General features: G+C 40.8%; 2 protein-coding genes across 6 annotated transcripts; both read right to left on the bottom strand.

Annotated features, from left to right (window-relative positions):
• Nucleotides 1-57,510: 57,510 nt before the first annotated feature.
• asmt (acetylserotonin O-methyltransferase) lies at nucleotides 57,511-133,318 on the bottom strand. The gene is made up of 8 exons (XM_039743555.1): nucleotides 133,238-133,318; nucleotides 117,909-118,083; nucleotides 113,180-113,309; nucleotides 110,102-110,170; nucleotides 96,001-96,119; nucleotides 75,744-75,884; nucleotides 72,962-73,084; nucleotides 57,511-57,997 (listed from the first exon to the last, which is right to left on the bottom strand). The coding sequence occupies exons 1-8, from the start codon at nucleotides 133,307-133,309 to the stop codon at nucleotides 57,786-57,788; spliced, it is 1,041 nt and encodes a 346-aa protein (XP_039599489.1). The 5' UTR covers nucleotides 133,310-133,318; the 3' UTR covers nucleotides 57,511-57,785.
• A 187-nt stretch (nucleotides 133,319-133,505) lies between these two features.
• On the bottom strand, nucleotides 133,506-197,416 carry akap17a (A kinase (PRKA) anchor protein 17A). 5 transcript variants are annotated; one of them, XR_005632525.1, is made up of 6 exons: nucleotides 197,238-197,416; nucleotides 177,721-178,501; nucleotides 175,557-175,705; nucleotides 167,897-168,137; nucleotides 155,916-156,795; nucleotides 133,506-133,543 (listed from the first exon to the last, which is right to left on the bottom strand). XR_005632525.1 is itself a non-coding variant. In XM_039743551.1 (6 exons), exons 3-6 carry the CDS (start codon nucleotides 178,477-178,479, stop codon nucleotides 156,001-156,003), a joined length of 1,944 nt encoding a protein of 647 aa, XP_039599485.1. In that variant the 5' UTR covers nucleotides 178,480-178,501; nucleotides 187,880-187,966; nucleotides 197,238-197,416; the 3' UTR covers nucleotides 155,738-156,000. The 5 variants fall into 5 exon arrangements, 4 of the variants coding, with proteins under 4 accessions (XP_039599485.1, XP_039599484.1, XP_039599488.1 ...); XM_039743551.1 differs by lacking the exon at nucleotides 133,506-133,543 and adding an exon at nucleotides 187,880-187,966 and having other exon boundaries at nucleotides 155,738-156,795; XM_039743550.1 differs by lacking the exon at nucleotides 133,506-133,543 and having other exon boundaries at nucleotides 155,738-156,795.
• Between the last annotated feature and the right edge of the window lie 90,439 nt (nucleotides 197,417-287,855).

Genomic DNA, 287,855 nt, shown 5'->3' with positions numbered 1-287,855 from the left:
GGGCACTGTGTGACTTTGTGAACTTGAGCTTTCGAGTTTCTCCGACACTCTATGTAACTCGATGAACTTCTTTTTGTTGTTTATGTCACTGTTTAAACCAACAAATAAGACATTTTTCCTTGCCTCCACTTGGTATTCGCTGAAATTCATTTATTTTTCCCCGTGCTTTTGCCATTGCCTTTTCACAGAACGCTGAGCTTACTGGCTATTTATATTGATTTGCATATTCAAAGAGGAGTATTTCTGGAGGAGTTGGTGTGGGACAGCAGGTGCGTGCATGTGCATTACTTTTCACACTGACCGGGATTTATGGAGTGGAACAACATGGAAGTTGGCGTTCGCACTGATTTATGGATCTGTACTTTTTTGTGCATACGCACATTTCCATTTTTGTCCTTACACCATGTTTTAGTGTGAATTCTACACACGGTGGTATGCATGAAGCCCCAGGTCCCTCTGAGCCCACCTTTTCCTGTCACCCGACTATACAAAAGCGTCATTTTCATTTGTTACCTCAGTTCTGTTTTGGACCCATGTCTGTAAAGATCACTTCATTAATTCTACCCGATTGGCAAGTATACAGGATGGCTACCCCAAACCTTTTTGTTGTGTTTCTGCTTCTTATTTTATTATATATATATATATATAATTTGTGGTCCACCAGTGGGCATACCGTTCCCTCAACCCAGGCTAAGACACAGGTTCAACACAGCACAGACGTTTATTCTTCTACGGGGAAGCATTTTTTTTTGCTCCCCGCTACACAACACAGTACAAAGCAACAATATATAAACAAATAAATACAGTCCTTTCTTCTTCTTCTTCTTTCTCTCTTTGTCTTGCTTGATTCGTCTCCTCCTCGCAAGCTTTGTCCTCCACCACCCGACTCTTGCTCTCTGACTAGTGGTGGGGCGGCTCCTTTTATAGCACACCTGGAAGTGCTCCAGGTATTTCTCTACCTTCTTCTGGCTGAACTTCCTCCAAGGACACAGCAGCAACTGCAGCACTCCCTGGTGGCACCCACGGAGCCCAACAGGACTTTTCCAAACTACAAGTCCCAACATGCCCTGCTGGGATCAGTGGTGCAGTAGCAATTTGGGGGGCTGCCCTCTAGTGTCTTGGGGGAGATAATGTTATAAGTACAGTCTCTCCCTCGTTCCTTCTACCCAGCTGGCATCCTGGCCATCCATCACAATATATACACTATATGTACAGACATACATATATATAAGTAATTGGTCTGCAAGTTGCCTTAGATCTATATGAAACTTGATATTTCCCAAGCATGTAAGTTCCAAATAGTTTCAAAAATGCACACCACAGAAAAAATGAAAAATAGAACAGCAGACAATAGTAGGGGTTAGTATGGATTACCTTGGTGAAAATTATAATTCAATGTACATACAACTTAACAGGGATACACTAAAATGTAGCTATGAGAAAGCCATGTTAAAATATGGGTTTTTGGCAGTTTTATAAAGTGCTCCACTGTATTAGCCTGGAAAATGTCTATTGATAAGTTATTCCAGATTTTAGGTGCATAACAGTAAAGGCTGCCTCACCACTTCTTTAAGTTTAGCTCTTGGAATTAGAAGCAGACACTCATCTGAAGATTTAAGGTTATGATTTGGAGTGTAAGGTGACAGGCATTCTGAAATACAGGACAGAGTAAGATTATTGAAGGCTTTGTAAACCAAAAGCAGTAGTTTAAAGTCAATTCTGAAAGGCACAGGTAACAAATGCATTGACATCAAAACTGGAGAGATGTGCTCGGATTTCTTTTTCCTTGTAAAGATTCTGGCAGCTGAATTGCAATCGATTGACGTCTTTTTTGGATAATCATGAGAGGAGTGCGTTATAGTAATCTAGCTGACTAAACAAAAAAGTGTGAAGTAATGTTTCAGCATCTTGCAAAGTTATAAGAGATCTAACTTTTTATATATTCCTTAAGTGAAAAATGCTTCCCTAGTAATCTGATTAATATGCAATTTAAAATTAAGGTCAGAGTCAATAATTATCCCAAAATTCTTTACCTCTGTCTTGACTTTCAAGCCTAATGTATCAAGTTTATTTCTCATATCCTCACTATTTCCATTTTTGTAAATAAATAATATTTCTGTTTTCTCCTTATTTAGTTTGAAAAAATTACTACTCATCCATTCAGAAACACAAGTAAGACATTGTGTCCGTGAATCAAGAGAGTCGGGGTCATCAGGCGCTATTGATAAATACAGTTGTGTGTTATCAGCATAGCTGTGGTAGCTCGAGATAATCTCACCTGATGGAAGTGTGGAGATCAAAAATAGCCTTGTGGAAAATCATATAGAATATCGCGTGTCTTTGAAGTATAATTACCACAACTAACACAGAATTTTCTACCTCTTAAGTAAGACTCAAACCAATTTAAGACACTGCCGGAGAGGCCCACCCATTGACTAAGGCCCATCCATCCATTTCCTAACCCGCTGAATCCGAATAGGGTCACGGGGGTCTGCTGGAGCCAATCCCAGCCAACACAGGGCACAAGGCAGGAACCAATCCTGGGCAGGGTGCCAACCCACCGCAGGACACACACAAACACACCCACACACCAAGCACACACTAGGGCCAATTTAGAATCGCCAATCCACCTAACATGCATGTCTTTGGATTGTGGGAGGAAACCGGAGCGCCCGGAGGAAACCCACGCAGACACGGGAGAACATGCAAACTCCACGAGGGAGGACCCGGAAGCGAACCCGGGTCTCCTAACTGCGAGGCAGCAGCGCTACCACTGCGCCTCCGTGCCGCCCACATTGACTAAGGCGATTTCTAAAAATATTGTGATCAATGGCATCAAATGTGGCACTCAGATCTAAGAGGATGAGAACAGATAAACAGCCTCTGTCTGCATTTACCCGCAAATCATTTACTACTTTAACAAGTGCAGTTTCTGTGCTGTGATTTGCTCTAAAACCCAACTGAAACTTGTCAAGAACAGAATGTTAATTCAAAAAAGATTGTTTAACTGTGTAATGACTGCTTTTTCTAGGATTTTACTTAAGAAAGGCAGGTTAGAAAGAGGTCTAAAATTGTCAAAAACAGAGAAGTCAAGGTTATATTTCTTGAGCAGAGGTTTAACAACAGCAGCCTTAAGACAGTCTGGGAAGACCCCCGCATCTAATGATGAGTTTACTATGCCAAGCACACTACCAATTAGCACAGCAAAGACTTCTTTGAAAAAAACCTGTTGGTATTGGGTCAAGGACGCAGGAGGAGGGTCTCAGTTGAGAAATTATTATACTGTATATAGATTGGGTAAATCTATCCTGGTGAAAGAAATAAATTCACTTAAATGGAATACTGGGGCGGCACGGTGGCGCAGTGGTAGCGCTGCTGCCTCGCAGTTAGGAGACCCGGGTTCGCTTCCCGGGTCCTCCCTGTGGAGTTTGCATGTTCTCCCGTGTCTGCGTGGGTTTCCTCCGGGCGCTCCGGTTTCCTCCCACAATCCAAAGACATGCATGTTAGGTGGATTGGCGATTCTAAATTGGCCCTAGTGTGTGCTTGGTGTGTGTGTGGTTTGTGTGTGTCCTGTGGTGGGTTGGCACCCTGCCCAGGATTGGTTCCTGCCTTGTGCCCTGTGTTGGCTGGGATTGGCTCCAGCAGACCCCCGTGACCCTATTTGGATTCAGCGGGTTAGACAATGGATGGATGGTTGGAATACTGAGATTTAATAGGATGAGCTTTGGGGGAATATACTATACTAATATCATTCATTTTGTGTTTAAAATATAGCAAAAGCCTCACAAGCGTCACTGCTAGTTTTTTGGAGGTATTCCATTGAGTGACCTGGATTTCGCAAAAAATCAATTTTAGAGAATAAAACTCTCGGATTACCAGCATTGTTATTTATAATTTTAGAGAAGTAGTACTGCCTCTCCAGATGGACTATATTGTTATATTCCGTTATTTTAGCCAATGGCAGTGCCTTTAAAAAAAGTCCTAATCACAAATCCAAAGAACAATCAAAATACAGAAAAAAGAGGTGAAAACAGCCAGAAATTCACAAAGTACAAGAAATTATCATAAATCTGAGAACTCACCACTCCCAAGCACATTAGAATGAACCTCAGGGAACTGTGGGATGTCCCCACCTTTATAGGGCTTAGGCCAGTCCCTTGCATTTACAGGCAGGTAGCTCCACCTCTTGGGGAACCACCCACAAAATGCAAGGAACATAACACATGCAAAAGGAATAAAGAATATCCATCCACTATATCCTAACTACAGGGTCACAGGGGTGCTGGAGCCAATCCCAGCCAACACAGGGTGCAAGGCAGGAAACAAACCCCGGGCAAGGTGCCAGGCTACCGCAGAATAAAGAATATAATAAACACAAATTTATATTAACAAAAATCAAAGACTTGGCAATGAACAAAAAAGACATTAAAAAAGAATCTGAACCCCAGCCAAGAGGAACCCTGTCTAAATTACAACAGGATGAAGGCATCTGCTAAATAAATAATATTAATAATAGAACAGACCCTTGGCTCATTAAAAGGTAGATTATGGTGTTTGGACTGGTCAGGCAGCACACTGCTCTACAGCCCCACAAAGGCTTGCTTCATTGAAATGGCTTGTGCAGTACTGCACAACATAATGCAGAAACATGGACCATGGAATATGGCCACTGCTATCAAGAGAGTCCGACATAAGCATACAGATCCCCCAGACACTGTACGTCAAGACATTGACATTTCAGACATTTGGATGATGTACTGTACAGTATATCAAATGTAAAGAGTGTAGTAGGTGTTTCTGCATTGACATTTACAAGTTCAATAAGAATGTCCTTAACATCTCACCACTCTTTGCCAATCGCCTGCGTCAATTCACGTTGTGTACTGGTGGAGGTCTGAGCACTGCGTGATGGCTCATTGCTATCGCTGTCTCTACTCCGTTGCCCCCACTCTTGTTTTTTCTCTTTTATTTCTGACTCTCACAGAGAGATCAGCAAATGGAATGCATTTGCAATTCTCTGCTTCAGTCAGTAAAACATAAAATTCATTTTCACATATTATATTCTGCCTGCCATGGTTTTTGTAAAGGAACATGAGCAAATTCACATGGTGATTAGATAAAAAAAACCTTTTGGTGCCATACATGGCTACTTTCAGGCAGTGAAGGGGAACAGCTAAAAGCAAACACACACACGTGCAGAGTTTTAAGTTGATTTCAGATTTTTTAGGGAACTTGGCATGGCACTTTGTGTTTGTGCAGCGTTTGTGTCTACGCCATTTTTAACCTTTTAACTGTTTTTGTTGGTATTTACGTTGTCATACATGCATGCATGGGAGGCAGTCTAAGGGCTTAACTGAGCATGAGCTACAAGAGTCAGGGGTTGATGAATCACACTAATGCCTTTTCGCCCTCTTTTCAGACCTCCAGAAGAGAAGGCCGAGTAAAGTTTCACCTACTTCTGGCACTAGACCACGCCCTTCTGCCGACCTTACTTCCCCCCCAAAATCCCGCCTCTTCCTGCTGAGCATGTATAAAGCCAAGACCTCCACTCATCCAAATCAGTCACGTTAAATGATTATTCATTTCTTGCTTGTCGTGGTTGTGATGGTATACGGGGTGGCCTTCCCAGAACTTCTACTTTGCTTTGTCTTTTCACAACATTCATCCAATACATTTAATGTTTTCTTTAACCCTTAAACCGTCTGAACCAGCTAGATTTGGTTCCCAGTGCAGTTTACCAGCACGCCGGAGCTGATCAGTCAGTTGAGCAGCCAGCTCATGACCACTGCCGCCCCCTGCAGCCTCACTGTCCCTGGGAATCAGCCACTGCACTAGACTTGCCTGCAAGCATCAGCATTGGGCACTGTGCAGCCACTTCAAGTGCAGTTGGCTCAGCGATTTACTGAATTTCATCAATGGCGTCAGTTGCACCTTGTAAATATAGTAATAGATTGCTGCAGTCGTTTTTTATTTATAGTTTTTACAGTTCATTGGCAGTGTGTAAAACGATCAGGGTTACAGTAATTGTGATGCTCTTTGCATGAAAAAAATATGCGTTCCATTAAAATTTCACATTTTCTTGGTGAATTGTGACGTTTCCTTAAAAAGTGCAGCTAAAAAGACGTCTGGGGGTGCATTAACCCTCCAAGTATGTGGCAGTGTAAGGGTTAATAAAGCAATCCCCTCAATGTTTGGAGATATTTATTGCAAAGTGGTGTAACAAGTACAACCTGCCACTGTGACATCACCATTGCAGTGTTTCTGTTTAGAATAAGTCAGGTTAGGAACATATACTAACCGTTTCAGTCTTGAGCCGTAAGGAGTGGCAGTGTGGCTCGTGGGCAGAGCAAGTGAGAATGATTCCCCAGCTGTCTCAAATCTCAGAGACAGAATCTTAGAATGACTAACCTCATGTAGTAAAACCTGTTCCCACTTTCATTTTACAGCTCTACGGAGTGCAGTAGGCAGCAGCAGTAAGGGGTGAGAAATGGAATCAGGGGATGGTCGAGGTAAAATAAAAGAATGAAGAGTGCAGAACATGAGACAAAAATCATAGTCTATTTAAAAATGAGAGAGAGAGAGAGAGAGAGAGAGAGCTAAAACCCACAACTTACAAGTAAACTGAGCCAAAAGTAAGTTGAAGGCAGAAAAAAAAAATGTCACCAGATTTAAAACAATTATTTAAAGAAAATAAAGCAAGGCTTTTTAGGTCATGTTCACAAACTTTAACAAACTAACAAGTGTCTGATGTTGACCTTTATACCTACGACCCTGTGATGTCATCCATTGCACACTTCCTGTTGACCCTACCTAGCAACTGCCTACCAGAAGAGACAATAAAGAACCAAAAATGATGGCTCAAAATAACAAAACTAAACTTTTTCCAGTAATTCCTGTAATTTTTAAAATAGCAAAAACTCTTGAAATCTATAAAGAAATGTAACCACTATAAACCTCCAAACTATTTCAAGTATTTTAAAGGCAGAGAAACGATTACAAAAAAAAAAAAAGCATTAAAACAAGCACCAGATTATGATAAAGTTGAAGAGCTGGGAAAGGAAGCTGCAGTTTCAAAATGGTGAGATTTGATCAAGAATTTTGATCAAGATTTCATTCCGTATTAATAAACATTTTTATACTTATATTGTTGTGTATTTTGGGATTTGGAATCGTGAGGATTCATATTCTGTCATTTACTTTACACTTAGACCTAGAATGTCAAAACAGTATACACTCATGTATAAGTCGGGTCTTGAAACCCAAAAAATCGATCATAAAATCATATCCCGACTTATACGTTCGTTTAAAAATATGACACTTAATTATTTTTTTTTACATCTTCTTGCTTCCTCCAAAATCAGTTTCTCAGACACATCGAATTTTTTTGCAGCAGCGCGGTTAGCAATTTCTTTCGCCACTTCAATGACTTTTAATTTAAAACCAGCTTCATATTTTTTCTGATTGAACGCTCCATCCTAGATAAGGGATGCTGTTATGATAAAGGTGTACAGTATGCGGGTGTGAGATACAAAAAACACAAATCAGTGCAAACATCGCTTCGGAGTAGTTTGGGTATTACCATGTGGTCACGTAGGCACAATACATAGAAATAAAGGCCGTGTGCTCCATGGTGACTCCCTCAGGTGGGCATTAGCATATCATAATCTCTTGGACCAATGGCATGAGTTTTCCGCATTCGACTTATACAACCATCATTATGAAATACCGGAAATTATACTGTAAAATCAAGCCCCGACTTATTCGCGGGAGAACTTAAATGTGGGTATATACGGTATTTAATATTATCGAACATTTTCGTATTTGTTTTATTTATATTACTGTTATGAGGTCATGTGATCTTGATCATCACACTGATAATATCACAGAAGGGACACTATAAATATACAATCACTCTATCCATTATCCCTTGGTGGACCCAAGTTTTTTGTGAACTTTATCAGTACTTAGCTACTTATTTAAAAGGCTCTGGTAGTAGGTTTCGAGTTTGTTTCTGGTTTTGACAGTTACTTTCATTTTGTTCTTTGGTGTTAGCCATTCGGTTTTTATTGTGTTTCTGGTTTTGTCCCTTCACTACTTCTTTTGACAATATCTTTCAACTCCTTGTCAGGTCAATTTGATCATAATAATTCTCAGGCACCATACAGTATGTACAGTTAGATTCCCATGCACTGCATTTACCTTTTTTAAAAAATCAAAGTTTCATCAGTAATTTTGTTATGAGCCCAAGTCAAAAGTATTCAGAAAGTATTTAGGTCCCTGTTATCGTCTAATGATGAAATAATTTAAATTAGTTTCTTCTCCATATCAAACACTCAATACTTTTTGCATATTTATTGAAATAAAAACAGAATACCACATTGACACAATCATTCAGACCCTTTGCTATGACACTTGAAATATGGCTCAGATGAAACTCATTCTACTGAACATCATTGAGATGCTTCTGCACCTTCTTTGGTGTCCACCTGTGGCCAATTCAATTGGTTGGACATGTTTAGGAAAGGTGCACGTCTGTCTGTAGAGGGTCCTACAGTTGACAATGAGTATCAAAACAATCACCAAGCCATGAGGTTGAAGACATTGCTTAGGGACAGAATTGAGTCAAGGTACTGATCTGGGGATGGCTATAAAAACTTCATAATTCTTGAATGAAATACATTTGGAACAACCACAACACTTTCTAGGGTTGGCTGCTCTGCCAAACTCAGCGATTACAGGAGAAAAGCTTTGGTAAGAGAGGTGAAAAAGAACCTGAAGGTCACTGTAGCTGAACTTAGCTGTAGCTGGGACATTTCAGTTTTTATTTTAAATACATTTGCAAACATTTCTAAAATCCCGTTTTTGCTTTGCCTTTCTGTGGCATCAAGTGTTGCTATCTTCTTAGAGCTATTGATATAATTTTTCAGATGAAATACAGTAAAGTATATATATATTACATTATACATATAAATGTTTAACTTCATTTAAACAATGTATACTGTTAATAATTAAACATGTGGACACGGTGGGCAGCGGTAGCGATGAACTTGTGCCCCGTTCAGGGATTGTCCCTGCCTCGTGCTATATGCTTGCTGGGACGGGCGCGACCCTGGATGGATGGATAGATGGATGGAATAATTAAACATACTACGAATATATTTCAATGTTCCATGATACATTTGAAGAACTGGTGTTCTTAGCTTACAGATGGCTTGGCATGTATTAAAGAGCTGATTGTGTGGCGATTGGTTACTTGGAGAAAGAAAAGGGTGGACAGGAATTGGGGGTTAGTATGTTTGAAAGAGACAGTACTGCTGCAATAAATTATTTTATCAAAGGTCGCCCATGGCGCAGCAAGCATCTTGCAGGAGGCAGGAACAATCTTGGGACGGGGCGCCAGCTCGTCGCTACCACTGCACCACTGTGTCTCAATTTTTTATACATGTTTTAAGTATCAATTATACATCTTAGTATTTAAATTATTCAGAGAGCTGTAATATCATGAATGTAATCTATTTTGTGTCTTGTCGGCATAAGAAAAAGCCTGTTTAAAAAGCATGTAGAGTACAAAGAAGAACACATAGAATATGAAGCATTTAACATGCAACTTTAGTTACAATGGGATTTGAGAAACTAGTAAATTAAGTGATTTTAAGATGATATTTTTAACGTTCGACTTTAACGACAAAATAAACTACATGATTAATGTGGAAATTTCGACCTTTTTTTCCACTGTGTCCCAGTTTTTTTTTTTCTTTTCTCTATAACATTATGACTCACCTTTTCACTGTGACTTTGATATCTGACTACTTCTTTTCATTTCGGGCACCACTCTCTGTCAATCGATCAACTTCCTTTTGCTGTTTATATCACTGCTTAAACCAACAAATAGTTCATTTTCATTGCTTCTACTTGGTACTCACTGAAATTCTTCTTTTTTCCCCATGCCTTTGCCATTGTTTTTTCACAGAATGCAAAACATAAGGGCCTTTTATATTGATTTATATATACAAAGAGGCGTAATTCTGGCAGGAGTCAGGGTTGGGGGAGCAGGTGCATGCACAAGGGTTACATTTCACACTAACTGGGATCGGAAGAATGTGGAAGTTGGCATACACACAGATTTATGCATCTGGATTTTTTTGTGCATATGCACATTTCTGTTTTTTGTCCGTGTGCCATGTTTTAGTGTGAATTCTACACACACCATTATGCATGAGGCACCTGGTACCCTACATTAAAAGCATTACTGTCTCAACCTGTGCCTATACAACCAATAGACAAAATGATCTTCCTATGTGAGCTCTTTCAGCTGACTTAAATAGCCTGAGAGAGAGTTCAGGAATTGTGAGGTCAGGGTGGCCCTGCCTCCAGTGGGTCCACCCTGAAAGAACAAAGAATATAAGCAAGCAACAGTAGACAATTATCCATCCATCCATCCATTATCCAACCCACTATTTCCTAACTACAGGTCACGGGGGTCTGCTGGATCCAATCCCAGCCAACACAGGGCACAAGGCAGGAAACAAACCCCGGGCAGAATGCCAGCCCACCGCAGCAGCAGAGAATTAACCAAGAATAAAAAAAAAAAGTATAAAAATATGAAAGCTAATAATGAAAAGCTGATTAAAACATCAATAAAATATATGGTAATACCAGGGAACAAATTATGGCTGTAACATAACACTAAAATACAATATCTCAAGGTAAAAGGGGCTCACATTTCTCAGGAATGGTAAAGCCTCCAAGTGAGGGGAACCAAAAGAGGCTGAGCAGAAGACATGCAGAATTTACACGATCAGACATATCCTGATCATCCTTGATAAGCTTAGTGGATTATAAAATGAAGATTCTCAAATATCACTTGTGAGAGGCAAGGGTGATGTCCAACATGAAGCCAGAAGACTATTCAAATAGATCACTTTCTGCTGGTGTAAAGCAGAGACATAAAAAGGGAAGTTCTAAAAGGATTTGACTTTGAGGGATAAGATCCAAGATCTACTGAATGGCCATTGAAGGAATTTCAGTTAGGTTTCTTAATAATTAATAAAGTGATGTTTTAATGGCACTAAAGTATACTAATAATAAGACATCCATGTAGTTTCCAACTTTTATGACTGTATTTTAATAACTCTAAACCTGGAGTTTTACATTGTAGCAGTTCATTAACCTGAATAGTAAAATTTACAGTATCAGTGGCACATAACTCCAGGTGATTCCTGATGTGTCTCCCCGTGTTTCAGTGGGTTTTCTTCATGTCCTCCACTTTCCAAAGATAGGCCTGTTTGTGACATTGTCCTGGTATGACCCTGTGTGGATATGTATGAATCTGTACCCTGTGACTGACTGGCATTTCAGGGATGGGTTCTCCACTGCGCTATATGGTTCTTTTCCTGATAGTTCTCTAATGAAGAAATCAGGTTTATAAAATGTCTGGTAGTTTCAAAGATGGCGGGTGATTATTTTTTGGTTTATTATATTACTAAATGAACTACGCTGATATTCTAAACTGCTCTATAAAGAGCTCTGTGACCTGTAGACGGTACTAAATGGGACATTGTAACTGATCGTCAATACGGATGATTGAGACTTCTCTAAAATAAAAAAGGGCATTCAGATTTTGTGCAGCCACATAACTCTTCTGAGATGAAAATAAAGCGACCTGACAAGAAATGATGCGTCTTCCAATGCCATCCAAAAAGTCTGACCTCGGAGTGATTTATTCATCTCTCCCTCATCCCCTAAGAAGTCATATCAGTGAAGGATATTTAAGGTTATGCCCAGGAGATGAATAAATACTTTTTTGAATGTGTCAGCCACCAGAAGGATCCAAATAAAATTTCATAAGGGTAAGATCCCACTGCCCCTCAGCTACTTTCCATCTTGTGCAATTCATTAATTCAAACAGATACATCACCGATAGTGCTGCTGTCATTATGTCGGCTGTCACAGAAGAGGCTGGGGTGTTCTATAATTGTCAGAAAAACATTTACTTAGAAGAGGCACGGCAGTATGCTGGGAAGGAAATTACATTACTTGTTGAGGTCTGTAACACCCCTGCTGAACCGCCCATCAGTACAAAAAGGACAAGTTCTCCATTAAACAAAAGTTCAGATAAAAACAATACAGACACATCAATCATGTAAGTCAATGAACTTTTAAATGTGACATTTCTAGGAGGCACATCAGAAAGAAAATGCATATTGCTTTTGTCTTTCAGTCCCCTGGATCATCACTGGAGGACATTTCCCATCTTGCTTCAGTGCAGCTGCTTCCTCTGAGTCAAAGAATTCCACCTGGGGCGAAAAAAAAAATATATATATATATATATATATATATATATATATATAAACCTTTTTTATTTTTCTCTTGATTTCTCTTTATTGTTCTCAATTTTGATGACCATGACAATCATAAAAATAGAGAATATATTGTGATGCTACTTCCCAATGTGGCAGGTGGTATTCACTGTGCGTAGAGGTGGCATAAATAAAAACAAAAACAACAACAACAACAATAATAATAATAATAATAATAATGGCAATGATGATGATAAAAACAAAATCAACTTTATAGTATTGGTTGAAAGAACAAAGAAAGTGGTTCCATCTTTAGTATCTCAAGATAATTAATATTCTGTCAAGGGCAGCCACATGGCAGGTGTGTAAATAAAGGACAAGAGATGAAATGTTGTCAAGAAAACTGAGACCAGAAGACTAAACGCATGTCTAAAATCAAATCGAGATTGATCCCGAGAAGAAAAATCTTTCATCAAATCACAAAACAACACCTTAAATCATGATTGAAGTTCACACCTAAATGTTTAAAGACAGGAAGTACATAAAAAGAAAAAAGTACATCAAGTTTCACCATTAATATCTGCCACCAGCAGGGGGTGTACTCTACCTGGAAATATGTTTGTTGGGGATTGCAGCTTTTACTTAATAAAAAGTGTGTGTGTATGTGTATATATATATATATATTGTGGCAAGCGGCTGGGGGCAGTACCCAGCCGGGACACCTGGAAGGGCCGGAAGGGGGATTAAGCCTCCTCTGGACCATGAGGGGGTGACCGCCCTGTTTGGTATGGGGATCATGGGATCAGAGCACGGAAGCTCAACCTTATAGGGGCCTGTGGTCGCTGCCTGGGGGTGCCCAAATGCCTGGAGAGCCTTGGACATCAGCACTTCGGCCACACCCGGAAGTGCTGGCGGAAGGAAAAGCAGGGACATTTGGAGTGCTTCTGGGTAAACAGGTCGGGAGGCACCTGGAGCACGTCAGAGTGAACATAAAAGGGGCCGCCACCCTCCATTCAACAGCTGGTGTTGGGTTGAAGTGGACGTAGCTTGGAGGAGAAGAGTGGAGGCAGTGAAGGAGAAGCATTGTGACAGAGGCCTGGACTAAGGGTGATTGGTGTGGGAGTACTGGGTTGTGTGCACTGTAAATAATGTACAATAGACTTGTGTGTGATATGAAACCATCGGGGTCTGCCTGTCTGTGTCCAGACTGTTCTCCTATATATATTGTGGAAAGCTCGCACCCGACACACACAAGCAGACACGTAACGTCTTAAAACACACACGTTTATTTACACTACACCAGAACACAGTGCACCAATCACCATTTACTAGTCATTTCGACTCCTTTCTTATACCGCCTCCAACTGCTCCCTGGCAAGCTCCCTCTTCTTCCTGGAATGGAGTGAGGTGGCCTCTTTTATATCTTCCCCAGATGTACTCCAGGTGCTCAGTGATGAACTTCCGGCAGCACTTCCACTACACTGGGGAAGCACTCCGAGCGTACATCATCCCTGCTCCAGCAGCACTTCCTGCTGTGGTGGAAGCGCTGCTTTCCAGGGCTCCACAAGTATCCAGGTGCCCCCCGGCAGTGACCACGGGCCCCAACCGGGTTGAGTTTCCAAGCTCTGCTCCCATGGCCCCCACACAGACCAGGGCGGCTGCCCTCTGGTCACCCGGGGAAAGTGGTGCTCCTCTCCCGGACCTTCCAGGTGTCTCAGCTGGGCAGGACCCCAACCATCTGCCACTATATATATATATGCTAGCAAAATACCCGTGCTTAGCAGCAGTGAAGTACTGCCTTAAAATTTTTATTAAGAAGAAAATGAAACCTTTTTAAACTGAGAGAAAATATACCAATAATTATTTGTTAATAATCTCTTTGTATACCACATTGGAGCACAGTGGAGCCCTCTGGTTGTAATATAACCAAGCTGTGCGCTGAGCTTACTCTTGATCATGCAACGTACAGTTGGCCATGTGAACAGTAATCTTGGTTCAAATCTCACAGCTTGGATTGCTGCTGTCATAATCGGTTTGAGTTTCATGATTTGTTTCAATTACGAAAGTATTTGTAGGACTTGTGTTGAAGAGACATTTGGCTTTTGTCAAGTGTTGTAAGTATACAACCGGTTTCAACGATAACTTCGCATCCAGCTTTTGAGAGTTTAAACATTCATAAACATCAAAGTGTCCACTACTGAAATTGTCACCTGTCAATCAAAGATGTTTAAGAGGCATTGGCGGATGTCGAAAGGTGTAAAATATTTGGCCATTTCGGTACACTTGAAAGCGACAACTGAACAATTCACCGGCAGCCATCAACTCGCATGCAGATGCATAGGTGAAGGGCTTAAACATTTCACTCTTCTAGTGCTCCTGTGTAGAATAATTATCTCCTGTACCGTCATCAGTCCACACCTTAAACCTGTCCCAGTCATTCAATACATAAGACACAATGTTCCTCCGGATATCAAGAGTGAGCCTGATATGGCCGTGCAATATGTAACAAAGAGAATGGAAAAGGCAGGTGCTATCTCCAGGCATGGAATCCACTCAGTAAGTGACAGTCCTTTGGAATGATAAAGGAAATGGGTACCTGAACAATGTAAAGTAAGTCTAAAATACCTACACAATAACTATAATCACAATAAACAAACAATAAAACAGCGGAGCAGCCGTGGATTAAATAAAAAGGCTGTAGTTATCAGCAGGGAGACGTGAATTCCGTGGCGAAGCAAGGAAGGGAATGTAGAGACTGGTGCGACGGACGGCCTTATATAGGCAGGCAGCCAGCAACGTGGGAGGCGTTGGGATGGGGGACCCAACGACGCCTCACACGGTGACCGAACTGCAGGCTATGGATGTATATATGTACGTAAGTAGGATTCAGATAGCGATGGGAACCCGTGTACCAAATGTCTTGAAGATGGGCCCATAAGTAACAAAGACTGTTGAAAACTTCAATATGGCGGCCGACAGTGCCATCATACCACTGGTATAAGTAACAAATTTCAGCCTTCTACCTACACGGGAAGTTGGAGAATTAGTGACATTGGAAACTTCAATATGACAACCGACAGTGGCATCATACCACTGAAATAAGTACGTACTTCAGTTTTGGTTAACGCAGGGAAGCCACCTACCAAATTTCATGAAGATGGGGCCATAAATAAGAAAGTTCAACATGGTGGATGTTGTTGACTGTTATGACCGTTACGCGTAGAATTTCGAAATGAAACCTGCTTAACTTTTGTAAGTAAGCTGTAAGGAATGAGCCTGCCAAATTTCAGCCTTCTACCTACATGGGAAGTTGGAGACTTAGTGACGTTGGAAAGTCCAATATGGCGGCTGACAGTGGCGTAATACCACTGAAATAAGGATGTACATCTGTTTCGGTTAGTGCAGGGAAGCCGCCTACCAAATTTCGTGAAGATGCGGCCATGAATAAGAAAGTTCAACATGGTGGACGTTGTCGACCGTTATCGACCGTTATCGACCATTATGACTGTTACGTGTAGAATTTCGAAGTGAAAGCTGCTTAACTTTTGTAAGTAAGCTGCAAGGAATAAGCCTGCCAAATTTCAGCCTTCTACCTACACGGGAAGTTGGAGAATTAGTGATGAGTCAGTGAGTGAGTCAGTCAGTCAGTGAGGGCTTTGCTTTTTATTAGTATAGATATTAGCAGATTGTTGGAATTTCAGGTTCTGCTCATGGTACATCTTGGAGCTATTAATCCTGCTGACTATGCCAGTTGTCAAATAAACAGACAAATGTTACAGAAAAGGTTTGGGGCAGCCACCCATATACTTGAAATCAGCCCGCAAAGTAGGTAATTAAATCGAATTGTTTACAGATTACTCCATAACGGAACTGACTGGATGAAACAAAATGACGGCTTTATGGTTAAGTATAGGAAGCGAGGTTAGCAGAGTTGGAACTGGAAATGGGGTTTTCGGGGCTAGGTCCAGAAGTGATGTCATCAGGGCTGGGGCTGGAAGTGACATAATTGGGCCCAGAACCAGAAGTGATATCATTGTGGCCAGGCGGAATTTCCCGTAACTGGTCTGCAGAGGAAAGAGAGAAGGGTTAGTGTACTCTGCCACCCTCTGGTCTGGTGTAGAATTTCCATCATTTGAGCTCTTTAGCTGCCTCACTTGCATCTGAATTGCAATCTGATTATTAGGTGGATACCTACCAGCTAATGTATGTGATTAGTCGGCCAGTCGTCAAACATCCACCACTTTGTCTCAGTTGCTAGAGGCAGCTTATATCTGGCAAATACAACAACAACAACAACATTTATTTATATAGCACATTTTCATACAAAAAGTAGCTGAAAGTGCTTTACATAATGAAGAATAGAAAAATAAAAGACACAGTAAGAAAAGAAAATAAGTCAACATTAATTAACATAGAATAAAAGTAAGGTCCAATGGCCAGGGTGGACAGAGAAAACAAAAAAAAACTCCAGACGGCTGGAGAAAAAAAATAAAATATGTAGGGATTCCAGACCATTGTACTGCCCAGTACCCTCTGGGCATTCTACCTAACATAAATGAAACAGTCCTCTTTGGATTTAGGGTTCTCACGGAAGGACTTGATGATGATGGTCACGTAGACTTCTGGCTTTTAATCCATCCATCATTGTAGGAGCATCATGACGCTTTGAGTCGGTGGTGGTGGCGCAGGCCACCACCACAAAGAAACCGGAAAAAGAAACAGAAAAGAGATTAGGGGTCAGTAGCGATTTTAGAGCCACCATGAATAGTTATTATGATGAATTGAACATACAGAGTATCAGGATTAAGTTAAATTAAGTTAAATTGAAGTTATAAAAAGGCCATGTTAAAGTAATGTGTTTTCAGCAGTGTTTTAAAGTGCTCTACTGTATCAGCCTGGCGAATTCCTATTGGCAGGCTATTCCAGATTTTAGGTGCATAGCAGCAGAAGGCCTCCTCACCACTTCTTTTAAGTTTTGTTCTTGGAATTCTAAGGAGACACTCATTTGATGATCTGAGGTTACGGTTTGGAATATAAGGTGTCAGACATTCTGATATATAGGATGGGGCGAGATTATTTAAGGCTTTATAAACCATAAGCAGAATTTTAAAGTCAATCCTGAATGACACAGGTAACCAGTGTAGTGACATTAAAACTGGAGAAATGTGTTCGGATTTTCTTTTCCTAGTTAGGATTCTAGCAGCTGCATTCTGCACTAGTTGCAAATGATTTATATCTTTTTTGGGTAGTCCTGAGAGGAGTGCGTTACAGTAATCTAGTCTACTGAAAACAAACGTGTGAACTAATTTCTCAGCATCTTTCAGTGATATAAGAGGTCTAACTTTTGCTGTTTCTTAAGTGAAAAAATGCTGTCCTAGTGATCTGATTAATATCCATCCATCCATCCATCCATCCATTTTCCAACCCGCTGAATCCAAACACAGAGTCACGGGGATCTGATTAATATGCGATTTAAAATTCAGATTACAGTCAACAATTACCCCTAAGCTTTTTACCTCCGTCTTGACTATTAATCCTAATGTATCCAGTTTATTTCTAATAGCCTCATTGTATCCATTATTGCCAATCACTAAGATTTCAGTTTTCTCTTTATTTAACTTGAGAAAGTTACTATTCATCCATTCTGAGATACAAGTCAGACATTGTGTTAGTGAATCAAGAGAATCGGGTCATCAGGTGCTATTGATAAGTACAGTTGTGTGTCATCAGCATAGCTGTGGTAGCTCACGTTGTGCCCTGAGATAATCTGACCTAACGGAAGCATGTAGATTGAGAAGAGCAGCGGACCCAGGATAGAGCCTTGTGGAACACCATATCGGATATCATGTGTCTTTGAGATGTAATTACCACAACTAACAAAGAATTTTCTCCCTGTCAGGTAGGATTCAAACCAATTTAAGACACTGCCAGAGAGGCCCACCCATTGACTAAGGCGATTTCTAAGAATGTTGTGATCAATGGTGTCAAATGCAGCACTCAGATCTAAGAGGATGAGAACAGATAAATGGCCTCTGTCTGCATTCACTCACAAGTCATTTACTACTTTAACGAGTGCAGTTTCTGTGCTGTGATTTGTTCTAAAACCAGACTGAAATTTATCAAGAATAGCATGTTTATTTAGGTGGTCATTTAACTGCATAATGACTGCCTTCTCCAGAACTTTACTTAAGAAAGGCAGGTTAGAGATGGGTCTAAAATTTTCAAGAGCCGAGGGTCAAGATTATGTTTCTTAAGTAGGGGTTTAACTACAGCAGTCTTAAGACAGTCTGGGAAGACCCCCGTATCTAATGACAAATTTACTATGTCCAGAACATTATCAATTAGCACGCCTGATACTTCTTTGAAAAACCTTGTTGGTATCGGGTCAAGGACGCAGGTGGAGGATTTTAATTGAGATATTATTTTTGTAAATCAGGTAAATCTATCCTAGTGAAAGAGTTTAATTTGTTTATAACAGAATGCTGGGGTTTAGGAGGATCCTTAGTGTTGGAGTGATATACTATGTTATTTCTAATATCATAAATTTTTTGATTGAAAAATACAGCAATAGCCTCACAGGTTTTACTGGGAGTACTTAGGAGGCATTCCTTTGAGTTACCTGGGTTTATTAGGCAATCAATTGTTGAAAATAAGACTCTGGGATTACTAGCATTGGTATTTATAATCTTAGAGAAATAGCAGTGCCTCTCAAGACGGACAGTGTTATTGTATTCTGTTATTTTGACTTTTAATATTTCATGGTGGATAGTTAGTTTAGTTTTCCTCCATTGACGCTCAGCTCTGCGGCATGTTCTCTTTAAATCAGACACTCTTTGGGTCTTCCATGGTATAACAATGCTAGAAGATTTTTTCACTGTCTTTTCAGGTGCAACTATGTCAACACCAGCTCTCACTTTAGTATTAAATCTTTCCACCTTACTATTTACATTATCGTCACTATTGTAGTTGGCACTATAAGCGGACTGATTGCTTAGAATAATAATACAAAGAGTACATGATATGTGCTTCACCCTAATAGGGGCTTGTCAGTTGTATACACTTTTGCATCCCCTTATGGGGATCAAACCTCAGATATCAGCGCCTGAGGTGAAGCCTCTGATGCTGCACCACGGGGGCTAGTTGCCTGTTTCGCAGGGCAAAGATCTGAGTATTACATTCTTTTGGACTTTGCAATTCACACTGTTCCACAAAAGATACTGTAGATAGATAGATAGATTCACCTCCGATTGTGAGTTTTGTGGAGGTAATCAGGGTTTTTATAGGTGTGCTATATTTTTGTGTCTGTTTTTTACCTTTTTTTTTTACATTTCCTGAGGAATATACCTTCATGAACTGTGTTTACTGAAGGAGGAAGAATATCCATTGGTTTTGGTTTTTATCACAGTTTGTTTTGGAACCAATGTAAATACCGTACAAAGTCCCTTGCCGTAGATTTGGCTTCTGGTCCATTCAATTATAACTACAGATGCCCATGTTTTAGGTCTGTGCAATGGTGCCATTGCATGGGGAATCACAATACAACAGACATAGCAAACACACCTGAGATGGCGAGAGCATATATTAAATATGCCAAGAACAAGCATTAGAAAGATAGCTCTTCAATGAACACCACAGGGCAGACTGAGAACCAATCGTAAGGAGAGAGAATTGAAAGATCTGGGAATTACTTTGGAGTGAAGCAGAAACACAAGTGAAAGATCATGCCGAGTCGAGTGCTCTTCTGTTGACCTTATGCTGCCATCAGAGCGAAGAGGACGATACACAAGTAACTATAAATATGGGCACAGGGACCTGACAGTAATGAATACGGTGAAGCTCTGACATAATTGTCTCTAATCAGTACTCTAAACATAAACACGACTGCCTCAGTACTGCACCATATTTGACAGATTGACTTTTTTTCTCTTCTGTAAAAAACACTCACTGTCCTTTTCAAGTATGAGAACAAAATAAAAGCAGCAAGACTCTGAATTAGTGAAGCGTTCACGAGCCTGGGGCAGGCCAACGGCTAATCTGTCAGCGAGTAATTGTCATGACACCCTTGAGGACTAATCTGGCTTAGTCAGACCTTTACTGTACCTTTTGAAGATCCCTTTGACTTTCTAGTGATCCTGATCAGACTAAACACTATTTGAAGACCTTTGAACAGCTTCAAAACAATATCTATAACCAAAATAAAAATGAATATTTAAGGCTCATTGACTTTATTATTGCTAAACTGTATTCAGAAGACACACACTCCCCAATCATCTGAATTTTTAGCGCGGCTGCGGTGGTGTGAAATTCTCTCATGTAAGATGACAAAAATGCTAATAAGTGGCTGAATAATTCAAAGCGCCTATTCACTGCGTCTCTCCTCGAATGGCATCTGTTGTAATGCTCTCATTTTATCCAGCTGAATGTTGTACAGCAAACCAGGAAACTGTGGCTGATTAAAGTGGCCCAGAACCAGGAAGCCGCATTTACATCATAAAGCCGGCTCTCCAGCAATGTGCAAGCTTAACCGTCGAGCTGATTCTGACTGAAATAAATAATAAAAAAAAAAAAACAAGTTTTGTTGAGGGGAGATCATTACAGCCCAGAAGGACGTGGGCGACAATGTCAATGATCTAAGAAGTACTCGGGTGGGCAATAAATAAACACATACGCCACGAATGCTGCCATTCACAGTCACATGGCACACCGGCACTCTTATTCAGTAAAAGACTTGGGTTAGAAAGGCAGTGCGCCATCTGCCAAGTTCATTTCTGACTTCCTCCACTTGATCTTCCACTTCAATAGTTTCAATAGTTCAGCTTTTGAGCTTCATTGACTTATAATGCTTGCTATATTTGGTGTATTATTTTATTTGTTATGTTATGTTCATTGAATTACTAATTATGATTACATCAGGGCACAAATGATCATTTGAGTAATATATAGTACTAAACATTTACATTTCTATTATCCATGTCTCTGAATGTGATGCAGAGCACTGTGCACAGAAGCCACCATTTTAAAATGGCATTGAGAAGAACAACCAAGCAGATGGGCCTAAAGAGGGCAAAACAAAGACAGCTTCAAATAAATTTAATGACGCAACAGCATTTCAGTTAAAGGAACTACTCCACCCATAAAGGATCTCTTTTTATATTTTACTTATCTCATTTAGTTTGTAGTGAAATAATCCTGTGACGAGTGAGTCCCTGTCTTGCACACCAAAACAGGAGGCTGAGTCTCAGTACTTAAGCGACACCAGCTTTTTCCAACTTGAAACAGGAACAGCAGGGTTACTTATTATAGGCATAGTCTGGACCAGGCCGGTGGCCAAGTTATACTGTTCCCTACATTTATCATTTCCCTTGCATCGGCCATTAGCTACAGGCACATATAGCATGATCTCGATCAGCTCGTAGTTGTTTCAACGGCGCTCTGCTGCTGCGCTGCAAACATGTGGTTGCCTTGGCAATGGAGAAGCGGTCCTCCACAGATGTGGCAGGATGTCCACATGACCATCATCATTTAATTCTTCCATGTGAATCCTGAAAACCATGAGGACTGATTGAGATCATTTATGTGAGGTAGAATGCCTAGAGGGGGCTGGGTGGTCTTGTGGCCTTGGAACCCCTGCAGATTTTTTTTTTTCTCCAGCCCTTTGGAGTTTTTCATGTGTTTTTTCTGTCCTCTCTGGCCATCGGACCTTACTTTATTCTTTGTTAATTTGTATTGCCTAATTTTATTTTTGTATTTTTTCTTTTTTCTTTCTTCATCTTGTAAAGCACTTTGAGCTACATAATTTGTATAGATAGATCGATACTTTATTAATCCCAAGGGGAAATTCACATACTCCAGCAGCAGTATACTGATAAAGAACAATATTAAATTAAAGAGCGATAAACATTCAGGTAAAAGAAGACAATAACTTTATATAATGTTAACGTTTACCCCCCGGGTGGAATTGAAGAGTCGCATAGTGGGAGGGAGGAACGATCTCCTCAGTCTGTCACTGAAGCTGCTCCTCTGTCTGGAGATGATCCTGTTCAGTGGATGCAGTGGATTTTCCATGATTGACAGGAGCCTGCTCAGTGCCCGTCGCTCTGCCACGGATATCAACCTGTCCAGCTCCGTGCCTACAATAAAGCCTGCCTTCCTCACCAGTTTGTCCAGGCGTGAGGCCGTCCCTCTTCTTTATGCTGCCTCCCCGGCACACCACCGCGTAGAAGAGGGCGCTCGCCACAACCTCCTGATAGAACATCTGCAGCATCTTATTGCAGATGTTGAAGGACGCCAGCCTTCTAAGGAAGTATAGTCGGCTCTGTCCTCTCTTGCACAGAGTATTGGCAGTCCAGTCCAATTTATCATCCAGCTGCACTCCCAGGTATTTATAGGTCTGCACTCTCTGCACACAGTCTCCTCTGATGATCACGGGCTCCATGAGGGGCCTGGTCCTCCTAAAATCCACCAGCAGCTCCTTGGTTTTACTGGTGTTCAGGTGTAAGTGGTTTGAGTTGCACCATTTAACAAAATATGAAAACTTGCCGTATAAATAAATGTTGTTGTTTTTGTTGTTGTCGTTCCACTTGGGGGGTTGAGAAACCTCACAATCCATAACCACATATTTTCATGCAGAATGGACAAAAAAAGTTTCTGACATACTACAAGCCAATGGTGACCAACTTTGTACATCTTCAAACAAGGTGAAAAAAGAAAGATAAGAAAAATCTGACGTTACTCGAGTCACATAATCCACATGTCACTTATACAGTGGTATGCATAAACATGCAAAATGCATGCTTTTTTAGTAAAACATTATAAAAGATATTCTTCCAGAATATCCAATACAAAAATCAAAAGTCCTGTCTTCAGTTCAAAAAGGGACGGTCCAGTGTCTTATTTTACTCATTCAGGATGTTCTTCTTTTTCTTGCATGTTTCCCTTGAGCCTCTCCTTCTGTAATGTAAAGCAGCCCCAACTCTGGAGTTAAATGGAAAGGGGGCCATTCTGACTGATAGGAATTGGACATGGTGCGACTCAAACCACCTACAACTGAACACCAGCAAAACCAAGGAGCTGGTGGTGGATTTAGGAGGCCCAGGCCCCTCTTGGACCTCGTGATTATTAGAGGAGACTGTGTGCAGAGGGTACAGACCTATAAATACCTGGGAGTGCAGCTGGATGATAAATTGGACTGGACTGCCAATACTGATGCTCTGTGCAAGAAAGGTCAGAGCCAACTATACTTTCTTAGCAGGCTGGTGTCCTTCAACATCTGCAATAAGATGCTGCAGATGTTCTATCAGACAGTTGTGACGAGTGTCCTCTTCTACGCGGTGGTGTGCTGGGGAAGCAGCAGAAAAAATAAGGATGTCTCATGCCTGGACAAACTGGTGAGGGAGGAAGTCTTTATTGGAGACACGGAGATGGACAGTTTGACATCTGTGGCAGAGCGACGGGTGCTGAGAATCCACTGCATCCACTGAACAGGATCATCTCCAGACAGAGGAGTAGCTTCAGCGACAGACTGCTGTCACCGTCCTGCTCCACTGACAGACTGAGGAGATCGTTCCTCCACCACACTATGCGAATCTTCAATTCCACCCGGGGGTGTAAACGTTAACATTATAAAATAATATTGTCTGTTTTACCTGCATTTTTATCACTCTTTAATTTAATATTGTTCTTTATCAGTATGCTGCTGCTGGAGTATGTGAATTTCCCCTTGGGATTAATAAAGTATCTATCTATCTATCTATCTATCTATCTATCTATCTATCTATCTATCTATCTATCTATCTATCTATCTATCTATCTATCTATCATATAGTTCCTTTCATCTATCTATCTATCTATCTATCTATCTATCTATCTATCTATCTATCTATCTATGGTGTGATAAAGTCCTAAAAATCCAACATGTAACAGTATTCCCTACTGCAGGACTGGCATGAATATTTATACTAGTGTGAAGCCAGCAACAGAAAAGGAGAGCCTCTCCTGGTGAGCGCAACGATCCCTGGACTATTCATAATGCCACCCGAGGCATGGCACAAGTCTGCTGCCCATTGACCCCAACACCTATATATCCTTATTAAACATGAAATGATACACTTGATTCAAACACAATTTGTATTGCTCTTAAAGCTTTCTCTGGACATTGGACAAATACATACAGTCTTTGGAAAAAATGTAAAACAATAAAAATGATTAGCTTTAAAACACAAACCACACAAAATTAGTATTAAAAACAATAAAAAATGTGTGCAAAAATTACCCTTAACAAGTTTCCACTTTTGGTTCTGTGTTGAACTCATTTTAAAGTCACAGTCTTGACTAATTCGATTCATAATTCTAACCACTTCACTCATGTTTCCTCTTAATCTGCTTTTGTTTAAACTGTAAAGGCTCAGCTCTTTTAGTCTTTCCTCAAAACTCATCCCCTGTAGCCCTAAAATCAACCTAGTCGCTCTTCTCTGGACCTGTTATGATGTCCTTTTTCAAAACTCGGCTTGATGTTTTCAGGATTTAAGTGGATAGGACTGGTTAGCTCTTTTTGGGATGAATAGCCTGTTCTCGTACAGATTGTTCTAATGTTTTAATGTACTGGGAATCTGAAATAAGAATGAAAAATCAGAGTGGTGTGTGTCACAGGACAGAATATTTCACTTTCAGTTAGTTTTTCCTTATTAACCATTGTCACAAAAACACGACTCAAAGTCATAGAAAGGTTTGGGGCAGCCACACATATAATTGATTTCCTGGCTGCAAAGTCGATCAAATGAATACAGAACTGTCCAAAACAGAACTGAGGGAATAGGGAAAAGGTGGAGGCTTTTAAAGGGGAAGACAAGAAGTGAGGTCAAAGGGGTCGGGTTCATGAAGGTTTTCAGCCATAGATTCGAGCAAAGTCTCATTCAATTGGTCCCGGAAATGACGTCAAGAGGGCCAGGTGGAATCTCCCATGAATGGTCTACAGGAAAGGGAGAAAAAGAGTCAATGCACTCTGCCACATCCTGGTATGACTCAGAACTGTCCTTACTCCAGCCCTTTAGCTGCCTCCCATGCGCATGTGTGTGACACCATGTTTTGGATAATGCTCATTTTGCACAAAATTAATTTACATATACAGAACCACATCCATCTGTATATCTCTCAGTGATGATTATCTCGCCACTGCAAAGTTCAAATGTGAACTGAGACATTCGAATGCAAAGATGTATTGTGTCCGAGTTATCTCAGAAGTGGCTTACAGAAAGCTTTTATTACGAGGCTGGTATGCACAGAAAATTTTCTGTACCATGTGCCAACTACAAGGAAACTCAAAAAGATTACTTTTAGAGAAAATACATTTTTATTATAAGTTTTGCTCAATCACAAAATGCATTTAACCAGTATTCTAAAAAAAATTTTATATTGAAACAAATCTAGCAGTTTTCACTGTGGCAGTCAACAAGTTTAAATGTGTATAGTAAACTCAACTTAGTTGTCATAATTAGTGATAAACGAAAGCAGACGAAATTTGTTTCGCAGAATTGTCCCAAAAATAAATGCTGTATGCAATTTTACAATTGGGAAATGTAAAACTCCTAAATTAAGTTTTTTTTTAGAGTTTTTATAGAAAGCACAACCTATTGCTGCCTGCCAAAACACTGCCATGTCTGTTCAGAATAGAATACAACAGAATATCTGTTATTGTCATTTCATTGAGAACAATACAACGAAATTTAAAGCAGCTCTCCTAGAGATGCTTTCATCACTCACACACAAATCCTCACACATACACAGATAAAAAAAACTGATTGAATTGTAAAATAATGTAAATTATTAAAGTGCATAAAATATTAAAAGTGCATATTATTTATTGCACACAGTTTCTCACATGGAAACAAGTTCAAGGCTATTAAGATGGTGAAAGTATAAGTAGGGACAATGGGATAGAGGGCCGAGAATTAAGTTCTTGGACAGCTGAGGGGTAAAAGCTTTATCCTCAATCTCATGGTATGGCACTTTAGGGCCCTGTAGCGCCCTCCAGAGGGTAGCAATGTGTAGACGAGATGGAAAGGGCGAGTAGTGTCGCTGATAATTCTGTAAGCGTTGCTGTAACACTATATTTAGGAGCATTTACAGGAATAACCATACAATTTTGTTCCTGTGGACATCAGCCCAAGTCTTCCCGGTATTTCGAGGTGTCTTTCCGACATCCTGTCTGGTGCTACCACCTGCTGCCGCTCAAGAAATTGCAACAACGTGGAGGTTGTCCTAAGACGAAGCGATGGGTGACACAAGTGTTTTCACGATCAAGGAGCGTTTGGTGGCCACTGTGTGGGTTCATGAGCGGCCTGTTACTGAGAAATCGATCAAAAATGTCATGGATGACTTTGTTGTGCGTTTTGGAAAGGCATCGCTGACAAAGAGGATGTTGTTGCAGTGGGAAAAGAAGGCTTTTGCAACGGGCAGCATCCGAGATGCGCTGCAAAGTGGATAACCATCCACAAGGCATGAAACATGTGCAGATGTGGCATAGTCTGTCCAACGATCCCCAATGAAATCCACTCGTAAATGTGCTGATGAGTTGGGAATAGTGGAATCTACAATGCGAAAACACATCAAACAGGACTTGCAAATGAAATGTTGCCGTCCATTGCACGTTAACGAGTTATCTGGTATCACTAGCCTGTTTTTGTGTTGCTCTAGCAGGCCTGTGGTGGTGAAGCATGTTAAGGTCCATGACTGTAGGCAGGTCAGGAGAGGTACGGGTGCAGCAGAGGATCTGGGCAGACACAGGGTGTTTAAGGGGAGAGTTGGAGCAGAACAGAGAGAAAAAAGAAGAACTGTGAAAGGATATGAGAGAAAAAGAAGGCAGAATTAGAGAGTTTGAGCCAGCATGAGGTGATGGGAAGCAGTTGGTCGTGGTTCTGTGACAAAAGTGAGTGATCAATGCTTCAAGGGGCGGATCATCCACTACTGAGCACTAGAAGGACTAGGGACAGAAGAGGAGTCCTCCTAGGGAAGCAGTAAGTATTAGAAGGATGTGAGGAAGATTGTCTTGCTCCTTCCGATGCAGACAGTCATGTCAAGAGCCGATGGTAGTGAAGTGGCTGTCCCTTGTTCCCTCAAGTATTGGTGACCATCTCCTTCCTCAGCCACCCTTCCAAAAGTAATGTTGCCGTTGTGATCTTCCATGGCCCCTTCTGTGCTGCTCCAATGATATTTTCAGCAGGCAGGGAAGGAAAACAAAAGCAATTAGCATTGTGCTTTTACTAGAAGCAGTGCAAATTACTTCATTTAATCTCTTCTTCTGCTTCTTTCGGCTGCTCCCATTTAATCTATACGATCAGTAATTATTTCACAGGAAGAAAACTTGAAGTAAACTTGCAGTTTATAGACAAGCCATCATCTGGAGTTTCCATCTTCTGTCTTCTTCAGCCGAGGGTCTTCCATGTGTGTTCGTGTGCTGATAGCTGTAGTTTCAAAGCTGCGCTCTGGCCAAGTGCAAGAGCAAATATGCGGGAGCCCGGGAACACAGGCATGGGGGAGTGGGTTTGTTATTGTTTATGGAGGTTTCCCTTTCATTCTAGTGTGATTAGTTTGGGTTTGGTATAAACTATATTCTACAAAGCTTGGTGGGTTGGCAGATAATCGAGAGTCAATACAGAATGATTTAGACAGCATAGAGGCTTCAGCAGATTTGTGGCAGATGAAGTTTAATGTCAGTAAATGTTAAATATTACCTGACGGAAGTGAAAATGTTAAGTCTGAATACCCAATGGGAGGTCTGAAAATCGAGAGTACACCTTATGAGAAGGGTTTAGGATTCGTAGTGGACTCTACATTATCAACTGCCAGACAGTGTTCAGAAACCATTAAGGAGGTTAACAGAATGTCAGGTTATATAGCAGCCTGATCTGTGGAGTACTAGCCACAGGAGGTTCTGCTCAAGCTTTATAACACACTGGTGAGGCCCTATCTGGGGCTTCATGTATAAACGGTGCGTACGCATACAAATGTTGTGTAAGCCTGTTTCCACGCTGACATCGCGATGTATAAAACCTAAACTTGGTGTAAAGCCATGCACATTTTCACACCAGCTAAATGCTTAGTGTACACAAGTTCTCCGCTTGGTTTTGCAAAATTGGCAGCACCCAGCGTCAAAGCAGTGCTATTGTTCAGGTGTGGTTTCCCTTTCTTTTTTAGATCCACGTCCCCTTTACCATATACACTGAAATTAACCGCATATTGTTTATTAGTTTAAAGCATCTGATTGTAATTAACCTGCAACAATATAATGGCCCAAGGAATGGCCGAACTATTCAGATAGATAGATAGATAGATAGATAGATACTTTATTAATCCCAAGGGGAAATTTACATAATCCAGCAGCAGTATACTAATACAAAGAAACAATATTAAATTAAATAGTAATAAAAAAAAAAAGAGAGCAGACAATAACTGAGTAATGTTAGCATTTACTCCCCGGGTGGAATTGAAGAGTCGCATAGTGTGGGGGAGGAACAATCTCCTCAGTCTGTCAGTGGAGCAGGACCGTGACAAAAGGCTGTCGCTGAAGCTACTCCTCTGCCTGGAGATGACACTGTTCAGTGGATGCAGTGGATTATTCATGATTGACAGGAGTTTGCTTAATGCCCGTCGCTCTGCCACAGATGTTAAACTGTCCAACTTGCCTGACTTCTTAACAAGTTTGTCCAGGCGTGAGGCGTCTTTCATCTTTATGCTGCCACCCCAGCACACCACCGCGTAGAAGAGGGCACTCGCCACAACCGTCTGGTAGAACATCTGCAGCATCTTACTGCAGATGTTGAAGGATGCCAACCTTCTCAGAAAGTATAGTCGGCTCTGACCTTTCTTACATAGAGCATCAGTATTGGCAGTCCAGTCTAATTTGTCATCCAGCTGCACTCCCAGATATTTATAGGTCTGCACCCTCTGCACACAGTCACCTCTGATGATCACAGAGTCCATGAGTGACCTGGTCCTCCTAAAATCCACCAGCAGCTCCTTGGTTTTACTGGTGTTTAGGTGTAAGTGGTTTGAGTCGCACCCTTTAACAAAGTCTTTGATTAGCTTCCTGTACTCCTGTATTCCAAATAGCATAGCTGCTTTAGCGTTGTTCCTCTCACTGCACCACTCAGAGTATTTATCCCACTTGCTTTATCTTGGTAGAGTAATATATATATTGCTCTACTTTCCCCTATTGTATTATTAATATGTAGCCTTAGAATGCCTAATCTCACAGACTTACCACTGTATATAACTTCTCCCCACCTTCCCTTCTATATCTATAACCTCAGACAATTAGATGTAGTAAAAAGACAAGCAGGAGTTAAGTTACACATAAAATAATGTATTACTGATAATATTCATAAATAATAACAAAATGCAAAGTACATTTGAATATTGGCAACCATACAACCTGATAAAATGGTGATGTGTAATTCAGGTGGCACACAGACTTGTAGTTACTTAAAATGTCTCTAGTTAAGGAATCATTGGTGCTCAGCTTTCAGCCACATGTCTGTTCAAAATGGCTGAAACTGTGCTCTTCATTGTATTGTCTTCAGATCATGGTGTGATGGTCTTCTTCAGTTGTTAGCAAGAGAAAGATACTTCTACATCATCACAGGTTAGCAAGAGAGATGCTTCTTCATCATATGTTGGTTAGAGAGAGAATGTGAGGTTAAACACATACATTTATAGATGTTCTCTCTAATTCCTAGAACCAATAGGACATCATGGTACTTAAAGGCCTCTGAGACAAGCCAATTCCAAACAGCAATATATCAGACCAATGGGTGAAATAGAACATCTTAACACCTACAACCCCCCAAGACCATATGTAAAACATCCTGGCTTTGTGTGGGGGATGGGAGAAAGACTTTAGCAGAGAAACACTCGGCAAACTGGTTTAAGACACATTCCCCCCAAATCCTGTCATAAAATTACAAAGAGACAGTCGTAAAAGGGGGAGGGAGCCAACATGAATACCTCTCACCAAAGTAACACTAAATTACATTGGTTTGCCTAAATTATAAATAAAGACATACAAAACATTTATCAAGTTATATGCAAAATCCGACATCACAACACCACTGTATCTGAGTGTGGAATCACAACTCTACAGCAGCTGATCGGAAAGAGAATTGTTGGTATACAGCATCAAACACACGCTGCCTCAGCCAAGTGCACTGTCTATTTGAACTGCTCTCATATGACAAATGCTTCAGAGCCTTTCCTGTACGGACCTCGAGGTTCAGAAACAGTTGGTAATCCCAAGAACTCTAAACGCACTCAATCAGTCCATCAAGTGCTCCTTGTAGAACTGCTTGTACTTATTTGTACAATTACCTCACTGTAAAGTGCTTATTTACATATGTTGACAATATCATTTTTAAGATGAAATGCAGCAACATATGTTTATTACATTATACAGATAAAATGTTAAGGTTATTTAAATAATCTATTTAGTTAATAATTAAATATGTGAGGACACGGTGGTGCAGCGCTAGCTAGTTCAGGGATTGTTCCTACCTCGTGCTGCATTCTTGCTGGGGCTGGAGTGACACTGGAAGGACAGATGGATAGAATAATTAAACATTGTGACAGGGGGTTGGCGTCCTTACCCAACCGGGACACCCCTGCACACTATATTCAGGGGGAGCAGCCATGGACATTGCAATACCTCTCCCTAAAAGCTAGTTGGCCACCTACCTGGGGTGGAACAGTGCCTTGGGTTCCCGCGGGGCATCCTAGGAATTGGAGTTGGGTGCAGCCCTGTTGGGTTCTGCAGGTTCTGCCTGGGGGCGCTGTATTTGGGAATCCTGAGCCCGTGTGGGCAACCAATTCATCACACCCGGAAGTGTAGCCGGAAATCAGGGATCAAGCACCTGGTGCACTTCCGGGTGAACTATAAAGGGAGCCAGCGACCACCACTCAGTGGCCAGAGTTGGGTGGGAGACGAAGCTTGGTTAGGAGTGGTGGAGAAGGAAGAGGAGATATTTGTGTTTATTGTGTGCTTGGGACTGTGTTGTGTCTGTGGGTACAGGGAAGGCGTAGCCCACAGACGAAGAAAATAAACGTTTATTCAATTTTATATGTGCCTCCTGTGCCTAATCTGTGTTGGGTCAGGTGCTATATGGCGTCTTTCTTACAACATGTACTACGAAGATATCTTAATGTTCCTTAAAAGTTTTGAAGAATTGGCATTCTAAGCTTACAGATGGCTTAACATCTATTACAGAGCCGATTGTGTAGCAATTGGTTACTTGGAGAAAGAAAAGTAAGGACAGGAATTGGAGGTTAATACGTTTGAACGAGACAGTATTGCTGCAATAAATGATTTAATTGAAGGCCGCGCAAAGCACAACAAGCATCTTGCGTGAGGCAAGAACAATCTCAGGACGGGGTGCCAGCTCATTGCTAGTACTGCGCCACCGTGTTCCCATGTTTAATAACATACTTTAACTCCTATCATCATTAAAATATCAAGTATACATCTCAGTATTTTAATTATTCAGAGAGTTGTAATATCACAAATGTAATGGATTCTGTGTCCTGTCGGAGGAAGAGAAAGCCCGTTTAAGAAGCACGTAGTGAGTCACACACATAGAGCACATAGAAGATCAAATACAAAACAAAGCATTTAATGTGCTACTTTAGTTACGATGGGATTTGAGATTAAAGTTGACATTTGGAGCTTTTTTCCCACTGTGTGCCTATTTTTTTTTTCTCTGTACCCTGTATAAGCTTTCATAAGACATCTCAGACGTTGGGCTACGACTCAACTTTTCAGGGCGACTTTGATATTTGACAACTTCTTTTTTATTTCGGGCATTGTGTGGCTTTGTGAACTTGAGCTTTCGAGTTTCTCTGACACTCTATGTCACTCGATCAACTTGCTTTGGTTGTTTATACCACTGTTTAAACCAACAAATAGTACGTTTTTCCTTGCCTTCACTTAAATTCTTCTATTTTCCCCTGTGCTTTTGCCATTTCCTTTTCACAGAACATTAAGCATAAGGGCTATTTATATTGATTTGCATATTCAAAAAAGTGTAATTCTCGGACGAGTTGGGGAGTGGCAGCATAGAAGTTGGCGAACACACAGATTAATACATCTGGATTTTTTTGTGTGTATGCACATTTCCGCTTTTGTCCTTACGCCATGTTTTAGTGTGAATTCTACACACGGCGTTATGCATGAGGCCTCATCTGGAGTACTGTGTGCAGTTTTTGTCTTCTGGCTACAAAAAGAACATTGCAGTGCTAGAAAAGGTCCAGAGAAGAGCGACTAGGCTGATTCCAGAGCTACAGGGGTTGAATTATGAGGAAAGATTAAAAGAGCTGAGCCTTTACAGTTTGAGCAAAAGAAGGTTAAGAGGAGACATGAGTGAAGTGTTTAAAACTATGAAGGTAAATAGTACAGTGGATTGACACTATAATTTTGAAAAGAATTCATCAAGATCACGGGGACACAGATGGAAAATTGTTAAGGGCAAATCTCTCAAAAACATTAGGAAGCTTTTCTTTACTTAGAGATCCACAGACATTTGGAAGGACTTTAAGGACTTTCCAAACTTGATTTGATGTTATTTTAGAAGAATTAAGGGGACAGCACTGGCGAACTTTGTTGGGCTGAATGGTCTGTTCTCTTCTGGATTGTTCTAATGTTCTAATATACTGTATATATAAGGTATTATTATAACATGTTTGTTCCTGTTAGTGTTTTGTATTTAGTGGTCCAAGTACTTTGTACAGCTTTGTCGAGCAGATCCATTTCCTCTCTTTATCATGTAAATGGTTGCTCCTTAGAGAGGATAGGCTGGCAAGGCTGAGCCTGCTGTAGTGAAGTGAGTTCAATCGATTGGAGACAGTTGTGATAGAGTGAAAGGCTGTGGGGTTCAGCAGTTGGCTATTACATCAGAGAGATAGGTACCCTTTTCAGAGGAGAGCTGCCCTTTTTCTTGCTCTTTCAGACTGTTATACTACTTGGGACTTTGTGTTGGACAGCAGGGTAATAGCCTTCTTATTTGAGGCATTTGTGATTTTTTTTTTGTGTGTGGATGTAACACTTGTGCATTTATTTGCTTTTGATTTCTTTTTTTGTCATTTATTTTCACTGTAAACCATGTTTACACCCAGAATTGTATGTTCTTTTAAAGAACTGATTATAATAAAATCTGTCTTTTTTATTCATCTGCCAACTTTTTATTGCCTTTGACTGCTACCTTCGGCCCTGGTCAGTCCCAAACTACTAGAAGGTAATCTCCAGGTGGTCTGTGACAGTTCGCTACTCGCACATTCACACCACATGCTCCACCTCGCACTGCTCATTTTGGGGTCAGAAGCAGTACTATCTTCGCTTACTTTTGCCAGTTCTGTCAACTGATCCAAGTTAGCAACCTCTTCTTAACCAGGCCAATAGCCTTTAAATAAATTAGCAAGCCTCATACCTTGCAAGGTCGTGGGGTCCAGCGGCTGTGGGACATCTGTTGGCAAAGAAAGATTTACGGATCTTGACTTTGCTGACGACGCTGTGATCTTTGTGGAGTCAATGGAGGTTCTGATCATGGTGCTTGAGAGACTGAGCGAGGAGTCTGAGTGTCTGGGCTTGTGAGTGTCCTGATAAAAACCAAAATCCAGGCCTTTAATGACCTCTTAGACACGGCCATCAGCAGTGTGTCTGTCATCAGAGAGAGTGTCAACCTTGTCAAGAGGTTTACTTACCTCAGCAGTGACATTCATGTCTCTGGTGACTCTTCTCTGAAGTCAGTAGATGGATTGGAAGGGCATGGGGGGTCATGAGGTCGCTGGAAAAGGGATGTGTGGTGCTCCTGATATCTGTCCAAAAAGATGAAGGTCCAAGTCTTTAGAGTCCTGGTGCATCCTGTCTTGCTATAGGGTTGTGAGACATGGAAGCTATCCAGTGACCTGAGATGACGGATGGACTCCTTCAGTACTTTGTCTCTTCTGAGAAACCCACTGGTTTGACTTTGTATCGAATCGGTTTTCCACAGAGTCCCGATTGAGGCACATTACCTGCATTGTGAGGGAGCGTCAGTTATGGCACTACGGTCATGTAGTGTAATCACCCGAGGTTGATTCGGCTCGCAGGATCCTCATTGTTGACGACCCGAGTGGTTGGACCAGGCCAAGGGGATGTCCACACAACACCTAGCTGAGGCAGATAAAGGGTCATTTGGGAAGGGTGGAACTGGACTGCATGTCTGCCCAGGGAAGTTGCCAACCAGGACCCTGAGCTGTTTCATCATGTGGTAGGTGTGGCAACACTCTGTACCAGTGCAGGGTCCCCAACCTGACGTGACCTGACCTTGTACATTTATATCTATGCATTCGATTATTTCTCTCTTTCTCATACACACACACACACACACACACAACTTCTCAGGATGGCTCTCTTTTGTGTCAGCATCCATCTCCTAGGTCTGCATGGCCCCATCAAAAATTTTATTCCAACAACACTACTGATTGCCATGTCAACTTACGAGAACTTCTTTCCATATAGTCTGCAATGTTGGTGACAACCACTTGAATATGGACAGAAAGGAGTTAATGCATTGCTCATTTAATCAGTAGTACACCACTTTTCACCAGTTGCTGAGGTGTGTTTCTAGGGAGCACTTGCACAATGGGCAGTTGTTCTACAATTTACTCATGCATGATGGAGATGTACAAACTTAGAAGTCCACAACAACAGAGCATGTCCTTACTCCAGCAAACACTCATAACAGAACTAATAAAAATAAAAAAAACATGAAAGTAAACTTATGACCAACTTCACCTCAACAGCATGTTCTAAAACCATGCCATGTGTGGGACCACTTTTCCATTCACCACCCTGTATGATTTTGCAGTACTCGTCTTTTGCTCATTGTCTGTAACTCCTTTATTAGGGAATTAAAACTTGAAGACATACTGTGTGCACAGTAGTGGGCTCCATGAAAACCAAACACAAATATAAAGAGTTTTAATCCACGCAGCTCTCAATTAACAATCAATTCAGCCAATATACAGACTTTCAGTAGTCACTCTTTCTCTGTCTCTTGTTTCTCGCCTTCTTTCCTCCGGTGAGCGTCACCCACTGCCTACTGGCTCTGACTCTGTTAATGCAGTGGGTTCCATTTAAATCGGAGTACTTCAGTGCCTTGTTGGAAGCCATACAGAAACCAGGAAGACCCCCTAGCTCAGCGCCCTCTGTTATCACCCAAGGACCCCTATAGGGCTGCGCTACCATACTCCAATTCCCATGCAGCCCTGCGGGCATCCAAACTGGGACGATTGGTGAAGAACAATGCCACCTGTTAATTTGGGGGATGACCTGCTCCCGGCTTCCAGTTCTCATCAGTCCACTTTTCCTTCCCACATCCCACTCAGGATGGGAATTATTAAGGTGTGCTGGCTGAATGGTGTCTGTAATCATCCCATTGCGGTTTACAGGCCGGGCAAGAAATCCTCCTCCATCCTGGCTGGGATACCCGTCTTTCCTCCTGGACACTTGCAACTGTTTTAGCTGAATTTCAAATATTTACTCATTTCTAATGACTGTTACAGTGGATTCAGAAAGTTTTCAGAGCCCCTAAATTTCCGCACACGTTTTTGTTGTAGATTTAATGTGAAATTGATCAGTTTGCCATTTCCACCCATCAATCTGCAATCAATAACCCAGAATGACAAAGTGAAAATGTGTTTTGAGAAAGGATTAGAAATTTATTAAATATCTAAAACTGAAATCGTTCATACGTATGAACAATCAGACCTTTGTTAGGCACTCCAGATTGTGGTCCGGTCCATCCTGTTTGCTTTAATTCTCCTTGAGATGGGTCTAGAACTTGATTGGAGTCCACCTGTGGCAAACTTCTAGCAGCATTATGGATTAATGGACTCCATTTCCCAGTGTACTTCCCTGATTGGATGCCTGCAATGGGCGAAGGGGCTGCCGAGGACAAGAAAGCCCGGCGGGAAGTTTAAAAGGGAGCTGGCTAAGCAGCAAAGGGCACCATTGTTTTGTGTTTGTGTTCACCTGTCTGTCTTGTCTCCAATACTAGCTGTGAAATATCGTTTCAATCCTGGAACGTCAAACCTTTAAGGAGGTGTAAACTGTCTCATACATGCCTGTGATGTGAGTAGTGTTGGATTGGTCATCTTGCTTCATTGGAGTGAGCGCTCCCAAAACAAATCTCATCACCCCTCACCACATCAGGACTACCAGTAGGACAGAAGAGACTCTATTCTGTTGGGCCCTTGAGCAAGGCCCTTAACCTGCAATTGCTCCGTCCTGCGTATGACGTTAATCTGCACTCAGTCATGCATGTAGGCCCTCCAACCTGCAGGGAAAACCTGGGGGTTGGTGGCAGAATTGGCACTCCAGCCACTGTTAAAAACCTCGCTGTGTTCCAGTGTGGTGCTGAGGTGTCACCTGCTGCACTCGGGTCCCAATCCAGGTGGTGCGGCTGTACATGCTCCCAACCTCTCCTCTCCTTACAGAAAGCTGCTCCTTGGATCGTCTTCTTTTCCTTCATACCACTTCACCCGTTACTGCCGCATTGGGACTGTGTTAAGGACTTTGTTGTGAGTGCCTATTGTTAGGTCTTTATTGTGGTGTGTTAGTATTTGCTATCGCCATAGGGGAAGAGGAGGGTTACCTGCTTATTAGTTCCTTATATTTCTTTTTCATTTAATATATTTCTAAATTATTGATTCATTTTGATTTGCAGTATTTCGTATCTCTGTGTGTGAGTGGTATGAGTCTGGCCAAGGTTGAATGCGTTCCTGGGATCCTCAACAAAAAAATTAATAAATCACCGTCCCTACAACAGTGTGAATCTTAGGGACACCAGACTGCTACAAACTGAACTGATTGGACATCACTTAGAAAGACACACACCACTGTATAGAAGGTGTTACAATTCAAACTGCATGTCAGGACCAAATCGAAGCCGTGAAGTCCCAAGAACTCACTGTAGACCTCAATGATCAAATTGTGGTCATCCATAGATTAAGAAAAGGGGATCAAATCATTTCTAAAGCTCAGAGTGTTCCTGGGAACACACTGGCCTAAAGAATTTTCAAATTGAAGAGGTTTGGAACCATCAAAACTCTTGCAAGAGTTGGCCACCCAGCCAAACTGAGTAACCCATCCAGAAGGGCCTTGGTCATGAGGTGCGCAAGAACCCAACAGTCACTCTGGCAGAGCTTCAGACGTCCTCTGATGAGATGACAGAACCTGGCAGAAGGATGACCTTCTCAGCAGCACTCCGTCAATCTGGTGTTTATGGTCATTTGTATCTGAATGGCTAGACAGAAGCCATTCTTGTGTAAAAAGCATATGACAGCCTGCTTGGACTTTGAGGTCTTGAAGAAAAAGACTCTATGGTCTGTTGAGACAGAAATTCAACTCTCGGAGTAGAACTCCAAGCACTATATCTTTTGAACACCAGGCACTGCTCATCACCTGCCTAATACCATCCCTTCGGTGAAGCATGGTGGTGATAGCGTCAAGTTTTTGGGCTGCTTCTCAGTGGCAGGGACAGGCAAACTGGTGAGAATTGAAAGAGGGATGAATGCAGCCAAATACAAAAAGGTCCTGCTCCAGAGTGCATGTTACCTCAGACTGGGGTGATGGCTCACCTTTCAGCCTGACAATGACCTGAAGCATACAGCCAAGACAATGCTGGTGTGTCTTTGGTTCAAGTCTCTCACTGCCCTTGAGTGGCACAACCAAAGCCTGGACTTAAACCTCATAAAACATCAATGGAGAGACCTGAAGTTGGCAGCTTATAGACACTTACCACCCAATCAAATGGCACTTCTGAGGACCTGCAAGGAAGAATGGCATAAACTGCCCAAATTCAGGTATCCAAAAAGACTTGAAGCTGGAATTGCTGCCAAAAAATACTGAATTAAGGATCAGAATACTTGTATTAATGAGATATTTCACTTTTTGATTTCTAATAAATTTAAAAACATTTTAACTTTGTCTTAATGCATTATCGAGTGTAGATTGATCAGCAAAAACTGAAAATGTATCCATTTACAATGAAATCTACGACATAAAGTGTGCAGAAACTGAATACTTCCTGAACCCACCGTATCATATTGTAATGTCATTGCTGTTGATTTTCTTTTCATTTTTAGCAATTCCGCCTTCTGATGCATATTTGTGCATGCGGAAACATCACCAGAGCCCTCTTTCAAGGATGCTGCATACTTGTAGTCTTGTTGATGCAAACTGACATATTTCAGAAGGCAAGTATTGACACACTGCAGTCAAACCAGCAGGCCTTGAGATGTTCTTATTTATTTAATACATCAGCGTCTTTTGACTTTTCATCGTTGCCCCAAAGACGGAGCTTTCTTCCTGGACCAGTATAATGAATATACTTATATTTCCAATGTATTTTTAAAATATACCTCAGTTCATTTCCATTTTATTGACACACCACACTACTCGGCTGTCCCTGAGCAAATCTGCCTAATCCCCAGATCAGGAAATTATAAAAAATAAAACGCCATGCTGTCCTGAAATCAATTTCGCTTCTACACAGCTCTCTAACATCAAATCTATAACAGAAATATGCGCTAAAGCTCTTCAGCAGGGAGCAGGCTGACAGTGAAGCTAACTTTCAAAGCAGTGTTAGCCGTCTTTGAAAATTGCAGATTCACTGAGAAGCACCTTTAGCAAAATCTGGCAGCTACTCAAGAAGAGAAGCCCACACAGACAGAATATTCTGCCACTTTATGTAAGATGGAACGAAGAAAACATGGAGCCATTTATGTTTACAAGCCTCCCCATTTTTGTAATTCTTTTTTCAAATTATGACTTTCTCATAAATGAAACTCTTCTATTTTATAATTGTGTTTCTAGTAGGTGCCGGAACTCAGTTGACTAGAGACAACTGGAAACAACTTAACTTGAGCGTTACCTGAAATAAGAATTAACAGTAACAATCTGTGGAAGGCTTTTTTAATGAGGATCCACAATCCTGCTTGCTGACTTTCGTTTATTAGATTGTTTGATATCTTTGGCCTCAGTTTCTGTTGTATCAGCTCCTATGATAAAGCACAAATATAATTATAATCATTCTGAAATAAAGCAGCAGCCACCTGCTGGGAGGGCCTGTGTTGCTCTCGACTAAAGAAGTTTTATCACCTAACCGGTTCATAACGGGCTGACAATGGAAAAGACGTCATTAAGGAGCAGGGCACCAGGCATGCTGGTCCAGATAAAGGATATTTATCTGTTTATTGATTAGGCTTCTCCTATCTATCTATCTATCTATCTATCTATCTATCTATCTATCTATCTATCTATCTATCTATCTATCTATCTATCTATCTATCTATCTATCTGTTATATAGCACCTTATGCTATCTATCTATCTATCTATCTATCTATCTATCTATCTATCTATCTATCTATCTATAAGTAGCTTTGCTTGCCTACCCTTCGGTTTGGTTAACCGAATATACAGTTTAAAGAAATTGTTATTTTCATTTCATTCATTTTTTATTTCTTGATATTTGCTAGTAATAAAGCTGTAGTGAATGATTCATTTCCCCCTCCCTCCCTGGTGTGCGCTATGCACCAGCCACTTCACGTCTCTGTCTCCCACATTGTGAAGAGGGGGGCTGAACGCATACTAAGGAGATGCGGTCGCTCCTCCGAAACCCCCTCTTAAATGATGATACAATGGGAAACAAGTACATTTTTTTTACCTCCTCTGTGCTCGATCAGGTGGCTTGCTGCTGCTGCTGCTTGTGCCGTGCTGCATGATCTGCATGTCAAGCTGCACATCGATCATTTAGAAGACTGTAAAGCAGCTGGCCTTTTGTCTCATTTCCTTGTCACGCAGGACATTAAAGTGTCTCAGAGGGAACATGGAGGGAACCCCTACAGTATGTCCAAGCGGTATTGCGAACACTTGGTGAGGCCGGGCTTTGGATTAATCCCAAGAAATGCTTCTTTGGGTTAAGCGAGGCCAAATATTTAGGCTACCTGGTGGGTCGGAGTACCGTAAGGCCAAAGTGCTCCAAAATTGATGCCATTTTGAAATGGCCCCATCCGCGAACCAAGCGGCAGGTCCAAGCCTTCCTCGGGTTAGCCAGGTACTACCGCCGGTTTGTACCCCGGTTCTCGGAGAGCGGGCCCTTGACTGATTTAACAAAGAAGAGGGCCCCGAACATTGTGGTATGGACTGAGAAGACAGGCGCTGCATTTGGTGACTTAAAGCAGGCCCTTACGTCCGCACCTATTTTGATGGCACCTAACTTTTCTTTGCCTTTCATCCTCCAGACGGACGCTTCGGACACAGGCCTGGGCGCCGTGCTGAGCCAAAGTGTCGATGGTGTGGAACACCCTGTCATGTTCCTGAGCCGGAAACTGTTGGACCAGGAGACCAGGTATGCAGCGGTGGAAAGGGAGGCTTTGGTGATTAAATGGCCGATTACTCAGCTTAGGTACTACCTTTTGGGTCGGGAATTCACCCTTGTCACGGACCATGCGCCTCTACAGTGGATGGCCCTGCACAAAGAGTTGAATCCGCGGGTCACCCGGTGGTTTCTTGACCTACAGCCGTACAAGTTTTCGCTCGTTCATCGCCGGGGTACTCTCCATGCCAACGCTGATGCTCTTTCTCGGGTTCTCGACCTCTCGGTTAGGGTCGCCCGACCTGACGGGTCTGGGCTAAGGAGGGGGCCTTGTCACACACGTGCGCATGGGAGGCAGCTAAAGGGCTTGAATGAGGACAGTTCTGAGACATGCCGGGAGGTGGCAGAGTGCACTGACTCTTTTTCTCACTTCCCTGTAGACCATTCCTGGGAGACTCCGCCTGGCTCTCTTGACAACACTTCCGGGACCGAACCAATGGAAACAGACCATACCAGCTCCGGCCCCCCTGATGTCACGTCCGGGCCTGATCCAATGAGCAATGAACACATGCCCGATCATTATGACCTAACTTCCTGTCTTCCCCTTTAAAAGCCTGCCCTTTTTCCCTTTTCCCTCAGTCTTGTCTTGGACTCGTTGTATGCACTTCAGTGCTATATCTCTGTGAAAAGAACAACTTTGCAGCCAGGTTTTGAGATTATACGGGTGGCTGCCCCAAACCTTTCTTTGTGACAAGGGAGTACTGAAAAGCAGATACCCAGTTGTAGCTCCACAGCTGAAAGGAGTGAAAAAGAGAAAGCTGAGACAAAAATGACTGAAATGGATGGATTGACTGAGGCCGAGTTGATGTCCTCTAGTCTGAGCACAAATCAGGCTGAAGAAGAAGGCCCAGCTAAGGCTCAGGTTACACAGCTTGTCAAAGAGACAACACCAACTGAGGTGGTTAAAATTCAGAGTTTGAATGCTGCTGCTGTCTGTGAACCGTCTAAGGCGGATGAGCAGACTGAGGCCACAGTCCACAGTCAAGCTACTTAGCCTCTTTTAAACAGCCAAGCAGTGGCTGAGAATGAAACTAACACTACTTGAGGAAGTACAGTTAGTGAAGTAAAAGCTGGAGTAGCTGAGGAAATGAATGTTGATGAAGAATGGACGACACTCCACAGAAAAAGGAAAGAAACCACAGACGGGGGAACAGGGGCCAAAAGAAGTAACCAAACCAACCTGACAGAGGGGAGTGACGTGTCTTTAAAAAATCGCTGTGACAATTAGCCCAGAGTGTGAGGAGGGTCAAGGTGGTGAGGACAGTGACTCTTGTATGTCAAGTGACAATTTAGCACTGAAAGAATCCTGAACTTTTTGTATTTTCCTAAAAGCAGAAGAAGAGTCAATGTTATAGAATATTTTCCTGACCTGGAACTTTTTTTGTTTTACCTGCCAAGTGTGTTATGCGTAATGCTGTTCCTTTGGGAATGGAAAGAAAATAATTTAATCATTTAAAGAGCATTATCCGCAGAGTTAAAGTCTCTCACCTCTAGCACATAATGGCTCCTTACCAGTTCTTCTTGTCATTACTGCTCCATTTCTCTTCTTTCGAATGCCTGGGTTCTCTGAATGTTAATGGAGACTCTTTTAAAACAAAGCCGCACTCTTTGAATATTTACAACAGAAATACTTGATATTGTTTTCCTTCAAGAAACTCATACACACCCATTGAATCAGTCAGACTGGCAGAGGGATTGGGATGGGATGTCATTTTTGAGCCAGAGCTTTAGTGCCAGCTCAGAGGTGGCAGTGCTCTTCAGTAAAGGTTGTATCCCAGAGTCCTTAACTTGTTTTGAGCTAATTAAAGGCTGTCTCATGAAGGTAGTTGTGCATTGTGATAGTCTGCCAGCAGCTCAACCCGGCCAAGACGCCCTGAGGATGGAAGGATGGGGGGGAGGCAGCTACAACACTAGATGGCAGCTCCCCTGCAGTGTAATGGTGCCCTGGATTCCCGCAGGAGATCCTGGGACTTGGAGTTTGGTTTCTCAGCCCTGTTTGGTACCATGGGTGCTGCCAGGAGGAGCTGTGAAAGGACCGGAGGAGTCATGCCTCATCCATAGCCCGGAAGGCACTCACAAGTCGCAAGGACAGAAGCTCCAAAGTACTTCCACGCTGAAGAAAAAGCCAGTTCTCCATCTGACCTAGAAGTGCTAGCAAGTCACGTGGGTGGAAGGACAGAAGCACTTCTGGGTCAAGGACTATATAAAGGACTTCTGTGTTTACCCAGCAGGTGAGCCGGAGTTGAAAGGAGTAGGACAGAGCTTGCTGGGAGGTGTGGAGGAGAGATATAATTTATAATTATTTGTGATTGGCATATCTTGCCCTGTTTATTGGTGGCTGTGGTGCTTAAAGGGCACTGATTTAAGAAGACATTAAAGAATTTCTTGGTGTTTTAACCTGTGTCCTGCATCCTCACCCGGGGTCAGTCAAGGTGTTGCAGTCTGCCATTCATTAGCAAGAACTTGTGGATGTGTGGAGGGCATTGAACCCGACAGCAAGGCAGTACGCATGGCTCAAGGTGTCCAGTGGGCTTGGCTGGACAGAATGTATACTTTACAGCACAAGCTGAACCTCATTTGGGGCTCTTGACTTTTGCCCACAGGGTTTTCAGACCATAGTTTAATTCTCAGTTTCTTTGGGACCTGAGAGTAATTTTAAATCTTTCTGGCAATTTAATACTAAACTTCTTAAAGACTCTATTTCTTCAACACTTTCGGCTCTTTTGGGACAAATGGAGGCTCAGCAAAAGTGAATTATCCTCCCTGAAACAATGGTGGGATGTCTCCAAGGTCCAAATTAAACTGTTTTGCCAGTTTTATTCTTAACATTCTTCTTTAAAGGTCACCATGGCCAAACTGGAAGCTGGTTTTGATGCCACTTTGCTTGAGTCTCTACAAGTAAAAAAGGATTATCTGAGATTCCTGCCGGATGAACAGGTGAAGGGTGCCATCATTCGGGGGAGATTCCAAAATATTTCTCAAATAGACGCTCCTACAGTTTTTCTTTTCACTGAAAAAAATATGTTCCTCAGGCAAAAATCATTCCCTGTCTGAAAAATTCTGATGGGACTGAAATAATGGAGACCGAGGAGATTCAAGAATTTGCATTAGAATTTTACAAGGACGTATTCTCTGCAGAAACAGTGGACTTGCCTTCAAACACAGAAATGTTCTTTACTGACTTACCACAGTTGACTCCATCCACCAGGGAACTACTCGATCTGCCACTATTGCTTGAGGAGCTCACAACTGACTTCAAATCAGAACAAAGCCCTTGGGATCGATGGACTGCCCGTCGAATTCTACAAGTTCTTTTGGGATATCATGGGTAAGGACTTTCTGACTCTGTTCGTGGAGAGCATTACAGATAAAGAACTTCATTTAAGTTGTCAGAGAGCTGTTTTGACTCTTTTATCAAAAAACGGGGGTCTTTGCAACATTAACAATTGGAGGCCAGTTAGTGTACTCTGCTTGGACTATAAAATCTTTTCTAAAGTGTTGGCTCTTCGCCTGAGGACTGTAATGAACCGCTCGGTGGCTTTCGATCAATCATACTGTATCCCTGAGCGATGCATTTTTGATAACATTTTCTTTGTCCAGGATTAGGTAACTGCCTCTGAGATTCTTGGGTTTAATGCAGGTCTCATTTCATTAGGTCAAGAGAAAGCCTTTAACCGTGTAGACCATCAGTATTTATTTAAAGTTCTAAAAATGTTTGAATTTGGTGAGGTTTTTCTAGGATATATTAAATTAATGTATACTAAAGTGTTTAGCATTTTAAAAACACTGCAAAGTTTTTGCTTCTTGAACACTGTTGGTTGTTTTTTGTAGATTTTTGGGTGCTGATTATGAATATCACATCAAAATGTACCCATCAGTTTTGTCATGATTTTTTCTTATATTTGTATCCAAACATTTTCGTTCTCGTAAGTGTCTGATCAACAATGGTTTGTGCAGCCTGGTTAAGTCCAGGCATGGAATCAGGCCTGTGGAAGTTGACATGCTGGGTAGGTCTGAATGAGCTTGTCGCTGTCTCAGCATGCTATAAAGGTGGCTTGCATACACCGATCCTGCTCATTTGATTAATATAGATAGTCAGTGTGTACAGGTATCTGTAGCAATATAATAGTAAGTAAGGTCGAGGCTATAGACGTTTTGGTGTTGGGCGGTATATCTCGTCAATGTTGTAAGAGCTGCGATACATTCTGCTATATCTGTGGCGAATATACACTTGCGCCTCAGAGACGTTGGATGACTGCTCTTGTGAAGGAAGATTATCATCTGTATTTCGGCTGCAAAGTCGGTGATCAAGACAGGGAATGGGCGCCTCACATTTGCTGTGCGACATGTGCTGTCAGTCTGAGAGTCGGGCTCAGAGACACTTGAAAGATGATATGGCGAGAACAGAAAGACCATGTGACAGACTGTTACTTCTGTTTGACTAATGTGTCTGGTTTCTCTGCTAAAAACAAGACGTAAAATGAATATCCTAATCTTCCTTCAGCAATAAGACCGGTGCCATATGACGACAGTCTTCCAATTCCGAAACCACCAGAGGATTGGACCTTATACGAACCAGATGAAGAAACTGCAATGCAGGGTACTGACAGTGACATTGACCTGGATTTTGAACCATGCTCATCAGGCGATCCACATCTGATAACACAGGACGAATTGAATGATTTGGTCAGAGATTTGGGCCTGTCAAAAGCAAAAGCCGAGCTGCTGGGTTCGAGACTGCAGGAATGGTGTTTGCTGTCACCAGGTATGAAAATTTCTGTTTTTTGAGGCTGACATCATGATATAACCACATTTTTGGCACAATTCGACAGTCTCTGTTTCTGTTGTGATATTGAAGAATTGTTTTCGGCCTTGGGTTGTGACCACAACCTGGAAGAGTGGCGTCTCTTCATTGATTCGTTAATGTTAAGCCTTAATGCTGTTCTGCTACACAATGGCAACGTTTATCCTTCAGTACCTGTTGGCTATGTAGCACACATGAAAGAAACGTATGAGAATACGGAACTGTTGCTGAAGCACGTCCAGTATAACAAGTATAACTGAAATATCTGTGGAGATCTTAAATTCGTTGCTCTGTTACTAGGACTGCAGCTCGGCTATACAAAGTACTGTTGGGACAGCAGTGTCAAAGAATCGCACTATTCTCGACGGAACTGGCCTTGTCCTTTCCCAAGCCTCCCAAGTTGTTTAACTTGGAACTCTACTGTAAGGTGTTTAAACATCTGGGAATTTACATTGGGTAGCCTGGAGCTACAGATGACAAGTGGGTAGGCTTAATTGATCAAATTCATGAGAGACTGAAGAAATGGAAATGGGTGGTTGCCAAAATCTCTTTATGGGGTAGAGTGCTGATTATTAATAATTAAATTTCTTCAATGCTTTGGCATAAATTTATGTGTGCAGATCCTCCACTTTGGCTATTAAAAGAAATTCAGAGGATATGTCTGGACTTTTTATGGGACAAAATTCATTGGGTTAAACGCAGTGTGGTACATCTGCCTGTAGATGAAGGTGGTCAGGGCTTAGTGAACATTCTGTGTAGCATTGAAGCTTTTAAGATGACTGATTTACAGCGTCTCTTGTACGCCCTTCAGCCTTTAATGTGGAAGAGTTTGGCTTTCACTTTTTTTCATAGGGTTGGTAATCTTAATTTTGATATGCAATTCCTTTTCATTGACATCAAGTGATTGGCTTTATCTGTGCTGCCCACTTTTTGCCTCAATATGCTATTAATTTGGCACATTAAAACAAACAGAGTGGGAGTTAATCTGATCTCAGTCTTCTGGTTACTTGAAGAACCAGTAGTATGGAATCCAATCTTGGAGTTTGACTCGGTCAGTTTAAACTCTCTGCTTATGAACAAAGGCTTTATTAAAGTTGCTGACTTTATTCATCACGTCAGTAACCAGTGGACGTCTGATGCAACTGTGGAACATGAGTTCGGGATTAGGTCTGTTTGTTTTAGGGGGTGCGAACGTTAGGGGCCACTGTTGCTCCTCCCCTTTAAACCCAACAGACATGCAGAACACAGCGTAAAAGCACCAAGAAGTTGTTTAATTCTTTTTTCTTCTTGTACAGTGCCCCTAAGCACTACTGCCACAAATAAACAGGCAAGTAATAACACAAAGCACAATATTCTTCTCTCTTTCTCTCTATTGTTTCTCCTCCACACTCCAACTCTGCCTCGCTTGCTGGGTTTACAGGACTCCTTTATATACTGTAGTTCCTGACCCGGAACAGCACTTCCGGATCAGATGGAGAATTCAAGTTTCTGAACAGCCCTGAAGTACTTTGGGGTTTACGTCCTCATGATCTACTAGTACTTCCGGGCTAGGTGAGAACTTCATCTCCCACCGCATCCCCTGGCAGCACCCACGGTACCCAGCAGGGCTGTATTGCCAAACTCCATGTCCCATAGTGCCCTGTGGGAATCTGGGGCACCGCTGCAGTCTAGTCAAGCTGCCATCTAGTGTCTTAGTGGAGGCAGTGTCCTTAAAAAGCTGCCTTCCCCCATCCTTCCATCTCAGGGGCATCCCAGCTGGGTTGAGCTGCTGGCCGTCTCTTACAGGGGTCAATTATTTGCAAATTGAAAGTCTCTTTAATGCAATTGGGTGCAGGTCCCCTGTGTGAGGATTATTTCTCTGGAGATCTAATAAAAAAGTCAGAACCTCCTGATTGTGATATTACAATTGAACCAAATGTAAAAGATTTTATCAGTCTTAAAAACTCAATTTCAAAACTTAATCACATTAATAGAATCTTGTTCCAAGATATATCAAAGAATGACATGTGTTTTAAAGTATCACATTTTATGTATTTGTAGGAGATGCCTGATACCCTCTGGAGGAACACTCTGTATCTGCATGACACGACATACATCTCCAGCATGGAGGACTTTATATAAACCTCCCAGTGAAAAAAGAGTTGGGGACCTGCAGTGGAGGATTCTACATGTAGCAGTAGCCACCAATTCATTCTTAAAAACCATTGGATCAGTATCCATTTTGTCTTCAGAAAGAAACAATTTATCACTTATTTCTTTATTGTACCACCTTAAAACCACTGTTGCATTTCCTTACTTTATTGTTTATGGAATAGGGAATTGTATTCAACAAACTCATTTATATTTTTGGAATGTCTGTATCAATTATAAGTAAAAGGAAATGTTTACTTTGCAATTTTTTGTTAGACCAAGACAAGATGGCAACTCTAAAAACAAGAAGAAATAGTGATAAAGATCTGAAAACCACTGACACTCACTTAATGTATAAGGTCCTACTTCAAAGGAGTCTGAAAATTGAATTGGCATATTTTAAACTAATTAATCGATTAGATATATTTAGAGAAATTTGGGCTGTAAATAATGTTTTATGTTCCACAGAAATTAATGTCTAGTGCTAAAGTATGAGCAGACAAACTTTGTTTTATTAATGTGGTTGAACTTTGCTTGTTAATATGAATGTAATTTTGTTCTAATTGTTAATAAAGGCCTGTTTAAAATTAGGATATTTATCTGTTTATTGATTAGGCTTCCCCTATCTATCTATCTATCTATCTATCTATCTATCTATCTATCTATCTATCTATCTATCTATCTATCTATCTATCTATCTATCTATCTATCTGTTATATAGCGCCTTATGCTATCTATCTATCTATCTATCTATCTATCTATCTATCTATCTATCTATCTATCTACAGTGCATCCAGAAAGTATTCACAGTGCATCACTTTTTCCACATTTTTTTATGTTCCAAAATGGATTTAATTCATTTTTTTTCCTCAGAATTCTACACACAACACCCATAATGACAACGTGAAAAAAGTTTACTTGAGATTTTTGCAAATTTATTAAAAATAAAAAAAATTAGAAAGCACATGTACATACTGTAAGTATTCACAGCCTTTGCCATGAAGCTCCAAATTGAGCTCCGGTGCATCCTGTTTCCCCTGATCATCCTTGAGATGTTTCTGCAGCTTAATTGGAGTCCACCTGTGGTAAACCCAGTTGATTGGACAAGATTTGGAAAGGCACACACCTGTCTATAGAAGGTCCCATAGTTGACAGTTCATGTCAGAGCACAAACCAAGCATGAAGTCAAAGGAATTGTCTGTAGACCTCTGAGACAGGATTGTCTTGAGGCACAAGTCTGGGGAAGGTTACAGAAACATTTCTGCTGCTTTGAAGGTCCCAATGAACACAGTGGCCTCCATCACCCATAAGTGGAAGAAGTTCGAAACCACCAGGACTCTTCTAGAGCTGGCCGGCCATCTAAACTGAGCAAATGAGGGAGAAGGGCCTTAGTCAGGGAGGTGACCAAGAACCCGATGGTCACTCTGTCAGAGCTCCAGAGGTCCTCTGTGGAGAGAGGAGAACCTTCCAGAAGGACAACCATCTCTGCAGCAATCCACCAATCAGGCCTGTATGGTAGAGTGGCCAGACGGAAGCCGCTCCTTAGTAAAAGGCACATGGCAGCCCGCCTGGAGTTTGCCAAAAGGGACCTGAAGGACTCTCAGACCTTGAAACAAAATTCTCTGGTCTGATGAGACAAAGATTGAATGCCAGGCGCCACATTTGGAGGAAACCAGGCACCGCTCATTACCAGGCCAATACCATCCCTACAGTGAAGCATGGTGGTGGTAGCATCATGCTGTGGGGATGTTTTTCAGCAGCAGAAACTGGGAGACTAGTCAGGATAAAGGGAAAGATGACTGCAGCAATGTACAGACATATCCTGGATCAAAACCTGCTCCAGAGCGCTCTTGACCTCAGACTGGGGCGACAGTTCATCTTTCAGCAGGACAACGACCCTAAGCACACAGCCAAAATATCAAAGGAGTGGCTTCAGGACAACTCTGTGAATGTCCTTGAGTGGCCCAGCCAGAGCCCAGACTTGAATCCGATTGAACATCTCTGGAGAGATCTTAAAATAGCTGTGTACCGATGCTTCCCATCCAACCTGATAGAGCTTGAGAGGTGCTGCAAAGAGGAATGGGCGAAACTGGCCAAGGATAAGTGTGCCAGGCTTGTGGCATCATATTCAAAAAGACTTGAGGCTGTAATTGCTGCCAAAGGTGCATCGACAAAGTATTGAGCAAAGGCTGTGAATACTTATGTACACGTGATTTCTCAGCTTTTTTATTTTTAATAAATTTGCATAAACCTCAAGTAAACTTTTTTCACATTGTTATTATGGGGTGTTTGTAGAATACTGAGGAAAAAAATGAATTTAATCCATTTTGGAATAAGGCTGCAACATAACAAAATGTGGAAAAAGTGATGCGCTGTGAATACTTTCCGGATGCACTCTATCTATCTATCTATCTATCTATCTATCTATCTATCTATCTATCTATCTATCTATCTATCTATCTATCTATCTATCTCAACACTAAACTCCTGTTTGGATTAGGTATATCCTCCCACAGTACAAAGACATGCAGGTTAGGTGCATTGGCGATTCTACATTTTTCCTAGTGTGTGCTTTGTGTGTGTGTGTGCCCTGCAGTGGGCTGGAGCCCTGCCCGGGGTTTGTTTCCTGCCTTGCACCCTGTGTTGACTGGGATTGGCTCCAGCAGACCCCCGTGACCCTGTATCTGGATTCAGCGGGTTAGAAAATGGATGGAGGGATGGATAATGGATGGATGAATACCCATAGCACACTTCCACAGGAAGTCATTAATGTTCTGTGAAGGTGACATGACTTATGTCTTGTTTTTGGTAATGGGGTATCTTGGAATTTAAAGATTGTCTCTTTCTGATTAGACAATTAATGATCTCTGTAAGCAGTAAAGCTGATAACTAAGGGTCACCAAACAGCCACCAGCCATGACCTAACTCTTGTTTGGTATGCACTAAGCAGTCTGGGATTGATTTATGACGTAACTAAGAGAAGGAGGGTAAGGCAGTTGCGATTTTCAAGCTGCTCTATGTAGAGAGTGCACTGTGTTAATTGGGTGTTCAGGACTTTAATCTCAAAGTTCTCGATCAGCGTTATTGTTAACCACGACTTCCTTTTGCTAATTTAAAATATTGTGGCTTCTTTTTCTTCCACTGTTAGAATGACATAAACAGAACAGTTTCCTTAGCCTGCTGCAACTGAGCTTTTGTCTCGTCCTTGCCTACCTGAGTAGTAACTCTGAAAATTCATCTTGTAAATTTGTTGCACTGCCGTGACTCATTCATAGCCTCTTGTTCCTTTCGTGCTCCCTGCTGATGGATGGAATAAAGCCATAAAATTGAATTTTAACAGTTGACATCCAGACATGCAGAAAGCAGAACTGCGGATCTCAAGCCAAAAAAAAAAAAGCCCTGATGATGGCTGAGCTGTAAAGAGCAAAATCCCCCATTTGGAAGAAACTGGCAAGGGACTGCCTGTCACTGCTTGTGGGTGCCCTACCAACACTCATTTGAGATGGGTACCAGAAGTGAAACATGGATGGGTAAATATATTCAATCATGTGGAGGAGCCTCTCAGCCCCAGCAGCATGGAGCAGATCCTATCCTGGTCAGAGTGGTGTGTCCACTGTCTCCTCTGGTCCTCTTGGGTTTTCTTTCTGCTTTCAAGTCACAGAGTGTGGCTGTGGCTGAGTGTCTTAGGCCTGGTGTCCGGGCCAGAGTTTCTTCCCTTCTTGCACCCTTGCAGCATGAACAGGCTGTGCAGTTTGATGTGCTGTTTGCATTTTGGGATCACAGCACCGTTATGTAGGTGAGGTTATAATGAGCAGAGCTCCTCCATCACACCTCTGCTATGCGAGATCAAAAGGAGACTCTGCCAATCAGTGGTAAAATTTAAAACTTACAAGGAAAAAGCAAGAAAATTTTATGGAATAATAAAAGATGTTACAAGGAATAAAAAGGAGAAAACTGAGTGAATGGCAATAGAAGTGGTGCAATTTAGAACTAGGCCCAAAACAATGGCTTAGTGAGTTTTACAAATTATCAAGTCAGCGTATCCTTCCTCTGATGGTAACAATTTGTCCATATTGTTCAACAATGGCTGCGAGTTTCTTTTTGGTAAAAGTCCTGTATGGTTTGGCCCAAACATAACACCACACATGTGTAGCTTAATCTGAAAAGTTAAACGTTTGAACCATCCCTCCCAGGAACATCTCTGCAGATGTCTTGAGGAGCGTTCACATGCTTATTGGAACACTAATGCTGTGTGTGGTATAGCGGGTCCGCGGCTTCCCATAAAAAGCCCAGATTTTAAATCCGTATAGCCGTGCCGTTCTCAGTGGGTGCGATTGCATGACCGCAGGGATTTAATGAGGTAGCGGGAGCAAGTTGCACCTGCACGTGTGGGTGCGGTCGTTCTTGATTGCCTCATTGCTTCCTGCGGTGTGTGATTAAGTTGCTGCGTCCACGGAGGAGAGCCCAAAGATATGTGTATATATACGGGTCGACACCAGGGGAGAGAGAGAGAGAGAGAGAAATGAAAGGATTGAGGAAAGGAGAAAGGAGGTTAAAGGACAGGAAAGAGCAGTCCTAGAAGGATGATCTGGACACCTCTAGCAGGAGACACCACGAGCTGGGGCCCCACGGAGGAGTGTTTGTTGGTGGCACTCTTGGGTCCACTGAAAGTTTGAGTGAGTGGGGTGAGCAGGGCAGGGGTCCTCCCGAGGGATCCGAGGAGAGACTACGGGTGTGCAAAGGATAAAGGAAGGAGAGCTGACCTCGACGGTCTGGCAGTGATGTTTGGAAGGAGGTTAGTTGAAGGAGCTTGTGGCTGTTGAGTCTCCGCCGGCTGAGAGAGCAATGGGTGAGCTCGGGAGAAAGAGAGATGGAGGTGGGCCAGAGAGTAAAGGGAGAGAGAGACTGCATTTTAACTTCTGCATTTTTAACCTCGTTTTAAAGGATTTATTTATTTGATGGTTTTTATCTCCACTGGACACTGGTTTTAAGGAATATTTATTGGAACTTTGGGCACTGCACATTTTTGATTTTGATGATTGTTTTAATAAAAGCACTTTTGGATATATCCCCTGGCTTCATTTGAGATTTGCCCTCATTTGTCAGCTCATCTCAGTGACATTACTGAGTGTGTTGGTTTCAAGGGCTCCCATAAGGACGTTGGAAGCGTGGAGCGAACTTGCATCGTCACACTGTGAACATTGATTTTCGTCTATTTATTTTTCTACACAGCAGCTAATGTAGTGTCTTGGGTTTTATTTCTGTAGTCGGTCATTGTCGGAGTGGAGTTTGTAAGTTCTCACTGTCATAGTGATGGTCTTCTTTTCGATTCTCTGGGTTTCTCCTCCCATCCCTAAAGATGGGCTTATTAGAGTAACTGGCAACTCTACATTGGTTGTGTGCACCCTTGTGATGGACCAAGGCTCTGGTTCCTGCCTTTCACTAACTTCTGCCAAGTGGGCTCACCTGTGGTGATGCAAGTTAGCGGTCTATGCTAGTGTGCAAGGTTTTTAAATGAAAATGTGTGTAGTCTAGCGGCCCCCAGAGTGTTTAATTGGGAAATTGGGCTAATTGTGCTTCTGTGTGAATGTGCGATTAGTTCAGCCGGTTTCCAAATTGACACTCCACAAGTCATAAATAAATCACCTGCACCCAAGGAGCACAAAGGAGCCTGAGCAGATTAGACAAGGGAGAGAGAAAAAGAAGGAGAGCAAAATAAAAATCAAATGAAGATAGAGAATTGGGGTAGAGAGCAAGATCGGTGGTGTGAGGTGGCAGGCTGGTCAGTGGCCCCGCAAGGGAGCGAGGGGAACAAATCTCCTCTAATGGCAGGCCACTGCTGCTGAGCATTTTGGAGGAGCGGGGAGCAATTGAGTGCTCCAGGGGTCCTGTTGGATCAAAGACCAGTAGCAGGACAATGGACGTCCGGATGAGGTGGCTGGGTCGACATCTGGAGGATGGATGGCATTTGCTGGCACCCCTTCCCTGCTGCGGAAACCTGATGGGTAAGCAGTGGAGGCAGGAGACTAGGGGAACAATGTAGGAGAATTGAGGGGCTGAAGTGATTTTACATCTGGGAATTTTAGTCTTGACTTTTTCAAACTTGTTTATTGGAGTCTGTTTATTTATTGATTTTTATCTCCTATGACACACTCGGCTTTATATTGAGGACTGTTCATTTATCTATTTGATGAAAGCTGCACCTGCATTATCTATTTAATTAGACATTATCAATTTGACTGAATAAAATGCATTGAGTATTTGCTCTGGTCCATCTTGAAATGTGATTATCAATGTCAAAGCTCAAGAAGAGGAAATGCCAACTGCAGGTAACCCAACAATTAAATATTGTACAACCCTGCCACCAACCTCCAATTTTTCCCTGTAAGTTGGAGGGCCTAAATGCAGGTTAACATCATACCCAGGATGGAGCACTTGCAGGTTAAGGGCCTTGCTCAAGGGCCCAATGGAGTAGAGTCACTTCTGGTGTGTACGTGATTCGAACCGGCAACCTTCTGAATGCCAGCGCAGATCCCTAGCCTCAGCGCTAACACTCACCTCTAGCTAACACCTCAGTCTGAACCTATTATATTGAAACGCCTGACAAGAAACTTGAACTTCAACATACACTGGAAAATTTACAATAGATGTGCCAATTAACTTGACAGCTTCGAGGAAGCCAAACTACACTATGTGGCCAAAAGTATGTGGAGAAATGATTGAGTTTTGGTGTTTCCTTGTTAACAGGCACATAAACTCAACCACGTAGCCATGCAATCTCCATTGGTAGAAAAATGGGTTGTACTAAACTGGTACTGTCATAGGAAGCCCCCTTTGCCAGTACATGACATTTGTGTTCTGCTAGACCTGCCCTGGTCACCTGTAAGGGATATTATGAAGAAGGAGCGTCAAGGATTAATAACAGTTCACCCATTATGTAGTTGTCCACCTAAGCTCAAAGAGTGGGGCTGCTGAGTTCTGAAGCACATGGTACGTAGAAATCTCCTATCCTTTGTTGCATTACTCACATCAGAGGTCCAAACTGCCTTTGGAAGCAACATCAGCACATGAACTGTGCACCAGAAGATCCATGAAATGGATTTTCATGGCCAAGCAGCTGTACACAAGCCTAAGATTACTATGCACAATGCCAAGAGTCGGCTGGTGTAAAGGATGCCGCCAGTCGACTGTGTTCTCTGGAGTGATGAATCATACTTCACTACCTGGCAGTCTGATGGATGAATCTGGGTTTGGAGAATGCCAGGAGACATGTTACCTTGTGGATTGCATAGTGCATACTATAAAGTATGGCAGAGAAAGAATAATGGTCTGGGCTGTTTTACAGGGTTAGGGCTCATCCCCTTGGTGCCACTGTAGGGTACAGTCAATGCTGCAGCATATAAAGACATTTTAGAGAATTATAGGCTTCCAATTTTGTGGCAACACTGTCAGGAAAGCAGTTTTTTGTTCCATCATGACTGTGCTACTGTGCTCAAAGACAGGCCCATAAAGACATGGAGGAACTCAACTAGCCTGCACAGAGCCCTGACCTCAGCCCTTTGAAACACCTTTGGGATGACTTGGAACTCCGATTGTGAGCCAGGGCTTCTCATCCAGCATTAGTGCCTGACCTTACAAATGCTCATTTGATTGATTGGGCACAAATCTTGTAGAAAGCCTTCTCAGAAAAGCGGAGGATATTGTAGTGGGGGAACTCCATATTAATGAATATGGTTTTGGAATGGATGTCCCAACAAGTTCATAAAGGTGTGATGGCCAGATGTCTAGAAACTTTTGACCATATAGTTTAATTGAAGAAAAGTCGTGTCAGTGAGTGTTACAAGCTCCACACACTGACTGGACTGGCATTTCAACACACACCTTTTCATCTGTGTGGCAGCAACATTCAAAACTGTGGCACACTTCCTCATGGTTCAATGTTCAAAATATTCATGTTTTCAAAACAAATGAGTGACAGTACAGTAACAACACAGGTTGACAGACGAGATTAGACAGGAGTCCCTGTGGACTATGATGTTTGCTGTGACATTGTGATCTGTAGCGATAGTAGGGAGCAGGTTGAGGAGACCCTGGAGAGGTGGAGATATGGTCTGGAGAGGAGAGGAATGAAGATCAGTAGGAACAAGACAGAATACATGTGTTTGAAAGAGAGGAAGGTCAGTGGAATGGTGAAGATGCAGGGAGTAGAGTTGGCGAAGGTGGATGAGTTTAAATACTTGAGATCAACAGTACAGAGTAACGGGGATTGTGGAAGAGAGGTGAAAAAGAGAGTGCAGGCAGGTGGAATGGGTGGAGATGAGTGTCAGGAGTGATTTGTGACAGACGGGTACCAGCAAGAGTGAAAGGGAAGATTACAGGATGGTAGTGAGACCAGCTACTGTATGTTATATGGGTTAGAGACGGTGGCACTGAACAGAAAGCAGGAGACAGAGCTGGAGGTGGCAGAGTTAAAGATGCTAAGATTTGCATTGGGTGTGACGAGGATGGACAGGATTAGAAATGAGGACATTAGAGGGTCAGCTCAGATTAGATGTTTGGGAGACAAAGTCAGAGAGGTGAGATTGCGTTGGTTTGGACATGTGCAGAGGAGAGATGCTGGGCATATTGGGAGAAGGATGCTAAGGATAGAGCTGCCAGGGAAGAGGAAAAGAGGAAGGCCTAAGAGGAGGTTTATGGATGTGGTGAGAGAGGACATGCAGGTGATGGGTGTAACAGAACAAGATACAGAGAATAGAAAAATATAGAAGAAGATTATCCTAACAGGAGCAGCCAAAAGAAGAAGAAGAAGACAGCAACAACACTCCTGAATACAGAAAGGAAAACATGGATGGAAAAAGCAAAAAGCAAACATCCTTCAAGAATGTAATGAGGAGCCACTGGGCAACTAGCCTCAGTTGAATGGCTGTGTCAACATAACAGCCCTGGCTACTTAGAAGCGCTTAACAGTGGGAATTTAATCTCACAGTTGGAGCCCCCGTGTCCTTATCCCAGTCATTGCAGGTTTAAAGTTGAGCCACTTAGTGCAGTCCTATGTCCAAACCTCACCATTCATCTCTCTTCAAATTGAAGCCTGAACCGTAACGCCTGACCTGTAAAATTTTTTTTCCATTAAAATGCTGGTGCTTACTATGAAAGGCACCACATAAATGAAGAATCCATTGACTCTCAGCAAATACTATAAACACTCCAGCTTGTGATTTCAGAAGCCATCCCAGGCTGTCAACCAGGAGCAAGTCATTTCTTTAAACGTTTAAGCGCCTTGTGCATGGGAAGGGTGCTATATAAATAAAATGCATTATTATTATTACTGTTATCATTAAACTTTTTAAGGCCTGAATATTTTTTCAGCAGCTGGCAGAAATGCGCAGCAGAGTAGAGCTGTCTTCACACAGGTGCCGGCCGCCGGAGCTAAAGGCAGATGTAACAAGAGAGCAAAGCAAATGTGCAAAGCAAAATACTCCATAGACAACATGTTGCATATTATTGCTGAATCGGACTCTGACTTATTGCACTCTGATTTTGATGCCAGTAATCTGGAGATCGAAAATGAAAGTGATGTACCAGCATCAGTTGATTGGACCCCAGCTGATTGTAGTGCTGAATGTGTTTGTGTGGTAGCCGGCATCTGCATGACGACACTACTATATGTTGTTATAAGTCGACGCCTGCCTTGAAAGAGTTAAGGTAGGACAACCTGCATTTCAAAGTGTTATCCATAAATGACCATGGAAATGGTATCCAAAGTGAACGATTTCATAAAGTAAACTGAGACAGACAGACTAATGGACTTGGCCCCTTTAATTATTTTATTAACTGAAAGTATTACCTCCATGTGAATGCATTGCTAAAAATCTTAGTTAATGTTAATGATATGAAGTTTCTTGAGCCTTGCTGTAATTGTCTTTTGATTTAAGAATGCCTAGGCCTGCTTTTGGCGAGTTAGAATTCTGAAATCTGACTAGTTTTTGAGAAGCATCCAATGCTGTGATATTATTGCCGAGTTATTTTACCATAAAAAGCCACAGAATACATTCACAGATGGAGTGCAAGACTAAAAGCCATTAAGTGTACAGTCACTTTCTTCCCAGTATGGCGTCGTAGAGCTTTCCCGTCCTTTGGACTTGAATGTCTTTGAATCCCGCTGCTTCCAGGAGACGCGAGTACTCAGTGGGGGATCTCTCTCTGCCCTCAGTCTGAACCAGCATATTGAGTGAATAGAGCTGAACGGTGAGAGGACCGCTCTTGTCTTCATTCAAAAGGGCTTCAATCAGCAGCACCCCGCCACCTAATTGTTGAAGGAAATAAGAGGAATGTTAGAAAAACTGCTGGCAAGTTACCTGCAATGCTCACCAATTAACTCTCTTTTCTGCAGCAGATCCTGAAGGACCCTGCATCGGCGGTGTCATTCACAACGGTAAATGTCTGCTAAAAGTGAGCTATTGTATCAGTGGCACATGATGGGCCTCTGTGACAAATTCAAGGTCATTTCGTCTGATCTGGATCACATGACTGGAGGCTCCGCTTCGGCTGTCTGCTAAAGCACATTGAAGCTTTTAGCTTCAGCTAATTAAATCTACCACACGAAACCAACGTCGGGTGGCAGTAGACATTTAACCAAAACGGTTCGAGAGCGAACATAACATTTGGTCTGCCTTTGCTCTTGTATTTGCTTCATTTTATTTTTTCATAATCAGAGAGAAAGTTGTGCAATGCCAAAGGGGCTTTTCTGTGATTGTTGACGTGTACACAGTGGTAGAGCATGTGACCGAGTGGCATTATGAGCTAACAAGACTGTCATCTTCACCAATGCTGTTGTATTTCAAGCAATTTCACCTGAAGCTCTTCTTCAGGCCCTGAAGACAACAATGAAAGCACCAGTAGAAGAAATAAAGTGTTTGATCGGCTCCCAGTGTATGTAATAAAGTGATAAAGTAATGTTATAAGCCATTAAACTGCAGCACAAAACATCCTCCTTTACAATCTGTATACTCCACCCATTAATCCAACAAAAGAAAATGTAACAAGTGAGAGAATGTCTGCATGACATAACATGGAGCTATGTTCGGCACCCCAACACCTCGTGCCGCCAAGCTATGGGAGAAAAGGGGTGCAGAGACAGCTACCAGCTACCCAGCCTGGAGGACTGGGGTGGATAACCATTTGAGATGCAGATGTTATGCAACCTGGATGAGCAGCCACTCCTTCCTTCCTCTTCTGCACCAAACATTTCTGAAGAACTCGGTGCTAAATCATACATCGATGACTTGGCATGAGGTAGAAACCCACCCTTATTTGTTAAATTTATTATTTACTAGCCATAGTACCTTACGTTGCTGGTATAAATAAATGTGGAAAAACTTTGGAAATTCAGCATGGCTAAACACAACCACCGATGAGACAAAATGATGCACTCTTAGACAAAAGCTGCAATGCAGTGAGACGATGAAACTGTAATTCAGATTAGTTAAGAAGAACACTGAACATACTTAAGGTTTGAACATACCTATGGCCTTTGACATCGTGCTTTGGCCGATAATGATGTCCTCTATCAGCTGTAGTGCACTCCTGCTGCCTGATGGGAATTGTAGTCCCTGCATGGGTGCAGGTTACTGGGCTACCACCCTCTCATTACAGTATAACCCTGATATGACATACAGCCATCTGAAGTCAGACCCACAGCAAGATACATGCAAAGTTTCATGAAAATCAGCACAGGAGTATTTGTGATTAGCAAATCAGACAACAAACAAACAAGCTTACAATTTTGTTTAAATAGTTTTCATCCCTCCGATTGCATCCTCTTTCGTTGTTTACCAATCATGAAAAGTTGGCTGAACCGATTTTCACAAAATTTTGCATGTAGGATGCCATCGGTCCATCTTAAAATTTAGGTGTGACCCGACATTTGCGCGATAGACATATGAGCGCCGACAAAATAGCGCAGATTAAAATGCGGCGTCAAAATCGCGCCGACAAAATCGCGAAAGTTTCATTAAATATGAATTACTAGTTTAAAGCATATATAATAATGTTTATTTTAGAAGTCAATATTATGAGACATGGCACTCAGATAGTCCTTAAGATCACGCCCTGCATATGTAAGAAGAATTGCAGCAAGACGTCTTGATAGTTGAGCGTATTTAGACTTGCTGGCTGCCTGACTGCTGGTAATTCCTCTTTGTATACGACACGTTATGCCAACCCTCGACTGAGTTATTTGTTTGCGGAATGCCATCAACAGTTATAACCTAGCACATAATGTGTACATAATGCGCACGTATGCGTCCCACTCTCTTGGCCTCTCTCGCGATTTTGTCGTGGCGATTTTGTCGGAGCACATTTGTCGAAAACCAGTTAGCAGGTTTGTCGGCGCTCATTTGTCCGTCGCGGTTTTGTCGGCGCTCGTATGTCCATTGCGCTTTTGTCGGTCAACCAAATTTTGCATCTATGGCATTTTAAAATTTTCATCGGAGAAGGGGGGGCTGTAATTAGGCGACCCAAATACTGTGCATTATTCCAAAATGGATGAGTTGATCTTAATCTAATTTTGCATACGAAATAAAGATGAACCACGTATGGCATTTCAAAAATTTCACTAGGAAGGGTGATTGTAATGGAAGACAAAAAAAAAATACATCATTCCAAAATATTTGCATTAAAGTTCATGAAATTTTGCTGTAACAGTACTGTTGATACCGCTGAAAATCTAGACTTTAGGGTCTTTTAAAAGTTACATTGAGAAATGGGGTTGTAATGGTGGGGGCGTAAAATCAAAACCATGTTATCACATTAAAAGGGTTCAGCCGATGGCAATGAATTCAGTCGATTGTTTAGGCTTACAGGGAATCTTCCATTTCACATCCGTGATATAATGAAAAAGGCAACAGGGGGCAGGAGGCTCTGTGGTAATGGGGGGACAACACAAACATCTCTCATCACTAAAATGGCCATGTCTATTTTCATTAACTTTTTTTTATTTCCATTGAAAAATATAGTAGGCTTCATGGAATTGTAAGAATTTCATGAGGGTGTTAGAAAGAGAGGGCCAACACCACAAAAAAAAAAAACAAGCATTACTCCAAAAGACTTGAGTGGATATTCATAAAATTTTGCAGTTAACCCAACTTAACATAGTGTTTCAAATGTTTCATCATGAATAGCAGTTCAATAGTGAGAACAAAACAAAATCTGGTAGTTTTACCAGCCTACATGCATATCAGTCATTTAGTTATTCCATAAGTCAACCAGTTTACTATCCATCCATCCATCCATCCATTATCCAACCCGCTATATCCTAACTACAGGGTCACGGGGTCTGCTGGAGCCAATCCCAGCCAACACAGGGCACAAGGCAGGAAATAAACCCCGGCAGGGTGCCAGCCCATCGCAGTCCAGTTTACTACTGAGTTATTAAACATCTATTAAAGAAAGCACAATAAACCAGAAGATACAAAGAAGTGTAATGTTTACTTGTCCAACCCAACAAGGTGTTACCACAATTATGCAGACAAATTGAGGTGATGAACAGCACAGACCGCAAAGCAGAAAGTGCCAAAACAAGAGCACCCTCATTTCCTAAACTCATTACCCATTTGTATTTACAGCCATTTAATTTTTCATATATTATTATCAGATAGGTAAAGTAAAATAAAATGTGTCACATGTGAGAGAAAAAAACGGTTGTTTCTCTAATCTAATCGAAAGGGAATTTTGGAAGAAGGAGTTGAGAGTGGCACAGCAGACTAAATCCATCCGATCCTTCCATCTTGATCTAAGAAGCTCTCAGCCAATCAGGAGAGTCAGGATTTCTCCAAGCTCTACCTTAATGTCCACCCTTCTAAACCTACTTAAGAAGCCATCAACCAACCAACACACATAACACATACCAGTGAGTTGTGCCTCACCTACCTGACAGAAGGGAGCTACGCCTGGACAAACAGCACACTCTACTGGGCGACGGAGACGTCTGATTTTTAATGTACTAGTATAATGTACCACCGATTACAGCAGCTGACTTTCAGCGCTTAATAAAAATGTCAAAAAGTAGAATTCTTTTAATGCTCCATTAACTTGACAAATTAAGCCTTGCTGAAAATCCTCAGTAGACTGCCTGATTAAAAGTTTTCAGCGTTTCTTATTCCCTTCTAACTGTTCAGACACACATCATGTCAGTTCATTTTAAAGTATTGCGCTCTGTGTGCATCAATTCACCAGATACCCTTAAGATGACTTTTTCACCAGAGAAGTGGGAAGCTTCACTTAAACGAAATAATGGACGGATTTGAATACTGTCTGCACATTATAGGAGGAAATGAGCAATTTAACCATGGAAATCACAGAAAAGAAAAAAAAAAAGATTGTTATGCCCGAGAGCGCAATGTTAAAATTTAATATCGGGCTTATTCCAACAGTCAGGCTGAGGAGAATTGGAACAATGTAACAAATCCATAAATTGAATTGAATTAAAATCAGATTATAATATTGACCTTAGAATAAAGTGAATGTTTTATATTCAGACTATCACAGAGTTTCTCTTCATTCCCAAACAGACGTACCTTCATTTTCTAAAACTCATTCCTCAATTGTATTCATCCATCCATCATCCAACCTGCTACATCCTAACTACAGGGTCACGGGGGTCTGCTGGAGCCAATCCCAGCCAGCACAGGGTGCAAGGCAGGAAACAAACCCCAGGCAGGGTGCCAGCCCACTTGTATTCAGGGCATTTTATTTTAGCATATAACATTATTACAGAGGTAAAATAAAATAAAATGTGTCACATGTGAGGGAAAAACCTGCTGCTTCTGTGGTCTGATCCAAGAGTTTTGGAAGAAGGAGTTAAGAGTGGCACAGCAGAACAATCATTCCTTTGCTTCCATCTCAATCTAAGAAACCCTCAGCCAATCGGGAGAGCCATGATGTCACCAAGCCCTACCGTAATGTCCACCCTTCCAGTCCTGAAGCTACTTAAGAAGCCAGCGACCAACCAACGCACGTCATGTGGACAAGTGAGGGAGCTAAAAACAGACATCTTTGAATATTCTGTTGCAAAACCCACAAAAACATTGTCTCTTACATTAAAACAAACCATTTCTTTATTTTTGTTTTTTAAGCCTATGATATGTGCTTATGTATTCTCACATTCAGCAAGTATATAAAAATAAAAATATAAGAGATGTCACAAAAAGTGGGACATTAAAGTTTTAAAATTGTAACAGAGAGGCTACAAAAAGGGGGCGACATGTGCTGAACAAAATCTCTACAAGACCCTCAAGCTAACATGAGAAAATAAGCTAAACTGATAGCCTTACATATGAACCCGCAAGGAATTGCTCCACTCAGCTGACTAATAGGCAAGGGAAAGAAAAGAATCCAAATAATAGTGTCTGAAAAGAACAACACGAAAGGGGGAAGAATGCTACAGCAGTCAGTAGCAAAATTAAGGGTCAAAAGCACAAAAAAGCACAAAGTATGGCTCCTTAATGGCAATTAGATGTCCTATATGTAGCCCCGATCCAAAGGGTCTTTCTGCTTTTTCTTATTAAGAACAAATAAAGTGTTTTTATAGTACTAACTGACATACTGGCCCCCTGTACGTCTGCCATTAAAGTACATGCTTTACCTGATTGGTATCCATATATAATTTAGCCAGATTATACAGACATCCAGTGTCCCCTTTCCCATGCAATACTCAGATCTTCTTCTGTTCACATGGTTGTTGTATCTTCTTCTTCTTTCAGCCGTTCCCAATAGAGGTTGCCACAGCGGATCATCTTGTTCCATATCTTTCTGTCCTCGTCATCTTGTTCTGTTACACCCATCACCTGCATGTCCTCTCTCACCACATCCATAAACCTTCTCTTAGGCCTTTCTCTTTTTCTCTTCCCTGGCAGCTTTATCCTTAGCATCCTTCTCCCAATTTAATCAGCATCTCTCCTCTGTACATGTCCAAACCAACACAATCTCACCTCTCTGACTTTGTCTCCCAACCGTCCAACTTGAGCTGACCCTCTATTGTCCTCATTTCTAATCCTGGCCATCCTCGTCACACCAAGTGCAAATCTTCAACTCTGTCTCCTGCTTTCTGGTCAGTGCCACTACCTGGTATCACTATTGTCCTGTAGACCCCCCCTTTCACTCTTGCTGATATCCGTCTGTCACAAATCACTCCTGACACTCTTCTCCACCCATTCCACTCTGCCTGCACTCTGTTTTTCACCTCTCTTCCACAATCCCCGTTACTCTGTACTGTTGATCCCAAGTATTTAAACTCATCCACTTTCGCTAACTCTACTCCCTGCATCCTCACCATTTCTCTGACCTCACTCTCTTTTACACACATGTATTCTGTCTTGTTCCTACTTCTCAACCTGCTCTCTACTCTCACCACAGATCACAATCATCAGCAAACATCATAGTCCATGGAGACTCCTCTCTAATCTTGTCTGTCAACCTGTCCATCACCATTGCAAATAAGAAAGGGTTTAGAGCCGATCCCTGATGTAATCCCACCTCCTACCGCAGACCTCACCACTCTTACACTTCCCTCGTACATATCCTGTACAACTCTTACATATTTCTCTGCCACTCCCGACTTCCTCATACCATACCAGAACTCCTCTTGAGGCATGGTTGTTGTACAGGTATATGGATAGAAAAAGATCTGCATTTAAACTTTAATTAAGTATAGTCGCTATGCATTTATAACCACCTCCGAATGTGATGGAAGTGAAACATTTGAACTATTAATCCACTTTTATGCATGTGTTATGGTCTGGTTTGCTAATTTTGTACATAAAAATTTTATTTCATATTAGTTTTTGATTTTTAGGGAGTTGTTTACTGTTTAATTTTTCTTATTTACTCTGCCATTTGGTTCGCAGTTTGTCACTTTCCTGTTGTTGTTCTTACTGTTAATGATATTACTACTATTTAGCATCACCCATTACAAATTTAGTGGTAGTTGGCTTTTTTACCAAGTCAGTCCTAGTGTTGTATTTGTATTGGCTCTTGCTTCATTTCCATTTCCAACCTTCGTGTTTGTTTTTGAACTTTGATTTTGTTTGCTTAGGGCATGGTTTAGGTTGAATAAAGATGTTTTGTAGCTGTAGAAGCCATATTGTCGGGGTCACAGCCCGTGTTTATAGGGGCGTAGTCCCCGGGGTCGTGACTCTGACTTAATCAGCAGACCACAATAAAAGGTCAGCCTTTTTCTCTGAGCTTTACCCGATCTGTGGATAAAATTCTTATTTTCATTCAGAAGTTGAGGGTCAGATGAATTCAACCCAACAAATTCTTCAGGATAATGTTCAAGCATCAGTCACAAAGTTGAAGTTACGCAGGAGTTGAATATTCCAAAAAGACGATGACCCAAAACACAGTTCGAAATCTACAAAGGCATTCATGCAGAGAGAGAAGTACAATGTTCTGGAATGGCCGTCACAGTCCCCTGACTTGAATATCATCGAAAATCTATGGGATGATTTGAAGCAGGCTGTCCATGCTTGGCAGCCATCAAATTTAACTGAACTGGATAGATTTTGTATGGAAGAATGGTCAGAAATACCTCCATCCAGAATCCAGACACTCATCAAAGGCTGCAGGAGGTGTCTAGAGGCTGTTATATTTGCAAGAGGAGGCTCAACTAAGTATTGATGTCATATCTCTGTTGGGGTGCCCAAATTTATGCACTTGTCTAATTTTGTTAATCCAATAAACTTAAATAAAACTACTGTTTCCATAAGGCATGTCATACATTAAATGGAAGTTGCTACTTTGAAAGCTCAGCCAATGATAAAGAAAAATCCAAAGATTTAAGAGGAGTTTCCAAACTTTTTCATATGACTGTATGTATATATATATATATAGTCAAGGATGCCAGGGGCAACGACCCGGCCGGGGCACCTTGAGGGAGTGGAGGAGGGTCTACGTGTGCCCTGGATCACGTGGGGGCCACCTTCCTGGTTGATTTGGGGGCCACGGGCACAGAGCTTTGAAGCTCCACCCTGTAGGTGCCCATGGTCGACGCCAGGGGGCGTTCCCGTGCCTTGGAAGCCCTGGACCTCAGCACTTCCGCCACACCAGGAAGTGCTGGGGGGAAGAAGAGCAGGGACACCCGGAGTCCTTCAGGGGATGCAGCCGGCACTTCTGCCACACAGGGGGGTGTCGGCGGGTGATTGCCAGAACCCATCTGGAGCACATCCAGGTGATAAAAAAAGGGGCCGCTTCCCTTCATTCAGGGCGAGAGTCGGGAGCGGAGTGGACTGAGCCTACTGGAGGAGGCAAGGGGGAGGCCTGAAGTGAAGGAGGTATTGTTGTGGCCAGGACTTTGGGGACTTTTGGGGGTTTTGTGGTGCACTTTTGTAAATACTATTGTAAATAAACGTGTTGTGGGTGACATGAACGTGTCCGCCTGTCTGTGTCCAGGCCAGCTTCCACTATATATATATATATATATATATATATATATATATATATCCAACCCGCTATATCCTAACCACAGGGTCACAGGGGTCTGCTGGAGCCAATCCCAGCCAACACAGGGTGCAAGGCAGGAAACAAACCCTGGACAGTGCGCCAGTCCACCACAGTATATATATATATATATATATATATACACCTGGGTAGCCCTTGCCAAAGGAAGAACCCGCCATGACACTACTTTCTCACTCCACACAGTTAGACAATGTCATCTCCTGCAGCGAGTGGTAGAACAGCGGTGGACTTCTTGGACACTAAGTCAGGATGCACGCATTTCTCTACAACTGATCGTTTGCTAAATCTAGGTCACTCAATGGAATGTCTCCATAAAATGTCCAGTGAAACTTGTGAAGCTTTTGCTATATTTTTTAAACACAAAATTAATGATATTAGAAATAATATAGTACATCCCCCAATACTGATCCTCTTAAACCCCGGTATTCCATTTTTACCAAATAAAACTCTTTCACCAGGATAGATTTTCCTGATTTATATAAAACTTACCAAACCTGCGGCGTACTATTTGCCACATATTCAGGCCGGTTTTTTAATGATTTTTAAGCACAGGGAGAAAATTAACATTTGAAAAATCGGTAATGTAATAAAGCAGCAAGAAAAGCAACATTGTAACAATGCACGGAAAGAAACCAACACACAATCGTCCGTGACTGAAAACTGGCAGACCGCCATCCCGCCCTCTCCTGCCAGACGGAGGGATGGGGGTGGATGGCGCTCAGGCGCGGAGGGTGGAACGGGAGGAGAGGAGAAGGACATCCACTCGCTCGCTCCGTCATGCTAGTCTGCTGATTTCTTGCTCAGTATGCACTGCATGCTCATGTGACCACCTCAAACTCGTCACTTGAGTCGTCGTCTTTACACAGTCCAGATGTACCTGTGACTCACGTAGACTTTTCATTGCTCTGTGCGGTTTTGGCTGCTTTTCTATATACATCCACCAAGACACCCGACCACGGTAGTAGCGAGGTGGGAGGGGGGTGTGTACAAAGGGTAGGGACGTAAGCAGTGGGAGCGTATGAGTCGCACTTAGTAGGAATTCTATGGTTTGCAGCCCGAATGGGGTTCAACGGCTTACCCACGCCTAGACACACGCTCAATCTCATGCATAATTATGTATTGAATGCTAAACACTTCTGGAAAGACACGGTTGTCTAAAAAGGGAGGGTTTGAGGATACAACAGAAAGTGAATGAAAAGATGGAACTCTGGAGAGAGCAACATATAATTGTCTTTGAGTGAAGAAGACGCATGTTTGTCGTGGATGCGAATTGCTGTATGTAGCGTGTAAAACAGTTTGCTATGGTGCACGCGGTCGTGTGTCGTAACCGAAAACTCGTTTTTTAAAGACTGCTTACTTCATTGTGTTTTAACCTCAGTTGTAAAGGATTGTTTTAAGGATCCCATGGGATACCCCTCACAAAACGTTTTACACGCTGCATGTGGCGATTCACCTCAGCGAGAAACATGCCTCTATGAAAAGTCAACGTGGCTCGGAGGTGCATGTGGCCTCTACGACAGACGAATATAAATGACGCCGTTTTTTCTGTGTCATCGCGTCCGAGTTGGTGGGCGTGGCTCTGCGAGTTGTCGTCGTATCCAATGGTCTTGGAGTTTGTGGGCGTGGCTCCTTCCTGCATGCGCCATAGGTGTCTTACTTACGGCTTAGTGAATCCAAGTTTTTTTAAAGAAGTATCCAGCGTGCTAATTAATAGTATTCTTGACATTGTAAGCACGTCATTAGATACGGGGGTCTTCCCAGACTGTCTTAAGACTGCTGTAGGTAAACCCCTGCTCAAGAAATATAATCTTGACTCCTCTGTTTTTGACAGTTTAAGACCTATTCCTAACCTGCCTTTCTTAATTAAAATCCTAGAAAGGCAGTCATTATGCAAATAAATAATCTCTTGAATAAACATGCTGCTCTTGATAAGTTTCAGTTAGGTTTTATAGCATATCACAGTACAGAAACTGCACTCGTTAAAGTAGTAAAAGACTTGCGAGTAAATGTAGACAGAAGCCGTTTATCTGTTCTCATCCTCTTAGATCTGAGTGCCGCATTTGACACAATCGATCACAATATTCTTAAAAATCACCTTAGTCAATGGGTAGGCAGTGTCTTAAATTGATCTGAGTCTTACTAGCAGACAATTCTTTGTTAGTTATGGTAATTATACTTCACCTCACCTTCACTACACCTGGTATTCTACTGTATATGGTGTTCCACAAGGCTCAATCCTAGGGCCGCTGCTCTTTTCGATCTCCATGCTTCCGTTAAATCAGATTATCTCAAGGCATAATGTGAGCTATCACAGCTATGCTAATGACACACAACTGTATTTATTTATAGCACCTGACGACCCCGACTCTCTTGATTCACTGACACAATGTCTTACTTGTGTTTCTGAATGGATGAGTAGTAATTTTCTCAAATTAAATAAGGACTCTTAGTGATTGGCAAAAATGGATATAATGAGGGTATTAGAAATAAACTAGATCCATTAGACTTAAAAGTAAAGACAGAGGTAAGTCACATATTAATCAGATTACCAAGACATAATTTTTTCATTTAAAAAATATAGAAAAAGTTAGATCCCTTGTAACTTTGCAAGATGCTGAAAAATTAGTTGATGCTTTTGTGTTTAGTAGACTAGATTACTGTAACGCACTCCTCTCAGGACGACCCAAAAAGGAAATCAATTGGTTTCAACTAGTGCAGAATGCAGCTGCTAGAATCTTGACTAGAAAAAGAAAATCTGAACACATTTCTCCAGTTTTGATGTCACTACACTGGTTACCTGTGTCATTCAGAATTGACTTTAAAATACTGCCTATGGTTTACAAAGCCTTCAATAATCTGATCCATCCTATATGTCAGAATGCCTCTCACAATATACTTCAAATTATAACCTTCGATCTTCAAATGAGTGTCTGCTTATTATTCCAAGAGCTAAACTTAAAAGTAGTGGTGAGGCGGACTTCTGCTGTTATGCGCCTAAAATCTGGAATAACTTACCGATAGAAATTCACCAGGCGAATACGATGGAACATTTTAAAAGACCTGCTAAACACACATGACTTTCATAATGTGCCACCACCACCAGATCAAAGCACTGTGCAGTCCCTACATTGATTTATTGAAGGCCAGAGGTCCACATGACCATCATCATCTAATTCTTTCATGTGAAACCTGTAAACCATGAGGACTGATTGTGATCATTTACGTTAGAATCCACAGTGGCTGGCTGGCCAGGTGGTCTCATGGCCTTGGATCTCCTGCAGATTTTGTTTTTTTTTCTTTTTCTGTCCTCCTGGCCATCAGACATTACTTTATTCTTTGTAACTTAGTATTTCCTAATCTTACTTTTATATATACTAGCCATGTGCCCAACTACGTTGCGCGTGTTAAAGTTGTCTGTGAAGGGCTCCCTGTTTAAACGCGGCTGCCAGTCGTGAACTGGGCCCTTCATCGCACAGCATTATGATTTTTTATAAGGGAAACAAAATTAAAAAAGAAAACCCTTGGACATTGATTCGATAGGAACGGCTTACTCGGAATCACTGTCTGAATCGTAATTATGTGGTGGTGTGGGAGCATTTCTGTTTCTGTCCGTTCACAGTCCATCTCGTTTTCACGACGCTGTCGTTTCCTCTCACGATGTCTTCTCAACCTTTCTCCAATCTCGCAGGTTGCTTTGTGGCAATCCAAAGAGTAAGGCAATATACACGGAGCAATGGTTATAAAAGGGGGACACATAGGTATCCAAGCTCTTTAAAGCATAAATGGGGTTCACTTCACTGACATGTAAGCAAGCCACGGTACAACTGTGAGACGCGCAGCACTCGCCGGCTACAACGTAACAATAATAATTTCCAGAACATGCTGTTACGTTGTCATTCATTTTACCCACGGTCTTTCTTTCATTCATATGTTACGTAGGCATGTACCTTTTATCTTCGGCAATCCCATTCTCTAACCAGGCCTCAGGAGCTAACCAGTGTAACACTGTCCACCACCCCTTTCATTATTCCGGCACATTGTTGACATCCGTGAATAACAACAACGTACTAAACTGGAAGGTGGTCTACACATGCGTGGAATTCGCGGACAAACAAAGATCAAGATCTAAATGAAGATCTCTTTAGTTAATTTAAAGCACAACAATTTGTTTAGTTTGAATGTCTGCGTTTTGAGCTGTGACTGGCGTACTACAGTCTTCAGTAGTACAAGCCTTCTAATTCATTCGTGGACAAACAAAGATCAAGATCCAAATGAAGATTATATATAGAGATATATTCTTTCTTCATCTTGTAAAGCACTTTGCACTAAATCATTTGAATGAAAATGTGCTATATAAATAAATGTTTTTGTTGTTATTTGATTTACCACGATGATAAGACCAAAAGCTTTTGTTAAAGTCTCGTCACTTTAAGTGACAAGTACTGTATATACTCCTAGGCGGTCCCAAGTCTAAAGTGTTAATAATTTTTCTTAGCATCTTTTTTAGCAAAAAAATAGTTAATAAAAAAAGCAATCCATTTAACTTCGAATGCACTGAACTGCATGTCACAAGCTGTAGTTTATGGCCACAGAAGTCATATGTGAAGATAAATTCATGAGCAATAATAAATGGCTCACACTTAAACACGAGACCATTAATATAAATTATGAAGACAGAAAGAATATTTCAGCTCCTACATAAGGGATTAAAAAATGAAAAATCTGAGCGCACATCAGATTAGGCTCTTTGTAGGAGTCTCTTGAGTGCCAATGTTATTTCTCATATAATATGTTTAGATTCTAACAGTCATGCCCAAATATTCTGGCTTCATTAGAACTGCCAAGAATGCACGCTCATAAAACATGACGTATTAACCGGCTAGTGGAAACAGAAAGAAATTAAATTATGAAGATACATTTCAGAAACTAGTGATCTTGAAAACTCCTAAATAAAATAGGAAATTGTGTCATTTTCTGAAAGGTTCTTCATAAGGCATGCCACATAATAACAACATCGCGGTGCACATTGTACTAATAAAAAATAGGATTTCAATCTAATACATGTATATTGATATCTTCAGAACAGTCCTTTTGGTAGTTTGATTCTAGTGCCACACTCAGAAGACAAATGTTTCAAGTTAAGGTAGACACACGTACTAGTCCGGTGCTGGAGTGTAGAGACATATTGCATGCTAATTAAGTGAGAATCACACGATAATCTACACATGAGACCAGAACGACCTTATAAACCTCTCTGACATTTCTACATCCATACTCTATAGGTGGTGCTTCAGAATGGCACTGCGGATAACACGACCCCTCACAGTGTGCAGAAAGTGAAGAGATCTGATTACTTTCTGAAACAACTATACATATTGTGAGTGCCATGCTGGATGGGCTGGCATCCCAACTGGGAAGGAAGCTGGTTCCTTGCCATGGTACAAGGTCAAAATGGAGAAAGCAATAAAGATCTGGCATCTGAACTCCTTGCCAGGAAGGGAGGCCTGTTAGAAAGTTGCCTGACACCTTTACCCAGGATGACTTACTAGATTCACATTCAGAACACGTTATTGCCAGTATTTTAACCATACAGGAATTGTTCTTGGTATTAGTGCCATGACATAAAATCCTGAGCGATATAAACACCAGACAACAACAAAAGCTAGCAATAATGATGTGTTATGATAACAACATCAAACAAAACGACAAAGCTAAAAAGATTCAACATGATGATGATGCAAAAACACAGATGTACAATGCGATCAAGCTCCCAGTGCAGTGCCAGTTTACAAGAAGTACCAGTAACCACTTCAGTGGAGAAAGGCCTACAACTGAATATGTTTGTTAAGCAGCTGAATTACTACAGAAAAGAAACTATGAAGGTGCCCGAGTCCAATAGGCAATGGAGACATACTGCCTCTGGGATGGCAAACTGATGAATAAATGGTTACCAGGTAATTATAGTCTGCAGCAATCTCTATTGTTAATCTAGATGATGAACTCATTGATTGAAGCTGACAGCCAATGATCTTCTCAGTAGATTGAATCACCTACAGTAACCTGGTCTTGATAAGACTCCTGATGATGGCTGAATAAAACTTCATTGGTCAGAACACTCTCAGTGATGTCTGACTAAAGCTTTATTATGACACACTGAGAAATGTTAAATGTCCTAGCCTGTTGTAGGCAGAGCTGTCTCTGCTGCGGTTGCCCAGAAATGGGGATGATGTTCTTGCCCAATTTCAGAGTGCTGGTAATGGTGGCCCTCATAAACTTAAACGACTCCACCATGGACATAGCCCGGCCATAGATTTCCATAGAAGGATAGGCAGGAAGAAGTCTGTGGAAATCAACTCACCAGGCATGGAGTTCTACATTATTACAAGCAGAAGATATATTTGTCATAAGTAATAAGCTCCTCAATGGACATTTTGTCAGCACATTTCACAATTTCAATGGAATTATTATGATGCATCCCCATTATTTTCCGACATTTGTTCTTTTGGAGTCTCTTTGAGTTACACCGAGATGACGACTGACACAGCGGCCTTGTGGTTTATAGTCCAGTGCCTCATACCCACTCTGCACTGCTTTCTCACACTGGTATGTTTGGTTACTCTATTCATGCCTGTGTGGGTTTCTCTCTTAAACCCTGGCAGTGCCCTTGCCCATAGCACAGTTGATTTTATATATCTTATCATTTTCCTCATTCCCAACTCTGTAACAACATACATGGTGCAGAAAAGGCATTTACCTGGTTGACATGCTTTGTTCACCTTAATGAGGAGTTCCACACATTTTTCATCAGTCCAGTCATGCAAAATACGTGCCAGAATGTAAAGGTCAGCTACTGGAAGGGGATCTCTGAAGAAGTCACCTAGGAGGAAAACAAGGAACTGTCTTGAGTTACTTCTTTGTATCGCAAAATTTTGTGAACTGTCGTGAAATTATAGTTCCAAAACACTTCCAATAATGTCCATCAATGGGGGATATCACCATTAAACCCCAGCTAGTAATAAGGGCAAGCTCTGATTTCTTTATGAAATAAAAGATTTATTCTTCACAAAATGACTTCAATCACAATGAAGTTCCATGAAGCACAGAGGCAAAATGGAATCGCCTGAAATATGAAGGCAATCAAGATGACAATGACCGGCACATTTACACCACAATTTCTGATCTGGAATATTGCCAGTTCCAGGAGACTGGGTTCAGTTCCAAGCCAGGTCACTGTCTGTGTGGAATTTATGTGTTCTTCTTGAGTCTTCATAAGATATGATTAACTGGTGACTCTGAATATATATAAATGAGAGGACGTGGTAGATGTTTGCCAACTGGCTGACCAATCACAAGCGTTACCTGGTAGATAACCACCTAAATAATCAGATTGCAATTCAGAACTAAGAATGTAATACTGTACTCCAATCTTCACCCTGCCAAATAAGTGAATCAGCTGCCATGGTGCAGGTTGTGACATCCGAGGTTTGATCCCCGTAAGGAGAAGCAAAGCTGTGTACAACTGATGAGACCCAATATGGGTCAAACACATGTCGTGTACTCTTTGTATATTGTACATATATATATATATATATACAGTGGTGTGAAAAACTATTTGCCCCCTTCCTGATTTCTTATTCTTTTGCATGTTTGTCACACAAAATGTTTCTGACAAAATGCAGTTTTTAAATGATGGTTTTTATTATTTAGGGAGAATCCAAACCTACATGGCCCTGTGTGAAAAAGTAATTGCCCCCTTGTTCAAAAATAACCTAACTGTGGTGTATCACACCTGAGTTCAATTTCCGTAGCCACCCCCAGGCCTGATTACTGCCACACCTGTTTCAATCAAGAAATCACTTAAATAGGAGCTGCCTGACACAGAGAAGTAGACCAAAAGCACCTCAAAAGCTAGACATCATGCCAAGATCCAAAGAAATTCAGGAACAAATGAGAACAGAAGTACTTGAGATCTATCAGCCTGATAAAGGTTATAAAGCCATTTCTAAAGCTTTGGGACTTCAGCGAACCACAGTGAGAGCCATTATCCACAAATGGCAAAAACATGGAACAGTGGTGAACCTTCTCAGGAGTGGCCGGCCGACCAAAATTACCCCAAGAGCGCAGAGACGACTCATCCGAGAGGTCACAAAAGACCCCAGAACAACGTCTAAAGTACTGCAGGCCTCACTTGCCTCAATTAAGGTCAGTGTTCATGACTCCACCATAAGAAAGAGACTGGGCAAAACGGCCTGCATGGCAGATTTCCAAGACGCAAACCACTGTTAAACAAAAGAACATTAGGGCTCGTCTCAATTTTGCTAAGAAACATCTCAATGATTACCAAGACTTTTGGGAAAATACCTTGTGGACTGATGAGACAAAAGTTGAACTTTTTGGAAGGCAAATGTCCCGTTACATCTGGCGTAAAAGGAACACAGCATTTCAGAAAAGAACAACATACCAACAGTAAAATATGGTGGTGGTAGTGTGATGGTCTGGGGTTGTTTTGCTGCTTCAGGACCTGGAAGGCTTGCTGTGATAGATGGAACCATGAATTCTACTGTCTACCAAAAAATCCTGAAGGAGAATGTCTGGCCATCTGTTCGTCAACTCAAGCTGAAGCGATCTTGGGTGCTGCAACAGGACAATGACCCAAAACACACCAGCAAATCCACCTCTGAATGGCTGAAGAAAAACAAAATGAAGACTTTGGAGTGGCCTAGTCAAAGTCCTGACCTGAATCCATTTGAGATGCTATGGCATGACCTTAAAAAGGCGGTTCATGCTAGAAAACCCTCAAATAAAGCTGAATTACAACAATTCTGCAAAGATGAGTGCGCTGTAAGAGACTCATTGCAAGTTATCGCAAACGCTTGATTGCAGTTATTGCTGCTAAGGGTGACCCAACCAGTTATTAGGTTCAGGGGGCAATTACTTTTTCACACAGGGCCATGTAGGTTTGGATTTTTTCTCCCTAAATAATAAAAACCATCATTTCAAAACTGCATTTTGTGTTTACTTGTGTTATATTTGACTAATGGTTAAATGTGTTTGATGATCAGAAACACTTTGTGTGACAAACATGCAAAAGAATAAGAAATCAGGAAGGGGGCAAATAGTTTTTCACACCACTGTATATATATATATATATATATATATATATATGTAACATGGCATAACCTTTTCAAAAATCCAGTTTGTGGTCATTTGAGGTTCAACAAATAACCAAAAGGTAGTCCAGCAGAAAATAAATAAAATGCATGTACAGTATGTGAGTATACTCTCAGGTTTTCTAGTCCATTAAAACATTAAGTGCCAATTCTTGTCACTTAATAAAAATGTTGCTTTGAGACGAGGTGAAATAGTGAGGGAGTTACGCTTCAGTTAACTGACACATAAAGCAGTCAATGTTGAAAGTCTCTGATGAAAGCAAAAAAAACAAAACATTTGTACCAGAAAGACATTATTATTATTTTTCTAAGAGAAGTAACTTTTCATGAAATCATTACAACATAAGGATTGTTTGTGAGATATACCTTCCTGGAATGAAATTCTGTTTTCCTCTACTGAAACGAAGTGCTTCTTTGACATTTCCACAACCCTCGGGAGATCAAAGATCGTCACCATGGCTTCTGGGTAAGTCAGCACACACTGCTTGGCTAGGGCCCCACTGCAACCTATAAGAGAGAACACAGCTGAGCTCAGAGGGACTCCTTCTAGAGAGCTGCTCCATGAAGAAGAAGGGAAGAGAATGTAAATGTCGACCAAGCATTTGAGGAAAGCTCAGTTCATAATAACACAAATGATGGTAGCAAATAAAAGTAAACAAGCATCTTCAATCACATTTGGACTTGTGTTTTCAGGTTATGTGTAAAGTGTTCATTACCGTTGTTGGGATGTCTGACTCGCTAACTTCATGAAACACCTCGGTTCCCAGTGGACAGTTCTGGCTGAAGTTCAACACACCAATTCTTCAAGGAAATTTGCTTGGAAAGTTTTACTTTTCTATTAGTATTTCAAATAGAACATGCTTTGCAATTTTTTGAAAAGCACTGGTGAATTTTCCAAGTCTTTCATCTTGTGGCTTCGATTACCGAATAATTTACTGTGTCAAATGAGAGGATATTTCAACGTGTACGTGTTCGCCTTTTACAGAGCTGCTCCTTATGGGAAAACAGATCATCCGCAGTATTGCCTATGCATGCATATGTGCCACCAAACTAATGATGCACTAAATTAAATTTGCAGCTTTGTAATAAATGTCAGTCAGGCAGTCCTTTTCTAACCTGCTTAGTCAGGGTCGCGGAGGTCTGCCAGAGCCTATCCCAATGAGCATAGGGTGCAAGGTAAGGAACAAACCCTGGACTGGATGCCAGTCCATCGTAACACAAACACGCACATGGGCCAATTTAGAATCGCCAGTCCACTTAACCAGCAAATGTGTGAAAGAAATTGGGCTTTGCGTCCAGTGAAATTTGTGCCAAAACAGAATAAAGTTTTTTACCTGCATTAATTCTACATGTGTCTGCTGGTCAGCTATGATTTAAATAAACATCTCCATTTAAATTAAAATCACTTACCAAACTATCGCGAAATAAGGCTCTGCCAGATAACGTTCTCATGAACGTAAATGAAATGCCCTCAAACACAAATGAGTTTTTGAATTGTAGACGGGTTTGCACCTTCACCAGTGCTCATTTGCAATTGAAGATGTCAAGTGTGTTGTACAGTCCAATGTTGTTGAGATATATCAAGTTATTCGAGAACATTTTTCTATTAATCTGAATACAATACGAAATTGTGAGTGTTCATTAAACCAGGAATTGGACGCAGATCACTGTAAGTGGGGGACAGCAACAAGAACAGCAGTGCCACTATGCCAAGAATATCATAATAAAATACTATTTTTAAAAAGTTTGAGAAACTTTATATCTTATCTTCACCAATTCAACAGGCGATTTGAAGGCTCAAGGCTCACCTGCCTGCTGCAATAACATTTGATCTGTGCGAAGGCTTCAGATAAGGCAAAGGCTCCCAAAAGGAAAGAAGATGTTTTAATTTTTTATTATGTCTTGTGTCGGTTGCTGCTGCAGGTGCATGTTATTGATGACGATCGCACACATTTATAATGGAGCTTCTGGGTGGATTGGGCAGCCGCCAAACCTCTCTGCTTGCCCGTGTACAGAATTCCAATTGAACAAAATGGCTCGCAGTACAGCAATGCAATGCTTTATTAAAGCTCTTGTGAAAAGCTCCTCGGTTGTTGCAGGGTAACCTGGGATCAAATTTGCTCAACTGCAAGCCTCCCGGTTTGAATTGTTGCTTTTGGCATGAAGGCTTATAAATAAGAGAAGGCCAATCAGCCCGTCCTTGTTAGCCTCAGGATGGCTTGTTTTAGACTCTCGCTGATTTCTCAAACCTGCCCTGTCCTTCCACGGAGAAGATTCCCCCGGTGTCTACTGAGCTTCTCTCTTGTTCTCAAGTGCAGCTGTTAACCTTTAAGTTAATCTCACACATGGCTGACACAGACAGCGCCAACAGTTGTTGGGAAACTGCAATTACATCCAGCTATACATTCTCCTTCTCTCAAGTGGCCAAAGAGATCAATAAAATGCAATACAAAATCTCTGCCTTCCAATTATTGATTTTGGTAGACTGTATTAATCCCAGAGGGGACATTCTCTTCTTCACATAACCCAGCTTACTTAGAGTTTTAGGGGCAGAGTGCAGGGTCAGCTATTTGAACGGCGACCCCGGAGCAAGTGCAGGTTAAGAGGCCCAACGGAGTAGCAATCCTTCTGTCACTGTCACGATTTGAACCATCAACGTTCTAGTCCTTTAGCCACACAGCCACCACTCCAGCGTGATTGTGCAAAAATGAAAAGAAGTTTAACGGCTGGAAGTATGAATCAGGTTCAAAACTTTTTCATTTGTTTTGCATTTGCCTCGATTAACTGGCAATTGTACAGGTTATATACATATGCCTGGAAAAGATTATCCTGGGAACAGCCATTGCTGCCAGGCTTTATCTTCCTAAGCACTTATTCATCCGACCTCCAGCCTTACTCACAGTTCTTTCTCAATTAAGAGCTGAGTTGTTATTTTTATATTATTATTATATGGATGCATACATCAAGAGAGCACATACTACAGTATATCAAACATAAATCAGTCACATAAGAAGATCAGAGCAGAATGTCCATGTAACAAGAATGTAAGTTTAATGTCACTGTGCTCTGTACAAAAATTATTTTATAAATCCACTCACATGTACAGGCCAGGCCAAAGTTAGTACACAGGGGCTGTCAGCATTTAGAAACTACTAGTCTAGCATTTGGAGAATGAAGGGGACAACTGTGAATATAGGCATTGTACTATTCCTGTATGTTAGAAAGGAAATTTAATCTTTTCCTTTCCTTGTTTGGAAACTAAGTAAGGGCCTACACGTGGAGAAGACAGTATATAAAGATATGGACAGCAGCCAAACACTTCGAAGCAGATGGACGGAAGATTATGTCATCTGTCCTGAAAATCCTTTCAGCGCAGCGACGAAAAATGCCAGACTGTATAGATCAAGATCCCACCTTGGTATTGTCATGTTATAGCTTCCTCCGTCTGTAATGCCACGTAAATCGTCAGTAAAGAAAGTTAAGTTATTTGCTCTTATGTGATTTTTACCACTGTATCACTATGGGAGGGATATCGCCTTTTAATGTCATATCTCTATATTTTTCGGTTACTTAAAACGCCGCAATTATAAAAGAACTTATTCCAATTAGGGAGCTATATTGCCCCTAAAGGAAACAAAAATGGCGCAGCCAGCAGGAGTGGATCTGTGACAGTCCACTTCTGATAGCCAGTCTTGATGTGGTCTGAAGGAAATCATCTGTGCCACCTTGGAAAGCTCTATGCTGGCCAGCAGCCACACCACACATGCTTCAGAAGAGGTTGTCCACCTAAAGTTAAGCACGTTTTGGCCTCCAAGTACTTGGATGAGAGACCATCTAGGAGAAGCTTGGGTTGATGCTGGGAGAAGTGCTGGTGAGACCAGTAGGGTACACCTGCTCTGTGGTCTGAATCTGGATCCCAATACCCCAGTGCAGTGACGGGGACACAGTGCTGTAAATATGGTGCTGTCCTTCAGATGAGTTGTAAAACTGAGGTCCTGACTCTCTGTGATCATAAAAGATCCCTGGGCATCCTTTGTAAAGAGTAGAGTGTATCTCGATGTCCAGGCTAAATTGTCAAACACAGCCTAGTCGCTCTGGCCCTTCAATCATCCCCTGTCTCTCACTCCCCACTTCACTACCTCATAACTAATGTGTGGTGATTGTACTGGCGTAGTAATGGCTGACGTCACATCATCCAAGTGGATGCTACACATTAGTGGTGGCTGAAGTGGCTCCCCACTCACTGAAGCTCTTTGAGTAGTGAAAAATTGCTATGTAAATGTAAAAAAAAATATTGCTATTATTATTCAGACATTTGTACACTATGTGCTTTATGGTCTGCTGTTCTTCATCGACTCACAGACTGGGGAGGGTGGCTGACCCCATTTGTGCATGGAATCTCCATATCTGCCATTGTTTGTCTGAATTCTGTTCAATAGATTAAGCCCTGTGTGGGGAGATTTCCCTTCAAGAAGAGATGAATATTCAGAAGAAACCTGATCCTATGCAGTCTCTTCTCCAGGTGTTGCTGGCTTTGTTTCTCTTTGTTCTCATATGATGGTAACCATCTTGATCCAGTTTCTAGTGAAAAAGGCATTTCCTTGGGAATTTTAGAGGTTATGGGTAGGAGGAATAGCTACATAGCTACAACGTGTGGCTGTTCTGAGGTGACAACATTGTATAACTGTAGATGGTGCTCCTATATCTATAATTTCTTCAGACATATCTTATTCTGTGCAAATTCATGGTAAAAACTGGCGATACTTTGTGGTACTACCAACTTTACAAACATGTATCCTGAGAGCGTGTCCCGTTCGAATAGAGCTTAAGAAGGGCTTTGGGGGTGTGGGGAGTCTCCATGTGACTAAGGCATGGAACTTTGGCATGGACTTTAGGCACCCGAGTATGGTAATCATGGTGTCTTTGAGGACTACTATGTGTCCACATTACTTTGTATCTAGCCATGCTGCTACACTGTATTCCTCCATTGTGCATGCGGAGGGCTGTTGTGCACAGAGTCTTGGCAGATGTTCCCATGATGACCCTGCCATGTATAAAACCTTAATTAGATTTCATACACTAGAATGAGAAAAACGGCATATGCTCAAAAAAATTGGATTTATAAAATCATACTGTATGTATGCCAGATTCCATGCCAAGTTTGTTTATAAATCTCAAATTAACTTAAAACTATGTACTTGAGTACATAATTCTAGCTACTCCTCATCACCTCCATGAAAATTAGAGGCTCACTCTCCTGGCTTATTCAAGGTAAAAAATACCACTCCGGGACACAAGGGGGCACTGCAGCTAACGGTGTCATCTCTTTTTCCATCTATAGTCAGACACAATGAATGAAGGCAAATGACTCTGTCTCTTCCAGTAGAAGGGCTATAAAACCAAGATGCTCCCAGAAGGTGGTGTCTCATTTTAGCCTTGGGAGATCTGCAGGATGGAGCTCTTGACCCAAGCCAGACTTCTCACCTGAGCTCAAATAAATGAGCTGAGAAGGCAGTGCAGCCTATGAGTTTGTATTCTGTTCCAGCGCCATTGACTTTTGAAACACTGTTCCCAGTTGGCATACCAACATTTACCCTTTAGACTGGTGTCATACATCACTTGACCACACTCTGTATGGATTACATTTATTTTCTTGGCAGGCACTTTTATCCAAAGCAACTTACAAAAAGGGTAAATATAATCGAGTAACATTAGGCTAGGGCCTGATTAAAAAAACACTTTTTGAATATTCATGACCTAATCACCATACACAGTAAATCTGACCATGTTCCCGAGAGACATCTTTACCTTCAAACTGTGGAAAAAGAACACAGAAAACAAAACTTCAGTCAATGTCAACTTAAAGTATTACTGATATTTGGTGACGTTTAAAGAGTGGACTGTTGTCTGTTGTACCCCCTGATGGATCCACTGTTACTTAAATACATCTCAAGTAAAGGGTAATGTTTTTTTCATTCTCAATTTTTAAGTGGACAGTTGATGTATATATGTTAATTAACAAATTAGGAGCTCAGTGATGCAACAGTAGTGCTGCTGTTTTGTAGTAGGGAGTCTGGAGGTCAACCCGGGGTGCTCCTTGCATTGGTTTACATGTGGGTCCAGGTGGGTTTACTCCTTTCACAGCCCAAAGACATGCAGCTTAGGTGAACTGGCGACCCTAAATGCTTGATGTACGAGGGGGTACCCAAAAATAACTGGAATCTGTACCTGCCGCGCAATCTAGACTTAGTTGCGAATTTCAAAGTTTTCTGTGGCAGTCTGCCAAGTGGCGTTGCTCTGTATTTTTTTTTTTTTAACATTTTATCGAATTTATTAAAATCAAACAACATTCCATACAAGCAAATCAAATCCCCACCCAGGAGAAAGAGAGCTAGGCCAACATAGTGAAACTTTAATAGTAGAAAAGATAAGTAATTAAATAAATAGAATAGAAAGGGGATGAGAATCCACTTCCTCAATTTAAATGCTTATTCTAAAATATTATTAATTAGATCCTGCCAGATTTTAAAAAAGTTTTGCACAGATCCGCTAAGTGAGTATTTACAGTAATTTTTTCCAATTTCACGTAGTTGCTCTGTATTGTTTGTACGCCATTCAGTGTCAGTTTTTCTAGGTGCTTATTAAATGTGTTTTGTGATTTTAGTGATCATAAAGAACAGTGAGTCTGTGTTAAATTTTGTTTTCTCTTAGGGAAAACAGCTGCTGAAACTGTAGTGATGCTTGAAACTGCTTTTATAGAGGAAGCTTTAAGTAAAACACAGGCCTACGAGTGGTTTTTTGTTTTTCAAATGAGGGAAAATGTCACTTGAAGACCAACCAAGATCTGGCTGACCTTCCACAATTAGGAATGACGAAAATCTTGAAAAAGTTCGCAATGCAATTTACGAAGATCGTCGTCGGAGTATTGAAGTGATTTGTGAATTGACTTGTGTGCCTTGGAGTTCTTGCCTTCCCTACTCGCCTGATCTTTGCTCTGTGCGACTTTTTCTTGTTCCCACATACGAAAAAAGAACTCAAAGGAAAGAGTTTTTGTGCCGTGGAGGAAGTCAAAGAAAAATCACTGCAGGCATTGGGCAACGTTCCTCTTCAGCGATTCCAAAAATGTTTCCACCAGTGGGAAAATCATTGGGACAAGAGCATGTATTCACTTGGAGAGTACTTTGAAGGAGAATAAAGTTTCAGTAAGTTCTGGTTGTTTTTGAGTACCCCCTCATATGTGTTTCTGTCTGTGTGGTTGTGTGTTCACCTAGTGATAGGCTGGAGCTCTAACCAGGAGTTATTCCTGCCTGCACCACTTGCTTGCTTAGTGTAGCCTCCAGCTGACCCCTGCCCTGGATAAGCGAGTTTAGAGGATGGATTGATCGATGAATACTTAATCTGTTTGGCCCAAAGCAGATCTCACTTACACATCACCAATCCTTAAACAGACAGAGATATCAGTCAGTAATTTCCTAGACCACTTTGTCCTGAACAGAATGTTGGAGTCTATTCCAGCTTCTGTGCAATTTCAATCACAGATTAGTTCACTGTTTCATGTTTAGAACATTAGAAAATTAGAACACTCTAGACGAGAACAGGCCATTCAGCCCAACAAAGCTCGCCAGTCCTATCCACTTATTTCTTCTGAAAAAACATCAAATCGAGTTTTGAAATTTCCTAAAGTCCTACTGCCTACCACACTACTTGGTCACTTATTCCAAGTGTCTAGTGTGTAAAGAAAAACTTGCTAATGTTTCTGTGAAATTTACTCTTAACAAGTTTCCAGCCGTGTCCCCGTGTTCTTGAAGAACTCATTTTAAAGTCACAGTCTCGATCCACTGGACTAATTCCCTTCATAATTTTAAACACTTCAATCATGTCACCTCTTAATCTTCTTTTGCTTAAACTGTAAAGGCTCAGCTCTTTTAATCTTTCCTCATAACTCATCCCCTGTACACCTGGAATCAGCCTAGTCGCTCTTCTCTGGACCTTTTCTAGGGCTGCTATGTCCTTTTTGCAGCCTGAAGACCCAAACTGCACATTATACTCCAGATGAGGCCTCACCAGTGTGTTATAGTGATATACAGTATACTTTAGCATGAGAGAGGTTATTTCAACATGAATATTTTGTCTACAGTACTTTCCTTTTTTACACACACAAAAGATGCTCTTGTCGGCAAACAGATCCTCGGTAGTCAACACGAGTGATTAATGCACATGGCCGCAGCTGTACAAACAGTGATTTGGTGATCAGAGCAAATCTAAACCACCTGTCACTTTGTGACAAAATATTTAAAAAACAAAAATGTAAAATCGGTCTCTATGATGAAGAAAATAAATAACGGAAAACGCTCCAACTTTCAAATCTATGTAAACTATGCTGCACTTGAATGTTACGCTATGCACACATTTTCTAACTTCTTAAAATAAGAAAGTGCCTGTATTGCCACAATTAGAATACACAGACAAGCAAACTTAATCTTAAACACACAACAGCTCCTCTCATTTAAATACTTTTAAGGTTATTTGTTTCCCTTTTCGTGATGATGACTGGCTTGTAAGCTGATTTAGAGTTCCTGTTGCCATCCTCTTGGAGTTTTAGGCTGAATGGAAGCCTACATTACAGGGACCATCAGAGTCCATCAGACCATTGTAGAGTTACCAGAAACCACACGATCCCTGTACCATTCCAGGTTTAGAGCGACTGGGTTTAGAAAATGGATGGATGGATGGATGGACATCAGAGTGTAATTGACGCGTTATTGAAATGTGCAATGAAATGAGATGTTCTGTTCACTTCATTGTCCTGCTGCATGGAGTCGCTAACATTTCAGTCACCATTGTCTGCATTGGCCTAATGGGTAGTCAAAACTTTCCAAAACTTTAAGCCAATTTTCACGCCAAGTTTGTGGTTTGTAAATCCCAACTTTTACATAAGAAATGGCTTATATACGTTTCTAAGCATAAGCAAGGTTTATACAGTACATGAGGCCCCCGGCCTTTAGCTTCGCAGCGATGTTTGTGAGGTGTAGCATAGTGTTCTATCAGTTGTATTTGGGTGGGCATCATAAAGGAGAAAAGCCCCATCAAGGCCTTGCTGATGATTGTGTTAGCCGGCTTATTATTAAGGTGAAAGCAGTTTGTTACGGTTTTAGAAGTGTTCGGGGTCAATTTTCGTAACATTGCCATAAATTCTGTGGGAGTTTTGTTAACAAAAGAGCTGGGTAACTGTGACCACAAGGGGGCGTCACTCAGCCCCAAACCCAAGACACATTTTTAGAAAAAAATAAAAGATATTTATTCTCACAAGACACTTTCCCACAATCCTCTCTCCAGAAATCCACCACACTTACCATACAAATTACACAATTCTTCCTTCTTGCCTACCTCCGCTGAGTGCTGCCTGCTGTCTCCCGACTCTGACTCCCTGATTTGAGGCAGTGGACTCCTTTTAAGTTGGACCTGGGACTGCTCCTGGTGTCACGCCGTATCCCTGAGGAAGCACTCCCAGACCATAGAAAAAGTAAGGTGGTCCTCACCTGACAGCGCTCTCTATCCATACCCAGGGACCCCAACAGGGCTGCACTTTTAAACTCCAGCTCCCAAGAACCTCTGCAGGTGTCCTGACTGGGTTACCCTAAGAGGACCACAGCCACCTAGTGTATGGGTGTAAACCACTGCAATCCGCCTTTCTCTGCGTCGTGTAAATGATCGTCAAGTCAGAGGCACGTAAGGTCAAAAGAGAAGCTTTTATTTTCCTCTCCAAGAAACTTTCCAAAACAAAAGGAAAAAAAAGGGACAGGGTGTCACATTAGCGGCGTATCCCCTATGCCTATTAAATAATAAATTAGATCAATTACAAATTATTAATACTAAATAAATTAAATAAAAATCAGGAAAAACTTAGGAGAACTGAAACCAAAACCTACCCCCACAGCCTTCAGCGTCCTTCTAGCGTTAGAGTCAAAAAATGTGGTGCATGCAGGTTGTGAGGTTAGGAGCAGGTGCTGATTGCCACATTGCCGTACCCACCACACGATAAACTAGCTCAGGATCCCAGATTAGGACCTGAGTGCAGCCATGCAGCGGGTGGCACCTCAGCACCTCACTAGTTCAGGTGGAGTGGAACCAGTGTGAGGTTGTTAATGGTGGCTGGAGTGCTAATTCTGTCACCAACCCCCAATTTTTCCCTGTAAGTTGGAGGGCTGATATGCAGGGCGGATGCAGATTAACGTCATACCCAAGGCAGAGCAATTGCAGGTTAAGGGCCTTGCTCAAGGGCCCAACAGAGCAGAGCCACTTTTGGCGTTTTACGTGATTCGAACTGGCAACCTTCTGATTGCCAGTGCAGATCCCTATCCTCAGAGCCACCACCCTGCCCAGGTTGTGAGGTGTGATGCTACTTAATACCCATGCTACATGACATGAGGACATGAAGTTAGGAGCACACAGTGATACAGTGCATTGCCGCACCCACCACAAACCAACTCAGGATCCAGATTAGGACCCGAATGCAGCCATGCAATGGGTGATACCTCAGCACCACACTAGTTCAGATGGAGTGGAACAAATGTGAGGTTTTTTTATGGTGGCTGGAGTGCCAATTCTACCACCAACCCCCAAGTTTTTCCCTGCAGGTTGGAGGGCCTACATGCAGGGGTGGATGCAGATTAGCGTCATACTACAACAGATTATATTGGCAGTATGCTATTAACTATTTACAGGGATCAACTAATTTTGGGGAAGTTCATAACTAAAAACAAAGTGAAATTACAAATAACATATTACGCTTTGCTACATGGGGAAATGGAACGACTCCCGATCCTCGACTTTTCTCATGCCAGCCGGGTACAAATTTATTTTCTCATCCCGCCGTCCACTTCACTTGCATTATTGCACAGGCTACCCTTCCTGGTAATGAGATGCCCTCCGATCCAGCCATGATGCCCCTTCTCCTTATAGAAACGGTGCAATTTGGGATTTTGTCACAGCATGCAAGCTAAAAGTCAGGCCTCACGTTAAAAATGAAAGTTCCTTGCTAGTCAACAAATTCTTCCTCCAATATGGCAAGGCTCAAAGGCTTTTTGGTAATATGCTGCCACCTAGTGGAAACAGCTACAAACAAAATGAAAATTGCAGTAGGAATGCAGCTAACTGGTTCAAGGGATCAGACTCTATATGGCATTTGTAAGTAGGGGAGGCATTAATAAACTGCATTTTGATAACTCTTTAATACATGTAACAGTTCCCAACTAGTCCAACAGAGTGTAGTGGGTTGGCGAAGTGGGGTTGGAGCCTGCCCTGAAAGCATCAGACACAAGGCAGGAGGTATGGCACCAGTTTGTTACAAGACACCCACTGCCCTCCTTTCAGAATCACTAATTGTGAGATCGAAATATCAGATTCCACGCTGGCACTAAAACAGGCTGGGATTTAAGCCTTGAACTGTAAAGCTGTGAGGCGGCAGTGCTAAAATGGTGTCTGGCGCGTCAGCATCGGCATAAAGCAGGGACGAACTGTAAATGGGTGGTGTTTTTTTGACAGTTGACTTGAACATAAAGGAGGCAAGCAGTAAGTCAATGACCTGAAACAATCTGCTTATACAAAGACGACCAATGGCTGAGTCACTAGAGTGAGAACAAGTCATGTAGGTGTTTTCTAATTTTATGTCTCCATCTTGTGGTTAGAAGTGGAACCTACTGCTTCCATAAGCAAAGACAGCCCTCCGTAAACTTAGCCTTTTAGGCTGCTACAATTCTTCTGTTTCTTGAGTTTCTGATCACGACTACCATTGTACCAAAAAAGGAAAGTTCCAGTTATTACAGAAAGGGCTGTCAGAATCTAAATGGATCCTCAGAGTAGTGGAGGACACTTCACAACTTGCCATTACAGATCACACTTCAACAACCACAGGCTAATGAACCTTTCAAGACATCACTTCCATGGCAACACTCTTACTTGGCCACTTCTTTTTACATGAAATCCACTAAATATAGCAGTGCCTCTTCACTCAGCAGCTCCTTTCCTGAACCTCTGATAATAATTTTAGTTTTGAGAAAAATGATTTGATGCTCTGAGATGCACTGTCCTTGTCCTGGTGGTGGGTTACCTTTTCAGAATTCAGGGCTGGCTGGAAATTTGTCATAACTCTGAACTTGTAAGCAGGTTAGGAAACGGGAGACTACCTGAAGTTATTATTAAAGAACTGGTGATGACATGAAAATCCACCACTAACTGACAATACTTGGCTCACCTGTGATGGGACTTACTACACGGCTGTGGGCTGCTCACTTCAAAATGACTGAAAATGGTGACCAAGAATGTACAGTGCATCCGGAAAGTATTCACAGCGCATCACTTTTTCCACATTTTGTTATGTTACAGCCTTATTCCAAAATGGATTAAATAAATTTTTTTCCTTAGAATTCTACGCACAACACCCCATAATGACAACGTGAAAAAAGTTTACTTGAGGTTTTTGAAAATTTATTAAAAATAAAAAAACTGAGAAAGCACATGTACATAAGTATTCACAGCCTTTGCCATGAAGCTCAAAATTGAGCTCCGGTGCATCCTGTTTCCCCTGATCATCCTGGAGATGTTTAATTGGAGTCCACCTGTGGTAAACTCAGTTGACTGGACATGATTTGGAAAGGCACACACCTTTCTATATAAGGTCCCACAGTTGATAGTTCATGTCAGAGCACAAACCAAGCATGAAGTCAAAGGAATTGTCTGTAGACCTCCAAGACAGGATTATCTCGAGGCACAAAACTGGGGAAGGTTACAGAAAAATTTCTGCTGCTTTGAAGGTCCCAATGAGCACAGTGGCCTCCATCATCCGTAAGTGGAAGAAGTTCAAAACCACCAGGACTCTTCCTAGAGCTGGCCGGCCATCTAAACTGAGCGATTGGGGGAGAAGGGCCTTAGTCAGGGAGGTGATCAAGAACCCGATGGTCACTCTGTTAGAGCTCCAGAGGTCCTCTGTGGAGAGAGGAGAACCTTCCAGAAGGACAACCATCTCTGCAGCAATCCACCAATCAGGCCTGTATGGTAGAGTGGCCAGACGGAAGACACTCCTTAGTAAAAGGCACATGGCAGCCCACCTGGAGTTTGTCAAAAGGCACCTGAAGGACTCTCAGACCATGAGAAACAAAATTCTCTGGTCTGATGAGACAAAGATTGAACTCTTTGGTGTGAATGCCAGGCGTCACGTTTGGAGGAAACCAGGCACCGCTCATCACCAGGCCAATACTATCCCTACAGTGAAGCATGGTGGTGGTAGCATCATGCTGTGGGGACGTTTTTCAATGGCAGGAACTGGGAGACTAGTCAGGATAAGGGGAAAGACGACTGCAGCAATGTACAGAGACATCCTGGATGAAAACCTGCTCCAGAGTGCTCTTGACCTTAGACTGGGGTGACGGTTCATCTTTCAGCAGGACAACGACCCTAAGCACACAGACAAGATATCAAAGGAGTGGCTTCAGGACAACTCTGTGAATGTCCTTGAGTGGCCCAGCCAGAGCCCAGACTTGAATCTGATTGAACATCTCTGGAGAGATCTTAAAATGGCTGTGCACTGACACTTCCCATCCAACATGATGGAGCTTGAGAGGTGCTGCAAAGAGCAATGGGCGAAACTGGCCAAGGATAAGTGTGCCAAGCTTGTGGCATCATATTCAAAAAGACCCGAGGCTGTAATTGCTGCCAAAGGTGCATCGACAAAGTATTGAGCAAAGGCTGTAAATACTTATGTACATTATGTACAGAATTCTGAGGAAAAAAATGAATTTAATCCATTTTGGAATAAGGCTGTAACATAACAAAATGTGGAAAAAGTGATGCGCTGTGAATACTTTCCGGATGCACTGTATAGCATTGGTGAGGACTGCATTGACATTCAAACTTGATTGCTTCATTTGTGAGTAAAAAAACTGCAAATTCGCAAGATGAAAATTAATTTCTATTCAGTTCTGGGAGTTTTATCTACTCATTCATATATATTTCCATTAGTTCTCGATGCTCACCTACAGAGTAGTCAATGGATCAGCACCTTCAGGGTGTATGTGGAGACACTTGTGAAGTCCACTCGACTACTCAACTCTGGTGTTCAATGGCGTCTGGTGATGCCACCTTTGTGGACTATCAAATCCCAGTCCGGACTCTTTTCACGTGTAGTTCCTGGCTGGTGGAATGAGCTGCCCACCTCCATTCAAAATTCTGACCTCCTCAAAGTGTTCAAGAGGTGTCTGAAGACTTCTTTTTTCATTGAATTTCTGTTGAATTGAGATTAGCTGATTTTGTCACCTAGTAATTGTAGCTACTTTGTATTTTATTCTTAGTTCTTCAGTTGTGGTGGTCAATTTGATAAGCTGTCCTGTAACTAGTGTTGGATCAGGACTAAAATTTAGACTTTGATATTGATACCAGCTTTCAAACCTCCCGAACCAAATAACGGATATCTTCAAAACCCGTCGTCTCACTCCAGCCCTCCTGGTGTGCCACACAATTGCTCTCCTCCCTGGTTGGTGTACTGCCCGATCATGCCAAACTATACATTGCTTCCCTTTTGATAGCCTTGAAGACCCTATTGCAATTTTTGGTGGTGGTGGTCCATTGTGAACTCCCGATTGCATCAAAGCAATAACAGAGGGGGTACCTGTGAGTATCCAAATATGTCAAACTTTTGAAAGTACTGATCTCGTTAGAACGTCAACTGCAATAGTGAATGTCTGGGATGGTGGATTGAGAGGAAAAGTAACGTTTACTTCTGCTACCCAAAATTCCAAAATCCTGGTGCTGTACCATGTTAAAATGTGAGTTATCCAGTAGTTTTCCAGTACAGGTATACCACGCAGCCCTACAGTAACGCTTGTCCCCAGACAGTCCACCAGACTGAAGTTCACTCAGTATTGACCTTTTTTGTAAGAGTTTGGATAAACTCAAGCATTTGTGTAAAAACATCTGTTAAGCAAATACATGTAAATGGTAGTCAAAAACAGCCTAATCTGAGACACAACTGTACTCTGAAAGGCACATCCATTTTTTATTTATCTAACTGTGCTACCCAACTCAGACTGGCTGAAATCAAAGTAATCAATGTAGACCTCATCATTAACAATTGCAGTTCACCATACAATGCATATGTCTGTCTTATATGTCATTTGGCATGGGAATTGAAGAAGTGCTGCCAATAGTTGTGATGCGCCATCTGTTGGAATCACAAATGCAATACATTTTATTACTAAAAATATTTATGATGGAGTATCTTTTGGAATGACAGAGACAAAGTGACACTTTTCAGAGCAGACAGCTTCGGTTATTACACATCTTAGCTCAAAAGATTACTTGAGCTACAGCCCACAAAAGAGAAACTTAACCCTGTGGTTCTTCTCCAGACTAGGACAGGTTAGGAGCTTTTCTAATCTTTTCAGTTCACCTCTGTTGCTTGGTTTCCAAATTGTCTGAACTGAAAGGTCACAGATTTGTGGGAGGACTTCACTGTCGCCACTGCATTTCTAACTCAAATTAATTTTCAGGCTAAGCTTTTGTTAGTAGGCTTAGGTGGCTTGTTTTCTTGGCACCTGCTCTTGTCAAAAGTCATTTGAATTTGACATATTTAGTATATCTGTGTACAATCTGATACATTTTGCAAGAATTTTTCTTTTTTGACTCAACATTATACTTTCTGCTTAAGTTGCATATCTTTTAGCCAGGATTAAAATGGCTTTTAGGACTACTGGGCAATTCTGAATATTTCTTGTGTGTGTGAGTTGTTGTTGTTGTTTTTTTTAACTTTTATTTCACTAACCTTTTGTTCTTAACTGGTGACAATAACTCAAACCCACAACCTGTTGCTTCCTTGAAAGTCACATGACTTTTCCGCCAAGTTATCCAACCTCCACTGATGATGAATCCGTTTTCCGGTGAGGACTAAATATAACTATTTTGACATCTACCTAAATGACTGAAATTAGTACATTGTACATCCCACAAGATTCAGTAAAGTAAACTTGATCGAGTTATGTTCAAAAGTGGAACTTTAACCCATCCATCCATTATTCAACTCGCCACATTCCAACCACAGGGTCACAGGAGTCCGCTGGAGCCAATCCCAGCCAACACAGGAAACAAACCCCGGCCAGGGTGCCAGCTCACCGCAGGGTGCGCACACCCTAGGGACAATTCAGAATCGCCAATGCACCTAACCTGCATGTCTTTGGACTGTTGGAGGAAACCCACGCAGACACGGGGAGAACATGCAAACTCCATGCAGGGAGGACCTGGGAAGCAAACCCGGGTCTCCTAACTGCAAGGTAGCAGCCCTACCCGCTGCGCTGCCCCAACTTTAACAATACATTGTCACGCACGCGCGAATAGGAGACCGCGGACGGACCTTAAAATGCTTCGGAAAACGTTCACTGGCAGGGAGTGGCGGGGTACTAACCTTTCTCCTTTGCTTTCTTCCAGGAAAAAACACGCTCCGCCACTATACGCTTTCCCGCAGTACGCTACTTCCGCCCTTCCTCCGCCATCTTTCCTGACGTCATCAGTCCCATCCTCCCTCACGGTTCCTTCCCAGCATTCCTCCACTTCCGGCTCCTCCCTTATAAAATGGCCGCCAACGCCTAGAATGGTGTCGCGCATATGAACCTTTTGTGTTTATATTTTGACCTGTTTTGTTTTTTGAATTGTGGATTATTCTACGTACAATATACGGGGCCGGAAACCCCAAACCTTTATGCTGTTTGCTCTTGCATCTTTTGCAACATGTAATACAAAGTAAACTAGAAAAATACCCGCGCTTCTCAGCAGAGAAGTAGTGTGTTAAAGTTATGATAAGAAAAGGAAACATTTTAAAAATAATATGATTGTCAATGTAATTATTGTAGGCTTATTTTAGTATTGAGAGTGAATTTGATGATTGTAAAGAGTTTGATTTATGATTGTAAATGTTGTTAAAGAGAAATGCACATTTTTAGGATGTAAGTCTCTCTTTGTAAACGACGCTTGCAGTTCTGCCCTCGGGCTGTAAAATGACCAAGCTATCTGTTGAGCTTACTCTTGAGCATACAACGTACAGTTGGCCATGTGAAAAGCAATCTTGGGTCAAGTCAATGGCGACCTTTTTTTAAAGTCTGGCCCTGTGACTTATTTATTGTCATAGCGAAGCAGACCCTTACTAGAAATTGGAGGCGGTTGAATTGGAATGGGAGGTCAGAGGGTATGAGAGGAATGCGAGGAATAAATACAGTCTCTCTCCCCTGAGCCAGTTTCAGTGAAGACAGTTGCCTCAATGAGGTTCTTGTGCAGAGATTTGATCTAAAGCCTGGTGCCATTACAAAGTTTTGGTGTTTGTAAGTTTCGTAGTAACATAATTGGTGCGCCTACCTTCAAAAGTAGAGTATGCAGAGGCATGACCGGAGGATTAATAGTGTGAAGAAACCCTACCGGATAATGCACCACATCACCACAGACTTATATGTTTTTGTTTCAGAAGTTAGTTGGTGAAGAAAAATGGAAAGCAGAAGTCAGCACCAGGAAGATGTATGTGAGCAAGTAAGAAAGCCCAACAATGACAACCTTGAAGCAGTGGAGTAAACGAAAAGGCAGGAGTCACCAGCAGGAAGACGTGAAGGAAGGCGAACAATAAGAGGCTTGAAGCAGTGGAGTAAAGAAGCAGGGAGCAGTGAGCACGACGAACAGTTGAGGAAAGTAAGGAAGCGAGTGAGGAGGCACATGAGCGCGGGATGTCGTTAATGTATATAGGCAGGGAGCCAACCAGAGGTAGGTGTGTGGACAGCGGCCGTGCGGAAAAAAGAATGGGGACTGGGGACAGCCCTTGTGCGTCTCTGCCGTGAAATAAATTGTCTGTTAACAGAAATAAGGAAGGAAACCGCCAAAAGGAGAGGTCAGTTCCGAACGTTTCTTGCAGCATAATGGTGAGAACCGCCAAAAAGAAGACGTTATCCTTGAAAATTCGTTACGGGGCATGGCGTGAAATGAAACATACTTAACGTTTGTAAGCACTGTGTAAAGGATGAGCATGGGAAATTTGGGCTTCCTACGTATATTGGAAGTCGCAGAAATAGTGAGGAGGGGTTTCCCCTATCTATATATACAGTTTAGCACCCGTTTTCCCCACTTGGGTGTTGTAATAAGACACAGAACATACCTAACTTTTATAAGTACACTGCAAGGAATGAGCACATGAAATTTCAGCTTCCCACGTACATGGAAAGTGGGAGAATTAGTGATGAGTCAGTGAGGGCTTTGCCTTTTATATGTATAGATAGATAGATAGATAGATAGATAGTGTGACCGCTGGCCCCGGCACAGACAGACGGACAACATATTTTTCTCCCCACACACCGTTTATTTACAATATATACAATAATCATAAAAGTCACGTGCACTCACAACCCCAGCGCCCTTGGCACTGAATCCCCCAAAGTCCAGGGCCCACAGTCACTGTGCCTTTCCTCTGGCCGCCTCCTGTCCTCTCTCCAGCTCCGTCTGCTTCCTCCCGACTTCCACCAAATGACTGGAGGGAGGCGGCCCCTTAAATAATGCCCCGGATGAGCCCCAGGTGTTTCTGGCCTCTTCTCTTTAGCCACGCCCCAGCGTGGCGGAAGTGTCGGCTGCTTTCCCGGCGGCTCTCCGGGCACCACACAAAGTCTTCCTCCCGGCACTTCCTGGTGTGGCGGAAGTGCGGCTCCCGAATAAACAGGCACTGGGCGCCGCCTGGCGGTGGCCACGGTCCCTACAGGGCTGGGCTTCCAAGCCCTGTACCCGAGGCCCCCTGTCTAACCAGGACGGACGCCCCCACTCGGTCTGGAGGAGGCACACGCCCTCCTCTGGTCCTCTAAGGCGTCCCGGCCGAGCTCCATCCCCGGCTGAGGGCCACACGGGATGAACCGGCATCGGGGCGCCGCCTGGCGGTGGTCACGGGCCCCTACAGGGTAGGGCTTCCATGCCCTCGACCCGTGGCTCCCAACAAAACCAGGACGGACACCCCCTCGCGGTCTGGAGGAGGCACAAGCCCACAATAGACCACAATAGATAGATAGATAGATAGATAGATAGATAGATAGATAGATAGATAGATAGATAGATAGATAGATAGATAGATACTTTATTAATCCCAAGGGGAAATTCAAATACTCCAGCAGCAGCATACTGATAAAAAACAATATTCAATTAAAGAGTGATAACAATGAAGGTATAACAGACAATATCTTTGTAATGCAGTTAATGTAATTTGTTAATGTAAATGTAACAACCTGCCTTTCCGTGTACAAAGCCTACTTTATGTGCATGAAAAATTCATTACCACTGTCTCTGTAGAGTAAAATCCACCGGTGTGAGTTCTCTTCAAATTAATAGGCCCATTAATGAGGACTCTAACGGAGTTGTGCCAGTAATAGGAGCACAACACAGTTTGGCTGGACTACAGCCCAGACTCATCTCACCGACTTTGGGTTTTATAAAATTTCATATACTGACACCGTGTTTACTGAGCAGCCACTTACAATAGTTGTTATTTAAAATGAGCCAGGAGAGGAGTGCATTTTAACGATTCCAGAGCTAAAAGTGTTTGCTAAGCACCAGCTTTATTCTCAAAAACCAAAAAAAACAAATCAGGAGGTCTAACTATAAGCACAGCAGGAAATGGGAATTGACAGAGGTTTACCAAAAAGCTCAGGAGTGTAACCAGAACCAAATTCTAAGACTTAGCACTAAGCACTCTATCTTTTTACAATTAAATCTGTAAGTACAGAAGCATTTCTCTGAGATTTAATGTATCCTGGATGCCATGGTCTTGGTGAGCAGCCCTGTTGGGGTGTGTGGGTTCTGTCTGGGGGGGAAGCTGTAAGAAAGGTGCACACGTGGAAGGAGGTTCAATCTGACCCGGAAGTGCTTCCAGGCTGTAATCATTTGACACCAGAAGTACTCCCAGGTGCCGGGATAAAAGGAGCCACCTGGCCTCATCCAGGTGAGCTCAGTTGCCTGGAGGAGAGACAGAGGAATTCTAGAAGTGGTAAAAGTTTGTTGAAGGAGGATCAAAATTTCTATAAGGGTTAGGATTTAATGAAATATCACGCTTATTGAAGCCTTGACAATGTGGTTGCATTTGTGTTCTGAGTTTGAGGAGCTGCAGTGCACTCTACTGTCCACACATGTTATACATTCATTGAGCAATTCATTTTTGAATTAACATGGCTATGGACTCCCATCCATAAACATAAACAGATATGACTCCAAAAGTGCTCAAATCATGTTTAGAGAGGCCTAAAATGTGCAAAGTCAAAATCTGGACGTGCCTCAATACCTTCTCTTCCTGTCCTACAGCAAAGTGGAAAACATAACAACAAATAGATCGGCACCATAAATTCAAGTCCAGAGGTTGACATGTCCACTCACTCCTATATTTTCTAAAGCATTTAATCCAAAATTAGGGGTACAGGAGGCCAGAACTTATCCCTGTAGCATTGGGTGCATACCCTGGACAGAGTGCTGGTTCATTGTAGTCGAATGAGAAGAGATGTAAAATCATTATTGCTATACAATAAATTACCACATAGAAAAGTGTAAATGTTAAAATGATAATGTTTCCTACCTCCTAAGTCACATATTTTTTCAAAATTTGAAAGATCAAAGGCTGTGACAACATCTCTCCCACATATATTCCACACAGAATTCATGAGCTGCATGAATTTAAGAACTTCCTCTTCAGACCTTAAAGACAGAGAAGTAAGAAGGTAATTTTAAAACTGATAAATGACCTTTTTAGTAGAAAACAAAACAAATATTCAGGAAGAAGAACTGGCAACACTTGCCAGAAACACAGCTCAACCACAGGGCTGTCAGTCAAGAAATTTCAAATTGAGTTTAAAGATTGTTTTCAAAGAGATGTTCTTCATCCCTGCTGGGGAGGACCTTTCACTTTATCCAACAATATGGCAGACAAATGTCCTGGTTGACTTGTCAGAGCACCGTCCAGACTGCAGCCTTGTGATCTTAAATTGCAGGCTCTTTTATTGCACTTGATGTTGCAATCCCTGACTTGGGGCATTTTATAAATTGAGTCATGCAACAAACTTCAAATCAACTGATAACCAAAAAAATGAGAGCATAATTAGATAAAGAATTAAAATTTAGGTCCTCCAACAAAAGTGGTTGTATTATTAACTTCATTCAAATTCAAATATAAAGTGTAAAAGTGGCCTGAAGACATCTTTGCAGTATGAAATTCTATTTGCTAAATATTTACTTACTTGTTTAGGTGAACAACGTTATACTAACTACACAATCTGATCTGATCTGGTCTCCTTACTAAAAACGTGGTTTAGCTGATCTGACAGTTAAGGGGGATTTATACTCTTACATCAAACCTACAGCATAGCCTGAAACGCACTTCTGCAAAAATGTGACTATGCAACTCTGTGACGATGTGGGTTCTGGCTCCACGTTCCCATGGCTGTTTGGGAACCCTTGAACCCAACACCGTCGATAATGTAACCGAGTGAGCTAGTCAGTGGAGGCAAAAGAGGAGACAGAGCAGCAAGCGGGATTGGTAACTGACTTTTGGAAGGACCCACGTACCCAAGCCGGAGGAGGACATTTTTAAGGACTGAGCTTTTTAAGGACATTCATTTATTGCTGGTTTTTATTTGTCTTTTAAAGTTCTTATTCTTTTAATGTCCTGTTTTTATGAAGGGGGCTTGGGTTGGTTTGTTTTAGTGGGATTGTTTTAGTGCTTTTATTGTTTTAGTGCAGTGTAGAGTGGCCGAGCTGTGGACCTGAGCTCCAGTTGCATTGGGTTGGCAGTGGTGTGGAGCCTTCCCATGCAACTGGAGTTTTATGGGGGGTGGAATGTGGTGTTATGGGTCCACAGCTCGTTGAGAAAAGGCCATTCATTTTAAATAATCACCGCACCCAAGGCGGCTTCGTGAGGGGGGCGTTGTTGTAGCGAGCCGCGGGACGGTCGTCGATGTGGGCGTTTCTCACCGTGTGCACAGGTGAGGAACTGCCCACATTTGTGATTGCTCCCGTGGCTAATGCTACAGCTGTGATGGCCCCTCACGGTTTTAAAAAGAAGCGCGAGTCGGTGTGGAGGGGGAAAAAAAAAAAACAATCGGAGAGAAAAAGGAAAGGAAAGAGGACGGAGGTTACCGGGAGCAGGAGAGGAAGCAGGTCGGTGAAAGAGGGAGTGCGAGCTGCGAAGAGCGAGCGGACGGGCGAGCGAATGAGCGCTCGTGGATAGCTGCGTGGAAGCTGGGTGTTAGGCCGACACCCAGGTGTTTGTGTTGATGTCGCTCCCGCTGAGCGATCAGGTAGCGGGAGTGACCAAGGGAAGGCGACTGGCCACAGAGAGGCCATGGAAAGGAAGCGGAAGTCGGGAGACTTGATGCTAGAATCCCCATCGTGGGCGACCTGGCCTTTGTGGGAAACCAAGTTCTACGGGACTGGGATGAGTGCCATACCGGAGCCAGGGATCGGGAGGTCTCCAGTCTCGTGTGGGTGTGTAGAGGAAAGCAGCTGCAGAGCGTGTCTTGCCTGTTGCGAAGCCCTAACGGGATAAGCAGGTAAGACGCATCCAGAAAAGAAGCACCAGAGTTGTTGTCGTTTTAAGACTGCTTCCTGATCATTTTAACCTCTCGTTTTAAAGGATTGTCTTTTCTTATTGTTGTTTTAATCTCCACGTTTTTTTCATTTTATGGATTTATTTATTGAAAAATTGCACTATTTATGGAACACTGTTTTTGTTGGTTTTTAATAAAAGCACTGTTGCACTTTCTACCTTCCCCTTGCTCAGTAATTTGCCTCCATTGACTAGCTCACTCGGTTACATTATCGACGGTGTTGGGTTCAAGTGCTTCCAACAGCAATGGGAGTGTGGAGCCAGAACCCACATCGTCACAAACTCATTGACACAAACCCTACTATTATGCACAGTAGGCACAGGAATTCAGATGGCGATGCAGATTACTCCATGCCTGAAATGGCCATTTTGCCAGTCCATTCACTAATAGCACCCCATCTCGCCACTGCCTCAGAATTAATGTTACTTAGCAAATAGGGATTGTGGCTTGTGACAGACGATACTGCTCATTTTCTTTACGATCTGATACTGGGTGATACTGAGGCCAGTATTGCCAATACCAATGCCAATACCAATACTGATGCAGCCAGAGTATTGTCTTGCAAGAATAGTTAATGTTCTGTAAAACCTTACAGTAGTTGTGGACATCAAAAAGTCGCACTTTAAAGACTTTGTGTTAGTAGACTATTACATATAGTGCCAAAGATAAGATGTATTTGCTTATTTATTAACAGAAATTATTAAACATGTTTAGTTCTTGCAGACACTGCTATGGGCTGGTGCCCTGCCCGGGGTTTGTTTCCTGCCTTGCGCCCTGTGTTGGCTGGGATTGGCTCCAGAAGACCGCCGTGACCCTGTAGTTAGGATATAGCGGGTTGGATAATGGATGGATGTAGTTCTTGCAGACAATCAGTGTATCACACACGTGCACAGGGGAGGCAGCTAAAGGGCTCAAATGAAGATAATTATATGCCAGACCAGGGTGCACTGATCCTTTCTCTTTTTCATCGGCAGACCAACCACGGGAAATTTCGACTGGATTCGATGACATCACTTCCGGTTCCGGGCCCAATGACATCACTTCCAGTTCCTGCCCCGAGGACGTCAATTCCGGTTCCTATCCTGATGATATCACTTCACCTGCCTGACTTTAAAGCCGCCATGTTTGCCTGTCTGTTGGGTCATTTTTAGGACTGAGATCTGTTTAGACCAGTTTAATATGAACCAAAGCTTCATCTTTGGCAGCCATACTTGAAGTATACAGGTGGCTGCCCCCAAACCCTGAATCCTTTTACACCGTGGAACAGCAACAAACATTAGCATTACATTTTTTCTTGAAAATAACATGTAAAAAGTGTTGCATTTTCTGCCTCAAAAAATGACTTCTTTAAAATTTTTTACTATAAAATGTACAAAACACTAAAAGTACGCAGTCAAAAGTGTAAAAACTATAATACATGATGCAAATACCAAGCGTCACTTTCGGATTCATCAGGCTAACTTTCGCTTCAACTTCAGTTTCAGTGGCTAAAGAGAAATTCACTGCTGATGAGAGGATTTTCAACCTCACTGCTCGTGTCAAGAGAGTGTGATACTTGGGCTGCTAAAAAACATTTTTAACGAGACGCTACTATTACTAGAAACTCCTACAGGTGAGAGGAGAAGACGTGACTATAATAACATTGTAGGATAACGCTCAGGACTACTGCTTTTAGCACAGCTTGAGTAACACTTTGGTCTAATGCTAGGGAATGGGATATAAAGATAATATACAGTCATATATACATGGACATAATATATATATATTAAGTTTGTCCATTTGTCAAGCTATAAATGCAATATAATCCTCCCTAAAAAGAGACATTGATTATTTGCTACTCAAACAATTACAACAACATACTTGTACATCGGATTACATTACTAACGTTACTGTACCTGGGTACTGCCTGCCTTTCTCGAAGGCTTCTTCAAGATTAAACTACAGCCCTTTGGCAACCGTGTCAGACATTTTAGCCTGAGTGTCAGTGCCGTCTTCAGATCATCTCTGTTGTAACTGCGTGTGTTCGGCAACATGTCTGACTTTTATGTGTTTTTACTAGGTTTGTGGTGTTGCCGCACTATCGGTACGGTCTTCTGACACCTATCACATTTTGCTTCATCATTGCTCACTCAGTGGAGTAAAATAACTCCAAACAACGCTTCGCTTTCTTTCTGCCGTTGCCTCACATACTCAGCTCCTCTGCTTTTGCTGATGGACCGCAGCCCTACCAGTGTGAATGGTGAGGGTCTGCATTTTTCTCACCAAGCTTAGGCCAAAAAGTAGCCCAAAAGTATCAAAACTAGCCCAATAAAACTTAACAAATCAAACAATATAACAGAAATATAATCAAAAGTCATCATTTTTCCATTACTGCAGTGTTTTGTATTTGAAGATCACTGCATAAATGCATTTCCTTAACTATAATATTAGTCACAGCCAGTGACACAACATGACATTAAGTGCAGCACAGCGACATGCATCAACAGTGTCAGAGCTAACACAAATGCCAGAAAATAAGAATCACGCTAAAAGAAAAGCATAAACAAATAAACGTAGTGTATGCAGAACAAACAGAAAGACATATACATGAATTGTTCATGGTGTGCAAGGTACAAGACCCCATGGATGTACAACAATGTTAGCTGTAACATTAGTAGAAAAGGATATACATTTCAGAACATTGTCAACATTGTCAGCTAGCAGAAATTTAAAGCATCAAGGTCATCACTGTTATTGTCTTCCATAGATGAAGCGTAGATGTCAGATGTGTACAGCTAACTGCAGATCAGCAACCTTGACTGAGCCGTCAACAACCGCCGACTTTGCAGGCTGACATCCAACGTCAAAAAGACTTTGAGCATTAGAATGAGGACCTGTGTTGCGATGGTGCCTTTCAGTTACACAGTGCGACTTCAAATCGCTCCGATGAGCGCCAATTTCACATCAGCAATACTTGCAGAAAGCTTTTGTGGTGTCTGCTGGAATCCTCTGGATTTTCCCACTCAGCCACTTACCCATGATGACGATATGATTAAACGAGATGCTCCGAAATTTTTATCAGTGTTTGATGTAACCAATAACTAGCGTATAATCAATCAAACATATTTTTGAAAGAATACAAGTCCGTGCATTTATTTTCACACGTCATACAATAACTGTTCGATATGATGTCATTGATGAGGTTGAAATATCACCCAAAAACTAGCCCAAAAACCGCAACCTGCCACCGTCTAAATTTTCCCGCAATGGTATTTGAAAAGAAGACCAATTTAGAGTGAAAACCGCCTAACTGGCAACAATGCTCGGCGATGATAAATGCAGAAGGAAAATCAGGTCCTGTTTTACACAATATGACACGTTTAATAACGTTATAATCATGTTCTCACCATCAAATTCTTTTTAAAAATAATTTCTAATAAACTTGCATATTACTGAAAATGTGTAATATCGATACTTTCGATACATCGATGTGAGTTTGGAGGAAAGGACATATAAGTCGGGGTCTGATTTTATGATCGATTTTTCCGGTTTCAAGACCTGACTTATATGTGAGCATATATGGTACTGCCTGCCAAGTGTGTGGATGGGTGAAAATGAAGAGTTTTGAAAACACAGGCTCTAATCACGCTTTGTAAATGGCCTCATACTTATTCTCTGATTGGTCATCCTTCACAAAAGAAAACCACATACCAACATGGATGATACAGAGCAGTTGCTTTCCATGGCACTTGTTGTGCTGCTTATTTGTATGCATCTAAATTACATTTTGTACAGTTGAATAATTTACCAGTCGACTGAGGCTCAACCAATCTTTTCAAGGAAAACACTTCCTCTTCCTGTTTCTGCTGACGTGCACTTGCCCAGTGAAGGAAAAAGGCTATGTCATGTGCATTTACAGTCGTCTTAGTGTAGATGGAGATACCTCTATAAACGATGTGAAAAGAGCGTCAGATGGTCAGAGATTGTTTTTGTCTAAAAACCCCATTTTTAAATGAAAACACATCAGTGTGGACGTGAAGAGAGCAGGTTCACAAAATACCTAAATTGATTAGTCTGATTGCTGACCTCCCAGACACTGCCTAACATGGCATGCCGGCGCCAAATGGTGTCTTACAGCTGTTCCTCCAAGGTGCCAATGGACTGCAGAGGTTATGGACTGGATTGTAATTGGCATACTTCAATTGCTTAATGACATTCTGTTAAAAACATAAAGGGGTACTGACATCGAACAGCCATTTGGGGGAGAAGCTCACCACGTGTAGGCATGCAGCTGTCAAGCTTGACATAAATGGCTGCACAATGGGATTTCCTCGCCGTATCAGACTGCCCATCATAAACAGCAGAGGTGATTAGCTAAGGTGGGATTTCTCTGGTGGTCTAATCATCATTTTGAGACTGTAGTCAGGATATGAAAAGCCTGCCTGGTTCACAAGTTTGTGTCATAAGATGAACTGCGATGACCTGCAGGTGAACTCTGGGATGTCACTCACGGTTAACTTACACAGAGCAGTGCTGTCAAAGGCAATGCTGTGAGACCCTGCTTTCTTTCAACTCTATGTTTATTGTTTACTAGCAAAATACCCGCGCTTTGCAGCGGTGAAGTACTGCATTCAAATTTTTATTAAGAAGAAAATTAAGCCTTTTTAAACTGTGGGACAATATGGCAATAATTATTTGTTAAGGATCTCTTTGTATACCATGTTGTCAGTTCGGCCCTCCGGTTGTAACATGACCAAGCTGTGCGCTGAGCTTACTCTTGAGCATGCAACGTACAGTTGGCCATGTGAACAGTAATCTTGTCTCAAATCTCACAACTTGGATTGCTGCTGTCATAATCGGTTTGAGTTTCATGGTTTGTTTCAATTACGACAGTATTTGCAGGATTTGTTGTGTTGAAGTGACATTCGGCATCTGTCAAGCGTTGTAAGCACACAACCGGTTTGATCGATAAAATCACATCCAGCTTTTGAGAGTTTAAACATTCATAAACATCAAAGTGTCCACTACTGAAATCGTCACCTGTGAATCTAAGATGTTTAAGAGGCATTGGTGGTTGTCGAAAGGTGTAAAATATTTGGCCATTTCGGTACACTTGAAAGAGACAACCAAACAATTCAGCAGCAGCCATCAACTCACATGCAGATGCATAGGTGAAGGGCTTAAGCATTTCACTCTTCTAGTGCTCCTGTGTAGTATAATTATCTCCTGTACCGTCATCAGTCCACACCTTGAACCTGTCCCAGTCATTCAATACATAAGACACAATGTTCCTCCGGATATCAAGAGTGAGCCTGATATGGCCGTGCAATATGTAACAAAGAGAATGGAAAAGGTAGGTGGTATCTCCGGGCATGGAAACCACTCGGTAAGTGACAGTTCTTTGATCGATAGAATTTCTTGAAGATGGGCCCATAAGTAACAAAGACTGTTGAAAAGTTCAATATGGCGGCCGACAGTGGCATCATACTACCGAAATAAGTACGTACATTGGTTTCAGTTAGTGGAGGGAAGCCGCCTACCAAATTTCGAGAAAATGAGGCCATAAATAAGAAAGTTCAACATGGCGGACGTTGTTGACCGTTATCGACCGTTATGACCGTTATGTGTAGAATTTCGAAATGAAACCTGCTTAACTTTTGTAAGTAAGCTGTAAGGAATGAGCCTGCCAAATTTCAGCCTTCTACCTACACGGGAACTTGGAGAATTAGTGATAAGTGAGTCAGTGAGTGAGTCAGTGAGTGAGTCAGTGAGGGCTTTGCCTTTTATTAGTATAGATTTACAGCATATACGATTTTAAATGGGAGTAAAGAGAGCTGGAGACACAACAGATAAGTACCCTTCACTAGATGAAGTGTTTTATACAGACGTTTATTATCAGAGAGTTAAGCATCGTCAGAGTAGCCAGTGATGTTTTCTTAGCTGCTAAAGTTCAGTTTTTCTACCTTTCGTGGAAAGTATTATTTAAGATTTTCTTACTTTCAAGTAAGTGTGTATTTTTATTATGACTTTACAACCAGGCTTTGCTAATTGTTACTATTTTCTGTCATTTGTTTCATTTGCTATCATTTCCATTTTAATAAATACACTTTTACTTTGAGATTTCTCTACTTTGTCTGTACATCTTGAGTGACTTAAGTAATAAAATAAATACACGGCACCTGGTGTCAAGAGACTGACACTGTCGTGATTTGGGGAGTTCCAAAAGCCATCAAATGCCTTGACTAGAAGCTCAAAGGACCAAAAAAAAAATCTTTATAAAATAAAAGGTTTATTTTAACAAAGGTTGTGTAAGCCCTCAAGCTCCAAAGAGCACAAAGAAATTGCCTGAAAGGCAAGGTAATACACACCAAACAAAGTCCCAATACAGACTCCAGAAGTGTGATCAAAAACAGAGCAGACATTCAGAAAATCAATAACCACAGTCACAAAACGAAATCCAAGCACGAAGCTGAGAAACAAAGCACAGGGTTGAAAAATCAAGAAAACACAAGCAATAGCACAAAAACTCTCCACTTTCTAGCACGTTGAGTGAACCACCAGGAACTATGGGAGGCCCTCCCTGAAACAAGATGGAGGGCTGTTCCTGGCGGTGATGGGCATGTGGCCCTGCCCCCTGTGGGATCACCCAGAAAGCATAACTAAGGCCCTTCCTCATTTTCAACATACAAACAGAAAAACGTACCTAAGAAATGAAATAAACATCAATTCGCAGGACTGAAATAAAATTAGACAAAATAGACCCAAGGCACGACTTTGAACTCCAATCAGGGGGAAAATCCTGGCTGCAACATGAGAGACACTTTCTTTGTCACAGGGTTAGCAGGCTGAGGTGGGACATTCCCAGCAGAGGAGAGCACAGCTGGAGCAATGCGTCATTGGCTGGTAAATAGCAATGCCCAAGGTGCATCGGTCGCCATGTGTCTAGGTTACTATCGGAGGCCAAGGTGTGTCAGACTTTAGTGTCTACAGAGACACCATAAATGTGTGTACTTTTACGTGTCTCGGTTACTCTTGGGGACCATGTAATATTAGGCGTTAGGTCTAAGTTAGATACTGACTCAAGGTGAGTCAGAGGTTTGAATGAAAAGGACATGGAGGTAAACTAGTCAGAAACAAGCCAAAGCCAATCCTGACAGCATCCAATCTGTTGTCACAACCAAGTCATTAAGCAAATCTCAAATACCTAAAACAGAAACTATTCTCTCTTTGCAGGAGGAAAGACTATGATCAAGAATTCAATCTGCATTCTATAAAGTGGTTATCCATCAATCTTAGATAGCGATGGGACGTCAGGGGCAACATTTTATCCTGTTGCTGCCATGACATGACAGGTATCTCACAATCTGGGGAATTTTAAGAATGATTGCTTAGGAAACACCCCATGCCTGTTCTCTAAGATTGAATTCCTTGTAATAAAACAAAGGTGGTGTCATAACATAATGGAAAATACTTACAACTTCGTCAAGTTTGCGGATGATACGAGGTGCTGGGACTGATAAGCAGGGATGATGAAACAGCAAACAGAGATGAGGTGGAATGGCTGTCTGCATGGTGTGAAGACAACAATCTATCTCTCAGTGTTGACAAGACAAAAGAGATAATTGTGAACTTCAGAAAAACACATCCTGCCCACATCCCAATCAGCATCAACGGTTCAGATGTGGAGACTGTTAGGAGTACCAAGTTCCTTGGTGTGCACATAACTGAGAAACTTACATGGACGCATAACACCTCATCACTAATCAAGAAAGCCCAGCAGAGACTACACTTCCTGAGACGGCTGAAGCGAGCAAGTCTTCCCGCTTCCATTCTCACCATGTTCTACCGAGGCACCATTGAGAGTGTTCTGACCAGCTGCATCACGGCCTGGTATGGCAACTGCAACATATCTGACCGCAAGCGCCTGCAAAGGATAGTGAAGACAGCAGAGAACATTATTGGGGTGCCTCTCCCTTCACTACAGGACACATTTTACAACCGCAGTGCCCACAAGGCCTGCAGCATTGTGCAGGACCCCTTACACCCCTCACATGGACTCTTCACACTTCTGCCATCCAAGAGAAGATACAGCAGCATCAAAGCCAGATCTGCCAGGCTGCACGGTAGTTTTAACCCACACGTTGTCAGACTCCTCAACACCATGCTGCCCACTGGGATCTTCCACACTGCCTCAACCACCTTTAAAAACCTGCTGACACAGAACTTTTATACATGCAAGCCACTTTCCTGCAAAGACTAGTTTGCATATAGAAAAAAACTGAAAATCTCATACTGACCTTTAAGTATTTTGCACACAGCACTTTGACATTCTTTGACATCCTACTGCTGTGAAACATTCTGACCTGTCATTTTTTACACATCTCTTAAACAACTATTATCATAAACTGTCATGTACTACCTCACACCATGCTGTATTGTCTATATCTATTTATTATATTCCATATCTATTGACTATATTTATGTATCTAGATTGCACAATACCATACATTGCATCAATTTTCATATTGCTTACTACACGTCAATATTGCTGCTACTTCTTGTCTTTGCACAATGCATCCCAACAAAGTTCACCAATCCTATCCACTTAACTGTTGTTCATGCGGAAGCTAGTGAGTCCCTATGTGGAGGGCTTAGGAGTGCTGGGTGAGCAGGCATCCCTCATAATCAGTGCTTACTTAACTGGATAGTGTGGAAGACGAATGTTCTCTTCGTTCCCTTGTACTAATTCATGTCTGAGAAGTAGGCTTTACAAAACCATGTAATAGAATGCTTTGTTTTAGCAAACAGAAAAATGTTTGTGCAAAGGACTCAAGGTCTAAGCATTCCACACATGAGTCTGCCTTATCACGTTTTCCCTTAGCTAACATCTGAACGCCATAACAAAAGGAGCCAAGAAATCAAGTTGCACAAGGGGCGTTGAAGGGGCTAAAGGTTTGTGTATAATAAATGTGTTGACTGTTGCATTTCATAATGATATTAAATCACGCATTCTAGGGGTATAAAACTGGACCCCACCCAACAGACGGGGTTCAGAGGAGCCCTGACACTTTCATGTATTGATTGTCTGCTTTTCTGAAACTCTTCTCACCGTGAATCTCAATAATAAATAATAAAGCTGCTTTATAACCGCACCTGCTGTCGGGTCTGAGTTTTTGTCCACAATAGGGTGTGTGTCTTTTGTGTGTGTGTGTGTGTGTGTGTGTTAAGCAGGCCAACCCATAATGAACTTGGTGAGTTCCATTAAACCCACAATAACACAAAACGATGCCCAGAAGAACTGCAGAGATTTGTAAATGAGTTCCTACTGGGACTTCACTCCACACAGAGCAGTACTGTGATGCTCTGTGAGTGGCACTGCCAGGATATTTTATTCTGTTTTCTTTCAATTCTGCATATTTTGTTTATTTTCCTGTTCATGTTATCTATAGCTCATATTATAATCTTTGGACAGAATGGCCAGACAGCGTAGAACTCAAACAGATGGAGGTAAAGGTAATTGGAGATACCACACATAAGCACCCTAGACAAGATAAAGTGGTTTACATTTACTTTTTATAAGCTGTTAGGCCGAAATGTCCATCCCCAGCGTCGTAAGCCAGTTATCTATGTATGTAATATCATGAGGTCATGAGGCCATGTTGTATAATGAACCACCCTCCTGAGGATCAAATCACAAAGACTGCTGAATCTAAAAGCCCCCCAGGAGGACTCCAACTCTGATGCTGCTGTTCCCACTGATGCAAACCATCAATTTTCATATCCTTAGGAAAAGTATTATTGAGTTTCTTTTTGACTTTGAGGAAAGGATATATTGCTATTAGAGCTTTTTTGTCCTTATTTCATTTCATTCATTTGCTATTATTCTATTTTAATAAATTCTAATTTGATTTTAAATTTCTATACTTTGTCTGCATATATTGAGTGGCTGAAGTAATAAAGGGGATACAGGGCCCCTGGTCTGAAGTGAATGCCACTTTTTTCCTGCAGCATTAGCAGGCTGAGGGGGGACGCCTCCAACAGAGGACAGCACAGTGTGAGTAACATATTGTTGGCTGGGTAGATGTAAAAAAGCGAGGACTGTCAGCCTCCATGTTTCTAGATTACTACTAGGGGTCAAGGCGTTTCAGTCTTTAACATCTCGGCTACATCTGAGGATACCACAAAAGAGTATCAACTGCCATGCGTCAAGGTTATTCTTGTGGACCAAGTTATTTTAGCTTTTAGCATTTAGGTTATACCCATAGACACTTATGTGTTACAGCATAAGAACATTAGAACAATCTAGACAAGAATAGGCCATTCAGCTCAGCAAAGCTTACCAGACCAATTCACTTAATTGTTGTTCCTGCTAAAGCTAGTGAGTTCCTGCGTGGAGTACTGAGGAGTGACAAGCTGAGCAGGCATCACTCATAATCAGCGCCTAAATGGACAGGGTGTGTGTGTATGTATGAGTGTTAAGGTTAAAAGGTAAGAGCATTCTGATCCATAACGTTCTAGATGAGTCCCACTGATCCCATGATAATGCAGGAGGTGTGCTGTTTAAGAATGGTATTGCTTGTACCTGTGAATCTAAATTTCACGGTAATCAGAGGCAATGAATCCTATCTCTCATCTTCATCAGCAAAAAGCATTCAGTAATGGATATTATGAATGGGAACCCACAACCGTGGAGTTGGCATGGTTTCCTTTGCAGATCTATCTCATTTCTTCATATATGCCAAAAACATTCAGGTTAGGTAGACTAGAGACTCTAAATTGGCCTGCTTGGAGCTAATGCAGCTGTGTGTGAGTAAGGCTGCTCTGTGATAAATTGAAATTCTATCAAGGATTAGTTCCATTAAGCATGAGAAACAGGGTGGCATCCCATCCAGGGACTGGTGACCGCTTTACACCTGATGCTATCAGGGCAGACTCCCCATAACTCTGTCTGAGAGCTGCGTGGTCCAATATATAACTTTTAAGGCCATCCATAACCTCGCACCTCCATATCTGTCTGACCTTCTACATGTTGCCATTCCATCCCGTAACCTTAGATCCTCTTCCTCCACCTGTCTGACCGTTCCTCCCGCCCCTCTAACCACCATGGGGAGCAGAGCTTTCAGCCGTTCTGCTCCCAAGCACTGGAACTCATTACCTGCGGATCTCCGAAATATCAAATCATATTCATCTTTCAAATGTAAACTTAAAACACATTTGTTTAAAATGGCTTTTTCTTCTTCCTCCTAATTATAGTGGTTTTGTTTGGTTTTCATTTTTAGATTTTCTGATGTTTTAAGTTGTTTATAATTGTGTTTTGTATTTATTTATTTATTTGTTTGTTTGTTCGGTGTCCTTGAGTTCTCTGAAAGGCGCCTTGTATAAATAAAATGTATTATTATTATTATTATTATTATTATTATTATTATTATTATTATTATATGGTTTATCCTTATATTTAAAAAGTGGAAGTCATAAATCTCCTACAGAAGTCAAAATCTCTTCTGCTGATTATATGATGATTCTGTGTGCTTTTAAAAACCTTGACCACTCGTTTCAACTTGTTGCTGTTCTCATTTTGGGTTTTCTGAAGTATTGTAATCTATTCTGTAGACATTTTTATTACTAATACTATTTTCATTTATTGAGAAAAGAACTGCATTGTTTCTGTCACCATTGTATTTTTAATGGGCACCATTACGTTGAATTGCTGTTGTTATGGGACATTATTGGTTACTATGGAGTGTATTTCTGAAAATACCATAATCAGGGCAATCTCAGAGTCCTGCCTCTTTGATTTTGTCTTCTTACTACAATTCTTTAATTTGGATTTTGGTTTAGAGTTTGGCTTTGCTTTACATTTCCTCTCCTGGTCATCCCCATTTCTCAGTAATTAATAACAGACTGCAGCACGCCACCTCTGAGAAGCCCGCACTGCTGTGTTTATTAAAAAATTGACTAGAGCTAAAGCACTTACTGTATATGCTGTGCATATCTAGAGACATTTTTAAATAAATTGCTCTAAAAGAAAGAAAGAAAGAAAGAAAGAAAGAAAGAAAGAAAGAAAGAAAGAAAGAAAGAAAGAAAGAAGAGCCATACCTGTATAAGGCTTCAAAAAGGTCCTTGGAACTAACTCCAAATGCTCTTTCATATTGATTTCTTCCTTCTCTGCAAAACAAGAAATTAAAATACTTTACAAATCTAATTATTAATATTGTCATGGATGTTCCCGACATATTTATTCCAAGACGATCAGACTACTCTATGACTGTTTACAGATTTGTTTTTGTTAAACTCCAGTAGAGGTTAGGTTGAGTGACTTGCTGACTTTACAGGTGGGACCTGAAGTGCAGCCCAACAGTTCACAGAGCAAAGACTTAACAGCAACACCAATCTGACTGTGGAGCCACTGGGCCCACCTGGAGAGAGGCACCTAACCAGCCTTAAGCAGTGGCTGTGGTAAGACTGAATGGTATTAGCTGGGAATTAGAAGTTTATAATTAAGTCCAGTGCTTGTAGGCACCAGAAAAACAATATTATGTGAAAGAATTGCATTATAGTAACAGCTTCTATTATGAGGCATGGATTTCAGGGGGTATGACACCGCTGAATGCTAGAGGTTTGAGTGTTCTCTCCATGCCTATATAGACTACTTCACTATTCAAGGTACTTCACTATTCCACTGGCACCATTATAAGCATTTATGGTGAGTTAGCTGGTGATAAGTGTGAGAAAACCTTTTAATGGACTAGAGAGAAAAGATAACAGATAGAAGGTGCAATGGAAAGAGATGTGAAAGACTCAATATAACATGCATATAAAAAGACTAGGGGGCTCTGCCCCCTGCTCACTTTGCTTGCCAACCCCCAGGTGGGCACTACATGCTAGCCACTTCGCAGGTCTGGAAGCGGATGTACAATTTTAAACAGATTGTTATTTTCATGGGAATTGTTACATATGCATAATAGAACTAACTATTTTACATTCTTCTTATTATTCTTCTTTTGGCTGCTCCCATTAGGGGTTGCCACAGAGGATCATCTTTTTCCATATCTTTCTGTCTTGCTCTATCACACCCATCACCTGAATGTCCTCTCTCACCACATCCATAAACCTCATCTTAGGCCTTCCTCTTTTCCTTTTTACACATTACAGCGCGTAATTAACCATAGTAAAAAATAGTAAAACATAATAAATTGAAAGAAAATTATGTTTGATGTTGCATTAGAGGGATTTGTTGTGTTATATGTTTTTGTTCTGTTTGGCTTTGAAATTAACACACAAATACAGTACTTTTCAAACTCACACTTTTACTGTAATCTACAGTAAAAACAATTTTTTGAATTAACTTTTCGTCAACATCGGATTGAATTTTGATTCCGTTTTTTGGACTTACATCATGACAACACAACGTCTAACTGCCCGCGAGTGAATATCGTTTCTTTCTCTTTAATAAATAAACCGACTTTTTCGGTTGTTTGTCCTTTTGATTTGTTAATTGTCATAGCAAAAGCTATTCTAATGGGAAACTCTTAATGTTTTAATACAAATGGCATATCAAGTATCTCCTTTGGTGTCTAATGTTGTCCGCGGAAGATGTACTACATTACCTTTCTTGTCGCCTGTTAAAATTTTACGTCATTGCCGTGTAACCGATTGACAATTTTCGCCTTAATTCATTTGACTTCATCATTTCTCGGTGCTAGGATTGCCCGTGTACTCATTTCTTCTGTTGATAACCCTTCGGGATGAAATTCATCAATAAGATTTCGACATAATAAGTCTTCTTTTGTTGGGAACTTAAAGTGAGGAAAACATAAAAATTTATAAGAGCTTAGAGCGCAGGAACTGTTTCTGACAAAAGCATTCAGATGAATGAGAGGTGAGTGGGCCGTGGGCGTGGTTGTAAATGGTTGACAGGAGGGCGGCACTTGACAAAATCTCTTGGCAACATCCATCCACCCATCCATTATCCAACCTGCTATATCCTAACTACAAGGTCACGGGGGTCTGCTGGTGCCAATCCCAGCCAACACAGGGTGCAAGGCAGGAAACAAACCCCAAGCAGGGCACCAGCCTACCACAAGGGCACGCACACACACACATACTAGGGGCAATTTAGAATCGGCATTGCACCTAACCTGCATGTCTTTGGACTGTGGGAGGAAACCGGAGTACCTGGAGGAAACCCACGCAGACACGGGGAGAACATGGAAACTCCACACAGGGAGGACCCGGGAAGCGAACCTGGATCTCCTAACTGTGAGGCAGCATCGCTACCCACTGCTCCACCGTGCCACCTCGTCTCAAGATTTTCTTTTATAATAGAGAGATTTATAAAAAAGTGTTACAGATAGATGGATAGATTTAATGTCTTACCATCCCTTAAATAGGCCTATTCTATCCCTGAACGCCGTATTAGCGAGTCTTCTCTTCCAAGACCCAGTCCGTACCGAGTGTGCGTCATCCCACTGGTTGTAGTGAACGTGGACAGATAGTTTTACTCACCAAGAAAGTCAAGGCTGAGAATCCATATACTTTAATATAGATTTCTGGCAAGAAGTCATACAAGTACTAGGACGTGAAAACCATTGACAACTTGAAGGTAAAAGGACGATAATTTCCTTAACCTAAAATACAATATGATAGAAGGTAAAGCAAAGACTATAGCAGCGCCAATAGCACAAAGGGAGCTAGGGACATACCAATATGTATGAATTAAATAGGGGGTTGGGGTAGGAATGTACCAAACAGTCTAATTACAATATTACCACAGGCTGCTGTAGCAGCACAGGCTCCATTAAATAAACTGGATGAATGGTTATTGTATGGATATTACAGCGATGAGCACTGCTGCCTTATAACTCCTGGCATCCAAAGTTCAAATCCCATGGCATTTCCACATTCCCATGTGTCTTTGTCAGTTTTTTTCCCACAGTTCATTTAACTGGTGTCTCTAAACTGGCCCAGTATGGGTTATCATGGGCTTGTGTGCACTATGGAGGAATGGCGTGCTTCCCAGGAGTACCTTCTGTCTCGTGGACTGTGCTAGTAATATGAATTTGTGGACCTCACAACCTTGTATTGATGTGGAGAATGAAGTAATGGATGTTTACGACATTTTTTAAATAAGGAAGTAGCCAGTTGCCAGCTGAAATGGTCATCTACTGTACTTACCGCACTGCATCTGTCAGGTAGTGCCAACACAGGTAAATTGTTTGGGAGTTGTACTGTATGGACTGGAACAGGGATTTTGGACTGGATCTGGTCAAGTATATTCGGGAAAGTTCTGCATTGTAATAAACAGCTGAAAGAATAAATAACATTCATTTATATAGCACATTTTCATACAAATGATGTAGATCAAAGTGCTTTAGATGATGAAGAAAGAGAAAAAAGACAAAAGAAATAAGAATTTAAATAAGGGAACACTAATTAACATAGAAATTACACACATAGTGCTTCACTGGGCTAACTCTGTGTCCTGTCTTTCCATTAAAAACAGATAACTAATTTCTTATCCACTTGTCCATTTGCTTAACACCACAAATACAGCACCACAGTTTCTTGTCATTCCCCCAAACTATTTCGAAACACTCTTAGCACATTTTCTTCCTGCCATTGCCCAAATACACCATTTGCCTCCAATCTTTGATATCCCAGAAAGCTCTGCAGTTGAATTCCTATAGTCAGGTACCCCTAATGTTCCATAAGACCACCCTACTCTTCCCAACCTTTCCAAACCCTCCTTTAACCAATTTGATACCTTAGTGTCCATGGATTAGTTTTTTCAAGTGTTTTCTGTAGGCAATGTGCTGCAATGACTTCTTGTCTGACCCTGCATAGGGCAATCAACCTGACAGTGCCCCAATTGCAAGAAAACATGCAGCCGATAGACATTTATTTTTGTGTCTGACATAGTCTGAGATACAAGCATCACTAATGATAAAAATAACATCCGGGATACACAGTTGTCTGCTTTTCCACAAGCTGCAGAGTCAGATACTTCTCAAGTGGCTGCCATCTCTTCATTCCCAATGAGGTGGGTCCTCCTACTGTCATGCGTATGCTGCAGACCTCCCCCTAGTGCCTGTCTGCATGAATTACAGGCAGCTCTTCTGAAATCAGACTCTTGCATTCCGTAGACAACCCTGCTCTAACCATGGCACTGCACTTCCTGCCTGACACCCTCTCACACTGCCCATAATAGCTCAGTCAATCTTTATTTGTGCAACTTCCTTTGCTCTAGAGTGTCTTACTGTCTATAGAGTTACTGATTAAAACAGCAAGCCACTGGTTAGTTAAAATACTTCTTTTGAAAAAATAGAAAATGGAAATGGATGTGAAAATGTTGATCAACTCAACATAAGAACATTCTCTGTCTTAATCTAATTTCACTCCACCTCACATTATTCCTACAGTTTTAACCAATTATTAGTATAAAGATAAGAGCCACCTGCAGGGCATGTCTCTCAAGTATTGCATGTTTCTGCCCAGGCTGCTGTTTGATTTTTTGCATGTGCATGGGGCACCTAACATATTGTACATTGTTACTCCTTAATGGTGCCACTCATTTCTACAGTGTAATGAATATTGCAATCAAACCCCAGGGTGTCAAGTCCAGGTCTTGTCTATATAACCTTTGTGACAGTGAGATCAGTCTTAATGCTGGTTGTCTATCTCTCTGTTATATAGTGCCTTTCCTAATAATATCTACCATATACTGCCTTTCCTGTCTTTATATCATATAGTTTCATATCTATCCACCTGTCCATCTTTCACTCATATTGTACCTTTCATATTTATTTACGCCTTTATATCATACAGTGTCTTTCATATCTATACAGCTATGGATTAATTGTATAGTATCTGTAATATTTATGCACCTATTTTCATAAACGGTGGTTTACAGGCTCAAATAGTGTGGTTTCTCAGTCAAAGGTTAGCACTGTCATCTGATCCTTTCTCCTTTTGTCCCTCTGTAGGTTAGCCGAAGACCGAGGCTCTCAGTGACATCACCACTGATCCACCCACTGATGACATCACCTCTTGCACCCTTTGATGATGTCAGCTCTGGTACCCAGAACCCATCTTCCTCCCACACCAGTTCCTGTTCCGGCCTCCCTGACTCCACCTCTTCCTTTATTTGACCATATTTATTGGCCAGATTCAACCTGTTAATTAGTTCTGTTGCCTGCCTATTTTTCCCAGTATACAGGGTGGCCATCCTCAAACCTTTTTTCTGTTTACTGTCTACTTTATTACATCTCTCTATTATAATAAAAAAAATCTTGGAAAGAGATGTAACTTTTTGAAGATACGCTTTGGAATGAAGTCCCGTGAGACAGAGACTTTTACCGTGAGATTCTTTCAAGTCACGCCCTATTTACAACTATTTTCAAACAAGACCACAGCCATCAGGTGCATTCTGGCACTTAACCTGGACAGACACCAATCCATTAAAGGGCTTACTTAAGAACACACTTACGAAAATCCAGTTTAGAATCACCCATTCATCTAAATATGGCAGCGAGAAATGATGAAGTCAAACAAATTAACGCAAAAAATTGTCAGTTACACGGCAAATTGATTAAATGGGTATCAATAGACTATGTTGAAGCAGTTGGTGGTGACAGTGCAGAAGATGAAAACATCAACTTACGATATCACGAAGAATATCTAAAACCATTAACACCATTTGGTCTTCTACCGGCCAAATTAATGTTGAAAGAAGATTGTATCATAATGTTATTGTGTAATTTTTGTCTGAGTAATGGGCTGTGCAATAGGACAAGATTAGTTGTATTGAAAATTGGTCGAACAATTCTAACGTAAAATTTTAACACACCACAAGAAAGGTAATGTAGTACACATTCTGCGAATAACATTAGACACAAAAGGAGTTCTTGATATGCCATTCATATTAAAACGTTTACAGTTTCCCGTGAGAATAGCTTTTGCTACGGTAATTAACAAATCACATGGACAAACATTCGAAAAAGTTGGCTTATTTATTAGAGAGAAAGAAACGATATTCACTTACGGGCAGTTATATGTTGCGTTGTCACAATGTAAATCCAAACAAAGAATCAAAATTCAATGCGATCTTGAAGAAAATTTAATTCCAAATATTGTTTTAACTGAAGTTTTAAAGTAAAAGTGAAAATAATGCATATTTAACAATTCCCATGAAAATAACAATCTGTTTAAATTGTATATCCGGTACACCAAACCCGGGGGTTGGCGAGCAAAGTGAGCAGGGGGCAGAGCCTCCTAGTTATCTATATATTAATAATATGGTGCCTTTCATGTCTTTCTATTATGCAGTGCCATTCATATCTATCTATCTCTCTATCTATCTCTCTATCTATCTATCTATCTATCTATCATACAGCAGTGCCTTTATATATATATATCTATATATTTATTTTATACTATCTTTCATATCTATTATATATTGATTTCTATTAATTTATTAAATGCTGCATTTCAAATCAGTGTATCTATCTGTTTATTTGTAGTGTCTTGTATCTCTCTTTCCATGTATTACAGTATATAGTGCCTCTCCTATCCATGTTTCTCATATATGGTGCATTTCATATCCATCTCTCTATTAGAAAGTGGCATTTTTATCTATGTGATTCACCAAGCTGTTAAAAGTTGGTAAATAAAATAATTCTGATTGATTAACTAAGTTGGCCTGGCCCCATGTGTGTGCGTGTGTGTGTGCGTGTGTGTGTGAAGTGTGCACAGCACCGTGTCCTCCACCCAGGTCCCTAGGTTCATACTGTGAGCAGTTTGCATGTTCTCTCAGTGTCAAATGTTTTTTTTGTTTTTTCGGCAGGTCCTCCAGATCTCCTCCCGCATCCCAATGACAAGTCCAGTGGGTGAGCCTAAACTGTCCCCACGTGATTGTGCAATAGTGAATGTGTCCTCTGATGGACTGGCACCCCTTCCAGTTGGCTCTGTCTTGTACCGCCATGCTCCAGAAAAGACTCATGCTATCTGTTAATACACAGGGGCAATAAACGAGATCATAAATTGAATGCATTGGTATCTGCTGGCCTTGCTATGGAATTAGCAGTTCTCAAACTCAGTCTTGCTTTCCACTTGTCTGCTGTTTTCTGTTCTCACTGACTTCTGTTTTTATCTGAACTTCTACCCTAAATAATAATTATCAAACTGTTTTTGGATGTTTCTATGGTTTGGGTTAATGTAAAAATAACTAAATTAAATTTGGTGACTATTTATTAGAATGTACCAAGCATTAACTGTATGTATGTTACATCAAGGCAGTTTTAGTGTGTTTTTTTTAACTTTTTTTTGAAGATTTTCATAATCATCCTGATTTTTATTGTGCTTTTCCAAGCGCTCGGGTCATTTAACTCCTTATTGACTAATGAGCACCTCAAGTGGGGCTGACGCTGAAGTAGTTGCAGCCTTTCAGCTTTCTGTGTTGTGTTCTGGGTGTCTACTCTGCTTGTTGTTATTGTCATTATTAGGAGACAACTAAAGGAGCAAACTACACAGAATGAAGTCAAATTAATAGGAAATCAATAAAAGAATGTTAAATATTTAATATTCCTGAATCTCTTGCTGTGCTTTTCTGAATGTGGTGTAACACAAGAGAGAAAGCAGACCAGGTGAGTGTGGGGTGGGTGTGTCGTCAGGGAAGGGTTTCTATTATAAAAATTCTGTACAATTTTGTTTTACTTGACTATTTTGGAAATATAACTTTATCACAAAAAAAGAACAGCTAATAAAATGAGATAAAATGACTCACTGATTGTGAAACTGATTGGAATAAAAAACTATGGGCATGGGGGGAGGTGAGATCCCCAGGACTGCAACTGAGAATGTCTGTGTTAGGCAATAGAAACCAAAGAAAGCACCAAACACTTCATACCTTCTCCTTCAATCATCTCCGCGTGAAGCAACTCCAGCCCTACACATGCTGCCAATAAGCGCTCCATGCCATCCACATTTGTCTTTAGGCGGTGGGCTATTTCAGCAGCTCGCATGGGTTGTTTTGACTGGGAGAGCAAATCAAAAACACCGAGTTCACAGGCTGCAAACAATGTCTGCAAACAGAAATAAAATACAACAAGTTAGAGGACATATGCATGGCCTAATATTCAGGTGTGTTCAGTGACTGACAGATATGAAAGTTGAAGTTTTTCACATTTTGTATTTACTTCAGCCAAGACTCGGTTATTACATTTTTGTTTATTAAATAGTTTTGTAATATTATAATTATATGGAGTTATAATTAACTCCATCCATCCATCCATTATCTAACCAGCTATATCCTAATGACAGGGTCAACAGGGGTCTGCTGGAGCCAATCCCAGCTAACACAGGGTGCAAGGCAGGAAACAAACCCTGGGCAGGGTGCCAGCCCACCACAGATAATTAACTCCATAAAATGTTTTTTTAAGAACACTTTGCAATGGAGTTAAAAAACAGAGTACAAATCGATTTGTGCTGGTTCAGTAGCTTTCATACACAGCAGAGTCCAATTCAAGTGACCACCAGGAGGTGCTCCAGCTCCCCAAATGCCCAACACAAAGGCTCTGGACAGAAATTTGTAATAAACAGGAGGATTTATTCATGGGAAACTCTTCCTTGTAAGATTTTCCAACCCGCCTCAAACACAGTCACAGCTTTAAACAGCACAGAGTAATACTGTAACTCTCTGTCGTTGTCCACTCTTTCCAGTCTTCCTCCAGTCCTCATGCAAGCTTTGACCTCCTCCTCCTCCTCGGGACTCTGCTTCTTGGAGTTATTGCAGGCAACTCCTTTTATGTTACACCCAGAAGCACTTCTGGTTTACCAAAGCTGTGGTTCAGAAGCACTTCCTGGTCAAGTGGAAGCCTGACAAAGAAGGGCTCACCAGTCCCCACAGCACCCCCTGGTAGCACCCACAGAACCCAAAAGGGCTGAGTTGGAGAACTCCAGTTCCCATGGCACCCTGTGGAAATCCATAGTGCCTCCACAACCCAGGGAGGCAGGGTCTTCCTGGCCGTCCCTCACAAGGGTCTATGACTAATTGTTATTTAATTTTCTTAAACATAACATTTTTCAAAGTACACCCAATAGAGTAGTACCCAATAATTATCAATTGAAAAATATCAATTAATACAAAATGACCAATACAGAACTAGCATAAACCTATGAAAGAAGAAAAGGAACCAAAATAAGTTCCTCATATAGCTATTCATTTTAGTGTGAAAGAAATTAAATAGGAACTATATTAAAGAAATAAATGTATCCTCCACTAGGACCTCTTTGAGTCAGGAACCAAGCAGGAGGAAACTTGTTCACTGCTTCAGTAATTTCTCTTCATGAAGAGGGAGCACCCTGTTACAGCAGTTTACTAAGGGAATGTTCCCTCAGTAGAGGTGTCAGCAAATGGTCACGGAATAAAGACAGAGACTCAAATTATAGACAACTGAATTTGCATAGAAGTGCAGAATTATTGCTTACTCTGATTGGTTTGCTAGCTTGCATTCACTCTGACTGGTTCATTGGCTTACACATTCAAATAAGCACAAATACCCAAATAAAAGTCCCATTTCTACTACATTCTTATCTTTCAATATCTCTTAAGTTCAATTCTTCTTCTTTCAAGGAAAACGTGACAACTGGCAAGTCTTACTGGGCACCTGACATCGGCCAGTTTCTCAAGTCACCAGCCTAGATCCCCCTGTCTCGTTACTTAACCCTTTCAGCAGTCTCTTCATGCTATTTCTAAGACAAATGCTATGTATTTCTTGCAATGTAGACTACGTACCAAACCACTTCATACACAAAAACTATGTTGCCCCTTGATGGTTACCATTAGTTAAAACACAGTAATTTGTCACAATTATTCAAATAAGTAAGAACTTGGAAAGAAACTGATTTATTGTGTAACTGGAATTTGAATGGTACACAATGAGCAAGAACATCAGGGGCTTGCCACGATTGTTTGTGTATATCATGGGGTGGCTGGCCATCAGAGATCAGGGGCTTAAGCCACTGAAGCCCCCACCTCCAGACATCACTGTTTGTTTCTAAACCCATCCTATGTTTATATCGGTTTGGTCAGCTGCACCTTTCCCATGTTATCAATTCATTCAAACACCCTTTAACTGCAGGTTGGTAACGTTGGTTCTTTACAATAGTAATTTGCAGATAGTATTCTTCAATCAATTCAATTTTACATGTGCTTTCACAATTGCTTTCCCATTCCATTTACGTCAAAAGAAATTACTTTTTTGTACTTTATTAGTTAAATTCCCTAAAGCAACAGGGGAAGGAGCTTCTGCTTCAGCTGTATGTGCGGCCGCTCTGCCCGGCGTTTGACTCACTTGCACCGGGTATCTGAGTGGCTGTAAGATGAGTGAAAGAGGAAAATATACAAAATATACAAGGTCAAGCAACTGCTCTCAAGGTAAAACTGAAACAGTAAACTCATTCCTAGTTGAACTTGTACAGAATTCTTCTCTGTTTAAAGATGAACACATTTGCAAATTCACCAGTGCATTTCAATGGGAAATTTTTAAATGAAAAAAGAAAATCTGAGATATCACAATGAAAATTGAACTGACTCAATAAATTTCTTTAACGAATAATTGTGCCACATTAGTCCACGGTGGGTGAGTTGTTTAATGTGGACAGACAGACTGATATGGGCTTTCACAATAGGTGTTTGGTACTATACAAAAGCACCTAAAAAACAAATATGGCTCCTCGTGGCCTGTGCAAGCACAGAGCCAAGACGTTCAACACACAGCAATGCAAGGTGACTAAAACAATGGGTGATAAAATATGAGCCTGCCAGATTTTTTTTTTTTGACCTCCCTGGGTGATGAGAAAAACAAGATGCACAGAGAGGTATCAGATGGATTCTCTTCATAACCTCAGAAGACCTTGACTTTGCAGATGATCTTGCCTTGCTGTCTCATACACACCAACACATTCAGGAAAAAACTGAGCTCCTGTGCCTCTTTGGAGGTCAGGTGGGACTGAGAATAAGACAAAAGAAAACTGAGATCAAGAAACTGAATGTGGAATCCCCTGTACCAATCAAAGTATATGGTGCTGACCTACCTAGGATAGAGAAGTTTAACTACCTAGGCAGTGTCATCCACCAGGATGGTGAGAAGTGTGAGGACATCAAGAGGAGACTTGGCAAAGCAAGGAATGCCTTCAGGACCATAGAAACTGTGTGGAAGTCATCCAAACTGTCAAAGCTGTGTCCTGTCTAAACAGCTGTACAGGTCAGAATGCTGACAACAAATGACCTAACCAAGCTGTCAGCGTTTCACATCATAAGCCTGAGGGAGATATTGGGTTTTTTCTGACACAGAAAGATCTCCAAACATTACCACCTCCTCCAATTTCAACAAGAGGACATGGGCACTATCATAATGAAGAGGTGCTGGAAGTGGTGATGAGGAGAGATGCCAACATCATCATTACAACTGCACTCCACTGGACACCAGAAGGATGTAGGAAACGTGGAAGACCAACGACAACCTGGCAACGATTGGTGGAGGACAAGATGCAAGTTATGAACTATACTTGGGGCATATTGGAGACAATGACCAAATACAGACAGCTGTGGATGAAGTTTGTTGCCACCCTACATGCCAGAGGGTATAAAGGGCAGTAAGTAAGTAATTAAGTGATGTCTATTTGGGTATTGTAAAGCCAACCCGGACACAGACAGGCAAGACTCAGGTTCAAAACCCAGCACACGGTTTATGTACAGAATAAAGTGCACATACCACCAGCACCAAGACACAACACAACAGTCCCATCCTTTCCACCAGTCCTTTCACCTCCACTTCTCCTCAGGCTTTATCCTCTTCCTGTCAACTCTGGCTCTTGAGTGGTGGTGACTAGCTCCCTTTATAGGGCACCCAGAAGGACTCCAGGTACCCATTGAGCTTCTTTTGGCCACGATTCTGGGTGTGGCAGAAGTGTGGCCAAATAAGGCCCTGGAATTGTCCATGCGCCCCCGGCGGTGGCCACGGGTCCCAACAGGGTCGAGCTCCCATACTCATTACCCGTGGCCCTGCTGGAAACCAAGGGGGCTGCCCTCTGTGGGCCCGGAGGAGAAACTGCCCTGAAAATACTCCCTCCCCTGGTCCTTACACACACAGGGCATCCTGGCCACCCCCCACAGTAAGTAAACTGTTGAACCAATCAGAGTATATGCAAGCAAGTGAACCAATCAGAGTAATCATTAATTCACCACTGCTATGCAAATTCAGTTCTCTATAGGAATGACTCTCTGTATCTATTATGTCACCATTTGCTGACAACCTCCCAGTGCCCAGGGTATTGTCCCTTAGCAGATTTCTTTAACAGGATGCTCGCTCTTCATGAAGAGAAATTAAAGACAAGTTTTCTCCTGCCTGATTCCTGTCTCAAAGAGGTCCTAGCTGAAGACAAGGTTTCTTTCTTTAATATTTTTCCAATTTAATTTCTTCCACATGTCATCTTGGACTCACTCAAGTCATTTCACCTATTATTGTTCACAAAGAGAAAAGATGGAAAAAATTACAACATCCCTGTAAACAGATTTACTCCCAGCAATTTACAACATTTGAGATACGCTTAGTTAAAGTTCTTTTAATTTTCCAATTTATGTACAGGCAGGTGAAATGACCTGCTTGTGGTCACACAGCATCAGTAGTAGGAACTGAACCCACAATCTCAGGGTCCGAACTCCAAACCCTTAACCACTACACCTCATTGAATTCGGGCAAATGATGGAATGATGAAAACTCTGTAGCATAAGTGAAAAGGAAGGAGATATACTGTACATATACTGTACTTGTAAAGAACATTCAACTGAAGGGAGAAATGATCTTTAAGTGTTCTATCATAAGTTTCTGTCTCTTCAATGACTGCCTGTGTGTCCCTGATTGACACGCACATCATCTGGCAGTACTCACAATGTAGACACAGATAAACAATTGATTTGAGAGTCACTTTGGATAAAAGCATCAGCTAAATATTTAGCTGACCAACACCAGCTAATGGCAACCTACTGCAGTGCATTCATATAGGAGAATTTAAATGGGACCTAGAAAGCATTTCATTTTGACACATCAACACGACATGTTTTGATTTGGTGCCCAGTGACTCACACTGACATTTAGCAGGTGATGCCCTCACAGTGTGTTCAGAATCATCACAAGAAGAACTGGCAAATTAATACAACTAGATAAAAAGGGCAAGGGCAGCCTCTGGGGCTTCTGAAATGAAACAACAGCCTGGGCACAGTGGGAGACGAAGAGTTGAAAAATGAACACAGAACAGCAGATACCATCTATCTGTCATATAGAAGCCTTAATCTTAGGATGCCCGGTACTGTCCTTCCTATCTACCCACAGTGCCTATAAAAAGTATTCACCCCCTTGGAAGTTTTCACATTTTGTTGTTATCCAACATTGAATCACAATGGATTTCATTGGACACTGATTGACATAAAAAGACTTTTTAATTACAAAGTAAAAAACAGTTCTCTGCAAAGTTCTCTACATTAATTACAAGTCTAACACATAAGATAATAAGTATTCACCCCCTATGACACTACCTAAATCATCTGTAGTGCAGCCAATTGGTTTTAAAGGTCCCGTCGTTAGTTCAATGGAGACCACCTGTCTGAGGATTCAATGGATTGCAGTATAAAAAGCCCCCAACTGAGGAAGATCCAACTTGTGGTATGTCAGTATGATGACCTAACCTGCAGAATGAAGACAAACGAACTCTCCAACCAACTCCAATAAGGGGACTGAAAAGGACAAGTCAGGTGATGGCGACCAGGAAATGCCCAGTTAAACTAATCATTAAAACATAGAAAAAAGTGTGGCACAGAAGTAAATCTGCTAGAGCAGGCCACCAATAAAAACTGAGTGATTATGCAAGAAGAAGACAAGTGAGGAGGTCACCAAGAGACCTCTCACAACTTTAAAGGTGTTACAGGTTGCTTTGTCTAAAACTGGAAAGACTGGAAAGTCTGTGCAGGCAACAACTGTCGTCAAGGTGCACATTCTCAAAAACACTCCATCCGCTCCATGAAGCATGGTGATGACAGCATCAGGCTCTGGGGATGCTCCTCTGCAGCAGGACCTGGAAGGCGTTATGAGGGTAAAATTAATGTAGCAAAATATGGGGAAATCCTAGAGTAAAACCTGATATGGTTTTCCAGAAACCTGAATTTTAAGAGATTTGTTTTCCAGGAGGATAACAACTTCAAGTGTAAAGTGAAAGCTGCACAGGAATGTCTTCAAAACAACAATGTTAATGTCTATATTGAAATCTGAGAATGTTTGACTGGAGTACAAAAAGTCTGCTCACTTACAATGTCCATGCAATATGACAGAGCCGGAAGATTTTTACAAACAAGAATGAGGAAAAATGGCAGTGTCCAAATGTGCAATGAAGATAGAAATAAGAGTGATTGATTAGTGTCAAAAAAACTGAATTAAATCCACAGTGCTTTAATGATGAGTAAAAATAACATGTAAACTTCCAAGGGGTGAAAGACTTTTTATAGGCACTCTATCTATCTATTATATAGTGCCTTTCACATCTATCTATCTATCTATCTATCTATCTATCTATCTATCTATCTATCTATCTATCTATCTATCTATCTATCTATCTATCTATCTCATTTCACATCAATCAATCAATCTATCTATCTATCTATAATATACTGCCTTATCTGTCTATCAATGTATTATATAGTGCCTTTCCTCTATCTATCTACTTACGTCTGAACTCCCGTTTTAAGACCAGGACAACAACAACAGATACGTTTATTTCTATAGCACATTTTCACACAAATAGTGTAGCTCAAAGTGCTTTATATGATGAAGAAAGAGAAAAAAAAATACTAAATAAATAAGAATTAAAATAAGGGAACAGTAATTAACATAGAATAAAAGTAAGGACTGATGGCCAGGGAGGACAAAAAAAAACAAAAAACTGCAGACGGCTGGAAAAAAAAAATCTGCAGGGGTTCCAGGCCACCAGACCACCCAGCCCCTTCTACCTAACATAAATGATCTCAATCAGTCCTCATTGTATTCAGGGTTCTCATGGAAGAACTTGATGATGACGGTCATGTGGATTCTGGCCTTTAATCCATCAATGTAGGGACTTCATGGTGCTTTGATTAGGTGGTGGTGGCGCAGATCAGATATATAATCTCATCCACACATACAGTACATGTAGCTATGCAGTTATCTGTTTATGGCACAAACTCCTAGAGTGACTGTACACCAAATCAATATGTGTTCACTGTAGCATTTTACAGTACTGATAACTGTGCCAAGATGTATTCTCATTCTCATTAAGTGAATATGTTTTGAGTTAGTCCATCCACTTGCAATCTGGCACACAGATAAAATCATGCTTAGGGATTTATAAATCCCAATTCACAAAGAAGAGTGACCATCTCTAATAGACTCCTGGAAGGCCTCACCAGTGACTTTTTGCTACCTTTCCCTTTAGAGGTATAAACAGACTGATCCTTTTTCACAAAAAGTGCCTCCTTAGGCTGCCAGGCTCTTGTGTTGGTCCTGAAATGACACCACAGGAGGGGCTGTTTAAAACACAAGTCACATTACCTACATTCAATTCACTCACGTTGATAGGAGAGAAGCAGCCCCAGTTCATAAAGGGGAGTAAGTAACTTCAATAATTTAACTCCAACCCAACAAGGGACCACGCTACGTGTCAACCAGTAAAATTTCAAATTGTTCCATCGCTCTCAGTTTTTTCAATATCCTTTGTATTCTAAAAGAGAGTTTTTTGAACCCTTGTCTGTTCAAAATGAACCTGCTGATAGTGAATATGTCCATCAGATTGTTTTTCAAGCTCTTTGTCTAATTGTCATAACTGGATTTCCATTGAATTAATCTGTCTTTCCTATGCCTCATATGTTACTGTTGCACATAAGTTTATAGATATCTCCATCCATCCATCCATTTTCCACTGCTAATTTTGGTCTGGGTTGCTCAGGAAGCAGTCTGAGAAAAGATGCCCAGTTGTCCCTTTTCCCAACCACCTCATCCAGCTCTTCCAGTAAGATACCAAGGAAATCCCAGGCCAGCCAAGAGATGTGATTTCTCCAGCATGTCCCAGGTCTGCTCCAAGGTCTCTTCCCAGTTAGACATGCCCGAGATATCTTGTCAGGGGAGGCATCTAGGAGGCATCCAAATCAGATCCTCAAACCATCTCTAGATGCAGAGGAGCAGCAGCACTACTTTGAGCGACCGAATGTTTTCACTTCTCACTCTGTCTCTAAGACTGATCCCAGACACCCTGTGAAGGAAGCTCATTTCTGCTGCTTGTATCCGCCATCTAATTTTTTCAGTCACTACCCAAAACTCGTGACCATAGGTGAAGGCAGGAACAAAGACTGAGAGGTTTGCTATTCGGTGCAGCTCTCTCTCCACCATGGGTGCTGCTCCGATTCACCTGTTGATCTTCACTCACTTGTGAACAAGACCCCAAGATACTTAAAGTCACAAAATCTCTGACCTGTTGAGGGGACTCCATCCTTTTCCGACTGAGAACTGTGACCTCAAACTTGGAGGTGCTGATCCTCATCCTGGCCACTTTATGAATAAATATCTATACATCTTGTCATGCATGCAAGTATGGGGAGTGTCTCATGGGCCATGCTGAGGGCAAACACAGGGGAAAGAATTTCCTGTTTCTGTCCAGAGTGGAGGAGAAGTCCTTTGAAGAAGAGTGATGTCACTTCAGCCTTATCACTAGCCCCACCCCTTTCTGTCCTGTGGATATATAAACCGACCCTTCACCAAAGTCTGAGTTCATTGGGGAACCAGCTTCAACCAAGAACACAGCTTCAAACTGCAGATCTTGAAACTCAGTTGTTCAGTGAACCTTTGACCTTGACAATTTCTTTTTTGGCTTTCAAACCTTGGACATTAAATGGGGTTCTCATGGACCTCAACTACTTTTTCAGTTTCTTTCTCCTTAATTCACAATCTACATAAAACTACATGTTCTTGATTGACTCACTGGCCAACTGATAAGTAATTTCCGGCTATTTGAAGACTACCCAAACAAAGACAGTCTCACTAGTGGATCGATCGCACAGCCTGAGGGCCAGAAAAATCCACCCTCACTGCAAAGTTAATTTAATTGTGAAACAAATTACTGAAACCTGTGGTAGTGCTTTGCATAAGTTGGAAATTTCCACCTTTTTTAATGTATTGGACTCTGTCAGCTTGTGTAGCAACAGTACAAAGAGTTAAGACCTAATTAGGAAGTGATAGGAAGAAATATTGAGATTTTGTGATTTCTTATTTTGATGGTTCAAATGGTTTAGTTCTTTGGGTGAAAATGTGTATATATATATATATATATATGGAAGAGAAGCTCAGGATTAACAACTACTTTATGATACGTGATTCATTTTCTCCCTTTGTGGATCTCCAACTGCTAATATATATATATATATATATATTGCCTGAACAAACTGGCCTAGAGATTTTTAAAATCAAATGAACTAGCCACTAATCATACTACTTGCCTTCATATAGGGTACACATAATTACATAACGTCACAATTTGCTTCATCCACCAATAAGGTCTGGGCTGAAGCACAGAGAAAAACCTTAGGGGAAAACCAAGGAACTCCAGAAGCCACAAGTCAGGTCATTCTCTCTACCCACAGAGTTGTCAGACGTGAAAGTGAATCCGCCATATCTTTCAAAGAGAGTAGGGTGTTTCCCGATGTCCTGGCCAAATTGCCCACCACGGCTTCAGGGCTTTGTCCATCCTTGTCCCTCATCGTTCCCTGTCTCTTATTGGCTAAATATCTCCTTCACCACTCCACTACCTAATACAGTAGGTATTGTGTCGTGAGTTTAGTAGCACAAGAATGTCTGTCGTTACATCACTGAGGTGGATGCTGCACAATGGTGGTGGTTGAAGTGCTTCCCCATTGTCTATGTATAATGCTTTGATTAGGTTAGATAAGCTCTACATAAATATAATTCACTACTATTATTAATAAAATACCAAGACTGGAGGGATGTCACCTTGTGGGAGAAATCAACATGTTACTTAAAAAAGAAAGTTATCCTCTACTAGGACATGTTTGATAAAACCTCATTGATTCAGTAATCGGGCAGGAGGAAACCTGATCATTGCATCTTTAATTATCTCTTCCGCAAATGCTTGAAGATGGAGCATTCATCACAGTAGTCTGTTGTAGAATGGTCAAAAAAATAAGGCCAGTGGTCCATTTTATGAACAACTGAGTTTGCATAACAATGCTGAATTAATGCTTACACTCTGGTTAAAGACAGGAGGTGCTTTAGCACAGAACACTCATCAGCCATATCCTTGTTCGTCAATATCTCTTGAGTTCAGCTCTTATTCTGTTATGAAAAAAGTACACGTGCTGATTAGCAAGTCTTACTAGGTGCATGAAAGAACATTACATTTGCCAGTTTCTTGAACCATCGCCCTGGAATATTCTGCTTTTTTACTTGACCATTTCAGCAGTCTCTTCATGACATTTCTAAAACAAATTCTTATATATTTCAATGCACATTATTAACCAAATTACCTAACTATTCTTACCTCCCTATTATTCTCTCACAGCCTCTGGTCACGTGTCACTGGAACACAAAAAATGAGGAATGAGACTTGAGAAACGCAATTCAGGACTTGCCACTGAGGAAGAAGAAACTCTGCTGCATCAGCTAAAGGTGGTAGTGTCACACAGAATCCCTAGCCTAGTCGCCTGGTGAGGAATGTATCTGTTTTTTCTTGTTTTAACCTGAGTAAATTATTATTTAAAAGAAGCACTTGGAGTTGTTACTTGAAAAGGGACTCATCAATTGATATTATGCTGATATCCCCAGATGAGGCCATTTTCTTTGGGTTTTTTGCACTTGTAAATTTTTAATACATTCGAACACTTGGGACAAGAAACTCATGTTTTGTCCTGGGACACCAGAGAAGAATAGGCGTGTTTTAAAAGAACTGTTTTTAATTCTAATGTTAAGAAGTATACTAAATATTTCTTCTGTATATAAAACCTTATTAAGGTGTTCAGAGTTATTAAGTTAAATTCAGGATTAAAATGTTTTTTTATTGCTGTCTGTGAACATTTTGTAACTAAGCGAATAGAAAATGCAGAATCTCAGAGGTTAAGAATCTGCACTGGCATCCGGGAGTTAGATCCTACTCTGCTGGCCACTTGAGCAAGACCCTTAACCTGCACTTGCTCCAGAGGTCACTGAACAATGGCTGACCCTGCACTCTGACCTCCAAGGCGTATGCGAAAACGAACAAATTCCTAATACAAGAAATAGTAGAAGGCCAAATAAAGAAAAAGAAGTGCAAAGTGCTACATGTGGGTAAAAGGAACGTCAATTAAAAATAAAAGATGGGAGATACTGTAACCTCTGAAAAGGATTTGGGGATTTATGTCAACAAAATACTTTCATCACCTAAGAAAAGCACAAAAGCTATACAAAAGGTAAATAAAATGTTAGAATTTATTGTTAAAACGGTTGAATACAACTCAAGGAACATGCTGTTTAGACTATGTAATGCACCAGTGAGTTGGCATCCAGAGTGCTGTGTGTAGTTCTGGTCACCAAACTACAAGAAAGACATAGTAGCACTTGAAGCTGTGCAGAGGAGAGCAACAACGGGCATCCCAGATCTGAAGGACATGTCGTAATACGAGAGACTCAGAGAATTAAACCTGTTTAGTGTTGAGCCGAGGAGACTGCACGTGGACCTAATTCAGGTCTTCACAATTCTCAAAGGCTTTAATAAAGCAGATCCAACAGAATTCTTTCAGCTTAACTGTGAATCCCATACTCAAGAATATCAGTGGAAATGAAAGGGAAGTGCATTTAGGACTGAAGCCAGGAAGAACCTCTTTATGCAAGGAATTGTGGGACTGAAACTACTGAGTCATGTAGGTGAAGCAGAAACCTTCACAACCTTTAAGAAGAAACTGAATAAGAAACGTGGGACAGCTTAGCTATGAGCTACACTAACAAGTTTGATAGAATAGGAATGGTCTCCTCTTGTTTGACAGATTTCTTATGTTCTAAGGCAAGTGGAGTCCCAGTATGTTGGCTGACCACTGATGCATCCTAAAGAGGGCTATTCCTGAGGCCAAATACAGCATGTACTGCATATAGAGCATTTAATCATGTGGCACTTCAAAAAGAATCCAAAGTCTGATTAGATATGTGAATTCAGCACAACACATATTGTAAGATTCATCTGTATTTATTCATTTGACAAAAAAAGTCACAAAATATTTTCCAGTGTTACTGCTCAAGTAACATTTCTGTGCTTCATTTTAGTGAACTTGCCTTTTTTAGATTCTCTTAATTACTTGATTTAGTCATAAACAGCTACATTCTGTTTTTTCCTATTTTTCTGCCAATTAACAGTGACATGAAAGTGACAAAGGAGCCGGTAGCTCATCATCTGACTCGGTCTCATTTATGCCTGTGTGTGTGTTCATCATGAAGTACCTGTTTAAATCACATATTTGCAAAGACATGGAAGAGAAAATGGAGAACAACGGAGACTTACTGATTTGTTCTGGGCTACAAGACTTGGAAAGGAAAAATCTACAGTCTTGAATGACCTGGCATCTCATTTATAAAATTTGACATGGATTTGAGCATGAAAGTATGGGCAAAAAATCTGCAATTTACTCTTTATAAACCTCAATCATTGTGTACATGCGCATAAGTGAGCACATCTTGAATCCTGCCCATTGCCACCCTGAAACAACCATTAATGGAGCACGCTAATCAACCTCATACATACTGTATGCAGTCATAATGGTCCAAACTTTCATTGGCTGGCAGAGCAGCCTGCCTACTTGATGCATCAATCGACAAGTCACCTGTCAATGCTCCTTTGCCTCAAAATAAATGAATAATGGGTTATCCCAAGCCACCAAACCATGATGTTTGTCGGTCTCATCTTGGCATCACAGATGACTTGTGCTTTAATAGAATGAAACAGACCACAGCTAACAAAAGCAGCTTTATTCTTGCCTGGTGCCCTTATTCAGTGCTTAATGTGGGCACTATTTGATGAATACGGGCAGTGTGTTTTAGCGTACCAGCACATATAATGCAGTAACCTGCCTGTCCAATCTAACTTCAGTATACTTCAGCACTTGAAACTCCAAGACAGACCACCCCCCAACGTCTATTGAGTACCAGCATTTCCGTGTCTCCATTTCAGGCACTGCTCTTATTGCAACATGAGTGCAGTCAATTGACCAACTTGCATTAGGAAAACTACACTGCAACAGATTGATATTTCACATTAGCACGTAACATCCACACCATACGAAAACTGAATATAGCAACAGCAACAGAAGAAACAGTGACAAGAACGATAACTTGATCCTTCATTCAGTGTGCAATCAACATCAGGCTCTGCCATTAAAGACCCAGCGAAATGAGCCTGAATGAATGCAGATGCAGTGTTTAGGATGCTTGATTGTTTTAATAAAATAATCCATTGGCCGGCTCATTTTCTGTGGGCGCGCTCGCGCAGCTGCAGGGAGTTGGTGGTGAGACTCACCTGCACGTGAAAAAGTGGTCTTTCTCAATTGCTTCATCAGCATCCTACGGTGCACGCTTGAGAAACTGCACCCACGGAGCCTAAAGAATGAGCCGGCGCAATAGAAAAGAAGATGAAACAAAACAAAACGAGACGGAGAGAAAGGCAGGAGCAGGAGTGAGCTGGTGCTTTGAGGAATGGTGCCCCTGGAAGAAGCCTGTGGCCAGCACTCTGGAGGGGCCACGGGGATCACTCCTTTTGAGCATCCAGAGAGTATGAGTGATCATTACACTAGGGAGAATCCTCTCGCCAGGTGGAGGCTGCAATTGGCAACGGTGGGAGGTTGGTGCGCTTTCACCAGGTGGAGCCCGGAAAGGCAGCGGTGGGGGCATTAGCAGAGTCCGGTGGTTCTCTGTGGAACGTCTTGGATTGGGCAGTGGGAACACGGGCCAGGATTGAAAGATGTCTGCGCCTTTTGGTGGACGTCTCTCTGTCCTGTGAGGTCCGAGTAGGATAAGCCGGAGAGGCGTCAGTTTTAAAGGGAAGCACTGGGGACTGAGAATTTTAAAGAAGACTCCGGACTGAATTTTAACCTTGTTTAAATGGATTTATTTATTTGACCCACTAACACTTCAATGTTTTTAGGGATTATTTATTAAATTTTGAGCACTGCATTTTTTGAACACTTGCTTTGTTTTGAATTCTTTTTAATAAAAGCTCTTGCACTTTTCACCATCCCCTTGCTTCATGTATGTTTTGTCCTCATCTGCCAAGCTCATCTCAGTTACGGTACTGATGGTGTCGGGTTCAAGAGGCTCCCATAAATGAAGAGAGAACATGGAACTGACCGCACCGTCAAAGCATTGTCATTGCACGCAGATGTTTGGCAGGTAGAAGGTGACAAAGGGACACAACTCAAAAGTCCTGGGGTTGAGCAGGTTTGCAGTTGTGCTCACTGCAGTGTTTCTGGGGGTTTGTTAGTGTGGTAGTGCTTTTAATGAACTTAAGATAATAATGATTTGTAACTAACTAGCGTTTAACAAGGGATTCTGTCCCCTTTTGTGAGAAATTGCAAAAAAACATTCTCAGTGTTTCTCCTGGCAAAGCTCAATACTTTTGTCACAAACTGATACAACATTAAAGATTGGAAGCACAAAGCCAAACTGTATAAAATAACTTGTAAAACGGAAAAACAAGCAATGTAACATTCCAAAAAATGAAACATACTGTATTTGATAAGGAAGTTATGCTTATGAGCACAAAGCTTATGAAATACACAGAGAATCGAATAAGGCATTGAACATCATGGACGTCTACAATTAGCTATTGCAGAGCAGGGATCAAGATTTAAGTGAAATTTTTCCACATAAATTTATTGAGCTATTATAGATAAGGAAAGAACAAAGTACAAGAATGCTAATGAAAAGATTTTAATAGTAATAATTAACATTAACAACTTAATGCAACTAAAACAGAACTTGGCACTCAAATTGAGATCTTTTATTAAATAGATTACCCAAGTAATTATAATACCAATACATTTTATTTGCAGCAGTTTTATAAAAACTTTTCTGAAATATGAAGCAAACACCAAAAGCGTATTCATCTGAGTAGCAGCCTTTTGCTTACCTTTGACACTAAGAAGCCTTCCATGTAGTCCAGAATCCTCCTTGGATATTCAGCCTCACTGGAGGAGCTCATTCCGATGTTTTCCCCAAAAGCGTGGCTCTTGATTTGAAGGCATTATACACTCAAAGTCATCACTTTCTTTGGTGACTGACCCTACCCCCACCACCCCAAAAAAAAGCCTCCATCCTTGGCATATGTTGCAGTGATGCAAAGGCAAATAAGCAGATAAGGAGATTATTGGTTTAAATTCAGAGGGAGTGGAGGGGCACTTTAACCGCATGACAGGCTGCCTGCTGGGCTTTCCAACTGGAAGAAAGAAAGAAATGATTTAGAAGAGCCAAGTCATCCCAGTGTTTGCCTTTTCAAAAAAAGTAATTAATCATAGACTGACTCTGCATCCATCCATCCATATCTTAAACCTGCTTTCTCCATTGCAGGATATGCAATATCATTACTTATACCAAGCGTTAAATGGAAACAAGGAAAAAGAAAGAAAAGAGGAAACTTAATACAGGCATCGATTTAAAAACAAAAATACTCACCGTGCTTGTGAACAACGTATTTTAATTCTGGGGTCATGAGGAGCCTTCAGAGGCTGGAACTGAGAAGAGGTGACAGATCCCTGCTGGGCACACTTACTCCCTTACCGCTGGCCACTTTAGAGCTGACCGACCATGAGACTGACATGGGCTTATCATAGGTCTAAGGGATAAATAGATAGATAGATAGATAGATAGATAGATAGATAGATAGATAGATAGATAGATAGATAGATAGATAGATAGATAGATAGATAAGGCACTATATAATAGATAGATAGATAGATAGATAGATAGATAGATAGATAGATAGATAGACAGATAGATAGATAGATAAGGCACTATATAATAGATAGATAGATAGATAGATAGATAGATAGATAGATAGATAGATAGATAGATAGATAGATAGATAGATAGATAAGGCACTATATAATAGATAGATAGATAGATAGATAAATAGATAGATAGATAGATAGATAGATAGATAGATAGATAGATAGATAGATAGATAGAGTCATATGAAAAAGTTTAGGAACCCCTCTTAATTCTTTGGATTTTTGTTTATCACTGGCTGAGCTTTCAAAGTAGTAACTTCCTTTTAAAACCTGACATGCCTTTTGGAAACAGAAGTATTTCATCAGTGACATTAAGTTTATTGGATTAACAGAAAATATGCAATATGCATCATAACAAAATTAGACAGGTGCATAAATGTTGGCACCACAACAGAGATATGACATCAATACTTAGTTGAGTCTCCTCTAGCCTTTGATGAGTGTCTGGATTCTGGATGGAGGTATTTCTGACCATTCCTCCATACAAAATATCTCCAGTTCAGTTAAATTTGATGGCTGCCGAGCATGGACAGCCTGCTTCAAATCATCCCATAGATTTTCAGAACTTTGTACTTCTCCCTCTGCATGAGTGCCTTTGTAGATTTCGAACTGTGTTTTGGGTCATTGTCTTGTTGGAATATCCAACCCTTGTGTAACTTCAACTTTGTGACTGATGCTTGAACATTATCCTGAAGAATTTGTTGATATTGGGTTGAATTCATCCGACCCTCGACTTTAACAAGGGCCTCAGTCCCTGAACTAGCCACACAGCCGCACTGCATGATGGAGCCTCCACCAAATTTGACAGTAGGTAGCAGGTGTTTTTCTTGGAATGTGGTGTTCTTCTTCCGCCATGCAAAGCGCTTTTTGTTATGACCCAATAACTCAATTTTTGTCTCATCAGTCCAAAGCACTTTGTTCCAAAATGAATCTGGCTTGTCTAAATGAGCATTTGCATACATCAAGCGACTCTGTTTGTGGCATGAGTGCAGAAAGGGCTTCTTTCTCATCACCCTGCCATACAGATGCTCTTTGTGCAAATTCCGCTGAATTGTAGAACGATGTACAGATACACCATCTGCAGCAAGATGTTCTTGCAGGTCTTTGGTTACAGACAACCCACAGATCACCTCCATTCTCACAATCCTGCTCATATGCCGCTCCTGTATTTTTGTTGGCTTGCCAGACCCCTGGGTTTAACAGCAACTGTGCCTGTGGCCTTCCATTTCCTGATTCTATTCCCTACAGTTGAAACTGACAGTTTAAGCCTCTCAGATCGCTTTTTGTAGCCTTCCCCTAAACCACGAGACTGAACAATCTTTGTTTTCAGATCTTTTGAGAGTTGCTTTGAGGATCCCATGCTGTCTGTCACTCTTCAGAGGAGAGTCAAAGGGAAGCACAACTTGCAATTGACCACCTTAAATACCTTTTCTCATGATTGGACACACCGGTCTATGAAGTTCAAGGCTCAACAAGCTAATCCAACCAATTTGGTGTTGCAGGTAATCAGTATTGAGCAGTGACATGCATTCAAATCAGCTAAATTACAAGGGAGACCCACATTTGTGCACAGCCAGTTTTTCACATTTGATTTAATTTCATACAACTAAATACTGCTTCACTAAAAATCTTTGTTCGTAAAACACCCCAGTACTCAGATGTTCCTAGCAAAATGAAAGACTGTTATCTTTTTTTGTTGAAAGTAAATTATTATGCAGGCTGAGAGGGGTTCCCAAACTTTTTCGTGTGACTGTATGTTGCGAGGGATGGCCGACAGCATTACCCTGACGGGCCACCCTCAGAATGGAAGGACCGGGATGAGAGTGTGCACAAGGCATTATCTCCCCTGGAGTTCTAGATGGCAGCCCTTGCTGGGTTGCAGCGGTGCCCCAGATTTCCACAGGGCAGCATAAGACATGGAGTTCTTCAACTCAATAGTCTTGGGTTCTGTGGGTGCCACCAGAAGGTGCTGCAGTTTTGAACTGATGGCAACTTTGTCAAAGTCAAAGATATGAAAAAACACCTGGGGTCAACAGCCACTTATGATTGTAAATTCTGTCTGCAAAAATTATATAAAGACTCAAGCTGCTCAGAAGAACTGCTGGCACAAAGACTCAAAAGGTGAGTTGGTAGGCCTCAAAATGGCTGTTTATTGAAAAGCACCTTCTTAATTTAAATGGCCCCACTACTCCCACTGTTAAGCCTTTGGAAGGTGCCCTGAGTAAGACCATAAAAAACTGACACAAACAGAATTCTGCCAAACTCGCACAGCTATTCTCTTTCTATTTTGCAAGCTAATTCTGCTACCAACTCTATGAGCTGCCATGCTGGCTGCCGTTTTCTTGTTGATTTTGCCCACAGATCTCTGTCTCAAGTCTGGTTGGTGTTCACTGTCCCAATTTGACATTCCTTCCTAACAGGTGCTCGACCCCTGCCCTTTCTGGGTTACCACTTAAAAGTCCCAGATTTTAGCCGATGATCCACAGTAACACCTTGAAGATAAAATGAAGGAATTGCTGTTGCCTGGTGGGTTGGCTGTTGAGGTGGACATCAAGAGTCCTACATAGTGAAGGAGTTAGTTTGGAGAGGTGGGGGCGATAACAACTTTGATGAAATGTTGATTACAACTGTAGAGCGGAAAGGAATACTGGAGAAGCAAAAGATATTATCATCTGCAAGAATGGCAGACAGTGCACTCTGTGGTCGAGGTCTTAGAGACTTAGAGACTGTGGATTTTAAGAAAGACGAGTTGGTTAGCCCATGGACCTCCTGACACTTGCAATGACCAGCAGTGGTCCATGGTCTACAATTTGAGGACCATTGCTTTAGTAAGATGGCACAGTGGTTAGTGCCGTTCATACTTGCAAGGACCTTGCTTGAAGTCTAGCCTGGTTAGCATCTGTTTCAAGTTTTAAAGATGGGCGAGTCTAATGGCTCAGTGTAAGTGAGTGAGCCATGCCACACAGAGTGAACTCCTCACTTTGCACACAAAGATGACAGGACAGGTTTCAACTCCTTGTGACAGACAATCTAACAGAAAAAAAGCAGATGCTGATATCAGAAAGTAGGCAAAAAAGAAGGTTCAGCCAAAGACAAATCAGTGTACCCTGATGAACCCCCTGTGACGATGTGGGTTCGGCTCCACACTCCCACTGCTGTTTGGGAGCCCTAGAACCCAACACCGTCGATAATGTCACCGAGTGAGCTAGTCAGTGAAGGCAACAACATAGCAACATAGCAAGGGGATAGTATGAAAAGGTGCATAGTGCCTTTATTAAAAAGAAACAATCAAAACAAAACAGTGTCCATAATAAATAGTGCAGTTCAAAATTCTTCAATAAATAAATAATCCATTCAAACACATGGAGGTTAAAAATAGCAAACAAAAAAAACAATCCTTTAAAAACCCGAGGTTAAAACGTTCCTTAGGCAGCAGTTTTTCAAAACAACAACAATGCCAAGCCCAGTGCCTTCTTTTAACTGGTGACTCCCCTGCTTCTCCCTGTCCAGGCTTCGCAACAGGGGAGCCACTCTCTCTGCAGCTGCCCTTCTCTCCACTATCGATCTGGAGTCGTCCTGATCCCTGGCTTCGGTTCCACTCCCTCCACACCGCAACTTGGGAATTCCTCACACGGCCAAGTCTCTCACGTGGTGGACACCACATCCCAAATCCTGACTCCCGCTGCCGTCCGCGGCCCCATGCGGAGTCACCCGTCTCCTACTTTGGTCAATCCCGCTACATGCTTGATCAGCAGGAGCGACAACAACTACTACGCCCTGGCTGCCCGGGAGCGCTCGTTCGCTCGCTCGCTCGCTCTTCGTGGCTCTCTCTCTCTCTCGCACCGACCTGCCTCCCAATAACCTCCGTCTTCTTCTCTTTTCTTTTTCTGATCTCTCCTTTCTCGTTCTTTTTCTGATCTTCCCCTACAAACCGACTCGCACTTCTTTTATAATGCGAGGGGCCATAGCAGCTGTAGCACATTAGCCATGGGAACAATCACGGATGTGGGCAGTCCCTCACCTGTGCACTAGGTGAGAAATGCCCACACCGCAGATCGCCCCGTGGCTTGCTATGGCTCAACGCTCCCTCGCTAAACCGGCGCGAGAGTGGTGATTATTTATTTAAAAACTGGCCTTTGCTAAACGAGCTGTGGACCCATGACACCACACCACCCTGCTCAAAATTTTAGACACCTCAGTTTTTCAGTATCAGCTGAAATGCAATGAATGACCTAAAATGGTGAAGATGTAAGCAGTAAACAGCCAGAAGATTCAATTTATAGTTTAGGTTAGCAGAAATTGAAAAAAGGAAATGACAGAATACGGTAATCCCTCCTCGATCACGGGGGTTGCGTTCCAGACCCCCCCGCGATAGGTGAAAATCCGCAAAGTAGAAACCATATGTTTGTATGGTTATTTTTACATATTTTAAGCCCTTAGAAACTCTCCCACACTGTTAACATTATTAGAGCCCTCTAGACATGAAATAACATCCTTTAGTCAAACGTTTAAACTGTGCTCCATTACAAGACAGAGATGACAGTTCTTTCTCACAATTAAAAGAAAGCAAACATATCTTCTCTTCAAAGGAGCGCCATTAGGAGCAAAGAATGTCAGAGAGAGCGCTCGCTAAGAAAAGCAAACAATCAAAAAATCAATACGTGCTTTTAAGTATACAGAAGCACCGCGATAAAGCGGCATTTTGTAGAGGAGCCTCCGTGTCCTCTGTGCAAACAGCCCCTCTGCTCACACCCCCTCCGTCAGGCAGAGAGAGTGAGAAAGATAGAGAGAAGCAAACAAGCACCGCGCGGTACGCACATCGTATATCATTGAGGAGTTTTAGTTAATATGTAATACATGCTCTGATTGGGTAGCTTCTAAGCCAACTGCCAATAGCGTCCCTTGTATGAAATCAACTGGGCAATCAAACTGAGGAAGCATGTAACCTAAATTAAAAGACCCATTGTCCGCAGAAATCCGCGAACCAGCGAAAAATCTGTGATATATATTTAGATGTGCTTACATTTAAAATCCGCGATAAGAGTGAAGCCGCGAAAGTCGAAGCGCGATATAGCGAGGGATTACTGTTTTATAAATGGTCCTTCTTCAGGGAACAACTAACAGATTACAATTTACAGATGTTCTGCAGCAATAAAAATAAATGAAGTCTTGCAGGTTGAAGGAAACTATTTGCACACGTGTCCCAACTTGTGTTGATTACTTCAAAACCCTCTGTGTGTCTTAAAGCAGAGTCGGAACAAACCGAGTTATTACAACCTTTGAAGAACTACTTGGACAACAATGATAATGGCAAGAAAATGGCAATTAACAAAATGACACAGGACATCATGACCCTTAGAAGTGCAGGCCTTTATTTTAGAGAAACTGTACAAAAAAAGCAAAGCATCAGTGAGTACAGTGGTGTCCTACACAATCCAAAAGTAACTGGAAACTGGAAGAAGCTGATAGTAAGAGATCTGGCAGACCCAAAGTCACAACCCATTCAGAAGATGAGTTTCTGAGGGTCCCCAGCTTGAGTGATCACAGACGCCTCGCAGCACAACGGCGCCAAGCACAGTTTAACAGGGAAGGTCGACGAAAGCAAATCTCAGTGTCTACTGTGAAGAGGAGACTTTGTGCTGCAGGTTTGACAAGGAGAGTGGCAGGAAGAAAGCCATTCCTTAGATGACAAAACAGGGCCTTGAAATACCGGCTGTGGACTACTGCAGACTGGAGAAGAGTCTTATGGAACGATGAATCAGAATTTAAAATCTTCGGTTCATCAGGGTTTTGTATGCCGTTGAGTTGGTGAAAGGATTGTGCCTCAGTGTGTGACACCAACTGCCAAACATAGAGGAGGAAGTGTGATGGTCTGGGGTTGTGTTGCTGGAGGCATAGTTGGTGACTGGCATTCTGAATTAAAAGGGTTACCACAGTTTGACTGTTACATCAGCAAAAGGCGCAGGCTAATTTGATGAATCAAAAATTTGAATACAATTTTGCACACTTATTGATTCCTTGACTAATTTTTTTTTATTAGTTATTATTTATGGTTAACCTTAATAAAGTACAGAGCAAAATTCCAAATCCACAACGTTGGAAACTCAGAACCAACACAGGTGTGTGAATCCGCATGTAGCGAGACCTGAGGCGGGTGTCCGAGCAGACATGAATCGTGACCAGTGAAACACTTGAAACCTGAAGAAGCTCAAACAACAGCTTAATTACTGCTAAAGAGGAGAGACAATTACGGGATGATATGATTCAGTAGTCCCCTTACATCTGAAAGTGCTTTTTCCAAGTAGAATTTATATTAACGAGTAGTCACAGACGCATTTCCTAAAAATTTCATTTTAAGACCTGAGTAGGTAGCACACGTCTCTTGAAATTTCATCTAGAAGTAGATAAGCACTTCACCGTGTAGATCAATGGCTGAAATTCCTCAAGCAGTTGCACAGTCACAACGCAGCCTATTTTTATAAAGGAAGCGGGTGCTCATTACTCGAAGCACTCACTCCATGTAACACACCACAATCTCTGGCCTTAACCATTAAAACCATGATAACATGGTGTGGTGGCTGACTGTTTGCAGATTAACTACTACCTCTGAGCCAAAGTGGTTCAGTCTAAAAAATAAAGAGTGGAAACTATTTTGAATATGGGCCTTGTTTGCTTTAATGATTGTTTTGCATATATTCACTTATAGTATTGTAAATGACGACAGTCACCTGCCTATTGTATTGTCGATTTAATTTTAACCCAATACATTTGTCATTATTGCCCAGTTACTCAGTTTGGTTACACTGTTAAGAGTCGTCATGGTGGTTCCAAACACACAGTTGTTGAGGGTATTGTGCACTTGAGAAGACCCAGTGCTTTATAGAACTTGTTTTATCACCTTGCCCTGATCTACGCCTCACCAGAGGGTCTCCAGAGAGTTCCTTGGATTTCAATGGCTTGGTTTTTGTCCTTATTCACTGTGTGAATCGTAACACCATTTATACACAGGGGTGTGTGCGTGCCTTTCTAAATGATGTCCAGTCAATTCAGTTTGCCACAGGTAGACTCCAGTCATGTTCGAATGGTAAATTAAAGACGACAGGATAAACCTGAGCACAGTTTGGAGAGCCACAGGAAAAGGGGTTGAATACTCACACAGTGGCATCTCGATAAATTAGATTATTATCAAAAAGTTAAATTATTTCAGTAATTCAATTCAAGCCATAATCAGCAAAATGAAAAGAAATAAATGCTTGAAATACATCACTCTGTGTGTAATGAATTCATATATTATATGAGTTTCACTTTTTAAATTGAATTACTGAAATAAATTAACTTCTCCATGATACTGTATTCTAAATTATTGAGATGCACCTATAATATATGAAGGAGAGATTTCAGTTTTTTTTTTTTATAATATATATATATATATATATATATATATATTATATATATACAGTGGTGTGAAAAACTATTTGCCCCCTTTCCTGATTTCTTATTCTTTTGCATGTTTGTCACACAAAGTGTTTCTGATCATCAAACACATTTAACCATTAGGCAAATATAACACAAGTAAACACAAAATGCAGTTTTTAAATGATGGTTTTTATTATTTAGGGAGAAATAAAAATCCAAACCTACATGGCCCTGTGTGAAAAAGTAATTGCCCCCTGAACCTAATAACTGGTTGGGCCACCCTTAGCAGCAATAACTGCAATCAAGCGTTTGCGATAACTTGCAATGAGTCTTTTACAGCTCTGGAGGAATTTTGGCCCACTCATCTTTGCAGAATTGTTGTAATTCAGCTTTATTTGAGGGTTTTCTAGCATGAACCGCCTTTTTAAGGTCATGCCATAGCATCTCAATTGGATTCAGGTCAGGACTTTGACTAGGCCACTCCAAAGTCTTCATTTTGTTTTTCTTCAGCCATTCAGAGGTGGATTTGCTGGTGTGTTTTGGGTCATTGTCCTGTTGCAGCACCCAAGATCGCTTCAGCTTGAGTTGGCGAACAGATGGCCGGACATTCTCCTTTTGGATTTTTTGGTAGACAGTAGAATTCATGGTTCCATCTATAACAGCAAGCCTTCCAGGTCCTGAAGCAGCAAAACAACCCCAGACCATCACACTACCACCACCATATTTTACTGTTGGTATGATGTTCTTTTCTGAAATGCTGTGTTCCTTTTACACCAGATGTAACGGGACATTTGCCTTCCAAAAAGTTCTACTTTTGTCTCATCAGCCCACAAGGTATTTTCCCAAATGTCTTGGCAATCATTGAGATGTTTCTTAGCAAAATTGAGACAAGCCCTAATGTTCTTTTTGCATAACAGTGGTTTGCGTCTTGGAAATCTGCCATGCAGGCCGTTTTGCCCAGTCTCTTTCTTATGGTGGAGTCGTGAACACTGACCTTAATTGAGGCAAGTGAGGCCTGCAGTTCTTTAGACGTTGTCCTGGGGTCTTTTGTGACCTCTCGGATGAGTCGTCTCTGCGCTCTTGGGGTAATTTTGGTCGGCCGGCCACTCCTGAGAAGGTTCACCACTGTTCCATGTTTTTTCCATTTGTGGATAATGGCTCTCACTGTGGTTCGCTGGAGTCCCAAAGCTTTAGAAATGGCTTTATAACCTTTACCAGACTGATAAATCTCAATTACTTCTGTTCTCATTTGTTCCTGAATTTCTTTGGATCTTGGCATGATGTCTAGCTTTTGAGGTGCTTTTGGTCTACTTCTCTGTGTCAGGCAGCTCCTATTTAAGTGATTTCTTGATTGAAACAGGTGTGGCAGTAATCAGGCCTGGGGGTGGCTACGGAAATTGAACTCAGGTGTGATACACCACAATTAGGTTATTTTTTAACAAGTGGGCAATTACTTTTTCACACAGGGCCATGTAGGTTTGGATTGTTTTTCTCCCTAAATAATAAAAACCATCATTTAAAAACTGCATTTTGTGTTTACTTGTGTTATATTTGACTAATGGTTAAATGTGTTTGATGATCTGAAACATTTTGTGTGACAAACATGCAAAAGAATATGAAATCAGGAAAGGGGGCAAATAGTTTTTCACACCACTGTATATACAGTGGAACCTCTAGATACGATGACCTCTGTATACGAGAAATTCAAGATAAAAGGAAAGCATGAGTGAAAAATTCAGATCTAAATACGAGCATCGGCTCGCATAACGAGCCACGAGCCAGGCTGTGATTATGCGTGACGCGTTTCCCAATCCACCTCGACTCAGGGATTCACCCAAGCTGACGCTGCCAGCCCGTCAGCTCACTCAGTGTTCCTTGTTCTCCTGTAGCGTGAGGATCTACGCGTTTGTGCAAAGAGTACGCAACACGTGTTTCTCGCAACTGAGGGGGCCTGTGGCAGATGTTTGCCGACTTGCCGACCAACCACAAGTGTTACCTGGTAGGTAACCACCCATACAATCAGATTGTGAGTCAGACTACGAATGCCGTGAATGTAATTACCCTGATCTACAGGCTGTCAAAAAAAAGAACCACACGCCGTGGCGCAACATAAGAGGCGAGTGTGTGTGAGTGTGTATGCCTGATGAGCTCAGAATTAGGACGAAACACGTGTCGCATACTCTTTGCATTATTTGACAGTAAAACTTTGCAACATTCTATGATCTGCTTCTCGCAACTGAAAGAGGGCACCGTGGTGGATATTTGCCGACTTGCCGACCAACCACATGCGTTACCTGGTAGGTAACCACCCATACAATCAGATCGAGACTCAGACTATGGATTGCTATGAATGTAATTACTCCGATCTCCAGGCTGTCAAATAAACGAACCACACGCCATGCTGCACCATAAATGGACTTCGTTGCTGACGTCCGATTCCCGCGAGGGGTGCAGTGGAGTGTGTGCGCCTGATGAGCCCAAATAGGGGAGAAAAACGTGTTGCGTACTCTTTGCACTATTTGTCAGTAAACTGTGTAATTCTATGATCTGCTTCTTGCAACTGACAGTATAAATATAAATAAATAAAATCCTTTTTGACTGCAGTACAGGTAGTCCCCAGGTTATGGACATCTGACCTACCACTTACGAACGAGGACGCAGCTGCGATGCATGCGCCTCAGTAACTGCCGCTCCGTCATCTTCGGCCTAGGGAAGCTGCAAGCGGTGGCTGGAGGGGGGCGATTTCGCTGCTCGCGCAATATAGTGTTCCTCGGGCGGCTCCCAACAGCAATCGGTGACCCGTGGTCCATACAGGGTGGTCCAGATCTAATTATGCAGGTCCAGATCGTCTGGATGACTTTGATTTAGGTGGGGATGATTCCAGTTCCGCACGAAGATGATTCTTCATGTCATCAGTTCGCACACTTCTCGATGGTCCAGGATTTTTCGGGTGATTTTCAATGTAATAAACTTAATAAGTTATAGCATAATGAAAATTGCATAATTAGATCTGGACCACCCTATAGTCACCGGGGCCACTGCTATCGCTCGTGTGTAGGACGATGGTTCGCTGCTCGCCCACTATGCCGCCGCAGCTACTGCTCCTGACTGGACACAGGCTGGATGGAGTGGAGGGGGGCGTTTCACTGACCACCCACCCCTCACGGCTGGTAATGCTGCAAGTGGTGACCCGGTTGTGGCTGAATGAAGGCGACTGTGGGTGAACGGGGCGGCGGGGGTAGCATTGTAGTGTGCCTCGGATGGCTGCCTGTTGAATTGGGGTTGGGCGATTCACTACGCACCTTTGGTCGCACCATGTTCGTACACATAGCAGGAAGATGTCTCTTGTCAGTATTTCAGACGCGTTGATGACGGGTGCCTTCTTGCTGTGATAGCTGTATAGTGTTGTGCAGAAGAGCTCATCTTAACCTTTTGTCTTCACCCTTTAAGAATGTCTCTGAAACACAAATCTGATGCAAGTGCTGGTGATACAGTAAAGAAGAGAAAAACCATCACCATTGAAAATAATGTACAGTAGAAATAATAAAAAGGTCAGAGAGAGGTGAAACTCCACCATTCATTGGCAGAGCACTTGGTTACAGTCAGTCAACAATAGCATTTATTAAAATAACGTACCTGTTTCGACTTACATACAAATTCAACTTAAGTACAAACCTACAGTCCCTATCTCGTAAGGAACCAGGGGACTGCCTGTATTCCTATAGCTTCTTAACCCTTTATAGGACATTAATTGAAATACTTGGAAATTCAAAATTTCAACCCTCGAGTGTTATTGAAGGTTATGTCAATAAAGTTACCATATATGGTTCCTCGCTGGTGTAGGTTAAAATTTTTTCAGAAAAGTGTACTGTATATATATACAGTGGTGTAAAAAACTATTTGCCCCCTTCCTGATTTCTTATTCTTTTGCATGTTTGTCACACAAAATGTTTCTGATCATCAAACACATTTAACCATTAGTCAAATATAACACAAGTAAACACAAAATGCAGTTTTTAAATGATGGTTTTTATTATTTTGGGAGAAAAAAAATCCAAACCTACATGGCCCTGTGTGAAAAAGTAATTGCCCCCTTGTTAAAAAATAACCTAACTGTGGTGTATCACACCTGAGTTCAATTTCCGTAGCCACCCCCAGGCCTGATTACTGCCACACCTGTTTCAATCAAGAAATCACTTAAATAGGAGCTGCCTGACACAGAGAAGTAGACCAAAAGCACCTCAAAAGCTAGACATCATGCCAAGATCCAAAGAAATTCAGGAACAAATGAGAACAGAAGTAATTGAGATCTATCAGTCTGGTAAAGGTTATAAAGCCATTTCTAAAGCTTTGGGACTCCAGCAAACCACAGTGAGAGCCATTATCCACAAATGGCAAAAACATGGAACAGTGGTGAACCTTCCCAGGAGTGGCCGGCCAACCAAAATTACCCCAAGAGCGCAGAGACGACTCATCCGAGAGGTCACAAAAGACCCCAGGACAACGTCTAAAGAACTGCAGGCCTCACTTACCTCAATTAAGGTCAGTGTTCATGACTCCACCATAAGAAAGAGACTGGGCAAAAGCGGCCTGCATGGCAGATTTCCAAGGCAAAACCACTGTTAAGCAAAAGAACATTAGGGCTCGTCTCAATTTTGCTAAGAAACATCTCAATGATTGCCAAGACTTTTGGGAAAATACCTTGTGGACTGATGAGACAAAAGTTGAACTTTTGGAAGGCAAATGTCCGTTACATCTGGCGTAAAAGGAACACAGCATTTCAGAAAAAGAACATCATACCAACAGTAAAATATGGTGGTGGTAGTGTGATGGTCTGGGGTTGTTTTGCTGCTTCAGGACCTGGAAGGCTTGCTGTGACAGATGGAACCATGAATTCTACTGTCTACCAAAAAATCCTGAAGGAGAATGTCCGGCCATCTGTTCGTCAACTCAAGCTGAAGCGATCTTGGGTGCTGCAACAGGACAATGACCCAAAACACACCAGCAAATCCACCTCTGAATGGCTGAAGAAAAACAAAATGAAGACTTTGGAGTGGCCTAGTCAAAGTCCTGACCTGAATCCAATTGAGATGCTATGGCATGACCTTAAAAGGAGGTTCATGCTAGAAAACCCTCAAATAAAGCTGAATTACAACAGTTCTGCAAAGATGAGTGGGCCAAAATTCCTCCAGAGCTGTAAAAGACTCATTGCAAGTTATCAGCAAACGCTTGATTGCAGTTATTGCTGCTAAGGGTGGCCCAACCAGTTATTAGGTTCTGGGGGCAATTACTTTTTCACACAGGGCCATGTAGGTTTGGATTTTTTCTCCTAAATAATAAAACCATCATTTAAAAACTGCATTTTGTGTTTACTTGTGTTATATTTGACTAATGGTTAAATGTGTTTGATGATCAGAAACATTTTGTGTGACAAACATGCAAAAGAATAAGAAATCAGGAAGGGGCAAATAGTTTTTCACACCACTGTGTATATATATATATATATATATATATATACATACACAGTACACAGTGGGATGCAAAAGTTTGGGCAACCTTGTTAATAGTCATTATTTTTCTGTATAAATCATTGGTTGTTACGATAAAAAATGTCAGTTAAATATATCATATAGGAGACACACACAGTGATATTTGAGAAGTGAAATGAAGTTTATTGGATTTACAGAAAGTGTGCAATAATTGTTCAAACAAAATCAGGCAGGTGCATAAATTTGGGCACCGTTGTCATTTTATTGATTCCAAAACTTTTAGAACTAATTATTGGAACTCAAATTGGCTTGGTAAGCTCAGTGACCCCTGACCTACATACACAGGTGAATCCTATAATGAGAAAGAGTATTTAAGGGGGTCAATTGTAAGTTTCCCTCCTCCTTTAATTTTCTCTGAAGAGTAGCAACATGGGGGTCACACAACAACTCTCAAATGACCTGAAGACAAAGATTGTTCACCATCATGGTTTAGGGAAGGATACAGAAAGCTGTCCCAGAGATTTAAGCTGTCTGTTTCCACAGTTAGGAACATATTGAGGAAATGGAAGACCACAGGCTCAGTTCAAGTTAAGGCTCAAGTGGCAGACCAAGAAAGATTTTGGATAGACAGAAGCGGCGAATGGTGAGAACAGTCAGAGTCAACCCACAGACCAGCACCAAAGACCTACAACATCATCTTGCAGCAGATGGAGTCACTGTGCATCGTTCAACCATTGGCACTTTACACAAGGAGATGCTGTATGCGAGAGTGATGCAGAGGAAGCACAAACAGAGCCGCTTGAGGTATGCTCAAGCACATTTGGACAAGCCAGCTTCATTTTGGAATAAGGTGCTGTGGACTGATGAAACTAAAATTGAGTTATTTGGGCATAACAAGGGCGTTATGCATGGAGGAAAAAGAACACAGCATTCCAAGAAAAACACCTGCTACCTACAGTAAAATATGGTGGTGGTTCCATCATGCTGTGGGGCTGTGTGGCCAGTGCAGGGACTGGGAATCTTGTCAAAGTTGAGGGACACATGGATTCCACTCAGTATCAGCAGATTCTGGAGACCAATGTCCAGGAATCAGTGACAAAGCTGAAGCTGCACGGGGCTGGATCTTTCAACAAGACAACGACCAAACACTGCTCAAAATCCACTAAGGCATTCATGCAGAGGAACAAGTACAACGTTCTGGAATGGCCATCTCAGTCCCCAGACCTGAATATAATTGAAAATCTGTGGTGTGAGTTAAAGAGAGCTGTCCATGCTCGGAAGCCATCAAACCTGAATGAACTAGAGATGTTTTGTAAAGAGGAATGGTCCAAAATACCTTCAACCACAATCCAGACTCTCATTGGAACCTACGGGAAGCGTTTAGAGGCTGTAATTTCTGCAAAAGCGGATCTACTAAATATTGATTTCATTTCTTTTTGTGGTGCCCAAATTTATGCACCTGCCTGATTTTGTTTGAACAATTATTGCACACTTTCTGTAAATCCAATAAACTTCATTTCACTTCTCAAATATCACTGTGTGTGTCTCCTATATGATATATTTAACTGACATTTTTATCGTAACAACCAACGATTTATACAGGAAAATAATGACTATTAACAAGGTTGCCCAAACTTTTGCATCCCACTGTATATGTATATATGTATATATATATATATATATATATATATATATATATATATATATATATTTATTCATGGTACATGATGAAGCAGTTGCCCTCAGCATTGAGGAACAGGTGAGCCTTGCAGACCACGTTTGATGTCAGGACGTTCCCCTTCCTGCTGCAGTACTTACAGGTCTGGTGGTTGGTGTAGACAGGGTCATCAAACAGGGACAGGTCAACCTGCACAAAATCATTTGGACAGTCTTAGGGATATCATCAGAGGTGCTTAGGATGCCTAGAAGGGCTGAGCTCCTCAGAGGGTGATACATGAACATCTCAACCTTGAATTTCTTTAGGGACAGGCCATCCACAGCAAGTGCCTTGTGGTCTCACCTGAAGATGATCCAGGCACTCGTGAGGCTAGCATCAATTGTATATGCAAACATCCGCATGTACCACCTCTTGGATTTCATGGGGGCATGACAGAGGTGGACAACATCTCAGTCTTGTCAATGCTCCCCATGTAGGCATTGTAACTTTTCATGAGAGCACAGCAGCTCATTTGCTCCTTCCTCTTGGCGTAACTGCAGAACCGGTAGTCTGAGGACATGGACTACATCCAGCAGAGTGATGAACTTCTCTTTCCAGAATCCCATTGCCACTGGTGACATAGTCACATGTACCATGAGGGACAGCATTCTTCTCCATCTCCTTGATGGACTTGAGCAGAGGCTTGCCTATTCTGTTGTTCCTGGCTGTCCTTGTGTACCTGCAGCTCTGGCTTGTTTTTGATGTACTGCCTCAGGTTTACAAATATCTTGCAACCATGATCTCATTCACCGACTGCTTGGGGATCTGTGGCTCCCTCATTAAGGCAGTAATCAGGAGGATGAACAATGGCCAGATCTTGAAGAAACGGTCGATGGTGCTATACAAACATGTGGCAAAACCCAATGCACTACTATCCTATGTTACAATGTTTTTTTTTTTTTTTTTTTAAACCCTAAGTATGGCTTACTAGAAACAATGGGCATATGTCTAAAAATGAACTTACCTCACGTGAGTATGATCAAATATAGCTCTCCATTATTCATGCCAAAAGTGTAATTCATTTCTCGAAATCCTACAAAAACAACACCCATCTTAACATTTAGCACAACTATTCAACCATATAATGTGCGTGTTTCATCAATTTGCCACTAGCAGTTTAAATGCTATGACCGTAGGTGTGGGAGTAGAATTGCTCTAGGCTGCTCCTGATTGGTTAGATGCCATGATGTTACTATCTGTGACAGGGCCTGGTCTTTGCTGATTGGTTGGGAGACATCCATGCGGTTCTTTGGCCTCACAGAGAGGCATGGGGATGTCATAATAGATGTCCATTAAAGTTACCAAATGTTTTGTGAGGTTTCTTTTGGGACACCCCCAAATGGGACGACATGTTCACAGTTTATTTGCTCGATAAAAAGATTAATGTTACGTTCATCCCGAAAAAACAGGTCTTAAGTATTGAAATGTTTTTAAATGACAAAAAATATCATTAGGCATAAATAAGAAAACGTCAATTTAATCACAGTAAGAAAGGTACGTCTGGTGTCCACTGCTGTACTGCTGTGGGTTTAGTATATGTACTCAACCGGTGGCAGGTTTTTAAAAATGTCACCAACGCACAATGTAGAACATCAGTGAGTGATCCACACAGTCATCATCCATTGTGTTACCATTGCCTACTACCGTACAAGGCTTAGGGACTTCCACATTTGCCCTTAAACCTATACATTGCTACATGGTGAAACAGTGCTTAGAAGTCAAGCAAGATGGCACTTTTTATTGGCTAACTAAAAAGATTATAATATGCAAGCTTTCGAGGCAACTCAGGCCCCTTCTTTAGGCAGTTTGTAAGGGGCCAGAGTTGTCATGAAAACTTGCATATCGCATAAAGGTGTCATTTTGCATGACTTCTCAATACATCCGTAATGGTGAACACCCGAGTACTGTGAACAGTACTTAGGAAATGGATGCCTTTCTTATCCTTCAACTTTGCCTTTCATTTTGCCTTTTTGAAACACAGCTTGAAACTTTCATGCATGCAACGTCACCAGGCATATTCGGTGGTACAGTGTTGTTGTATGCATCAGTTTTCCTTTCAAGTAAAATCTCAAGCAGTTCAGGTGAGGTAGAGAAACTGTCCATTGTTATACAGTCACTTTGGTCAAAGCAACAGTTCCGCCAGGGACAACACTGATGTAAAAATGCCGTATTGACTGTACTTGTCAACCCACTTGGTCCATCTACCGGTGTAAAGTACCCAGTTCCAGATGCATGTACCCAGAGCTTGCATCGTTTATAATGTAGAAATTAATAACAAATCTTGGCTGTTGATGTAACAGACTGTATCCACGGCCACCTTACCTAGTAACCCACGAGACTTTCAATACTATTGTTACGATAGGTAAATATACAGTATATACCGTCTTCATTTTACTGATGATCCGCCTGATACACATCCCACAGTTTGTACAGTATTGGTGTTGGGTGATTGGCTTCATCACAGTCATCGTTATTAAAAAAAATGCTGGTACTCCTAACTGAAATGTGTGTCAGCAACAACCAGTTTGGGGACCAATACCACCTCTGGATTGGTTTACCCTTTATACCCTGCAGTATCAGGAGAATGAAAAACACCCACCATGTCATCTGCAACTGTCAGTGACTACGACAACCAAATGACTTACTGGGAGTTTTCTTACACTGCTCGGCGGAGCTGTTCGCTTCAACAACTATTTTTCTACACCAGACTATCATCAACAAATTGTAAAGAGTCCAACAGAAATTTTTAGACTGGGGTTACGTGTCCATGAGCAATACACACGTACAGCATTGTCAGCAATAGTATAAAGCCAACGACAAACACAAATGTCACTGAAACTTGGAAGGTCTAAGAAACAGGGATTAATTTCGCTGTCCGTGTCAAAACCTGACAACCGGTTCAAACCATCATCACTATCGCTTGATTCGAGCAATGCTTCCGTTTCATTTTGTACTAAAAGCGGAGTTTTGCCATTGCATTTTTGGTTGAAGGCTCTGCTGCACTCATAAATATTACCACAGAGTTACCATAAAGTGTCAGAAGACAGAGGTATCCATGATTTTTTGTAGCATGGCTTAACACTGAAAAGTTGATCACTGCACGTCACCCCAAGTCTGACTCAGGTAGCACAGCTCCACTCAACAGCCAATTGGCAATTTCTGCAGCTGTATGTTCCAGTTCAGAGCAAATGAAACAGGTAGGTGACATCATGCTAAACAAAATACTTTTTTTTCCATTGTTGAGAATTAATTACCTAAGTAACAAATAATGCACAATTATTACAAAGTAACTAAAAAAAGATGTAGAATATTCTTACAGCAAGCAACAGGGGTTGCTTACCAATACATGTGTGTGTGGGAAATTTGCACATTACAAATTTGAATTGTCAGGAATTGCCAACCGCAATCCTAAGTTTTAAACCCTGGTGATTTACAATTTACAGTGGTGTGAAAAACTATTTGCCCCCTTCCTGATTTCTTCTTCTTTTGCATGTTTGTCACACAAAATGTTTCTGATCATCAAACACATTTAACCATTAGTCAAATATAACACAAGTAAACACAAAATGCAGTTTTTAAATGATGGTTTTATTATTTAGGAGAAAAAATCCAAACCTACATGGCCCTGTGTGAAAAAGTAATTGCCCCCTTGTTCAAAAATAACCTAACTGTGGTGTATCACACCTGAGTTCAATTTCCATAGCACCCCCAGGCCTGATTACTGCCACACCTGTTTCAATCAAGAAATCACTTAAATAGGAGCTGCCTGACACAGAGAAGTAGACCAAAAGCACCTCAAAAGCTAGACATCATGCCAAGATCCAAAGAAATTCAGGAACAAATGAGAACAGAAGTAACTGAGATCTATCAGTCTGGTAAAGGTTATAAAGCCATTTCTAAAGCTTTGGGACTCCAGCGAACCACAGTGAGAGCCATTATCCACAAATGGCAAAAACATGGAACAGTGGTGAACCTTCTCAGGAGTGGCCGGCCGACCAAAATTACCCCAAGAGAGCAGAGACGACTCATCCGAGAGGTCACAAAAGACCCCAGGACAACGTCTAAAGAACTGCAGGCCTCACTTGCTTCAATTAAGGTCAGTGTTCACGACTCCACCATAAGAAAGAGACTGGGCAAAAACGGCCTGCATGGCAGATTTCCAAGAGCAAGCCACTGTTAAGCAAAAAGAACATTAGGGCTCATCTCAATTTTGCTAAGAAACATCTCAATGATTGCCAAGACTTTTGGGAAAATACCTTGTGGACTGATGAGACAAAAGTTGAACTTTTTGGAAGGCAAATGTCCCGTTACATCTGGCGTAAAAGGAACACAGCATTTCAGAAAAAGAACATCATACCAACAGTAAAATATGGCGGTGGTAGTGTGATGGTCTGGGGTTGTTTTGCTGCTTCAGGACCTGGAAGGCTTGCTGTGACAGATGGAACCATGAATTCTACTGTCTACCAAAAAATCCTGAAGGAGAATGTCCGGCCATCTGTTCGTCAACTCAAGCTGAAGCGATCTTGGGTGCTGCAACAGGACAATGACCCAAAACACACCAGCAAATCCACCTCTGAATGGCTGAAGAAAAACAAAATGAAGACTTTGGAGTGGCCTAGTCAAAGTCCTGACCTGAATCCAATTGAGATGCTATGGCATGACCTTAAAAAGGCGGTTCATGCTAGAAAACCCTCAAATAAAGCTGAATTACAACAATTCTGCAAAGATGAGTGGGCCAAAATTCCTCCAGAGCGCTGTAAAAGACTCATTGCAAGTTATGGCAAACGCTTGATTGCAGTTATTGCTGCTAAGGGTGGCCCAACCAGTTATTAGGTTCAGGGGGCAATTACTTTTTCACACAGGCCATGTAGGTTTGGATTTTTATTTCTCCCTAAATAATAAAAACCATCATTTAAAAACTGCATTTTGTGTTTACTTGTGTTATATTTGACTAATGGTTAAATGTGTTTGATGATCAGAAACATTTTGTGTGACAAACATGCAAAAGAATAAGAAATCAGGAAGGGGGCAAATAGTTTTTCACACCACTGTAAATGCATCTACAACAGAAATGGACAAATATTCTAGAAACTAGAGCCTTAAGAACTGAAACACTATTAGGGGTAGGGAACACCTGAGGAAGACATACAGGAAAGATCAACCAAAGTAAATGAAAATTTAGCAAATATGGAAACACAACACTCTTCTTTTACATGTTTACTTACTAAAGCAAAGGGCATCAAAACCCAAATGCATGAATGAAAGTGAAGGGCAGTAATGTTATAATATAAGGTGTTATACACCATCATGAAGGACAGACAAAGAGATGGTGTGGAGTTAAATGTGAAAACTAACATTCAGTTTCTAAAAGTCAACACAGAAGAAGGGAACACGTAACATTTATTATGGGTTAAACCAGGAAAAAATAAAAGATGTAGTGATTGGAGTTTACTACAGTACACCACATTCTTATATCTTCAACAAGAGTTGAGGATTATTTAATCCAGTAAAGACACAGATTCAATGAAGAAGATGAGGTGATCAGAGGGGATTTTAATTTTCCAAACATTGATAAGGAAGAGATTGTTGGCAATACACATGAGGAAACTGAAATTTTGCCAAAAGCAACGGACTGCTTCATTACTTCAAGTCCAATGTGAAAAGGTGTCTGTCTAGATCTCATCTTTTCAAGCAATAAAGACAGAATAAAAAACAGAAGTTATTGATCCTTTAAGCAAAATGGAAAACAAAGTGGTTAGATTTGAAAACATCTTCGGAGACCCATTTATATACATAAATGTATGGAATGAACTTAATGCTTAATTTACAACCAGTTTGTCCAATTTCCACGTTATAAAAAAAATTCTGAAAAATGAACCATCTGTATATAATCTACAATTTCAAGCACCATGAATATACTTAGTAAACAAAGCGTGTTAGTAGAATAGATAAATTTATTTAATGAAAACATAACAGTGTAAAACAAGGGCTTGCAATGCATTACGCACTGATGTAACACACAATTAAATAATTATATACTCAACAGTTGGTAGATTAGGGAACCAAAACTGTATAAAGTTAGAAACATGAAGTAGAGTTTTATTAAACCTGGACAGGTTATGTTTGAATGGAAACATCTGCTGGCAAAACTGAATTTCCAGTAAGATCCCTGAGCTGCCAACTTGAGAAATTTTTAACAAAAAACAAAGTCCAGTAAAGCTTAAAATATTTAACTTAAAAGTAAAAAAAAAAAAAAAAAAAAAACAAAAAGCCTAAAATTACTGTAGTATGAAAAGGTTTGGGGTTTCACAACATGAAGTGACAAAAGTACATCTGAAGTGTTAAAGCTTTCCGTTTAGTTTAAAAAAAACACCTGGACAGGCATTAAATTAAAATCAGGCTAAACAACATAGTCTGAAGTATTCAAGTCTTTATCATATTCATACTTAATAAGCCTAGTTTATTCAAATTTAAAAGATATTCTTTTTACCTCAACATACTTCTCACCCAGCCTCTATCTTTCTTTGATTTACATTTCCTGGAATGCATAATGATGTGTAATCAGCACTGGGGGACATTATAAATAATTACTTCCAATTACTATATATATATATATATATATATATATATATACACACATACATACACTATATATATATATATATATACACATACATACATACATACATACATACACTATATATATATATATATATATATATATATATATATATATAAAATGTATCTAATTATAGATACATATATAGATATAGATATATATATTTATAGATATATAGATATATATATATAGATATATATATATATATATATATATATGTATACTGTATATATAGAGGATGTAAAACTATTTTATTGTGTGGCTCATATATATATAAAACCTTTTATATAAAAAAAAAAAAAAAAAAAACACTCAATCCAGGTTAAGGTAAAAAAAACAGTAATTTTTGAATTTTGAAAACTATGATGTATCTCAAAATGGAGAAAATATATACGAAAAAAAATTACCAAAGGACATGATGGTTTATTATTATTATTATTATTTTTTTTTTTAAAAGAAAACGTATCAAATGTTGGTAAATATCTACTTCACTTTCATGCAGTGTATAGGTGTTTGAATATAAACACCCTGCAAATGAATGACTTAATACTCACTATTACCTCCTTAAAAATGATAACCCATCCTTAAGGTGTAACATAAATTTTCTTTTAACTGTTAGCTTCATCCCACTGATTGCTGCATGATTCAATCCCAGCTTACTCCACGGCGAGAGCTAGCTCTTTCATTCCTCTGCTTTCTCCTGTCAGTCTTAGAATAACAGTGGCCATATTCTGAATTGCGACTCCGCTCTCTGCTGGAGTCTCGGCTGTGGCGGCTCCGGTCCCTCTTTCGCTCCTTTTCTTGACTAGCTGTGTCTCTTCTATCCCTATGCCGATGCCTATCAGCACTGGAATGTCGAGATCGCCACCTCCTCTCCTTACTGGCATGTCTTGGTTTGCTTCGTTCCCTACTGAAATGTTTTTGAGATTTATTCCTATGCCACTGCACATCATCATCAGAGGTAAGAGTGCGGCAACTAGTACTATGGCAAGAAGTCGACGATGACTTTGAAGTACCTGCTTTGTCCACAGATGTGGGTTTCAAGTCTTTTACAAGCTGGCCATTGAACTGGCTGGAATGTTCACCTTTGATGGCTGTCCCATTGGCCCTAGCCTCACATTGCTCATGGAAGACCACTTCATCTGGGACAGTTTGATCAGAAGAATATAATATAGTATTGACATTTAAATCAGATTTTAGCTGTCCACATGACTCATTATCCCCTTCAAAATTTGTACATAATTGCTCAGATTTCTTTTTCAAAAGGTTGCACAGTAATCGCTCTCTAAGCTCCTTTTCTCTCTTTTGAAGTTCCAGAGTCCGAGCCTTCTCTTCCTCCACACGCTGTAGTTCAGCAGCCTGTTGCTTTTGTTTTTCTTCCAACTTTAAAAGCCTTAGTTTTTCCAGTTCTTGGTGCTCTTTTTCTTGCTGCTTCAGTGTCTGTAAAATAGTTTACATTGCAAGGTAAATTCACATTTTAATTTCTAAAGACAATCCATTAATTATTAAACCTCTTCATCTTGTTCAGGGTCACATGAACTGCAGTCTCTGCTGAGAGCTTCAATCACTAGGGATATCACAATACGAGAAGGTCTGTATTTGTAGTGAAACTTCATGATACTCAATACCCATTCAATACCAAGGCAAAAATAGAAATCCCATTCATTTAATTAAATGCAAATCCATCAATTGAACAATACTGTACCTATTTCTATAATACAAAATACATTATATAAATATTAATAATAACAGCAGCTTTAGAATCGTATATCTTTAAGTAGCTATTCAATTTTCGTTTAAGTAAACTAGCACTGGCATTCAAGAAAATCAAAATACAATGCAGGACTTAAATTTAGGTTAAGAAAGTGTTGTGGTGTGAAATTTTGCATACAAGTTGATAAACATTTTGTATGTCTTTATTTGTAATTTAAGCAAAGCAATGTAATATTAGTGTCACATTAGTGAGAAGCATTTATGTGCCTCAAACCAGATTGGCAAGTGTTTCTCTGCTAAAGTCTCTCAGTCAACCCCCGCAGGAAAGCCAGAGTGCCTAACTGCCAAGCTTTACCTTAACATATGGTTTTGGCTGCAGGTGTGAAGGTGTTCTATTCTCCCACTGGTCTGAAGTATGGCTGTTTGGAACTGGCTTGTATCAGAAGCCTTTAAGTACCATGACGTCCTATTGGCTGTAGGGGTTGGACAGAGAATCTATACATTTGCTTGCTTAATCTCACTCTCTCTCTCTCTTACCAAAGGGGAATCTCACACCATGAACTGAAAAGGACAACACCATGAAGAGCACAATTCGGCAGCCATACTAAGAAAGGCATGCAGGCCCTGTTCTGAAGAAAGCTGACCACCAATGATGCCTTAACTAAAGACATTTTTAGTAACTAACAAGTCTGTGTGCTGCCTGAAACTACACATCACCATTTATCAGGTTGTATGGTTGCCAATATTCAAATGTACTTTGCATATTGTTATTATTTATGAATATTATTAATAACGCATTATCTAATTGTAATTTAACCCCTGCTTGTCTTTTACTACACCTAATTGCCTGAGGTTATAGATGTAGAATGGAAGGTGTGGAGAAGTTATATGGTACAATACCTTATAAACAGTGGTAAGTCTGGGAGATTTGAGGCATTCTGACAAAGGCTACATATTAATAACACAAAAGGGGAAAGTAGAGTAAAATATTACTCTACCATGACAAAACAGACAGACATCTAGATTTCCCTCCAGTATAATAAATATAGCTGAATTTGTTAATGCAAAGATTATTCTGGGTATTTTCGTTTAAAGTAACAATCTGTTAAAATATGGTTTGTCAAAAATCACTATTTAGCTGGCTGAAAACTTACTAATGAGTAATATTAAATAAAAAAATCAAATTAATTGAATTTTCAAATGATACAAGTGCTTGGTGCTGTAGTTTTCCAAATCTCTCCCTCCTTTTTAAACATGTGCTCCAACTTCAAGAATTCCTGTGTGAAATCAAAGGTCTCAGATTTACACCAATTCAGAACTCCCATAAAACAACCTTTGTTCTGATATTTTCTAGGGGCCTTACATGAATTAATTCTGTTACTTCTTTGGTCTGTGTACAAATCCAGAATTAAAAAATTAACTTGGCTGATGCTACCTGTATTCAATTACTCCTGAGACATTCAAATATATGGCACACATGGCCCATGCTTTTTCACTAAGTTTGTCACATGTTAGGGATTATACTCATAAACATTAGCTTGTCTTTAAGAAACAAAATGAATGGCACAAATTTAGCATTTACAGATTCCGATTGAGGCAAGAAGTATGCGGCTTTGGCAGTTCTGCTAACTGTGCACGTCTCTCTTAAACATTTCTATTAAATCAGTACATGTTGTATTAATGGCGAGATATACCTTGTGCTTCGAAGCACTGAAACATGAAATAATGCTTATTTTGGTATTAATAAATGAAGCAGATTATTTCATTGCCAGTATAGACAAGCCAAATAATTACTTGATTTAAAACTTGCTTTGATTTTTACCGGCTACATCTGCTATTTGCAGCATTACCAGTGTGTGGTTTCCTCCACGATGCACAGTCCTATATTCATGACTCTGGATGAAGGTGAGATTTCTTATGCAAGCCTGAACTGTGTACGTCGGTTACAAAATGGATAGATGCTTTTTGGACATCTGTGGACATACACACCAGCTGGAATGTGAAGCCTCCGCTCCTTAATCAAAACAGTTTATGACACTGTATTAAAAATCTCCTGTAAGAAATTTTTGCCACTACAATTAGGCGCTTACACTATACAGTCATATGAAAACGTTTGGTAACCCTTCTCAGCCTGCATAATAATTTACTCTACTTTCAACAAAAAAAAAAATAACAGTGGTATGTCTTTCATTTCCTAGGAACATCAGAGTACTGGGGTGTTTTACGAACAAAGATTTTTAGTGAAGCAGTATTTAGTTGTATGAAATTAAATCAAATGTGAAAAACTGGCCGTGCAAAAATTTGGGTCCCCTTGTAATTTAGCTGATTTGAATGCATGTCACTGCTCAATACCGATTACCTGCAACACCAAATTAGTTGGATTAGCTTGCTAAGCCTTAAACTTTATAGACAGGTGTGTCCAATCATGAGAAAAGGTATTTAAGGTTGTCACTTGCAAGTTGTGCTTCTCTTTGACTCTCCTCTGAAGAGTGACAGCATGGGATCCTCAAAGTAACTCTCAAAAGATCTGAAAACAATGATTGTTCAGTCTCATGGTTTAGGGGAAGACTACAAAAAGCTGTCTTAGAGTTTTAAACTGTCAGTTTCAACTGTAAGGAATGTAATCAGAAAAAGGAAGGCCACAGGCACAGTTGCTGTTAAACCCATCAGGTCTGGCAGGCCAAGAAAAATACAGGAGCGGCATATGCGCAGGATTGTGAGAATGGTTACAGATAACCCACAGATCACCTCCAAAGACCTGCAAGAACATCTTGCTGCAGATGGTGTATCTGTACATCATTCTACAATTCAGCATAATTTGTACAAAGAATATCTGTATGGCAGGGTGATGAGAAAGAATCCCTTTCTGTGCTCATGCCACAAACAGAGTCACTGGTTGTATGCAAATGCTCATTTAAACAAGCCAGATTCATTCTGGAACAAAGTGCTTTGGACTGATGAGACAAAAATTGAGCTATTTGGTCATAACAAAAAGCGTTTTACATGGCGAAAGAAGAACACTGCATTCCAAGAAAAACACCTGCTACCTACTGTCAAATTTGGTGGAGGTTCCATTATGCTGTGAGTCTGTGTGGCTAGTTCAGGGACTGGGGCCCTTGATAAAGTCGGGGATCGGATGAATTCAACCCAATATCAACAAATTCTTCAGGATTATGTTCAAGAATCAGTCACAAAGTTGAAGTTACGCAGGGGTTGGATATTCCAACAAGACAATGACCCGAAACACAGTTCAAAATCTACAAAGGCACTCATGCAGAGGGAGAAGTACAATGTTCTGGAATGGCCGTCACAGTCCCGTGACTTGAATATCATCGAAAATCTATGGGATGATTTGAAGCAGGCTGTCCATGCTCGGCAGCCATCCAATTTAACTGAAGTTGAGAGATTTTTTATGGAAGAATGGTCAAAAATACTTTCATCCAGAATCCAGACACTCATCAAAGGCTACAGGAGGTGTCGAGAGGCTGTTAAATGTACAATATGAGGCTCAACAAGGTATTGATTATATATCTCTGTTGGGGAGCCCAAATTTATGCATCTGTCTAATTTTGTTATGATGCATATTGCAAATTTTCTGTTAATCCAATAAACTTAATGTCACTGCTGAAATAGTTTGGAGAGAGAGAAATATAGAGTGCCCTCCACTATTATTGGCACTCCTTGTAAAATTAGTAAAAAGGGTTAGAAAAAAATATCAGTGTTTGCTGGAGAACTGTCATCCTGCACTGAAAAAATGAGAAACATCTCACTTTTAATTAAATCAATTTCATTCAAAGAAAAACAAAGCCCTCATCAAGAAATTAGTATTTTTTAAGAAAAACACATGTGCCACACTTGTTGGCACCCCTCCATTTAATACTTTGTATAACCTCCCTTTACCAATAGAACAGCATGGAGTCTTCTCTTGTAACCTTTTATAAGGTTGGAGAATACAGAGCATGGCACCTGAGGCCATTCTTCTTTACATAATCTCTCCAGATCATCCAGGGTCCTAGGCCCTCTCCTCTTCAGCTCACTTCACAGGTTTTCAACAGGGTCTAGGTCAGGGGACTAAGGTGGCCATGGCAAAACTTTGATTTTGTGGTTAGTTAACCACAGATGAGTTGGATTTGGACACGTGTTTTGGATCCTTATCCTACTGGAAGATCCAATGACGACCCAGTTTTAGTTTCCGGGTGAATGATAGTCAGGTTTTGATTTTAAATCTCCCGATCACAGAACTTCCACCATGTTTCACAGTTAGTACAAGGTTCTTTTCTTTATAGCCATTCTTCTTTTTACACCAAATTTAGCGTGTCTATTGCCAAAAAGTTCAATTTTTGTTTCATCAGACCATAGAAAACAGTTCCAGTCAAAGTTGTAGTAATGTTTTACAAACTTCAGGCACTTACGTTTGTAGATAACCGACATAAAAGGCTTACAAATAATCTGTTGGCATGAAGATGCCGGTGGTTCTGGAGACTTGATAACCCCAGGATTTTACTTTTTCTCGCAATTCCCCAACAGTGATCCTTGGAGATATTATTGCCCCTCTTATCATCCTTCTCACTGTATGTAGGGGTAAAATAAAACTTGAGTAAACTTCCAGGTAAGTCTGTCACAGTTCCAGTTGATGACCACTATTTTACTATTGCCCTGACTGTAGAAATGGCCATTTTCAGGCAAGTAGCTATTTTTTCTTTATAACCATTCCCTGAGTTATGAAGGGCAACACACTTCTTCCTAATTTGGATTGAGTGGTCTCTTCTCTTTGCCACGATGATGGTTGGCTAAGGAAATCTGATTCTGGATCTCCTCACATTTGTATCTCAGTTAATCAGGAAGTCATTGCTTTCAGTTGGATAGTTCCTATATACTCCAATCAACTTAACAATGTCCAATTTAAATGAGAAACATGCTTCAGTTACATTGTTTCATATTAATTTCCAAGGGTGCCAACAGTTGTGGCACATGTGTTTTTGTTAAAAATATTTATTTATTGATGAGGGCTTTGTTTTTCTTTGAATAATCTTGTTTGTGTTAAAAGTCAGATGTGTCTCATTTTTTCAGTGCAAGATGATGGTTCTTCAGCAAACAGTGATTTCTTTCTAATCCTTCTTACTAATTTTAAAAAGGGGTGCCATATCCCCTTGGCAAGCTAGCTGTCCAGACCAACTCTGTATACTCAACAGCTCATTACAATGCAAGAAATCATCAAGGATTTTGGAAAAATAAGAGAAAGGTCTAACCTTGAGTCATTTTGTGATGACGTGTTAATTTTGAAGTCATTTACCAAAACCTGGAAACACTCTCTTTACATCCTTCCTTGGAGGTAAAGAATTTATGGGTAACTGTTGACTGCGACCTGAATTTTAAATCGCATATTAATCAGATCACTGGACAGTATTTTTTCACTTAAGAAATACCGTAGATCCCGTTATATAAGCCGAGAATTTCATCCTAGATTTTTGGCTTGGTGTTTGGGGGTCGGTTTATACAACAAGTATCGTTTCAGATTCAAGATTTCCAGCGCAATGCCGGTTTTGCCGATGAATACGGAAGTAAATAATGATGAAACCACAGAGCCATCTTTCAGATGAAGAAGTAACTTTGCATGCCGGTACTTTAAATTAAATAAAGAATTTATTCAAAAAAGTGTTTTAGTTGTTGATTTTATTAATAAAATTTATAATAAATTATCAGGAAGTTTAAAAGAAAATTTTTTGTTTTGATTTACAACCAACATCTTGCGTTACGACCCGGATGCGGTCACGTGTATCCGCTTGCGCGATTGTAAACAAACAACCAAGAGCGTTAGTAGCGTCAGTCGGAGCCCAGATACATGTTTGTGGATGTAATTTCGGTCATTGCAGTGATTTATCTATACATATAATTCATTAAGACCATGCAAGCAAGACACATAATTGCTAAGGAAGGAAGAGAAGGTAAAGAAAGCGATCACAATCGCAACGAAGATGGACATTGTGTGGAAATATCAGAGTGCTGTTCGTGTGATCGATCTCGCTAATATGTACAGCATGTCGAAATCCACCATCTCGACAATTTTACAAAGAAAAGATTTGCATAAGGAGGCTCCTTCTAAACAATAACGACCTTACGTTTCATTCTCCTCCTCCTCCCTTCCTGCAGCCCAAAGATGTCAAATTAAATGGTAAGTACAGTACGGAATTGTTGTTTCTAGAATAGAATGCCTTTTATTGTCACTATACACATCTACAATGAGATTAAAAGCAGCTCCTTCAGTCCAGAAAAAAGTTCTGTATAGGGCTTGTATGGTTGTTTTTTTAGCCTTAGCATAACGCTGGATCTGCAGCCCTGCTTCTGCTTTCTTTCTCTCCTCCGTCTGTGTCATCTCCTAGACCCGACAACAATCCACGGAGAGCCAACTGGTCTCGCTATGTTGTGCGTGTGATGAAAAACACTCGAAACAGATGTCTGGCTCTGGACACTGATGTCTATAAGGTTCTGACGGGTGTAGCGGATGTTCGCCGAACCGATCGTGCACAAACAAGGACAAAAAAAAGTACAAAAACAACAAAAAAGTGCACTGAAAAGGAGAGCCCTGAGCCGCTGCGACCATGCGCGCCGCCATGCTCCTAACTTAATCTAGCCTACTTCTGGTAGGCTAGGCACTTTTTATAACTTTTTGGTTAGTACATTAGAAAAATTATTGGTGTTTTGGTAAATTATGCACATTATACAACCCTTTTTTATTATGAAAAGGTTAAGTAAGTGTTGCAGTGGGAGGTTCGGAACGCATTATGGGTTAGCCTTCAACAAATTAAGTTCAGTAAGTCAAGGGTCCACTGTATTGCGTATTTAAGTTAATCAAATTTATAACGAGTCTCCGGAAATCCACCTACCGATGTACCATATTTGCGTATATAGTTTCAACACAAAGGTTTCATTTTACCAAACTTCTCCACAATCATTTCCTGGTTTCCATCAAAAATGCCGGCAGTCTCAAATTCTCGCCGATCAACATTATAAATAATTAAGGAAATTTAGAAAATTTTGCTTGGAGAAGGGGGTCGGCTTAAATACCGGTCATCGGCAAATACATGTAATTTAGTAGGTAGAGAAGGGGGTCAGCTAATATTCCGGGATCTACGGTATAGCAAAAGTTAGACCTTTTATATCATTGAAAGATGTTGAGAAATTAGTTCACGCTTTTGTTTTCAGTCGACTACATTACTATAAATGCACTCCTCTCAGGAAGACCCAAAAAAACATAAATTGACTTTTTTTTTTCTCCCGCCATCTGGAGTTTCTTTTTATTTTTTGTCCTCCCTGGCCATCGGACCTTACTTTTATTCTATGTTAATTAGTGTTCTCTTATTTTAATTCTTACTTTGTCTTTTTTTCTCTTGTTCATCATGTAAAGCACTTTGAGCTACATTATTTGTATGAAAATGTGCTATATAAATAAATGTTGTTGTTCCTTTCTCTCAAATCTACCTTGCCTCCTTTCTACCAATGAACCTTTGACCAAGTCATTTCAGTGAGACCTGGTGTGGAATGGCCATTAAACCCCACTCAAGAATTATTGTAGGTGCAATCGTCATGATTATTTCAATATTTAGGAATGCCTCCCTGCAAGTCCTGGAGCTATCTTTCTAGTGCTCCTTCTGGTGTTCTAAATGCACCTGTACTCCAGAGCTCGAATTTACCATTAATGTTCCAGCACCCCTGACAGATTCCTGGCCTCCCTAATAACTTCCTAACACTCCTTGCTTCCACTTAGAAGTCTGGGGAATTCACCTGCCCAGCTGGGATTCCTCATTACATTCTTTTTACTTGTATGCCCACAGAGGGCAATTGTTTCCAGGACAATCTGTAAATACATTGGACATACTGTCTATTCCTTTTGCATTACTGCAATTGCATACATCTCCAATGATACAGCATGCATTTTACACAATTAAGTATAATAAAACTCTTCAAAAAATACACACACATAAAAATACAGGTGCAACATAGAGCAGAGCACATCCTCAGATAAGGTCAACCCTTACAGTAACAACGAACTTATACAGAGGAAGGAAAAGAAAAACAATTTGTTCATGCAATTTGTCAAGAACATACAGAGTAAAGGTTCTGCTATTTTTCGACCCATTTACAGGAATGTGTACTTGAATATCAAGATGCAATGCTTCTCCATTCTCACATATACATTATGATACAAATGGCTATTTTAGATAAAAAAAACTTTTTGCACCATTTACAGGAATGTAGAGACAATGACTTTCACTGATCCTCTCATTAAAAAGGACGTTTGTTTGTTCCAACATTGTGGTGCCTCAGATAAAATGCTACGTCTATGTTTACCTTGGGTCTCTGGGTTCAATTAGATTTTCAGTGTTAAGAAACCTGCTATTAATAAGCACTGCCATATGGAACTGAAGCATTGTGGCACACTACAAACTAGGACTGTCTCTTCTCTTCAGGTATCTTCCATCCAACTGCACATGGAGGATGAAGAGAGGTCTCAGTTGAAACTATATCTACTACTTTTTTTTTTTTAATTTTAATATTTTATACGTGTGTCACAGCCTGAATAATTTACTGTTAAGAGTAGCATTTTTACATAAGGGAAGGAAGGCAACAAAAACAGATATTAGTAAGTACTCAATATATTGTATTTTACATATACATTTTTTTTTCTCAAACATTTCCCTCACTATTTGTGTCATGACCCTAAGTAACTCAGGGTGGGGCATATTGTTGTCTCCAGAGTTATTAATTATAGTTTGGGGTCACACTTTTAACATCTCACTATTACACCACCATTACAAAATGTCCAGCACTGTTTCTCTACCTAATTTGAAGATGCACCAGTCATGTTTTTGGCAAGTAACATTCACAACCCAGGGCTGATTGGGTTTAGAGCAAATGATCATAACTAAAACAGCGGACACAAAACTAAAAACAACTGGGATGAACAAACACATTTATTCTAAACACATTTTTCCCCCCCCAATTCCAAACAATTAAATCTTGGAAATAGAGTTGAAGTTTCAAAATAGCAAGAGGAATGAAAAATAAAATAGAGTTACAGTTTAAAATGAATGAAAAATACTACAGTGAAACAGGTTGTGATGGTTAGCATGTTAGCCCTTCATTCAGGAAATCAGCAATTGATTCCTGAACATTTTCTTAAATCAAGCTCCATGGTACATTATCTTCAGAGTAATTACAATTTGGGGTTCTGTGCACCAGAAGGAAAATGTAAAGAATATCTACTAAGAACCGTTTGAAAATGAATAATAATTAAGCACAAAATGCAACAGGTTTTATAGTAATAAAGTTAGTAGATATATAATTTCTAATTACTTTCTACTTTTCCATTTTTCCATTATACCACACATGCAACGGCGAGTAACTTGTTATACAAATGTGCACTTACAACTCTTTTGGCCTCTAAATCATGTACATTTCCTTATGTAGTACTGATTTATTTTTTTTTTTTACTGAATAAAATATTAAGGAAAAAGTTGGGAGAAGCTAATGTGATGCATAGACAAACTTAAAGAGTAGAGACAACCCTAGTGAAGTGTGCCATGACACTTTATTTTAATATAACAATATTTTTTATTTGTCAAGGATAACCCCCAAATATTAAACTTAAACATAGGCGGAGAACACTGCATAGGTAATTCTGTAGCAGTGTCAACTCATGTGATGTGTTATATCTATAGAATGATAGAAGCACTGCATTTTTACATATCAATTAAGATGTATTCATTTTATCACAGATATATTATGAAGAAAAAAAAAACTGCAAAACTCACTGATTTTATCTCCACATTCAATTATTTGTTATAAGACACACATTTATAAAAGGAGAAATATGCAAACTAATAAAATATTCTGCTTAAAGATTTTGAAAACCTAACCCACATTTCAAACAAAGCCACCGGGCAGCATTTGACACTTTTAAGTCTTACCAATGTCTTTACAAGATATTTCCTTTCAGGTCTAAATTGAAAAAGGATGGCAGGTATAACCTTCACATATATTCAAAGATTTTTAATAAGATAAGATTTTTACAGGGCAAAGAGTAAAATTATTTCTTGTATAGTAAAGAATGAAAACTGAAATAAATACTCTGTGTTTAGGCTTATGTTCACTCTGAAAACGGCTATACAGACCAGATCACTCTTGTTAGAGCAGACCACAAGAATTCCTTATTTAGCCATTGACCTCAGAAGTTCTCTATATGGAAAAACTGGTTTCAAATCAATTCTAACCAAAGTCGTAACTGCACCACATTTTATCTCCCCAAAGAAGAGGTCAGTTATTTAGTAAGGACAAGGCAAGTTGCACATACTGTTCCCTACTCCTTAATAACTTTGTGTGAGCAAAAACTGGGCTTGTGTTTCCTATGGGTAATGTAATCCATGCCAACAATTTATTTGTATCAGTCCACTTAAATCATGTTATTTTTGATGCAAGCCATTTTACATCCTATGAATGTTACTACCCAACTAGAAGTTTTTGATGACTGTGAAAAACAAATTCTATTAGAAATATGACAACCTATAGCTGACTGAACTTTACTGCCATAGTACAATACTAAAAAACGCACAATGTTTCTATAACCCCCCAACCTTTATTATCCAGTAAATGAAACACATTTTGCTAGTTATTCAAGACTGCCCCACAAAGCCATATTACAGCAGAAAAAAAAAAACCTGATTAAAATAAAAAAAAAAAATTTTTACATGTCAAATGTACACTTATGCCATATCAGGTTAACATGTTAATGCAAGTTTAATTACAAATGATTGGTACTCCTTGTATTTACCTTGGCTCTGCTGAGTAATTCAGCAATAAGTCGAATAGACTCCAGATTTCTTTGAGCAAGTAAAAGTTTCCTTTCTTCAAGTGCAATTTTCTGGTGAAGTTTTTTCTGCTCCTCTGCTTGAATTTTTTTGAATTTTTTAAGACTCCTCTTCTCTTCACGTTCTTTCTGCTTTTGTTCTCTTTTCTTCAGTTTTTCCTCTCTTTTCCTCTCTTTTTCCACCTCTTCCTGCTGTTTCTGACGCCTCCAATAAGACATAAAAATGTTTATTTAAAAACAGCATAACACTAGCAGAAGATTAATGATAAAAATGTACTTTAAATATTAAAATAGGTGAAGTCAATTAGATTTACTCTACAACATGAAAATAAAATGCTTGCACTACACACTGCAAACAGGTTGTTTCCACAACAATTGAACCCAATTGAATGGAAAAGATCTTTGGCATGCTTTTATGCTAATTTAATGCTGTGTTTAAATAAAGCTAACATCAGAACATACACTACATTAAGAAAATTATACAATAGATCACAATAAATTTCAAACACATAGGCATACACTGAATTAACAATTTTGTCAACGAATCAAATAATTACTCAGTTAAGAATAGTGTCACAACTGAGAACAGATTTGGCTGATTGTATTCTGGATGACAACTCAGACAACTCTAACTCACCATTAAATTTTACATCATCATATGTGTGGCACAAACCACTGTCTTCTGAGCTTACAGTACATATGGAGGGAACCACGAACAATTAGGTTAATGAAGAGTCAACAATGAGTTACCGTAAGGCTGTTAGCAAGACAACAATTAGTGCTGGGTTATACAAGGACCAGAAATTACTAACAAAAAAGCAACAAAACTAAGAAAAAATCTCTCTATTATAAAAAAAAATCTTACAAGGAGAAGAGATGTGATATGTCCCGTGAGAAAGAGATTTAACCACACCCCGGGCCGGAAATAAAGGACAAAGAATAGATGACAAAGTAGAATTTCGTAAAGAAATTAAAAAATGTTGGCACGTTACACATGCAGAGCAGGTTAGAGACCATGAAAGTATGAAAATTCGAAAGTCTCCAAAAAAGGATAGGAAAGATCGCATTAGTGCAAACAAATGGAAATTATTACTAAGTGAAATAACGGAACAGTGAAAAGAGATTGAATATATTGTTCGGATTTAAACTTTAAATCGGAGACTTGTAGATCGTCTAATTTCTGTTGCCAGCGAGTATTAAAAGATTCCAAAAACTTTGGCGTGGTATGAAGTCCCGTGAGACAGAGACTTTTAAATTGAGATTCTTTCAAGTCACACCCTACTTACAACTATTTTCAAACCAGACCACGGTCATCCAACCTCAGTCATGTGAATGCTTTTGTCAGACACAGCTCCTGTGCTGTCAGCTCTTATAAATTTTATCAGAACAATAATTTTATACATTCTAGATAACACGTCAACGACAAAGCAAAGAAGAAAGAGCATGAACAAACACTTGAAAAAGTCTTATTTATTAGAGCGAAAGAAACGATATTCACACACAGGCAGTTTACACGTTGCATTGTCACGATGTAAGTCCATACACGGAATCAAAATTCAATGCGTTTTTGAAGAAATGTGAATTCCAAATATTGTTTTTACTAAAGTTTTAAAGTAAAAGTGAAAATAATGCATATGTAACAATTCCCATGAAAATAACAATCTGTTTAAATTGTATATCCGGTACACCAAACCCAGGGGTGGGTGAACGAAGCAAGCAGGAGCGGAGCCCCCTTGTTTAAAAAAATATTGTTTAAAAAAATATATAAGAATAAATTTAAACATAAGAATAGATTTCTTTTAATAGCTTCAGCAGATATCCACAGACGTTAGTGACAGAACCACAGAATTAACAGTATTTTATTCAAGCCCTAGATGACCAAGGTGGAGAAATTCTCCACTATAAATATATGTACAGTAGACCCCCGCAAAGTCGCGGTTCAGAGTTCGTGGCCTCAGTCATTCGCGGATTTTTCCTTAGAACCTAACTAATAATTGTTAGCGGAAACTGCAAATATCCTCCGCAATTTTTATGGCTTGTTTTGTGGTATTACTGTACTGTAGAGAGAACAGGAAGCAACTGTAGAGGAAACCACGGCTTGGGATGGTGAAAATAGCCAATAGAATTTGAAACTGCAACTCCCAGCAGCACGGTGGCACGGTGGGTAGCGCTGCTGCCTCGCAGTTAGGAGACCCGGGTTCACTTCCTGGGTCCTACCTGCGTGGAGTTTGCATGTTCTCCTTGTGTCTGCCCTTGGTTTCCTCCCACAGTCCAAAGACATGCAGGTTAAGTGCACTGGCGATTCTAAATTGTCCCTAGTGTGTGCTTGGTGTGTGTGCCCTGCGTTGGGCCGGGGTTTGTTTCCTGCCTTGTGCCCTGTGTTGGCTGGGATTGGCTCCAGAAGACCCCCGTGACCCTGTAGTTAGGATATAGCGGGTTGGATAATGGATGGATGGAACTCCCAGCAGTCCATGCACTGGCTCTGACTGGTCTTCTGCTCATGGTGCTGGGGCTGTTGAGGTCAAAGGATGTCAGCGCAACTTTTAAAAAGGGGGCCGGTGACCAAAAGCAAAAAAAGTTTTTGTAATTTGTGTTTCAAGTTCCTGTCTGTCTGCCTTCTGTTGGGTTACCTGTATTTATTCATTTTGTCCTGGATCATTTTGTACATCTGGATTGTCTGCCATCTGTCTGTGTACATGAGGACTATAAGTGCATTCACGGCCATCCCGCAAAGAAAGGAGCGCTCCTGAACCCATCCACCCGTCTTCACCATTTCAGGAACTACAAGTAGGACTATCTTTACATTCCCATTCAACGTGCGGATCTCTGGAATATCTATTTTCATCATTACATTTCATCCATTGCTGTTTTTCATTAACTTTTTCATGATTTTCTGTGTTTTTTTTGTGCTAATCGCCGTAAGGAGAACAGGGGTGGTATCGTTGTTTTCTTATTTCATTTGTTTTCATTACATTCTTTATTTGCTGTTTGATTACCGGTTTGCTTTGTTTTTGTCTTTGTGAGTGCATGCAGGTCGGGTCAAGGCTGAATGCGTCCCTGGAATCTCCACCATAAAAATAAATTCATCACCGTCTTCTTGACGGTGTGAATCTTAGTGGCAGCCCCTTGTGAGCAGGGGGTTTAACGCACCCCTAGAAGACACAGACGCTTCTCAAAAACCCCATCTTAAAAAACACTGATAGATTACCTTCACATTGCTCCCTTGTTTGCGGCTGCTCTGTCGCGTGATATGCTTCTTGCGCTATGCTTATTTAAAAGCCTGAACAGCACCTGTCCTTTCTGGCTGATTGCTTTGTTTCTCTCTCTTCCCCCACACATTCTCTGCTCCTGTTGGGGGTTGTGCTCCCCATGATGTTTGTCTATTCTTTAATCGATAACTAACTGCATACTGAGCTCCTTTTACTTCTGAAAGAGACATGTTTGTTTGAAGCGTTTGAATAAAGTTCCTGTCTCTACAATCTCCTGTGTTTCTGAGCAATTCTGTTACCCAAGCGTGACACCCAGCAGTACTGCAGCCTCACTGTCCCTGGAATTGAGCCGCTGCACTAGACCAGCCTGCAAGCATCAGCACTTACCTCTGTGTGCTTGTGCGCAGCCAGTTCAAGTGCAGTTGGCACATGTTGGCTCAGTAAATGAGTTTCATCCATTGCGTCAGTTGCACCTTGTACATACTGCTTCATGAGGTTTTTTAAATAGTTTTTACAGTTCATTAGCAGTGTGTAAAATGATCAGTGTTGCAGTAATTGTGATGCTCTTTGCATGAAAAAAATTTTTCCATTAAAATTTCAGTTTTTCTTTGTGAATTGTGACATTTACTTAAAGTGCAGCAAAAAAGTATTTGGCGTCCAGGGATGCATTAATCCCCAAGTATGGGGCAGTTTAAGGGTTAAAGCCCCAAGATGCTGTTGAAACGAGTTGCACCATCTAAGGCTTCTGGAAATGAAAACATGCTTGCATGAATTACAGTACATATAGCGGTAACATCCGAATTTTACATTGTAGCACTGCAGGAGACATAGCAGTATAGTATACAGGTTTACCTTTACATTCTTGATTTTTATGTAACGTATTAAGCTGAGTTTGAAATTAATTTAAAGTGTTGGGGGCATATTCAGGGTTTAAATTATGAAAATAGGCATTTTTTTTTTTTAACCACATACAAAATTTGCGGTTTTTCACAATTCGCAGGTGCTCTTGGAACATAACCCCCGCAAATTTTGGAGGTGTCCTATAATTTATGTGTCTATGTAGCTTGTATAAGATGGGTGAGAAAAATGCTCATGTTTTCATACAAATTAGATGTGACAAATTTTCTGATATAATAGTGGTGAATGTTGACCACTGCTGAACAGCAGTAAAAACTACTAATGCTCTTGCGAAATATGATATGAATGAGCATTAGAACAAACAGAGTGAGAAAATTCATGAGAACATGCACAGAAATTGGCCAACACTCTTCCCAAATTATTTTTATATTTTAATTTAACTTTTTGTATGGTAGGATGACTAGAAGCTCAAAGACACCTGGGTAGTAAACATGGGCCTTTCACTGTGAGGCTGCCCGAGTGTCAGGATCAGAGAAAATCCTTCATTGTTTTTAAGAAAAAAGGATACTGACGTATAAAGATCATCAGGTGTGGTGTGCAGACATTGCTAAAGGTATACTTTAATGACATCAAAAAATAAAGTACAAAAAATTCAACTAAGACTAATTTCATTTTAAGGCACAAAAACTAAACTCAAATTTCTTAAACATACACAAAGAATTCAAACAATTTCTAAAGACTGCAACTTCACCTTGAAATGTGAAACGTACCAAAAAACAGAAGTATGTAACTCTACTGAACTTAAATACTAGAGAATAATCAATAACACACTTGACATATTAGTGTAATAAATAATATTTAGCTTAAGAAAACTTAATATTAGTGCACATGCCAGCAGCTTAAACTGTGATGGGGACAGTCCATCACAGGGCTCACTCATTCTCACATTCACAGTCATGTGGCTGCAATTCAGAATCACCTATTAATATAACATTCTCATCTTTAGCTGGGGCGAGCGGATGTAAACTCCAGTACCAGCAGGAAAAACCCATAAAGACATAGGTACTCCATGCAAAATTCACAAAGATGACTGACAGTGGGAATTCAAACCCAGGAAATTGGATATGTGTGACGGCAGCGCTAGTCACAGCACAAATGCGCTCCTTTGTAAGTTACATAAAGATATTAGAATTTATAAAGCGAGTTGCATGACCAAAGGCAGATTTGAATGTTAGATATTCCTGATTTACCATTAAGAAATACTGACCAAATTGTATTTGAAACTCTGGGTCTATGAAGCTAATGTGGATAGTTTCATTATAAACGGTGTTGCAGTAGGCTACATAAAAAAACTGCATTGTGATTCTGCTACCTATAGAGCAGTTCATAAGGTATTTGGATGGTGATACAATTAGTGTGGTTCTCTGACCAAACACTGAAATGAAACAAATTATATGAGCTTTTTAGTGCAGACTTTCTGCATTAAATTAAAGTTATTAAAAATAAATAAACAGGAGAATGGTACAGAAACTGCAGCACCTCTTATGTCACTATGTGCCCTGTACATTTTCATCTCTATCCATGCATCCACATTTTGCAATCCAAAAATAATTGAACATTTGACAGCTTAGCTGCTCCTTGGTCAGGTGGACATTATTGCATCATCAATTCATACACAATTAACCTTCCAAGTGTGGTATTTTCATTGTCAATGCAGCACCAGTTTTGGGTCCATTATGATTTTACTACAGATGTGGTTTAGTAGTCTTTTTAAAAAGGACAGCAATGATCACAGGTGAAAAAGGAAGAACAAAAAGAAGCCTCTGTTGCTGGACTGAAAGAAATGCTGCGGACCCGTGTGCTTTTATATAATGGGAATCCCTTCTTAGATTAGTGGGCTGCATCAGGAGAGGGCAGAAGGAGGTTAGGAACTAATCAAGGACTTTGTTAAATGGTGCAACTCAAACCACCTACAACTGAACACCAGCGAAACCAAGGAGCTGGTGGTGGATTTTAGGATGCCCAGGCCCCTCATGGATCCTGTGATCATCAGAGGTGACTGTGTGCAAAGGGTGCACACCTATAAATACCTGGGAGTGCAGCTGGATGATAAATTGGATGGACTGCCAATACTGATGCTCTTTGTAAGAGAGGACAGAGCCGACTATACTTCCTTAGAAGACTGGCGTCCTTCAACATCTGCAATAAGATGCTGCAGATGTTCTATCAGACGGTTGTGGAGAGCGCCCTCTTCTACGTGGTGGTGTGCTGGGGAGACAGCATAAAGAAGAGGGACGCCTCATGCCTGGACAAACTGGTGAGGAGGCAGGCTCTATTGTAGACACGGAGCTGGACAGTTTGATATCCGTGGCAGAGCGACGGGCGCTGAGCAGGCTCTTGTCAATCATGGAGAATCCACTGCATCCACTGAACAGTATCCTCTCCAGACAAGAGGAGTAGCTTCAGCGAAAGACTGCTGTCACTGTCCTGCTCCACTGACAGACTAAGGAGATCATTCCTACCCCACACTATGCGACCCTTCAATTCCACCTTTTGGGGGTAAACGTTAATAATATACAAAATTATTGCCTGTCTGTTATACCTTCATTGTTATCATTCTTTAATTTAGTATTGTTTTTTACCAGTATGCTGCTGCTGGAGTGAATTTCTCCTTGGGATTAATAAAGCATCTATCGATATTGACAGATATATTTGTGCAGAGTGTCATCGAACATCTGAGAAGATTTCAGTGGGGTATACTGAAAGCCTGGGCTGTATTCTGTCAAGCAAGGACCACTAGTATATACCAAGTCAACTAAGGAAGGCCAAAGGAGGCAGATATTTCAAACTGGTGAGATCTTTACTTTACAATGAGCCTCAGATGCTATTCTGTGATTAGCTTCTATTCAATTCATCTGTTTATTTGACAGTTTCAACTCAAGTAGTCAATAACTCGCTTTCATAGTTTTTGAATGTAGGGAATGCTACTGGGACTCCTTTACACCAACAGCAATACACCTGAGTAATGCCTCACTGTGCCTTTAAACAGAAGTTTTATTTCTTTTTAGTCATTATGGCGTGTGTGTTCACAGCACAGATTGAACATGTGTACATATATATTTATTTATTTAAAAAGCTTCTGTAAAAACCCAAAAAATTTCCCTGTATTGCAAATATAGTTGTTTGATGTGTGGTATACAGTATTTAGTATAAATGTGTCCATTCTCGGTTCTTACATTTTCTTTTTGTTTGTGTCCTTCACATTGTGGTTTATTTTAGTTTTGTTAGAAAATAAACCTCTAATATTTATCATACAGTTGTCATTTTCTGATTATGTAGAAGTTCTGTAATAAACATAAAATTTCATTTGTTTATAGTTACTGTCTTCTACCTAAAATGGTGGGAAGAGTGTTGTGACAGGTAAGGGCTTAAAGCTGACTCCCCCTTTCCTTATTCTCCTTTTTTGATCAAGAGGGATTACCCTTATGCAGGCTAGACCTGGAAGTGAGAAAGTGTTATAAATTTAATTGTTCTTTCTTTAAAGGACAAACAATTACCTTTCTTCTTCCCTTGCCCGTTCCTCTTCCTCTTTCTCCCTTCTTTTCTGTTCTTCTCTCTGGCGCTCAAGTTCCTGAAGTTTTAACCTCTCAAGTTGACGCTTCTTTACTGCTATTTCACTAAGGTGCTTAGTGATGTCAAAGGTGACCTAGAACAGCACAGAACTGAATTTAACCATGCATCTCATACCAGCTGGAAACTAAAGCATCAACTTACTGACACAACATTAATCCAGCATATTATGCTTCAGTTATGGACTTCAGCAATTGAAACATGCTACTGTAGAATGCCAGAAGTGAGATGGAGGCCTTCTGACCAAGGCCACAAGAACCACAACTCTACTTATTTGTTTGCACCAAACACCCTTAACCAGAGTTTTTCATTCTACTGATGATAGCTGTCATCCGTCTCTTTAATTTGCTAGCTGCCTGCTATATTATTGCTTATTTAACTAAATACAGCAAATATATAAATATGAACTTTACAGTTGTAATATTCTATATCTATGATCCTGCAATTTGTAAAAATTGTAATTGTCTGCATCAACTCCCCAGACTTAATGTAGCTAAGATGAAAACAAGAGACAAGTTAGTGTAGACACAACTACTGCTCTGATTAATTGACTGCCAATCTAAAATGGCCAATTTTTGCTCCAAATCACTCAATCAGTAATTAGTAAATTGGCAGATCTCAAAAAACAATTCTTAGAATCAACTTTTTTAAGCTTTATGGTAATTTAGTTGTAGTACTACTTTACACTAACTGTTACAGTACTTGAGGAGGCTGCAAGAATATCCACTAAACAGAGGTTGACAACCAGACCATTGGCTTTTAAATTAAAAATAGTAGACTAATAAACTGAGAAAATGGAATTTGAGGAGTTGTTCTGCGAATGGAGGGGAAAGGCAGACGTATATGTTGTCTAGCTGAATTCGAAATGGAGGAAACTGAGAATCATCTTTCATAGAATTGAAAAAGAGAAGCTCTTTTAAAGAGGGTCTTTTGTTCCGTACGTTAATTAAAATAGACTCCCCTTGTCTGAGTTTGTGTTTGCTATAGCACATTTTTAATAAGAAAACAAATTAAAAAAATCAGATAAAACAACCATTTCACTTTTTTGCTCAGTAAGCAATACGCTTGTTAGCTTAGACAAATTTGTCCATTTAACCTCTAAACATGTAAATCAAGTTACCCTTGTCTCTTCTTGCTAATCATTCTATGAGCATTTTATTTGAATTGTGGCCTGTAATTACGATACATTTAGGAAAGACAATTATTATTTTCATCCTCCTTATGATTAACAATTCTTAATTTAAGAAGGTGTACTTTTATCATTAAAACTTTTTCCAATTTAAATTAAAGGCGATGCCTGCTTCCTATCATTAGAATTGAAAAGGATCATCTAGTGATCAGCAGAACAAACAAGACCACAGTTTTGAGTATTTTTTTTTATACATTTTTAACAACCAACGCTGTATGTTAAATGGTCTAATTAGTAATGATATAAAGATCATTAAGTACATCTGAAGTCTTTCAAGTGGGGGGTTTCAAGACACTTGCCAGAAACAGAGACTCTTACAATAACATAAAACTGACCATGACACAACATTTGATTTATACACCAACTTTAAGCATTATTATATGCAACCATGCTAGCCTGTATGGTATCTGATATTGCTGCCCAATAATTGAGTGCATATACCATTATGTTTTACTCTAAAGGACTAGGGGTTGGGTTGTTCAAACTTTAGTATGCTATTTTAAGGTGATATGTATCATTAAACTGCTTTCCTCCTATAATTACTGTTGTATGTCTCCTAGGTTATCTCCTGCGCCTGACTGGAAATTTCACCTGTCAATTTAAGTTAGCATGCCAGAGAAGAGACTAATGGTAATATAATAAATGATGGCAACAGAAAATAAGACATTATAGATGTGTGACTTTCAAATCTCATCAGAAGATGAAAGGAAATGGCCATTACCAAAATTACAACTGTGAAAAGGCCTGGTGAATTACTATCTAAAAGATAATGGCAAAAAAAAGCCTGCATGCAATAACAAAAAATGCAGACTACCACACAAAAGTGTATAGATTATACATCATTTTTTTAATCAAAGAATAGATTGAAATATTTACAGATTAAGATCCCACCTTATACTTACCTTAATGTTGCAAGCTAAGGCTTTTCCATCTTCTCCTTTAAACATTAGCTTCATTCCTCTTAGGGCATCCATTGCTTTCACAAATCCTATATACTCCTGATATTGTATATAGGCCTCAAAATTTAAGTGGCCTCCAAAGCTAAATGTATGGAAATTTTTGTCCATCATCTCTTCCCTGTATGGGTCGAGCATAGGAATATCAATATTGCGAATCTTCCCAAAAGTTTCAAATACTGTTTTAAGAATCGCCTCATGTGGCTTTTCAGAGTTGGAATCTTTTGACGCGAACCACTTACACGGTAGTCCTTCTAAATGAATAGTGTCTGGTCGCTCTCCTGGAACAGTCTCATTCATGTCTTTAGCATCTCTAAAGAACGAATCCCAGTCATGTCTGGTAGGAAAATCCATTTTATACTCTGCAGCTCTAACTTTTAAAATATCAGAGAATCCACTAAGCTTTATTGTCTTTCCATCAAGCTTTGCCAAAAAGGTTTTCACTACACTCTTATTTTCAACCTCCCCTTCAAAACGAATAAATTCCATGGTGCTTTTAGAGATGCGAAGGGTGGAGAACTGTTCTGGATGAACCATTGCTTTCAGTCTTTCCATAACTTCCCAGTTTGAAATTGATTTGCCAGGCTGCTTTAGCTGGGGGAGGGCCACACTTACTGTTAGTTTAGCAATGGGTTTCAAATAAAGGCCCTGGGAAGCACAGAGCTTCACAGCTTCAGATGTGTCGTGAACAATTGTTGTAGTCATCCTGCCAACAAAGGCCTGGGATCTGTTTGGAAAGAAATAAATAAATAAACATTTAATTTAAACAAATAATAAAAAAGAGGGATGGGTAAGCTTGCTCAGTTTTATTTAGAATTCATAAACAGGAATTTTAAGGCTAACCAGCTTCTCTTTTTTTAGTGGTGGAGGGTGCGGGATGACTTTTGTGGAATATTAAATACTTCCTTAAAGATCGGTAATAGTTGACAAAAGAGCAATGTGTTATTTCTCCAAGGATGGCAAATCAGTAATGGAATGAATGTATTAGACTGATTTAACTTTGCACTAGTGGAGCTTAGTTTTCACATTTTTAAGCCCATATGGCACTTTGGCTTTAACAACAATTTCCTCCATTATTTAGGCTACTTCTACAAACATATCTGCTTGTTGTATTCTCCTTGAATATTACAGAGGTAAAATTTAACACCACATTTTTGGGAGCCTGATAGACAATGAGGATTACTAATTTAGATCAAGCCAACGTTTCTTATGCTATAGCTTGTGATGTTGGGGATTGTCCAAGGGGAAAAAACAATGAACGTCAGTAATTCTCCAAGGGGACACTGCACCCGGACAACATTTGATGGCAGTTTCACAAGGGGAATGGATCTTCTGGATGATGCTCTGCAATGATTGTGGTTTACGAAGAAATGCAAAAAAACAAAATTGGGTCATGAGAAGAAAAAAAAAAAAATTAAGAATCACTGGTCCAAGCAAATTTAACCAGGTTTTTCTGTATAGCACAAGACCTATTTCCTCAATTGAGTGAAAGTCTTCAAACTTGAAGTTAAACCACGTGTGAGGAAATACATGTTAAAATATAATGTCTCACAATCATTCCTTTTATCTACGCCAGTTCACATTTTATACATCTATATTTTTTCCACTACTAAAAATTCTAATTAGAGATACAGAATCTGTTATTAGACTTGGTACAGTCAGAATTCAAGATGCACATATCTGTAATTAAATTATGATAAGTGAAAGCTAAGAGACTTTCCCAACGTTTGATTAGTGATAACTAATTACATTATGCCTATTTGAGATTGCCATTGCACATTATATTTAATGTGCTGAACATACAGTACATATATACAATGTAATGCTGATATCTAAAAAGCCATCTTTAATTATATTTTAAGATATCTGCAAATGTAATTATAGACAATGGAAAACTTACTCAGCTGAATTTATTAAGAAGTACATTATAAATCTGCAATTCTTATTCTGATTAGTCAACATTATATTGAAAACATAAGCCTATTTTATTCTAGACCAGAACACAATTATTAGAATTCAAAGTGAGGAATTCAGTTCTCAATGGATTGTCAAACAAGAACTTCTTAGACTCAAAGTAAAGGCATAAATATTTTAAGTGCAGGCATGCACAAAAGGAAAAAAAAAATGGTCACATTTTAATTGAACAGATGAAATCAATAACAGGTTTTATTTAAAAAAAAAAAAAAGAAAGAAAACCTGTTACACAATCCCTCCATCCATCCATCCATCCATTTTCCAACCCGCTGAATCCAAACACAGGGTCACGGGGGTCTGCTGGAGCCAATCCCAGCCAACACAGGGCACAAGGCAGGAAACCAGCCCACTGCAGGGCATGCACACACACACCAAGCACACACTAGGGCCAATTTAGAATCGCCAATCCACCTAACCGGCATGTCTTTGGACTGTGGGAGGAAACCAGAGCGCCCGGAGGAAACCCACACAGACACGGGGAGAAAATGCAAACTCCACACAGGGAGGACCCGGGAAGCGAAACCGGGTCTCCTAACTGCAAGGCAGCAGCGCTACCACTGTGCCACCGTGCCGCCCTGTTACACAACAATGCCTGTTTAAACCATCATTCAGCATCAATCCATCCATCCATTTTCCAACCCGCTGAATCCGAACACAGGGTCATGGGGGTCTGCTGGAGCCAATCCCAGCCAACACAGGGCAAAAGGCAGGAACCAATCCTGGACAGGGTGCCAACCCACCACAGGACACACACAAACACACCAAGCACACACTAGGGCCAATTTAGAATCGCCAATCCACCTAACCTGCATGTCTTTATATTGTGGGAGGAAACCGGAGCGCCCGGAGGAAACCCACGCAGACACGGGGAGAACATGCAAACTCCACACAGGGAGGACCCGGGAAGCGAAACCGGGTCTCCTAACTGCGAGGCAGCAGCACTACTACTGTGCCACCGTGCCGCCCTGTTACACAACAATGCCTGTTTAAACCATCATTCAGCATTATATTTCTAAATTGCATGCAACTTGTCATAAGGATTGAGGACTTAAGAGGGGGAAAAAATACGACCAGCAAGTTTATTTATTTATTTTAAAGACAAACCTCCTTGTTAAAATAGATGCACTGATGGAACAGTAATAGGAGAGGCTTACAAGTGACAATTAAGAAAAGAGAGAGAACCACTAGCTACAACAGAAGTACAGTAATCCCTCCTCGATCGTGGGGGTTGCGTTCCAGAACCCTCGCGATAGGTGAAAATCCGCGAAGTAGAAACTATATATTTGTATGGTTATTTTTGTATATTTTAAGCCCTTATAAACTCTCCCACACTGTTTATAAATATTCTCTGCACAGTTATACAGTAAACCCTCGTTTATCGCTGTTAATCCGTTCCAGACTCTACCGCGATAAATGAATTTCCACGAAGTAGGATTCTTTATTTATAAATCTAATATTTTTGCAGTTGGAGCATAGAAAACCTGTTTATGACCTTCTAAATACGTTTAACATTATTAGAGCCCTCTAGACATGAAATAACACCCTTTAGTCAAAAGTTTAAACTGTGCTCCATGACAAGACAGAGATGACAGTTCTCTGTCACAATTAAAAGAATGCAAACATATCTTCCTGTTCAAAGGAGTGCGTGTGTCAGGAGCAGAGAATGTCAGTGAGAGAGAGAGAGAGAGAGAGAAGCAAACAATCAAAAATCAATAGGGCTGTTGGGCTTTTAAGTATCGGCACAAAGCGGCCGCAAGAAGGGCGCAATGTGAAGGTAGTCTTTCAGCATTTTTTAGAGGAGCGTCCGTATCCTCTAGGCAAACAGCCTCTGTGTAAACAGCCCCTCTGCTCACACCCCCTCGTCAGGAGCAGAGAATGTCAGAGAGAGTGAGAGAGACAGAGAAAAGCAAACAATCAAAAATCAATATGTGCTGCTAGAGCTTTTAAGTGTGCGAAGCACCGCGCAGGAAGCATATTGTATATCATTGAGGAGTTTTATTTAATACGTAATGCATGCTCTGATTGGGAAGCTTCTCAGCCATCCGCCAATAGCGTCCCTTGTATGAAATCAACTGGGCAAACAAACTGAGGAAGCATGTACCATAAATTAAAAGACCCATTGTCCGCAGAAATCAGCGAACCAGCGAAAAATCCATGATATGTATTTAGATATGCTTACATTTAAAATCCGTGATGGAGTGAAGCCCGAAAGTCGAAGCGTGATATAGCGAGAGATTACTGTAGTCTTAAATGCAGCTGCTGAGGAGAGTATTCAGTGCCAAACACAGACGTTAAAATGGTCAGAAGCAGCACATAGCCCCTAATGTAGAGGTACAAGAAAAATCTTCAGTGTGATTTACTTGTGAAACCTATTCAACTGATTTAGCCTTCTTATGTTGAATTGTATAAAGAGCCTACGTTAACAGTGCAGCAATTTTTACAGGACTTTTGTCCAAGCATGGGCCTTCCTTTTTTAGCTCAGCAGAGTATTAATACTGCTGAGAGGAAATCCTAGAACCTTTGACTACCAGACTATTGCCAATCCGATACCCTGCATTAACATTTTAGATATGGCACAGTACATGGTATTTACTGAAGAAGTTTCATTGGGCATAATATAAAGATTCTCTATAATAGTTGGTAAAAGTGCATCATGGTACATGTAAGCCATATGTTAAGAGTATAAACAAAGTGTGGAAAAACAGCTGATAAAAGCTTTTTTCTCTCTCTTAAATTTCTTTCAATCCTTTATAACTTCATTTTTTTTTTTTTTTTTAAGGTGGGGCACCTTCAAATTTTACTTCATTACATTTACAATAGGATATACTAGGGACCTGTTGTTAAACACAGACTAGATTATTCAATACAATAATAACTGTGAAATTTACTGATCCATAGCTTTAAATTTGATCTGACCAAAACTTTGTTGTCAAGCTCAGAGATAACATGAACACATTAACAGTTATGCCACTGATAGCAGTGCCGGAATCTGGCTTCACAAAACCTTAAACAGCTTCAAATGTAGATAGATGGATTGAGAAAGGAGACTTTTAAGCAAGGTGAAGTGCCATCTGACAAAGCATCTAAAGAAAATGCAGACATTGTATGCAATATGAAAAACAGAGAACTGAGATCTTTGCATTACACACAGAAAGACACAAAATCTTGTGCACAAAATAAAATGAATTTTACAAAAACCATTCCAAATGATCTCAGATCTTACGCTAGAATATACTTTTGTAAAATACTGTGTGGTGAAATGCATCAAAAGTAACATATCAACAGAAAAATGCCCAATCTCATCCTCTCCACATTACAGTACTGTCTATAAGCACATGTGCTGTCCAAAAAGTGCACGAGTACAACCTAAGCCTGTTTGTTGTAATTAGACAACTAATCATGGAGACTGAAATACTACATTATGAACACTGTCATTTGAAATTTGCAGCAGGCCAAGACTGTTTGAAATACAAGAGTCTATAAAAGCGACAATCATAATGTTAAACAAAATGACAATAACAAGTCTTTTAACATTACATTATGCTAAATCTTTAATAAATATGTTCTTTAGAAACAGCCAGTCCAACGTGTATTTTTCTTCTTTTTATTGTCACTGGCATGGAGATGCAATCTGGGAGACAAGCAGACATTAACTGCAAACTCAAGTCCACACAATAACCTTTAATATATCCAGTTGTGGGGTTGCACTTATGTGCCTTGTATTAAACACACACCACATGGGTATGATTAATTTTGTGTAAAAAATTCATGCCAATTGTGACAAAACACACTCAATTATATTCTCTTTTGTTCCATACACAGTAAATGAAAACCGGAGGTCTGAAAGATCATAGATTTCTGGAATTAAGATATGAGAAATGTCAAACTGACCATAAAAAATTGAAAATTGTAAATAAACAAAATAAATGAATAAGGGGTGATTTTTATACTTTAGATTTTCAGCAGATAGAACGGTAACCTAACCTACTCCTGAAGACTATAAAGCTGAATTTGTCTTCTTGAATGATGGCAACTCATTCAGATGTTGAGGGGAAAAGACAACCCCATCCCACGCCATAAGATAACCACTACCAACTTACAATTGCTTATTAATGCATTCACAGAAAATGCCAGAAACCCTAAAACCATTTCTAAATACACCATTTCCACTGGCTGACTCTGACAGATCTTCCTATACTTGCACCAGTTACCAAAGCAGTAAAAGGAATGGCAAGCTGTAATATCCTCACATAATGCAATTGCTCTTATCATAAGCTTTAAATGACTTCTGGCATTTAATGTTATGTATCAAATAGCATGGAGACAAAGCAAAATCTGAGTGTTTTAATATAATGCTTCAACATTTGAAATTAGATAAATGGGTCCAATTCAAATAAAGCTTAACAGTAAACTGGCCTTTTGTGAGTTACGTGTGGCTAGGTGTTTCCCAGAAGCATTTTGTCTAATGGATTGGCACCTGGTCCAACAAGATTCCACCAAGTGCTACTGGAAAATGCTCTGACTGACCTCAACCCTGAACTGGGTAATGTAACTAGATAAATGGATGGATGGGAATAAAAATAAGCAAACAAATATTCTATTTAAATCATAGTGAGTAAACCAATATGGCTATTGCTTTATTCTAATAAACACTATTCACTGTAGCATACTTCTGCATTCTTTTTTTTATTTTAACTACCATACCTTTCCATTTTCATCATTTTGTACTGTTTTTCTGAATTCATAAAAAAGCAGTTCAGTATTATAAAAAAAAAAAAAACACTATTTTGTTTTATTTATGTGTGGCTTAAATCTGCTCCTCCGTCTGTTTATTGAGAAAAGTTGTGTGGAAATTCTAGTTTTCAGAATCTTTATAAGTCTGTGTTCTTTCATTTACTAAATCAATTCATTCTGTTAAGCAAAAAGCACAGTAATCATGGAGCACCTTGCCCCTAGAGTTCAGCTTTGCATTCTTTTTCATTGCAACATATCATATCTTTTTGCCTTTTCTGCCTTAGAAAACAGTCACTGCACGTACAGCTCAGCTACATTTTACTCTGTGGCCTACGCTACAATTTTCACACTATAACTCTATAGGCTGTTTCTATCTCTATGTCCTACCCTCTTTGACACTACTTATAACATGCAATGGCTCTTATACATAAAAAGATCTCGTGGTAACTGAGGTGTGATTTACAATGTAATTTTAGGATGCCGTGGTAACCAGAAAATCACTTCCACGTAAAGGAAAACTGAAGATGAATGATTTGGATATGCTTCATATTGACTAGCTTCATACTATCATTCACAGACAGAATCTATCATGTATTAATTGTGGAGACTCTTACAGAGGGTACTAAAAGAAAGTGACTACTGTTAATAGCAAAGACACTCTTATAAAAAACAGAAGGCAAACATATATTTTCTTCTCCTATTAAGCTGTCTAAGCTTAATTTAACTACATTTCTCAATGTATTTGTTGCTTATCTTTAAGTATATAAAATCTGCAAATACATACAGTTCTCTGGCCTTCTAAATGAAAATGACATTCACAAGCCTTGTTAATCCAGTTCAGGGTCTCGGGGAGGCATAGTCTATCCTGGCAGCACTGTTACTGCAGAATGAAAACAAAATATTCAGTAAAGATGGTGCCAGCAACAGGCAGCAAGGTACCGAGCCTTGCACTCATTGTCTTGTATGTTAGATATACAGTGTCCTTTATAATGTTTGGGACAAAAACAGGTCTTCCCTTGATTTACTCCTCTGCTTCAAACTTTAAATTATAAATCAATCAATTCAAATGTGATTATGGTGCAGATTGCAGACTTTCGTTTAAGGATATTTAAATACATTTGGTCACAGGATGTAAAAATTACAACACTTTTTATTCATTACCCCCAACCATCCATTTCAGGGCACCATGATGTTTGGGACAACAGGTGTCACAGTTGTTTGTGATTACTCAGGTGTGTGTGTTTCACTGCTTCTTTAGTGCAGGCTAACGACACCTAGGCTTGTTTCAACAAGAACACAAGAGCTGTGTCAATAAAGTACAAGAAGCCATTATGAGGCTGAAAAAAAGAAGAAAACCATTAGAGATATAGGTAAAAGTTTAGGATTATGTAAATCAACTGTCTGGAATATCTCTCTATTATAAAAAAAAAAAATCTTGCGACGAGACATGATCTTTGGAAGAGAGATCATTTGAAGAGAAACAGAGAGACACTTTCACATCCTGTGAGACGGACAAGTAACGTCATACTTACAACCTTTGGGGGCAAGTCCCATGATACACATGCGGAGCAGGTTAGAGATAATGGAAGTAGGAAAATTCGAAAGTCTCAAAAAAATGAGAGTAAAGATTGCATTAGCGCAAAAAAATTGAAAATATTACTCGGTGAAATAATGGAACAGCGAAAAGAGATCACATAGTGTTTGAGGATGTCTGGGGTACAAGAAAATGCAGATCACGTGGGACGGCAGCAGCAGCAAATCAGCAGGTGATCGAGCAAAGAGGAGGTAAAAAAAAATGTATTTATTTCACATCATATCACTGTTTATGAGAGGTTTCGGAGGAGTGGGCTGCGTCTCCTTGGGGTGCGTTCAGCCCCCCTCTTCACAACGGCGCATAGCGGTGGCAGGGGGGTAAAGGGGTTGACGAGCGAAGTGAAGAAAAAAAGAACACACTGGTGAGCTCAGTAATCACAGAGGATCTGGTACGGTATGGAAGACCTACACTGCTGATGACAGAAGAATCCTTACTATGGTAAAGAAAAAGCCCCAAATGACTCTCCAGCAGATCAGAGATAGTCTTCAGGAGGCAGAGGTGGAGGAGTCAGAGACAACTATCAGCAGAAGGCTTCATAAACAGAAATACAGAGGCCACAATGCAAGATGCAAATGACAAGTTAGCCACAAAAACAGGATGGCCAGATTACAGTTTGCGAAAAAGGACTTAAAAGAGAATTCTGGGAAAAGGTGTTATGGACAGACGAGATAAAAATTAACCTGTATCAGTGTCATGGCAAGAGCAGATGAAAAGGAACTGCCCAAGATCTAAAGCAGACCACCTCATCTTTTAAACATGGTGGCAGGTTTTTTATGGCTTGGGCATGTATGGCTGCCAAAGGTATTGGAACACTTATCTTCATTAATGATGGAACCAAAATATCATCCACCTCATCATATTTTCATTAGATATAAATCTGTAATTACAAATTATTACACAGCACTTTTGTGATATGACCTTCACAGTTGAATCTATAAAGGTTGGCTTTAAACATAACATTCAGCTAGATATAAAAATAAAGAATTGCCTTGTATGGCTGTCAGATTGAATATCACCATCTGAATGTAAATCAAATTCATTAAAAAATAAAAAATAAAAAAAAAAGACTTATTTAGAGGCAAATAGAACATTCGATTGAACCAACTTCCTTCTGATGCACAATGCACAGCTAAAACATTTTACAGATCAATCTTTGCACTTCAATTCCAAGCTCAATCTTTTTATAATTTTGAATGATTAGCTTGTTATCTTCGCTAATTCTCCCCCTATCCCACTACTCTGCACTATGACCTACAAGTGTACTCAGAATGGTTTTCAAAATGTTTCTCCAGTGCCCTAACAGTATCGTTCTGCATCTAATCCTGTTTGTATTCATTCATAAACCCGAGGTCAATAACTGTGATTTATTGCTAAGACTTTTTCATTACAACAAATGAAAAATAACTGTCATAGTTTCTATTTTCCTTTTATTACAACAGTTTAGAATCCACACTTTAATGTGCCTTGTTGGTGTCAACTAACTTGATGTGTCCTACAATTAGTCTCTAACTTTCATTATTTATTATTATTATTATATATCTTACATCATAAACACTTGTGTGTTAGAATGATTAATAATTCTAAATCAATCAATGCAAGTCTAGGTGTGGGAGTGTGCATGACTGCCTGGTGTTGAGTAGACACCCTGTTGAGGGATGATTCCTGTATTTTTCCTGATGCTGCCATGAGAGGCTCTGGTCCACTGTGTGTCCACAAAGTGGGTCAGAGAAAGTTACAACAGAAAAAAAAAGAAAATTGCATAAAAAGTTAACTTAATTCCTCTCAATCTGAGCACTGTCATACCTGAAGTCCACATGTAGGATGCACAAACCATTCCTTTAGCTGTGTGTGATATACCTTGTAAGAACAGCCTATATGCTTGTAGTAGGGCTGTGGAGGAATACAATAAAAATTTTCAATATTTCATTAGAAAATAAATAAATCTACTCTCTCTATATATAAAATCCCAAGCCTAAAAGTGCAACAATTTTGTACAACGATTTTTTGTGACTTTTTTGTCATGCTTTAAATCAGGCTTATTTCAAAACCTACATATATATGTTTGGTATCATTCTTTTCTGAATTTATCTAACTTTAATGTGATGTTAGATTTTCAGATTCTTATGTCATTTTTAAATTAAAAAAACTAAAATATCAAGAAAGTCGTGGTTTATAAGAATGTCAGTTAAAAAAAATGGAATGTTTATTTAGTATCTTATAAATACTCATCAAGCATAGTGGACCTCAGTTTAACAGGAATACTCCAATCGGTAACAGAGTAAATATTTTATTTTCATTTCATTAATTTTACTCCATTAAATACAAATTAATTTTTCCTTTTACAAATTTATAGAATTTTGTGGTTTTTGACTCCAAATAATAATTTTTACTAATATTCTGGCCGCAACTGGGGGCTGGGCACCAAAGGCACCAGGGGAGCTTGCCCCCCTAGGTGTGCTATAAATTAGCACTTATCATTAGCAAATTAGAACACTGATTTTACAATAATTAAACTTTCACACAAGCAAAATGTGATTAACAATGTTTAAATTTCAAATACTGATTAAGGTTCCAAATAAATAACTAAAAGGGGAAAGAAACATCATGTTATGCACATTATTCACCACTTGAAACCATCAGAGATACACTTTACACAGAAATGAACCAGCCAGGACACAGTAGCTACTTCTGCAGTAGTGCTAAGGTTAGCAGCAAGTCACCCAAGAAAGTTTACACATTTCCATTAAAAGAAGAAATGCAGATTCAAAAAAAAAAATCCAAACATGTATATCCATACTATGGTCAGGAATATATTTCAGTGCTCTACTGTATCAATTTCTCCAGCTATAGTCTACATATTCTGGCCTCAAACAGCCTTACATTGATTACCTGGTACTGTTAACTCCAATTTTATTGTAATGCATAAAAACCAACAGCAGACAATGGATACTTTTTCATATGTAAGCAGAAATTTTAAAAACAATAATATGAATTTGGGAAAAAAAAAAAAATTATATAACCTCAGAAGAGAGCTACAATGCACACAGCAGATATACTCGTAGCATGTGAATGGACAAGCAGCTGTCACGTAGCCTTATGACAGGAGGATAAAAATCACCCCTGTAGTACTTGTACTAGGACTCCTGGAGCTGTGATGCAGCTTAGTAAAAATATTAATAATATCAGATTATTCATTTTCAACTTTTTGCCCTGGGGGATTCCCAAAGCTACAGGTTACTAACCCAACTAACTTCAAAATCGTATTCTTTTCTTTATAGTTTGCTCCCTTAATTGTATCCAAATGCCAATGGTTAGCAATAAGCAGTGCAGACAGTCGTGAAAACAAAAATGAATGCTAAAGGGGATCAATTAATTCACTGTGATTTTTCACTTGTCTGCTAATTAAGAGACATTTCTTACAAATGAGCTGACAAATGAAATGTGGTGCTAAAGTAAAAGGCTCCTCTTTAGCATTCAGTGATGACAGCACTGGAATACAATTAAAGATGCAAATTCTACAGAAAAGGGTGAATTATAAAGGTAACAGAAACCTAAGCATTTCAAGTTTTAGTAAAAATACAAGAATTTAAGAATAAAAGAAGGGTTTTTCTCTAAAAAAAAAAAAAAATTAGGGAGTAAGAATGATCCACTGATTGTGAAATTGGTTGTGTTACACACGTGCGCATGGGAGGCAGCTAAAGGGCTTGAGTGAGGGCAATTCCGAGTCAGACCGGGATGTGACAGAGTGCACCGATTCTTTTTCTTGCTTTCCTGCAGACCACCCACGGGAGATTCCACCTGGCCCTGTTGACGTCACTTCTGGATCTGAGCCTATGAAGGATGACCTTTTCGGCTCCGGCCCCTTCGATGTCACGTCCGGGCTCGAGCCTATGGCTGAAGACCCTTATGAGCCCGACTTCATTTCCTGTCTTCCCCTTTAAAAGCCTCCACCTTTTCCTTATTCCCTCAGTTCTGTTTTGGACTCGGTTTTGTGCACATCAGTGCTGTGTAATATTTTCACGATTTTGCAGCCAGGATACCAATTATACGTGTGGCTGCCCCAAACCTTCCTAGGGCTCTGTGTGGAGTTTGACGGTTGTAATAAAAACCCACAGACACAGGGATCTCACAGGATAGAACTTAGGATCCACCGGTGTAGATAAAAAGCAAAATGCTACAGAACAACTAGCATTTACATCAAAATGTATGCAGCTTTCATCAACAGATTCAGCTACTTTCAACCAAATTCAAAATAAAAATGGAAAAAGTGAGTAAAAAGTACCAATCAATAAACTAAAAGACAAACATTAGAAATTAGAAAAGAAAAAAAAACGCAAACAGGGCTTAATAAATATAACTATTACTAACTACTATAACCCCTTGAATTGCAATTAAGTAAAACGTTCACCAATTCTTTCTTTTCTTGCAATCACATTTATTTAAAATCAAGCACACAGAAGGAACAAGGTATAAGCCAAAAAAGGCACCTAAAAAATACCAACAAAGGTGCCCTCCACCCACCAACATTACAACAACCCAATATAGTTGAGCCCAACCCAATAAAGAAAGTCATCCGAGATTTCAGATACAGAAATGCTTGGGCAATGACAGGAGAGAGATAAAACACACAGAGAAAAGGCCTTGTAGGGGGATAACTAAAGATGAGAATTAGCCACCCAACTCTCACCGCTTCTTAATGCTGGGAGGCAGACAAAACACTGTTCCGTCGCACTGAAAGATCATATTAAATTAAATTTGGGGATGGTGATAAGTCTACGAATTTCCAGCAAGAGAACACTGCAAATTTTACGTAGTGAGAACATCCTCTGCTTGACAGTAGTGAGGGCAAAGAGTAGACAGGTTTAGGAGACATATGTCTGGTAGAAGCAGCAAGAATAGAAGAGTAGAAGTGAGAAGAATACAAGACAGATTGTAAGAGACAGCAGACCAGAAAGCAAATATCAGGGAACTATATCAGAATAAATGTACCTGGGGCATTTGATGGACAGATACTGTATATAGTTGTGCTTGAAAGTTTGTGAATCCTTTAGAATTTTCTATATTTCTGCAAAAATATGACCTAAAACATCATCAGATTTTTACTCAAGTCCTAAAAGTAGATAAAGAGAAACTAGTTAAACAAATGAGACAAAAATATTATACTCTGTCGTTTATTTTTTTTAAGGAAAATGATTGAATATTACATATTTGTAAGTGGCAAAAGTTTGTGAACCTTTGCTTTCAGTATCTGGTGTGACACCCCCTTTGCAGCAATAACTGCAACTAAACATTTCCGGTAACTGTTGATCATCCCTGCACACCGGCTTGGAGGAATTTTAGCCCATTCTTCCATACAGAACAGCTTCAACTCTGGGATGTTGGTGGGTTTCCTCACATGAACTGCTCACTTCAGGTCCTTCCACAACATTTCGATTGGATTAAGGTCAGGACTTTGACTTGGCCATTCCTAAACATTAACTTTATTCTTCTTTAACCATTCTTTGATAGAACGACTTGTGTGCTTAGGGTCGTTGTCTTGCTGCATGACCCACCTTCTCTTGAGATTCAGTTCATGGACAGATGTCCTGACATTTTCCTTTAGAATTCTCTGATATAATTCAGAATTCATTGTTCCATCAATGAAAGCAAGCCGTCCTGTCCCAGATGCAGCAAAACAGGCCCAAACCATGATACTAACACCACCATGTTTCACAGATGGGATAAGGTTCTTATGCTGGAATGCAGTGTTTTCCTTTCTCCAAACATAACGCTTTTCATTTAAACCAAAAAGTTCTATTTTGGTCTCATCCGTCCACAAAACATTCTTCCTATAGCCTTCTGGTTTGTCCACGTGATCTTTAGCAAACTGCAGACGAGCAGCAATGTTTTTTTTGTAGAGCAGTGGCTTTCTCCATGCAACCCTGCCATGCACACCATTGTTGTTCAGTGTTCTCCTGATGGTGGACTTATGAACATGAACATTAGCCAATGTGAGAAAGGCCTTCAGTTGCCCAGAGGGGACTGGGCGGTCTCTTGGTCTGGAATCCCCGCAGATTTTTTTTTTTTTTTTCTCCAGCCGTCTGGAGTTTTTTTTGTTTTTTCTGTCCACCCTGGCCATCGAACCTTACTTATTCTATGTTAATTAATGTTGACTTATTTTTATTTTGTCTTCGATTTCTCTATTTTTCATTTTGTAAAGCACTTTGAGTTACATTTTTTGTATGAAAATGTGCTATATAAATAAATGTTGTTGTTGTTGTTGTTGTTGTTGTTGTTGTTAGAAGTTACCCTGGGGTCCTTTGTGACCTCGCTGACTATTACACGCCTTGATCTTTGTTGGTCGACCACTCCCGGGGAGGGTAACAATGGTCTTGAATTTCCTCCATTTGTACACAATCTGTCTGACTGTGGATTGGTGGAGTCCAAACTCTTTAGAGATGGTTTTGTAACCTTTTCCAGCCTGATGAGCATCAACAACTCTTTTCTTGAGGTCCTCAGAAATCTCCTTTGTTCGTGCCATGATACACTTCCACAAACACGTGTTGTGAAGAGCAGACTTTGATAGATCCTGTTCTTTAAATAACACAGGGTGCCCACTCACACCTGATTGGCATCCCATTGATTGAAAACACCTGACTTGAATTTCACCTTCAAACTAACTGCTAATCCTAGAGGTTCACATACTTTGCCACTCACAATTATGTAATATTCGATCATTTTCCTCAATAATAAATGACCAAGTATAATATTTGTGTCTCATTTGTTTAACTGGTTTCTCTTTATCTACTTTTAGGACTTGAGTGAAAATCTGATGATGTTTTGGTCGTATTTATGCAGAAATATAGAAAATTCTAAAGGGTTCACAAACTTTCAAGCATAACTGTAACAGTTGTGATTTGAAACCAAACCCATGAAATGTGGCTAATAACGTATAAACAATGTACATACAGTATTTAAGCCACTTAAGTTGATAGTTCAGATTTTCATAAAATGAGGAGATACTTTTGATAATAACTATCCAATAAATAAGGAGAACTGAAAGGAAAGTCACACTGCCAGTCCTAGAATATTGGCAAGTGTCCGCAATAATAAAAAGTCTTTACATTTATATAGCACTTTTCTTACTACTTAAAGTGCTTTAATAGCATCCACCTGGATGATGCGGCGGCAGCCATTTTTGCACCAGTACACTTACCACACACATGAGCTGTTAGGTGGTGAGGTGGTGAGAGAGTGTGAGCTAGCCAATTAGAGACAGGGGATGATTAAGGTGCCAGAATGACTAGTCTATGGTGGGCAATTTAGCCTGGACATCGGGATACACCCTACACTTTAGGAAGGATGTCCAGGGATCTTTAATGACCACAGAGAGTCAGGACTTTGGTTTTATGTCTCATCTGAAGCACGGCGCCATTTTTACAGCACAGTATTCCCGTCACTGCGCTGAGGCATTGGGATCCACATTCATAGTATGAGGTAAGTGTCGCCTGCTGGCTTCACCAACACCTCTGCCAGGAGCAGACCAAGCTTTACCTGGTTGGTCTCCCATCCAAGTACTGGCAGGGCCTGAACATGCCAAGCATCAGGTGCCTTACATAGAACCAAGTACACAGATGCCAGTGAAGACAGTGAGCAAAAGAAATCAGAACATTAGAATAAAGCAGGAAAAAATAAGAAGAAAATCTATTAAACCTTAACCTGCACTAAAGGTAGAAGACCATTTTATTTCGGTCATACAACATGGGTAAAATGTTCAACTGAAAACCCTTTGGCTGGTGAATTGGTCAGCAGCAAACTGTAAGAGGAAAAACAACCCTTAGTCAATAACCACTGGATCACAACAAACTGGAGAGCTCTAAAATAGTCAGCAAATCCTCAAGATATTATTCTACTAATCCATAAATATTATTCCTAGGTTAGAACAGTCAAATTAAAAAAGAAAATATTCAACTCAGGTTAATGATTCTGGGCGTACATATGTATGTGCATTTTTATACTTTATTACTATGGTAATGGTGACAGCAGAGGAGGTGTAGGATGTAGTTAGCTGAAAATAAATAAAAGCAGCTGATGTCAAGCAGACACTGTGCAGACGGACTCGATTAGTTTGTGGTACTGGGCACCAGTTGAGTGCTGCGGGCACAACCCCGCTGTCAAGGAAAAACATGCAAGATTAAAATGAATAAAGTCTTTTTTTTTTACCCATTTACAGATGCAGAGAAAACAGAATAAATGTGGCCTGTATATATGTTTATTTATTTCTTTTTTTTTACCGTATATACTCGTGGATAAGTCAGGGCTTGATTTTGCAGTATAATTTCTGGTATTTTATAATGTCGGTTGTATAAGTCAAATGCGGAAAACTCACGCTATTGGTCCAAGAGATTATGTTATGCTAACGCCTACCTGAGAGAGTAACCACGGTGCACACGGCCTTTTATTTCTATGTATTGTGCTTTCGTGACCACACAGTAATACCCAAACTATTCCGAAGCCACGTTTGCACTGTTTTGTGTTTTTTCGTATATCACATCCTCATACACCTTTATCGTAAGAGCATCCCTTATCTACGATGGAGCGTTCGATCAGAAGAAAATATAAAGCTGGTTATAAATTAAACGTCATTGAAGTAGTGAAAGAAATTGGTAACTGCGCTGCTGCAACAAACTTCAATGTGTCTGAGAAACTGATGTGTGATTGGAGGAGGTCGTATTTTTGAACAGGCACATAAGTCAGGGTCTGATTTTAAGATTGATATTTCAGCTTTCAAGACCCGACTTATACGTGAGTATATACGGTAATTGCAGGTGTTATGGAACAAGTGAGCAGTGATATAAGAGGAAGATTAACTGTGTGACACAGCGTGTTAGCTGAGGTAGCTAAATGTGCATTGCTGACGCTGACAAGGCTCTTTAAAGTGGGATTTAAAGCATTATAATAAATGGAGAAAAGGACAGTTAATCTATTTGTATTAATGACAACAAAAATCAAGGATTTCATGTTTAAGAGTTAATTAGAACAGCATCAGGTCTCTCGCAGAAAGGTACCTTAAGCGTGCCATTGGGAGCTTTTAAAATTTCTGTTCTGAGTAAACTTGTAGAACAAAAAACAGAGCAATGGGAAAGAAAAAACGGTACATTCTAAATGTTAAGATGATAAGCTAACCATTCAAAAATCACAAAAAAGCTGATCAATGCACTCTCAATCAAAAGTCTGAACACAACCAGATATTATCGTGTTTTTGACAGAAACTAATACCTTTTCTAAACAAGATACCATTAAATTGTTTTGAAAAATGGTCAATGGTACTGTTTTTAATAGCTATTAGTGATTGAAATGATTTTTAATTTATTATTCACACATGGCAGCAAAGATCCATTTTCAGTACCCATTCTGTCAGCATCCTAATGGTTAACCCTCTTTGATTATTCATAATTAGTCATGTATAAATGATAATTGGTTATTAGAGAAAATTTTGTTAATTCCTTTAACATTGCTGAAATATGTTATTATTTTCACTCGAGTGGCAAGGTACTGGCATTACTAAAGTTCAGTTCAAAAATAGACAAAACGAAACAGTTTTACTCCAGAAACATGTCAGTCTATTGTTGTTTTACTTTGTGAAGGTTATTCCACGTGAAAGGCTGCCAAGAAACTGAAGACTTCATACAAGGGCGTCTATGACTGTCTTAAGAGAAGAGGCCACACTGGATCGAAGCAGGATAGAAAACGACATGGATGGCCGAGATGCACAACTGCATAAGAGAGTAAGAACATCAGAGTGTGTAGCTCGAGAAACAAGATGCCTTACAAGAAACTCCACTGGCTTCTTCCTTAAATACAAGCTAAATACCAGAGTCATTCCAGGATGCTGACCACTGTCATTTTCTATCCAGTTTCTGTGTTCCCTTTTTTTTTTTGGTTTAGATTTGCCAGTTTCAGAGAGAGCTTTTTCTTTCAAAAACTCTGCAGCATCCTGTGTGCAAAATACCATATAGCATGTCTGGAGTAATACAATGCCAATGAGGTAAAATAAAAAATAAAAACATTGTTTTACAATAGAATGCCATCTTTACCCTACAATTAGATCTTCTCAAATAAATTCAGCTTATAATCAAACTCTCCATTCAAAACCCCCTTCAGGAACCTGGTTATAAACCTCAGCCAGCTAAATGAGACTGGTTAGCATTAAAAAAAAAAGAATCAAACTGAACCTGTAAACAACTTAAAGTTCAGAAAAAATAGAATGATACAGGAATTTTAGAACAGGACATGAAACCGCACAATATCTTACTAAAATATATAACTGCCTAATGAGAGACGTGCGGATATAAAAACCACAACCGAGCCAGCTGAATTGAAATGACATAACAATTACGTAACCTCTTAATCCAACTCAAGGTTGCAGATGGCCGAGGCCATCCCAGCAGCATTTCATGCAAGGTAGGGAACGCCTCGGATGGGGTGCCAGTCCATCACAGGGACATTCACATTCCCACCGAGAACAATTTACAATCGCTAATTACCCTAACATTGGAGGAAAATACCCAGGCTATCGAACAATCAGAAACGTATGCAAAACAAAATCACAAAGAACACTATCGCTCCAGGACTGTACATATACTTTGACTGTTAATACATGTATAACTGTGATTTCTGTCACAACAGTTAAGCTTCTGATATAATACAGTACAATTTCACTGCAGTAAACATATGCTGAATTGTAACTCTATAATAAATAACTGTAGTCTGAGGAGTCTACGGGCAAACAGAAAAATAAGAAACAAAAATTATATTCTTCCTACCTCAAAAAGAAAGATGTCAGGGGAAAAATAACTTTTACAAACGTAAATACTCCACAAAAGTATCGTTCATTTCAACTAACAAAGAGCTGTCTTAAATGACAGTAGGTTAAAATAGAACGACTACTAAACTTTGTGTGATCTCGTCAAAAGTGTCTCCATATACCATTAATGACACGAATCCTCTCACCGATCTGTCACCAAATTTAATTCTTTATTTTACATCCGCACCATTAGCAAAATTTTCTCAACACAATACCACTAAATTTTTCTACCTGAATATGACAGGGTAGATGCCAGATTTATCTCGCCCAACAATCATGGACAACTGAACATGCTTCTTACGGTCAGTTACTCACCGTACTCTCCAGGCAGAACTGTCAGGAGTATAATTCAACATCACAGTCCAACAGTCATTCTGTACTGAGCAAGGTTTCTTTTTGCTACACTATTAATCGGCATTTATCGTCCTAAACTAATTCGGTAACGTGCTATTATTCCACTTAACTGTGTCTTTGAATCAAACCGGAAAGTGCTTCCAGACAGTTTCCGCTTCCGTCTCATGAAGCAAGTACTGTACTGTGCATGCGGTGAAACCATAGAGTTCATCGAGAACTAGATAGTATATCTTTAGGCCATCTTACTCAAGTATTTAGTTTGCATGACGTTTATCACGAGTACTGTAATTTAGTGTAGGTGGGCGTGTAGATAGAGAGGCAGGGAGCATGCAGTGATATAGCGTAGACATAGCGTAGATAAGTGGGAGTAAAAGAATCGGCAACCTCAGTGACAAACACCATATATCTGGTGGTGTTTAGATAAATATATATATATATATATATATGTGTGTGTGTGTGTGTGTGTGTGTGGTGGGCTGGCACCCTTCCTGGGATTTGTTTCCAGCCTTGCGCCCTGTGTTGGCTGGAATTGGCTCCAGCAGACCCCCGTGACCCTGTAGATAGGATATATAGCGGGTTGGATAATGGATGGATATATATATATATATATATATATATATATATATATAAACTGCTCAAAAATTAAAGGAACACTTTGAAAACACGTCAGATCTCAATGGGAAAAAGAAATCCTCCTGGATATCTATACTGATATAGACTGGGTAATGTGTTAGGAACGAAAGGATGCCACATCGCTTGATGGAAATGAAAATGATCAACCTACAGAGCCCTGAATTCAAAGACGCCCAAAAATCAGAGTGAAAAATTATGTGGCAGGCTAGTCCATTTTGCCAAAATTTAATTGCAGCAACTCAAAATTGTACGCAGCACTTTGTATGGCCCCTGTGTTCTTGTATACATGCCTGACAACATCGGTGCATGCTTCTAATGAGATGACAGATGGTGTTGTGGGGGATCTCCTCCCAGATCTGGACCAGGGCATCACTGAGCTCCTGGACAGTCTGAGGTGCAACCTGGTGGCATTGGATGGAACAAAACATAATGTCCCAGAGGTGTTCTATTGGATTTAGGTCAGGAAAGTGTGGTGGCCTGTCAATGGTATCAATTCCTTCATCCTCCAGGAACTGCCTGCATACTCTCACCACATGAGGCCAGGAATTGTCGTGCACCAGGAGCCACTGTACCAGCATAGGGTCTGACAATGGGTCCAAGGATTTCATCCTGATACCTAATGGCAGCCAAGGTGCCTTTGTCAAGCCTGTAGCGGTCTGTGTGACCCTCCATGGATATGCCTCCCCAGACAATCATTAACCCACCACCAAACTGCTCATGCTGAATGATGTTACAGGCAGCATAATGTTCTCCATGGCTTCTCCAGACACTTTCACTTCTGTCACGTGCTCAGGGTGAACCTGCTCTCATCTGTAAAAAGCACAGGGCACCAGTGGTGCATCTGCCAGTTCTGGTATTCTATGGCGAATGCCAATCGAGCTGCATGCTGCTGGGCAGTGAGCTCAGGGCCCATTAGAGGACATGGGGCCCTTGGGTCACCCTCATGAAGTCTTTCTGGTTGTTTGGTCAGAGACATTCACACCAGTGGCCTGCTGGAGGTCATTTTGTAGGGCTCTGGCAGTGCTCATCCTGTTCCTCCTTGCCCAAAGGAGCAGATACTGGTCCTGCTGATGGGTTATGGACCTTCTATGGCCCTCTCCAGCTCTCCTAGAGTAACTGCTTGTCTCCTAGAATCTCCTCCATGCCCTTGAGACTGTGCAGGAGACACAGCAAACCTTCTGGCAATGACACGTATTGATGTGCCATCCTGGAGAAGTTGGACTACCTGTGCAACCTCTGTAGGGTCCAGGTATCGCCTCATGCTACCAGTAGTGACACTGACTGTAGCCAAATGTAAAACTAGTGAAGAAACAGTCAGAAAAGATGAGGAGGGAAAATGTCAGTGGCCTCCACCTGTTAAACCATTCCTGTTTTGGGGGTCATCTCATTGTTGCCCCTCTAGTGCACCTGTTGTTAATTTAATTAACACCAAAGCAGCTGAAACCGATTAACAACCCCCTCTGCTACTTAACTGACCAGATTAATATCCCATAAGTTTCATTGACTTTATGCTATACTCTGATCAAAAAGTGTTCCTTTAATTCTTTTGAGCAGTATATATATATATATATATATATATATATATATATATATATATATATATATATATATATATATATATATATATATACACACAAGGGGAAGTCAAACAAATTCCCAGAATTGTGATATAGCAGGAGATTGAGAGTTCACATTACATACACATTGCTGTTGAGGGGAGCGCAGTACGTCTATAGACCAGTGTGTATGTCTGAATTGTAACTGGTCCACAGACCAAAACCAAATCTGTTTTGTTGAAGTCCTCATCACAAGCGACAAGATGTCCAAATGCTCCTCCAGGAGAAGGCAAAGCTGTTGGCATTGATGTTCTGGCAAATCAACTGTGCTGTGTTAACATAGAGCCATGACAGCTGTCCTAGTAGTGGTGGATGGAGGCCGTGCAGGTTGGATGTTCAGGTGTCAGCATCACCCTAACGGTGATTCTGTCTTTTAAGTTTTCTAAGCCGGAGGACTAAAGCCAGTGGCACAGACCTGGTAGGAACCTGGGTGTTGATGGCTTGAAGGTTGTGGTCAGTCATGGTATGATCTCAGCAACAGGTTTTTCTCTTCCGTGAAATTGCAGCTCTCCTTTTCCAAAGTCCAGGATCACTCTGTGTCCCGCCAAGAAATTTACTCCAAGGATGCACTGGTCTTGAAGTGAAGCAAACCAGAATTCATGTTCAAACTGGAGATGCTCAATGGAGACTCACAACGGTCTTTTGCCCCACATCTGAATTTCTTCTCTTGTGACCATGTTCAGGGTGCCCATTAGAGCTTCCCAGCTTCTGGTGCTCCATGCTCTGTCCCTGGAAGCAGCACCACCCTCATCAAAGAGATAATAGAACCCACGTCTACGAGTGCTTCAAAGAAGACAGATTTGATTTTGCAGCAAAAGTGAGGGCCACTCAAAGAAACCAGGTGGCCGATGGTCAAAATGTTCTTTTGTGGAGTGTTGAGGTAATAGAGTGATGCCTCCCTCAATGCACCACCACACTGAAGTTTTCCTACTGACTGCAGATGAGGCTTGTGGCCTTCTTGCAGCATCGCCAATATCTGATTTCTGACAGGTGATGGTCTGCTTTCTCCCAGTGTGTTGTGTTTCCCTCATTCAGTGCCCAGCAGGAATGTCAAGGATTGCTAGGTGGACACAAGAGAGCTTCAAGCCTTTTAGCTTCTGCGAATGCATCACTGAGGCTCCTGGGCAGTGCCAGACAAATGTGCAGTGATATAAGAGGAAGATTAACTGTGTGACACAGCGTGTTAGCTGAGGTAGCTAAATGTGCATTGCTGACGCTGACAAGGCTCTTAAAAGTGGGATTTAAAGCATTATAATAAATGGAGAAAAGGACAGTTAATCTATTTGTATTAATGACAACAAAAATCAAGGATTTCATGTTTAAGAGTTAATTAGAACAGCATCAGGTCTCTCGCAGAAAGGTACCTTAAGCGTGGTACCCTCTACACCTAGATACACACAACAATAACAAAAAAGTAAATTTCTGACTTTGCTAATGAAAAGAGAGCCATCCCAGTGAGGCCTTATAAAGGTGTATTGCCGTAGGTATAAAAGAGCCATAGAAGCGTTTCTTGTCACACTTCTACTGAAACATTCATCCTCCTAGATCTGGACCAGGTCATCACCGAGCTCCTGGACAGTCTGAGGTGCAACTTGGCAGTGTTGGATGGACCGAAACATAATGTCCCAGCGGTGTTCTATTGGATTGAGGTCAGGCGAGTGAGCGTGGGGGCCAGTCAATGGTATCAATTCTTTCATCTTCCAGGAACTGCCTGCATACTCTCGCCACAGGAGGCCGGGCATTGTCGTGCACCAGAAGGAACCCAGGACCCCCTGCAACAGCATAGGGTCTGACGATAGGTCCAAGGATTTCATTCCGATACCTAATGGCAGTCAAGGTGCCGTTGTCTAGCCTGTAGAGGTCTGTGCGTCCCTCCATGGATATGCCTCCCCAGACCATCACTGACCCACCACCAAACCAGTCGTGCTGAGCGATGTTACAGGCAGCATAACATTCTCTATGGCTTCTCCAGACCTTTTCACATCTGTCACATGTGCTCAGGGTGAACCTGCTCTCATCTGTGAAAAGCGCAGGGCACCAGTGGTGGACCTGCCAATTCTGGTATTCTATGGAAAATGCCAATCAAGCTCTATGGTGCCAGGCAGTGAGCACAAGGCCCATTAGAGGACATTGGGCACTCATGTCACCCTCATAAATTCTGTTTTTGATTGTTTGGTCAGAGACATTCACACCAGTAGCCTACTGGAGGTCATTTTATAGGCTCTGGCAGTGCTCATCCTGTTCCTTCTTGCCCAAAGGAGCAGATTGCAGTCCTGCTGATGGGTTAAGGACCTTCTACAGCCCTGTATAGCTCTCCTAGAGTAACTGCCTGTCTCCTGGAATCTCCTCCATGCCCTTGAGACTGTGCTGGGAGACACAGCAAACCTTCTGGCAATGGCACGTATTGATGTGCCTGCCATCCTGGAGAAGTTGAATTACCTGTGCCACCATCCTCTGTAGAGTCCAGGTATCGCCTCATGCTACTAGTAATGACACTGACCGTAGCCAAATGCAAAATTTGTGAGAAAAACAATCAGAAAAGATGAGGAGTGTATATACAAGGGTAAATTAAAAAGTAAATTCATTAGGAAAATTATGTAGTAACCATAATAGACAGAAGCTGATGCAATACAACACATTTGCAATTGCTTATGGGTAGTTCAAACAGGCACAACGCACTGCTCTACCGTTAGTCTAGTTAAAGCCAAGCTAAAATGAAAATGAATGTTCCTGAAACCTGCTAAAATTCATGAAATTATGTTGGCTTTTGCAGATCAGTAAACTGTGTTAGTACCCATCTTGCACGTTATTATAGTATCCCAAGTCATCATGCACTATGACATGTGCAGATCCATAGCTGATATCCTAATGTGAAGCAATAGAGGACAGCATACTCCATCAGTCTTCTCTAATTAAAGCATTCACCGTGTCAATGTGGGCTTGTCTGCACAATGTTGACGGTGGACAAGATTGACCTTCATTGGTTACACTTGTTCTTCCTGTTGAAAACCTTTCAACTCATTCATAAACTTTTCATGTTGTTTTCAGTTCTGTATTAAGCCAACATCCTTTCAGGAATTTCAACAGGTTTCACTCCCTCTGCCCAAAGAAATTTCACTACAGCACGTTGTTCAACAATGGTGCAATTCTTCAGCAGAGTGTCCATGCTCATTTGACTCATCCCTGACTGATGTAACCTGTCCAGAACCACTGCAATATCGACAGACAGATAGATAGATAGATAGATAGATAGATAGATAGATAGATAGATAGATAGATAGATAGATAGATAGATAGTGTGGCAGACAGCTGGGGTCCATGCCTTGCCGGGAAACCCCTTCACTATATGTTCAGGGGGATCAGCCATGGACTGGGCAATACCTCCCCCTGGGCGCTAGATGGCCGTCCCCCTGGGTTGGAGCGGTGCCTCAGTTTACCTCAGGGCTACATGGGAATTGGAGTTGGGTGCAGCCCTGTTGGGTCCCGCAGGTGCTGCCAGGGGGTGCTGCAGCTGGGACTTCTGAGCCCGTATGGGTAGCGTATTCACCACACCCGGAAAGTGCAGCCGAAACTCTGCAGTCAACCACCTGGAGCACTTCTGGGTGTACTATAAAAGAGGCCAGCAGCCACCACTCAAGGGCCAGAGTCGGGAGGAGAGGATGAAGCTTGGAGGAGGATAAGTGGTGGTGCAAAAGAGGACTGTGTGTGTTGGTGTTTTTGTCTGCTTTGGGACTGTGTTGTGCCTGTGGCCATGGGGAAGACGTTCTCCACAGGTGAAGAAAAATAAAAGTTTCTTGTTTTTATATGTGTGAGTCTGTGTCGGGTCAGGCGCCTATATAGCGCCTTTTGTTTCAATAGATAGATAGATAGATAGATAGATAGATAGATAGATAGATAGATAGATAGACCTGTATTTGTCCCTAGGATGAAATTTGGCTTTATACAGATTTTAAATAAATACATAAATAGATTGATAAGTAAATATATTTATATATATACTAGGGGGCTCGCCCACTCCCCAATTAACCTAGGGGGGGCGCATTTCAAGCTTGCCACTTCACGTCTCTGCTGCTCGCGTTGTGAAGGGGGTGCTGAATGCAGGCTAAGGAGATGCGGACGAATCAGCTGCTGGCTTGCAGCTGCTGCTACCAAGCTGTGTGATCTGCATGTCACGATACGTGTCGATCATTTAAATGCCTGTACAGCAGCTGTCCTTTTGTCTCACTATCTTGTCTCGTGGGACTTTAAAGTGTCTCTGAGAAATTGTTTGTAAGCTGAGTGTGTACACCTGATGAGCCAAAAATAAGGGTGAAACACGTGTTGTGTTCTCTTTGCATTAGTTGACAGTAAACTGTGCAACATTCCATGATCTGCTTCTCACAACTAAAAGAGGGGCCCGTGGTAGATGTTTGCCAAATGGCTGACCAACCACATGCGTTACCTGGTAGGTAACCACCCATACAATCAGGTCGGGACTCGGTCTATGAATGCAATGTATATATATATATATATAGATACACACCAGAATCACATATATATATATATATATATATATATATATATATATATATATATATATATATATATATATATATATAGATAGATAGATAGATAGATAGATAGATAGATAGATACACACCAGAATCACATATATATATATATATATATATATATATATAGATAGATAGATACACACCAGAATCACAGAATGGAAGAAAATATAAAAGGAAAAAAACTTTTAACTTGACAGTCATTGTTAACAGTGAGGTATTATACAGGCATACTGCCTTTGGTATAACGAAGCCCCCATAGTATTTCTTACACACTTCTGCTGAATGATTCGTTGGCTGAAAGTCCTCAGTGTTGGTCTGTCAGAGAAAGAATGTGCAGCATTGTTTATAATGACACTCAGTTTTGTTTTAAATCTCTCCTTCACTATGACCTCCAGGGGTCCACAGTGCGTCCTGTACCTGAGCCTGCCATTGTAATTAGCTTGTAAATTCATTGGGTCTCTCTTTATGTTACCAGCCCAGTACACCACACCATAGAAAATTGCACTGGCGATCACAAAGTTATAGAAGATGTGAAAAATATTACTTCTCACACTAAGAAAAAAAACAGCCTTTTCTGTTCTTTCTTATATAGTTCCTCTGTGTCTTGAGAACAGTTCAACCTCTAATTGATGTGGACCCCCGAGAACTTATAGAAGTGAACCACCTCTAGACCCACTCCCTAAATAGTGACCAGACATAGAGGCTCATTGGTGTGGTGTAAATCAATAAGCAGTTCCTTGGCTTTGCTGATGTTAAGATGTGGACAATTCTCTTTTGCACTAAGAAGTAAACGTCTTCACCTCACTTCTGTCTTCTATCTCAGTCTCTTTATCAATACACCCCAAAAGTGCAGAATAATCTGTAAGTGACATGACCTGGAGTTATATTTATAGTCAGAGGTGTACAGAGTGAAGAGAAAAGTTGACAGGACTGTTCCTGGTGGTGCTCACATTCATATCAGAAACGCAGTCCTTGAGTCTCAAAATATGTGCTCTGCCCAACAGATAGTCCATTATCCAGAACACCATAGGCTCATCCTCCTGCATATCTCTGAGTTTGAGGGATGGCTGAATGGTACTGAATAGTACTGGAGAAATCAAGGGTAATCCTCACAGTGCTGCCAGCTTTGCCCAGGTGTGAATAAGTCTTGTGGCACAGACAGGTAATTGCATCCTCCACTCCAATCTTTGTCTAATAGCCAAACTGCTGTGGTCCAGGTGGTCTACCACAAGAGGACTCATATAGTCCAGGACCAGTCTCTCAAAAGTCTTCAAGATGTGAGACGTAAGTGCCACTGATCTGTAGTCATTAGGTGAAGAGGTGCCAGCCTTCTTTTGAACAGAAATAGTTCATGGTGTTTTCCACTGCAGTGGCACATTCTGCAGGTTTAGGGACAAACTGAGTAGGTGAGAGAAGACACCATAAAGTTAGTCAGAATAGGCCTTAAGAACTTGAGTCCCAGGATATCACAACACATTAAAGTGCTCTGATTACATTCTGAAACATGCACACACTCCATAGGAAAACTACACGATGTAGCACTTATTGGTCCGTTAAAGGCTTCTAGGACAGCAGGCGTGATGGAGTGAACCTTGGCTGACATATTCCTGACATGTCGGGCCAGTTCCCGACAAAATAGATCTTAAGTGGACATATGCAGTGTTGGCCATCTTAAAAGGGAGCTAAAATACAGTCTGTGCATCATTTTCATCAAATTTAAGCTTTAATAAGTTTGTCATGTGAATGCATAATTATAGTAACAGCTCGGTGATATGAATTATTATACACGTGAGTTGTCACTTATCTGATTTTGGCTGCATTTCCCTGCTTCATCAACGGTGTTGTCATTTCCCATTTTCTCCAAAACACGGCTTATGTATGGGTCAGAGTTGCTGTAAATGTGCACATGTCCCTTAATCAACCTTTGTTTTAGAAATCCCGACGTTTGCATGGAAAGTTGCGTATGCACATTTCAAGACTCTTTGTGTGCATATGCAAGCTTTATAAATGAGGTATTTTTGGAATTTTTACTGTGTAGGGAAAATTAAATTAAAAATATGATTAAACGGTTAAACATGAAAAATGGCAATTTGTATGAAAAAGCAGCAATTAGGAAGAACATGTGTATCAATGAAATTCTGTGATTAAGGATGTGGTTAAATTCAGTAGTCGCTCATGGAAGGAAGTCGTAATCAGGAGATGCTGATTGAAGCGTTGTGGATTAAATCAGTGTCTGTTATATTGCCAGATATACAGAGAGCTGGAAACTCCATGTACAGAGACGAGGCAAAAACATTACAGAACTGTATCGTGCATTGTAAAAGATTTCAGCAAAAAATGTCAGGCATCAATTTATGGATTTAGTCAATCTGTGTGATATTATTGTAGGTAATAGAATTTAATTGTGGTCCTTCATGACATATTGAAATACATCACTGATTTTTGAAAAAGGAACAAAGGCAAAAATTTTAAAATTGTATGTTGATGGTATAGCTCTCCAAAGACATACAGATTAGGTGCATTGGCGATCCTAAATTGTCTCTAGTGTATGCTTGGTGTGTGGGTGTGTGCCCTGTGGTGGGCTGGTACCCTGCCAAGGGTTTGTTTCTTGCCTTGCGCCCTGTGTTGGTTGGGATTGGCTTCAGCAGACCCCCGTGATCCTGTAGTTAGGATATAGCAGGTTGGATAATGGATGGATGGATGAATGCTGATGGTAAGTTAGTTCACTGTTACAAAACTTCTAAGGGAGTGAGTACTTTTTGTAGGCATTGCATGCTACCAGGCATATTAATGGGAATTGTGTCTACTGTGAGAATCTGGAAATGTTATATCACTTGTGATAGATGGCACACATGGGCAGGTGTCCACGCTGGGATAGGGCGAGGAACAATGCCCGTCCAGGAGGTCAGTGTGAGGCAAGAACAGGGGGAGACAACCTATCTGGACTACATATGTAAGAGGACACAGACATGCACAGGGCATGCTGGGACCAGTGAGCAGCCCTGTTGGGTTCCGTGGGGGCCACCAAGGACAGCTGCATTCTAATAATTCCTATATTGCGGGGCTTCTATTTAACTGAGAAGTGCTTCCAAACAGAATATACCCTAGCACCGGAAGTATTCCCGAGTCCAACATAAAGGAAGCCATAGAATTAGGTGGAAGAAGACAAAGCTTTCCTGGTGGAGTGGAAAGAAAGAAAGAAAGAAAGAAAGAAAGAAAGAAAGAAAGAAAGAAAGAAAGAAAGAAAGAAAGAAAGAAAGAATTTGGATTTCTGTTTGTGTTTATTGAAGAAGTCGTTTGTAAGGTAATTTACCAAAATAAAAATTTCTATTATATCTGTGAGGTTGTGTCTGGGATTTGGGCTGATGCAATGCCCACTACTGGGCACACACTTTAGCATGTATTGTATAAGATTTCAGAAAGAATGACAGAAATCGATATGCAAATTTAGTTAAAAAAGCCATGTTCTGTAATTACTGTGATATTATTAAAAAAGATTGTAGGTAAAAGATTTGATCGTGGTCCTTTATGATATGTTGAGATATATAATTTGTTTGGAAAAGGAATAAAAGCAAAATTTGAAAATCATATGTAAATGTAGAAAGTCATCAGCAGATGGCAGCAGTGTTTCACAAGAAGTAATAGCAGGCAGCCTGCCCAAAAAGTAAAAATTTGAGGATGAGGCCACACGTTCTATTTAAGTGTTCTTTGGCTTCCCTTTGCCTCCTCATTTGTCATTTTATGTATTTTGAAGGGTGGCATGGTGGCACAGTGGGTAGCGTTGCTGCCTCGCAGTTAGGAGACCCAGGTTTGCTTCCCGGGTCTTCCCTGTGTGGAGTTTGCATGTTCACCCTGTGTCGGCGTGTGTTTCCTCCGGGTACTCCGGTTTCCTCCCACAGTCCAAAGACATGCAGATTAGGTGCATTGGTGATCCTAGATTGTCCCTAGTGTATGCTTGGTGTGTGGGTGTGTGCCCTGTGGTGGGCTGGCACACTGCCAAGGGTTTGTTTCCTGCCTTGTGCCCTGTGTTGGCTGGGATTGGCTCCAGCAGACCTCTGTGACCCTGTAGTTAGGATATAGCGGGTTGGATAATGGATGGATGGATGTATTTTGAATTTTGTCTTATTAATAAAATTTTGTTTCTGGATTGGTTATTTTCAGGGTTGTGGTTCATTTTGTTAAATGTTTTTTGCTGTTTTTTTTTGCTAGTTTTCAGTCCATTTGATTCATTTTAAGTGAATCATTTTTTTAATTAAGTGTCTAAACATTAATTTATTGACCTTCTATCTATTTTGGATGTTTTTTCATAAAGTCTTAATCAGACTAGTAAATAAAACTAGTCAACCCGCAGCATACCATACGCCGCATAATCAGGCCGGTTTTTTAATGATTTTAAAGCACAGGGAGAAAATTAACATTTGAAAAATCGGTAATGTAATAAATCAGCAAGAAAAGCAACATTATAATAATGCACGGAACGAACCAACACAGTAAAACAGTTTGCTATGGTGCATGCGGTTGTGCGTCGTAACGGAAACCTCGGTTTTTAAAGACTGCTTACTTCATTGTGTTTTAACCTCAGTTGTAAAGGATTGTATTGAGGGTCCCATGGGATACCCCTCGCAAACCGTTTTACACGCTGCATATGGCGATTCACCTCCGCGAGAAACATGCTTCTATGAACAGTCAACGTGGCTCGGAGGTGCCAGGAGTTGGTGGGCGTGGCTCCTTCTGCGTGCACCATAGGTGTCTTACTTGTCGGCAGCTTAGTGAATCCATGCCCCTTCCGGCCTGCTTTCCATGGTTGTCTTGCCTTAGTGAATTATATATATAGATACTACAGTTTCATACTAGAACATTACAACAATCTCAACTAGAACAGGCCATTCAGCCTAACAAAGCTCACCAGTCCTACTCACTTAATTCTTCTAAAAAACATCAAGTCACATTTTGAAAGTCTTCATAATTCATCCCCTGTAATCAGCCTTGTTGCTCTTCTCTGGACCTTTTCTAGCACTTCTTTGTCCTTTTTGTAGTCTGGAGACTCAAACTGCACCCAGTACTCCAGATGAGACCTCACCAGTGTGTTATAAAGGTTGAGCAGAACCTCCTGTGACTTGTACTCCACACATCAGGGCACTATATATAACCTGACATTCTGTTAGCCTTCTTAATGGCTTCTGGAAACTGTCTGGCAGTTGATAGTGTCAAATTCACTTTGATGCCTAAATTTTCTCATAAGGCATACACTTTGATTTTCAGACCTCCCATTGTGCATGACAATTAATAAGTGTGATATTTTACTTTTACTGACATTAAACTTCATCTGCCACAAATCTTCCCAAGATTGTATGTTGTCCAAGTCCTTCTGTAATGATTCTACAAATCTGAGATTATCTGCCAATCCACCCATCTTGGTATCATCAGCAAACTTACAACAACAACAACAACATTTATTTATATAGCACATTTTCATACAAACAGTAGCTCAAAGTGCTTTACATATTAAAGAATAGAAAAATGAAAGACACAATTATAAAACAAAATAAATCAACATTAACATCGAATAAGAGTAAGGTTCAATGGCCAGGGGGGACAGAAAAAACAAAAAAAACTCCAGACGGCTGGAGAAAAAATAAAATCTTAATAATAAAATAAAACTTAACCAGCTTGTTACTTATATTCCTATTTAAATCATTTATATATATTAAAAATAACAGTGGCCCCAGCACTGACCCCTGCTGGTCACCACTCTTAACATCAGCCAGTTCTCATGAGGCTCCTCACACCATCACCCTCTACTTCTTGTCTCTAAGCCAATTCTGCACCCATCTGCACACCACACCCTGAACTCTGACTTCTTTTAATTTGATTTCCAACCTCTAAAGTGGCACCTTATCAAATGCTTTCTGAAAGTCAAGATAAATAATCTCATGAGCTCCACTCTGTTCATATCCTTTTGTTGCTTCCTCATAGAATTCCAGCACGTTGGTAAAACACAACCTCCCTCTTCTGAACCTAGATTGGGAAGGGTGTTTTGGCCTTCCCTTATTCGCTTCTCCTGTGCCCATCATTGATGCAGGATCAATTATCAAATGCCCAAATTGTAAATGAAAAGTCAAAAATCTACGTTTCTGGTGTATGTCCTTTTCCTGTCTAACTGGAAGGTTCAGAAGCATCATTGAGAATCAAGACTCTAATACCAAATGTCATGTTTCAGGCAGGGTTGCTCCTCAATGTTGTTTCTTGTCTTTTTTGTTCATTTTTGTGCTCTGTTAAAGTTAGTTTGTTTGTTACCTGTTGTGATGCTAATACCATCTGTTTAGTGGGTAGTTCCCCAGGAGATGGGACCACCTGCATATCACTACCAGGAACTGCCCTTTTGCACCATATATATAGAGGGTCATCTACAGTTGTGAATGTGCTCTGCAATGGGTGAGTTATTGTGTTTTGCTTGCATTGTGTTTTTTTTGTGAACCTGTGCTTTGATTTTGGATTCTGTATTGAGAATGTGTCTGTCTTGCCTTCTTAGGCAATTCCTTTTTGTGCTCCACGGGGCTTGTTGTTCTACGGAACTATTTTATTATGAACAAATCTTTTATTTTAATGAAGATCCTGCATTTGTACCTGTTATCTAGCCAGTGAGAGGTTAGGAGCATGCACTGATTCAGCACGTTACCTCACCCACCTCATGATGAACCACCTCAGGACCCCAAATTAGGAGACAAGTGCAGCAGGTGACACCTCAGCACCCCACTAGTTTGAATAGAATTTCAAAATGTGAGTTTTTTTTTACAGTGGCTGGAGTGCCACCGACTTGCCACCAACCCCTAAATGTTCCCTTGCAAGTTGGAGGACCTGCTTGAAAAGGCAGATGCAGGTTAACATCACACCCGGGACAAAGCAATTGAAGGTTAAGTGGTTTGAAACTACTTCATAATGACATTCTTTGGAATTTGTAGTTCACTACACAAAGCTTGGATGGAGGGGACTTCAACTCTGCCATTTAGGTTTCCTGTTTATGATGCATAAGTACATATTTAACAATATTTTAGAAAAATGTCATGTGATTTGCACATGTGGATAGCTGATATGTGGATCATGCAACTAGACCCAATTTTCCCATGGACCTGTTTCAAATTGTTTGACATCATACAACATTGGTCACTATTGGCATCTATTACATCATAAACATATTTCTCTCCTTTACACGTGAAAAAATGAGATAAAATTTTTTTCCTGCCGTCACTACAAATTAGATGGGGGTAAGTAACGATTTTAAAAGAATATCATTTTTTGGTGTAATATTCCTTTAAACTGAAGCATTCATTTAGTACATTTACATTTATGTTCATTATTTACTAGCTGTGTAAGCCCATGCTGTAAAAAGTCTGGGGACCTAGAAACTATTGTAATCATCAGAAAAAAAATTGAAATGTAAAGATGTCAGGTAATTGAAGGGAACTACTCTGGACATCTCTCCTAGGAGGATTCGTTTTGCCTACGTGCTCGCCTCGCTTGTGCATTAGCAGCTAAGCAAGTTTGTCTTCCTTTGGAGATTTCGTTTTACCGATGTGCTCGCCTCGCTTGTGTATTAGTGGCAGGAGGAAAAGTAAAAGGGATACCATTTTACCGATGAGCTGGCCTCGCTCATGTATTAGCAGCTAAGCAAGGGTCTCTTTCTTCGGAGGTTTCATTTAGCTGACATGCTGGCCTCTCTTGTGCTAAGCGAGTGTCTGTTTCCTCGGATGTGGAGCCCTTAACCCGACTCCACCTCTCATTTCTGGGCCGGACTGACAGACACACACACTTCCACGCATAGACATTTATATATAAGATTATTCAAAGCAACTTACAAAAGTGGTCAACAGAATCAAGTCTGGGGACAGTTTGGGAGGAAGTCCATCCATCCATCCATTATCCAACCCGCTATATCCTAACTACAGGGTCACGGGGGTCTGCTGGAGCCAATCCCAGCCAACACAGGGTGAAAGGCAGGAAACAAACTCTGGGCAGGGCACCATCCCACCGCAGTTGGGTGGAAGTGATGCAGGATTACAAAATTGATCACCGCAAGTGAAGAGTTCAACACAAACTATACATGAGTTACAACTCCCAACTCACAGCTACCACTTACTGTAGAAATTCATGAGTAGCTTGCTCCAAATAGCCAGGAACTACACATGAAAAGAGACTGGACTAGGATTTAATGTCATGCTAGCTGGCACTATCACCACCAGACACCATTCATCAGCAGATCTGTGTGGTCAAGAAGGAGCAGAGGACCTCTTTACATTTAATACGCTACCGTGGCTGTTTGTTTGTCTGTCCAGGATTTTAAATCACCTGTAGCTCGCAAAACGTTTCACCTATTGACCTGAAATGTGGTACACATATACTACGTGACGCCTACTATACGCTTTCAGGGTGATGATTGACCTCCAATGTTATTCCTCTTTTTATTTTTATTTTATTTTATTGCAGAATCAACTCTTGGCAGTGGCCAGCAGGACGGTTGTGCGGCGCATGCATATGGCGCCGTTCTCATCTCTCCCACCTTCGCCGTCACTACCTCTACCTCTTCATATCTTAAATCATTCTTGAGGCAGATTAAAGGCTTAAGTGCCAGCTTAAGTGAAAAATTAAGAAAAAGTACTAAGCAATTGCAACACAAACTCTGACTTAATCAGTTTTAATGCGAAAAGATGCCAATGAAAGAAGAGAAGAAGCAGCCTGCTAGAGTGGAGAGAAGAAGAGCTGCTCAGGAAGCAGCAAGTGTATCAACCTCTGTGGAAACGAATGGTAAATGTACTGAGAAAGGGGATGAAAACTAGGAATGCTCAAGTCAAGTGTATTCACATCACATTATTGTGCATTGCGCCATTAAAGATATATATACTGTAGGTGCAGATCCACTATCTACTCTATAGGCAAGCATCAAGGTTTTAACTTATTATGTGCCACTACAGGAGGCCAGTGTAGTGACCTAAAGAGAAGAGAGACATGTGCCTGCCATGGCTGGTTGAACACCAGACGTGGTGCTGCATGTTGAATCATCTGCAGAAGCTTGGTGACACATACAGGTGATCCAGCCAGCCAGCAGTAGTCCAGTTGTGACAAAAGCAGAGCTTGGACCAGGAGTGGTGCTGAATACGTTGTCAAATAGCAACAAGGATGGCTGGTCATCAATCACCACCTCAAGATTGAGCATCGATTTGGCAGATGTTAATGATAAGGAACAAAGCAGAGGAGAGATGGGGTGCTGAATAGATGAACAGCTGGGACAACAAAAAGGTCTGACCTTGTCAGGTTGAGCTGGAGATGGTGCTCCTTCATCCAGATGGCAATATAAATGATACATGCAGAGCTGGATAGTTAATGGAGGCCAGGCTGGTTAGGGGTGAGGCTATTATAGAGATGCCAGCGAAGTTCCTGGCCTGCTTGTGTGGCACCTTTTGGATGTCTCAAGCCCTCTTCTTCATGTTCCTGACTCCAAATCATGACACGCATGTTCACCACTCACAATTTATCTAAGTTGATAATGCATAGCACATGGCATCCAAGGTTTTCTTTAACCAAAAAAAAAAAAAGAGTGTGGCTATAATAGTTAGGAAAAGGCAATTTCATTACAATTAGGACATTTTACTCTAGATTTTCTACTCTAAATTTTGTCTTTTGATTCAACTGAGTTGCTGCTTTGCTGATTACCTGTTTTTGAATTTTGGCTCTGTTTTTAATTTATCTGTTTATCAAGTATCAATGAATTAACCTCTGGTCATTTTGAACACATGACAACTGGCTCCAAAAATTGGTAACTGAACAGCTGTACCTAGGTTTTGTCATGGACTCCATGTTGGTGCTCTCTGGGGGTTGAAAAAATCAATCTATCTCCTCTTTCACCCATTTGCTAACTGGCCATACAATTAAAATGTCCTGATCCAGCACAGGGCAGGAGTCATCCCTGGAATGGCACCAGTCTGTCACTGGGTGTAGGCTAACTTTCTTACTCATGCACACATTATAATTAAGAATATGTAGCCTAAAGGAGGAATTAGCCTCAGGTTAGAAGCTCAGGTAGAATAACAAATGGCCATTTGAGAGTCCTGCCATAATCAGTAGCTTACCATCTTTGTTATAGACAATCCTTGAGAAGATACACAGTAGTATGACTGGAACATGTTGTATCATTTATGTTTCACATTATAAGTTATGTAAATAACATGCATATGTAATAATGGAATAAAACTGGACATCAATAACTAATTTCCATGCTGTAAATAAAATAACATTTTAGGGCTTGGCAGCTTATTGCTTATTTGCACAGTTTTTCCCCTCCATATCTGCCAAGAAGTGTGGCCAAAGGTTGTGAAATACTTGATGTTGTTCAAAATGTTTTGGCATGGTCTTAAATTTTAAATGGGATTGTTTAAATTTTATAGCAGCTTGCTTGTAGATAGAACACAAAAATTATGCTAAGTAGAAATCATGTAGAAGGTGGTATGGTAAAATGTTGTTGGGTTCAAATCCTAGAACTGGTCACTGTCTTTTTGAACAACGCAATTTCCTCCCTGTGGATTACTTATCCAGATACTCTGGTTTGTTTTCTACATACCAACGTTGTTAAGGTTTGGTTGATTAGTGACATTAAAACTTGCCTGGTATGAGTGGGTGCCCTATAATGAACTGGCATCCATCCAAGACTGTACCCATTCATGTGGAAGTGGGCACCAGCTGTCCACTACCCTGAATTAGACAAGTAAGCTATAAAATGGACGGATGTATTTTGTAAATTATTAGGCCGACACCTTTGTCCAAGGCAACGTAAAACATTTGAGATATGATTGGTTACACTTGTTTTGTTTTTCCAATTGGTCATGTGACTTGCTCATAGTGCCTAGTGGGATTTGAAATGACAATCTCAGGGTGTAAAGTCCAGAGCCATAACGACTATGCCACACAACAGTCTTTTAACACTTCATAGTGGTAACATTTCATTATTTATCCAAGGTTGTTGCTCAAAGTGGGTAGCACGGTGGCACAGTGGTAGCGCTGCTGCTTCACGGTATGGAGACAAGAGTTCGTGTCCCATGTCCTCACCTCATGGAGTTTGCATGTTCTCCCCGTGTCTGCATGGGTTTCCTCCCACACCATACAGGATAAGTAAATTGGTGTTCTTAATTTGCCCTAGGGTGTCATTTGGGGTGTGTGTGTGTTTGCCTGCTTTGCACCTTGTGCTAGTTGGGATAGGCTCCAGCAGACCCCCACGACCCTGCTCAGCACTACATAGGTTAGAAAATGACTGATTGACTGTTGTTCAAAGTGATTTGCTCAAATATGAGTTGACAAATACCCCATGACACGCATGAACTAAGATATGGTATTAAATAGGCTTAGGCACAGTGTGACTAAATAATATGCCAAGTATGTAGAGATTGCAATAAAAAAGAAGTGCATTCTGGGATTCAAGAAGTGTCACGCCACTATGCACTTCTTGAATCCCAGATACAAAATGACAATATACAGTTATAGAGTTTTTTGATGATTTGCAGTGTTTAGTTTACGCCAAACAGGATATTTACTTTGATGGCCAAAAAAGGCTCCAGTTTTGGTCAAACTTTCAAGGGGGTCAATATTTTTCATAGGCTGTGAATAAGAGAACAGGAGCAAAAATCAAGGTTGGGATTCTAGAGGATGCCTTGTTTTATTTTGTTATTTGAAGGACAAGGAATATCCTTAATAATGTGCCGAACAAAAAGGTCTGGCGAAGCACTTGAAAGCCTTCAAAGGTTCATAGCTCCATTCTCCTTAGAGGCTGATCCACTAATTAATGCCAACTTCTGGTGATGGTTGCAATTAAACAGGACTTGGTTATGTGAGAGAAATGACCTCTTCAGTCTTCAATGCCTTCTCTTCTTTCATTCTGAAGAAACATATGGAATAAAAGTCAATACTCTTTTCCATCCCCATATTCATCCAATAAAATTTTGTAAAACAGTCTCCACACTCAGTGATGCGGGCTCTGCATTGGTCTGTCGTGGTGAAAAAGGAGCTGAGCTGTAAGGCAAAGCTCTCCATTTACCAGTCGATCTACGTTCCTACCCTCACATATGGTCATGAGCTATGGGTGGTGACCCAAAGAATGAGATCGCAAATACAAACGACTGAAATGAGTTTCCTCCCAGGGTGTCTGGGCTTTCCCTTAAAGACAGGGTGAGAAGCTCAGTCATCCAGGAGGGGCTCAGAGTAGAGCCGCCGCTCCTCCGCATCGAGAGAAGTCAGATGAGGTCGCTCGAGCATCTAAACAGGATGCCTCCTGGACGCCTCCCTGGTGAGGTGTTATGGGCATGTCCAACTGGGAGGAGGCCCCAGGGAAGACCCAGGACACGCTGGAGGGACTATGTCTCCCGGCTGGCTTGGGAACACCTTGGGATTCCCCCGGAAGAGCTAGAAGAAGTGGCCAGGGGGAGGGAAATCTCTGCTCAAGTTGCTGCCCCCACGACCCGACCTCGGATAAGCGGAAGAGGATGGATGGATGAATGGATTCTCCACACTTATGTGTTTGACAAGGCACATATGTAACATGTTACATGATGTTATGTTAATAATGATTGCTGCATAAGAAGCTCAAGCAGGGCTGTTCTACAGTATATTAACATTTATTGGACTGGACCATTTATTACCAGGACACGGCAGAATTGGTCTATGTATATATGATAAACCATGAACTCTATCAAAACTCTTCAAATCAATGGTGTTATTATCAACAGTAACTCTGTTAAAAATGTAAATAAACTGTTAGTTTATTTTGACCAGAAACAGGACTGAAAGTCTCCATTTGAATGAGAGTCCCAGAAGCACGGCACTTCATGGTGCAGGCGTAGAAGCACATGCGCCACAAATATAACGCATTTCTGTGCTCTGTCCACTCGTTTGTTACCCGCAATACATTAGGTAGTTGGTTGACTGTTTACACACAGTGGGTGGCAGAGTGTCTGTGCTGTTCTGACAGTCAGGAGAAGTCGGATACCTTGTGATGAAGAAAAGCCTTCGGGGTAGCTCCCCGCATCAATGCCAGAACCTTCAGGCTCCATCCATATCATTCAATTGATTATTACTATCTCAATCATTATCATAAAAATATTAATTTGCAACAAATCATAACACTATTTTCTACAAGATGTTTCTACCAAAAAAAAAATATGGGTATCTGCTAGATGGCAGCACCATAGTAGGTTACTGAGCCACAGCAGCAAAGATCAGCAAACTGGCTGTATCTACTGATGTACTTCTCGGTACTCAAATGTGGCACTTGGTGCCACAGCCCACCTGCCAAGTTGTTTTGCCTGCCTAAGGTAAAGTCATCCCTGATGGAGGATCGCAGGAATTATGAGAAAGAGGGGTCCTTTCATCGGATTGGTTGGTCCAGCACTGTTTCAGCCGTGGAATGGCCAAATGGGGGAGGCAGCTTGATGGATGAGGTCTCCAGGGCTCTAAACAAATCCAAATCATATTATGTGATATCATCTACTGTTAAATTCTGCTACGTACTTCTAAAATTTTTATTTGTATACTGTATTGAGGATTTGTTCTGTTCTGTGTATTGTATTGTATTGTATTGTATTGTATTGTATTGTATTGTATTGTATTGACCCCCTTCTTTTTGACACCCACTGCACGCCCAGCCTACCAGGAAAGTGATCTCTCTTTGAACTGCCTTTCCCAAGGTTTCTTCCATTTTTTTCCTATAAGGGTTTTTTTGGGAGTTTTTCCTTGTCTTCTTATAGAGTCAAGGCTGGGGGGCTGTCAAGAGGCAGGACCTGTTAAAGCCCATTGCGGCACTTCTTGTGTGATTTTGGGCTATACAAAAATAAATTGTATTGTATTGTATTGTATTGTATTGTATGAGTTTTCTCATATGTTGCATCTTGACAGGCTCAATGATATACGAGTTAACGATAACTTGCATTCAAAGTGTTAAAATAACAAAAGGAAATGATGCCTCCTTCTTATTTTTCGGAAGGTTATTTCAAAGTTTTGGAGTCAATAAAGTCAACTGAGTAGAACATCAAAGAGAATGGAAAGGTGTCAAAGCTAAATGAATGGTGGTCTTGGAATATAACACATTAAAATCCTTGGCTGTTAAGCTAGGATTAAAGACAGCGCACATACCAATGTTAGGAGAATGGTCTAAAAACTGGGTGCCTCATAAAGTGTTGGAATTGAGAGGACTACCCGGAAAGTGTCATTTGTCTTATCTTAGCTTGGCTAGGAGATTTTAGATGGATAGCCTGCTGGGAAAGGCAGTTTGATACCAAAACATGGTTTTGCATTAACTTTAAGAAAACCTGAAAGTCAAGTAGAGCAGAGAGAAATGTATTTGCATCTTGCTTGCATTACTTGTGCACTTTTTTTATTTGCACTCAGCCTGGCCTTACATCCAGTTGAGTAAAGACTTAGGGCCGGTTTATACTTCACACTCAAAATGCTTATGTGTATGCATCATGTCTGCCACATGTTCCCAGCATTCTTTTCATGATTTCTCTGAGTGTGTTGTTAGAAATTAATGTGGCGCTTGCACGAGTTGCAGTACCAGCAAAAATATGGGTGACGTGTGTGTTCAAGCTTTGGTACAACAGTGACAGTGACGTCAGCATCTTTTTTTACTATAAACATGTCATGGTAAGCCGCACGGCAGCTCCAACATGACCCATGTGCGTGCTGTGATGTTTGATGAATAGTTCAATGCGGTGAGGTAAATCATCAGACTTAAATGCTGGCAAAATGCTCTTCATCTATTTCTCACATAGGCAATACAAGTGTTGCATATTCCCCATCGTAATGACGCGATACATTTAAACATCTCACATACCATCTTCTGTGTCGCAGTTGCCATCTTTTTTTTTTTTGCACATTCACAACAGCATCAGAATGCAAAAAAGTTTTATTTTTAACATTGTTGCCCCTCAACTCAGAACACAGAAATAACAGACATTGTTTTCTCCCAGTGATGATGTATCGCACGGCCCCTGGTGGAATCCATGTACCAAGTATACACAGTACACTGCTTGCATAGCAGCAGCATCCTTGAGTGCATGCGCCACATAGCGTTAAGTATATCCTCAGCCTTAGGCTACCATACATTATGTTAAAGGATTTAGTCCCAACGCAATGCTGGAAAAATTGAAGTAACCCATTGGAGGGGATTACACTGCAGAGTGACAAAGTTTTTGATTGCTTGTTTTCACTTTCATCTCCACCTTCAGAAGATACCAGATATGATAACTACAGCTACAACAAACAAATATTTTGGGAATCAGCCTTTGTGTGCGATGGACTTGTGCCTTGCATCGGTTTTTGTTCGGTTTGGGGAACTAGTGCGCCGCCTGGTGGCCACAATAGGCGTGGTACTAAATGATAGATTAAACCTAAAATTCGAGTAGAGCAGAGAGAAATGTATTTGCACCTTGCATGCTTTACTTGAACAGACTTTTCATTTGCATTCAACCAAGCATTGTGACCAAATGTGTAAAGCCGTAGGCTGCCATACATAAAGTTAGAGAATTCATCCTCAGTGCTATCCAAAACAAGGTGAAGTCACCCATTGGACGGGATTACACTGTAGAGTAACAAAGTTTTTGTTTGCTTTTTGTTTTTATGGCACTTTCACCTCCACCTACAGAAGATGGCACATACAGTACAGGAAGATGCCTACAGCTGCAACAAACAAATATTTGGGACAGCAAAATGACACCTTTCTTTGGATAACTATAAAGATTACAATATGCAAGCTTTTGAGGCAATTTAGGCTCTTCACAAACTCCCTGAAGATGGGGCCTGAGCTGCCTCGAAAGCTTACATATTGTAATCTTTTTAGTTAGCCAAAGAAAGGTGTCATTTAGCTTGACTTCTAGTCATGTTAAAATGCTTGCCTATATATTAGTGCATAGCCAATGGGAGGTTTCATTAAAACCACCACAAGTTAAATTCTAAATGGAATATTCTAGTTATTCCTTGTCATTCTGACTAGAGACTAGTTCAGTATATGATCTGCTTTGTTGTTGGTAAGTCATGGAGGGCTAGCAGTTTCAAACCATACTGAACGTATTGAAGTTAAGCCTATGTAAGTGTGCTGTAGAAGAGTAACACAGTAAATCTCTTGAGAGTTCCATCCTCACCAAGTTGTGCTTCTTACACTTTGTGAAGAACGGCTAAGGATGCAAGAAACACAGCCTCTGATGAAGCAATTAACACTTCACAATATCTACATGGATGGATGGCTAAGGTCAGTTGCAACAGACAAACAACCCAATTGGCAAATGATCTTCAAGCCTTGTGTTTCAGAGGAGGGTTTCACCTGACCAAATGGATGAGTAACAGCAGAGCAGTCTTGTTGTCCACGCTCAAAGAAGACAGAGCTACTGCATTGAACAAAAGAACTTAGACTTAAGCCATAATTTGTTACCAATAGAGCGAGCCTGAGGTGTTCAATGGTACACACAGACTGACAGTTTCAAGTTCCAGATAAAGTTACAAGGTAGACCTTCTACAAGACATGGTATTCTGTTACTTGTCAGTTCAGTATATGAAACCCTTGGAGTTTTAATACCTGCTTATAGTTCAGTTTATGATCTGTCTTGAAGTTAGTAAGACCTGGAGGGCAAAAAGTTTCAAACCGCATTGAGCATATTGAATGTTCCATACATTTAAGACATACTGAATGTATCGAAGTAAAGCCTATGTAGGTCTGTTGTATAAAAGTAACACTACCTTTAAGTATAGAAAGTATCTGAAAATTTTACATGAAAAAGCTCAGATTGTAATGAAACACAGAAGAAAGCTTTTTCCTCTTTTTGCCTTTTATTCTGCATGTGTAATAACATTTTTCTGAATTTTTGCAATTCGTTCTTTTTAAATTTTCACTAAACCTTTTTTTAAAACAAACTTTATTGGACTGTGGAATTTCTTCTGTTATGTGTTTTAATGCAGCGACAATTAAAACTGACTTTTTTGTATAGCGCTTTTCACAATGATTCTCAGTCAAAATAAAAGTACAGATTATACTAATTACTTAATACAGAAGTGGTATGCGTAAAAGTACTGATTTGTTAAAACACACCAAGAGCAATGTAGAAATAGATTAAACATATATGGAAATGAGCATTATCTGTCCATTAGTTAATTAATGAACTATGGCCAGTTGACAAAGGTGGAGATTAAAATAAGAAAAGAGAAAGTCAAAAGTCAAAGTCACAGTTCTGGAGACCTTGGCCAACTGTCCTCCTACCCACTCTTGGGTTTTCTACAGTGGAGTCCTATGCTGGACTGTCCAGTCTAATGAGAGAATCTTTCCATCCCATGATTCCAAAGCTCCTTTATCTGAGATGACTGTTCCATTCGCAGGAAAGCAGCCTGGCAGTAGAGCAACTGGCACCAAGTGCCACATCCAGATAACAGGCCTTGTGTGTCACTAAAAGCTTAGCAAAATGGGAAATGCCCACTTTGTCCTACACAACCCTGGACTTTAATGCCGTAGAATGTCCCTGACCCTAACAGAAGTAAAGCTAAGAAACATGGAAAGGTTACACCATGCCAGCGTGACGCCAAGAGGAGAGAAGTGACTGAAGCAGATGAACCTTAGAGGAGTTTAAGCAGGCGCAGTGGGCCTATGAGGCTTTGCCTTAGATGTTGCTTTTTTATTTGGATACTTTGTGTTTCCTTTATAGTCATGCTGATTTCTGTAACCTTTAGTTAAAAAGAAAGAGTATTATTTAAACTCTTTGTCACCTCATGAAGTTACTCATCTTGCATTGCTAAGAAGCATACTTGTATATTACATGTATAAAATTAAATCAGCCGTCAAAGCCACTCAAGTCCTGTCTTGTGCTGCAAATTGTAGGTGACTAGCTTGGATAAATCTGGCAGACATCACACCCAGCACCTAATCTCTAATGGTAAAGCCCGACATTGGCGTGAGACATTAATTAATACATACCCTAAGTGCAGGCTGCATCCTGTCATTACTACACCTTGTGAAACTGTGTCATTGTGCACTCCTGGTGATGGTCTGAGCTCTGAAAGGTGCTATATGTAGAGACACTTGATATTTTCAGTAGAGAGGAGAAATTGGGAGCACGTAGAGAAGTTGTTGCTAATTTCTTTAGACATAATGAATTCTTCTCTGAACTGACATAGGTAGCATAAGCAAAGATTAGTATTCAGTCCAAGACACAGCGGCTAGCGATTCTTGTTTTAAAGACCTGTAATCTGGCATTAGAGCCCTGGCCAGGTCACTTACTGTTTGAAAACTGAGCATGTTTTTCATGTTCATGTGGCGTTTCACTTACATTTATGTGTTTTTGCTAATCTAAAGCAACTTAACAAAAGAGGTCAACATAATCTAGGAAACGTCAGTTTGGGGTACTGTATTCCTCTTTTACTGTATTCTGATTTTTCTCCCACACACTAAACCTTTTTCTAGTGTGAATTCCATAATGGGAGGACTGGCATCCCACCAGAGTTGGATGGGATTCCATAATGGAAGGATGCAGATGGACATGCATCCTGGCTGGGTTGGTTGGTGGTTCTGTTCCCGGCCAGAAGGCCATAATAGAAACACAGAAGGAGACTGCTTCCCCCTATATACGACTGGCAGCTCGCCTGGAGGCTTCCAAGTGCCCCAACAGGGCTGCCCATTAGGACTACAACTCCCAAAATGCCCTGCAGGTGTACAAATGGGAGTTCAACCACAGGGGTGCTGCCACACTGTGTATAGAGGGAATATATGGCCCCAGGAAACAGTCCAGCTCTGTCTTTCCATTACGGCATCCAGATACCAACAACCAGTCTGGTTGGGATGTGTGTCCATCCACATCCTTCCGTTATGGAATCCCATCAAGGCAAGGAATGACCTTCCATCTCCAGCTGGATGCCAGCCCCTCCATTTTGGCATTCACACTAGAAAAAGGTTTTGGGAGTGGGAGAAAAATCAGAATGCATGGGGAAAACAGAACTCCAAACTAATGTTTAACTCAGTTATATTGACCTCTTTTGTTAAGTTGATTTAGATAAGCAAATTAACATAAATGTAAATGCGAATGAAAACCCACATTAACATGAAAAAATATGCTCAATCCTCAAACAGAAAGAGAATCCACCAGGGTTCTAATGCAAGACCGTAGGTCTGTCATCCAAGATTTGTGTCCATCCACATTGTTCCATTCCAGGTATGAAATTCCCATCCTTCTCTGTCAGGATGCCATTCCCTCCATTATGGCTTTCACACTAGGCTTGCTGTCTCAGTGGCACAGTGATTAGTGGTTCTGCCTCTGCAGTTCTACGGACTAAGGCTCTGAATCCAGCTAGGCCCCTGTTTCTCTGGCCTTTGTCTTCACATGTGTATTCTCAAGGGTCAAACCAAACAAGCCTGGTGTTCTTAATGGTTGCCTCTCATTTGTCAGATGTCTCATGTTTATTGTGTTAGGCTGATATGTGACACTTAACTTTATAGTCTGGTCTGTGAGGGTGAAGCCCCATCTTCAGGGCTCGCTTCTCTCCTTGATGATACGGTTGGTGTAAGCTGTGACTCATCTGCCACATTCCAAAACAATAAATGGGTTCAAATAAGAATGAAAGGAAGAATGATTGAATAAAATCTATTCCAATTGATAATTTTTATTAGTAAGTAGTGTATATTCTGATCTTATGAGTGAATCAGCACATTGAATAACATCATTTTCATATGCAGGCCTCCCCCAGTTAATAATTATTTTACACTGTGGTGTTCTGCTGACCACCACACTAAGCGTGATTTACATCGCTATTTTATTTTCTTTAATTAAGTCTTGATTGCTATTTTGCTATAAAATATCTGGAGGTGTAGCAAGTGGGCACACACAAGAACTGCAAAAGTGCAGGATTACACTGTCAGCACTCTTTTAAAGTAGGCAATCACGATAATGACTCACAACAGATGGCCCTCACAACATTCTTTTTCTCTTTGTCTTGTTCAAGAATGAACTAAGTTGAGATTTGAATTGCCATGCAGTGCAGTTGCTAAAAATGCCAGGCAGTGTGGTGTAGTGGTGAAGGCTTTGGATGCTGGACTACAAACATTGAGGGAGTGGATTCAAATCCTACCACTGACACTGTGTGACCATGAGCAGGTCACTTCACCTGTATATGCTTCAATTGGCAAACCAAAAGAAATAGAACCAGTGGTATTCAAAGTTCCCTTAGGTAAAGGTGTCAGCATAATAATTATATGAGGTGTTTAGGAGAGGTGGCAGTGGAGTTTTTAATCAGATTGTTTAACTGAATCTTGGAAAGTGAGAGGATGCCTGAGGAGTGGAGAAGAAGTGTACTGGTGCCGATATTTAATAATAAGGGGGATGTGCAGGACTGTAGTAAACTACAGGGAGATACAATTGATGAGCCACAGCATGAAGTTTTGGGAAAGAGTAGTGGAAGCTAGGTTAAGAAGTGAGGTGATGATTAGTGAGCAACAGTATGGTTTCATGTCAAGAAAGAGCACCACAGATGCAATGTTTGCTCTGAGGATGTTGATGGAGAAGTTTAGAGAAGGCCAGAAGGAGCTGTATTGCGTCTTTGTGGACCTGGAGAAAGCATATGACAGGGTGCTTCGAGAGGAGCTTTGGTATTGTATGAGGAAGTCGGGAGTGGCAGAGAAGCATGCAAGAGTTGTACAGGATATGTACGAGGGAAGTGTGACAGTGGTGAGGTCTGTGGTAGGAGTGACAGATGCACTGAAGTTGGAGATGGTATTACATCAGGGATCGGCTCTGAGCCCTTTCTTATTTACAATGGTGATGGACAGGTTGACAGACGAGATTAGACAGGAGGCCCCTTGGACTATGATGTTTGCTGATGACATTGTGATCTGTAGCGATAATAGGGAGCAGGTTGAGGAGACCCTGGAGAGGTGGAGATATGCTCTAGAGAGGAGAGGAATGAAGGTCAGCAGGAACAAGACAGAATACATGTGTGTAAATGAGAGGGTGGTCAGGGGAATGGTGAGGATGCAAGGAGTAGAGTTGGCGAAGTTGGATGAGTTTAAATACTTGGGATCAACAGTACACAGTAATGGGGATTGTGGAAGAGAGGTGAAAAATAATAGAATGGGTGGAGAAGAGTGTCAGGAGTGATTTCTGACAGACAGATATCAGCAAGAGTGAAAGGGAAGGTCTACAGGACGGTAGTGAGACCAGCTATGTTATATGGGTTAGAGACGGTGGCACAAGAGACAGAGCCGGAGGTAGCAGAGTTAAAGATGCTAAGATTTGCATTGGGTGTGATGAGGATGGATAGGATTAGAAATGAGGACATTAGAGGGTCAGCTCAAGTTGGACGGTTGGGAGACAAAGTCAGAGAGGCAAGATTGTGTTGGTTTGGACATGTGCAGAGGAGAGATGATGGGTATATTGGGAGAAGGATGTTAAGGATAGAGCTGCTAGGGAAGAGGAAAAGAAGAAGGCCTAAGAGGAGGTTTATGGATGTGGTGAGAGAGGACATGCAGGTGATGGGTGTAACAGAGCAAGATACAAAGGACAGAAAGATATGGAACAAGATGATCTGCTGTGGTGACCCCTAACGGGCGCAGCTGAAAGAAGAAGAAGAAATACCACATACCTCAATCCAAAAACAAAAACAAAGTTGCAAATAAAGGTAAATTTGAATTATTAGTGACTCAAAATACTGGCAAAAAATGCCTATGTTTCACAAAATAATTTCTAAACCTCACAAAAAAAAATCTGAAAATACCAGCAATCATAACAGCTACCATACTGCACTTGAAATGACCTCAATAAAATACAAAAAAACAATACACACATGTAGTAGTGTATCAGTAATGAGTTGAATAGTAACACCAATGCCTTCAGTCTTTCATTGGCATAAGAAGATTCAGAAAATGAATGAATCTTGACAATTCCATACTTTGTTCATAAAGCATAAGTGAAATAACATGAAATTTGACAAACATGATGTCCCGTGAGCCCAGCAAGCCTGTTTGTTTAGCTAATAGCAAAGCTGTCCCAATGTCTCCTCCAGATTCTTCTTAAAGTATGTTAAGGTTTCTGCTTTAACTCAGTGTCTCGATAGTTTTTTTCAGATTCCCACAACTCTTTATATAAAGGAGTGCATCCTGAATTCAGTCCTAAACGCACTTTCCCTTCTGTTGTAGTCCTCGAGTACAGGATGGATTAGGTTTCCACACATTCTCCTCTGCTCAAATCTAAACAGGTTTAGTTCTCTGAGTCTGTCACAGTCGGACGTGTCCTTAAATGGTGGAATGCACTTAGTTACTCTCTTCTGCACAGGTTCAAGAATTGTACACATGCATACTAGTATATTGTACAGTTTAATCTTTTTGATCAGTCTTGTCTTTTTTAGCAGTCTTTTTTGTTTACATGTATAGTTTTGAGCATCGTTTCAGGGAGTGTACCAGAATATCATTGTGGTAGTGGACTCTACACTATCAACATCCAGACAGTATTCAGAAGCCATCAAGGCTAACAGAATGTCAGGTTATTGTTGTTGTGTGGAGTACAAGTCACAGGAGGTTCTGCTTACTGGTGAGGCCTCATCTGGAGTACTGGCCGCAGGTTTGGTCTCCAGGCTACATAAAGGACATAGCAGCGTTAGAAAAGGTCCAGCGAAGAGCGACTAGGCTGATTCCAGGACTACAGTGGATGAGTTATGAGGAAAGATTAAAAGAGCTGAGGCTTTACAGTTTAAGCAAAAGAAGATTAAGAGGAGACATGATTGGAGTGTTTAAAACTATTAAGTGATTAAGTACAGTGGATCGAGACTTGTATTTTAAAATGAGTTCATCAAGAACACAGGGACACAGTTGGAAACTTGTTAAGGGTAAATTTCACACCAACATTAGGACATTTTTTCTCTACACAGAGAACCAAAGACACTTGGAATAAGCTGCCAAGTAGTGTGGTAGACAGTAAGACTATAGGGACGTTCAAAACTCGACTTGATGTCTATTTAGAAGAATTAAGTGGATAGGACTGACGAGCTCTGTTGTCTTGAATGGTCTGTTCTTGTCTGGATTGTTCTAATGTTGAAATATATGTGTTATGCAATGACAAAGGAATCTTATCTAATTTTATAACACCCCTTAATTTATATTCAACAGTTTTTGCAAAATAATCTAATATTTTAATTGCCTTTTTAATCATTTCTGCACATTTCTCAGTTGATGAAAAGGCTGCGTCAACATAAACTCTTAAATCCTTTTCAGAGATTACTTCCTGTATAACAGTGCCTGCCATCTTGTATTTATAACTGATGCTCCTGTTCCCCATGTGTAGCACTTTGCACTTTTCTACATTAAACTGCATTTTTCAGGTGTTCACATGGATAAGAAGTGTGTCCAATTTTCTTGAATTGTTTTTTCTGCCTCCTCAGTGTCTGCCATCCCTCCAATTAGTGTGTCATCTGTGGATTTCCACTAACCAACTTGAGATCCAGTTTTGTAGGTTACCTCTGATGCCCACAGCCTCTAGTTTCAGGATTAATCTTCATTGAGACTTAGTCAAAAGCTTTGATTTACTTCTAAGTAAATTATGTCGGATGTTTTATTTTTCTTAACTATTGCTGTTGGCTGATCAAAACAAAAGTCTAAAAGCTCCATTTGGCAAGATCTTCTTCCCAGAAACCCATGCTGGCTATTATTTAGTATTTTTGAAGGAAGGACAGGACTCGAAAGAAATGTTGGAGTGCAAGCGGGACCTCCCCTTTCACTCGCAAAGTCAAATAACTGAAAACAACAGGCACTTGATACCACGACGTATTAACAAAATAATCTTTTAGCTGTTGGCTTCAAATCAATAGACTCTGGAGAGCGGTCCAGTCACAGGGCAGGAGGAGCTCTGTAATGCAGGTAACTCTTCTCTTGAATGAGACGCCATCTTTTGGAAGCACCTGACTTTTATAGCTCCTGATCCCGAAGGGGTGGGAATAATTGCTCTAAGGAGGCGTCTTCGCTGAACTCTGGGTGATAAAAGAAATAAGAGAATCAGAGATTGCACCCCCTGGTGTTCCAGGATGGTAGGGCTTGCCTGAGATAAGCCTAGAAGGTGACCCTTGGACGCACATGGGTAATGGTATATTATTTTTATGTATTGCAAGTTACTTTTTAAATTTTTTTCTTATTATAGTTTCCATAATTTTGCATTGTACAGAAGTAAGACTTACTGGTCAGTAATTACTAGGAATCCATTTTGCCTCCATTCATGAAGACTGCAACTTTCCAGTCCTCCGATTCTTCTCCTCTGTTCAAAAATGCCTCATAAGGGTTTTTAAATAATTTCATTCATTGGTTGAAATGTTAAGCATGAAAAAAAATGGTGACCCAAATTGTTTTCTGTAATTTCTTAATGGTGAAACCTGGATGAGTATGAAGAACTGTGTGACATATTAAATGATATGCCCTGTGTATACAACTATTATTGTGAGATCTTCTCTCTGTGGGTGGCTGTTACTACTATCAGGCTGCTGTATAAAGGTGGCTGTGTGCTTGTTAACCTGATAGTGTGTCCCATGGAGTAATCCAGTAAAGAATTGTGCATTTTGGATGTTGTACTATGAATCCCTCACGCGTCAGTTTGTGCAAAACATTTTCATTTTTCCTGTCACCTCACACATTCATTTCAGCACTGCAGATCTCATTTATGGTCCCGTCACTCATAATAGCCCCCATTCCTCCTCTGCCCTCCTTGTTACCAAGCATGAGTTCTGATGCCTATTTCAGACAGAATGGAATTAAAGCAGCTGGCCCACATGACGTCTGGGCTTTCAGACTAAATCACTACATTACTAACACCTGTGTTTACAGACATATTTAACAATCCTAAGCTTAGCGCATAGTTCCTGCCCATTTTGAAATATCTACAATTATCCTCATCCATAAAAACCTGACAAGTCCCTGCTGTAATGATTATAGACCGGCACAACTTCTGTGATAATTAAATCATCTGGGCGTCTGGCATTTTGAGTCTGTCACTCATTTCTCTCTTGAATTCCCTCAATTTGCTGAATGTGACAACAGCTACAGTATCATATATGGTGCATGACTCATGGCGCTTCACTACAGCTTGAAGCATTTAGAAAGACTGTGGTATCGTCGTGACAAAAGTATGGACTTTCAGCCATAGGGTTTCTTGCTCACTCCTCAACTGTGACCCACTACAGATGCGCTTGAAAGTTTGTGAACCCTTTAGAATTTTCTATATTTCTGCATAAATATGACCTAAAACATCATCAGATTTTCACTTAAGTCCTAAAAGTAGATAAATAGAAACCAGTTAAACAAATGAGACAAAAATATTATACTTGGTAATTTATTTATTGAGGAAAATGATTGAATATTACATATTTGTGAGTGGCAAAAGTATGTGAACCTTTGCTTTCAGTATCTGGTGTGACCCCCCAATAACTGCAACTAAACGTTTCTGGTAACTTTTGATCATTCCTGCACACCGGCTTGGAGGAATTTTGGCCCATTCCTCCGTACAGAACAGCTTTAACTCTGGGATGTTGGTGGGTTTCCTCACATGAACTGCTCGCTTCAGGTCCTTCCACAACATTTCGATTGGATTAAGGTCAGGACTTTGACTTGGCCATTCCAAAACATTAACTTTATTCTTCTTTAACTATTCTTTGGTAGAACGACTTGTGTGCTTAGGGTCATTGTCTTGCTGCATGACCCACCTTCTCCTGAGATTCAGTTCATGGACAGATGTCCTGACATTTTCCTTTAGAATTCTCTGATATAATTCAGAATTCATTGTTCCATCAATGAAAGCAAGTCGTCCTGTCCCAGATGCAGCAAAACAGGCCCAAACCATGATACTACCACCACCATGTTTCACAGATGGGATAAGGTTCTTATGCTGGAATGCAGTGTTTTCCTTTCTCCAACCATAACACTTTTCATTCATTTTTGGTCTCATCCATCCACAAAACATTCTTCCAATAGCCTTCTGGTTTGTCCATGTGTACTTTAGCAAACTGCAGACGAGCAGCAATGTTTTTTTTGTAGAGCAGTGGCTTTCTCCTTGCAACCCTGCCATGCACACCATTGTTGTTCAGTGTTCTCCTGATGGTGGACTCATGAACATGAACATTAGCCAAGTTACCCTGGGGTCCTTTGTGACTTTGCCGACTATTTTACGCCTTGCTCTTGGAGTGATCTTTGTTGGTCACTCCTGGGGAGGGTAACAATGGTCTTGAATTTCCTCTATTTGTACACAATCTGTCTGACTGTGAATTGGTGGAGTCCAAACTCTTTAGAGATGGTTTTGTAACCTTTTCCAGCCTGATGAGCATCAACAACTCTTTTTCTGAGGTCCTCAGAAATCTCCTTTGTTCGTGCCATGATACACTTCCACAAACGTGTGTTGTGAAGAGCAGACTTTGATAGATCCCTGTTCTTTAAATAACACAGGGTGCCCACTCACATCTGATTGGCATCCCATTGATTGGAAACACCTGACTTGAATTTCACCTTCAAACTAACTGCTAATCCTAGAGGTTCACCTACTTTTGCCACTCACAAATATGTAATATTCGATCATTTTCCTTAGTAAATAAATGACCAAGTATAATATTTGTGTCTCATTTGTTTAACTGGTTTCTCTTTATCTACTTTTAGGACTTGAGTGAAAATCTGATGATGTTTTAGGTCATATTTATACAGAAATATAAAAAATTCTAAAGGGTTCACAAACTTTCATGCACAACTGTATATAGGAAAGGCACTAAATGATAAAATAAACCTGAAAATCGAGTAGAGCAGAAAGAAATGTATTTGCATCTTGGGTGCATTACTTGAGCAGACTTCTCATTTGCATTCAACCAAGCATTGTGACCAAATGAGTAAAACCGCAGGCTACAATACATACTGTAAAGGCAAAGGATTTAGTGTCAGTGGTGCCCAAAACAAGGTGTAGTCACCAACTGTGGAGTAACAAAGTTTTTGTTTGCTTGTTTTTATGACACTTTCACTCCACCTAAACACGATAGCACATTCAGTAAGATAACTTTAGCTACAGCAAACAAATATTTTGGTACAGATAGATAGATAGATAGATAGATAGATAGATAGATAGATAGATAGATAGATAGATAGATAGATAGATAGATAGATAGATACTTTATTCATCCCAAGGGTATATTCACATACTCCAGCAGCAGCATACTGATAAAAAAACAATATTAAATTAAAGAGTGATAACAATGAAGGTATAACAGACAGACAATAATTTTGTATATTATTAACGTTTACCCCCCTGGTCAGAATTGAAGAGTCGCATAGTGTGGTGGAGTAACGATCTCCTCAGTCTGTCAGTGGAGCAGGACGGTGACAGCAGTCTGTCGCTGAAGCTGCTCCTCTGTCTGGAGATGATCCTGTTCAGTGGATGCAGTGGATTCTCCGTGACTGACAGGATCCTGCTCAGCGCCCGTCGCTCTGCCACGGATGCCAAACTGTCCAGTTCCGTGCCTACAATAGAGCCTGCCTTCCTCACCAGTTTGTCCGGGCGTGAGGCATTACTCTTCTTTAATGCTGTCTCCTCAGCACACCACCGTCTAGAAGATGGCACTCGCCACAACTGTCTGATAGAACATCTGCAGCATCTTATTGCAGATGTTGAAGGATGCCAGTCTTCTAAGGAAGTATGGTTGGTTCTGTCCTTTCTTGCACAGAGCATCAGTATTGGCAGACCAGTCCAATTTATCATCCAGCTGCACTCCCAGGTATTTATAGGTCTGTACCCTCTGCACACAGATAGATAGATAGATAGATAGATAGATAGATAGATAGATAGATAGATAGATAGATAGATAGATAGATAGATAGATAGATAGATAGATAGTGGTCTTTGGTAGCAATAAGGACATTCATCAACATTGTTCTGTTTGCAGTCAGGGCTGTTGGACAACTCGGCAGCAGTATTCAATTTTTTGTATCTTTGAGGTGTGTGCTGTATAATGACTATGGGGCATCATTCTTCTTTTTTGTCTTTGAGCTCTGGGCTAAATAATTACTGAGGGGGCATTCATTTACTTTTTGTCTTTGGGTGACAGGCTGTTGGATCACTCAGATCATCATTCTAGTTTTTATTTATGAAGTCTGGGTTGTGGGAGCACCAGAGGACATTAGATTAGTTTTTGTTTCTGTGGTTTGGGTTGTGGGACTTCTAGGAGGCATTCTATAAACGTTTTTGTCTCTCTCTCCCTCTTTTTTATATATCGAAGGCCTGCAATGCCAGTCGTTTTTGTTCCAATCCAATTTCTGAATTAGAAACTGAATCTTGCTAATAATAGATCTTATTTAATTTTATGGCTTGCTAGTGCTTTCATTCTGCTATGTCAGGTCGTTCTTATATTGTAGATTTTTTTTCCTTTCCAATGATTTCAGCCAAATGATTTGTAGCCTGAAGTGAATGTGGAATTCTCAGTCTTTCAATTTTTTCTCCTCAGTTTCCTTCCAAATATTTTATTAAACCAGATAGTTCAGTATTATAAGTTGTATTTTTTTTTCCAGTTTGTTTAATAAGAATTGTAATATTTAATGGGTGTGTTTTTATTTTATGATTATTTAGGTAAGATGTAATATTTAAATGAATAAACAGTGCAACAAAGACATTGTGCACATTTAGACAGCAAATCAGCCAAAGGTTTAGAGAAGTGAGATTCAAGCCTAGTCTTGACAAGCAGACAGTTTTAGTCTTAGATCACGAGGGGAGAGTGGTCTAATAACTCAGAGGATATCATGTAGCCAGGAGACAATAGACGGGAAGAAACTGTAGAAAGGATGAGCTGTGAATGAAGACAAGCTGCAAGGACCAGTGAGATGGGTAAAGTTTTTAGAGGACATTACGGACTAAGATTGAGACCACTTTGGAAAAGGTGGATGTTGGATCTGTTCTTCTTTTGATCCAGATAAGCAAATTAAAGAGAAAAAAAAAAGCTTCATCCTCCACTGCCTGATTGTAGCTCCTGGAATGAAGGCAGTGGGCTTCTATTATGGTTGCACCCGGGAGTGGCCTGATATCATGGTCTGGAAGCAGTTCAAGGTGAGGTGGAAGCCTGATAAAGTAGGGTTTCTCAGTCTCTGCAGCACTCCCTGGCAGCACCTACGGAACCCAACAGGGCTGCGCTGAATTCCAACTCCAGTGGAGCCCTGTGGGAATCCAAGGAACCACTGCAACCCAGGGTTGCTGCCGTCTAATGCATACTCTCTCCTTTATTGTGGTGGATGGCCAGCAGCTACTGTGAGACACTGTCTCCACCAAGAGACCAGATGGCAAGTTCCCTGCAGCACAGTGGTGTCCCGGATTCCCGCAGGGCATCATGGAATTTGTAGTTCGACATCACAGCCCTGCTGGGAACCATGGGTGACACCAGGAGATGCTACAGGAAGTTCTGGGGATTTGTATTTCCCATATAGCCCGGAAGTATTCCCAAGTCACGGGGTCGGAAGCCCCAAAGTAATTCCGGACTGGAGAAAAACCTCAAGTCCTCCATTTGACCCGGACGTGTTTTCAAGTCACGGGGAAGGAAGAACAGAAGCACTTCTGGGTCAAGGACTGTTTAAAGGACTACTGAAGACCCAGCAAGCGAGCCGGAGTTGGAAGGTAGAAGACAAAGCTTTCTGGGAGGTGTGGAGGAGAGAATTGCATTGATTTATTGTTTATTTATTGTGTTTATGGTGGTTTATATATATGTGCGTGACATGAACCCCCTCAGCCCAGACCCATCGGGCCGGGCGGACCGAACCGAGGTCGTGAACCCAGGAGAGGGCATCAGCATTGGCCTGAAGGTTACCCCGGTGATAAGTGACGATAAACTTCTACGGTTGAAGGTCCAAAAACCACCTGGTGACTCTGGGATTCGACTCCTTGTGAATCGTCATCCACTGGAGAGTGGCATGATCCATCACTAGGGTGAACTTGCGACACAACAGGTAGTACCTCATGTGAGTCACCCCCCACTTAATAGTCAAGGCTTCCCTCTCCACTGCTGCATACCTGGTCTCCCGGTCCAGCAGTTTCCGGCATAGGTAAATCACCATCAATGCTCTGGCTCAGCACGGCACCCAGACCTGTGTCCGAAGCATCGGTCTGGAGGATAAAAGGAAGAGAAAAATTGGGAGTCCTTAATATTGATGCCGTAGTCAGGGCCGTCTTAAGGTCACTGAATGCTTGTTCTGTTTCATTGTCCCGTACCACATGGAAAGGAGCCCGTTTCTTTGTTAAATTAGTCAAGGGTGCGGCTGTCTAGGAGAAGCGAGGTACAAACCGGTGGTAGTAACCCGCAAACCCCAAGAAGGCTTGCACCTGTCTTTTGGTACTCGGATTGGGCCATTTCAGGATGTCTTTGATTTTGGAGCATTGGGGTTTCACCAGTCCACCGGTCACTAGGTAGCCTAGATATTTGGCCTCCCTCAAGCCAAAGAAACATTTACACGGAATTGATACAGAGGCCTGCTTTCGCTAGCATTAGGAGGACGGCATAAACCTGCAAGATATGTTCCTCCCAGGTGCTGGAATATATGACAACGTCATTCAGGTAGGTGGCACAATAGGACTGGTGGGGCCGTAGCACTATGTCTACCAGACGTTGAAAGGTTGCTAATGTCCGCCAGGGGTGCTAAAGGCTGTTTTTTCTTTTGCGGATGCCGCTAAGGGAATTTGCTAGTACCCCTTTGTCATGTCAAGAGTAGTCAAGTAACGAGCCATACCCAGGCGCTCAGTGAGTTCATCCACTCAGGGCATAGGGTAGGCATCGAAATTGAAGACCTGATTAAGATGTCTAAAGTCATTGCAGAATCTTCAGGAGCCATCTGGCTTAGAAATGAAGACGATGGGACTGGACCAAGGACTATGACTTTCCTCGATTATGTCTATGTCCAACATCCGTTGGATTTCCAGTTCCACCTCTGCACGTTTTGCCTTCAAGAGATGATAGGGGCGTTCCCTCACCACCACCTCGGGGTCAGTTATTATGTCATGTTCAATCAGCGAGGTGCTGCCCGGTGTCTCGCTGACCACCTCTGGGACAGACAGGATCACTTGTTCCAGCTCCTGTCTTTGGTGGACTGTCAAATGGGACCCAGGGTTAAGGGCTGATTGTTCTGAGAAAAGGGAGAGGGTTGTCCCAGAGTCTGGGAAAGTCTCCAGGTCTCTCCACGGCTTTAATTAGTTCACATGGTAAACCCTCTCGCTCGGCCGACGATTTGGTTGTTTGACCAAATAGTCGACAAGCCCTTTTCACTCCTTAAACTCATAAGGGCCCTGCCAATGGGCCAGTAATTTGGAATGGGAGGTGGGCACGAGCACCATTACCCAGTCTCCGGCTGTGGAACTCTCTAAGAACTGAGTTCCAGTTATAACACTGCACCTGCGCTGCTTGAGCATGTGACATATGGTCTTTTAAGATATGTCGAATTTTATTTAGTCTATTGTGCAGTTGTGCAATATACTCCAGGGCCGTTTGAAGGAATTTGGGGGCCCCAAGCAAAATGGACATGGAGGCCCCCCGCACACACGCACGCACGCACGCAAAGGAACCACAGCTTAGCCATACAGTTTAAATTCACTCACACTTTATATAAATAAAAAAGGTTTACAGTGCAAATACTGCTGTTGCATATACTGTGCATAAATAAAAAATGTTTAGAGTGCAAATACTGCTGTTGCATATAAAGTGCATAAAATTTGAACATTTTCAACAATTGAACATTTGCAAAAAACACCACTGTACCATAAAATCAAATATACATTAAAAAAGTGCACAATAACTAAATCCAACATACTTAAAAACACACACACACATACATACTCACATTAACATTTTTCAGTTCTCTCAAACATGTGCAAATTATCTAAAACTGCTGTTTGCGAGCCTTGTTTTCTGCAAAGGCAATCACAATGTCCTCCATGTCCAAAGACTGGCGAACATCCCGCTCAATTGACATAAGTGCCAGTCCTGTGAGCCTTTCTTGGCCCACCGTGGACCTCATGTAATTTTTTATCAGCTTCAAAGCTGAAAAGCTCCTCTCACCAGAGGCCACTGACACAGGGAGAGTCAGGAGTAGACGCAAAGCGATGCTTAAATTACTGTACAAATCCAGTAGCTTCTCACTGTAAATGTAATTAAGCATGTCAAATGGGGAAGTGGCTACATGGTCTGGAAAAGTGTATAGCATGCTATGCCACTTTCATCAAAACCTATTACAAAGCTATAGCAATGTCATGTCATTTATGTATGATACATAAACATATTTCTGCTAGCCTACCTGCTGAAAAATTGCACCATTTGTACAAGACAAGTAGAGCTATTTTATGTGTGTAATTTATCACTTACCACTGTCTTGTTTTTTCTTATCCTCCTCTTCCTTTCTCTTCTTTCTTTTTTGGCTTCCTGAAGCATAATTCCGCTTCATGACTGCCGAGGAAGTTTTGTATTTTGCCGGCAGCAGAGATCGCGTGGTTAGCTGGCTGCTGTCAGCGAGGGGGGCCCCCTTGAGGGGGATCCCGATAACAGTGTCATTGCACTTTACTGCATTCACTATCAATGGGGCGCTCACACAGTTTGTCGCTGCATTTTATTCTTAACCAGTCTTTGTCTTGGGGCCCCAGGCCAGCTCGGGGCCCCAAGCAATTGCTTGGTTTGCCTGCTTTGTCGCGACGGGCCTGATATACTCTAATATATTGGTGGAGGGAAGAGCCTCCGCTTCCCACCCTTCTTTAAGAATGTTCAGAATGCCCTGGTGTTGGCAACTGTACAAAAGTTCAAATGGGGAAAACCCTGTGGAGGCTTGCAGCACCTCCTGGTAGGCAAAAAGCACAAGAGGTAAAAGCTGGTCCCAGTTCCTACCGTCCGTGATGACTACCTTGCGCAGCATCTGCTTGAGCGTCAGATTAAAGAGCTCTACCAACCCGTCGGTCTGCGGGTGATAAACAGCCATTTTTAGATGCTTTATACGGAGTAACTTGGCCACCTCTCTGAACATATACACATACATACACACTATTGCATTCCCTTACAGTGATCGGACCTCAGATGTCAGCGCCTGAAGCAAAGCCTCTGATGTTATGCCATAGCTGCTGGTTTAAATTATTTGTATTACATTCTTTTTTAAATCTGATTCCCATTCTGATTATTGGGTGGTTACCTACCAAGTAACACTTATGGTTGGTCAGCCAGTTGGCAAACATCCGCCACTGTATAGATAGACACATATCTATGAACTGCTTCTCGCAAGTGAGAGGACGTGGTGGATATTTGCCAACTGGCTGACCAACCACAAGTGTTACCTGGAAGGTAACCAGTTAAAAAACAGATTGTGATTTATATATACAATATATATTGTCCCACACATGCGCTTAGGAGACAGCCGGTAAGCCCCAAGGTGAGTGAAACATCGTGAGATAATGGGTTGATATGTGGTAACGATGCCTCTCTCTCTTTACTCCAGGCAGAAAGAAAGAAGAAAAATAAAGCAGTGTGGACGAACTCTAACAATGGCTGCCTGATGACATCACATCCGGCTCCTCCTGATGACATCACTCACCTTGCCACATCACTTCCGATCCATCCTTGATGATGTCGCTTCCGTCCCTCAGATTCAATGTCATCTCCTGCCAACCCACTTCCTGTTTCTGTTTTTGTTTGTGACTGTATAAAAATGCCATCTTACTGTACAACAACTGTCAATACGTATCGTTTTGATCACCAAAAAGCCTTTTTTGTCTTTCTTTGTCCATTGGGCATTGGGATGGTCCCCAAACCTTTGTGCTTTGTGAAGGACTCTTTTTTGTAAGAAAAATCTATCTATCTATCTATCTATCTATCTATCTATCTATCTATCTATCTATCTATCTATCTATCTATCTATCTATACTGTATATATATATATATATATATATATATATATATATATATATACTAGCAAAATACCAGCTTGCGGAGAAGTAGTGTGTTAAAGAAGCAATGAAAAGAAAAGGAAACATTTTTAAAATAACGTAACCTGATTGTCAATGTAATTGTTTTGTCACTGTTGTGAGTGATGAGTGTTGTTGTCATATATATATATATATATATATATATATATACACACACACACATAAACATATATATATATATATACATATCTATACATATACACATATATACATACATATATATCTACATATATACACACACATATATACACACATATACATACATACACACACATATATACACACAAATACATATATATATATATATACATATATACACACACACATATATAAACATATATATACATATACATACATATCTACATATATACACACACAGCTATTTCGTATCAGTGCAATACGCTGCTTGTTAAAATGGATAACTCCCGCTCTTACGTGCAATAACAAATCAAATCATTCAGTTGTCTTTGCTCATATGTCATTTTAGAGCTGGACGCCTGGCATCTTTTTTGGCCACAAGTTCGTTTCTGTTTGGTGTGAGGTTCTGTGTTGTGGAGATTCTCAGGATGGATTGCAGGTGCTCATCAGTGAGGCGACTCCTGTGTGCTGTTTTGTTAGTCTTTATCACTGAGAAGAGCTTCTCACACAGATATGTGCTACCAAACATGCACAAGGTTCGAGCCGCATGTAGACGGACTTTTTTTGTTCATCAAAGTCACCAAAGCGCCGTGCAAACTCAGTGCGCAGTGCGCTCAGTTTATCAGCAAAGTGCGATTTGGGAACACCGTAGTGACGACTTGGTTTAACATTACTTGGCAACAGGGAAAGTGGGGCAAGGTGAACTGGTGCATTTGTGTCTCCCATAAAAGCAGCTTCACTTGAAATCACTTTGTGATTGTGCACGGGTTAAACGTCCGCTGAAGTGTCAGATTCTTATTTAATTATGCTGTTTTCTGTATCTTCTGAATTGCATTCAGGTTACCCTGATGCAAGGCAGCTGAAGCGCTGCATTATGGGATCTGTAGTTTATTGTGTTACCAGCGCTTCATATACCGGGCTTTAATAACAATAATACAGTATATAAAATGATCTCGGGGCGGATATAATTACGCCGGGCGGATGTGGCCCGCGCCCTTGAGTTTGACACATATGGACTAAATAGAACTTGAAAAGATATGTTTTTCAAATGTGATCGTGCAATTCAGATAGAGTTGACGCGCACTACAGCCTGCATGCCTCAATAAGTCATCCTCCCCTCTCTCTTACTTTTTACCGTTCATCTAATGAATACACTGAGTATGGCTTTACCAAAACAATCATTGATGGCGAATAAAGTATCCATTATTCGAGTATGTAGAGCGGGATATATATATATACATATATATATATATACCCGCGTGCAGCGGAGAAGTAGTGTGTTAAAAAGGTAGAAAAGAAAAGGGAACATTTTAAAAATAACGTAACATGACTGTCAATATACAGTATTTGTTTTGTGAGTGTTACTGAGTGTTGCTGTCATCAAGGATTTGATTATCATTATTTCTTTCAATCAGGTTCGTATTTGTAGGATGTGTTGTGTTCAAGTTACATTCCGTGTTTGTCAATCGTTGTAAAGATGACAGGTTTCATTCATCGATTCGTTTCTTACTGCATCAATAAACAGCTCGTCTTCTTCTTTATCTGAGACCTGACACACTGCATGCACGGGTTTTTTACACTGTCTTCCTTTAGCGGGACATTGACTTTTTCCACGTGTGCTTTGTTTCCGCAGTAGCTGGATTTATGAATATGCTTATCAGACGCTTCATATTTTTTGCTGCCTTTTCAATTGTGTAATTCGGTTTTTGTTCAGCGCTCTTTGGAACTGTTGCTTTTTATCTGTGCACTGCGTCAGTTCACGTGAGCCGCTCGGTGTACATGCATCGAAGGTTCCCAGCTGTGCTGGTGCCATCTCGTGCTATGTCCGTGGCTGTATTTAATGTTACCTTAGTCCTGGCACTTAAAACTTTCTCTCGCAGTTTCGCTGAGTTTGTGTCAAACACCACCCTGACCATCTCATCTTCCTCTCCATAAGCACAGTCCTTCACCCGTGAATATTTACCCGTGGCAGTTTGCTATTGGATTGCCGCTGACGGACGGCCTTATATGGGCAGGCACTAAATTACAAGCGCCAGCGCAGCCTGTCTATGAACTTAATTTAAAGTGTAGGTTTACATCGTGCTTTGTTTCCGAAGTAGCAGAACTCATGAATATGGTTGTATATGTCACTCGCTCGCTTCTTATTGTTTCGCTGCCTTCTCAATTATATAATGCATGTTTTCTTCAGCGCTTTTTTGAGGTCTTCCTGGTTTTCTATGTACTGCGTGATTACGTGAGAGGCGTGATGATGTCACACGAAACTCCGCCCCACGGCGTTGAAGCTCATCTCCATTACAGTAAATGGAGAAAACTGCTTCCAGTTATGACCATTACGCGTAGAATTTCGATATAAAACCTGCCCAACTTTTGTAAGGAAGCTGTAAGGAATGAACCTGCCAAATTTCAGCCTTCCACCCACACGGGAAGTTGGAGAATTAGTGATGAGTCAGTGAGTGAGTCAGTGAGTGAGTGAGTGAGTGAGTGAGTGAGTGAGTGAGGGCTTTGCCTTTTATTAGTATAGATATATATATATATATATATATATATATATATATATATATATATATATATATATATATATATATGTATAGTGGCAGACAGTCACACAGTGGATTTGAAAAGTCTTCAGACCCCTTCACATTCTGCATACTTTATTTGATACTGTAGATACTTAATTAATCCCAATGGGACTTTCACATACTCTAGCAGCAGCATACTGATTTGTGCTGTAGATTTAATTTAAAATGAAGAAATTTGACATTTTAGCCCATCAATCTACACTCAATAACCCATAATGATAAAGTTAAAACATGTTGTCAGAAATGTTTAAAAATGTATTAAAACTCAAAACCTGAAATATCCCATTCACGTGTGTATTCAGACTCCATTCAGTTGTGGTCAGGTGCATCCTGTTTGCTTTAACTATCCATGAGACGTGTCGAGACCCTGACTGTGGTGAATTTGATTGATTGGACCTCATTTAGAAAGTCATAATCTTGCAAATGTTAAGGTCCCACAATTCACACTGCATGTCAAGACAAAAGTAGATCATGAAGTCCAAGGAATTATCTGTAGACCTCTGTAATGAAATTGTGGTGAGGCATCGATCACACATGACACTCCATGAACAATGAACAAGGAACATAGGCAAACTTAAAAAAAAAAGTAAACAATTTGCAAATATTTACACTTGCACATGAAACAGGATCCAAGTGCTGTCGGCCATCAGCATGCTGTTCTGCCATTAATTCTTTTATTACAATCCATCCACCAACAAATTTTCTAGGTCATTTTTCCTGGCCAGGACCACACTACACTAACAATTCACAAACCAGTATAGTTCTATTTATGCAACATTTCAATTTTAATGTATTCATAGCTTTGTATTTTTATACAAACAAGTGAAGTCTTTGTTTAAAACATAAAGACTGTACAGTCCACGGTTTCCATGTGGGATGACCATAAAGGCAGGCCTGGGACTGTTCCTCAGAGGACATGTTCTCTCTGATTGTTTTCAGGGACTGTTTGTTGAAGTTCTGGAATTAACCACTTGGGGGAGACCAACTAACAAAGCCTTTATTCTGCAAGAGAAGTACACAGCTACTACTTTTGTCCAAAGACAACAGACTCGAGCCGCTTATGTTAATTATTGTCACTGCATGCAGGAGCCAATCCTAACAGCACTGAGTGCAAGGCATGTCCCTGTCTTGAACAGGAAGACCACTCTCATCACTGAGTTTAAAGGAAACATTTAAAAAACGCAACAGAACTGGCTGATTGACTTACTTGCCACTTATCTTTTTTGGCCTGGTGATGAAGGCTCCTGACTTTAACTGCAAATACATCAGAGTTAGAAAGATAAATATTTTAGGTTTTTTTTGTACACGTAAATGGTCATGACTCTAGAGAGACACTACTTATCTCCTAAACATGTTTGGTTAATTCCACACCAATGACTCAATTTATATGCTTGATCAATTTCTCTTGCCAATGTCTCAGCGGTCCATTGGGGTAAATTCCAGTATGTAACTGCAGCTGGATCAAACGAAGCTGTATGAAAGGACATTTCTGATGTTTTTAATAATGTGTTACTTGTTCTTATTTTTCTAAAATGAGCAGTATGGCACTGAGATTAGAGCTGCTACCTCACAGGCCTGGGTGTAGATTCCACATCTGTGTCTTTTTCTGGGCATAATGCCAAGATGCCTAAATTGGGTTTAATAGGTGGCTGAAACTTAGTCCCATCTGAACAAGTGTGGCTGTGTGTCTAAGTGTCACAATGCTAGCGGGTTTCTTACGTGAATTGATGCTACAAGGTCGCTGACACAATATCTGTATACTTACACCGCACATGGGGGCCGTGTTTAGTTATTTCTGTGAAGAAAATACACACACTCCTTAAAATGTTTTAACATATGAAGTATATCAAGAATTGCTCTTCTTTAAAAGTACATCTACAAGGTGGTCCAGATCTAATTATACAGATCCAGATCGTCTGGATGATTTATGCGGGGACGATTCCAGTTCGGCAAAAAGACGATTATTCATGTCGTCAGTTCACAAACTTCTCGAAGGTCCGGGACTTTTTGGGTGATTTTCTATGTAATAAACTTAATAAGTTATAGGGCAATGAAAATTGCATAATTAGATCTGGACCACTCTATATAGATAAAGATAAAATAATTGAAAAAAATATATATAATACTTGACTTTGCTCTAAAGTGAACAGATATTGCAATTCCACCCACGGATAAAGTGAGCCCACCCTTGACAATGAAAGCTGTTTTTGCCTCCTCAAGCAGACATTTCCTGTTAGTGTCTATGAGTCTCTGACATCAGGTCAAGTCAGGTTAGGGAATATGCACTGGTACAGCACAGTGCCGCACCCACCACACAACAAAACAGCTTGGGATCCTGGTTGGCAACCCCCCAGGTCCACTCCCACCCTCTGGAAATGACCCTCTATCTGCTGCAGTCAGGTGTTACATGGGTGTCCTCTTGGCCTGGTCCAGCTTCTCTGGTCCTCAGCAAAAAGGAGGATCACCTTCAGGGAATTGCGCTGTGACTGACGCTCCCTCACAATGCAGGTAATGTGCCTCATTCGGGACTCCATGAGCAACACAAAGTCAAACAAGCGGTACCCAAAGATTCTGCAAAGAGACACAGTACTGAAGGAGTCCAGCCTTCATCTCAGGTGACTGGATAGCGTCCATGCCTTTTATCCTTATGGAAAAACAGGGAGCACCCAGACTCTAAAGACTTGGACCTTCATCCTTTTGCATAAATATCAGGAGCACCACAAACCCCTTTCCAGTGACCTCTCTGATATCAACTGGGAGAGAGGTGTTCCCACTCCTCCATATGGAATTTTTTCAGGAGTGTAATGTTTGATGGGTGTCTTGCATGAACTGCTCATTTCCAATCCCCCACAGCATCTTGGTGGCATTCCTAACCTCTCCTCTCTCCTCTCTCTGTTTGATGCCACACCATAATTTAATCATGGTGGACTACAGAGCATTCTTTGAACTTCATGGCTTTGGTTTTGTACTGACATACAGTGTGAATTATGGGACCTTCTATACACACCTGCAATTGCTCCATTCTGGGAATGACGTTACTCTGCATCCAGCCCTTCAAGCAGGTCCTCCAACCTGCAGGGAAAACTTGGGGGTTGGTGGCAGAGTTGGCACTCCAGCCACTGTTAAAAAATCTCACAGTGTTCAGTGTGGTGCTAAGGGGTCACCCACTGCACAGCTGTACTCAGATCTCAATCTGGGTGGTTTGCCATGTGGTGGGTGCGGCAACACGCTGTAATCAGCGCATGCTCCCAACCTCCTCCTCATCCTCCTCCTATACACAGGTGTGAGTATTTCTTAATTATGCACAATTAATTTGGACCGCCAAATGTGGACTCCAGTCAAGTTCTAGAAACATCTCAAGGCGAAATAAAGCAAACAGGATGAGACTGACCACAATATGGAGTACCACATGTCAGTTTCTAATTTTTAATAAGCTTAAAAATGTTTCTGAAAACCCATTTTCACTTCATTGTTAAGGGTTATTGAATTGAATGATCCATTTAAAAATTAAATCTAAAACATAATAAAGTGGGCAGAAAGTGAAGAATTCTAAATATTTGCTGAATCCACTGTAAGTGCCCTCTGTGTTCAAATGGGATGTCTCTCATTTGTAGACCGGCGTCTCTTAATTGTGCTTCCTCCCCACCCCTCACACACCCCCAGGTTGTGTTGCTGCCCCTCCCTATGACTGAGTCATACACCTGAAGGAGCCCCACCTTTTAAACTGGTTCGGGCTCATGACAAGATTAGGCAGGAAATGCAGTTGCTGATTATCTCTTTTTGCCCTAATGTACAAACTGTACAGTAGTCATCATACAGTATATGAACATAACAAGACAAATACAAAGGTGGCCATTCAGTCCAGCACACTTATCTGGCTACCTATAGATAAGTTGTACAAACATTTCATCCAGATATGTTTGGGTTTCAACTGCAAGATTTACAAGTTGACTCCAAACTCTCACAAATCTTTGTGTAAAGAGACTGTTTCTGTTTCTCAGTTTAAATGCCCTTTAATATCCACTAGGCACCCTGGGAATATGATTCACTCTTTATATGAAAAAATTCTGCTGGATCAGCTTCCTTGAGGCCTGGGTTAGGACCCCTCTCGGCCTACTCTGCTCCGAACTAAACAGGTTTAATTCCCTGAGCCTGTCACAGTACAACATGACCTTTAGATCCAGGATGCACTTGACTACTCTTCTCTGCATGGCTTCAAGTACTGCAGTGTCTTTTTTTGTAGTGTCGTTACCAGACCGGAACACAAAACTCTAGCGCTATCCAGAGTCTGAACATATTGTTCCTTGATTAATTGTTTTCACATTTGCTTTTGCTGCTGTATTTGCCCATTGTCTAGACAACATCTAGCAGCATCGTTTACATATGCTCTGTTAACCTGATTTTTCACAGAAATCAGATTTCGAAAATGTTATGTAATCTCTTATTCTGAATACACAGATCGGGTCATTGACCTCTGAGACACCTGGTTAACCAAAGTGGGTTTCTCCACAAATAATCAGATTATTTGGTAATGTAAACCCTTAATCGGGTTATTGGATTTTGTAATCTGTGCATGTCCGTTGCACTCTGTCAGCCTGAACTCATACTTGTTTCACATCCATTTCCAACACCAATAGGTTAGAAGCATCCACAAAATATATTTCCAGAGACAAATGTTTGGTTGATCGAATTATTCCTTCTACTTGTTGAAATAATCTGTCTCAATATTTCGGAAATCACAAAATTTGTGGCAATGATCTGATTGTACAGTGCTAAACTCAGCAACACAATCCTGAGAGCAGCAGGGTAACATGTTAAAAGTAACGTGTTATGTAGTGTGATTGCTTTTTAAAGTAACAAGTAACCTAACTCAATACTTATGTCTGTATTATAAAAGAAAATCTTGAGACGAGACTATTGCCCAAAGATTTTTTCAAGTTGGTAGAAGGGGGTCCCGCCCTCCTCTCAACCATTTCTGGTTAATGGCCCACAGCCACAGTCCTATGACCTCTCATTCATGTGAATGCTTTTGTCAGACACAGTTCCTGCACTCTCAGCTCTTAAAAATGTTCACGTTTTCCTCACTTTAAGTTCCAAATAAAAGAAGACTTATTATGTCCAAATCTTATTGAAGAATTTTATCCCGAAGACTAATCAACAGAAGAAATGAGTACACGGGCAATCCTAGCACCGAGAAATGATGAAGTCAAGCAAATTAAAGCGAAAATTGTTGATCAGTTACGCGGCAAATTGGTTAAATGTGTATCAACAGACTACGCTGAAACAGTTAGTGTTGATGGTGTGGAAGATGAAAACATCAACTTACAATATCCTATAGAATATCTACAACTGTTAACACCATCCGGTTTTCCACCAGCCGAATTACTGTTGAAAGAAGGATGTATCGTAATGTTATTGTGTAATTTATCTATGAGTAAGGGGCTATGCAATAGGACAAGAAAGGTAGTGCATATTCCGCAGATAACATTAGACACCAAAGGAGATCTTGATATGCCATTTGTATTAAAACGTTTACAGTTTCCCATTAAAATAGCTTTTACTATGACAATTAAGAAATCACCGGGACAAACATTTGAAAAGTTGGTTTATTTATTAGAGAGAAAGAAATGATATTCACTCACGGGCAGTTATACATTGCGCTGTCATGATATAAGTCCAAACATGGAATCGAAATTCAATACGATATTGAAGAAAAATTTATTCCAAATATTTTTTCAACTGGTTTTACAGTAAAGTGTAAGTTTAAAAAGTATTTGCATGTTAATTTAAAAGCCAAACAGAATGAAAATGTATAACATAACAAATACCTCTAACACAACATGAAACATAATTTTCTTTCAATTTATTACGTTTTACTATTTTTTACTGTGGTTAATTACTTGCTGTAATGTAAAATAGTTAGTTCCATTATGCATATGTAACAATTCCCATGAAAATAACAATCTGTTTAAATTGTAAATCCGCTTCCCCATACGTGAGCGGCAGAGACGCGAAGTGGCTAGCGTGTAGCCCCCACCTGGGGGTTGTTGAGCGAAGTGAGCAGGGGGCAGAGCCCCCTAGTATTACTGAAGTAAAAACACCTGCATTGCTGTTACTACAGCAGCACTGGGTGTAAGGAAATAAGCCTACAGTATGTAGCGGGTCCTTTGCAGGGCTCAATTGCACAGCGCTTTATGCATTCTGGATACCCATAAATGAAGCATCAATTTGACTAAATATATATTTAAAAAACACATGAAAATTATCAAATACGCCATGGTTATTTTCAGATTCATGGTGGCTGATGATGACGTTTAACTCTTTTTTGAGCAGATTAACAACACCCTAGCTCTTTGCCCAAAGAGAACTCCAGAAGATTACTTGCATGTGTAAATGCAAATGATTGAGAAATCAGGTTTCTGGCTTAATCAGGTTTTCCACCTTAATCTGGGTTAAGTATGAGCACATAAACGCACTGATTGTCACTTTTCCTTTTGCCTGCCATGTATCACTTTACTTTTTCCAAGTGTTCTCAAGATTCCCATTTTTAATTATTTTTTATGCCTCCTCAGTACCTGAAGTTCCTCCATTGTTGGTGATATTTTTCTCTATATCAGAATCAACATCATTACCAGTGCTGTTTCGACATTAAAGGCCAGTGGAGCACAGCCCCGCCAGACATTGCACAAAAGGAGTAATAAGCTTCCCTCTGAACTTTATCTTATTAATAAAATGTTTACAACAACAGTCTGCTTTGACCTCTTGACAATTTTCTAGAGATTGGCTTCATACCATGTTGTAAAAGCTTGCCTCCAACTAAGGGTGGACCAGTTAGCCCTGCAGTGTTCTCTGTATCCTCGGGGGTGTCTTTACTCATCCAACCCGAACTCTCCAGTGTAGGGAAGGGGCTTGAAGGTCATCCCCCTTTCAAAATGAGGCTCATCCATTGCAGTTTTGTATTTGCATGTTCACTCTTCCTATTTGAGCTTTTTTTCAGTCAAGGCCATGCAGCACACACCAGTGAAGACTTACAAAAAATTGCAGCTGGGGGAAACCGCCAGGGATATTTAACAGTCCAACTGATCAAAGATTATTGCTCTGGTATTAATTTACACTTTTGTTAACTGGCCCCATATTTCTTAGATTTTGTATTTTGATTGTAGATATCATAAGTTCTCTTTTTAATTCTTTGTTTTATGGACTTCTCTTGTTCTGTGGTTTATTTACTGGTTTGCAGATTTGGATCTTTTTTTAGTTGTTTTTTTTAAACAATCCTATAAATTTTGCCATTCTATGTTAGAATTTATATTATTTGAATGTTGTTTTGAATAATAATAATTATTATTATTATTATTATTATTATTATTATTATTATTATTATTAATAGTAGTAGTAGTAGTAGTAGTAATAGTAATAGTAATAGTAGTAGTAGTAGTAGTAGTAGTAATAGTAATAGTAGTAGTAGTAGTAGTAGTAATAGTAATAGTAATTGTAGTAATTGTAGTAGTAGTAGTAGTAGTAGTAGTAGTAGTAGTAGTAGTATTACCCAGCCAGGATGCCACTGCATTGGAAGAACTGGAGGAGAGAGTGTGCTCGGGGCATTATCTCCCCTGGATTGCTAGATGGAAGGCTACCTTGGCTTGTGGCAGCACCACAGTTTCCCACAGGGCATCATGGAAATTCGATTTCTTTGACTCAGCCCTGTTGGGTACTGTGGGTGCCGTCAGGGGTGCTCCAGGTACTGGGGAGCCCTACTTCATGGGGCTCCAGCCTTACCTGGAAGTGGTCCTGGGCCAAGCCTTCGGGAAACCAGAAGTACTTCCAGGGATAACTTAAAAGGAGCTGCTTGCCACTGCTCTAGAAGCCAGAGTCTGGAAGAAGAAGATTCCAGAGCTTTAGCCCCTGATCTCAAGTGTCCATTCCCTGATATTTTAAGATACCCCCCAACACCGCTTCCCCCACTGGTACATGATGTCTGTAGTCCATACCCTGGTCTGGTCTCTGGCTTAAGTGTGTTTTTCTTTTCGTTGTCATTTCTGATGTTTTTGAATTATTACTTTACATGGGTTTGTTATTATTTTGTAATTTGTGTATTTATTTTTGTTTTCTTTAAATATTATTTCATATTTTTGTGCTGTCCTGTATATATAACTTAGATTACTTGGTTATTGCCGTTGTGTTCTGTGGGTGGAGCTTCTTAAGACGGGTCCCTGTGATGTCACTGATGAAGGGCCGCCCTCAGCCTTTTTATTCTGGAGGAGGGCACAGGTCCAGCAGAGAGTCATTACCTGTTGTGGAGTAAGGAGCTTAATTGTGAGCCTGATTTAGATTTTCTGATTGTTTTTGCTCTGTCTTTGGATTGGTCTTATTTGATTTGGGTTGCTTATTTACACAAGCATTTTTTGATTTATTTGTGCTTTCTATTTCCCTGCCTTGTCAGTTTTTGTTCTTCCTGCTCTTTATGTAATAAATCATTGAAATTAAGGAATAGTGTTTAATTTTTTTTTTCTATAATAGTCAGAGGTTTACAGTCATCCTCTACCCTGAAGGACATTATTGTGTTTTCTGAGAATTTTGTGCTTTAAAAGTCAGCACCAAATTTTATATTTCAGCTATGGTTCCTCCCCTAGCTTGTGATGAAATTCCTTTATGTTAATCTTATTATTGTTTATTATTTGCATTATTATCTGCTTTTTATTAGTTTTGTGCACTTGTATTATTTAATTTCTCCGTATTCATGCTTGTGGCACCATGTTCCTTGTATTTTGTGGGTGGTTCCCCAAGAAGCAGCAGCGCTTGTCCATCACCATTAAGGGTCTGCTGCCAACCCTATAAAGGCTGAAGGAACACGTGGTTCCTGGCAGTACGTTGTCTATGCTGGGTGTTGGTGAGTTCTCTTTTGATTATTAATTTGCTTTTTGTTGATTTATTGGATTGTGACTCTTTTGCTCTGTTTTTTGATCTCTCTGCCTCTCTCTCCAGATTTGTAAATTTGGATTGGTTTGCCATTGGATTGCCTATTTTAAAAAGGGAACTGCTTCTGTGCATTTTGTCCTCTGCAGGGCATTTTTGTGAAATCAGTATTGTATTTTATAAAAACTTTTTTGGTTACCCTTTCTGTTCATAATGACCCTTGCTTTTGTGTTGCTTTTTGTAACAGTATTGGCTAGTTACCCATTTTGAGGGCCTGCTCTCCAGCTTCTTTGGAGGTCTCATTGTGTAATTTTTTTTTTTGGAGGAACTCCCCTGATCACGACACAGCCTGCCTATAGTGAGATCTATTTCTGAAGTGCAGACATGGTGGAGTTCTTATCTGGGTTATGATAGTCTGAGGCCTGCACCCCTTTTTCATTTTTGTGTGGCAGCACCAATAGACTCTGGTGGCAACAACAACAATATTTATTTCTATAGCACATTTTCATACAAATAATGTAGCTCAAAGTGCTTTACATGAAAAAAAAAAGACAAAGTAAGAATGAAAACACTAATTAACATAGAATAAAAGTAAGGTCCAATGGCCAGGGAGGACAGAAAAAACAAAAAAAACTCCATATGCCTGGAGAAAAAACCATGAGACCCCTCTGGGCATTCTACCTAACATAAATGATCAGTCCTCATTGTATTCAGGGTTCTCATGAATGAACCTGATGATGACGGTCATGTGGACTTCTGGCCTTTAATCCATCAATGTAGGGACATCACAGTGCTTTGATTAGGTGGTGGTGGCACAGGTCGCCACCACAGAAAACAGGAAAAAGAACAGAAGAGAAAATATAGGGGTTAGTACGGATTTTGGAGCCACCATGAATAGTAATGATAATTAATTGAATATGCAGAGCATCAGGATTAAATTAAAATGAAGTTATGAGGCCATGTTAAAGTAGTACGTTTTCAGCAGCTTTTTAAAGTGCTCCATTGTACCAACTTGGCGAATTCCTATTGGCAGGCTATTCCAGATTTTAGGTGCATAACAGCAGAAGGCCGCCTCACCGCTTCTTTTAAGTTTAGATCTTCGAATTCTAAGCAGACACTCATTTGAAGATCTAAGGTTATGAGATGCAAGTGCAGCACAGGGATGCCCCACCATCCTGGGTTTTAATATAAAAGAGAAGAGGAGGAAAAAACTAAATAACTACAAAAAAATACACAATAACTGACAAAGTAGAAGAACCTCAATGAAAAACATTTAGGGCCCATTTACACCTAAGTATTCTCCTAACCTCTAAGCAGTTTACGCTTCTAAACTGCTTGAAAAAATTGCTTGCTATTGTTTTCCATAAGTCTCTATTCACGCCTAAGTTTTTTAGCAGCAAGTGGTTCAGAGCACTCCTGCATGCAGCAGTTTTTGAGCATTTTTGGCCAAATGCTTGTTCCCCTGAACACTCATGAAATGCTGGTAAAAAGACAACAGAGCGCGTTGAAAGCATTCATACATGAAGCAAATGTCTATTCCTGCAACTATTGGACTGATTTAAGTACATAGCTTGCAATAATGTGACAAGAATTCAACAAATTTTACAGGTATTCATTTTGTTTTAATCAGATTAAAGTTTATTGTTAAGAAACAGACAGTGTGCAAGTGCAGAGCGGTATATTGGCATGTGCCCGTCCTTTTCTGGATTAATTGGTATTACTGAGTGCGTTGAACTGAATACTATTTACTGTTATAACACTGAATACTTGAAATATGGCAGTTATACTTCTGAATTGAGAAAATACATTTAGTCCTTTGTGAAGTAAATAATACCCATTTCCTTTTCCATCCTCAATCTGAGCCCCCCAGTGGCCACTGCCTCACCAGATCACACTGTTTCGGAAATTCTTTAGCAAATAACTGGTGCATTGCTATCAAACAGATGCTGTATTCATATGTTTCAGTCACCAGATTTCACACAGCCCACTCTTTTCTGCTTGGCTGTGTGACTGAGCCCTGAAAAGGATCACCCACCATGTTTGCTTCTTGTCTTACACCCAGCACTGCCGCAGTAATCACTGCCTCCAAAAGACTCTAAATTGAGGGCAGATTAAATTTACCCCTCAGCACATGCAGGATTACATGTAAATGAATACAACGTGTGTTCAGTTCCTTTGAGTTGATGTGCCCGATAACCTCTTCAGCCCTTGATGTCACTAGAGGCCCAGTTTACACACTTGCACAACTCTGCACCAGCAGCAGCAGGACGCAATTTCTTTTTTTGTGAAGAATGGCATTGTTTTCTTTTTTTCACATTCCACTACTTGCATGCTTATGTGCTAAGTGACAGACACCTGTGCGTAATCCTGGAATTTTTCAGGTTGCTGCCTGCTTCACAGAAAGTCCAGAATTGTCCTCTCAACTCCCTTTGCTGCAGAACAAAGTGAACCCAATATGTTCCCTTCCTCTCCAAGTGTTAAAAGAAGTAAAGTCACAGAAGGCATTTTGGAAACACAAAAATCACCTCGCAAAACACGACAACACCTCACAGCTTTCAAAATAAAAAATGATGTGAATCATATTTTTTCTGCAAATGGCTTCTGGAAAAATGCTTGAGGACTGCTCTAAAAGTACCTGAAAAGTGAATAACACTCAAATGAACATGAAAAACATTTTGAAAAATGGTTGCAAAAAGCTAAACAAACATTGGAAATGTACAACACTGAAGTGTGAATGGGCCCTTAATCATGAAAAGAGACTGTCGTCATTATTAATTTTTTGCTAGTTTTCATGAATCCTTTGAATACCTGATACCGGCGTTTCCCAACCTTTGGGCCCCAAGCAACCCAACCTCATCGCTTGACCATTCCGATGATCACACTTGATTCACAGCAGTAGTATCGGAGGTGAATTGCACCCCCACCCCATCCACCAGTCCAATGATCACGCTCGCAGCAGCAGTAGCAGGTAGGATCATGGCCGATACTGAACAACTTCTCCAATCCCCGCTTTAATGACTGCTCAATTCACCAAGGAGGAAAAGCATTGATGTTTGTGCATCACTCACTTAACACTCCAACACTCTGGTGATCATGTAAAACCCCATCCCGGCTCAACGATCATGTTTGATTCACCAAGTTGGACCTCCTCATTCACCCCACACAGACAATTGTACTAAGTTGACATATACACTGGTGTGTGAAAAACTGAATTATGACACCACAAAGCCTGGCAAACACTGTCTCATACCCTATTGTCCTGATGTGCCAGACTGCAATTTTTTAAACAATAGATGTTTATATTTTTAATATAGTTTGCTCAGACAAACAAGATGAACTAAACTTACAGGGGCAATTAACATCTAAGCATCTTCTCTTCCTGAATTGCACCAGTAATCTATCACTTTAAAACATCTGTTTTGACTGTATGCCTCAGGCTATGTTGATTATGTTATCACTGATCAGAAACTTTGAGCAAAGTCATCCATCAGGTGGACAACCAGCTTATCACTTGGGAAACAGAACTTTGAAAGCCAGCCAATCAGAGGTGTGTAATATCACATGTCACCAAGCCCCATGTGGAAATTTAACATAAATATGGCTTGCCCGATGGATCAAAGAAGAAACAGGCGATGACAAAAAGGACAACAGGAGAGGGCAAAGGTGACATCGGAAGAGGAGACCGAGAGACGTGTGACTATTTCATTTGAATGTCAGTGAAATCATCTTATGAATAACATCGATCACTAGACCAAAAGATGCATCTTTTCCCGACGCCATTTCATTGCTATTTAACGTCCCCCAAAACTGTGCAACGCCGATGTCATCGCTGTGATGGAATAAAAGGTTAGTGTCGTGCACTTCTGGGTCATCCAAGTTTGCGGATAAATCAAAGCTATTCTCTGCATGATTGTGGTTAGTATGTAGGTAGTTTACTCAGGTCAAGACTTCTTTGTTCTGGATTTAGACTGATTTTTTGTTAGATAGATAGATAGATAGATAGATAGATAGATAGATAGATAGATAGATAGATAGATAGATAGATAGATAGATAGATAGATAGATAGATACTTTATTAATCCCAAGGAGAAATTCACATACTCCAGCAGCAGCATACTGATAAAGAACAATATTAAATTAAAGAGTGATAAAAATGAAGGTATAACAGACAGACAATAATTGTATATAGTGTTAACATTTACCTGCCCCGGGTGGAATTGAATAGTCGCATAGTGTAGGGGAGGAACGATCTCCTCAGTCTGTCAGTGGAGCAGGACAGTGACAGCAGTGGATACAGTGGATTCTCCATGACTGACGGGAGCCTGCTCAGCGCCCATCACTCTGCCACAGATGTCAAACTGTCCATCTCCGTGCCTACAATAGAGCCTGCCTTCTTCACCAGTTTGTCCAGGCATGAGGCGTCCCTCTTCTTTATGCTGCCTCCCCAGCACGCCACCGCGTAGAAGAGGGCTCTCACCACAACCATCTGATAGAACATCTGCAGCGTCTTATTGCAGATGTTGAAGTACGCCAGCCTTCTAAGGAAGTATAGTCGACTCTGTCCTCTCTTGCACAGAGCATCGGTATTGGCAGTCCTGTCCAGTTTATCATCCAGCTGAACTCCCAGGTATTTATAGGTCTGTACCCTCTGCACACAGTCACCTCTGATGATCACGGGCTCCATGAGGGGCCTGGGCCTCCTAAAGTCCACCACCAGCTCCTTGGTCTTGCTGGTGTTTAGTTGTAGGTGGTTTGAGTCGCACCATTTAACAAAGTCCTTGATTAGGTTCTTATACTTCTCCTCCTGCCCACTCCTGATGCAGCCCACGACAGCAGTGTCATCAGCAAATGTTTGCACGTGGCAGGACTCTGAGTCGTATTTGGAAGTCTGATGTATATAGGCTGAACAGGACCGGAGAAAGTACAGTCCCTTGCGGTGCCCCTGTGTTGCTGACCACAATGTCAGACCTGCAGTTCCCGAGACGCACACACTGAGGTCTGCCTGTAAGATAGTCCACGATCCATGCCACCAGGTATGAATCCACTCCCATCTCTGTCAGCTTGTCCCTGAGGAGAAGAGGTTGGATGGTGTTGAAGGCGATAGAGAAGTACAGAAACATAATTCTTACTGCACCACTGCCTCTGTCCAAGTGGGAGAGGGATCGGTGTAGCATATAGATGATGGCATGCAAACTGCAGAGGGTTGAGGGTTTGGCGGAGTTAGTAATTTCTGTAAGAGCCAGTCTTAGAAAGTTAAAGCTTTGAGTTAGAATTTGCTTAATTTGAATAGAAAATTCATAGATAACGGTATAGCCTTTTACTCCCATAAGGTAATAAGAGATAGAAGTTTGTTGCTATAACTAAGGTACAGAGTGTTAGTTGATTCAGTTGATGTTTAGAATAGGTGGTCCCAGTGCACAGAGACTTGAAGGACCCATTTTGACATAGAAATGGGATAGGCATACAGTTTTCTGACCGTTTTGAAATGGTTCAGAAACGTTTAAAAATGGTTTAACTGAATAAGCAAACTTAAAGAAGAGAAACGAGAATTGTTTTACTTTGAATTTTTACTAAAGCTTTTAAAAATGATGATATTTTGTCTGTGGAATCATTTCGATGCGCCAGGCTTTTGCTGAATCCCATTTTGTATGTTAGAGCTGCTGAACTTTGGTAATTTTGGGAAAATGCAGCTACAATTTTTTTTTTTGTTGTTCTTTATTTTGCCTTATACAATTTCTTGTATTAGGAATTTGTTAGCTTTTGCATGCCCCTTGGGGTCAGAGCGCAGGGTCAGCCATTGTACAGCGCCTCTGGAGCAATTGCAGGTTAAGGGCCCAACAGAGTAGGATCTCTTTTGGCAGTGACGGGGATTCAAACCGGCAACCTTCTGGATACCAGCGCAGAGCCTTAGCCTCAGAGCCACCACTTCGCAGGCTTTCTATTAACAGCCTATTTTTTTTACGTATTTATCAATGTCTCTTCTCCTGGACGCTTCCATTTCTTTCCTGTTCCTAACCTCATGTTCAGCATAACAGAGATTACCTGAAGCAGTATCATTAACAGAAATAACAAAACACTTGACAACATTTGTTTCATTAAAAAGTGAATTAAGACAAAGTTCAAGTTCAGAATGAAGCCAGGGTGAAAGCATCTAATGCTGACAGGGTTAGCTCCAGCTCTCTGCCACCATGAGCTGCATTATGATTTAATTATACACCTTATCAATAAACTGCCTTGGCATAGTGTTAATTATGGAAAGGCATTATAAAGAATTTTTTTATTGTTTTCTTTTCTTTTCACAAAACTGTGGAAACATGCATGGTAGTCATTTGTAAAAGAAAGCAGACCACCACACACCGCCTATCTAACCATTGGGCACTGAGAAACATGTCAGCACTTTAAGAGCAGAGAGAGGTTAGGAGCAGGCGCTGATACAGCGTATTGCCGCACCCACCACATGACAAATCAGTTTAGGATCCCAGATTAGGACCTGAGTGTAGCCATGCGATGGGTGACACCTCAGCACCACACTAGTTCAGATGGAGTAGAACAGTGGGAGGTTTTTTATGGTGGCTGGAGTGCCAATTCAGCCAATAAGCCCCAGGTTTTTCCCTGCAGGTTGGAGGGTCTCCATGCAGGGATAGATGCAGATTAACGTCATACCCAGGACGGAGCAATTGCAGGTTAAGGGCCTTGCTCAAGGGCCCAACAGAGCAGAGACCCTTTTGGCATTTTGCGGGATTCGAACTGGCAACCTTCCAGTTGCAGATCCCTAGCCTCAGAGCCACCACTCCTCCCTAAGTGAAAATGGCCACAGAAGGGCGAGTCAGAGGGCACATAGAAATCTAAATGATTTTAAAGCAGGTATGATATGCCCATGATGTGTTTTACTCACTGAAATCAAACTGATCAATTAAATGAAAAAAAAATGACTGTGGATTTAAAGAAACGTATAAAATTCCTGTTGAATTTTTTCCGATCCCACACTGCTGGCAGCTGCTCAGATTTATTGTCACTTCTGCTCCCTAATTATTTTTGTAGTTTTGTCTACCTGCTCTAACTCCTAAAAGCTGTTGTTTTCCCTTTTTACCTGTTAATCTTCATTTTTGTAACCATTATAAACGTTTACAGAACAAACACGCACCCAATAAGTCTGTGGGAGTAGCTTTCATGTACAGTAGTTGGGCAGCTGCAGACAATTAAAACGAGTTCATTTAATGGAGGCTGAGGGGTAATGAGCAGTGCCAGGCGGCATTATTACGAGCTGCCTGGAAACCCGTGGGGTTAGGATGCTGCTGAAATGAGAATTCTGTCTCTCTGTCCCTTTTTTTTTCCTTGGAATCAGTTATTTCCTCGTTCAACATTTTTGCTTATTTGCTGCTCCTCAGAATTGTCTTTCATTTCTTTTGGGAATATTACATAAGAGTCATGTCATAGCTTGTTCTGCCTGCTTAGGATGAAACATACAGTATTTCTCACGCTATGATTAATTATTTTTATGACATTAGCTTGTATGTACTGCATCACGTGGGTGTCACGTCTCACATCCAACACTTGGGCCTGGTTGTTGTCAGTGTGGAATACACATGTTCTCTCCATGTGGTCCTGGGATTTTCTCTAACATCCTCAAAGATCTGCTTATTCATGAAATGGCAACTCTAAACTGGATTTGTGTGGGTGTGCGAGTGAGAGGACCCTGTGATATACGGTTATCTTGCATTCAGTGCTGCCAGGAGGGTCTCCAGACCCACACAACACATCCTCCCATCCATTTATTTTCCAAACCTGCATTATTTTGAGTAAGATTGTGGGGAAATTGGAGTCTAAGACAGGAACAATCCCTGGACAGCACAGGGTGAACACACACAAACACACACATCCTGAATGAGAATTCTACATTATGTAGTTTGCAAAAAGTGTTATTTGCTTTGTAAAGCAATTTGTGTTGATGCCCTCTAAAAAAGGTATTTGTGAAGGCTGGACCGATGGCAACCCAGAAATGTGTTCTCTTCCCCACTCATCTTCTCACTTTACACAAATGACTGGACCTCTTGAGATTCGTCTGTCAAACATCTTAAATTTGCAGATGACATCACACTAATAGGCCTCATTTCAAACAATGATGAGTTCATATACAGACAGGAGGTGGAAAATCTGACATTGTGGTGCAGCCATAATAATGTGGTCCTTAACATTCAAAAAACCATAAATTTCAGGAAAAAGTCACTTGCTATGAATGGCTCAGCTGTTGGGATGACAGTATCATTTACGTTTCTGGGCAAAACCTTAAGTGGGACAGTCACATCACATGTATTGTTAAGAAAGCCCATCAGAGAATGTGCTTTTTGCATCAGCTGAGGCATTTCAATCTTCCTTTAAACAATGCACAGCCATCATCGAGTGCAATCTGACCTCATTTGTAACTGTCTGGTCTGGTGCCGCCTCTGTTCAAGTTAAGGCCAACCTGCAGCGCATCATCAGAGCCTGTGATCAGATCATAGGCTGTAACTTAACCACACAATGAAGTCCTATATGAGTCCAGTGTGAGGAAAAGGGACACTAAGATCATTGCTGATCCGACTCACCCAGTGCATCACCTGGCAAACGTCTTCATGCAGTGGAAACTACAACAACATGACACCATGTCAACATGTCTGATAATCAGGTCTGACCTTCTACTCAGTAACTGTGTATATCTGCACACTATTGTAGACTGCCTGGACATTTTAATTCTAATCTCTCTTTATTTTTTGTATTGGCCTTGTATGCTACATCTTATTTGATCATTTTATAGTTTTATCTTCTTAGATTTATCTTTTGTATTCTGTGTAGTCCTTGTATGTTGCACCAATACTGCCATGACAAATTACTGTTACACATTAGTGTACCTGGCCAATAAAGTGAATTCTGATTCTGATGTGGGATGGTTGTTACGTTTCACCCTCAGTGTGCTCTACGGCTTATGCTTAACTTCATATCTTTTGTTATTTTCATTAATTTTGGTGATTTATTTCTTTTTTGTCAATAATTTTCTATTTGTTTATTATTTACCATCCCTCAATTACTCTTTGCATTTTGTGGCTGGAACTCCAAGAGGCGGGGCCATTCTGAAATCATAGCTGAAGGACCGCCCTCAGCCTTTATATACTGGGCAGGTGGGGAGTGAATCCTTCAGTGCTTCAATGAAGTTGGAAGGGTTTTACTAAGAGCGGGCACTGCCACCTTGACAAATGACTTTATTTATAAATCTGAAATGGCTGAGGGGTTTAAAGATTAATCTTTGGTTAGTGCGAGTATTGATATGGAAAGGGGAGTGCCAAAGGCATTAATAGTATGACAGACCACCTCGCCAAGAATAAAGGGATCAGTGCAGAGTGGGTATGCCCACAGTAGCTACAACATCACAGTTTGACATTGTTTTGTGTGCACTTTGTGAATGTGGTCCTCTCTACTCTATTTAATGTCTTGTCTTCTTTGTTTTATTCTAGAGCAAGGATGCTTGATGTGTGCCTCAGCTGACACATAGGCATTGTTTTTATTTTTATAACATAGCCTTCTTAAACTTACAAATATTCAACTGAGGGTCAAAAATGTCTTGAACCTGTTCCAGCAGGTAAGACCTAAAACAAACCTAATACAGGGTCATGACCATTTAGATCAAATTAAATAAAATTTTATGTTACATGCAGTGCAATATGTTTTGAAATGCTCCGATTCTGAACTCCAAGATTGTGCATTAGAAAAATATACAAAGAGTAAATATCAATACAGTATTTACAATGACTGTATTATACAGATGGAATCCCTTTGTAATGAAATTCATGAGACCATAAAAATATTCTTTAAAACGGAAATTTCATTATAACGAATATGAGAAAAATAAATATACAGTTGTGACCAGGGTCACCCGCGAATCGTCATTTCAAACAGCAGTGACACAAGGACAGCGCCGTAGCTGCTCTGCTGTGTCTGGTAAACAGTAAATCAAGAGCAAAGTACTCTGCAGGATCAGGCTTACAGTGTAATGTGCTTATTGTGCAATGTTTAAAATATTTAACACTTTGACCTGCTCTTCTTTACACTTACCTGGTCTGCCACCGAGGTGATTCCAAGTTGCTGGTGTTCTTCTAATCTGAAGATGGGAGCTAAAGTAGCATGATGGCCCAGTGTCGCGGCTCCTATCTTGTGTGGTTGAGAACTGAAGTAGCAGCTCCTGCTCTGAATGAAGTCTTGAGACTGTACCTGCGTTCTCTATACAAAGTACCTGTGTTTTCCCTGAAAACCTGGACTCCCCTTCCTCTCTGTCATGCAACTAACTCTGTAACCCAAGTTTAACAATACCTGTATAAAAAAAAACAGACCTTCTTAAATGGCAAGAAATATCTTATTTCAAAATGAGACGTTAGACGTATCTCATTTTTTTAATAGAAATACAGGTATGACTACAGATTGAACACGAAACATTAGATGTGACCTTTTTATAGAAATACACGCTTCTAATTTTTTTTTTTTAGGGTCCCAACGCCCAATCTTTATGTTTGTCTTCTATTTTTTTTTTTTTTTTGATCATTCAGAATTATTCACAGCATTGAAGGTGCAATTCTGAATGCTTTCGCCACACCATTTTTCATTTTCCAGGATTGCTAAGCTTTCTTTTAGTGTAAACTGATGACATTTCGTCTTTTTTTTTGGTTCATCGCTAAGAAAATGTAAGAGAACTGCATAATATCCGCTCATGACACAACTACCCACGTGGATGCTTGGGGAGAACCAACTCAGAATTTGGCTATGTCACGCATACACTCTTGCTGAGCCTTGCAGAGACTGCCCCAGACTGGACATTTTACAACAGACTGTCACTTTATTTTGGTCTAACAAGAAAGAGACAGCCTGTTGCAGGGTTCCTGAGACTCGGCGAAACTATACGCACCAGTAGTATTTTTGTATAAGTATTTTGGCATCGAATTATTATCTTTGGTGGCCATTTAAAAAAAAAAAAAAAACGTTTGTTATATTGAAATTTACATTTTGTTGAGATGAAATCCGCTAAACATGATGTTGCATGAACGTTTGTTCAGGCCAAAAAACAAGTAATTGTTATTCTGAAAATTTCGTTACTTTGGTATTCACTATAACCAGATTTGACCTGTATTAATACTATAAAGATACACAATAAGTAAATAACCTAATCTAAAAGAAGTAACATCAAGTAGCTCTGGACACTGTCCTCATTTAAGATGCAAATGAGTTGTGGACAGAAGCTCCTCCTCAGTCCCTCTAAACTTGTCTTCAGGCACCCATTGCTTTTACATGACCAGAGAACAAAAAAGAGGCCACTGTTGGGATGGCTGGTATCTTTGATATTTTTCTGTGCCCTGGTCCAACATTGCTTGGTGCAGATGGCCTTGAAGTTAGAAAGTGCACACCCAGTAATGTGTGACTGCACTTCTCTTTGTAGAGCCTTGTGGTTCTTCTGCATGCTGTTTCCTAACCAGGCAGTAATGTTTCATGTCGGGATACTTTGCGATGGTAGATATGTAGAAGTTCTTTAGTAAATGGGATGGCAGCCTAAAATCCTTGAGGCATCCATGAGATGGTAAAGACTTCTTCACCAAGGTGTTGGTGTGTTTGGACCAGGTCAGGTTCTTTGTGATATGAACACCAATGTATCTGAAAATGTCCATCCTCTCCGTCTTAATTCAGAGGGTGTAATAGTGTCTCTTCCATCTTCTTCTAAATGTCGTAATCAGCTCCATCGTCTTACTGACATTCAGGAGAAGATTGTTGTCCTAACACTAGTGTGGCATACTCTGTACTTTACCCAAGTAAGCCTGATCATTGTTTTTGTATATCAGGCCTATCACAGCTGTGTCATCAGCAGACTTGACAATGATTTTAGAGTTCTGCACAGCTGTGCAGTCATGTGTAGAAGGAGTACACCAGTGGACTCAGCACACAACCCTGTGGAGCCCTTGTTTTGAGAGTAAAATATGATAAGGTTTGACCACTCATTTGAACCACCTGGGGTCTGCCTGCCAGGAAGTTAAAAACCCAGCTGCACAGTGATGTGCTCAGACTCAGGTTCCTGAGCTTAATGATGAGCTTAGGGGAGTTTATTGTGTTAAATGCCAATCTATAATATATGAATAGTATCGTCATATACAGTAATTCCCTCTCTTGTTCTCTAGGTGTGCCCATACTGTATGTAGGATCAAGATGATGGCATCATCTATGAATCTACTGTAATGATATGTAAGCTGTAATGAATCAGAGAAGAGCATTTGTGATTTTTACTGGTCTCTTGGAACATGTCATTGCTGTTGTGGTTAGTGCAGAAGGTTGGTAATCATTAAGGCAGGTCGGATGTGATTGGGGACAATGGTGGACCTTTTAAAATATGTTGATATGACAGACTAGGTTAAGGAGAGATTAAATATTACCATGAACACTAGTGTAAAATAATTGTCACAGGTTTAGAAAACATGTCCTGGGATGCTGTCTGGAGTGGCTGCCTCCCTGGTGTTCACTTTTCCAATAGATCTCCTTACTTTGTGTACCGACTGTTTCCTTAATCATTAACATAACATCCTCAGACCTGCTTAATCCAGCTAACGACTGTCAGAGGCCAAAATCTCTCCCAGGAACACTGGACACAATTCAGGAACCAGACATGTAAGGGGCACCAGTCCATCACAGTAGTTTGCCCACATTTTAAACTTAAATCCTCTTTTGTCACGGGGTTTCCCATTGCACAACTAGCCCACCTCCAGTGTAACACATTGGGTTTTACATTGCAGTGAATGATTAGAAAGGCTTCTTTTCCCCTAAGACTTGTACCCAAAATAATTGTTTCATACACTTTGTCCCTTAGTAACAAGTCCTTCAATAGCATTGAATAAATTATTCTTTTATTCCCCCCTCTCAGCTGGAACTAATTGTCCTGCTGTTTCCATGGATGTTGCTTTTCGTAAGGCGCCCCAATAACTGTGTGGTTTCTGGCATGCGGCCACCAGTTTGACCCAGTATCTGATTCACTCCTAATCCAAGGGGGTCTGCAGTTTTGTCGTCACGCGTGTCACCCGCTTCATCTAGGCTATGTGGGTGATGGGTAGTCATCCGCAGCTTTTCTTTCCAGTTGTATTTTTATTTTCCTCCCAGTCTCTGTGAATTCTGACCTCCTTTTGTGCAAGCATGTCTGTCATTCACAAGGAATCGGCGAGTCACCACCACTTTCCTGCATCTGGCTTTAATAGAAAGCAGATGAAATATTTCAGCCCCGTGGAGGCAGAAACTGCTAGTGAAAATAAGTGACCGGCATCCAAAGGTTAACAATTTTACTTTATTTGAAGCAGACCCCCTCACACAAAGGGGGGAAGTGGCTAAAAAAAAATTAAGGTGGGGGAGGGTGGGGGCGTGGGAATAAATAAAAAAAGCACACAAGGCTAGAATTTCACAAGTGTGACCCCCACCACAATATGTCCCCTATATATGGTTGATACAAATGGTATATGTGTGTTCTCTATAGAGAAAAATCTAATGGGAGCAGAATCTGTTTTGTAATGCTAATAATGGTGCTGACTGACGAATCCGTTTTTCAGTTATTATGTGTACGAAGTCATATCTTGACAAAAAGACAGCCATCCCTCTGAAGGTGGTCATATTCAGGGATGCTTAAAACATGAAAATTCATTGAAAGCTCACAAGTCATAGTACTTCACCTACCATATGTGCGCATCAGAGGGTCACTCTGGGGACTCATTAGAGGTAAGCAGTACCCACCTGGTACAGGAGGGGGTGCTGTCACTAACGGGATGGTGTCTCTTTTTTTGATTCTATTGATTTTCCATCCATCTATTATCCAATCTGCTATATCCTAACTACAGGGTCATGGGGGTCTGCTGGAGACAATCCCAGCCAACACAGGTTGCAAGGCTGGAAACAAACCCCAGGCAGGGCACCAGCCCACTGCAGAGCACACACACTCACACTCCAAGCACACACTAGGGACAATTTAGAATCGCCAATGCACCTAACCTGCATGTCTTTGAACTGTGGGAGGAAACCCATGCAAACACGGGGAGAACGTGCAAACTCCACGCAGGGAGGACCCGGGAAATGAACCCTGGTGTCTTTACTGCGAGGCAGCAGCACTACCCACTGTACCCAGATGCCGTCCTTTATTGATTTTATTAAAATCAAATAACATTCCATACAAATAAGTCAGGTTTTACAAAACTAGGTTCAAATCAAATCAACCCCCACCCATGAGAAAGAGAGCTAGGCCAACAGAGTAAAACTTTAAACTAGTAAAAATAAGTAAATAGATAAATTAATTAATGAATAAAAATAGAGTAAAAAAAAATAAGTAGAGAGAATCTGCTTCCTCAATTTAAATGCTTATTCTAAAATGTTATTGATCAGATCCTGCCAGGTTTTAAAAAAGTTTTGCACAGATCCGCTAAGTGTGAATTTGATTTTTTCCATCCATCATTATCCAACTTGCTATATCCTAACTACAGGGATCTGCTGGAGCCAATCCCAGCCAACACAGGGCGCAAGGCAGGAAATAAACACCAGGCAGTGCGCCAGCCCACTGCAGGAAACACACACAAACACCAAGAACACACAAGAAACAATTTAGATTCGCCAATGTAACTAACCTGCATGTCTTTGGACTGTCAGAGGAAACCCGTGCAGACACGGAGAGAACATGCAAACTCCATGCAGGGAGTACCTGGGAAGCGAACCCGGGTCTCCTAACTGCGAGGCAGCAGCGCTACCCACTGCACCACCATGCCGCCCTTTGATTTTTTTCCAATTTCAGATAATATATAACATCAGTTACCCACTGACTTCGAATAGGTGAGTTAGGATTTGAGCAAGATAAGTCTATGTGCCAGTAGTGTAGTAAAGGCAGTTACAGTTTGCTTGTCCTTCTCCACTTTAAGACCATCTGGGAGCCCACCAAACACAGCTGTTAATGGATTAGGAGGGATTGGGACACTAAGGCTGTCTGACTGGCATTTAAAGATTTTGGTCCAGAATGATGTTAATTTGGTGCAGGCCCAAAACATGTGGCTCATTGAGGCTGGAGCTCGATTGCAGCATTTGCAGGTTGGATCTTGCCCTGGAAACATTTTGGACAATGTTAAACGAGACAGATTTGCTTGATCGACAATTTTAAGTTGAATAATTCTATGCTTTGCACATATGGAGCTCGAGTGAATTCTGTTCATTGCTGCCTTCCACTCCTTTTCTGAGATGTTGAGTGAGAGATCTTTATCCCACTGTACCGTGTCTCTTTCTATTCCCACAGCTCCTAGAAGATGCCCAATGAGGGCAACTGACTCCACCCCTTTTGGTTGGAAGAAGGTGGCATCTCATTTGCACAGGATGGTGCTTTACCCCAGACTTGTCCGCTCAAGGTAGGCACTGCAGTCAAGTGGTTTTTGTTTGCTTTTATTGCGTAACCGCATGGTGTTCCTGTTGTTGCTGGCACCATTATTAAATGGGGAGATCTGGTTGGCACCCCAACTTTTATTTTGGATCTCATGTCATACCTCTCTCAACCACAATATATATAGTGCCATTAAAAAATAGTCATCCTTTAGAGGTTTTAACATTGAATCACAGTGGATTGGCTTTTTTGGGCATTGATCAACCAATAAGACCCTTTAATGCCAAAGTGAAAGTGGTCTGTATTAATTAGAAATATACAACACATCCTGCTCAAGTCAGTATTTACAAGCTATACCTTTGTCAGCCATGACAACTGTGAGTCTGCATGCTCTGGTCTCTCTCTATCAGCCTTGCACATCTGCACATTGCCGTTTTTCCACATTCCTCATTGTCAAGCTGCTCAGGCTCTGTCAGGCAGCATAGGGGTCACATTTATCTTGTCGTTTTGAAGCCATTCCTGTGTAGCTTTAGCTTCATGCTTTGAGATGTTGTCTTGCTGGGCTTCTCCCAAGGTGCCCGTTTCTTGCAGGCTGCATCAGATTTTCCCCGTACTTTGGTTTTTTTTTCAGATTACCCCCAGAAGCCTTCAAGGGCCTGCTGCAGAGAAGCGTCACCACAGAGAAAGGTGCTGCCACCTTTATGTTTCATGGTGGAGGTGGTTTGTTTTTGTAATGTCTATTATTCAAATGTGGAGTTTGGTTTAATGACCAAAAAGCTCAATTTAGGTCTCATCAGGCCACAGAAACGCTCTTCTGACTAACCTCAGTTTCTTTCCTGCAACTTGTGGTAAACTCTTGCCAAGATGTCAGGTGATTTTTTTTTTTTTTCTTTGCCAGTCTTCTATAAAGTTGTGACTTCTGAAGCACCTGGGCACAGTTGGTGTCTACACAGTGTTGCCTGCAGGGGGCCTGCCAGCCACCGAAATCCGACACAGGCAGACACCAGGCACAAGTTCCAGCACAACAAACGTTTATTTCAATGGGAAAACACTTTTCTTTCACTCCCTTACAGCAGCACAGCGCCAATAAATTTGACACACAGCACTTTCTTTGCCTTCTCCTTTTCTTCCTTTCTTTTTCTATCTCTCTCATTAGCCTCCACTCCTCCTCCAGCAAGCTTTGTCCCCCTCCCTCCAGACTCTGTCTCTCTTTTTAAACCACTCCAGGTGACCCATTAGCATGTTCTGGTAGTACTTCCAGGTGTGGCGTACGCCCGACATATCAGGGCTCTGCGGCCTCCACAGCTCCCCCTGGCAGCACCCATGGAACCCAACAGGGCTACAGCGAGCTCCAACTCCCAGTGTGCCCTGCAGGAATCTGTGGTGCCACAGCAACCCAGGGGGGCTGCCCTCTAGTGTTAATGCCCCGAACAGGCTCTCTCTTCCGGTCCTTTCATCCAGCTGGTGTCCCAGCCAGGCAGGACCCCTGGTCATACATGATAACAGTCTCTCCAGTCTTAACTACTGTAGCTTGTAACTCCTTAAGAGTTCTCCCAGGTCTCTTGGTGGAGTCTCTTACTTGTCTTCTTCTTACATGATTGCATTATGTTTTTGTGAACAGCTTGGTTAGGGCAGATTTCCAGCTGTACTCTCTCCATTTCCATCTATTCATCCATTATCCAAACCGCTATATCTTAGCTACAGGGTCACGGGGATCTGCTGGAGCCAAGCCCAACCAACACAGGGCGCAAGGCAGGAAACAAACCCTGGGCAGGGCGCCAGTCCACCGCAGTCTCTCCATTTCTTCATGATTAATTTAACTGCATATTCAGTGACTTGGGTGTTTCCTCGTCTCCATTCCCTGACTTGTGCTTTTCACTCCCCTTTTCACTAAGTTGCTTGGAGCGTTCTTTGGTCTTCATTGTGTCAGTTAGTCCACCATGCTGACTTACCACAAGATGAGACTTCCAGATCACATGCGTGTACACTACAATGCACTGACACCCCAGACAGGTGATCTCCATTCTCTGACTTATATATAGTGGTATAGAGGTATAATAAAATATGCATCTACATTTCAAAAAAATGTTGGGGGGGGCGCGATTAAAACTGTTATGAAAACTCGGGTCACATATACTTAAAGGTTGAGAAACGCTGCGTTACTACAAGGCAGCCAACACCATCATGACACCATGGTGTCAAAATAAATGTGAAAAATGATCACATGAATGTGAAACTGCCATCAGAGATAGAATCTCTGGGTTAGAAAACCTCAGAAAGAATGTACAATAGAATATCTGTGCTGAAGGGAATTCCGGGGAAAAACAAAATAAAAATGTCAATTACAACAGGAACCTTGTGAACGTGAGGCAGCATGGTGGCGCAGTGGGTAGCTCTGCTGCCTCGCAGTTCACTTCCCGGGTCCTCCCTGCGTGGAGTTTGCATGTTCTCCCCGTGTCTGCGTGGGTTTCCTCCCACAGTCCAAAGACATGCATGTTAGGTGCATTGGCGGTTCTAAATTGTCCCTAGTGTGTGCTTGGTGTGTGTGTGTTTGTGCCCTGCAGTGGGCTGGCGCCCTGCCTTTGCCCTGTGTTGGCTGGGATTGGCTCCAGCAGACCCCCGTGACCCTGTAGTTAGGATATAGAGGGTTGGAAAATGGATGGATGGAAATTGTGAACCTACGACTGGATGGCTTGATGTGTGGATTATGAGACATGAGATATTGTCTGTGTTGTCCATTCTATCATAAACTTTGTTATATCCATTCTTCAAAAACGTTTTCTCAGCCAAACGACTTGGGGTAAGTAACATAAAAATAACATTTTGGTTTGGACTATTCCTAAGTGACTTGTCTTTCTGACCTATCAGAACACAAACACAGAGAGATAGTCGGGCATCACTACTGAAGTAGTCATGGATCCCTGAAACATTAGTTTTTGTCTAAAGTGTACTTACAGTAAATGTTGGGAATGTGAAAAACCGATCATATTAAAAAAATGCTTCTGATTTTTTTTAGATTCAGGATTTGCCTTTTGAACAAACGCACCTAGAAAATTAGTCCATTCAGGTGCATGAAACAGTACAGGCCGCCCATATACCGTATAGTACGACAATACAAGTGCAATACATGATGCTTACATAACCACATAGTATTTCGATGGATGTTTAATTCTAATTTAGAATAATTATTTATTCTAGCTTTGATGGACATTACTGAGAGGAGTAAACATGGCCCTTGAACTGAGAGGTGCTAACTTTGATACTAGCACACTTATGACTGGACCTTACAGTAGTTTGGAAAAATCAACTGAGTAGGGTCGCACAGGACTCCCTCAGTTTACTTTCTGCTGCGTTTGGTAGATATGGATTCTATTGTGGGAAAAATACAGCCAGTGATATGTTGTGTCTGCTTCACCATTCTTTGTAGTGATCTCTTTTCCTGGGATGTGGTGTTCCCCTCCCAGACTGTGATCTGCTATGTCAGTACGTTCTCAATACTGCTGTGGTAGAAGCTCACCAGTATTGGTATCTGTATACCACGCACCCTCATGCATCTGAGGAAGTCAAGGCACTTCTGTGCTTTCTACTTTTTCATATACAAAGTATAGGAAAAGTATTGTAATCATCCAAAAATTCGATTTTGAAATTTTGATGAATCTTAACATTTTAGACCTTCCCGAGTCCAAATTACTTTCTCATAGGGAAAGCATTGTAATCGTCCAAAAATTCGATTTCGAGATTTTGATGAATCTCGACGTTTTAGACCTCCCTGAGTCCGATTTACTTTCTCATAGGGAAAGTATAGTAATCATCCAAAAAAATCGATTTTGAGATTTTAATGAATTTTGACGTTCAACCATTTTTGGAATTATGTCTGTATGTCTGTCTGTCTCTGTGTGTGTGTATGTAAACACGATAACTTGAGTGCGCTTTCACTCAGGCCAACCAAATTTGGAATACAAGTATTAGGTACAAACCTAATCAACTTTTGAGCTATTTCCGTGGAAGTGGTACTTTTTTATTCATGCTTTACATTCAACTTTACTTTTAGAATAATTGTTCAATATATTATTAATTTGATTTGATTTTTTGTTGATGGTTCTTTAATGTGCATAATATAAAAATATAATAATTGTCTTGTGGTTTACTCCTCAAATATCCATCTGAGTATACGAGAAAGTCTAGGGGAGACCACTCCCGATTTTTTTCATGGCAGTGGTGGTGTTTTGTGACCAGTTTAGTTTCCCTGAGAAATTTAAAACTATTCACTCCCACCTCCGCCCCATCAATGCAGACTGGTGGGTGGTTCACATGTTTGCTTCTGTCCAGAATCATTTCTTTAGTTTTGCATATGTTCAAGGGGGCATTTTTGTTGTGACACCAGTTGGCCAGGCTGTTGATCTCCTGATGGTATGCAGTCTTGCCATTGTTTGCAAAGAAACTTATGACTGTGGCATTGTCAGCAAATTTAATTATGTGATTACAGTCAAATGCGCCCCTATATTCATAAATGAATAGTTAGTACAGCTTTAGGCTCAGATAGCAGCCTGTGGAGCTCCAGCGTTCACCTTCAGATGTTTTTTTTGCCAATCAAAACTACCTCAACTCCACCGGAGTGTCCAGTTACAGATAGAATCTCTGAGTTTTACAACCAGTTTTACAGGAATAATGGTGTTAAAAGGTGAGCTGTAGTCAGTAATTAGCATCCTAACATACATGTTTGGACAATCCAGGTGACGAAGAGCAGTGTGGGGGTCTGTGACACAGCATCATCCACAGATCTGTTTGGCTGGTAAGCAAAATGCAGAGGGGCCAGAGAGGCAGGGATAAAGCTGTTGATGTGTAACAGCACAAGCTCTTCTAAACATGTCATAGCCACTGAGATGAGGGTAACTGGGTGGTGATCATTATTGATTTTTACAAATGAATGAGTAAGGCAGTTCTAAAGAGAAACGCTGGCAGAGTGGTACATTCTACTGTCTGGATTTAAATTGCATGCTTGGCATTTGTCTGTGTAATGCCTGCGTATCCTCTCCATGTTGGTTTCTCTCCCTAGTTATTGCCACTTTCCTTCTGCATCCCAAAGACTTGTGTGTTACATTAACTGCATGCATCTAATTAACACATTGTTGGTGTGGTGTACAATCCTGGGTTAGGGTTTTCTCCGAGTGCTCTGATTCTCCGTCACGTTCTATTAGGTGAATTGGAGAGTCTAAATTAGCATTGCATGTGTTTGTGTGAGTGGGCCATGTAACAGATTGGCATCCAATCAAGAGTTGTTTCCTGCCTTGAGTCAAAGGCTGGCAGGATAGGCTACAGTTCCCTGCTGCCTGGAAAATGATTAAGCAGATCTGATAATGTAATCAATGTAATAATGCAATGTAATAATCTGCTCACTAGGCCTTCTCATTGAGTTCCATGTTCTTTTTGTCCATGCTATGGTGATGATACATAACTGTATGTATCATTTTCTCTTGTGGACCACACAGTATCAGATGGAATCTCTGCATGTCTCACTGATATTGCAACCTGGATGAAGAAACACCATCACCAGCTCAACCTGGCAAAGATGGACCTTCTTGTCATCCCATCTATGTCTATCTATTCAACAACCCACCTCTATCTATTCAACAACCCACCTCTGTTCAGCTTGGCTCACTATTGTTAACACCCGCCAAGCAGGTAAGCAACCTTGGGGTGGAGATCGGTGACCAGCTGTCCTTCAGGGACCATGTTGTCTCATGGTCTTGCAGATTCATTCTATACAATATCTATAAGATGTCACAAAGTGGACGCTTGGTGGCACTGTTGCTCACCTTTTGCCCAACAGACAGTACACAAGACACCGGATAAAATCACTAAGAAGTAATTTAATTTCTTCTACAACAGCAACAACATTTATTTATATAGCAAATTTTCATACAAACAGTAGCTCAAAGTGCTTTACATAATAAAGAATAGAAAAATAAAAGACACAATAAGAAAACAAAATAAGTCAACATTAATTAACACAGAATAGAAGCAAGGTCCAATGACCAGGGTGGACAGAAAAAAAAAAAAAAAAAATCCAGACGGCTGGAGAAAAAAATAAAATCTGTAGGGATTCCAGACCATGAGACCGCCCAGTCCCCTCTGGGCATTCTACCTAACATAAATGAAATAATCCTCTTTGGATTTAGGGTTCTCATGGAAGGACTTGATGATGATGGTCACGTAGACTTCTGCCTTTTAATCCATCCATCATTGTTGGAGCATCATGAAGCTTTGAGTAGGTGGAGGTGGCGCAGGCCACCATCACAAAGAAACCGGAAAAAGAAACAGAAGAGAGAGTAGGGGTCAGTACGGATTTTAGAGCCACCATGAGTAGTTATTATAAGGAAATTGAACATACAGAGTATCAGGATTAAGTTAAATTGAAGTTATAAAAAGGCCATGTTAAAGTAATGTGTTTTCAGCAGCGTTTTAAAGTGCTCTACAGTATTAGCCTGACAAATACCTATTGGCAGGCTATTCCAGATTTTAGGTGCATAGTAGCAGAAGGCCGCCTCACCACTTCTTTTAAGCTTTGTTCTTGGAATTCTAAGCAGACACTCATTTGAGGATCTAAGGTTACGATTTGGGATATAACGTGTCAGACATTCCGATATATAAGATGGGGCGAGATTATTTAAGGCTTTATAAACCATAAGCAGAATTTTAAAGTCAATCCTGAATGACACAGGCAACCAGTGTAGCGACATCAAAACTGGAGAAATGTGTTCAGATTTTCTTTTCCTAGTTAGGATTCTAGCAGCTGCATTCTGCACTAGTTGCAAATGATTTATGTCTTTTTTGGGTAGTCCAGAGAGGAGTGTGTTACAGTAATCTAGTCGACTGAAAACAAACGCGTGAACTAATTTCTCAGTATCTTTCAGTGATATAAGAGGTCTAACTTTTGCTATGTTTCTTAAGTGAAAAAATGCTGTCCTAGTGATCTGATTAAAATGCGATTTAAAATTCAGATTACAGTCAACAATTACCCCTAAGTTTTTTACTTCCGTCTTGACTTTTAATCCTAATGTATCTAGTTTATTTCTAATAGCCTCATTGTATCCATTATTGCCAATCACTAAGATTTCAGTTTTCTCTTTATTTAACTTGAGAAAGTTACTATTCATCCATTCTGTTGTTGTTGTTAATTTCTTCTCTTTTCTGTGTTGTGCCCCAAAGCATCACAACCACCACAATAAACAATAAACCAATAATAAATAATATAATTCTCCTCCACACCTCCCAGAAAGCTCTGTCACACTCCCACCTAACTCCAGCTTGCTTGCTGGGTTTCCCATAGTCCTTTATATAGTTCTTGACCTGGAAGTGGTTCTCCTCTTCTGTTCACATGATTTGACAACACTTCCAGGTCAGATGGAGAATTATATTTTTCTTCAGCCCGGAAGTACTTCTGTCCTTCCATCCCCATGACTTGGGAGTACTTCCGGGCTATATGGAAAGTATAAAGCCTCGTGTCTCCTGGCAGCGTCCCCTGGCGGCACCCATGGTACCCATCAGGGCTGTGATGCCAAACTACAAAGTCCATGATGCCCTGTGGGAATCCAGGGCACCGCTACATTGCAGGGAACTCGCCATCTGGTGTCTTGGGGGAGGCAGTGTCCCTGAATAGGTGCCTTCCCCCATCTTTCTTCTCTATGGGTGTCTCGGCCGGGTTGCATGGCTGGCTGTTCACCACAAAAATCAAACCACAACTTTTAGTCCAGGTTTTGGTCTTGTCACGTCAGGATTACTGCAATTCTTTGCCGGCAGGAATATAAGCGTATGTCACCAAGCCACTGCCGATGATTGCAGAGGTATGTCTGGTGTTCAATCAGCTGAGGTGGGCACATGTCAGCCCCCTCTTCAGATCACTACACTACCTCCCTATAGAGGCACATATTGAATTCAAATCTTTGATGCCTGCCTACAGAGTAGTCAACGGATCAGCACCTACTTACAGTGTACAGGGCCATTTAGGAGGTCATATGGTCATTCAACAGGTCTGCTGTCCAATGACGTCCAGTGATGCCACCTCTGTATGGTATCAAACCTTCATCCAGACTCTTTACATGTGTTGCTGCTACCCAGTGGAATGAGCTATCTGTCCCATAGAAAACCCTCTTTTTTGGTTAATCTCTTTCTAACTGATATTAGTTGTTATGTTTCTGTAATCTCAGAATTGCAACTTGCTTGTATTTATGTTCTGAGCTGTTCACTTGTGGTGATCAATTTATAATCTTGTCCTGTGTCACATGCGTGCACTTGGGGAACAACTTGCGGGCTTAGATAGATAGATAGATAGATAGATAGATAGATAGATAGATAGATAGATAGATAGATAGATAGATAGATAGATAGATAGATAGATAGATACTTTATTAATCCCAAGGGGAAATTCACATACTCCAGCAGCAGCATACTGATAAAGAACAATATTAAAGAGATATAAAAATGCAGGTATAACAGACAATAACTTTGATGACAATACTACCCTGGGATACATGAGGGCGCTAAGCAATAACTGTATCTCTTCTTTTTTTCCCTCTGCACAAGAAAAGACTGGCGTGTGTTATGGCAGAAATGAGCTGCTCAAAGAAGGCACTTGGAGACCTCAGGATGTGCAGGCAGAATGGTACTCTTTTATTACAAAAAGGTAGAGAACTATCTCAGTTCAGTGAAATGAGCCCCGAGCATTCAGTGAGCCTCAGATTTATTACAATTCTTATCACAAAATATCCCCCCTCCACATTATTTCCCATCATCTGCTTTACAGGGCGTCTCATGATAATGACCTCCCTCAGCACCTTTTCTCATAACGATCACCAGGTGTTGCAGACCTTCTCATAACAATAAGTCCTTCACTATCTGTTTTCTTATGAAAATCTTCCTGACTCAAAGGACAAATTTGCCACCTGGAGGTGAGCATCACCTAATCACTCCTCCGCAATCTGGAGCTGTTAAAGATTGAAGGTCTTTGGTTAATTAGTTCTCACCATTACTTTGGACTCAGTAGAACCCACCTGTGAAAACTGGACTGCATAATTATTAATTCAATTCATGTTTAATTGTTGCACTAGAATCCTGTAAGGCTGTGTGGTAAATAATCAAGCCTTGACACACAAAGAGGTTTGGGGCAGCCTCCCGTATACTTGAGAACTGGCTGCAAATGCGAAAAAAGGTTGAGAAAAAATGGTCTTTACAGACAAGAGTCCAAAACAGAACTGAAGAGGTTAGGAAACATGGCGGACATACAGTTAAACAGCAGGAAGTGGAAGGATCTTGGGATCTGCAACCAAAAATTAGGTCTTTTCCTGCGACTTCTTGGGGTGTGGAAATTATGTCATTAGGAAGTGACATCTTCTGGGGAGGAACCAGTATTGACGTCTTCATGGGAACTAGGCAGAATTTCCCATATTTGGTCTGCGAGGAGATAAGAGAAAGGATCAGTGCACTCTGCCACCCCCTGGTCTGACCGGGAATTACCTTCTTTCGAGCCCTTGAGCTGCTTCCCATACACACCAGTTAGGCAGCAGTGCGTGTGTAGCTTCACTGATAAGGACTAAGCTGTGGCCAGCCTTGGCATGGTGCCTCTTGGCTACTTACAAGTCATTAACACTTAATTGTTACATAGCTGAAAGCTAACTAGTTTAATACACTCTGCTGTAACTTTATTATTTTTATGATTCATAAAGAGGTATTGACATATAAACTTAAATACTCCTTTAACCTATGTGTATGTGTGCTAATGTGAAAACTTGCCTAGTGTTCCCATAATTAAAAGCCTTTGAATGCTTACAGAAACTTGTTTAATCTATTATATCAGGCAGAGGGCCCAACCATTGTGTTCCCAAATCAAAATCTATCTGCTCATTAGCTCAGCTCCTTCACAGAGCACAATGTCCTTGATCTACAGAAATTCAAAATAAAGCAAGTAAAAAGGCAAGCAGGCCGCCCTTTCTGCTAAAATCAGTTGTGGCCTTTATTAATGAACTCCTTCATGGTTGTGATAAACAAAATCCGACAGCAGACCGAAAAAGTTTTGGGGATGGCCATCCCATATACTGAAAAAACAGCAAAGCAAAGAAAACACGTTTTACAAAATGGAGTTCACGATTGAACTGACTAACAGATTGAGATGGCTCTATAAATATGGTCGGAAGGAAGAAGAGGTGGAGTCTGGACAGCTGGAACAGGAACTCGTGGCAGGAAGGGGAATTCTGGGTAGCAGAAATGATGTCATGAGGGTTGGCCGGAAGTGATGGCAGTAGTGGGTGGATCAATGGTGATGTCATTAAGAGTGAGGGCCTTCAGCTGGGCTGCAGAGGGATAAGAGGAGAGACGATCAGGTGAGAGCGCCAACCCCTGGTCTGGCTGACAAATAACACTAAACTGTTCGACATGCGCACGTGTGTGACATGGTCTAAGACTAACTGTTACAATCAATGCTTTCCTAACGTAATGCAGAGCCTCTGCTAGGGGTTGGCAACCATGACACCTGTCAGGGGCCCCGAGCAGTAGGAGGCTCTCTTGCACGATCGAGGCTAAAGCTGCAGCAAATGAAATGGAATTCCCTGCAGTGTTAAAATCAGGTTGGCAAAAGACCAAGACGTCTTATTGAGTCCAACAGATCTGACGCAGAAGCAGATGATCAGGAATCCCAAGATCCAGAAGTAAAATTCAGAAGAGGCATGTTTTACGTTATGATGGATTCCTTAATTTCAGAATTGTCCGGGCGTTTTGAAAGCCTAAACAACATATGTTGTCTTTTTTTGTCCAATTTTAAACTTTAGGAACAGGAGCACGGAGGAGATCTCAGCCTCCTGTGCAAATTTAGCTGCAAAATATTCAAAGGATCTGTCACATCATTTGAAAGATGAGGTGATTCACGTCAAGAACGTGTTTGATGCAAATGTTAAGGTCCGAAGGAGGGCACTGGTATCGTTGATATCATATCATGTGATACATTGACTAGTAATTTAAATTCAGAGTGACCAGACCCTCCACGCAACATAAGACACAAAATGCGATATGATATTATATAAATTTAATTACGGTTGCGCAAAATTTCAATGTGATTTGACGTTAAGCTTGAGTGTATCATAGGCACATCACTCGATCAGCTTGGGGAGGCAAAATTATTGCAGTATGGAGCCAGAGGGCCCTGGTGTTCAGCCATAATTGTCAGGGGCCCATGATTTTCTGCCAGTGGTGCTGCCAAATGAAAATGACATTATTACATACGTGCTGCCATCTATGACGTCACTTCCGGGTTCAAGCCATCTGTATCCACCTCTTCCTTCCTTAAATGGAAGCAGACTGGACTTATTTACCAGGCCAGTCTCATAATAGCATTAACCACCCATTTCTTTTTTGCCTTTTGTGCTATTTTTAATGTATGTGGTTTGCCTTCAGGTGTCCCAGACCCCTTATGAGTGTCTCTTTACTTTTTATTTTACACCTATAGCACTTGTTCCCAAACAGTCCCGCAAACTGATGTTTACTCGATGACGTTGACCTCTTTTGATAAAAGCGCCTGCTAAACAAGTAAATGTAAATGCCATAAAGGGGATTTCTTTCAACATCTGATAAACCTTCAGAGGTCATTCATCCTGAACAACAGAATCAGAAACAGACTTCTGAAATACAACACCACTTGCCTTCAAAGTTAAGCTAATGACAGAAGAATCCACACTGATGCCACAACGTCTGGCATCAACAATCACAACACAGTCAAAGTCGCTTAGGTCACATCTTTGGACAATCCTAATGTTTGGTCAGACAACAACTAAACCCTTGGCCACGGCTACATTTTGTAAATATTCATTGGCTGTTCAGAGGAGCTGGCTGTTTGTGTTAATGAGCAGGTTGGGAACATGCGCGGATTAAAGCATGTTGTCGCACCCACCACAAGACGAACCACCAACATTGGGACCCGAGTGCAGCCATGCAATAGGTGACACCTCAGCACCACACTGGATCGTGAAGTTATTTTTATGGTGGTTGGAGTGCCAATCCTGCATGTGGACCTAATAAGTGAGTGCATGTGTTCAAACATTTGGTATATAACACGGCTTTTCTTCTGTATTTAAACAGACATTTTCAAGCTCTCCTGTCTTATCTGAGTATCATCCCACTTCAGGATCTTATTAGTTGGCAGTGTTATGACTGAGTAGAATTTTTTATTTTATTTCATACTTAATTTTGACACAACATGATTGTGACATAATGAGTTTGGTACAATGCAGAATTTTATTCTGTTATTCATTTGATTTAAAAATAATTTGCATTATACTGGAAAGAGCACTGAGATGAAAAGACTGTGAAACACACCAAATTTGAATGAACCCCCAATAACGGGTGCATTTGTTTCATAACAAATGATTCACAGTAGTACGCCTAGCAGAATCACCCTTCGCTGTTAAATGTCCTGTAAAAATGACATTGACTTAACTAGAAAGGCTATTCCACACTCGCAGTGCTCCCAAACGTTGTCCAGTGTTGTGTGTCCTGTCCTTTGCTGTCCTCCATCGTTTTCTCTGGAAGGCTGTATTTATAACTAGCAAAATACCCGCGCTTCGCAGCGGAGAAGAAGTGTGTTAAAGAAGTTATGAAAAAGAAAAGGAAACATTTTAAAAATAACAGTCTCGTTTATACATCGTGTCTTCTCATTAAACTTGTATCTCGCAAATATCGTATTCGTCGTAGGCATGACAAACACAAGCGGCAGAGTGTCTATAAACTTAATTTAAACTTACGGTTTACACCGTGCTTTGTTTCCGCAGTAGCTGCACTTATGAATATGCTTGTATGCGTCACTTGCTTCATATTCTTTTGCTGCCTTCTTAATTGTGTAATGCGTTTTTTGTTCTTGTTCTCTACGTACTGCGTTCACAGTCAGTTCACGTGAGCCGCTCTCTTGTGTGATATTGCGATGTCCACGGCTTTATTTAATGTTAGCTAAGACCCGGCACTAAAAAGTTTCTCTCGCACTTTCGCTGAGTTTGTGCCAAACACAAGACCATCTCATCTTCGTTTGCATAAGCACAGTCCTTCACCCGCGAATATTTACCTTATATGGGCAGGCACTCAATTACATGGGAGGCCTGATGATACGGGATGCAACTCCGCCTCACACGGCGACTGAGCTGCAGGTTATGGCCGTATATATGTACATAAGTAGGTTCCAGTTATGACCGTTATGCGTAGAATTTTGAAATTAAACCTGTCTAACTTTTGTAAGTAAGCTGTAAGGAATGAGCCTGCCAAATTTCAGCCTTCCACCTACACGGGAAGTTGGACAATTAGTGATGAGTGAGTGAGTGAGTCAGTGAGGGCTTTGCCTTTTATTAGTATAGATGCTCTGGGAGTCCCACCTACCTTCTCGAGCCTTCTTGGACTTGTAAGGTGTAACGATAAACTTCCAGGGAATGTAGAGCTCAGCACACCTGTGAACATACCTGCCATTAATCATCTGTGCAGACCCCACCCATATCCAGGGTGACAATCTTGGCCACTACCTGTTGTGGTCGATGACTTTCTTTAATTTTTATAGTGTCTCCTTGTAATGTTTGGGTCACTTTATATATCATTCATGGGGTTTTAACAGCCGAGCAAAAAATTTTAATTAATTCAGCTAGCCCTCGCGGTTTGTCTGGGTCAATTTTGCAATCAATTTTTTTTTACCCACTTTTACCAGAACAATTTCTTTTAAACTTTGCATGCATGCTTATATCCAGTGACAATGCAATATTTCATCAGTTTTGACCCAAAATCTGTATGTTAATTATGTCAAATTTAAATTTCTCATTTCCTTATATTGTACTTTTAGTGATTACACGTTGTAAAAAAATATAGTCTCAACACAATGGGAAGGTTTTGGGCAGCCACCCAAATATTGTCCCTGGCTGCAAAAGGTTTCAAGAAAACAAGTTGCTGTTGTCAGGTTGAGTTCCAGGACTGAACTTATGAGGTTTTAGAAGATGTTGTTTTTATATGCCGTGAACCGGAAGTGATGTCATCTGGCCAGAACCAGAAGTGTGACATCAGTCTGGGCGCCAGAACCGGAAGTGGCATCAGTCTGGGCGCCAAAACCAGAAGTGACGTCAGTCTGGGCACCAGAAGCAGAAAGTGACATCAGAATCCGAAGTGATGCTAAATCAGGCAGGTTTTTCCGTATTTGGCCTGCAGAGATAACAGAAGTAGGTGTCACACACATGCGCATGGTAGACAGCTAAAGGGCTTGAACGAGGGCAATTCTGAATCTGACCAGGATGTGGCAGAGGGCACTGATTCTTTTTCTTGCTTCCCTGCAGACCATTCACTGGAAATTCCGCCTGGCCCTGGTGAAATCACTTCCGGGTATGAACCTATAGATGAAGACCTTTCCGGTTCCGGCCCCCTTGATATCATGTCTGGGCCCGAGCCTATGGTTGAAGACCCTTCTGATCTTGGCCCCTTTGACATCACTTCCTATCCTGACCTTCAAAAGCCTCCACCTTTCCCCTACTCTCTCAGTTCTGTTTTGGACTCTAATTTGTACACACCAGTGCTATCTTTTTTGTTTGCAATTTTGCAGCCAGGAAAATAATATACGGGCGGCTGCCCCAAACCTTGCTATGGCTCGTGATCAAGTTTGTGACAAGGTTTAGAGCACCCTGCCACTCACTGGCCTGGCGGGTAATTACCTCCACTTGGTCCACTCAGCTCGCTTCTAGTCACACGTGTGTGACAACATATATATGAGGTCTGTCCAGCAAAAGTTCAGCCAATGTTAATATAATGAGAACGGTTTGTGTGTCATCAATGTAACCTGGCAGTCAAGGAGAGTTAACTGGAATGCAATGTGAACAAGGACAACTTCACTGGACTAGTCAGCACTCCACTAGATGGCATTGTGTAAGCTTGTGTACTGTGTGGCCATCGCATTCAAAATGACTGAGCGAGTAAAGCAATGAATATCCTTCAAATTTTGCATTAAGCTTAAACATTCGTCCTTGGAAACTATTTGGATGATTCCTGATTTGGACGAAGAGGACTCGGGATGTGAATCCTGGTCACCTAACTGTGAGGCAGCAGTGCTACCACTGCACCACCCTCGTAGTTTAAACATTTTTTCTGAATTGAATGCATTTTCCTACATATCTTATGTGGTAGAAACCTATTATTTTAACATCAGAGAAACTTCTGGTGAAGTTACTTTCCTGATTACAAAATGTCTTTCATTACATAAAAAAAATCTTTATTTGCATTCTTTTTTTTTATTTTATTAATTTTATTAAAATCAATACATAGCAATCAAGTTTTTACAAAAAAAAAAAATTATGTTAAGAACAGATTGATCCCCACCCTGAGAGAGAGAGCAAGCCAAACGGTGTAAAATTTAAGGCTTGTAAAAATACCTAAATTAATAAATTCTCTGTGCTTTATAAACTTATTTTAAAATATTACTGATTAGATCATGCCATGTTTTGAAAAAAGTCTGTACGGATCCTCTAACTGAGTATTTGATTTTTTCCAATTTTAAATAATATAACACATCAGTTTCCCACTGACTTAAAAGAGGAGAGTTTGGGTTCTTCCAGTTTATCAGAATAAGTCTGCGTGCCAACAGTGTAGTGAATGCAATCACAATTTGTTTGTCTTTCTCCACTTTAAGCCCCTCTGGAAGAACCCCAAACACAGCTGTTAATGGGTTAGGAGGGATTGTGAGTCCAAGGCTGTCTGAGAGGTAATTAAAAATGTTTGTCCAGAATGATGTTAATTTGGTGCAGGACAGGAACATGTGACCTGTTGAGGCTGGGGCTTGGTTGCAACGTTCACAGGTTGGATCATGTCCTGGAAACATTTTGGAGAGTTTTAGTCGAGACAGATGTGCTCGATATATAATTTTAAGTTGTATAATTGTATGCTTTGTGCATATGGAGCTCGAGTGAATTCTCTGCATTGCTACTTTCCACTCCTTTTCTGATATATTAATTGAGAGATCTTTTTCCCAGTGTCCTCTTGGATCTTTGAAAGGAAGAGATTGTAAAATGATTTTATATATTGTAGAGATGGAGTCTAATTCCTTAAAATTGAGCAATATTTTTTCCAGCGTGGATGAGGGTGCAAGATGAGGAAAATCTGGAAGGTTCTGTTTAACAAAGTTCCTGATTTGAAGATAGTGAAAGAAATGTGTAGCTGGAATGTTAAATTTGGAATGTAATTGTTCATAGGATGCAAAGATGTTGTCTATATAAAGATCTCTAAGCAAGTTAATTCCAAATTTTTTCTAGATATTAAAAACTGCATATGTTTGTGAAGGTTGAAAGAGGTGGTTCTCTTGCAGGGGTGCCACAGATAGAAGCTTCTCCGTCTTAAAATGCTTTCTACATTGGTTCCATATTCTAAGTGAGTGGAGCACAATTGGGTTATTAGTGTATTGCAGATAACATGTGTTTATTGGAGCACAGAGCAAGGAATACAAAGAAGTACTGCAAGATTTTACTTCTATTGCGGTCCATGCCTGTGTATGTTCTTCTATTTGTGTCCAGGTTCTTATCGACTGTATATTTGCTGCCCAGTAATAAAACTGGAAGTTAGGTTCAGCCATGCCACCTTCTGCCTTTTTTTTTTTTTAACTAGAGCCCCATTTTGTGGGATTATTAACTTCACTATTTTTGCAATGCTGGGGGCTTGTCCCCGAGGTCACACTAGATTGCATCATTGCCATGATGGATTAAAGGTTGGTCTCAAGTTTTTCGAGACTTAAAAGCTTTTGGCACTTCTTCTTTCAAGTTCATTTTCTGCCAATGATTTTTCTTTGTGATTATGACAGGGACCTTCACTCATGGTCCTGGAGGTCTGCAATGGCTGTTGGTTTTTGTTCCAACCAGTTTCATAACTAGAAGAGAGTCCTTGTCGGTAATGAGCTTGGTGTTTAACTATATGGCTTGTAAGTACTTTTATTCATTTAAGACAAATTTTAATTACATTAGGATCCTCACTCAGGGTCCTGGAGGGCTGCAGTTGCTGAAGGTTTTCACTTCAACCAAATTCTTAACTAGAACCTGATCATTTACTACTGAAGCGATATGCTACTTGTTATGAGTCAGGACCCTTAGTTGCTTAGTTGCTTTATTTCAGAATGCCTCCTGGACGCCTCCCTGGAGAGTTGTTCTGGGCACGTCTAACCGGGAGGAGGCCCTGGGGAAGACCCAGGACACGCTGGAGGGACTATGTTTCCCGGCTGGCCTGGGAACGCCTGGAAGAGCTAGAAGAAGTGGCCGGGGAGAGGGAAGTCTGGGCATCTCTGCTCAAGCTGCTGCCCCCACGACCCGATCTCGGATAAGCAGAAGAGGATGGATGGATGGATAGTTGCTTATTTTAGTTTTAGCAGCTGTATTCAGGTTTTAATTGCTTCCTGTTTTCTTAACCAGCTCCTCAGCTAATTTACAGTGGTGAATGGGCATCATGAGGTACCTTTTTTAATAAAAGTATTTATTTTAGAAATAAGTTAGGGAGACAAGAGGAGGATCGTGAAGTGCCCATCTGTTCTGGTCCACAAAACATATGGATAATGTTCAGAAAAATAATTAAAATTTGTCTGAATACCACGTTTCATTATCAGCAAGGAATGTCTTCTATTTAGGAAACTGGTTGGAATGAAAACCCGCACCCACTGCAGCCTTCCAGGACCATGAGTGACTACGAGTTTTGACATGCCCTTTGACCAGGTGAAAAATTCAGTTTTGTTCCTGGTTTTGTCCGTCTTCTTTTCATTTTCATTTCCTGGTCCTTCTGTTACTCTCAGTCAGTTCAGCTTTTCTGTTGTGAAACAGTCCAAGGTTGTGGATGATTGATTATATATAAATTACTATTCTATACTTACTAGTTCAGTACAAAGTACACTCATTGGGCAAATTCTTAGAACCACAATACTAGTACAAGGAAGAGTCTTCTTTTGCTCTCCAAAGAGCCTCAGTTCTTCATGGCGTGGATTCCATTAGATATTGGAAGTATTTCTTTGAGATTCTGGTCCATGTTGACATGATTTTTCATACTACAAAAAGCCCATTCTACCACATACTAAAGGTGTTCTGTTGGATTCAGATTAGTTGCCTCATGTATAATGCCTTGCGTAGAATTCACAATAAAACATGGCATATGGACAAAATTGGAATTGTGTACACGCACAAAAAAATTCAGATGCATAAACGGTGCATAAGCAAAGTTCCATTTACTTCCCCTTTATAAATCCCAATCAATTCGAATTTTAACCCGTATGAACACACCTACAACGCCACCACAACTCATCCCAGAGTTTCACATATTTGAATTTGCAAATTAATACAAATATCCCCTCTCGTTCAGTGTTTTGTTAAAAGACAATGGTAAAAGCATGTATAAAAAAGAAGAATTTCAGAGAATGTGAAATGGTGGTCCTGTTCAGTAAAGTGGAGGCAAGGAAAAATGTACCGTTTGATGGCTTAAGCAGTGGTATAACCAACAGAAGGAAATTAATGGAGTCCACAGCATGGTTCAGAAAGTTGCATGGTGCCTGAAATAAAAAAAAAAAAAGAAGTGGCCAGATATCAAAGTCAATGTGAAAAGGCGAGTCACAGTCCACCATCTGAGTATCAACACCACTGAAGGTGCTGGAGGAATTCTGGGGGTCACACTGTTTGAGCAGAGAGCTGCTGCAGTTATTGGCGAGACACTTCAACATTAATGACACACATTTTTGCATCACATATAATTTTCACATTAATAGAGTGGAAACGTTTTCTATTTACATAAGCAAATTAATTCCCTGAAGGCACCTTTATAGTAATGGGCGTGCAGTTGATCGCTCGGATTAAATTTGGAAAACCTGATATTGCTGTGAATTACACTTTGATGTTTGCCTGTTCATCCACAGCGTAAGGAAATCTTATCTATCTCGATGACAAGCGGATAATACCATCCTATACAGCTGGCATGGCATGACTCATTGATGACTGAGAAATACCGGATCGGTCAACAAGTTCAATTTGAAAATCTCCTGTAGCTAAAAACACAAGAGTGGATAGAACTTGTAAAGAAGCAGGTTGAGCACAATTCCTCAAAGTATGCCTTTGTAAAGCCAGTGCCAGTTCAGGAGGATAGCTACTGGAAATTGAAATCGACTTAGAAGCCAGTCATCATCATGGGACAAGAAATCACTATGATCTATAAATACGCACTCTCTTCTAATGTTTACATTTGCGACGTCTTCTAACAACGCTAAAGCAGCCATGATAAATGGAATAGTTTGGCCATTCCGTGCACCATTATATTGTTACAGATTGATTGCAATCAAGTGCTTTAAATTTGTTAACGATATGCAGTTAATTTCAGTGTATTTAATAAATCCAGCATCATGGATTGCGAATATAAAAAAAGAAAGGGACACCACACAGAAACAGTAGCACTGCTTTGACGCTGGGTGCCACCCGTTTAGCAAGATGAGCAGAACCGTGCATATCGTGGTCTGAGGCTGCCGTGACAATGTGCATAGTGTTACATCAAAGTTTAGTTTTTACACATCTCGATGCTGAGCAAGGAAACGGGTGTACATAACATTTTTGTGCGTTTGCACCGTTTATACATGAGTCCCCTGCTGACTGGGAAGTTCCACTGAGGAACATTGAAGCCATTGTCATGTTCGTGAAACCATTTTGAGACGACTTTTGATTTGTGCCATGGTGCATTATCATGCTGGAAGCAGCCATTCGAAGATGGGTAAATTGTGGTCTTGAAGGGATGCACATGGTCCACAGAAACACTCAAAAAGGCAGTGGCATTTAAGCTAATTGGCATTAATGGGCCCCAAAGTGGGCCAAAAAAACATTCAACACAAAATTGCACCACCACCACCAGCCTGGACTGTTGGAATAAGGCAGGTTGGGTTCATGGGTTCATGCTGTTGGCACCAAATTCTGACCCTACGATCTATGTGCCTCAGCAAAAATCAAGATTCATCAGACCAGACTGCATTTTTCCAGTTTTGGTGAGCTTGTGCCCACTATAGCCTCAGCTTTCTGTTCTTGGCTGGTAGGAGTGGAACCTGACCTGTTCTCCTGTTTTTGTAGCCCAAGGTTCATCCATCCATCCAACCATTATCCAACCTGCTATATCCTAACTACAGGGTCACGCGGCCTGCTGGAGCCAATCCCAGCCAACACAGGGCATAAGGCAGGAAACAAACCCCGGGCAGGGCGCCAGCCCACCGCAGGGCACACACGCATACACAGAAAACACACACTAGGGACAATTTAGAATCGCCAATGCACCTAACCTGCATGTCTTTAGACTGTGGGAGGAAACCGGACCACCCGAAGGAAACCCACGCAGACACGGGGAGAACATGCAAACTCCACGCAGGAAGGACCCGGGATGTGAACCCGGGTCTCCTAACTGCGAGGCAGCAGCGTTCAATGCTTTGTAAATTCTGAGATTCGTTTCTGCTCACTTCAGTTATACGGAGTGGCTATCCAAGTTACTGCAGCCTTTCCGTCAGCTTGAACCAGTCCAGCCTTTCTCCTCTGACTTCTCACATCAACAAGGCATTTCTCTCCACAAAACTGCCACTCACTGGAAGATTTTCATTTTTTCACACCATTCTGAGTAAAGCCTTGGGACTGTTGCAGGTACAAATCCGAGTTAACGAAATACTCAAACCAGCCTGTCTGTAACCAACAATTATGCGGTGGTTGAAATCATGCACATTTTTTTCCCATTCTGCCATTTGATATTAACATTAAAGGACATCCCTGATCTGCATCTGCATGGTTTTATGCATCGCACTGCTGCCACACGATTGGCTGATTTGATAATAGCATGGATAGGCAGGTGTTCCTAATCATTTGCTCAGTGAGCGTATATCACTGGAAAATACTGAGACAATGACAGAAGCATGAGATAATGGAGGAGCCTGCATGAGGGTGGGTTAAAAAAATTCTTCACATTGTATGTAAGAGTAAAAACTGAAAGACAGCAGTACAGTAAAAAAACTGGTTACAAAGGAGTCCATTTTAAAATAATTACATAGAGTATAAAGAATGAACTGCCTGATAATGAAACCAGATAAAAACAAATTAAAAAAAGAACCGACTATAAATACTGATAACTTAAAAAAAAGGGTAAAGAGATAAAAGTGGTGTTAATACAATAAAAAAAGAGAAGATACATAGGGATGGCTGTGGGCGAGAGCCGAGTTCCTACCAATTTAGTGGCTTCCTCTTAACTTACTGAAAGGGAACCTGAGGCAAATATGTTTTTCCAGTTTTCTGTTTCCTTTAATTCAAAAACAAGAAGAAAAAGAAAAGCTCCCTGGAAGCTGCAGAAGATCTACAAGCAACACTGGGGCAGTTCACCTACCCCTGGGCCCACTGATAACTTTCATTTTAAGCTCAGTTACTTATGACATGACCCCAAATTCTGTTCATGTGCCTGCCTGTCTGCACAAGATGTTCAGACACCTGGAATGGAATGGCATCAAAAACTGGGTCTGGGCTTTTATCCACACTGGCCCACCACAATGAGCCAGACACCCACCACCCCTGCGCTCTGCCACCCTCTGTACACATGACACTCCCTATTAATCTGTATGTAGAGAAGGGCAGTTATAGTGACCAACTGTGCGGACCCTGCCCTGTCCCCGTGACCCTCTCTGATTCTCCTACAGCTGTTTTGTCCTCCTGCCTCTCATCTGCTCTGCTTCTATGCAGATGCTGTACTACACTGAACCTTGACAATAAAATTAAAGGTAACACTTTAGTGTTACTGCGGTGGGATGGCATCCTGCCCGGGATTTGTTCCTGCCATGCACCCTATGCTAGCTGGGATTGGCTCCAGTGGACCCCCATGACCCTGTGTTAGGATATAGCGGGTTGGGTAATAACTGACTGATTTTAGTGTTACTCATTTACCGTTATGTAACAAGAACTTAACAAAGGCTTCTTTGGTGTTCATGACACTTGCAAAGCTTCAGTAAAGTGGCTATTCATCTCTGTGCAGTGTGGCAGTTGATATGCTGGTAAAATTACTTCGGAATATGAAGGATTCACCCATCTTATATCGAAGTATGCAATTTCAAGAGACGTACAGTATGTCTCACTTAAGCCAACTCTAAGGGTGTACTCACGCTGGCAATTCATTCCGTGTCTGAGCACGTTTGTCCTCACCTCACAAAGTCTAGTTGGTTAGACTAGCGTGATCTCCCCATGCCGGCCCAACTGTACTCCACTTGGAAGAGGTTGTCCCGAACACGGTTCAGTAGCATTTTAGAACAGTGTGATCGCTAAACGTAACCAAGCATGGAAAACAGACATGACGTCATTGATGCCACAAGTCAGATAGCTCAATTCTCATTTCATTCAATAACTTTCGAGTTAAAAGCAGGTTTTTCTTCTCACCTTACACATGAACGTGAATTGTTGTTGATATGAAAAGCAGCAAATTCCTCTCTTAACTTAATTTGTCACCGTAAGAATCTTCTCGGATGTGCAGCTGCACGATTAACACCAAAATGCTGCGCTGCACACTCAATAACTCTGTAAACAAACAACCACAAAATAAGTAAAATCGTAAGCTGTCACTCCGTGTTTGGATCTTGTTTTGGTTTTACACAAAGTCACACGGTCATGACGAAAGCGCGTCAGGCCCAGAAAGTTAAGCGCAGTGTGAGTGTAGGCCAGCGGGGGAGTGGGGAGAGCGGGC

Source organism: Polypterus senegalus, chromosome 2 (genome assembly GCF_016835505.1).
Source record: "Polypterus senegalus isolate Bchr_013 chromosome 2, ASM1683550v1, whole genome shotgun sequence".
Taxonomy (NCBI): domain Eukaryota; kingdom Metazoa; phylum Chordata; class Cladistia; order Polypteriformes; family Polypteridae; genus Polypterus; species Polypterus senegalus.
The sequence above is the reverse complement of the archived record's forward strand: the minus strand, read 5'-3'. Positions and strand labels throughout refer to the sequence as shown.

Coding starts and splice junctions, on each gene's coding strand:
- asmt (XM_039743555.1), bottom strand. CDS start 133,309: ATGAGCTCCTCCAGTGAGGCTGAATATCCAAGGAGGATTCTGGACTAC. Junction 110,171..113,179: donor TACCTGACAGATGCAGTGCG/GTAAGTACAGTA, acceptor CTTGTTTTGCAG/AGAAGGAAGAAATCAATATG. Junction 75,885..96,000: donor AAAAATATGTGACTTAGGAG/GTAGGAAACATT, acceptor TCTCTCTTATAG/GTTGCAGTGGGGCCCTAGCC.
- akap17a (XM_039743550.1), bottom strand. CDS start 197,278: ATGTTGAATTATACTCCTGACAGTTCTGCCTGGAGAGTACG. Junction 168,138..175,556: donor CGGGCAAGGGAAGAAGAAAG/GTAATTGTTTGT, acceptor GTCTTATTGGAG/GCGTCAGAAACAGCAGGAAG. Junction 156,796..167,896: donor AATTACTCAGCAGAGCCAAG/GTAAATACAAGG, acceptor ACTATTTTACAG/ACACTGAAGCAGCAAGAAAA.